The sequence below is a fragment of the Echiichthys vipera genome, assembly GCF_963691815.1.
Source record: "Echiichthys vipera genome assembly, chromosome: 1".
NCBI classification, from domain to species: domain Eukaryota; kingdom Metazoa; phylum Chordata; class Actinopteri; order Perciformes; family Trachinidae; genus Echiichthys; species Echiichthys vipera.
Window position 1 is genome coordinate 27,717,137 of NC_139826.1, and position 288,358 is coordinate 28,005,494.

A 288,358-nucleotide genomic window follows, 5' to 3' on the forward strand; every position below is an offset into this window, starting at 1 on the left:
AGACCCAGTAAACAACTAAATCGACTTTAGTATTAAAACAACCGTTAGCTCGTAAACTGCCTATTCACAAACATGGTGTGACTGCTTATGAACCTCCAAGCATTAATTTTTCTTCCCAGATCATGACACGACTTTAAGGTAACGTTAAATCTTCCTAGCCGGCTTGATGTCGCTCTCTGGTTGCCTGGTAAGCGTAAACATCACACTCAAAGCTTCTATCTCATTGGTTGCGCTTTTGAGAGGTCAGCTGCAACTAAGTCAAAGCTCAACTGATTGGAACTTTGAGCGCAGCTGCAGAGAGGCAAATCTGGGCGATGCGCGCTGCTACATTGGACGCTGACGCCTCTTCTATAGGAAATGAATGGAATGGCCGTTGCAAAGCGTTTGGACAAGATTGGACAAGCAAAATATTTGGTTGTTTAATCTAAGGACTTCTTACAGATGTTCAGGCTTTATTTTCTTATCTCAAAACAATGTATTGCAGGGAAACCTCAGTTGAACACTTACTGAATCAACAATGCTGTTCTTAAAAGCTCTCTCCTTGAATTGCTTTGCTAAGTTAAAACCGCTTCATGCCAGCCCAGGCTAAATTGTATCCCTAGGAATAATGTTCATATTGGATGATTTTATTGCACACAATTCATGTCCAAGTCGTCCTAGTTGCCTTTTTTTGTAATAGACTCTGGCCCTGGCTCTGAAAGATGGAAGATGACGTCCTCATTGTTAATCTTCATGCCAGAGAGCTCTGATTGGCTCAGTTGTTTTCTCAACTTGGGAGACAACATCAGACCTTTATCACCTGAAAATATCTGAGGTGTGGGCGGCATTCCAGCGGTCTGGAACCAAGCTAAAGACACAAGTCAAAGGCTGTGATGTGTCCACACAACGACAGGTCAATTCAATTTGAACTGGGGTATTTCTGTACAACTCAAAGCTGGGTATTCTGGTGGTCCTTTGGTCTGAAAGAAATAGTGTGACCTGTATCTCATGTGATTCCCCTTCCTCCACATTCTTCCACTGTCAGCAATTTAATAAAGGCAAAATTGCCTGAAAATAATGCTCTTAGAATTGAAAAATGACATTTCAAAAGTTTTTTTTTTACTATTTTAAGAGATTAGGCTATGTGGAAATAAAATGTATACAACATGTGGTGCAGGAGAGACAGGATTCCACTTATGCAAATTAAAAGAGATTTAGCACATTTCATTGTGATCTGTGCATATTTTTCACAGCACTGGTTGTGTTGGGGGCAGATTACATGTCATTTGGATTCATGTGGAGTCTCAAAGGGGTTATTGCATTTATATTTTTGCTCAGCTCTATGAGCAATAATACCGCAAATAACTATAACACATAACATTTAACATGAGTGCATCTCTCATTAATACAAGCATTTTGAGAAACATCTGAGGCAAATCAGTCTGGTTCTCATTAGGTTGTAACCTATTAAGTAGAAAATAATTTGAAATCTGCAGTTATGCTTCAAAATGCTTAAACTTGTTTGATGTCACACAATTAGAGCGAGATTGGCTGAGATGTCGCCTCAGGGGTGCTGAGCAGAATCCACAGTTTAGCATGTCTCTCGAAAAAGCTTGAGGAAGGGCTTATTTAGGCACCATGACACAGAGTGGAGTAGGAGGCAGAGGATAAAGAAGCTAATCTTGTCAGCCTAAAGCCTGCTCCTCTTTCTGAATAACACTGCAGTTTGGTATTCTTTGTCCTGGCATTTAAATGGAAATATTATGAGACTTGGGCCTGTTGAGGAACATTTCACAGCTGTCTCTGCCCTGAGAGAAAGCAGACAATTTGGCATTAAGGATTCTGCAAATGTGCTGCATGTGTTTATCTGTTCTAATGACCTTAAGAGTATGGATATTACTAGCATACTAATCACCTGGGTGTGTGCTGTGCTTCTGTTTTGCATTCAAATTGCTACTCAGGCACAACATACATGAAGGTAATATCATTTGTTTTGTTGTGTTTTTTTCTCTCTTCCCACACTTTTATCTGTTGAAATGAAAAATGATACGCTATACTGGTACTGTGCAACGGAGTGCCACAATGGCCAAGGTAATAAAACTCAATGAGCTGAACCTACTGCCATCATGACAGACTACAATTAGGTTGATTTGCAGCGATTAAAACGTCATGTGAGTGCGTTTCAGCAACATCTTGCGGGTGACAGAAATATCACTCATGCACAGTATAAGTCATTTAAAAAAACTTACAGATTGGGTCGCTGTCGCTTCCTATGTATATAAGTAAGAAGCCTAAGCAGTAATAAGTAAACAGCCTTTCTTTCACATTAAAAAATGATCCAAAAACCCATATCTGTATTTTTTTGTCCCTCATGTTATTCCACATTCATAATTGAGCTTGACATGTACATAGATAATATATTAAATTACAATAGTAAAAGTAACCAAATATTTGCAAGGGCTTTTACCACTCTTGTTTCTGAAAATTCAACAATTCAGATACATTTACTCCTTAATGTTTTTGTAAAATTTATGTAGTTCAATAAATTCTCTTTTTCCTCAGCATTTTGCACCGTCTCTTGTTCCAAGTGTAGCTGCTCTAACTGCCACTTTATTACAACAGACACAAACAAAAAGTGGCCAACCACACAAAGACAAACCACAGATCCATAAAAAAAAAATCACTATAATAGCGGTACCAGCAGAATATTTATTAACCTCAAAGGTGTGTGCAGTAGCTATTGATACATAGGTTCATTTTAAGACACTGCAACATGCCCTTTTTGCCGGGCATGTATTATTCATATATAGCAGCACAATAAGCAGTTTGCAGATTTGGGGCTGCCAATCATTGGCATTCTTTAAGTGGCCTGGCTGCTCATTGAGTGGGAGATACATGAGGGTGGGGTGCTCCATCACTCTTCTCCTCTTCCACTAAAAGGCTCTGACATATCTCCCTGGAGGCCTACAGCCAGCCTGGTGCTCTCTGTACACAACTTAATGGCTGCTGTCACTGCACAACTCACCCATGATAGCCTGTTCAGCAGCAACCCAATTACCAGTTATGTGAAACAGTTTTGATATTCATGTTACAATGTAGCAGTATTACACAATTGATGACACTGTTTTCTCAGTTGTTGTGTGGTCAGAGCACAGTTCTAAAAAAGTGCATAAGAAATTGTCTTTCTTGCTTTCTGGATGTATTTATTAATATACAGTATATACATATTTATATACTGTATATATATATAAATTTATATATTTTTTTTCCAAATACTTTTTTGTGTATAATGTAATGTTGTTGGCTATCAAATAATGCCATGACATGTATTTTTTGTTGTACATTAGTAGTGTATAAGTGTAATTTCTAGGAGACAGGGTTGACAGTCGTGGCCTATTTGTCATTGTTGTGTTGTAGGTGGCCTCTTAACTGGACAGATAGCCCAGGCTCTATGACCAAAAGAAGACACTTACTGAGTGGCCTGAATTCAGAGCACTTTACTGCCAAACTATCTGTATGCTGTACCCTCAAATAGCTGTCTTGGGGACTGCCCCGCACTGAATCAATATCCAGTTAATTTCAAGCCACACTCTTATCCTTCAGCAGTGGCTCATACATCTAGGCCTCTCTGGAGGAAAACTGTCGACGAACAGAACTCCTGCTGAACCTTGTGAACAGATCAGGACCCTGGACAAACCTGACCATGCTTTGTACATCAAAAACCACAGTGTAGTCTATTTCTTTGCTGAACAATTGAATATTTGACATGTCACATCACTGGGAAAATTTCCGTTTACAGCAAGTAACTGCATTAATATTATGCAGCTGAAGTACACTTTTTGTAGTAGAGTGTACTCCTGTGAAGTGTGATAATAATAGGAATGTTCCGATAGCCTTCCTTCTTGATTCTGATTCTGACACCTGAACTTGTGTATCCACACTGGTGCTTTAAAACGAAATCCTTGCGTACTGAACACATTACCCTTTTAATGGTGTGATTTATCATTGTAAAATATTGCCAAACTGTTGGCATTTTGCTTACTCTTACTAACAGTGTAGCACTGCACATGTTGTTGTTGTTTGGGTAGTATGACTGAGCTATCATCACATGGTAAATGTTGTGATTAGTTCTGGACAGTTTCTCTCTCCTTTTTGTTGTTTTTGTCTCTCTCTGTCTGTGTTTTTCTGTATGTGCTTTCTTTCTGTTTTCTGGTTTGAGTTTGTTTTCCTGGCAGGTGATCCTTGTTAACATTGATCACCTGACACTCTGTATATTAACCCGGTACTGAGCCTCACTTGCTGCCAGATCATACACTCTACATACCCGGATGTCTCCCTGTGTACCTGTTCCTCTTGTGTCCATTCATCGTGTCAGTTTGTATCAAGTTCTCTTCGTGTTTTTCCTTTGTGTTAGTGCACCTTTTGTAAATTAGTTTTATTTAATTTGTTAATACCGTCTCCTGAGTTCCGTGTCTGCATTTGGGTCCCCTCCTCTGTGTATTCTCCGTCATCACTCATGACAGAATGATCCGGCCATACAGACCCAGCAGACCCTCAGGTTTTTTTTGTTCTCTCCGTCCACCATGGCGTCCTGCTCAGCCTACACCAGTTCCAGTCGGCGGTACGGTCCGACACCAGTTCCAGTCGGCGGCCCGGTCCAACACCTCTTCCAGTTGGTGGCCCAGTCCAACACCAGTTCCAGTCGGCGGCCTGGTCCGACACTAGTTCCAGTCAGTTGCCCGGTCGACACCGGTTCCAGTCGGTGGTCCGGTCCGACACTAGTTCCAGTCATTGGACCGGTACGACATCAGTTCCAGTCGGCGGCCCGGTTGACGTTTCCAGTCGGCGGCCCGGTCCGACACCAGTTCCAGTCGGCGGCCCGGTCCGACATCAGTTCCAGTCGACGGTTCAGTCCGACGCTCATTCCAGTCGGCGGCCCGGTTGACACTCATTCCAGTCGGCAGCCTGGTCTGACACCAGTTTTAGTCGGCGGCCCGGTACGACATCTATAGACCAGTCCTTCCGTGTGCCGGGAGGTTCAGTCCGGGGAGGCCCAGTAGAGCGCCAGGAGGCGCTCGTTGAGGGGGGGAGTACTGTTGTGATTAGTTCTGGACAGTTTCTCTCTCCTTTTTAATCATTGTTTTTGTCTCCCTCTGTCTATGTTTTTCTGTATGTGCTTTCTTTCTGTTTTCTGGTTTGAGTTTGTTTTCCTGGCAGGTGATCCTTGTTAACATTGATCACCTGACACTCTGTATATTAACCCGGTACTGAGCCTCACTTGGTGCCAGATCATAACCTCTATATACCCTGATGTCTCCCTGTGTACCTGTTCCTCTTGTGTCCATTCATCGTGTCAGTTTGTATCAAGTTCTCTTCGTGTTTTTCCTTTGTGTTAGTGCACCTTTTGTAAATTAGTTTTATTTAATTTGTTAATACCGTCTCCTGAGTTCCGTGTCTGCATTTGGGCCCCCTCCTCCGTGTATTCTCCGTCATCACTCATGACAGTAAATTACCAAAAATTAATTCTTCTTCATTGCTCTAACTGTAGTGCCATTGGCAGCAAAGCACAACTTGTTCAGCTACTGTTATAGAATTGCTCCTTGGGTAGATTCAGTCTGTTCATTGATGTCATGGAAGGTTAGAGCTCCCATCCCTGTTTTTTTTCAGTAGGCAACTGTTTGGATGTTTTTCACCCGATGTTAGTGATGGAGAGTAAAATATTTTTGTCAGTTGTCTCTGATGCAGGGAGGCTATGCTTTTCCATATGCCTTCACCTAACAGGACTCACATGTCCCAGGAACAGTTGGACCAAAGAACAAGTTCCTAGCTCCATTTTTTAGGACTTTTTTTTCAACGATTCCCTACATTTTCACTTATTTTAGAGCCTTTATATGGGGGACCCCTATGATACCTTTTTTTTTCGTTTTATGAGACGTAAAGGGGGGAAAAAAGAAGAGTATTTCAATTTGCCATGTATTGTTGTACTTTAATATATTTTGATTAGATTTACGTCAGTCAGTGACCTTCAGCACTCACTGGATCGGTTCGTAGCCGAGTGTGAAACGGCTGGGATGAGGATCAGCACCTCTAAATCTGAGGCCATGGCTCTCAGCAGGAAACCGGTGAATTGCTAACTCCAGGTAGGGAATGAGTCCTTACCCCAAGTGAAGGAGTTCAAGTACCTCGGGATCATGTTCACGAGTGAGGGGATGATGGAGCGTGAGTTTGGCCGGAGAATCGGAGCAGCGGGGGCAGTGTTGCAGTCGCTCTACCGCACCGTTGTGACGAAAAGAGAGCTGAGCCGGAAGGCAAAGCTCTCGATCTACCGGTCAATCTTCGTTTCTACCCTCACCTATGGTCATGAAAGCTGGGTCATAACCGAAAGAACGAGGTTGCGGGTACAAGCAGCCGAAATGGGTTTTCTCAGGAGGGTGGCTGGAGTCTCCCTTAGAGATAGGGTGAGAAGTTCAGCCATCCGTGAGGAACTTGGAGTAGAGCCACTGCTCTTTTGTGTTGAAAGGAGCCAGTTGAGGTGGTTCGGGCATTTAGTAAGGATGCCCCCTGGGCGCCTCCCTAGGGAGGTGTTCCAGGCACGTCCAGCTGGGAGGAGGCCTTGGAGAAGACCAAGGACTAGGTGGAGAGATTATATCTCCACACTGGTCTGGGAACGCCTCGGGATCCCCCAGTTACAGCTGGTCAATGTGGCCCGGGAAAGGGAAGTTTGGGGTCCCCTGCTAAAGCTGCTGCCCCCGCGACCAGACCCCGGATAAGCGGATGAAGATAAGATGAGATGAGATGTACTGAGATGATCAGGTATATTATTTCCGTTAAAATATACCTGACGTTAGCAATGTATTCTGAGCTTTTACAGGTATTTCTAGTTTGTTTTTAATAAATTATGTGATATCGTATTGGTACATAGACCTGGTACTCGCCAATATAGCCAATACAGTCAATACAGCTTTCTAGCCTGGATTGAAGGCGTTTCCAATACTGGTATTAATTTTGACACAATTACTGTAGATGTAAACTAGACTAAATAGGTGTCTTTTGTTTGAGAAGTCCTGCAGTTACCTTCAGTAGATTAAAACATTGTTTTTATTATAGGGTAACAACTTATTTTCTAAAGATAACCTGCAGTTTGTGCTACCTGCAACTGTCAGTGCTGCATCCTTAATTATTTGATTCAATATGTCAATCTTTATACTAGGCCATTTGCCATGAACAGATCCAACGTCTTAAAAAGGACTTGTCTGGAAGGAAGCACTCAAGCAATTAAGATTCCTTCAACATAATTAATCAGTGAAATCTATTATTTCCATCTTCACATTGACAATGGAGTAACTGCTTTCATGAGGAACATAGGTGCTTCTGAAGGTCAGAACAGCAAATTAAGTGGGCTTGTTGCAGAAATCTAAACCAAATAATCTTATAAAATATTTTTCTAAGTCTTCATCATTACGGTCTTTACATGTAATTATTTGCAAAATATAGAACAACAACAAACTGAAGTAAAATATTAGAGTGAAATGGGAGAAAAACAGAATAATGAAAGCTCTAAATTCTTCTCAAATTGAACTTTGTAAGTTATGTATTAACTTGTTTTGAAGCTACAGTCAGGGCAAATTCAAGGATGTTTTCATTCATAAAAGCACATATTTGTTTAACTTCAAAAATTGAAAATATGTTTGCCAAAACTAAATAAATGAATAGAAGTTTTGTCGTGACAGTCAAGTACTCAAATAGTGGTCAATAATGTCACCTATCTTTATTTTAATTATATATATATATATGAAGAGAGAGAGACAATAATATTGTGTAATGGCTTTATAATAATTTACTATTTTTGTCAGTAATAATTGTAAGTAATATTAAATTCACAATTTTTAAAAGTTTTTTTTTTCATTATTATTTTGAATTCTGAACCTCAACAGACAAAATGTCACCATAATAGATGATGCTGGCAGATATTGTATAGCATTCAATATTTCTGGATTTCCATCATCTTACAAGAAAACACTGCAGAATCAGAGTGACTTTCTATTGGAAAACTATTATTTTTGATTGATAATCCTTGAACTAAATACATGCTGCGACAGAGGCTAATGGGGTGAAGCGGGAAAAAAGCAAGATCGGGAGAAGGAGCAAAAGAAAATGATGAATCTAGCCCAGCTGTTTGCCAAGGCAGGAGGTTTCTGGAACTATTGCTAATATGAAGTCGGCTTGGATGTCATCCAGGAGAGCTGAGGATTATTTATGACAACAGCAGGAGTCACTCACTCATCATCAGGTGGAGAAGAATCTTCATGAGGCAACAGCAGCATTAACTGAAGGCAAAGAGTTCAGGGGATTTCAGTGGTGGGAGCCAACTCCATTAATTACACTTGTATTGTCTAATACTACATCCACTCTAGCAGTGTGTGTCTGATGGTAATATCAGACTCATATAACTAGTGTGTGAATGTTTTGTGCACGTACAGGTGTGAGCAAATCACAAATACAGTGCACAATCAGTGCAGTTATTTTTTCCAGAGTAAAGTTCCCGTGTGTATCTTAATAAAAAACGCATTAGTATCATACTTATATTTTCATATTCACAATATTATATGCCAGTTTATAAGGTACACATATCTAAAACAAATGCAATTTATTTCAATACTCCTGCAATATGTACTTTCGTGAAGGTAGTTCATGATGCTTTTTAACTGTATTGTATTATACAAAGAGATGGTCTTAGTGCACCATCATTGATATGAATGGGGCTGACAAAATAATAGAACACAATATACAAACACAATTGTATCATATACTACGATACAACTGAATAGCACCGCAAGCTGCAGCCTCCAAATTGATCCATATGCTAAATTGGTTTAATTCAAATTATATAATAAAAAAAAAAACCTTAATGAAGGTTGGCTGGATCAAATTCATTTAAGTTAGGTGTAGCTAATACACATCTGAAAAGCATATCTAAATAACGTATAATATAATTTTTCCTATTCTACCAATGCCCACCACATGATCCATAAATGAATCACCAATATATCTTTGTAACCTAACAGCCATGTACAAATTCAGTGCTTTAAAGATCAGTACATAACATCTGCATAGCAGGGTGACTACTGGCATGGTCACCCTGTCAGTTGGTGTTTAATGTTCCCATTAGTCAAGTCTCTGTACATCTTTATGAGAAGGGCTTGTGTCGCAGGAAACAGTTCGTCCTCAAATTAAAAAATAATTATCTACTCACTCCATGTCAGTAAAAAGAGAGAGGTTCTTATAGTTTCATCACAGTTTTCCTTCCAGCACTATCAAATTTAGTCCTGGGTTTAACTAGAAATGCTCAAGGATTAACGGATCCACAGTCTTTAAATTTAATATCAGCCAACAGGTCTGTTATACTATTAGATAACTTGTTACAAAAATCCAGCCATAAGAAGCCAGTGTTTGGATCGTTGCTGTCATTCTACTGCTGTCTTTTCTGGAGGGAGAAGTAGTTCTTATAATATTAGGCACCCTGCCGCCTACCCAACTAAAATAACTGCCTTAATTTATACTCAGTCATGCTTTCAGATATTAGGGAAGATAGCGTGGCACAGGATTTTTCAATAAACACTTGTCTCTCTCTATCATTTTCTCTCTCCTCCCTCTTTCTGAATCTGCATCTACAATGTGCTGGTGAATGTACGGTGAAGATTCAGGATTTATTTGGATTTGGAATTATTTGCAGTCACGTGCATGCATTTATTGTCTTCTTTCTGCATCTGTTCTGAAGTATAATAACGGAGCACTTACTCTGAGCGTCTAATTATGCCATGGATGTGTTTACAGTTGAAAGCCCGTTGCATGCCTTGTGCGTCGATTTCAAACGCCTCAGGCTGTGACAAAACAGCAGTATTTGACGCCCTGAGAATTAGAATGGGCTTCATTAGTAGATATTACATAAGTACCAACAGAGGACTGAGTTTGCAATATGCAAACTGAAACTTAAAACATGATCAAATTTCTTAATTTTAAATTGCATATACATGAGCATGTACCATGTATAATCTCATTCCCTTTGTTAAACCAGTCAAATGCTCAACCCTCTTGCTGTTTACTGCAGAAATAAAAGCATTAGGATAACTTATTTCTATTTGCAGCACTGTTTCTTCTGTTTGTTTTGGCCCAAAGTAGACTAGATGGTGTCCGCTGATAACTGTGGTGACATACAAAACATTAAGCACCAGAGAAATTGGATTAGCTTGGCGAGTGAATGATGCTTCCTGTTGATGGTCCTGTGGATTTATGAGTCTGATGTCCTCTATTAAGGTCCTGTAACACAACCCTGAGTAATACAAATACACTTGAGACTTTTCCCAGCAAGCTTTGTCTTTTGCACCATTAGGCTTTTCTTTGGAAAGTAGTCTCAGCATTGTGATATTTTTACTGGTAAGGGAGGTAATTATTTTGGCAGAGACAGGCTGCATTTAATCCCCAGTTTTTCATCATGTTCACATTTCTCACTGGACTAAAGGATGTTTTGCAGCGCAGTCAATGTAAGTTTGATGTAATTTCACAATTTTTTTGCTGCATTTTAGCTTAGCAATAAAAATATACATATTATTTTTAAATCTATGAAGTGATATAAAGTAGATCAGCTTTTTTGGAATGTTCTAATACCTCTATGGATTTTTCTTGCAGTGCTGTGAAGCTTTTATCTGAGCTTTTTAGGTTATTTTAATTGCTTACTGCAGCAACCTCGGCATTAACAGCCACAGCATAATCTTTTTCTTAAGCTTAGCTTCTTCAGCAGAAGTTGCCTTATATTACCCAATACAGATTCCCTGAAAGCTAAAGTTCACTGTTGACCTGTGATAATACTGCTTTAACTTGAATTCCCCGAGAGCAGGCAATTCATTATGCTCCTTGTTACACAGATGTTACACCTCCAAAGTAGACAATCACACCTTCTCTTATGTACTGTAGACAAAGACTACTCAGTTACCTCCTATGTCCGTCACTGTGAAAGGTTGAGGTCTCAGACAGCATAGCACGGCAGGCTATGTTGCCCTCATAGCTCTTGGTCTTTTGCCACTAATGCCTCAGGAGATTTATTGTTTTGTCATTTAAGTGGGAACACTTTACAATCAACAAGACTGGTTAATTTTACAAAGTAAATAAGCACCTTTTTAACATTTTACAAACAGACCAGCATTTCAATGGTATGTATGCATTGGAAGAGAGGTTGTCTTCTATTTATCATCAAGAAATTTAGCTTCTCTCTAAGTCAGGATAAAAAATAAATTAAATTGTCTTTTTTTTTACTAGTTGTTGCTAAGGCTACCCTATTATTTCCATTGCATGTTGCTGATTCCAATCTGCTGACAGCCAGTCTTTAACTGCCAAAGCATGTTTCAGAGCTCAAAGTGATGCATTTGAAGTTTGAGGCAGGACTCCTGCTTCCCCTGTTGCATCTGTAAAGGTCAGTGAAATTTCTGGATTTCTGGAGCTGATCTGATGCATGATTTTTTTTTTTTTTCATTCTCAGCTTCACAGAGCAGGAAAGGCCAACTTTGTCACTGGAAATGAGATACAAGAATTAACCCTTTCAGGTGAGACAAAATAAGAACTGGAGATAGGCCAGGGACAAAAACTTGATCCCCTTCTTGTGCTGTCCCCAAAGAGACGTCACAAGCATGGGTTTATTGGCTTAAGTGACTTTTCTCTTACAATAATATCTTCTTGTGCTTGGCAGTCTGTTGGAGCAGCTCTCTCTCTAAAATTTCTGTACTTGTATCTACTATTCACTTTTTTTGTATTTTTTTCCCCTCCGTTACCTCTGTACTCATCTGTATTTATTTCTGTTGTTCCTATTGCACTACTTGTCTTATCTGATCTGATCTTATCTTATCTTATCTTATCTTATCTTATCTTATCTTATCTTATCTTATCTTATCTTATCTTATCTTATCTTATCTTATCTTATCTTATCTAAGAATAGCGGTCTCTAGAGATGCAAATTGAGCACAAAAAGAAAATCAGCAGTTACATTCAGTATATTGATACATGTTTAATAAAAGCCAGTACAGTAGCAATAACCCAAAATGGTAAATAATTAATACCCACAGAGATGCTGTAAGAACTACTACAATTTAAAAATTCAGCGTCAACAGTGATATAATAAGCGGAATTCTTGTCCAATGAAGGAGGAGGATGCAGATGCCTACAGACATAACATGTGGAGCAACACAGCACAGATTCACATTCATTCAAACATTTCACTTCTAGATTTGACATCATCTCAACTTTCAGTGACACCTTTTTATTAGCAAATTACCAAACCACTGTTGGGGAGGAACAGATACACAATCCTTTGGATGTGATGCTCTGTTTCAGTATCCACTGAGGGCTGTCACAAACATATTTCAAACAAGAGGAGTCTCCAGCCATGCTAGCAGCTCTGTACAGCAGGCCAAATTTTTTTTCCTAGTATGGAGAAGTCTTGACCAACCCTACTCTGCCTTTGACTGGCTAGTACTCTTTGCCTTTGTTGGTTGGGTTGGTTTAGGTGTAGGCACGAGATGGGTCAGGGTGAGGGGTAAGAAAATCAGGGAAAGTCAATCAGAGGTAGAGTAGTGCGGGTCATGCCTTTGCCAAGAAAATATTGCGCACAGCGGTGCTAATGCTAACTTTAGCATGCCAACATGCTCACAATGGCAATACATGTATATATTTAGGAGGTATACCATCTTAGTTTAACTTGTTAGCAAACACAAAATACAACTGAGGCTGCAGGTATTTATTCATAAACTTAACAAATGGACAAATAAAAATTCTGACTGAATGAGGAGGTTGTGACAATACATCCTGATGGGGGCTAATGTCTTTACCAAAAAATCAATTAATTGAGATACTAGAGGAAAAGTCATTATGATTCATCCTTTGGAGACCATCGTTTTTTGACATTTGAGTTCCTTTAATGATGTCTTTAATGTCCGTAATTGTGTCATCACTGAGTATTTCTACCTCATCTTAGACCTATCCAGTAAGCCCACTGAGAGATAACAGCATTGTGAAATAATCTGTATATTGTACCAAGTAAAAGTGTGCCATCCAGAAAATATATGAAGGAGGTAAGGTAGCCAGGTTACCAGGTACATTGAGATTGAGAGCTTAGTAATATGAAGGTGTTGATTTGGTTTAGTCTAATATCCCCAGGAGATTTGACTAGGGTGGAGTGGGAGTTGTGGCATTCTGGGAGACAAATCAAATACCAAAGCGTCAACTACATCAATGTAGTGAGATCCATTAAATGGACAGAATTCCCTAAGCAAGATATTACCAGAGGTTGCCTCACACCTTTCCAAACTGTATCCTTACACTGTCAGACTATGCCTTTGCCCATCTTGTTGCAGAAGTCTCATCACCCTCAGGCGCCTTCAAACCTGGTTATGCACAGCATAAGACACTTCCACACCTGAGTCATTCATTTCCATGGAGATTTGGTTTACCAAGTTATCACTTCATTCTGAGATTGTAAGTTTGATTATTGTCGACCCCAAGCGTATGTGGTGAGCAGAGTCGTGTATACGTAAATCAGAGTCATCATATTCGTCACCTCAAGTGTTGAAGTGATGAATTTATAATGGAATCTAGCAGAAAGCTGTGCATCTTCTCCTGCAACTCAGTGGGTTGGGCACAACACAAATGTAGTTTTAGTAGTCTTTACTTACTTAACTCAATAAAGCCCAAAGTGTATAAACTGCAGCTTAAAGATTTTGCACCTAGGACCATATCTCAACCTGACACATCCCCCTTTATTCATTATTAAAACCCATAAATAAATGTACAGACAGAAAATCATTGTATGATGAATTACTGCGGTTAAGCTGTGTCAAAGTTATGTACATTTACGCTGCATAACAATATGCCCTAACCGAGTCAATAAAACCTGCCACTTCACTGTAGATTCATTTATCTGTATGAAAAGTTAACAGGAATAAATTGCTTTTTTCTATGTGTGCTGATACATACACAGCTAAAAAAAACAATGGCCATTCAACAAACTGCAGCAGCTGAACTACTAAAAATGGATGTAGTACCCTTTTTTATTCAAGTTTTATAGTTTTTAAGTTAAGTTTAGTACTGATGTCATTGATTTATATAATAAAGTGAAAAAAATCTAAGTTTAATATTGGCTTTGACCTCTTTAAACCTGCATTAACACATAAACAAAACAGTAAAATAATATCACATCATTAAGATTATAAATTTGCTTATTTACATATCAAACAGACAGAGCAACATTAGCAATCACATTTTCTGCCCCCTGGTGAGTAGAAGTCCTTTATTCAGTCTCCTTTAAGCTTTGTTTTGGGTCTCAATTGAATATCTACGGAAATATCTTTGTCTTACGCTGCTAAATGTTCAATTATGTTCACCAGCTAGTCGCTAATTGTCTGCTGGTTGGTGGCGGTTAGAGTACAATAGTTTTTTAAGACCTTTTTAAAAAAAGAATATGCTCAAGTATTTAATTAACACAGAAAAATAGGATTTACCTATACAGATATGTTACCTACATTTCATATGAACAGAAAACATGCTATATTGTGATTTGGATCTAGATTGAAATGCCAAATGATCTACATCCGGATAGAGGATTTCAACCATATTGCCCAGCCTTAGGATAAAGTTTTAACTTAATAAATGAATTTGTTTTCAGGAAAACAATGTTAATGACTAGCAATCAGTAATAGAATGTTCCTAAATTGTAAAACAATTACAGTCTGTCTGTCACAAAGAAAATGGTGGAGGCTCTATTGCATGGCCTATGAATTTTCATGCTGTACTTTAAAGATAAAGGTCACAGGCTTATGTAGGGATCCTGTTAAGTGTGTGTGTGTGTGTGTGTGTGTGTGTGTGTGTGTGTGTGTGTGTGTGTGTGTGTGTGTGTGTGTGTGTGTGTGTGTGTGTGTGTGTGTGTGTGTTCATGTTTAAAGTCATTCTCCACTGATCGCCTTGATAAATCTAATCTTACTGGTTTTGTGAAAATGAGAAGTGTCACAACTGAATAAAATTGTAAGTTTTGATTATATACCTCTGAATCAGGTACAAAGCAATCTCTGATTTTAACCGACAAAATGGAACTCTTTACCTTGAGGCAGCAAGCATGTTGTTAGTCCTGCATGCCTCCACCACAGTTGGTCAAATTCCTAACCTAACACCTGTCATTCATCTTGATGAGCTGTCGTCTTTGAAACAGTATCTATCCTGAGGTGGCTGGCATCTATAAAGCTCACATCAGGCATCGGAAAGCAAGTAAATTGTCTGTGCTCACGTCTTCACAGGCAATCTGTAATAAAACAGCACTGCTAGAATTCACCTTTGCTTTTGCACAGCTTCTCTGCCACACGTTTAGCATGCAGTTAGCTTTTCAATACTGTTGTTATGGCTTTGACTTCACTGCACTTGACTGCACTAAAAGCCAGCTAACTGCTTTGTATCCACAGCATTAGATGTACACTGAAAAACAAAAACATAACAATGGCTCATCTCTTCCAATTTCCAACTTTTATCATCCCTATTTTAACCTTACAGTCATTGAGTATTTGATACAAAGATTATACATATTTATAGCCTCAAACCAAATCCCTGTGGCACAATATAATGCAAAAAAGACTGAAACTACTGCTACGTACCAAAACAGACTGACTATCTTCTGTACTAGTGCAGAACTGTACAGCAGAAAGGATCTCTCCTTTTTATTTGAGTATCCTAGTTATTCCAGGGCTTCTATCTCTGAGTAGAGCAACTGGACAGAGAAAGCCCGCTTGAATTGGTTAAACGACTGCTGAAGCCGCCTATAACCCTGAGCTGAAGTGTTGAATGTGTGTTTGCAGAACATGGACTCGGGATTTGACCCCCATTTCTTACAGAGTAGTCACTCTACAAAGGTGATGCTTCATGGCCAGCATGGACAGGAGAATGTGAGTGCATTTGATTCCTGTGTTAAACCTGTGGTAGCTAGGTTTTTTTTTTTTGAATTAGGGGCAAAAACTCCATAATAACATTTCATCATATTGTAATTAAAGTATTAATGGCTCTGTTTTCATGCTGCTGCCTCGTAGCCGCGGCACTATGTGCTGCTGCCATCCCGATTAGGCGACACGGGAGGACCGGTGAGTGAAAAACATAAACACAGCTGAGGAGCTGGTATTCATAGTAGGGTAAAGGGCAATCCCAGCTGTGCAGCTTCTCCTAGAAAGCTGCTTCAAGATTGTGTGGAAGTCTGTTTCTAAATTCCAAAAATGCCTGACGAAGCATTTTAGAGATGGATAAATATTGCTAATACTTTAGCCTCCTTCTGATTATATCCAGGGGTTCACGGCTGCAGCTAATTCAAGTTCATGTTTCTGTAAAGCCTTGAATCACAGTTACAGACCCAAAGGTTTGCAAAGAAAACAGGACAGTAATCCTCATGAAATGCCTCTACATAACGGCATCAGGACGAACTGAAATTAATCATTATTCATACAGGTTACTGGGTGAACCCTGTGCCTGTGTGGTGGGAGGGGCTCAGAGCAGAGAGGCCTCACTCTACTTTACAAAGTATGCCATTGTTTTGCATCAAGCCTCCTGCAACTTTAAGATTGATGTAAACAAAACAAACCTATCCTTAAAGAATTAAGTTATTATGAGTCTGATATTTGCATCCCATTCACATTCAGTGGAGCAAAATGACAACAAAATGTATTCACTTCAGTGAGTATTTTTCCCTCTAGACACTGTCATTTTCCTGTTTAAAACGTTTACCAGTTAAAATTGCTGCATTTGTATGTCAAATATTGGAATACCTGCTCATGGTTTATGTAGTGTTCTCTACTGCTCAGTGACAGCATGTCAGATTTATATATAGAAGTTAATTACATTTTTTCTGCTACTGAGACTGCGGGATAGTATGAAGAAAACGGTATCGGCTTTTTAAGCCACTGATACTGCTCAAAATAACAGCATACCTCTGCAGTGGTAGATTGGCTCATCGTCATTCCTGCTAGACTCTAACTTTGTGAGGATGCAGGGGTGAACATATTTTTGTCTGCAGAGAAAAATGCTTTGGCAAAATAAACCACGGAGAAAAAGCTGATCCTGTTTATTGATCTTTATTGAAGAATCCATTTCCACAACAGAAGGAACCCATTGATGATTTATTCCAGCAAAACACACATCGACAAATATAAGTTAATCATTGATGTAAAAGGTTTGGAAAAGTCCTAAAAGGGGCTAAAGGCATGACTTGAATGAACTTTACTACGAGAGGAGCTGGTACTGCGTCCAGTTGGTAAGTCTATCAAAACACTTGATAGACACACGCTAGTTAGCACACGCTAGTTAGCGAACTTCGGGTTCGCTAACTACGTTCTTGGTGCTTCACTTTTCGCGTGCTGCCCCGTGCTAATAAGTGTAGCCACATCCGGCTGTTAGCAACTCTCCCGAATTTCTCTGTTAATAGTTTATACACAAAAAAACCTGTCTCGATGGCTTATTTGATGTATGTTAGTGCCGAAAAAGACCATGGGATGATTTTAGGCCAGAATTACACTTTAAGGCTACTAATAGCCACTAATAATTTAATAATAGCTACTTAGTATGACACACTGAAATCTCTGACCAACTGTCAGTGGTCAAGTTAAATCATGGGTAACGTAGGTGCCATGTTTTACAAGGAAGAAAAATATTTGATGCTAGAATGGATGGTCCTGAGGGACAGGCTCTGATTGGTTTTTCCAGATATTCTCACACTAACCTTTACCAAAATTACTCCAGAGACGAGAAGTGGGCTGTAGCAGTCTGATTAACTCAGTTCTAGGAAGCAGCAGAGGCCAAGATATCTGGAGTTCGATTTCCTAGTATTGGTCAGCTATTCGTCAGCCCTCAAAACACTGGATCTTTAACTTCCTGTAATATCATTGAATAGAGTGCCCAATGTTTTTGCAGACTGAGCAGTTCTCCCCAACTTAGGAGTAAACTGAAATTCTGTGGCGTGCCATCAATAGATATTTGGGGATTCAAATCATGTTATATATAAATGCACATAATAGGGGCCACCTCTTGCTTAATGGGTAGAGTGTACGCCACATATAGGCTCGTTCTTTGGCATCATACAGTGATCAACAAGCCCTGTTTAGTTTCTAACATCTTAGACAAAAGAACATCAGCTCATATTTGATATCATTCATACGTTTAATTTTTAACCTCAGCCACACTCCATATATGTCATCAGAGCCAATTCACAATACGATTCAGATCCCTAATTACTTAGCCATAGGCCATCATTTATTAACTCAAAACAAATTTCATCGCACGTAAACAACCACCTAAAAATATTTTGAATTACGTTTGGTACATAAAAATGGCTTGCACTGTAAAAATTTGTTACTAAGACTTTGATGGATATCAGAGAAAGTAAAGTGTTATTTTAAGGAGGAAACACTGACACCGTGGCATGTTAACCTGGCACTTTGGAATTGAGCATCAGTGTTAATACAAATTATATTTAGATAATATGTCTGTTTCTCTCAATCAAAGCCTAACCCAAAGGTAAGAAATGTGTTGAAATAATAGTTGATCCTAGCCTGCTTTTTTTATTCTCCGTAATGCCTGTCAACAATGGATTGATGCTCCTTTGACATGACCTTTTCTATGTTGTGTGTAAAATGATTAAGGAATGGGCATACTGTGATTTAACATTTGAGCCAGCATGCACTTTATCGATTGTGTCTACGCATCTGAAATCATAAGCCAGTGCAGATGTCTTGGACTATATTTGATTCTCTTTTAATCACTTTTCATTCATCACCAGTGTATGCCTTGGTATAGGCATAAGTGTGATATATAAAATTAAGCTGATTTGTTAAATTAGATGTGTCCAGAATTACTTGTGAAAAAAAAACAACCTGGTATTGATATTGCAAAGATTTAGAGCTTTGCTGACTGAGGAAGGTTTACATCGGAACAAAATAAAAAAGTAAGGACCAAACTCTGACAATGTGACTGTTTCTAATATCTGCATCTAAAAAAATCAACCAATCAGAATAAAGCATGGGTGGTTTAGAATAAACTGGCTGACACATCATTTTAATCACGATTTTAAATTATTTTAATTTTTAATTTTATAATTTTATATCCATTTTTCACAGTAGGGTTGTGTGGTATTAACAGTATAGACGGTAGGAATTTGCGCTACGGTATGGATTTTGACTCTACCATGTAACCAGCAGAGCAGCTCTGACGTAAACATGCAATGCGTGCAGATCCAGCCCGCAAGGGAATATTTACTGGCTCTTTAAGTAGAAGCCTCTGTAAAAAAATAATTCATGGCTGTAGTGGCCGATGTTGGCTGCTGTCCTCTCTCAGCGCAACTGTCTCAGTGTGTCAAATACCCGCGACTAGTAGTGGAGTAGAAGTATAAAGTAGCATGAAAAGAAAATACTCAGGTGAAAAAACAAGAGCCTTAGACTTGTACTTCAGTACAGTAATTGTACAGTATTTCAGAAGCATTTATATAGAAATTTAAAGATAAATCAACAAGCCATAATGTAATACCCTTACCGTCTATGCTTCAAGACTCTACCGTACAGCCTTACAAGCAATAATTGAATCTAGACAGCAAAAACACATCCTTTTAAACACCGACAGTTCAGCATCTCGACCCGTGCCAACCCAGCACACAGGTACATGATCTCAATGTATCACATTTAATTTTGTTTACATAGTTAAATAGTCTGCCGGGGGATAATCCTGTTGCTGAAACTCTGAGCTTTTATCCTGTCTGTCTGTATCATTCATGTCTCATCAATGCATATAACTAATTCAACTCCATGTTTGCCACCTTAATTATTATCATTGCCATGTTCTGTCACTCTAGCTGCGCCTGTTTCTTGCTGTCCTGCTGTATTAACTACCATAACTTCTAAGTCATATTCATATTGCTTTAGCTCTCACTATAGTCACTGTTACTTTTGTTGTTGTTTGCATCTCTGTCAGTGTGTCTGTCTGTCTGTCTGTCTTTGTGTCTATCTTTGTCTCTGTCTGTACATCTGTCCGTCTTTTCTCTCTTTCTCTCTCCTTTTCTTCCTCCCCAACTGGTCAAGACAGATGGCTGTCCTCCATGGAGCTGGGTCTGTCTGGCATTCCTGCCTATTATAGGGAAGGTTTTCGTTGCCACAGTACTCAATGGGGGCATTGTTGGGTCCATGTAAATCATGAATAAGTCATATAGTTTATATAGTCACAACCCGATCATTTGATTGTAGAGGCAGGATGAGGAGCCTGAACTGCTGTTTAGATGATTTGGACGTGATTAGGATGTCTCAATGACAGGAGGGAGGCCCTGAGATGTACCAGAGGCATATTATATCTTTGATTACAGGGTCTGGGAATGCAGATATCACATAGGAGAAGATGCAGGATATTGACTTTGGAGAAGGATGCCAGGGCTACCACGACATGTTGTTGTATAAGTGGAATAAAAGGAAGAGATTTATGGATGGTCATTTTTGTCCTAACACACGTGATGGTTTTTACACCAAAAGGTTTCATTAGTTTGAAGTAGTGCACAACATATTTTTAACCCTTTTTTAAGTAGCTGTGTAGCTATCTATTTTTTTTTCTCAAACACCACCGATTTATTTTTTGTATTTTTTTTTTTCAGACCATGCATCACAAAGCCAAGGTCTTCTATCTGACAAAACTGAGTTGCACATATTTGTCTTAAACTTCCATGAATTATAAGTACATCATTAATTATTCATCTGCTTGCTTGCTGTGCTAATGTGAACAAAGTGACCTTATTCTTCCTCTGCTTACAGTGTACCCCACACACAAGCTTGGACATTGTATGCCACCTTGTTTAAATTATGCAGTGCTTTTAAACTGTAAAGTAAAACACACATTACAACAAACACTGGTATATTATTATTCTAATACATCCTGTTTTTTTTTTTGTTATTTTGTTTTTACACGTCGTCTAAGTAAACTGTTAGTAGGAATTGGTCAGAGATTATCTTTGATAAGGGAAAATAACAACGGTTGTGGGTGTTATTTCCCTCAATCTCTGGCCAGGAGCATTATTAAAATGCTTCTTTTCAGTTTAGATCCATCAGTGAGATGTCCGTATACATCCATCCATTAGTTCATTCATCCATCCAGCCACAGTATTAGGTAATGGCGTCAGTCAGCTGTTTGTCTTCGTGGTGGCTCATGTGTAGATTGTCTATCTATTGATATTTATCGATTGGTCGATCTATCTTTAGGTTCTTAGGTAGCTGTCCGTCTTGCTATGGATTCAAAGTTAAAATAACACTTAGGCACATTCATATCCCATGGAAATGTGAAATCAAACTTGTGACAGTTAACACTGTTTTGTGAAGCAGCAGGCCTTCATTGTGAAAGCTTAGTTTTCCCTGTGGTGCACTGAGGATGAGTCATGATGAACCCTGTGCTGACTCCTCTGGGTGAGCTATCGATCCACTACCAGGATCACCTTCTGGCCGTCATCTCTCGGCCTCATTAGCAAGGGCTTATTAGCTGAGTAGGGCTGTTACAGTGCTGTGCAGATGCAACCAATGGTGAATGGGGAAAACACATTTGATCGTGGACTTTCATGCCTGACTGGCATCATGTTCCTAAATGAAAAAGAATAGATAGTTGAACAGAGACCAAAAACAGAAATAATACACCTTGGTTGTGGTGAAAGAAATTCAATATGGACTAATTTGTGTTGCTGATAATTCTAACAAAGAAAATATAAAAATAATTATTGTAGTCATTGTAGGCCCATGACACAGGCATCACGTTTTGTATCGTGAACAGTTGTATACATGCACATTGTTTTGTGACATGACATGCACTATTATTAAGTGACATCATTCTTTGTTTATTCTGCAAATCTGTATTCATTCTGCTTGATGCTGTTTTTTATTTAGTTGGATTTGATTAATTCATTAGTCAATTTTAGTCACAATTCCTAAGGAAAAACTATTTAACGCGGAACAAAGTTAAACAATATACTGTAGACAGTAAACTGAGGTAATAGGGAAATTAATTTAGTCACAGTTGTTCCAAAGAATAAAAATACGTTTCTGAGCCTAAATAATCGCCAAATATTTCATTTTCAGTTGCTTCACAATCCTCTGGAGGCAAAAACTGATTTACCTCTTAATCTCATTCAAAGGCTTTAAATAAAAAGAGAAGTATAGAGCAAAATTAATTTATTTTTAAATTTCATTTAGATCACACAAATGACCGAGCACCAAGATAATATCCAGATCTGACACAGAGGAGTAATATCCTCTGTCTGATTTAGGTCCTCAGAGACTTTTTTCTCATGGTACATCTCATATAAATTGTATGTTTTTACAAATTATTTGACTTGAATTTTGTGCTTACTCTGTATTTATCCATGATTTATTCTGATTATTGTGTATTCAAGATTAAATAAAGTAGATATTTGACTGTCACGTAACATTTTTTTCATGTCTTGTTTTTGATTATAAGGCAGGTGGAAGTGCTATACGAATGTTGTAAAGGTATCAAACTGCTCAATCTACAGAGAAATGCACACGGCCTGTATTCAGAAACTGTGCCTTTAAGAGCCATCTGGACTTTTTTACAGTTTAGATGTCACAACTATACCATATATATCACAACATGTATTGTAATACATACTTCTAAATAACATTCTACTACTGAAAACAACCAAGAAATTTCACTCAGTACCACAGGAACACAGAGGGAGCTTTGTCCCTGAACAATCTTCTGAAATAACACCTGTTGTCATCCTCCACAGGAATGTGCATTTTTCCGTCAGGAATAAGTCTAGCTAACACATTGTAGGTACACGGATGGGTAGAATAGAAATTTACAGACATCACTTAAGATGAGTCATTTTGGTAGAAATTATGCAACCTAATAGGCAATGATATTTTCTTATGGAGCTTGTGGCAGTGCCAGATTCAGCGCAACACATTATCACCTGTAGGAGGAGACCCATTATTTCCCTCTACTGAGAGTATCAGACATCCCAGACACCCAGGCTGTTCACTCACTCAAGGTAAAGGTCATTTAAGGTAAAGGTTCAGTCACATTACACCTCTGACACACATCATTGAATGTATATCTATTTTTACCAACAATGTATTGTATTTTACAGTAAAATTAGTTACTAAGGCTATTATATTGTGGAAGAAGAGAGGTCAAAGAGAAAGCTATCAGAACCATGGCCAGCACTTTGGCGGTCAAAGTGCTGAAATGTGAAAACAAGCATCAGCGCCTGAGAGCAGAGGAGCTGTCTATTTCACTGTGGTGCTGAAATGGCCGCTGACTTTAACAAAAGGCATTTTTTGGTGCAACTACCTCACAAGTGCACTCCTTTTTGATTAAAGGCAATAGTGGTAGTAAAAGGAAGCCTATAGCACACAACGAGAGAGAAGAGAGCTGCAATGTTAACCAAAAACAACACCATGTCCTGAAAACTGGCCAGCAACACACAGTCTGCATAAAACCTGTCAAATGATTATTTTACTGCACAACAAACAGCCTTATTTCTGTCACATATAACTACATATGAAAATCAACTCTTCATCAAGGACATATGTAAAATAAAGCTTGCTGGTACACTATGTGTAGGCCCTGGACACCTGAATTTCTCAGAGAGGGGCCGCTCTCTCTGCGACAGCGTGAGTGAAGGAACTGTACAGAGATGAACTCACATTACCTGAATAATACACCTGCTGCTGACAACTCATGTACAATTAATTAATTACCTAGAATTAATAGATCTTACTCTGACTGAAGACAAAGGCATTTATGAAGCAACAAATATTGAAGTAATAGTGAAATACTGGGATCTCAGGGTATAAGACACTGAGCATGTACATTTGCAACATCTATCTGGAAACCTTTGTTGGATGTGACAACCCCTCTCTTTCTCTCTCTCTCTTGGTCTACTATCTTTCTATGGATCCTGAAGGACTAATCAAACATTTGGAATCACATTGTCACAGCATCCTGCAGTTTCTACACAAATGAGAATCTTGTGTTGCTAGGCAAGAGCAACATTTCTTTTTGTATTATCCCTAAAGTAGTTATAAGATGGGATAATTTCCTCAAACTCTGCCCTAATCCATTTATAAAGTCTAGCTAATCATGGCTAATTGCACTTTTACACTGCATTTTCAAAGTCTCTTTTAACAAGCCAGATGTAGCCCAAAACACCACAAAAACACACCCAGGGAGTGTTTGTATGAGATATTATGGGATGCAGTCTACTTGCATACCCTCAAGAGAAAAGCTCACCTTATAATGAGATACTATTCCTGATAGATTTTATTCATTATAACAAGACACCTTCTTCATCTAATAAAGTTTTCTGTTTGTTAAAAGAAACATTTTAATGTCATTGATGTTAGAGTTCGAGAAGCAATTTCTGTGCTGACAGCTAATGCATGATTTGTGGCTGGTGAAGTTAAATTAGATAAAATTGTTGACAATACTAAAAGACCCCAATTGAGATCAACTTGTATCTTGTAAGTTAATAGGCTGTGAAATTTAGGCAACACACACATTTCACACAACTCATGTATACACTATCTGTGTGTGTTGATATATTTTATCATGATACTATTTAAGGTCCTCGTTCAAAGACACTGAACTGTCAGATGGAGTTATGTACATTTGTGAGTTAAAATGCAAATAAAACTATCTGGTCGGTGTGTCTATTCCGCCTACACCACCTCCAGGTCCATGCACCTCCACCGACATGTGTCTCCACATTATGTGTTGTGGTGCGCATTACCGAAGATGCATAGAGGCAAAGGACAGTGCGCGCCCCTGGATGCGATCAGCTGAAGTCGCAGCCACTCCACTCCATGTTTTGCCCTGCCCTTGTGCGCTCTACTCGCTGTGCAGCGTGTGTCTCCTGCATTTCTCTTTCCTCACACCGACACGAACACAGAGCTGCTGTGTGTGCGGGAGAAGTTGTTTGCAGTGAGAGCACCAGGTAGCAACTGTCTTCTCCAAACGGATTTGTTCAAGCAGGGAGCAGTCGGACTCGCCAGGATCTTTTTTTTTCTTTTTCGAGGTGGAAGAGACGAAGCTTTTTTTGCAATGAGGTGGACGTACCAGTATCCAAAGTGAGGAGTGATTTTTTTTTTTTCACTGTTTGTTTTAATGAACATCTGACATCCTGCTCACTGGAGAAATCTTTCAATCGGCCCTTTTTCGGATGTTCTTTTTCTCCCCCTTCTTTCTGACGGAGCTCTTATTTCCCTGTGAAACATTATCAAGGATTTCACTGATGTATGCGATGTGGAGACTGCAAGTCGCCTTATGTACTCTGTCGGTGCTGAACCTGTCATCTGCTGGTGAAAGCAAAGCGCGGAGCTGTAGCGAGACTCGACAAGCTTATAACGCTAAAGGATTCAGTCTCGTCAATGTGCCTCATCAGGAAATATCAGGTGGGCGAAAAACATATATTTTTTAAATGCCTTTTGACCCTCCTTCACCACGTGCCATGTCTTTTTTCCCCTCTCAAATTAAACAATTAGATGATCGCCACACGCAACCCCAACTATGTGATCTCCCTCAAACCTTTGAGCATTCAACTCAGCCAACATCCCGTCATCTCCTCTTTATCAGAACATCCAAATACAGTCACAACTATGAGCCTGTTTATGCCACGTTTCATGATAGACTCGTTTTGAATTAAATCTAAATGCAGTCGATATGCTTGTCGGTTTTATTGCACTGTAAGTATTTTTGATAAATCAAAGGCATGCCACTGCAGTAGGGTGGAACAATATCTGTTGTTTGCTGTTTAATGGTCAGTATGATCCTCTCCGTGACCACATTACTTAATAGTGGCTGCATTTCATTCATTATCTTCCATTGAGTAGACACCAAACACTGGGTTATAAATCCAGACTACAGTTTAAAGGATCCACCTGTCACATTGCTCATTGAGTATCCATATATCCCAGTGTAGTTAAAGTATGTGTTTCAGGTGTTTTAGCTTTTACATTTCAGAGGCCTAATTGAAATTGGTAATAGTGTATGAACATATACCAACAGGTAAAACCCACACTCCACCTTTCACCTGTTTTTGTCTTAGGGTCATTATAGAGAAGTGTTCATCTCCTTAAAGAGGTGACTTCACCCACAGGTTATACATTGACAGATAACCCATTTAACACAATAATTCATACTCACATGTGAGACATCTGTATGCAGTTTGTTAGATCCTTCATAAATAGAAAAGCTGAATAATTGGAGACTGATAGATTGACTTTGCGATGCAAGTAAACCCGATTTGAAAGAAGCTACATACCTGTTGCTTGCATTCAACAGAAGATCATGAAGCTTGTTGTGTGTTGTACTTGGCTAAAATGTGAATGGTCTCTACCAGTAGGGGGCTGTATGCACTCAGCACGAAATACTCCATTTGCTGAGGCTTTCTTTTTTTCCCTTCTGCTTTTCGATATTCCTCAAGGCTACAGCTTACTTTTTAATTCATGTGCTTTGGTACAGCAGAGATATGGGGTTTTATTATCTCTTGTGTGGTGGTAATCACATTTATGGTCAAAGCAGGAAAGGAGATTAGTCAGTAAACATAGTCAGCTTCATGAGAGGAAAGAGAGGAAGCAGAGAGGCCTGAAGTTAATCCCTCTTTTGCCTCTTACAGACAAAATAGAGATACTGTATTGGTAATTGGCAATGTCAGGCAGTAATGATCATAGAGCTCCCTTATTTGCCTTTAACAGGGTTTTAGCTGGACGGGAATTTGATAGTTTTCTTACAGATTTAACGTCTGTTTAAGTCTGTGAATAAGGGATCCTTGCATTATGAATACATCTTCTACCAATTTAGAATAGTTGCCCTCATTGACTAGTCAGACCTTTTCCAAAATGTACCAAATAATGAGTTGCTTTAAGGCAAACAAAAATAGAACAATTTATATGTTCAGAAAATACGGAGGTTAGTACATTCAGCAGGATAATCTGCAACAGGAGCTGTGCAGAAGCAGTAAAAAAGAAAAACTTTTTGCCCGCACTCTGCTCTGTTAGTAACATTCAATGAACTCAAGGAGACATTTTCAGGAGACTACTCAAATAAAAAAGATCAGACTGTGGGTAGAATAATTAATGTGCAGTCGATTTTCTTAGACTTAACACTCACATGATAAGCTTGAAAAGTATAATGCAGTTCTGCTGCTCTGTTATTTTTATTTCATTATGTACGTCTGTTATGACAGAGCACACTAAGCTAGAAAGACATGGTGGCTCCTGATGTTGCCCCCTTTTTTTCTTTCTGTCTTCAGCTTTGTAAAGGGATGGTTTCTGATTGAACGCAGCTTTTTACGGTGGATTCTAGGTCGTCAGATTTAGAGTCTGCCGATTTAGTCAGACGTTTTAAACATGGTTCATTTCACATTTTTTGATTATATGCTTTAGATTTGAATTATTTATTCAATCTCTTTTTGAAAATCCTCTTGTTTTCAAGTATTTGATGACAGAGTTTTTGTTGGCACTGGACGGGTTCCATATAGCTTAACAAGAATGCAGATCATGTCAAATAAAATTATATCAGTTATATGGTAATACTTTGACATACTTCATTAGATTATAGCATTTTCACTTTTTATTCTTCCATGTCATTTAACATCTCATATACTTGGAAGTTCAGCAGGTTAAAGTCAAAGACTAAGGTCTGTTGGCCACATTATAGATCAAGGTGGAGCTGTAATAAATCCTATTTATAATTCAGCCTGTACACTGGATGTAATTGGATTTTGTTTTCTCCAAATAACCTTTGCATACAGTAAATACAACAGAAGTCAGATAAAGGCCTCTGGAGATGGGAACGGAGAAAGCACTCAATTATGCATAGTTAGCTATGCTAATACAAACGTGTGGAAAGCTGCATGTGCAGCGTTAGCGCTCATCCCTCCATCATTTGCCATGTCATGCTACTGCTATGCCTCTAGACACTAAACACACAGGTTTAATACTTCTGAAGAGGTGGCTACCTTAGGTTGTAAGCTCCAATTTGCATAAGCTAATTATTTTGACAGCCACTGACAAGCTGAGCTACGTTATTTAAGAGGTGACACACACACGTGTTTACACAGATGTTATTTTTGTATGAAAATGCAATAGGCCTATTGTTAAAACACATTTTAGCTTTAATTAAACATAGATCTAAAAGCTAAATTAAATAAATTCAACTATTGTTCTAAAGGTAAAAAAAACAAAAACAATAATACTTATATGTGGTTGTTTGGTGGAATTCTGAATAGAAGTTTCTTTCTTTGCATTTTGGTCAGACCATATGGGTCAGATCTTTTTGAATAAGCACATTTACACATCTACTATGTCATCCATTATTGAAATATTACAGCAATGTTTGAATGGGTCTCATGGGCTCCAGTCAGAATCATAAAACTTATCGTGAACATGAAGAACCAACCTGGTAAACCAACAGAACTAAAACCCCAAATTTATGCTTTCAAAGATTACACCAGGAGGTGAGTTCATTTCTTCACGACTTCTGCCGTACTTGTTGATTAGTTGTTCTGGGAAGATAGGCTATTTTTCCTATGCTTTCCATTCAGTGTATAACTACCCAATATGTTTTTTTTCCCCCAGTAACAGAGTGGCTGGGCCAATAATAACCCCTCACAATTATGTGATGTTACATCGTAAGAAAGCAGGAACACTCTCTCTCCCGCTGTCTCAGAGATGAGTCAGATTTACGTATGTGGTTTCGCCATAATGAACTGTAATGCACACTCAGCAGTAAAACCCTTCTTTCCCACTTGTTGCTGTGATAAGCAAATTGTCATCATACATAGTTTTATTCTACGCTTTAAATAACTGTTTAACAATGATGCAGACATAATGTAATTGGCTGAGTTGGCTGACTGGTAGAGGTCAACCATACTACCCACTACATTGATTAAAGAGAGCTGCCTTCTCTTTCTGCCTAAGGACTCTTGAGTGCCTCAGCTGGTTGACAGTATGTGAGTGGTGGGAGGTAGAGGCCACAGAGAAAAATCTTACTGGGTATAGACTAGTTTCCACACAGTTAGAGGTCTCTTGGAAGAGTGCCAGTATTATTTGCAAAGAGCAGGTGGGCAGGCTAGTGGTGAAGCTGAAACACTATTGAAAAATGTCTCTAAGTGGCTGGTGGACAGCTTCATTAAACTCAACCAGGTCGAGCTTATGATTCCTCTGCTTTTGTGTCCATGTTGTCAATGTACCATTGCCTGCCTAGTGTTTTACACAGCAGTCAGCCAACAATACAATACAGCTTGCCTGTGAAGATCACTCCTGTGTGCGTGTGTCAGACGTTAGTTATAGTGTCATGCACACAATGCTGCTTGATTGTCAGCCCTTTGTTCATAAACACAACGGTTCCTGAATGCTTCAGTCAGGCCCCTGGCAAGGAGCTCTTGCTTCGAGGGTTTGCTGTTAATATCAACATCTACTTAGAGAGCAGTTGGGATTCTCATGGGTGGACTCGGCTCTTAGCTTCAGCTTTGAAACAATATCACTTGATATGCTGCAGTTCCTATTAATGCAGTGCCCGACTCTTCTATTTTCTTTCTCAAGAATAACAATTACCTTTAGGGTTCATTGGTAGCGACCTCAAAGAATATTATTTTATTTCTCTTTTTACAGAAAAGTTATTAGCTGTTACACATTCCAGTATAATCCTTCCTCTTGTAAATTCCTGAAGGGGCACTCGCTCTGCTTATCACTCAGATCTGTACTTAGCAGGTTGTGAGATGCATGCAGTTCCCCAATTCCCTTAAACACAACCCACATATCAGAATTGTTTTGCTGTTTGTACTTACATGCAGATTAGGACCCTTGTAAACCCCCTGTATACGGCACAGTTAATGTTGTCGGCATTTGAGCTTTCTCGACACAGACATCACTGTAGCTCTTAAAATAAATCATATTACTATCTCTTGTATTTATATGTATTTTTAAAGAAGGTTCAAGCCCATCTTGTTAAAAATTAGAAACATGTTTTCAGCCCTCAAGTTGAATTGGTTGAACTTGCAATTGATTCAAGAAGATTGTACAATTTGTTCATATTTAAAGCTGTAAGTACTGTTCACTATTACCATGTTCCCTTAAGATTCCATTTCAAGAATAAGCATTTCAGGATTTAAGCTATTCAGCAATATACTGTATAGACACATATCATCTGTCTAATTTTTTCTGTCAGTAAGTTTTAATGACAAAATATAGCACAGAAAATGTCTGCATATAAAAGAATGTCTGTTTGTCTGTTGTACTGATCTCATTTGAATTCAATTTACATGCAGGGCAGGTATGCAAAAATAAATTTGAGGGTAATTCTAGATGTTTGCACAGCCAGATGCCTAATCACTAAATAATGGAATGACATGAGACCTTTAGTGAAAGTGTGGGAATACCACTCTAAAAGCCCTTGCCTTGCAAATATCCATATAAAAATTCTGTAGGGCATTTTTTTCCAAAGCCCATTAAGAAGCTCTTGGCTCTGCCAAATTGGAAATAAGTCTCTTGCCAGCCTGTATACATCTTCAGAGAGAACAGTTAATGAGATGTGAGGGAGATGTGTGTGTGTGTGTGTGTGTGTGTTTGTGTGTGTGTGTGTGTGTGTGTGTGTGTGTGTGTGTGTGTGTGTGTGTGTGTGTGTGTGTGTGTGTGTGTGTGTGTGTGTGTGTGTGTGTGTGTGTGTGTGTGTGTGTTTGTGTATATATATATATGTGTGTCTGGAAGTTTAGCCTCACTTTTCCGATATTGTTTTTCGCTTTGCACCTCTATTGTGTTAAAGTGTTTTCTTTTTCATTGGGCGAGACGGTATGCATGGGACATTCCATGGGTTTCACTGTGAATCATCCAGCTGTGGTCTTCCACCTTTTGTCGGATTTGGCAAATGATAATATCTGACAGTTGTCTTGACCTGAAAAAATGTGTCATCTCTCTGCAGGCATTCATGCCTGAAATGCATATGGTCTGCAAGCTCCCTTGCAGCCGTCTTCAGCACCATGTATAGGGCATTCAGAGAAGTGTGAAAAGCCTATGGCTAGCATAGGATACTGCTGTAGCACTTTTTCCAGTTTTCAATCAACTGCTGGCCAAAATCAGTAATGGATGGTGGGATTAGGGATCGCTAACCTCTCAAGCCTTGGGAGGAACTGCAAAATAACAGCAAAAAGTCTGTGGATGGACGTTATGGTAAATTGAGGGATTAGATGTGAGAGCATAGAGAAGGTGCAGGACTCAAACTCGGTAAGAGAAAGCATATAGGCACGAAGAGCATCTTTGACTAACCATGTGTTGAAATCATGACTTGAACGGTAACTCTGGGAGGGATACAAAGAGGGAGTCAGGTTGAATGTAATCCATCTGAACTTGAGGGATTAGGGATCTGACTCGATGTTTGTGTTGCAAATAAGTATCCCTACAGTACATGCTGCCTTTTATACTCACAAAAAGAGAAGAAGCATTCAAATGTGGTTCTCGTTAATACATTAGTGAGATAAAAAAAACTCCGGCAGGAGGTGACAAGGAAGAGTCACATGTTCCTCCACTGGGAAAGCGTCTCCCCTTGGATTTCTCTGTCAGTGCGTGAGGGTGTTGCAGGAATGTTGTTATGGATGGTGATAACATGGGAGAATAGTGGGTGGGTATTAATGGTTACAGGGTGGCCTACCTAATAAAATCTATGTAGAGGAGACCCTTAGGATTGATCTGAAGCCAAATAAAAAATACTGTTTATGACACAGGCTAAACTGATCTTAGTTGAGGGTAGTTGTGGTTTTCCTACCATTAATTGTCATGTATGTTGGAGAACCAAGACTGTGTTTATTGCTTTGGTCTTTCTTTAGCCCGCAGAGACTTTTTGCCTCTGGAGGGTAGCCTCTGAATAGAAGTCCCAAGCTTGACACCAATGATATGGCTCAGAGAGATGAGCGCCACACAGTGCTTTTGCGAAATCCCACATGGGTATGTCATAAAGAGGTGTCAAGGATGCAAATACATTTCACACTAGGGACTTTTTGTTTTTGTTTTTCCCACACAGACAAGTTAACATGGCTGAGGTGATTTGCTAAATAAGCCGCCCCTCCGAGATTTGGAAGTAAACAAGCATTAAACACAGATAAACATGGTATGCTAAAATTGTCATGGAAACATCAGGCGCTGTCAACAGATGCAGACAACAGTGGTGGAATTGACGTTGAACTTGACAATGACACTGTTGTTCTGTTGAAGAAACAGACAGTTTCTACCCATGGAAGGCCTCTGCGGTGGTTTCACTCTTGTGGACTCATTTTTGATGTATCAAAATCAATAGAGCAGATGCTCCAACATGCAGACACTTTTTAGTACAAACAAAGCCACAGCAGTACATCAATGGCTAGCTTTAAGGCCTAAATACAGTTTTGCTTTGGGCACTGAGTTGTTGAAGCAAAAATAATAATATTTTGATACTATAACACTTTTAATTCTATTTTACCAATTGGAGTAAAAAAGGGTTGAAAAACAAGGTCAGCACTTTCTGAATTCCTCAGCATGTCTGTGGCTCATTCATTCCTACAGATGCAAATCATTGAAACACATCAAAAATGTATACATTCAAGTAATTTCTCTAAAACAGCTGGGCACTGCAGCAAACTTAACTTAAACAGAAGTAAATATTGCATTTGATGGGGACTATTTACAGATATGTTGCCCCAATGTGTATTTACATAATCAGGACTGCATCAAAGGATTGAACTCAATTAAACTACAGTACCCATGTTAATAGAAATGTCATCCAGGGCAAAGGACTGGCTCATTTTAAAGGTTTTTGAACAACAATGGGACTCTAAGGCACTGACGAATAAGTCAAATCAGGCATTGGCTACACAGACAATACTTGTTAGTGGCATAAACTCATTGTTAATTGGGGTCTTTGGGGTTTGTTGTTAAGTGTTGTAAATTAATTATACTCTCAATTGATTATGGTCCCAATCTAAAGTTCCATTGCAAGAACAGTTCTTATCCTTTTCCCCAGAGAAAATCAATTAATTTTGTCCTCTAGACCATAGAAAATCTTTGACACTGCCTTGTACTCCACAACCCGAAATTTAAGGCAATGTTACATTGGGCAGCACCCCATCTAGAAAGTGAAATCAACTTATGGCTGAGCAGATGGTTAGTTATGTTTCACTTTCTTGACTTACAGATTTGGTTGAAATCTTGTTACTAAAAATGGTCTCTGGTGGTCACCCAGGATTCATAGAACCATAATTACACACTGTATATAGTGATGCTCTAGATTTGAATGCATATGTGAAGCTGCTGTTTATGATTTATTGTGTTTAAATGGGAAATATGAATAGGATAGTTGGGTAGGTGGTGTATGGCCTAACCAGACTATTTTAGAGAGGCGGTTCAGTGCAGGAGATTCAGTGATAAAGAAAATAAGGGCTTTGTGCTCAGAGTAAGCTGCCTGTATAAAGTTGTGTGCTACATCTGCTTTTCTCATTTCTACTAAATTAGATATAAGTCATATGCGCTTGATCACCATAACATTTGCAAATAAAGTAATCGGAAAAACATTTCACCCTAATATGTTGCAACACAGTACAATGGTTAGCGAAATTATGAAATCAGTAAACTGGCATTCAAGTTCAATAATTTCATCACAGCAGCGGGCGTAACAAAGAGAGTTCCTACTGCATGACTGCATCTCTCATGTGAATAGATGATAATGGTTCCCCAAGTAACAAGACAATAGAATACCAAAACCTTGCAACACACTTAAAAGTACACGTATTTGTGTTGTGTTTTCAAAGCAGTGGTGGTTAGACAGAAAAAGACATGCAAAGAAAGCATGTTGTTCTAGTTATAAATTAGGAAATTTATACTGATTACATGAGTTCATGACCCAGTTTAGTGTGATCTCGTTTGCAGCTTTGAGGTTGAGAGACTAATTTGAGATCATTATTATTTTTATGTTAATAGAAAAATGTAGAGGGCTGGTCTTAACCTTGGGTCATATTTCTGGGCCTTAATTATAACATTAAATAATAGTCTTTGCAGTAAAATGCCTTGGGGGATATATGGACATTCCCGCATGTGTCAGGGGTCTGCCCTATGTTCCTTCACCCTGTGTTGCCTCATTACCTTTTGACTCTGGCTAAGGTGCTGTGTTCCTTCTACCCAGTGGTCTATGAGAGCCAAACTATATTGATGTTAACGGATTTTTTGGATGATTGATGTTGCAAAAGTGCTAGAATGTATATTGAAACACAACATGACAGACAAGAAGGCTAACAAGGTTTTGCAATTGAGAAAAAAAAATAGTAATAAATGCTTCTTTAGAAAATGCTGTTTGCTTGAACAATTTGTGAGCTATTTTTATACAGTGCCTTTTAAGAGCTTTGTATAACTGAAGGAATGCTGATGGCCCAGCATATTGTATTTTTGATCAAATTGGCTTGTAATGAAGCATATTGGCTGTAGGACTTGCAAAGTGCCTCAGAACGACATCAGAATTCATCTGGAACTAAAGAAGAACAGCGGGGGTGTGCCAACAGTTCATTTAAATCACCTATCCTTGTAGCAGAGGAGAGCATAAAGCAGTCTTGCAGGAAAAGATATCGTGGCTCACTAGGCCCACACCACTGACTTGAACGGGCTGCATAGTGCATCTCCAGGGAGCCTTGCCCTCATGACAAATGTGACAAGCGCATGTAACCTTGATGTCAGGACAGGACTTTTTTGAAGTCGTCCTGAGAATGTTGATGAGGCTTGAGAAAGAATATCTCCAGCCTTCATAGTTCCAGTTTTATAAATGCAGGCCCTGTTAGAAAAGAAGAATTTTGGATTATTAAAATGGACGGGTAATGAGCCTGTGTCCAGTGTCTCGAATTTCTGTGTTGTGTGTCAAATGAAACATATGCTGTAGTGATGCTTTTTGGCAAATCCTTGTTCTTTGGCTCCTGGAGGGTTCTAGAATCTGAAAAGAAGCCAGCCTCGTCTCCCCGCTGTTTCCTGTCCCCTGTGTAAGCTGCCGGTAAATGAGTGGGCTGGTCATCTCGCACCCTGGGGCTCTACCTGGGGCTCTTCAGACCACCAGCTGTTGTGTTTAGGACTAAGTCATGCACCAGTTAGCATGATGAATCCAGAGCACGAGTGCAAGGCTTGACCTCACCATATGTTTCCTCTTTCTTCCTAGCCTCAAACATTAAGCATGTGTGATGAAGTGTGACAATAGTTTTTACCAAACATCCAGACAAGATTGAGCTATACTTTTGAACTATTCATTTTAGGAATGTCAGTGATTAATCACCATCAATAACCTGTGCACAGTTTAGCATGAGGGAAATTGTGGATCCCGGGTCATTGGTTCCCTCCTTGCCGAGTGTTTACTGCACTTTTCCTGCTGTAAGGGGTGTCAGAAAATATGAATACACTTAAGCACCACAATATTATGTTATGTGATACGGTATCGATTCTCAAAAACACTGCATTGATTTTTAATTAATTGTTTACTTGCAAAGATTTGCGGCGAACCGCAATTCATTTTTTGCTGTTTAAAGCCCATCTGCTACATAGCAGTGTTGTAATGTCTTCAGCCATTTGACTCTTTCACTCCCAACATAACAATATGTGCACAAAGTTGTGTGTTCTTTAAGGCGTTGCTTACTTCGATGACATGTTGAAGTTCTCAGTTCTTCTTATCAGTTCAGTTCTGTGGCCACTTCCTCTTTTACCATTCCTCTCTGCATGATTATCTACAATGATTTGCCACATTTTATAAAAAGGAATAACAATATCCAGAATCACCATCTCAATCAATCATCAATGGAATCGTATTGTAATGAAATCATATCATGATACACAGTTTGTTTGCTAAAATTTCTCTTGAAACGGTTTATTTTATACTTGAGTTATTTATTGAATTACTAGAAAACATGCCATATTGTGATATACTGTATCGTGATCAACAGTATTAAATTAACTATAGTCCTTTTCAAAGATGTAAACATAAACATTCTAAATCTGTCCTAGTTGATTTCCTGTTGCAGTGTATGTGAATGGCATCAACTGGCAGGAAGTTCACAAGAACCAAGGCTGTTGCCTAGCAATGGAATTCCATTTAAACGTCTATGTATATCGCCCTACCTTTGACCATGCGGTCATACAAGTGTGTTGACGGGAGATGAAATTCCTCTATTCATTTGATAATTCAGTCCTTTCACTGATACAATAATGGGTGAGGCACTAAGAACTGTGTGTGTTTACTCTCATCTAATGAATGCCCTCTAGCATTAGAATGATGAATCGTATTTAATTGGTTTGACTTTTCCTGGAATAACGACAGATACTTAGACATTCAATATTTCAGGAAGAAGTGGCATGATTCTCAATACAACGAAATAGTCATAAAAACAATTCCCGAATAAGATATATGCTTCAGGCAAGTTAGTCCAGTATTCACTAAATTTACATTTCATTCCCTGAATTTGACAGTTTGATATGACTGTGATGCAAATGATGATGAACATTTTAAAAATGAGGGTAAAAATAGGCTCTAATCAGCCAGGGGTTTCTGTAATTGAGAAACACCGTATGAAACTGTGTGTTATATCTCCTCCCATGGGTGTGATTTGGAAATTCATATGCTTTTTTGTTCTTATTTACACATACAGAGTTTACCCCGAACTCTGGTGCAAATGCTGTTTGGAAAATTGGTCACAGCAATTACCCATGACATTGGTATGACGCTATACAGTATACTGTAGGTCTGCTTTGATAGACTGCATGCATGACTGGAGCTTGTGGCCATAAGCTCAACTTAAGTGCTCAACTTGTACGACGGCTTACTTTTGACATTTAGTATCCAGCATGGACGCACGCATATGGGTTCCATATACTAGCTGTATAGTTAAGGAACTGCAGTAATGCTCACTAAAGCATTAATGCATAAGGAATGTCATTAAAATTAGTCAGAATTAAGGTGTCAGATGGAAGGTTTATAAAAAGCTCAATGTGAGTGCTCCATCGTGTAAATCACAGGGAGAGAGTGCAGCAGGTCTTGTGCTGAACTGATTTAAAAGTATTTAAGAGTATTTGAAGTTGCCTGACAACATTTAATTCAGAACTTGACAATTACTGCTTGGGATGGGATCTAGACCTGTCCTAAAATATGGCTCAAAGGGACTTCTTTGTTAAATTATGTGTATTAGGGAGAAGGCATTCTATATTCACAGTGGTTTCTGAAAAGCCAGTGTTTGTTCACAATCAGTAGGGCTTGGTATTGTTTTAAAAATTAGGATGCCAGTACCAGTAGTACCCTTAAAGTGATACCAATACCAAGTACAGAGGATTTAATTTAATATCTTTTTATATACTTCATTTGATAATATATTCATTTTTATCAAGATCTGAGCACAAAAAGGTTTGAATGCAAGTACTGTTTGACCTGAGAAGTTTTGATAATACTAATACTGGGTTATTTCGGCCGATACCTTAAAGAATCAAGTGCTTACACCCTTCCTTAATGATCAGAAAATGTTATTTTGCTTAGCAACATTGCTAGTGTCAACTTTGGTTTGACTCTAAACTTGATGGGGGATTTTGACATTTGGCAATCATTAAATATTGGGGTTTGTGTAATTTTGCGTTTCTGACTTGTAAACAGCATTTCTGTCAACATCCAAGTTGTAATTCTAATTTATTTCTTTAAATCTATTTTTTGTTTATTTTTATTTATGGCTGATTTGATAGAGACAAATACAATATACATAGACAGACCGAAAACCGTTCATAATCAGTGTTTATAGCAGTTGTTAGTTTGCAACACCGCAGAGGGCTTTTGTGAAACAGTAAAATTTCATCAAAAAACACACATTAAATACATGACATCTGAAACTAGACATAAGTACAGGTTTACTGATTAATTAACCAGGACTTGCCTTTAACTATATGACTCACACATGTCGGTAATTCTGCTGTATTCACTGCAATGTTGATGCCCATGCCACTAGCCTACAGTTATTTATTTTTTCTACTCAGTGTGCACGTCAATAGGGAGGTATTGCTGTGATTTAGAAGCATAAGCTTTTCTTTTTCACATTCTGAATCGTGGTCTGGATTTCAGGGCCATTTGCCACCACTTTGAGATATTGCCTTTTCGTATTTCCAACTCAATAATAGCCTCTCATTTATCCCAACTAGTTTTGAAGCACAGAACCTGGCTAGTGCAATTCTGTCATTGTGCAAAATGGGATGCCTCCAACATTTATAATTTTGGGAAGTTTCAGCAAAAAGATGTTTGAAAGAAAATGGAGAAAAAAAATGGAAAAAAATATTTTTGCCCAAACAAAGCACCTGTTTGGTGTATAACACTATCTGTTACAATATTTAGGCGCAGAGTAAAGAAACCTCTTTGATTCGAGACAATCAATTTTCTTATTATCTACCTGCTATATTGTACCTTTGCGCTAATGGAAGCCAAAGTTTATAATTGTAAAAAGTCTGCAGATTGTCATACATGCAAAGTGTGTTAATTTACACCCATACTGCTGTCATGTTTCAAGCACATGGGCCACTCATCAGACTAAAATGAGGGTAGTGTTGACATCAGATTGGCAAGTGCGCCATAAATTATGAGCTTGATTTGATTCGGGGCATTAAGCTTTACCTCGCTGCTTCGTGCGTCACCCTCCGAAACGTATATTTATCCATTCATTTCTGTCATGCAATGTTCGAACTCTGGACATTATTTCAAAGTGAGAAATCTTTTAGAAGCCTCCAAGTGTGGTAACATATGGTCGGGGCGATTGTGGGAATTATCTGTGTCATCTTGTTTGGACATATTCAATTTGGGTCCCAAGCCCCAGTGGAAATAGTTGAAAGCGGGTGATTTGGGTGATGGAGAAGAGATCCAGATGGCAGAGCAGCGGTGAGATCAATCGAGCTTGATGCATTTTTTCCCACTTCAACATTCAGACAGATGTGATTTAACACAGTAATTGAGTTTACTTCCAATTCAAAGATTTCTGTTGACAAGTAATAACACCTAAGAAAGCATGTGCAAAGCTGCTTATAAAAACTCTTAAGTACTCATTTGTTCATGTGTTATATTATCATACAGTTGATTATCATTAATCATGTTCCTGGGTGTAATAGCCTTAAGAAGGCTGTTTAGGATTTTTGGTCGAATATTACACACAAGTTTTGATTGTTGTTTATTTCAGAATATAACAAATGTTCCTGAATTGTCCTGCTCATATCAGGATTTAAATAATACAAGGGCCACAGTCACTGATTATTTGTATTATTTCTTCTTGTAGTCATTTGTCATAAAATGGAAGATAGTAGCGAAAAATATCCAATATAATGTCCCAGAGGCCAAGGTGATATAAAACCTGGGAGCCTGGTTTTCAAGTTTATTCATACCATCCTGGTGACATGTTTTTTTTAACTATTCAAAGCAATGCTCCTGCTTGCTTTTGTACTAAAACTTTATATTTTGCCCCTCTGCATGTTTTGCAAAATAAACAATACGTCGCATAAGGTCATCATTTACTACCTCTATCTTAAAGTTAACTTTAATTACCTTCAGTCGTCCGCAAATGAGCCCTTTTATAGATATGCAGTCATTTTTGTGAGGTTATAAATCACTTTCTAATGGCCAGTATTTTTCATTTCTGAACTACTTCAGTCGAATGGATTACGAGAGGTGATATGATGTAGTTCATCATAGAAAAGTAAAAAGTACCCAGAGAATCATCTGATAGTCGGTAGCCTACTTAAGCTCTGCATTTTAAATGAGACTTAGATGTATTTCGAGACAAAGAAAATATCCTGATACTCCTAGAATGCCTTCATTATGAAGATAATTTTAAAATTTAACCTTTAAACAGAACATATCAGCTGACAAGAGAACCTTCTCTTTTTACCTCATTTAGCTCAAAGGTATTTTACCCTCGTCATATAACATTACAGAGTATTCATAGAGTCTTCCATCATTCAACAACCTTTAATTCTTTTTGTTTGATTTTGCTCCTTTTTGCCCTCTAATCTAGGCATGTCAGCTGAATAAAGGGCCCTTTAAATGTACTACAGCCCAAACAAAGAAAGGACAGTCATGGTCCAAATGTGTTGGTGACCCAAGCTGTACCCGAGTCAATAGATCTCAAAGATAAAGGTGTCAACCTTTCACAGGGAGCTGAGGCTCAGCCAGCCTTTCAGCTTTTAATGTCCAGTGAGCTGAACTTAATGAAGTATTTAGTCCAAAGACAGTAAAGAGAGAAAGTAAAAAGACCAATACTGAGACTGTCATTTAGAGTAATTATTAACTTTGCCCCTCCTCGCCTGGTCAGATAGTTCTAGTTCTATTTAATCTGGACTTTATTGCTGTAGATTTTGTCACTGTTAACTGACTGACCTTTTTGCCACTTTTCCATGACCTTTTTTTCTCATAGAGTGCTGTTCTTCAAAACATAACGCAATTTATAAAACCAATAGATAAAAAATGATGTAGCATCTACATCGAGGTCTGTGCTCTCTGAACTTGATCCAATCGTACTTGCCTACGGCAGGTGGCATCTTGTCAGACTTTGACTCTGCCTCATTTCCTCCAACCAAAAAAGGGCATTGGTATGACTTTTGGGGGAGGGAGATATGTCCATTTGGTTGACGTATACCTCCGAGGGCGACGTGGGGCCAGCGGTAGCTGTCACTCAAAAGGCTGCACCCCTAATTATTCATAAACTTTAATCTCCAATAAAATAAAAAGTAAGATGAAAATAAGACATTATTATATTACTTTAGTCAGTTATTATAAGAAGTGATGAAAGACATTACATTCAACAAAAACAACTAAATTGTAGGAAATTACTGCATATACAAACTGCTGTAAAATTGCAATTAGGGAAGTCTGACAGTTGTTGCAGAATTATCACATTCATTCAGTCAATGATACCTCTGCACCTATCCGTTGCAATTTCTCTATGATTGTATACCCATACTTTGTTAGACCAGTTGCACTGAAATAAGTAAAACATTTTGAAACTGAAAACACAAAGTCCAGCAGCTACAAAGTAAGGCACTTTATTGTCTTTCTGTGTTTGACTGTTGACTGGTGAATCTGTTGTGTGTGTAACAGTAAACCTCTAGATATGTTAATCCATACAGCAAAACAAATTAATTAATGCTAAAAAGAGGGAAACTGAGTAAAAATAACTGAAATTATGGATTTCATAGAAGACCTGGCTCAAGTCAATTGATATGAATTGAATAAAATGTCAAGAATATGGACCCACTTCTGCAAGCCTCTGCCCTAATTTGAAGGCAATGTCACTCTGTGGCAGCCGGACTATAATATTCCAGAGGCAGGTCTGAACGACACTGGAGCTGGAATCTGGTGGTAGATCAATGACAATAAATGGGATTTATTCAAGATGGTGCTTCCCTGTTATTGATCTTGGCTGTGTCAAAATGTGGGTTACTTGCGAAAACCCTACAGTATATGCGACACTTAGCTCTTTGAGGCTCTTTATAGTAAACTGTTTTCGGGGCAACTCCCCAGCTCAGAGTACAATAGATGTGCCACACTTTGCAGAAATTAATTTAATTTACTGCATCACTACACCTTTTTATGAATTTTCAGCATGGGTGAATAATACATTTTTCTCCCTTGACTTCATGATAGGTTGACTTGTTTAGCACGATGCTCAGGCTAGAATATCCTCACTTTATAAATGCTGGCAAGAGTGGGCAGGGGATGTACCAGATGGCATGGTCCATATGCAGTTTGCCCTTTGGCCAGGTAGACTAATGAATCCTTTTGGGAGTTAATCACACTGTCTGGCATCAGATCTTCCATGGGCATTGAACCCACTCTTTTCCCACAACCACCTGAAATATTCTGAAGCTTTCCATGCAACATATGTTTGTAGGTATGGGGGATGAAATAAATGAAATAAACTTCTTTTTAGCATTTTAAATCTTCCAAGTAGAAGATTATGGCATAGTCATATCACTCTTAATATATTTTGATGACAGACCCTTTTGAATCAGTGATTGACTACAGTTTTCGAATGGAACTTTAACTTTGGTATATTTTGTGGGAGGAGGGCATTTCCAAAGATATTTGACAGTCTAACATGCACTTATGACATATCATACTGGCCCTTTTACGCTGACAGCGAAAGCAGAGATTTTGCAGTCACAAAAGGTCTGTCTGACCGCTGCAATCTGGATGTAAAAGTGCAATGTGGAGTAGCTCATTTATCCCAGACAGGAATTACTTACTAGCTTATGATTTGAATCATTAAACTACATGATGTCTTGCACCGTTGCATAATTACAACAGAAATACATAATTTAATCAAAATTGATAACAGTTCTATAAGTGGAATTTTGGTCAGGAAACATAGTGCCAACATAGATATGTACGGGCCCTTGTACCAGTCCTTTGTAGGCATGCCGCTCAGATCTCAGTGAAAATTAGTATTTAATGGAGATTTATGAAAGTAAAATTGATTTCATGGTGCATAAGCTTGTGGCTATTTCCAAAGTCTCAGTTTGTTGTTGGAGCAGCTCATAACAGAACAGCACAGAAAAACATCTAGCCCATGGGCTCCAATGCTATTTCATTCATTCCCTGTGGCATGCATATTGATATTTGGTTAATGAAACAACAATGAAACTTTAGTTCTCAAATGAATGTGTGAAATGACCCAATATGACAGTTCTTAACTTCCAGAGGAAAGCTTCAGCTGAGCTGACAAAGATTATTGCATCAGTATGAGTAAAATGGGTTTTCACCCTTTATTTTTTATTTTAATTATTGCATTGCATCTTCACTAAAGTCGATCTAGCACGTTGAAGTGGAAGCCTTAGGACCTCCTCAAATTCAGCTTTGAAGCCTTATCCTTAGCTTTCCCTTTGAAGCCTTATCATGAGTCAGCGCAGTGACTGAGACCAATCGGAGTTCAACTCACTCGCTCTCTGACTATTGAGGTCCCACACCTTGTAGCACAACAACCCAATACATAGACCCACCGCTGGCAGCCATTTATCAGATGGCGAAGCAGAACGATTGTTGAGCAAACACAAGTAAGGGTTGGATATCCATGTGTACAACTGTACTGTGTCAACTTTACTTTAAGATTTAAAAGTGTATTTGCTTTGAATTGAGCCTTTTTGGGTGCTTGAAAAAAACATGTTTTTTTCAATGTCTGTCTTCTTGTTATTTGTTGCCTCTGCTTTCTTTCTCTCTATAATAGAAGTAGAAAAATGTTTCAGCAACATGGTCCAAGTTTGGTAAACATGCCAGCATGCCATTCAGTCAACCTTCTGCTACTTTGCAATATTTAATAATGCATGAGTTATTCCTCCAGCAGAACATTTTTATTCAGTAAAGCAAAACATTTTATTTGACTTTATGGCCCCACTATCCTTCCTAGGATGATCTTGTGTTACCATATGAAAAGCAAATAATCATACTCTTCCTATATATATCGTTCAGTGATAGTTAAAACTTATTATAAGAAACATGAATGTTGAGTTAATTTACCAAGTGCACTAACCCAGCAGACCATCATATTTTTTATTGATATTAGCCGAAGGTTTTGAAAAGGTGTTATATTTAAAAATGTGGTTGCAAAAATCAAATATATGCAAACTTAAATCACAACACACACAAAGATATTTTAAGAAGCCATCTATTCATTATTTTATTGATAGTTTTTACCTACTAAGGTTTTTTTTTATAGGAATGTATTGTGATTACACACAGGTACTTACAGTAAAGAAAAACGTATCTGATGCAAATACAGAAAAACACGGAGTGCCTGGAGTGACTGGACCATATTTCCTGCCATGGTGCATGGAGACCCCTGGCTCCATTAATGAAGCGCTTCTGTTTAGGTTGTAGATGGTTATGGTTTCTTCCAATCCTGGCAAAGGAGGAACCAGCTTGTTGAGGGTTTTGGTGTGATTGCATGGTAACAGTTAAAATAAGCAAAATTTAATCAACTCAGCATATTCTTACCAAAGCGTATGACTTTTAAAAAAATGTTGAAATAAAGAATTTATCTTGTTAAAATTACTGAAGTACTATATCATTTAAAATGTTAGCGAAAATCAAAATCAGAATTAGAGTTTATTATTTATACAATCACACTTTTATTTTTGTGTATTTGTATACACCTTAAACCGCAGAAAGTCTCAAGACTCAAACAGCTGGTCTATGGAGTAATAGAGCGTACAACACAGTTGCACTTATGCGTATGAATTTGTTGAAAAACTGAAGTGAAAAAAGGAAGGAATAGTCTACATAGAGCGTACAATCAAACTAAATATTTTCAGGTGTTTTTTTATATTTTTTTAAGCTGGCTCTTTTCTTGATGTTTTTAAAGTGCATTTTACGGCAGCGTCGCTATGGGTACTCCTGCCTGTTTCTCCAAACTGGCTTCACCGACTGTGCTAACCCTCATCTACTGTAGGTGATACACTGACCAGATAAGTTTCTCATAAAACCACAAAAAGGCTAAACCATCTCTTTAACAGAATTGTTAAAGGATCTGCTGATGTGGAGGTTATAGTTTGATCCCTCTTATGAAATAAAAGGTTATTGTTAGTATGGTGTGAAGAACATTCTTTCTGTTTGTAGCGAGAAATTGCTTCATTTTCTTGTTTATTCAGAATGAAAAAAACAAGGAAAAGTAAAGGCAGAGAAAAGCTCATGTGCGGCCCTCTACTTTAGTGCATTTGAGGCACTTCTTGATTCTGAATCAATTTATTTATCACACCAGGGCATCTGGTGCAATTGATGAGCTTTAACATCACATGTTTGTCCAACAAACAGTAAGGTCTTCTGCCAATTTCGGTGAACCACATTCAGTAAGAAAGGATAACAAGTGTGCCATCCTTTACGCCTTATGTCTGCTGACATGACTGAACCATCTGCCTGTGTGCGAGTACAAGCTTCTATAACATCAAGGCATATGAAACCAAAGGGAACTGAGGCAAAAAATAAGGCAACTGTGGAATAAAGCATACCATATGATGCTAGCTCTTCTTTATTCTCTGCGTGATCAGACCCAAGACAAGTCCATCTACTTCCTCCAAATGACCTATATATATCTTGACTTTGTTGTTTAGATGATCAAAATGACTAAGGTTAAACATACTTGTGGGGTTGCAGCTTTCAATTATTATTAGTATTCTACTAATTATTCTATTGATTAATCGAATAAGAAAGTTGGCAACGTATCCCTATAAATAATGTTACCTTGTGAAGCACTGACGTAGTGCTATTGTAGTAAGCTTGTTCAGTTTTACAGTAGACACACTGTACCGGGTTTTCGTTTTGTTTTAGCTTGAAATTATCCCAAACTTTGGACACTTTCTGTTGTTTTCTCTGGCCGCGCCATCAAATCAAATAACCTTATTTAAAGAAAAAGGCCTTCATGTTTTCTTTTCATAGCATGTGTCCTCAGCATAAACCAAATAATTTGCATCGATGATTTTTAGAAGTCGAGTTTCAGCACTGTTAATTCCCATCCAGATTCAGATTGGGTTTTGGAACTTTCTTCTTCTGGGAATGGAGCTGTGTCTTTGTGGTTGATTGCATGTGTAAAACAGGCATTGTCGTCCCTGTTTTTCTCCAGCCATTCATTAGCATTGAACTGGCCTATATGAGCATTCTCTGAAACTGTAGTCAGCAATTTCAACTAATTATTATGCTACGCTTCAATCATGATTCGTAGCCCATGAAGATTGTGATCCAGAGGAGCCAAACACATCTGCGCATCAAAGAAACTGAACAAAACAACTAATGTGTGATTGCATTTGTAAGCAGCACAATATTTCTTATGCCTCACTTCCTTTTGATTAGGAAACATTTGAGCTAATGCCAGAACATTTCACTGTAAAATCCCCAAAGAAGATTAGCATTTGTCCTTAATTATCTTGCCTTCTGTAATTACATACATTTAAATCTCTGATCAGCACGTTCTAAGGGGAAAAAATGTGCAGTGGTGCCTTCTGACATCTGCGCTTGAGGCAGCTGCAAGGACAGGACAGGAGTGTTAAGACATGAGTGAGGTCCTTTATACATGCTTTTTTTTTTTTTTTTTTTACAGTGATTGCATAACTACTTGCTCATAAGTCATAGATAAACCTATGAGTAAATAATACATTATGTATTTGTGTATGCCGGTCTGTTTTTGCATTTGCTGATCTATGAATTTGTGATCAGCTTAGGAGCATAATGAATCATGACTGTGGGTGGATGTGCCAGACCTAATGTTTAAGTTACAGCTGTGTTGTTTTATATATTAATGGAAGCAGGCTTTTCTCTATAAGAAGAATGTGATGAGACACTTGTATCCTCTTTAATTCTTTTTGCACTTCTGTCAGTGTTGTCACCCCAGGCTTACATACAGATTGTGTTCCTCTGCTAGTCAATAAACGCATTTCATCTTTTGCTTGTTTGTCAAAAGATTGAAAGACAGAACACATTTACAAATGTGGGGAGCCCAAAAGTTGTCTTAAGCAAATGTAAAAAAATTTCAACATCAGTAAATGATTTGGTTGCAGAGTGATTTTAACAGATACAGTGGAAGTGCTCTGTGACTTTTCCCATCTTCCCACTTAACCCACTTCACCTGAAGCAAACTGTAATGTTAGAAACAAAACTTTCTGTTGTTGTTGTTGTTATTTTCTTCAGTGCCCCTCTTGCTAGCAGCTCTGATTTGTCAAATTCCCTTACTCGAGTTAAGTTATTGGCTATGTTAGCATTTAGTAACAGTAAGGCAATATATTAATTAACGTGGACGTGGTCATATGGATTGTTCTGAGGCAACTGCCTGGATAATCATAATATCACATATTGTTCTTGTTTTATAGTTGTCATAGGAAGGATGAAGTTTTCGTGTAAATCCTTAACATATCTATTTTTTTCTAATAGTTTGGCAACTATTAGTCTGGCATAGGAGCTATAAAAAGGAACAGCGCTATATAAAATGACACTGTTTCATACTGCTTTGACAACATGTTGATTGCTGTTAAGTAGGTATATTGATTACCTTTCACTTCATATTAAATGTAAACAGCTTTATTGCTAACTGTCTTGATTCCATTAGGCCAATCATGAATGCATTCACAATTGGTTTCTTTAATTCATCTTTGTAAATGTATTTCTATAGCAACACCGCTTTTGCTTCCTACAGCTTGCCACCCATACAGACAACCTTGGCTTTCTTTTGTGTCCACCCCTATGTCTCCATTTGTGTTGGTACTGTTGGTATTGAGTCTTACAAGGTAAACTTCGCCTGACAGATTCTGAGCACAACTGTGATCTTGCGAGTGAACAGTGTATTGACAGCTTGGTTTCAAATTCCATCTTGGGTGCAAAGCAACCAGCTAGAACGGGACAGATTTGGTCTAGTGAGCCAAAATCCCATCTAGATTTGGTGACGATTATTCCCCAAGTTCACCGGGGTAGGCATTTTATGTCTGTATTGTTCTTTTGAAACAGAGCTCACAATGTATGTATACACACAGTAGAAAAAAAGTGCAGGACTGTTTTCTGTGTAATAATATTGTACTATTTTGTACCGTGGCCCTGAGGGGCAAATGACAGCGCAAATTCAAAATTACAACGACAAATTCAAAATGACAACGACAAATTCAAAATTACAATAACATTAACTTTTACCGGAAAGGGTAGGGCCCATCTCGCAGAGGATGGACCCTCCTGATTGGACAGACGGACTGTCGGTCCTTTAACATGAAATGAGTTCTCTAACTAGCTTGCTAGAGGCTAAACCGCGTCCCTTCATTCGGCGCCAGACAATTTGGTGAAGGATGTTTTGCCGACATTGTGGGAAAAAGTTGTTGGAGGACCAACCGAATTTTTGCAGTGGTTGTGGCGAGAGACTTGGAGAAAGTCTGGACGCTAAATTAACGTCTTTGGCTGAACCCAACGATGGCCTAGCTTCAGGTAAGTTAACGTAACCTTATTTGCAGCTAATGGTGGTTTTCCTAAATGATGTACTCTCTTGCGCCGTATTAATTTATTGGGCTGTATAAGTTTATAGCGGGTGTCGTGCCAAGGAAGTTACCACCCGCGTATAAAGTTAGTCTCCGGCTGCGTTAACGGAGAAGGGTCCAGCTGCATGCTTGAGCGGAACGCCCATTTGTGTCTGCAGTAGGGCGATATTCAAGTATTCAAGATTCAAGAATCTTTACTTATCCCGAGGGAAATTATTGTGCAACAGTTTCAATACAAAGGAGGGAAAGGATCTGAGTGACAATAGCTAACATAATCAAATCAAAATAAAGCTAACGTAAAATACTACTTTTAATTAGTGTTTAACAAGTGTTGCAGCATTTCTGACAGAACTAAGTTACAGTAAAGTACAGCAACGTGTTGCAGCATTTCTGACAGAACTAAGTTACAGTAAAGTACAGCAACGTGTTGCAGCATTTCTGACAGAACTAAGTTACAGTAAAGTACAGTAACGTGTTGCAGCATTTCTGACAGAACTAAGTTACAGTAAAGTACAGTAACGTGTTGCAGCATTTCTGACAGAACTAAGTTACAGTAAAGTACAGCAACGTGTTGCAGCATTTCTGACAGAACTAAGTTACAGTAAAGTACAGCAACGTGTTGCAGCATTTCTGACAGAACTAAGTTACAGTAAAGTACAGTAACGTGTTGCAGTATTTCTGACAGAACTAAGTTACAGTAAAGTACAGTAACGTGTTGCAGCATTTCTGACAGAACTAAGTTACAGTAAAGTACAGCAACGTGTTGCAGCATTTCTGACAGAACTAAGTTACAGTAAAGTACAGCAACGTGTTGCAGCATTTCTGACAGAACTAAGTTACAGTAAAGTACAGTAACGTGTTGCAGCATTTCTGACAGAACTAAGTTACAGTAAAGTACAGCAACGTGTTGCAGTATTTCTGACAGAACTAAGTTACAGTAAAGTACAGTAACGTGTTGCAGTATTTCTGACAGAACTAAGTTACAGTAAAGTACAGCAACGTGTTGCAGTATTTCTGACAGAACTAAGTTACAGTAAAGTACAGTAACGTGTTGCAGCATTTCTGACAGAACTAAGTTACAGTAAAGTACAGCAACGTGTTGCAGCATTTCTTACTGAAGTAAGTTACAGTACAACTAAATAAAGTGAAAAAACATTGTGATATCGTGAGACTGCATGCACCTAGTGAAGGTGGTGTGACACTAACAAGTGTTCGTCTGCCAAAAAGTGATTGCAGCAGGTAAAACAGATTGCCTGGGCTATATTCTGTCCATGTCTTTGCTGTTAACATGGATATAGTTATGTATATTTGCATGTTTTAATTGGCAGACGATCGCTTTGGCACCACAACATCCCTGCCCTCCGCCGTTCAATTATTTATAATCGAGGTGCTAATGAGATCAGATATCTGTTGTCCTCTTTAATCTAGCCATGTGTTACCATTACTTTTGTTTCTATGAATGTGCAATGCATGATTTGCCATTTTATAAGAATGCATTTTTTTGCTTCCCTCTAGTATCAGAGAACCCTCCTTCCAATCCAAAACCAATATTTAAAACCTTTCTGGATTACCGGAAGAAAAAAGCAGAGGAAAGGCAAAAGTTTTCCTTTGGTAAGATGCGGGAAAAGAAAAAGGAAAAAAGGAAAGTGCAGGTAAGTCAATGTGTGATTGAGTGAAAAAATTTTGGAACCCAACTCCAGTGTTGACTTGCTGTCTCATCCCATTATTATTTGAACCCTATACCTAAGCCCCCTAGTAGGGTCAATTTCATGGCAAGCAATATAGTTTTGCTTGTTTCAAGTAATGTTGGGAGATAAACTATGTAAATGTTTGAAATAGGTGTCTGTATTGTAGACAATTAACTTAGAAAAGAACATGGAATTATCTGAGTTTACCTATAGACCTTTTCAAAGTTATAAACATATCTAAATGTGTCCAAGTTTGATTCCTGTTGGAGTTAATGTGAATGACATCATCTGACAGGAAGTTATCAAGGACGCAGGCTGACATATCTCTTTCTTTTAAACTGACTTCTGATCATGAATATCAATTGTTGTGTTCTGTGGAAAATTAATGAATTTTTTAATAGCCTTTATTTGGCCAAGATGGAGCTTTTATTTTTTTAATTACAAAACTGCTGTTAACTTAGATTTGAAGGAAAGATTAGAGCTGCTCTGAGTCACATTTTATGTTTAAGATCTATTTTGGGTCTATGTGTAACATTTGCAAACCAGAGGAACAACCACTTTAATTAAGCCATGTTATTTAAACCGGATTAAGAGATCCTTGCCAGTTCCTGTGTTTTCTATTGCAGATTAGTCTTGGCTTGATGACTGCTCAGACGGGTGTTTTAAAGCCAGTACGTGGGAAAACCATTCCCTTATCAACCAACTCTGACATCACCGCTCAAAGTCTTCTTCATCAGAGTGTGAAGAAAATGAGAGACTTCAACCAAGACTTGGAAGAAGAAGTCTTCATCCTTCTGTATCCGGATGGATCTGAAGTTATCAATATCCCTGGGACACAGAGACCTTTTATTCTAGAAGAATATAAGGCAGAATTAGGCAGAACATATCAAAGAATCAAAATGTATATCTGCACAAAGAAGGACTTTGAACAAGGTAAGTTGTCATGCCATTTACATCTGTGGCTAGATATTTCACGTTTAAAAAAAACTCGTTTGAAAATAGCTCCCCATCGTGTATTCTGCATTCATGTTAAAATAACTGCAAACCCTTTGGAGTAGTAGATGCATGAAAAACCATTCAGTGAACTTTTTCCACCATGTGTCAAAACCAGCTGTTTCTGGTGCAGTGTCTCAAAGCAGCTTTACATTCATCACCTTCTTCTGGAGTAAACTTCTTTTAAAATGTTTGTTTTTACTGACAACAATCAAGCTAACTTAAATTGTTTTGTTTTTTGCAGTTGGAGGAGTGTCAGACAGTTCTGACTCTGACACAGAGATTATGATAAAAATACCCCCCACAGAGTTTGACCTAGCTGACACGCTGGTGAGTGCAATGTAAAGCATATTTGGGTGTGTCTTTAATGAAAATGTTGTTTTTGTTTGCTATGTGAAGAATTGATCAACCGCAATGGTTTTTAATGCTTCAATATAGCCATTTGAACCTCTGCATGAAAGCAGTCCAGTACAGATGAACACAGAGGATATTGGTCCAAGTACCTCAAGATGTCCTGGAACAAAGAGAACCTGTTACAGGTTTGGTGTTGGGGCTTTTTTTTAAAAATAGTCTAGCATATTGAATGTTAAAGCTCTTAAATTCTGATAAGAAGACACACCGTATGTTTCATTATTATTGTATTTTGTGTACATATTTTTCTTTGTGCAGAAACTACACAGACCTGTATGCGCCTGTCGTCATTGATGACGACGACGATGATGATGATGATGACATAGATGAAGTTCTAACTGTCAAAGAAACAAATGAGGCATCTTCTAATGAACCTGTGTGAGTCATGAGTAAATTATTAGGGTATTATCCATCATCCTGTATCTTTGTAGAATGGAGAATAGACTTGAACAGAGTGTGAGTACTTATTAAACAAATAAACGTCACTGTATTAAGAAGGGTGAAAAAACAATCTCAGTTACTGTAGCAAGAAAAACAGTTTGTGCTAGGTCCAGTAGAGAGATGTCTTTCTATAAGGAACTCCATTTGAATGTATTAAAAGTAGATATTGTTTTATTAACTGCCTTGAGAGGGCCTTAGGAATCATGATCAAGTGTTATCAGTACAATTTATGAATATTTAATGGAAGGGATGATTGATCCAATTTGTGTTCAGCTAATAAGCTACAAAATTTTACAAAGTAACTTCTACTTTTTGTTCTAGGCATACAAGTGCACCTGAAATAATTGCAAATTTGGCGCTTCCCATTGACCACAAGAAAGTCAGCAGATTCAACGTGTCCAGATCTAATGTATGGGATGGTGCTGTCCGAGGTTTTCAGCGTTGCACCTACTCGGAGGCAAGTGACATGTTCGTTAAGTTTAGTGATGATGCTGGCTCCCCTGAAGAAGGCATAGATACTGGCGGACCCAGACGGGAATTCCTCACACTTCTCATGAATGATCTGAAGCATCGCGCCATCTTTGACGGACCTCCACAAAGCCGCTACCTGGTGTACAACGCTACAGGTGTCTTTTTTTCCACGACAGTTTATGTATTTTGTGTGTGAAAGTGTGAATATATTTTGATAAATGCATTATTTTTGTTGTACATTAAGTCCCACTTTCTGCCAAATTTAAGCACTTTAATACAAGGGTTGACACTGTACACAACCCCTTTAGTCTTGTTAAACTTCCTGGCCATACATATAATCTTTTATAAAAAAAAAAAGCCTGAATGAAAATAAAGGGTTCATGTCATCTGGGTCACCACCTGCCTGACTCTAACAGAAAGTCGCTCTTAGCAGATAAATATGCCAATTAACTGTACTTTTTCTGTACTCTGATTGACAGCTGTCAGGGAAAATGAATATGTCCTGGCAGGAAAGATCATTGCTGTGTCTATAGTACACGGGGGACCAGCACCACATTTCCTGTCAAAGGACCTTGTTAACCACATTGTAGGGAATCCCAGTTTCAGCGCCACTGTCGGAGATATTACAGATGAGGAGATAGGGAGAGTTCTGCATCAGGTATGAAGTGACCATGATTCAAGGAATGAGTTAACTAAGAGAAACCAGTATTTAATTTAGAGTGAGGTTATAGTAAAATAAACAGATGATCGGAATGTTCAGATCTCCACTTCTATCAGTATGAGAACATTTAAGTAAAAAATAATTTGATCCATGTTTTGTTTGAGGGGTTTACCATTTGCTTGACCATTGCAAGATCCTTAACCTATCAGGGATGGGTTTTGGTAAGTCTTACAAAGTCTTTTTAACAGGTCCAGGAAACAGACTCAGTGGAATCTCTGCAAAATTTACTTTTGCAAAACAGCTCCATGTTCCAGACTGCTGGATGCTTCTTGCATGTGAAGTCTTCTGAGGACAAGCAAACTCTTGTGGAGGAATACCTCAAATGGTATATTCTACACAGAAACCAGAGTGTTATTCAAAGGTAATACTTGTAAAGACTCATTCTCTTTCTCCATTCATCAAACATATTTCAATCTCATGTTTAACAACCACATGCTTTCCAGTCCCATGATTTATCACTTGAATGCTTCAAAAGTGGCTACAGATAAGATTGTGTGACATTCACAAATGGTAAAGCGGGTTTAGTGAAAAGTTTGTTTGAGTGTTAGACTCTGGTGTAATTAGCATAGTAACTGAAACCTTCTGTTATATGATCATTGTCCCTAATAGTTTCAAAGAAGGACTTGCAAGTCTACACTTTCTGACCGCACTCCAGCAGCATCCTTGTGTATTGGCCCCACTTTTGTGCCACTCTCAGAAGAACCTGACAGCTGCAGACATGGAAAGCATGTTTAAACCACACCTCAGTCCAGCAGGAAGTAACAGTCGCCAGAAAGAATGCAAAGCACTTGGATTTTGGGCAGATTTTCTTCTTGATTGTGAAGGTTTGTTATGGCTTCTTTATATGGTGTTTGTAAAAATGTTTACTTAATTTACTTGTTGGATGATGAAGACACTAAAACAATGTTGACTTTTCCCTTTCAGAAAACGCAACTGCTGTGTCCCTAGAGGATGTACTGATGTTTGCTACAGGGCTCACATCACTTCCACCTGCTGGAATAACACCACTACCATGCATCGAGTTCTTAACAAATTTGCCATTCCCTATGGCAAACACTTGTGCAAATACACTAAAGCTCCCTCTCCTTGAGACGTACACTGTCTTTAAGACAAGCATGGAGTTTGGCTTACAGAACTCTCCAGGCTTTGGGTGTATTTAATGTCTGGATTTTTGTCCAGTCTGCAAAAATGCAGCTGATAAAGATTAAAGAGTGCATGCTCAGTTCAGTTCAATGAAAAATGTTAAAGGTTAAATGAAAAATAAACAAATTTGACAATATTTTCTAAACAGTTTGTCCACATGAGTAAAGGTATGTTTTCAAAAGAGATATGAAGAATTTGAAAAAGTGGAATTCCATTTTCAGCATTTGGGCCTATTACTCTCTTTACACATTGCTCTAGGACAAATTTGGGTCTCACTGTGCATAAAGCTAAGTTTGTTCTGAAAATTTCCATATAAACACTTGGGTCGTATGTTGTATGCAAGAACGCTTTAAAGGGGAATTTACAAAAGTATGCAAAATCAACAAAACCCTAGACCTTGCCTGACCTTTAAGAGTTGGCTGTAGTAGTGCATATTTATAGGCCAGCTATTTCTTTCAAAGTGATAAATAGTTCGGAGGCTGACTCCCAATCATGTGGCTGCTGTAATCCACTTTGCTCAACAGTCTGTTGAAGATAATCCTGGATGTCTGCATCACTGCATGTATGAAGAGTTTGCCTTGACTCAGGAAATGTATCCAATTCCCTGTCTTCAATGGCCAATCCACAGTCCCTTGAACCAAACCTGCAAAGTGACATAATTCATCGTAAAGGCAAAATGTATTTCCAATATGTGTTGTATTCAAATATGCATTTTTGTAGGAATAGATATAGTCAATTCATTGTCAGTTAATGTGGATTTACCTGTGAGGCAAGAGATAGAGTTCGTCAGGTATTCCCCCAGGACATGATGCAAGTCTGGAGGGTCTAATCCTGTGCTTATTCCAGAGGTCCGTGCACTCATCCAGGTCTTTTTGCAGAACATCACTGAAGCAGAATCTCAGTAAGTCCTGATGTTCATGGCTGCCATTAAAGGCTCCAGAGTCTCTCAGATCTCCAAACAGGTCCATCCAAAATTGAGCCCTAGGAATACAATTCAAAGTTAGGCTACTTATTTTCCACAAGAGGAAAAGATTATGAGTATTGAACAGCTACAAGTAAGCAACTACAAAAAGCATAATAGTGCTGCTGTCAATATCAGTAAAATAAATAGGTGGAAAGGCACTTCATGGCGCCTCCATAATGCATGAGTAGATATGACTGCAGCACCTGTTAATCAGTCTACCTGAAACACAAGGAAAGGGTTCGCTCTCGAACAGAAAATAATTAACAACACGAAGCTATTTCTGTGCGGTCTGTTCATTTGGCTATGACCGTACTCTGACTTTAATTATGTGTTCTGTTTAAAAATGATTTCTGTCTACGGACAGAGCCTGCTACATCGCCCAGTTTAATATGGACAGCTGTTTCCATCAGGATCATAATGTGCAAATATGCATAACTATTTATCCGTGATAACAGCAAATAGTAACAGCAAATACAGGTCTTTTTAAAACTTAAGTCTTACATAATCCAGTCGCATTTGTAATTCATAGCGTGATCAGTCATGACATATACGTGATTACAGCATATACTTTTTTATATTTATACGGGACAGATTAGAGCCCACCCAGTCTGTTTTACCTGCTGAAATACATTTTTATTTGACTGAAATCCCTTTTAGGCAGATGCATAATTATACTTTTATGCGGTTAGAGCCGTAATAGTGGTTAATTTACCTTCCTTTTCTCAGAATGGACCACCACGCCTCGATACGTTGATTCCCAACGGATGATCCATAACTGTGGCCCAACGAGCCTGCATAGTAGTCCGTATGCTCGTGTCTGAGGGTACACTGTATGGCAGCCATGGTGCCATTTTCGGTTCCATGATCTGTCCTCAGTCTCATAGGGACCACACCAACACTCTTGACACAATTAATATAGTTGTGGGCGATGACCGATGGGTTGTTGTTTGTAGCCCCACAAACAAGCCACATGATCCTTCTTGAAAACCCGTCTATACATCCTGAGAGTGCCAAGCCAAAGGGTTTCAGCTTATCGTATCCATCTACATGCCATATGTAGTTTGGACCCATGGAGTGATACGTTCGCCTCACAAACCTCCGGCGTGTTCTTGCATCCGTTCCTTGTGGATTAAGTTGCTTCAGCAATCTCATCACTGTGTGTCGTTTAACACGTAGCTTGTGTTTTTGATGGAGTACTTGCCACATTGTCCGATATCCGAATAGCTGCCCTGGTCCACGCAGCTCTGTAAGGACGGCACGTCTCACCTCATCCAGTTGTGAATAGTTGCTCCTTCTGTACAACCCTGCTTCTCTCAAACGTGACTTCAGAGTGCGTATACTCATCCTGATGTTGTGATTGGTTGACAACATATCAACTATCACGTCGTATGTATGCCCTGCATCGAAATAATTCCTAATAATAGCCAAAGTATCTTCGGAAGTATTCATGTTTTCAAAATAGCCGCATTTCCGTGTTTTTCCTCCTCTTCTCCTTCTGTTCAGTCCGTCTGTCCAATCAGGAGGGTCCATCCTCTGCGAGATGGGCCCTACCCTTTCCGGTAAAAGTTAATGTTATTGTAATTTTGAATTTGTCGTTGTAATTTTGAATTTGTCGTTGTAATTTTGAATTTGTCGTTGTAATTTTGAATTTGTTGTTGTAATTTTGAATTTGTCGTTGTAATTTTGAATTTGTCGTTGTAATTTTGAATTTGTCATTGTAATTTTGAATTTGTCGTTGTAATTTTGAATTTGTCGTTGTCATTTTGAATTTGTCATTGTAATTTTGAATTTGTCGTTGTAATTTTGAATTTGTCGTTGTCATTTTGAATTTGTCGTTGTCATTTTGAATTTGTCATTGTAATTTTGAATTTGTCATTGTAATTTTGAATTTGTCGTTGTCATTTTGAATTTGTCGTTGTCATTTTGAATTTGTCGTTGTCATTTGCCCCTCAGGGCCACGGTAATTTTGGCATTACTGCTATGTATAATCTTCTTATTTTGTATCTGTATTGTGGTAAGCTGCAAGAAAAAAAAAGACGTGAGAAAAGGAATACATGTGACAATCATAAACATGCAACTCACACTCGCTGCTTTTGTTATTTTATGTAAATGTAACAGCAGCATCACCTTCTTCAAAGAAGCTGATAATGTCAAATTATGTGTTTATACCAAATAAGACTGAAAGATGACTAGTGGGGTGCACAACCTATGAAAGCTAAAAGCACCAGGGTTTCCTTTTAACTGTCATTTGCCTTTTATTGATTTTCTTTCCCAACCTTTAGTGCCCAACAGTGGTGTTCTATCCACTTTGTAGCATCAACGGAAAGTTCAAATTAAAATTCACTTATACTCCAGAGTTGTAATTTTTAAAAATCCTAAATTTTCATCATTATGCAAATAAAACATACACTCTTGTGCCAATCTCTTAATTGGGCATTATTTGAAACACTGCCATTTCAGATCCTGGGAAACAAGGTTCACAAGGTTGAAATGCAGTGTTTTGTTAAAAGTATGCCAACCGACTCATCCTGGTTGAAACTGACCCCACGTCAGCCAAACCCCCCCCCCCCCCCCCCTCAATTGTTGGCACATACAATGACGAGAACATCCCCCGGAAGGATAGACAATAGAGATTTATGTCAAGAAAACTTGAAATAAAGTGTTGAAAAACATTTTAATGAAAAAATGCCACTGTTGTTCACGTACCACAAGCTCTGTACCTCGTATGATATTGTTTTCTCTGCAGTCATGTGTTAAAGTGATCACAGCTTGGAATAAAGATTGTCACACGTTGTTGCATCTCCACAGAGTGGAAATAATGTGCTACAGTTGTTGCATTTCTAAAAGATTACAGCATTGCCGTTGAGTAGAGGAACAAAGGAGCTGTAAAGAATAACCAAATGAAAATGGACTTCTACGTTTCAGCTTATTTTGTTGCTTAGACAGTTTGGTCTCAGTGGCCAGGAGGCTTGTGATTTACTCTGGAGACAATTGGTTCATGTTGAACTGTTGATGGTGCACCTCATTACTGTAGCTTGGTGCCTCTCTTAGGACTGATTAAGGATTAAGCACATTTGAGAGTACCAACACGTACATACTGCATCCTCCTTGTTTTATTATCCACGCACAACTCCTTCGTCTGTAGTTTACTATATATTCATGCCAAACACCAGTGGGAATGTCAATGCCTGCAGTGTATAGTAAGATCCATCAAAAGTCCCACCGTCTATTCTGTGGTTCTGCACCAATCCAACACTGGTACAGCGACAGCCATTTCATCTTTCTCTTCTCAAATGTTAATAGATAGAACTTAAAAAAAACCTAACAAAACTCAAATCTTTCATGCAACTGCTGGCCAGATTTTTATTTATACACCTCTGATAATGATGTCTTATGCTCTCAGATGTGGAGCAGCAGCAGAGGAGAGATAATGCAGTGGTTATACAGTAAATGTGGCACCTATAAAGTTGCTATATTTGTACGATTCAGTCACTAGTCGAAGACGGGGTAATTATTTTTCCAAAGAAATTGCGACAATTACAACGCCTCTACACATGCTGCAACCCAGTGATTAAAAAAAACAACATATTATGACCAGCAGTGTACTTTCATTGTTTACACAGCAACTACAATCTCACTATTGTTGTTTTTTGTTCATGGGTCTTATCTTCTGACTGACAGTCCATACATAAGCTCTTGCTGCTGAGCTACAACCTCATAGGTTGTACATTGTAGTGCTTTTTGTCAGGAATAACAAAAAAATAGACCCTGTAATGGAGAGTATTTTTTGAGGAAAAACTTGATATATATCGGTTTGTAAATGGGCATATTTTGGCCGCAGGGTTCTCTGACTGATTCATCGTAGAAGCTTACCCACTTTCATTTGCTTATAACTAAAGCTGCAGTTAATGGTCGGTTCACAGTGTAATTTCAGTTTTTTCTTGGTCGTATTCCAGATCACAAAAGTCACTTCATTGGTGAATGTAGACATTTTTGTGTAATAAAATTACCGAAAGCTTGAAAGGCACTAAAGTAAACCAAACTTGAGTGTGAGGTTGTACGCTGCTTTGTTGTATTTACAATCTGACATAATATCTATACATTATTTTATATCTGTAGGGTTGATTTGGTAGGTTTACTAATGTTTACACTCATTTAGGAAAAAAAATTATGTATCATGTATGTAATTGTATGTTAAGTGTTGCACTACAAAACTAAAGATGATTACTGAGTGATGTTGAGATGATGGTACGTGATCATATTTACTGGGATTTAAATGGCCCATGTATTTACCTAAAGTAGATTTACAAAAAATACGTTTTGACTTGTTTTCAACTTACTATACTTGGGCCAAATATTACTGATGGACATCCAGATCTGGCCCATTGGCCGCATTTGTCCAGCTCCACAGAGTTTTATACATGTGGCTCCTGGTGTTTGGAGTAGTAGCTGTCTCAACCATAAGGTTCTTTAGCACTCTCACTACGTTCACTTCAGGAATCTGTCGTTATCTGGCTCAAATCATCATTCTCTCTAATCTGACATGTCTCTCACTGATACTGAAGAGCACACCTGCCCGGGGATGCTGCCATCAACATGCTCTGAGATAGAGATTGTGCATTATGGGTTACGCCTGGTATCTGTCTGATAGTGCTGTGCATTATTGCTGTTGAGCAGAATTATTAATTTCATCATACTTCAGAATCTTTTTTTCCTAATTGCTTTATGTAATCCATGCCCTTTTAAACACCAACACTCAATCCAAAACAATCAACATACAGTATGTGAGTTATCCTAATGAGAGATATTTGTGGGTTAATTGACTGATTGAAAGATGTATTGTTACACATTTTCTCACTCTCTAAATAGCGTATACTGTACCCGATTGGACTTTCCAAATTATTTAATACCCAGCCTGAGATCAAATACTTCTGTTTCTACATCCAGACAGTTCTTTGCTCAAGTTTACACTACTATACATCCAATGACTTTTACTGTCTTTGTGTGCAACCGCTCAACTTGTAGAATCATCTCAGACATTTAAAGGTAACACTTAACTCACCTTGGATGAATCCTGTACCCGAGCATGCAAACACTTTATCATCTAAAATATTTTACACTGTTTCTTTTGAATTGAAGCATCAACAGCACATTATGTACAAAGAGCCAGGTGTTTAAGGTTCTGTCAGTGTGCCTTTTTTTCAATGTGTTAAGGCACTATTTATCTGGGTAACAAGCTATATCAGAAATCCGCCGTTTTGAAACCAAAATAGGTGACCTACGTGAATCGTGTAGGTTCGTTGAGAAAATATTTTTTGGGGGGTATGGACGGGACATGGAGGTATACCAGAGATTATCAGTGAACTACGAATGTGCGAACGAACGATGGAATATTTCCTGGTCCTTTGAGTAGAAGCCTGTGTGAAACAGTAATTCATGGCCGTGGTGGCCGATGTTGACTGCTGAGCTCTCTGATCTCAGCATGTCAAATACCGGCACGCTGGGAGACTTGCAAAAAAAAAACACCACTGCAATGTCTCTTTCTACTCTGAAAAAGAAAGGTTGACATGAGTTTAGTTGCCACTACTCCAGTGCTGTGATATAAAGAAAATAAATGAGGTGTATGCACTGCTGTACCAACCTTTCTGTTTCACATGATAGCGGGGTACGGACAAAAAGTATTCTTTCCCATTTCTTACGGTCTGTCCCTCTTTGATTGCTTCGGTGATGAGTCCAAAAATCACAGAATAGATCCGATCAAAGATTCAGCTCAACCTTTTGAAAATCCAAATCCTGTGGCAGCGATGTGTGTAAAAAAACAGCACTCTATGTCTCTGTCTCCTTCAGGTGAGCACCTGCGTGTCTGTCCTCAAGGATACACCTGCTGCACATCCGAGATGGAGGACAAACTCAACCAGCAGAGCAAACTGGAGTTTGAGAACTTGGTGGAGGAGAGCAGCCACAATATGAGGACGACATTTGTCTCGAGGCATAAAAAATTTGATGGTAAGCTAGATTTATCTATACTATACTCAAGCACAATCAAACTTGTAAAACTACTGTTGCCATTATGAATTATTACTGATATGAGCATGTCTTCTTTTCATACATGTTGGCCCTCTTCTTCTATAGTACATTTATCTTGGTCATACCAGCTTATGAGTATTGATGTCACAATATTATATTTTGATATCACAATTATTTTAAGAGGAAATATCACAGTTTCAAGGTCTTCAAGATTATCAAATGACGTCACTCAAAAAAACTATGGAAGGAAAAAGACGCAGAAGCATTCCTTTGGTCCTATCCATAAAACATGCAAGCCTACTTCATGTTGAAAAAAACAGATTCTGCAGGCACTACTAGAACTGGAGTTACATCCAGGTAATTACTACATATCCCCTGAGCAGCCAAAAAATAAACAGTAACCACACTGTGAACTAAGCCCTGCGAAATTTAAACTTTAAACAGAACACTTTTTTTACATTGACTTGGATGATTATATCAAAGATGTCTGAACATATTTGAAGCGTTGGAACTCTTTGCAGTCACTTGCAGTCATAACGGCATGCTTTGCAAATTGGATTTCCAACTTCAACTCCCTGGTAACGTTAAGAATATCCAAAATACTACCATGCTACCGATTTAAGTCGCTTTTTCGGCGGATATAAAGCTGGAATATCAGTTCCCTTTCATGCTTTAACAGCTCTTCTTCTCAATGATTCAGGTTAGTGGCCCGATATTATCACACAAACAATGTGAATCGTTTGCACATGGCGACAATGTAGTAATCAGGATACCCTCTACAGTTGTTACGGTTATAAAACCATGACATTACGTAACAGTGGTATTGACAAATTGCTTAATAATCCCAATCACCCCTACTTATGAGACCTAATCACAAGTCTATCTAACTACAAAATGACTACATGACCTTTCTGACTGACTGTTTTGCATTGCTTAGTGTGTTGGTTGGGTCTCTGTGCTACTTGTCCCAAAAGAGTCACTGTGAATTTGATCACATTCTTTACGTTTTGAATACAAACCTATGTGTAAGACTGGAGCTCAGCATTAGATGAAGGTGGGTCTATGTGTTTCTCTTCTCATGATGAGTCAGTTGCTCAATTTAAAATTCTACTTTTCATGTAAACCAAAAGCCCCCCAGGTTCATATGAACTTCAGTAAATACAATAAAAGTATTTAGTTTAACTAAACAAAACGTTGACAGTAAATACCAGTGTGTCATTCATTATGTTAAAAAATTCTGTGTGCAGACAGAAGGAGGAATGCAGGTCCTTCAATACTGAAAAGGAGACACAAATGAATGATGAATCAGGACATTTTCTGCTGTCCTTGGCTAACCGCATGTTTAAAATGCACTAATTTTTTTTCTCTTTATGTGATAACAACTGCATTACAAACTGTGAACATTCTAGAATAAGAGAGATCGATGTTTTACCTTGCCAAGACATATCAAGAATAATTTATTTGAAGGTTGCTACTGCTGAGGGTTAAAAAAATTACATCTGTTAGGTTGACAATACATGCATATTCTTAGAACTATAGATGAGTAAGAATTAAATTACTAATGTTTTAATTGTCAGTTTATCAGCTGTTTTTTCAACATGGGGTTGAACGAAGAGTTTAGAGTTTATATCCTATCCTGGTTTAATTTACTTGTACTTTTCATGACTGTGAGAAAATGTAAGCATTAAAGGAAACAGTCATTCATGGAGATGTCCCAAGACAATCCTGCAGACTTGTGTTATGTCTGATCCAGGCATAATTTTAATAGATTTGTAGAAGCTAAAATAAAGAAGATTGAATTCCAATTCTTTCTTTACTGTACTCTGTGTTTTGTCCACATGAGCTGACGTTACAGCAAGCATTTCCTTCATATGCAATTCAAAATAAGGTTTAGATCTTTTTGAATTAAATTAAATAACTTAAAAAAATTACTTTTCCATGATATTTTAGATGCACTTGTAACTATACTTCCATGCAATGAAATCACACTTTAGGAACCTCCTTGGTTTGCAAGAATGACATTTAACAATGTAACGGGACGCACAACGAAAGTAATCCGGGCCAGTCATAAGCCGCAGAAGAACATTATAATAGAACGTATTCCAATAATGTAATGCACCAAATCACACTTCAGTATGATGTGTTATTGATAATTAAATTCAAAGCGACAGAAAATTTGTTTATTAAACCTGCTCGAGCAGAATGTTTCCTCGAGAGAAAACCACTTTCTTCTCCATTTTACAGAAACCACTACTGTTTAAAAAGCAATGTGCCAGTTGCAGGCACATCTGGTTTAAAAAGGGAATCAGAGATTACACTCTGGTTCACGTTACTTCCAAAACACACCCATGTTTTTTTAAGAGAATAAATACAGTACCTTTGCCCCTTGCACCTCACTTTGCGGCCAGCATATGCACCGTTTAACTAGCTTAAGTGGAGTTGGATACACCATGCACTAGACCCTGCGCTATAGATAATCTAAACAGGCCCCTAAGTGTTTCTGTAGTTCCCGGAAGTCTGATCCGAACAGACTGATCCCTCTCCTCTCTAGCTGATTGTGTCCCGACATTTCTGTGACATTCTACAATTAAACTTTCATTCATATCATATCATTAATTTAAGGTTTTAATCTTAATATTTTAGAACCAGGCCCTTTAGCATTTGGATCAAGAAGCTCATGAAAAAATCAAGCTGTGTCAGATTAAATAGATGACAACTGTTAGTTCAATGTGGCAGATATAAATCAAATCGGCACTTGGATGACTATAAGAACTGGACTGGATTGGACGCATTAGCACATACTAAATATTAAAGGACTCGGCTTGGGAATGGGGCCATAAAAACTTGATTGGGGCATCCCTAGAAGTTACTGTAATAAACTCTGTGTATGAGTAGTAAGAGTAATTCTTTACTGGTGTGTGTTATTGTTTTCTTTAACTTTCTTTTTTTCTTTTACCCTAATCTCTCAGCTGTCAGAGTTTGAACTTCAGAAAACTGGCAGCTGCAAGAAGTGCGTCTTTGCCATCCAGTACACCAGCAAACCGAATCTGTATCATTATGTCAATACTTCAAGTGTTTGACTGACAGGGGAGGGACTTTCATTCTCCAACCTGCGTTTTACATTTTGGCCCCGCACACACACCATCCGTGAGATAGCCTGCCTAGGACAAAAAAAAAATCCAGCATTCTGGTAACTCATTAACACAGCATTACTTGGAATAGTAAGTGTAATATACCTACTGTTTTGGAAAAATAATCCCTTTCACTACTGTTACGGGGAAATTAATAATATTACAGTGCCTTACTGAGTAACGGGTTACTGCCCAGCAGTGGTCGTTAGTGTTGCTATTGGTGTGCTGGAGAACTCAAGCAGGCCATATTTTGCTTCTCTGAAAAAATGTGTGAGTGTTTTGTTTTAGTTTCTCATTTCAACAAGCTGAGATTCATGTTAATGTAGGTTTTCTCTCTCACTTGAACTAAAGCTGGAATGAACACAGAAAAAAACTGTGCTCTGTTTTCTTTGAATCCTACACATGCATACAGTTTGCAACAAAATACAACTATATAATGTGGAATCACAGCTGAAAAGGTTTGGAATTTATTTGACATGCTCTGTTTTGTTGTGTGCTTTTTGTACTGCACTGACTGTTGACATGAATAATATCTAATATCAAAATCACAAAATCAATTCACGAATCTTAGATCATGTTATTGATTACATGAAATGTTAAACAAAGTGTTTCTGTCAGATCTACAAGAAACTTAAGAAAAAAATTAATTTGAAAGGCTTTTCTGCATAATATTTGTACTACATGGGTCTAGGAAGAACAAATAATTACAAAACAGAAAAAGGTTCAGTTCTTCTGTGAAACCTTTAATTGCTAGCCATAGGTTATGCAGGCATTGCCAGATTATTTAAAATGTGCAGTAAAATATTTCAAAAGCTGGAGTATATTTCAGAGGATTTTACTGCTAGAACCATTTCAAAGACGTCGCCTCCAGAATAATGTCCATATATCTGTGCAGTTTTAAAGTGACACTGGTGGCACAAATCACATATGCAATTCCATCTTCTACACATGTCCATATTGCCAGGCCACTCAACATCACATTGCTTCTCCTTGTGTTAAGCTCCCTCCATCTCGTGGGGTTTGAATCATCCCTCATCAATTTTACATGCCCTCATTTCTGTCCCCAGTTATTTATAGGGCCCTATTATGAAAACCTTAACTTACTTTTTGATTACTGACTGCTTCCCCTGGAGGGCTGTGGGTTTTGATGCATTATTGAGCAATCCTGAAGCCATAAATGACTGTTGCATACTAGAATTAAGTTTTGGGTATTCTGAATGTACAATCATCTGGCTGAGAAATCTTTCCTCCCATCTCTGTGTGCCTCATGTTCTCCCAGATAGACTTGGATTCTGGTCATATTCCAGTCCAATTGATGCACAGTATGGAGAAAAAAACTGGCAACCAACTTTTCAGTGTTGCAGATCCGCATGTATTTTGCTCAGTATGGTTACCACTCTCAACAGGTCTGTTTTCTCAGTCTGTGAGAGCATTAGTTTTTCCTGCTGTCGCCTCAAGCCCAGTCAAGTGATTGAAACCACTGTACAGAGTGGTGTGGGGCAATTGAAGCTGTAATTTTCTTTTTTTTAAAACATCTCATTTTTTTGTCATTCTGACCTTATATTACAAATTTAAAATGTAACTATTTTAGTGAAAATAACATTATAGACATGATTTAATAAAAAATCCAATCAGTCAACCTAATGAGTCCCAAACACAGGTTTTTACGGTAGAGCCTTGAGTCTTACCCCTGTGAATCGAATGGTTTACTTATCGGGAAACGTGGATTTCAAGTCGTATTGCAGATAATTTTAGTTCCAGATGAATATGAAATAAGAATATAAGTTGTTGTTGTGCTGCCATATGTATTCAGTTATGATCAGAGGAAACTAAGACGTTGGGTCAAACCAGAATGTGGCATGACCAAGCTCGTGAAATTGGTGCCTCAGGGCTATTTGGCAAACTGCTCTAGTTGGCGTGATAATGGCTGACACACTTGCCAAAACACAATGTGCAAACACTAGTCAGTCACAAGTGCTCTCCAAGATAGCTGACTTACTAGGTCAATCACTGAATGTAGACAGTTTATTCAAGAGATGTATTTGTATCATTTACTCCCATCTCATGTCTGGAAATCTGCTTATTGTGGTGCTAACACTGACATGAATTGATTTTACTCAGTTTTAAATGTTGCTGTGACTGAGTATAATAAGTTTACCCTAATTGTGAATTGCAGCTAAATTCTAAATGATACTCGTTTCAAAGGAGATCAGATTAATCTTAACTTAATTTCCTTCACAAAACAATTGATGTGAATGATCTGATATAACAACTCAACTCACTAAAATAAAACTTTCACCTTCACCAGATTTCCCCTTAAATAGGTTTAAGGTACGGGGGAAAAGTGCTCCACCTCATGACAATTTAATACCATCATTTTGCTTGAAGCTACAATATTTCAACCTACATTGAATGAAATAAAAAAGCCCATTAATCAATTGAAGTGTCTTGTTCAACATTTTATATTCAGCAATTCCAGTCCAATTGATGCACAGTATGGAGAAAAAAACTGGCAACCAACTTTTCAGTGTTGCAGATCCACATGTCTTTTGCTCAGTATGGTAACCACTCTCAACAGGTCTGTTTTATCAGTCTCTGAGAGCATTAGTTTTTCCTGCTGTGGCTCAGTAGGTGCACAAAGGTAACCCAAATTAAAAAAAAGAAACAAGATAAATATTTAAAACATGTATGAGAGAAAGCTGGAGAGACAGAGATAAAGATAGAAACACTGACTGTCTAAAAAGGCAGAGGGGCAGAGAGTTCCACTGCATCTGATAAAGATGAATTGCAGTTGAAGAACCATGATAAAAATTAGCCTCATGCTCAGTCAAGTTATTGAAACCACTGTACAGAGTGGTGTGGGGCAATTGAAGCTGTAATTTTCTTTTTTTTTAAACATCTAATTTTTTTCCATTCTGACTTATATTACAAATTTAAAATGTAACTATTTTAGTGAAAATAACATTTTAGCTGAATAGTGTATTTGACAACTACCAGTATGTCTTTGGGAGTTAAAGAGTTTAATAGACATGATTGGAGAGGAGTTTGACTCATTTGTATCTTCGGTATTACCCTTTCTGTCTGTTCAAGTTGTATGGTAGATGCTCATTAGGTTTAGTTTGGTTGATGCTTTTCTCTGAAGACCTCGGCGAAAGATTAGTGTGTGTGGTTGGTTGACTAAAGTCTGGGTTGAGCAGCAACCTTGGATGACTGAGCGCTTTGATCCTGCCCCAGTAGAGCTTCTCTGCTCATCGTTGAGAGGTGCAGTGTCTTTCATTCACTTCAACAATCTCTTATTCACACCCGACATAAACCAAGACTGACTCGAAAAACAACACCCCATTCTCTCTAATCTGCCGCCCCCTAAATTCACAAGCTGCTACTGGACTGTCTAAGACGCCAAACAGACTGGGGAAAAAAACTCTTCTCCAGTTATTGCATTTCACAGACTCATTCTGTATCAGTAGAATTTTAGTTCAAGGTGAAATGCCGCAGAGATGGGAGATTGTGTCTTATTAGGTTTCATCGGAAAATAAAATTATCTTCTGACAGATAGAGAGCGGCCACAGCTTTACCTGGACTCAATATTAAATTATTTCTTGATAGTTTTTATGTAAATTGTTTAGTGCTTTTAAGTTGGTTGTACAGCAAATAATACTACTGTTTGTGAGTAAACTGAAGAAAAAGCACATTTGAATACAACGTAAAGCAGTTAGTATGACCCTAAATATTTGACTCAGTTATCATGTCGGTTTTATGCATAAAATTGTAGCCTCTTTTAAACCAAGAGTAGAAAACAAAGCTTTAACAGGAAATTATGGATCTCAGTCAACAGTGCACTTCAAAATCAACTCATTTAAAAACAAGAGACGAGGATCTGTGAACCAACAGGTTGTAATTTATTATCTCAGCATGTCTCAACATGAGTTAATGGACAGTGCTTTTCCTAAAAAAATAAATATAATAATTTTATGCCTACCATTTATTTATTTATTCATTCATTTATTTATATATATATATAGAAGACCATCCATGAAATGTAATTTTGGTCTGAATTAGAGTGAAATAATAAAGTAAAGCTTCTGATTATGTAGGCTAGAAATACATTAATTGGTGAGAGATGCTATCTCTAAATGTGAAATGTGAATGTAAACCTAAATGTGCAATAGATGAAGTATTGTGTTGTTTGATTATACTAATAATCCTAATAAATAATACAACTTTTGTAGGCTTCAAATTCAGATCATTTATCAATAGCTTAAAAAGATTGATTGCTTTTGAGTCAGACTGACAAGGAAAATATGTTTCAGCTGTTTGCTACTATGCTACAAGTGTAGAGGTTTGTTTAAAAAGATTGAATGGCACTACACAGTGATGGATCGTCTTTTCTTTATAGCATCTCTTTGTGGGCAACTCCTAAAGAAAACCTTTTACTCTGCTTCAAAGAGAGACACTATGTTGTTGTTGCCTCAGTGCTGTTGGTTATTGTTCAAGGAATGTGACTTTCAGGCTCTAAGGACCCTATTTAGATGATCTAGGGCACTTGGTGTAATTGAATTTAAGGTGTGTCCAACTCCACTTTTCCCACTTAGAAGGCAGATAATCTATGCAAAGTAAGGTGCAAGAGGCAAAGGAGTTCTATTTAGTCTCTTCATTAGTCATGGGTGTTTTGGGTGTAACATGAATGAAACCAATCATCTCCCATTCCCTTTAAATGCCAAGTGCAGCGTGCACATTGTTATTTTAACATCAGGTTTGGGAAATTGGAAAGTCAGCGGTTTGCTGCTGAAGAAATGGATCAGTGCATGCCTGAAGCGATCAAACCTCTGCCATCTCACAGTCCTCTGTCCCATCAACAACTCCATTTGACTGAATATGAGCTAATGCACTGATAACCTATTAAACAGAGGATGAAAACTGTTAATCACTGTGTGTAATAAGCATGGTGGGCGGAGCGGCTCTGTGCCATCTGAATCCACTTATAAGTAAGCTGGATCCCAGAGCTGGTGTGTTTTTCACTAGAGACCGACACAGGAGTGCCTGCACTCTACTCTGTGAACTCTACCCTATAAAAAAACCTGGGCGGTGGTGCTGATTTGACTTATTCAGTATTTCCCTCCCCCCAATGTCACATCAATGGCTTTTTTTGGTAAGAGGAAATGTGTCAAAGTCTGACAAGATGGCGACTTCCATTCGCGAGTACGATTGGATCAAGTTGAGAGAACGGACCTCGACGGAGAGGCTACGTCCATTTTTTATGCAGTCTATGCAACAAAACTGAAAACTGTATATATAAACTAGACGTGGAAAACAGAATCAAACGGCTTCCGTTAATTAAGTTAATTAAGTTACTGTTCCCCCTCCTAAACAACGCTGCTCTGAAACTAGCAGTGAGAGTTGCGTTGTGCTATGCACCAGGGGGAAGATAGGGCCCCATATCTTATTTAATGCTTGATGTTAACATCAAAATTATTTTCCTTCCTGAGGTTGATCAAGTTCAAGCCAATAGTTTCTTGGTGACAGTGAATAATCAATGTTCTGACTGATTGTATAAAATGTCAGTCCATTCAAAGCCAGTTCTGCTCTCATGGACTCTGAGGTTTGTTATAGCTAACCTCTTCTTATCGACAGACATCACAAACTCAGAGGCCTTACATTTATTATTCATGTTTGACATTCATTGAAGAACTTACCAAGTAACATTTTGAAAATGCCCACAATTCATATAGCATATCAAGTGAACATCAAAACAGGATCTCAAAGGTCCTCATTATGCTATACTTGCCCCAGTTCAGCTCTGAAGTTATGAACTACAATTATAATTACCAATTTCTTCATAACAAGCATTGTAATCCTTTTATAAAAGTAAACGATTTGTACACATAAAATGTTGATCATCCTTAAAATCTTCAGTGTAACAACTTATGTCTGTTTTTAGCTTCTACAAATTTGAATGATACCTTGAACACATTTAATTATGCCATTCAGCTCCACTGCTGCTGACTGAGTACTTGGGTTTGTGGACTGATTTGTAATCCTCATTATCCTTTGTGCATAATATAATAGCCAACATTATTAATTCATACTATGAATAAATTGAATAAAGAGGTTACACTTGATACACAGTGGAAGATTTGGATGAGATTTGGCCCCATTTAGACATTACACTCTAGTTAAAAGTTTGGCTTCTATGGCTGCTGGACACTTATTTGGCAGAGGTAGATTGGCTAAATACAGTACATTGGGTGTTGTTGGGGCCTGGGAACGTATTAGCCAACAGACAGAGGGAAAATTTGTTATATTATACTCCTCAAATTAATTTTTTAAGATGACAACACTAAATGTATGAAGCTGTTACTCATTGGTTTTGCCATACTTTATAAAATAACAGAGCTATGAAATGCTTAGGTTTTTTTGTTGTTGAGAATTTCACTGTAAAAGGAAATCTAAGGGGTCATTAAATTCAAGTCCTCTAGGGAACATCAGTATGCTTCAATGACAATCTGCCGGTTCCATAAAAAGATATTCCTTGTGCAGAGTTAGCATATTAGAGTGAGAATGACCCTGGAGGGAAAGCTAATGTAGTGTCCAACGTGTAAATTGTTTATGTTAAAATGGAATCTGTGTATGTAAATTACAACATAGACGTGAATATAAATACAAAAAAGCAACTAGTTCTCAGTAATTGTTTTCATTTTCAGTTACAGAAATTACAATCTATAACACAAGTCCGTATCACAATGACTTTTCCCAAGGTTACTTTCTATAGGTTGTCTTTATGCTATATGTTAATTGAGTAAATTTCAGCTGGAAGCTATAAACCAAGCTGGCATTAAAGGTGGCCTGTGGAGTTATCTCACATTCAGTGTTAATCACCACAATACAATGCTAAAGGTCTAAAATTGTGATGACTTCCTTTCATTCCTCATTAAACATTTGCAAAGGTGTGATTTTTCTCTAAAGGTTAGAAACCTGCATTGTTTACATCCATGTTTATATTCTTTTTTCTGCCTTTCTTGGCATATTGCTGCATATCTTTGCATTACCTTGACTTGTCAATCAGAAGAACAGTGTAACACCTCTGGGACCACCATGTCACCCGTGTGAATGCATTTGCATCCTTACATGAGACAAACAGAATGGGGGCCCACTCATAGAAAAATTGATCCATAGTGGTCAAAAACTCCACAGGAAACATTTTAACTACCGTGGGGCCTACATCATCAAATACAAATAATACACCAGACTAGACTGGGCTTAAACATTTTTACAAACCTGCTTTAGTAGAAGATTTTAACAGCTTTTTTTTAAGAAAATGTGGCACAAAACCCTATGACTGAACCATACACCTCCTAGTATAGGACACAATACACAGGATAAAGCACTCAAAGGACACCACAGGACTCGGTAACCATGGTAGAAGACCATCATTACACAGGAGATGGCACTAAATTAAACACAGGGCCGGACACCGGTGAGGACAGGGCATACATTGATTTAACCCCAGCAGTCCAGTAATGAAGCTGGAAGCTCTGTGACAGTCGCCTGTCAATTTCTAATGAAATCTAAAACCATGTGGATATGCAGTTCCTGGAAGTGTTCATAAATAAATAACCTCTGTTTTGGTGTCCCTGTTACCCTAAGTGAATGTCAGGAAAATGGTAATTCTCTGAGGACAGAGGGAATGGGGTCTGTCCAGCAATGCTTTAGCTGAGAGTTGGTGGCAGCCTCCATCATCTGGCAAAGGCTGCAGCCCGGTGTCATTTTTGTACTTCAGGATGGATGGCTCTGTGTGGCCTGGGCACTGTAAACTCTGTCCCACTGGTGAACTTCAAGGAGAGGCTATAACAGCTATACCTTTTCATAAGCCATGGAAGCAAAATATGAGGCGGAAATCCACGTGCCTCGTGCAATGTGATTTTTCTTTTCTGTATATTTATTAAATTTTAACTTTGTGTCAGATATTGAAACATATACACTGTGAAAACTCAGTTATAAAAAAATCCTATCCTTGGGATATTGAGTTTGCTCGGGCCACAGCTGAGATCCTTCCGTCTATTGAGACAGATGAAAAATGTTTCCCTCCGCCTGCAAAGGTGGAGATAGGCCTCCTTCATGGATCCCCACTGTTCTGTCTCCTTTTGATCTCCATGCATCATTTAAAAATTGACTCAAGTGGTGACCACGTGTTTAGTTTAGCACTTCACATATGATGAATATGTGAATTTTATAACCTGAATATGAGATACGTCAAAGAAGCTCTCTATAAAGTACCCTATCTATAGGAGAATTCAACATTTTAAATTTTTAGCTTGAAAAGAAATTGAAAAGGGGTTTGATTTTGACAGTATGCATGTGCTGAAGTGCTAATTAATAAAGTAATTAGACATTAAGGTAGTTATAATACAATCAGGCGCAGTTGAAGTTGGCCATGGGCCCCTAGGCTATTCTTTGTGTAGGGCTCCCTCTTACTTATCGTACTTTACTGAAAAAAGTGGCCCCCCACACATTGAGACAGCTATTCCTATAAACAGTAATGGTACATTACAACATTTGCAGCCATAGAAATTAAATTGGATAGAAAGGTCATTGAACCGTTTTCCAGGTTAATTTTACTAGTATAAATCAAGATGTCAATTGTTGTTAGTTGTCATGGTGACAACACACGTCAGTGGGGCCAAAAAGTGAATCGCAGATCGCAGGGAGGAGAACAGATCGACCTAGCTCGGAGGGGACTGTTAGATCCAGTGTGCTGTTCGGCTCATTTTCTGTAGCTAATCCAGCATGAAAACCATCGGATCCATCAAGACAGCAGCCAACCTGCCGACAGCTGGCTGATTAGCGAGATGTCACTCATCTAGCGATAGTAATGTGCATTCCAACGAGGTGGCAGGAGTGTGTGGATAAAGCATTAAATTGTTAAATGTGACTTATTTAGTGGATCGCTCTCATAACCTATACACTGCTTGTTTGGCTGTTCCTGCAAAACCTAACCTCTACGACTTGCCTCATGTCAGTTTATACAATAGTTTATACAGAACTTAGTCCATTGCTTGGCAACATGAAAATGGCCGCCTCTGTGACCATTCTTCTGTCTTGATTTGATGGCAGTGTACCTTCTATCCATTCAATTTATATGTCTGCAGCAGTACAGAACACTCTGTTTTGTTGTCAAATTAGATATTTTCTTTAGTAGATCTTCATGTTCTTTCAACTGTTGTGTTTCCTCGCTATCATTTTTTCTTTTTTCTTTTTTGCCATAGAAATGCGGGCCACATTTACCCAATCAGCTGCTGGATTGAAATAACTTAAAGTAGTCTGGCCAATCGGGGGCAATTGCACAGGTGGGGCCCCTAGGCTGCAGTCTAGTTCAGCCTGTGCATAAATCGACACCTGAATAGAACATGGTAGTTATAGACCATCTTTCATAAACATAAACAATCTAAATGTGTTCCAGTTTGTGTCCTGTTGCAGTGAATGAGAATGACATCAGCTAACAGGAAGTTAACAAAAACCTAGGTCTTTTGTTAAGAAAAGGCAAATTGCCCATACTTCATTTAAGCACAGTATTATGAGCACACAGTCTGTCACAATATGAATCTACCTGTTAAGGCCTTGACTCATTTATTAGAAAATAAATGGTATGATGGAAAAAATACAGTTACAAAATATTTGTTTGTTCAGATATTTTAAATAGAAACAAGGATTTAAACCTTGAATTAATGTAATTTAGATATATTAAAAATATGTTGTTTAATTAATTAATGTCTGGCCATTGCTGCAGTCATGATCTTGCTCAGACAAAAGCTAACCTTCATTTAAGAATTGACCCAATCACAAGGACAGAAACCAACAATACACAGACTTAGTTTTTTTCTTCTGAGAACCTCCATGTCCTCACTCAGGCACAGGAAACACACTGCAGGATGGATTAGTCTAACAAAGCTCCGCATGGAAGCTCTCATAGGAAGAGGCACTCTAACAGCCAGGTTGAGACAAAGCTGCTTATCCACAGGGTCACACTAATGTAATGGTGTGTGCAGCCAATTTGCTCCTTGCTATTCAACGGCTGAGAGTATCATCCACGGGAGGAAATCACTTTGATTTTCTGAGCCTTTTTAAGTGCCTCTTAACACTGAACTCAGATCAGGGAAGACACAGAGAAAACCTCAGCAAAGGTGGAATCCGTCAATATAATTAACTGAACAGGAAAAGGCACTGTAGCTTTGCCCCCAAGTTTTGGTTTAGAGCCAAGAATGCGGTTGACAAGTTGGCAACTACTTTGTATATTACTACTCAGAAGTAATTTTCACATTACTTTACTGGGATAATGGTTCATGCTGTGTGAATAGATTGCGATACATTTTGTCATTGGCAACACCTTTTGTGAGGCTCTAGAGTATTATAATTAATAGGGGTGTGCATCTATCCCTTTTAAAAGTTCCGGATATGTATGGACAAAATGTTATGGATGACAGTGAAACATTTATTTCAGCACACAGCTTGACAAAAGCTGATTTGCTAATCATCAGTCCCTCTGCAGCTCTCATTGGCTCGTCTGTGTTTTTAACTGAGAAACCGCAGTTTCATGTTACAAGGCCAGAAGAATCTGGCAACTCTTTGGAGGGAGTGGATTCTAACGTCTGGACCTAGGTAAGCATATTGTAGTTATTGTATTATTGTATTCATTATTAGGAAAAACAATTCCTGCCATATCTTACGAGCCCTAGTCATTGTGTTGCACTAACCAGGGTTTGCCGCAGCATTTTAAAGTGCGGGTGTCATGCCTCGCCTAAAATAAAGAGTGAGAAAATAGTAAAGAGAAGAAATTACTCCATAAAATCAATGTGGCAGAACTAAAGATACAGTCTTTTATATTGTATGCATTCTTCCTTCTTTTGAAACATGATGCCTAAATTACCCACAATGCAACCAGACCACCAAAAGTTAGGTGGGAGATTTTGGTGTGTTATGACTAATGTAGCCTCGAGCTGCTAGCCTCAAACAGAGATGAAAAGCAGCTAAAGAGGTCTCACTTCTTTCTAACTCCAAACTAGAGGTTCTTTTAAAGAAATAAAAGCATTTTTAAACTCTTAATCTTCAGTCCCAACAGACACTGACTCAAGTGACATCACTTAAACCAATTGATCATATTTTGTGCAGCTTCCTCTGGAGCCACAAAAGGCCTTTTTTTTCCACATAAGCAGCCCTACCTGTAAACAGACTTTGATGTGAGTTTCCCTTTCAGGAAAAACAAAGCCACACATTTGATGAGTAAGGCAACTGTTTAAATTATCATCTAGTCATCACTGATAACAAGATGTGTCAGGGTCTGCCTGATTCAGCTCAGCAGGTGATTGATTGATTACCACCTCCACAAACTAATTTCCTTGGGGAATGTAAGCACATATTATGTTATATTTTATGTTAGCATTAAATGTCAACTGTCAATATAATATTTTCAATATACAGGATAGTCAGTGAAACAGTAAACCTTGTGAGTTTAAATCCTCAGTCATCATTAACATTTACATTTTTGATAAAGGGAACACTAGTAGTCATGATGCATCAGTATGCTCTGTAAGATTTATCATGATTGGGCCATCAAAGAGCATTTAGGACAGCAAACAAGTAAATCATTAGAAAATGACAAACATAAGCCTGTCCATTGAACACATGAAGCACTGAGCAATGAGACAAAAGAGCAATAATTGCAATGTGGTTTGCATAGGATTGGGATTGAACCAGTCAGAGTTTCAGCACAGTTTAGTTCGGAGCCCCTCCAAACACACAACTTAAAGTTGTAATTCCCATCTATTTAATTGTCTTTTAAGTTAATATATATCAAATAATGAGTTAAAACAAGGGTAATTGATCATATGACCCACTAATGAAAAAACCTCTACTTGCCTTTTTGCCGAGTATTCTAATATATGTGTCTGTGGCGACATTCGCATGCTAGATGTAAATAAGCCACCATGTTAGTGACACTATTGGTCTGTTGGCCTAGATCGTCACCAATGGTTATGCTGCGTCACGTGTAATGGGAAATTGGAAGTTCTAACTTCTGAGTCAGGCTTGTAGTAAGGGTAGAAGTACAATAGGAACATGTGTTTGTGTGTGTGTGTGTGTGTGTGTGTATGGATTTAAGAGGGTAACATATAGGGGACAGACTGGAAGTAGAGAGGTAAATGTGTTTGTAAGTTTACAAAAGAGCAAAAAAAATATATATAATTATCACACAAAGTGACCATGAACATGATAGGATGGAGGCTCTGGAGGAACAGGCTCGTCTGCAGTTACATCTTAGTTACAGAGGCCACTAGAAACAACATATCTCAAATCTTATGGAGTACAACTTTAAATCAAACCAAGTAAACAGACATTTTTTACTTGTTTCTTGTTTCTTGTAGTTCAATTTAGCCTAAGAACATTTCCATTTCTAGTAAAGGATACATTATTCCCACCTTTACTGACACTCGATAAGGCTCACAACCCATGTAGTTACACTGGCTTTGAGATTTGTGGCCATGACTTTGTGACTTTCTTTCCTCACAGTCTGTCTGTAAAGAAGAGAAGTGCCAATGACACAAGAGAGTAAAAAACTGTAACCAAATAGGTAGATTAGGAGGTAATATCTTACTTAACAATACAATTTGGTTTTCTTCACATTTTAATATTCACTTTACAAAAGCATAACCATTGTAATTAAATCATGATGCAATATTATATAATTGCTAGACAATAATACGTTTTGGCTAAATTAGTGAGTTGATGTATGAAGCCAATGGTTAATTGCTTGATTAAAGTTTGCAATAATGTAATTGGTACATTAGAAGTCAGTTTTATCCAGATACTGGGCGGAGGACCACTGTCTTGAAGTCTCATGCAGTTCCAATGTTTCAGTGGTTTTTGTGGGAGTTCACTTTGTTAGTTTTTTGAGGGCCAACATTTTCTATGGCCTAAACCTAGGAATGGTAATATTATACCACAAACAAAATAAATCAAACAACCGATAATGAGACTCAACATTTCCAAAGGTTCACATGAAGTGTGGTAATACTTATCCACATATGCTACACATATTTACATTTATAATTAGCACATTGATACTAGTTGACTTATCTGCTGATGTGTGGGCACCGTATGTGTCAATTTCTTGATGAAGTAACGATAATGGATTCTGGCCTTTTGTGTTGCCAGTTAACAACCAGTTTTCTGTTATCTCTTGGTTCTGACGGATTATTCTCAGTTTGGGGTGTCACTCCGTGCAGGCATACAGCTAGGTATTCTGCAAAGAAATAAAGTGAGATCATGAACTCATTACACTGCAGGTGTGTCAGCCAGTCAACCTCAGAACATTTATCTTTTACTTTCTGTCGCTGGGCTTCCAAAAACACACGCACAGCACACAGTAATTAAACTGCGCTGTTATCAGCTTTTGCAAACCTGCTCCTGATCCTGTCTTTTGAACCCGCTGGTGTATAATCTTTGACACAGTGAAACACTTTTTTCTTTCCCCTTTTGGTTTTTACTTAATCAGTGTACCATGAAAACAATAAAATTTAGAAGAAAAATAAATTCATTTTCACTCTGTTATTATAATGTAGATATTCACAAACACACACACACACACACACACACACACACACACACACACACACACACACACAAACAGGCCCAAATACATGCATGCACAAATTTACAGATAAACATGCATTAGCTGCCTCAAAGGATGGCGCCCCGGTTCGGTGCCTTGCTCAGGACAGGACCAGACATACCTTCAGCTACCAGTCTATACTCCATTTTTTGTCCGTGATGGAACCTAAACAAATAACCCTCTGAGAGCGTAAAGAGAAAAATTAGAGCAACAAGCAGTGATTGGTCATGATGTGGAGGACTGGGGGTCAGGAGGCAAGGTACAGGCAATGGAGACAGAAACAGTTGAAGTGACTGAAAAGGAAAGAAGAAATAGATGGAAAGAAGTAATGAATCATGGCCTTGAGGTAAGGCTGTGATAGGTTACTGGGGTCATTGATTGTATGGTGGCAGTTTGGTCCAGAAGAAGAGGATAATAACCAAAAGACGGCACTACTTAACGCTGCACGGTACCATAATGCAATAACAACGCAAACAGCTGCCTCAGTAATAACACCATATTTGTGTTACCACCTGTTTGACACAATTTCAATAAATATGTAACATCACAAAATTCCAAAGTGAGTGCATATTCTAGGCTGTATTTAATTGCATTATATTTCATGGGTGTTATTGTGTCCTTACAATGGGCTGGAGCGGCTTTATAAAAAGAGGAAACATTCCCCAATCAGAAAACGTCACGGTCCCATTCTGTCTTATTATTTTACTTTACCAACCTTCTCTGTCAATATACAATATCTACTTATTCTGGTGAGCAGACTTGGGCCTCACTCAGCATTCATTGTGGTGGGGAACACCCTTTATTAATATTAAATGTAGATCTTAAATTTCTCTTGGCTTTATGTTTCTGCCTTACAGCATTTATTTTAATGCCCAAATATGCAAACTGTGCCTCATTAAATCTGAGGCACGATACGACCTTGTGCCGAAGCAAAACTACGTCCATTTCTCACTGCAGAAGGGAGGTGTGAGAATGTGGTCTACTTTTCTCATTCCTAAAACTCTTCTAGCCTCATTAATTACGAAAACAAGCCAACTAGCTGCTGTGAATGGTTTGTAGCATTTGCTTGTGCCAAGAAAAGGCTCTGTAGCTTGCGGAGGGAGTCGGAGTCCCTGCTGGAGCAGGCAATCCCCGAGGCAGATGAGAATGGGAAAAGTTTCATTTTTTAGGTGGTGTGTTTTATGTGCTGAGTAGTACTGTCGTGTGCATAGTGGACTACAGTGTAAGCAGTAAAAGTACAACATAGAATATATGTTGTTTGATCCGAGAAAAACATGTTCTCATTTACAGAATAACACTGCTTAAGATATACATGTTTTAGGCGGATTTATAGGTTGGATATCATTTTTACAATGTTCACTATCTTAGTTTAACACAAGGTACAGTTGATGCTGATAGGAATATCATAGGTTTTGCTTGGATTCTGTTACATACAACAAAGTTAGATAGGAGTCTGACTTATAGGAAAAGTCACAAAAGGTCTATGGGGGATCACCAAAGTCTATGGGGGACATGAATCATTGAAGCAAGTGTTTTGGCAATCCATGCAATACTTATAAAGAAATGTCACTGAAAAAGCAAAAATGGCAACCTGTTGATAATGGGAAAAAGTCAGGGGATCACCATGTGGCATTAGGACAATATCATCCGGGAACCATGAACTAATTTACAAAGTTTTGTGTCAATCAGTCTTGTAGATGTTATATTTCACAAGTCAAGTGAAAACTTTGACCAGTGGATGTTGCTAGAGGAAAAAAGTAGGGACCTTCCATGAACTTCGGGTAGAAAATGTCATGGCAATCCATCTAGTAGTTTTTGAGATAACTACTGGACCGAAGTGGTGAACTAACAGAATGACCTTGTCATCCAAAGAGCCACGACGCTAGCATAAATAAAAACTGCTCTCACGGCCACTGCAATTGCTACATACCTTATCTCTTGAATTCAGCACTCCCTACTCTGCTGCTGACAATGACTCATCTTCTAAGAATTGATAAACAAGTGCTACTCTCCGACAATATCATACCTACACACACCAACCTCATAAAACCATATCTCTCACCAGACATCACCACATTTGTCTTTATGGTACTTCTAAGAACATTTCCCTTTGTCCCAAAATAACAAATTATTCATACTTAAATGTCCAAAACAGACAATCTCAGAGATGAACCTTAGAGACCAGGCAGCTCTTGGTCTGAGCCAACAGTACTGCCAGAATGCTTATCGATCTATTTCCTCCATAGAGTTAGCAGGCTAACATCATGTTTACGGCCTGTAGCCGTGCATAAGCTAGGGGAAATTAAGATGCATTGCTGACTTCTCATGCGTGTGATACTAACAACCATCAAAATTCAAAACAGTCCTCTCTTTAACCGTTCAAGTAAATTCACATCCTAGTTTTCTCTGCTTTGCAGCTGTATTGATGTGTTTGTGTTTCCAGTTATTCAGGATCTTCTGGTGAAAGTCATAAAAAACATTGCTTGGGAATGAGAAATGGGTCTGCATGGCTAAGAAAAATTAAACTTACCAAAGGTTAAACAGGCCAAAGAAATGTCATCAAAATGCCACTTAAACATGAGTTGGCCTTTTGGATTCTTTCATCGCATCAAACGTTGTACTAGCTGTGTGTCTTGAACAGGAGTGAAGATGCAGCGCAGCCCTCTGTAAAGGTCGATCAAGATCTGTGTTAAAAAAAACCTGGTCTTTAATACATCACAGGAATATATTTTGTGCATCAAAAGGCATGTTAATGTAGTAATAACATACATTTGAGGATTTAATTTGTTATTGGAAGTAAAGCATAGAAAACTAAAGTTAAAATGAAAATAAATTATTTAATTCGCCAAGGGGTTATGTTTTATGTCCTATTGTCAACCTATTAATTAGTGACAAATACAGAACATCAGACGTGTGACTAATGGAAGCTTTGCCTTGCAGCTAGGAAACCGACAGAGAGGCACTGAAATGACTGCTTAAGTAAATGTTCATAAATGGGATTATTCTGCCCACGCTTACTCAAATGGGCTCCTGCTTCATTTTCTGCTCTTAATTTCATGACCCACTCAGGGCAGTGCTCTGAACATAAGGGTTTGTGTTTGTATCAGAATTAGGGGTGAGAGCACAATAAAGATGCTGTTCTTGCATGTATTTACATTTATATCAATACCAGTAAATAACATATTATAATAAAATTGGTTACTGTGCTTTTCATAATACTGGTAGTATAACAAAAAATAGAAGTGTTTGTGAACTGCATTATTAATACACAAACTGATTCAAAGTGCATTAGCTTCTTTGTTAGAAACTCAATAATAACATCAATTAAATATAAATAATATTTCCATCTGAACTGCAAAAAAAATTGCCTTTTCTTCATGCATATTTTAGGATCATATTATCTTTAGATAAAAACAGCGGTTCTTTTACCTGAAAAACACATGTGTTTTGTGGCTAAATTCAGTACAGACCACTAGCAAACTTCTACTTGGTGGTTCTTTGATTCCTTAAATGTTGCGCAGTTGTCTGCACATGCGGACACATTCAGTTTTACAAATATTATATCCTCACGGTTTGAAAATCCACAATAAAAAACTAATATTCTACCTTATTTTTAGCTCTAGATGTCCTGTCAACAGTTTTGCAAATGTCTTTAATGGCCACGTTTTGGGGGAAATATCTTTCGCACCACTGGGGATTATTTTTACTGCAATAGTTTCAAGTTTCAAGTTGCTTTATTGTCATTACATTGAGGGTTCAGACAACAATGCAACAAAATTTAAGTGAGGCATAAAAACATAAGAACATTAAACAATTTAAACTCAGGCCATGTTAACAAGTTTAACAGCAATACCGTGGTATGCCGCTGGGGTAAACTAGCATTAAGGCTCAATCCAGATGTTTTAATGCATTAATGAAACATTAATGATAAGTTACCACAACAGCCTCCTGCAATAACAAATGTAACCTCTGTGGCCTGAAAAAAACATACTGTAAATATATGATATATATGATATACAGTGGCAACATTTTCTGCTTAAGACTGGTTACAAAAGCTTATAGCCTACTAGCTACTACCTAGCTGCAACCGTTGACCAATCTCAACCCTGCTGAGTTTCTTCCATTCAACACAATACATTCTAATTAGTTCATGCCTGGCAGTCATCCCTAGCCTGCAGCCACCTTGGCGACACCCCTCACCTTCATTCTCCCCTCGGTTACTAGACACAACAGACACTCAAAGTGGAGGCTTTCACCCCTCCATCTGTGAGCCTCAGGCTGATTGGCCCTATTCACAACAAATAAGAGGATCAAACTGCAGTGGGTGTGGGTGCACTGCAGTCACTCAGTACATTTAAGAGGGAAAGGAGGACAGTGTCTATAAGCCTGTTTTCTCCCAAGTTGAGTAAAAGTTCTTGAAGCAGTTCAATTTGGTTTGACAATTTAGAGTGCTGTTAAAAATAGAAACCTATTCTTTTCACCTCCTCTTTGTATCTGAGATATCTTGATGTGTTTGGTTGTTTCAGTGATGGATTTGTGTGAGGGTGTGATTCGTTGCATTAATAGAGGTTGGTGCAGTTATGTAGCCATTTGGAGGGACTGAAGTTTATCCGCCAAGAAACATCTCATACTAACTTTCAGACTATTTAAATGCTAAATGACAGAATCAGAGTTTGGGGTACAATAATGGTAAAATCGTTTTAATTGCTGTGACAGTTACCTTTAAATAACATTATGAATTGTCACATCCTTGATAATCGTATCTTAATCTTTGAAGTGTAATGCAATTAGTTGTCACTGATTAATCTCCTCACATTACTAATTTTCATCGTGGTGGAAACTGCTGGTATGAGGTTAAACATGTACATGACTTAGATGATTTTGTACTACTTAAATATTGCAGAAGCTTCCTTTGTTCTTTTTTTCATGTGTCAAAAAAAGAACTAGAAACAAGAAAAGACTAGTAAAATTCTCATGTTCACAAACACGGTGTGCTCTGGGCAACTTGCGTTGACCCACCAATTCCACTGACTTTGTTAGCCTGAAAAATGAGGGATGGTGGAAGAGATGACAGTGCTTCAGCTTTCATTAACTCTAAATCACTTTCCACACAGAGTGCAACAGTGCACAAAGGTAATTAATTTCCTCAAGGACAATTATTTTAGTGCTTTGAGATAATGACAAGAACTACTCAAAGTTCAGTCTCGGTAGATGCTGTAGGTGGAAGGTGGAAAATCATCCTCAAAGGCCTGATTATAGTCAGTATTGCGCCATCTCTGGTGACAAAGTTAATTGACCGTGCAGCTTAGATTTATTTGAAAGCACTCTATTCTAAGTGTAGAATAACTTAAAAAACTTTACTGCAGCAAGAGTAATTGACAGGATGTAGTGACATGTATTAAGGAACAAAGTGGTCAAATGACCCCTTTATACAATACAAATATATTCATATACTGCTTCAATATATGTTGTGCTGAATGCCACTTTAGTATTTGTATTTTGTTGACCATTGTTAGACACTCAAACCAATTTCCTAAGTTTCAATACAGTACATTGATATTTAGAAAACGGCTGTTATTGCATGATTATGATAAAACAGAAAATATACTCTTCATCTAGCTATCAAGTTAATACCCTATCATTTTTCATCTTTGAATTTCTAAATTTTCTAAATGTATACTTTTCTTTTATATAATATATATATATTTTTTGGCAGTTTTTCAAGCCTTTATTATACAGAACAGACAGGAAATGGGGTGAGAGAGAGAGGGGGAGACATGCAGCAAAGGGCTGCAGGTCAGAGTCGAACCTCGAGGACCTTCAGCTTCTTTACATGGGGCGACTGCTCTAACCACTGTGCCACTGGCAGTCCCAAATTTATTCTTTATTGCACTTTTTAGCATAGCCTAAAGGAGATAACTTTTCACTGAACATGTATGAGCAAGTTTCAATTAACATATGAATATTTATAGTTCTATTTTTCTAAGGTTTTAAAGTAGCATTAGCCCTTTAGCCTGACATTTAAGACTCAAAAATGAGCATCAGTAACACTCTAATGTGTTTGCAAGACACTTTTAATATAACAGAATTCAATTACATATTTGTGTTTAGAATACAAAATGCTATGTTTTCCTTACTGGCCTATTTCTCAAGGTATTTGAAAATGTACCATTTTTTTGTAAATGTAAATGTTGTATTGTCTTGTTAGGATCAGCTGCACATGTGAAACACAGTGAATGACATACAGGCACACAAGACATGTTGATTATTGTTATTTTTGAGTACAGAGGCTTAAATCTCACCTGCAGCTGGGAGTGGGTTGGGATTAGGGAGAATACATCATTAGTGGGTGTGTTAGGGCATAGCATCAATCCTGGTCTCATCAATCAGATCAGTTCCTCTCTTTCCTGTTAAGAAACAGAGCCCTCCCCTACATGGTGTTGAAGTCAGTTTTGCAATAGAGAGTATGGAGAGTTTAAGACTTATCCCAAGAGAAAACAGATGCCCTTGTCTTGGAGTTGCAAGGTGCAGATACTGTATGGCACCTCGAACTTGCTGCCAAGGACAGACAATGTCCCATTTTAACTTGAATCCACCTCTCTGAATATATTGAATCCCTGTCACAATGTTTTCCAGGTGTAAAGATGTGCACCGATGGTTTAAGTTTGACATGGAATCACCTAAAACGTTGTCCTCACTAGAGAAACAGCAGCATTGGTCTTCAAAGGCATTTTCCTGATGATATAGATGGTAAGGAATAGTCATATGGGTTCTTTTGGAAGTCCTTGAGACCTTCACATATTAAATGTAATATCTTGCATTAATATTGCTTCATTTAGTCACTGACAGAAAACTTAAGATTTCTAAATCGCAATTAATCACAAAAAGAAACAAATGCAACAATGATACTATTATTTGACCTCCTGAAATTAAGAGAAGACAGAAACCTTTGATATTACCAGCTGACCATCCTGCTCTGGGGTCCACAGACTGCACATCTCCTCTCCATCTCCATAATGAAAGGCCCATATAGCATGCACTCTTATGCTTTTGACCCTGTCACACAGGCTGCTGATGGCTGGTCGTAGTGATGAGTGTGCGGATGGGTGAGACTTGCTAGTTTTGACAAAGAACAGAGAAAAATATTTAGCAGACTATGTAGGCTAGCCCGGTCAAAGCTGTCCAAACCACTTTTGTTCTTCGTTCTGTGTGTCGTCTTCGCAGTGCGTGCTTGTTAAGAATGCCCATTTTCTATCCAATATTTTTACTGCTTTGTTGCTTAACTGATCTCCTCTTTCTGATGAGGTTGTCAGAACATGTTGATGTTCTGGCACTGGATTAGACAATAAATATTAGCAGCGCTTCAACGATGCTGCAATGTTAAAGTGTTAAGAGGTAGAACAGAAGGAGCTAAGTGAAAGATCAGTCAAAAAGGCCACTTCCTTCTTCCTCCTCCTTTTTATTTCATTATTATGCCAACGCTGTGCCTTATGGCTCCAGTCCTCTCATATAAATTTACCACCGTCCTTTATTTAAAAGGCAGCTCCCTCATGGTTCACGCCATCATTCAGCAAGTCTTAAACTATCATTGGCCTGTCTTATCCACACCTGAGGCAATCACAAATCAGTGTTCTCTTAAATTATTTAGATGTTCTTTTATCCTGCGCTTGCTGCTTCTTACTGTCGCACCAACACCCCACTATAGGTCTGGGTACATGCTTATAAAAGCAGGCAATGTAAGAAAGATGCCTTTTTTATTTTTTTATTCTGCTCATTAATTCCTGTAAGGGAATTTGGGACAGTGGTGAAAGAAGTATTCAGATTTTTATAACTTCATTACGAGTGAAAGTCTGGCATTCTAAATCTTATTTATCCCGTCAGTGTTATAATTATACAGCTGCATATACTGTTGGGTGGTTCAGTTTACTGTAGATCATTGCATTGTGTTTTTGTAGCCCCTAATGAAATCGTATTCCAAAAATTAACCAGTTTATTAAAGTTGCCAAATAAATGTAGCGTGGTGAAAAGTAATTTTTTTTCCCTCATAAATATAGCTGATGAAATTGAAATGCTTAAGTCAAGTACAAGTAACTCAGAATTGCACTTAAACCCAGTAATTGTAAATGAAGTACCACTGAGTTTGAACCTACTGAGCTTTAGTTTAGATAGTTTATTTCGAATATGTGAAAAAACAAAATGATCATACATCAATGGGCAGGCATAAAGAAAAGGAAAAAAAACGGAGAAAAATAAATGTACAATAACAAAGTAAACTGAAAAAATTTAAAGTCTGTTTACATCTCCGAAAAGAAGTGGGAAGTAGTATAAACTTATTTTATACCACCCCTTTTTAAAAAATATTACTGAAATAACACGTACTGAAATATTTTGCCTTCTATCTATATAGTAATAATAACAACAATAATAACTTCCATTCGTCATTTCAATCCCCATCTGACATAAGTCAACAAGCATGTTAAAATATATTGTCTTGAAGGAATCCCCTGAAGTATGTTGTTAGTACATTAATGTGGGAAAAAAATATGACATAGGATTCAAAAAGGTCACAAATCTAAACCGTCTGTATTAGACCACCACCTTTCACCTACCACCGTATCTCAACTCTATCCACAGTTACAGTATTGACCGCACTAGGCGATTATGCTGCTGACTGTTATTAATCCTCACAAGTCATTAACCCTTTGCGAGTCTATGGTCTAATCGAGTATTGTTAGAAAGCCCATGTCGTTTAAGTGTTCTCAATTAAATGCTGTTCAGTTGTATTGAGTTTCTCGTCGAGTTTTCATGTGTTCGACGATGTGAACGCACCATTGCCGTTCTGACGCTACTAAATGCGCTAGGCCTGAGTGTGAAGTGCCGTGCTGTGTATAGTTTCGCGGCTGGTAACTTGTAATTCCTTCACCCTTTTCCAACGTTCACCAGCAGCTCCCTGGTTTTATTGCTGTGTGTAAATGCCAGAATTGGAGTTATAACTGTCTTGTATTGTTTCGCTATCTTATGCTTGTGTGTTGTTATAACTAATAAGCTAAGTCTTGCTGTCTGTGCTACTCACCTGAGGTGATTGGTTTAGTTTTTATTATTTATAGGATATACTTGAGTACTGAATACAGTCATTTGTAACTTTATTTATGTCATTATGTTTGTGTCATCATATACGGTGTACTGATTGCTACTTTCTATTGTTATTACAGACCACAGTCAATAAATCCAAGACTAACCTGGACACCTGTACCTGTGTCTTTTAACGGGGACACACGCACCATACACCTTGCAGCTCTAAACCCAGCTAATTCCTGGAGAACCTCCCTTTCTCCTTTTTAAGTATGTTTTATCCAAAGTCCAATATATCTTGTATATTGGACTCATATAGAAATACATCCCTGTGATGTATCATGAACTAAGTCAGAGAAAGTACTGTAGCTACTGGTGTTAACAGCATCACTGGGATTACCAATTGTTGCCTGCCTTCAGGGAGCCTGTTTAACATGCAGCACATGTTGTTTTTTTTATCATGTATAGTAGCTTCTCTGCATCTCTAGCAACAACATAGAGATAAAATAAAGCAAAAAGCCTCTTATTAATGCATATCAGTGATTTGTCATGTTATGGAAACATATCATTTTTCTTCCTCTGCTATCAGGGTTTAACGGTTGCACAGCGGAATATAAATTCAGGGTACACAGCATCAACCTTTTAATGTCAGCAGGGCTTCACGTGGGAAACGACAACGTATCTACAATGGTTACTGAGTGGGAATCTCTGTGTACTGTTTTTGTACTAAGGGGAATTTTATGTTTTATGAGGAGGATTTTCAAATAGATAACTAGATAGACTTGAGACTAGATTAGTTACTATGGGTGGATTGATCCAATTAAATGATCAACATTCCAATATCATTGAGACAAAGTGAAAACGTCAAACATATCTTTAAGATACACCTTTATTTTGAAATTCCCATGGCACATATTGTCACCATTCTGGTCCAAGCGCACCTCCATCTCAGGAATAAATCTGCAGTGTGGAAATATTTTGGATTTGGGAGAAAAGATGGGCCAACAGACAAAGCACATGTTATCGCTAGCACATTGCTATAACAATGCTACTGCGTGATAAAAATACTCAGGAAACAGGGCAAACCTGTCCTAATTTAAAAAAACAGTCTTTTTTCGCTATGCTAGTGCTAACATTAACATGTCAGATGCCTGACCACCAACACAACTTATTTCAACCATTTCATATTTCATTTTCAAAGACATGCATTTAATCATCAGAAATATGACACTTTATAGGGAACAACAGATCTACTTGTAGCCCGTAAAAGCTCAATTATACAATTATTAATTCATATTTAGTTGCTTTTTGTTAGTTTACATTTATGTACTTGATGCCGTTAAATGAGCATATTGATTGCAGGCGCTTTAGAACCCCAGATTGATGGCAGCAAACAGCCTTTATTTGCATCAGCTAATACTAGAATTGTTTGGCAAAATGGGTATGTGATAACATTTCTTCATTATGCTTCATTGGATACAAATTATCTTTCAACGTGCAAATCTGCAGAGGCAACTGGCATCAATATCCACTCATCCTTTATTTACAGTGCCAGATGGTTAGTTTGGTCACCATCAAGCATCTTCTTATACAACAGATGCTGAATTGCGAAATTTCTGTTTTGGCTAGCTGGCTGTGTGCCATTATGTCTAAAAGCCCATTATCCAAGGCAAATATGTGACCCCTCTCTGCTGCTATCACAGAGCATCAAGTACAGCCAGAGTTATTTCTTTGAGAACAGAGAATGGGCTCCTTCTCAATTCAGTCTGTCAGCTCTCTGCATAGAAGTCTTCTACACTCAACCTTTCTCCCAGAGATTTCAGCAGAGATTCACTTAGCTGTCAGAAAACAATTGCTCTTTGTAAAAGGCACCGGCTGGTGCAACTTTAATTTTAAAGATGTTTTAAATGAGCTGCCACTGTGTGATTGATGGGCTATGTGAGATTCACTTCCCGTTCCTCTATATCCTACAACAAAGGGCTTTAATTACGAGACCCTTGTATTGATGCTGTCAGCTACAGTGTGATATGCATCATGGATGGGGGGAGAATGTATTTTACCACCTGGTCGCCCACTTCGTACAGTATCATTGCACACAATGTCATCAGTTGAAAATGCATTGTCATCAATGTGAAGTGATATTGCCTAAGGGATCAAGGCCTTTGGTATTCATGTATTCACTCATCTGTTTGCTCCCACTCAGAGTTTAAAGTGAATTTGATTTTGATTGATGAACAATCATGCAATCAATGTCTGCTATTTATATGTATTTTTCAAGCAAACAGTTAATTTAAAACTCCCTGTGTGTCCCAAGGAAAAAAAAAATGTAAGCGCTCAGAAAGCAACTTTGGATAGTCTTTTAATGTCAGAGGTGAGTATCTTTTTATGCATTCACTTTGAAGGCTTTGAAATCCCAATAAAAGCATTGAGTGAATGCATTAAAAGCTGCTTTTAGCTCCGGTGGTCTTACCAAAGTTTAAATCTTGTCATGTCAATATTATCTCATTAATCACTATTTTGGGGTAACAAAAGTTCAATTTTATGTCTTTTTAAAACCAAGGTACTTCAGATAACCCTAACCCTACTTCAAGGTAAACGGATTGTTGCACTAATAGATTAAACGTTGCCAGAAAACATTTATACTCATTGATATGCAAGGGTGGTCACAATGGCAGAATACAACCAGATTTATTGAAGACATAACCACCGTTGTATAAATACGTAAAACAATCAAATGACTTATTTCTATTGTCTCATGGTACAAAGTGCACAGTTATCTTGATTTATTTTTACTTTAAAGCGTTACACATAAATGAAATGCTTTAGAGGATAATGTGCTCCCATCAGTTTTTCCCTCGGAAACATGTAGCTACTTCCAACACTCATTTTATGCTGTGCATCTGGACATGTCATGTTGGAACAAAATCAGTCACACAAGCGATATAACACCACATGCATCACATACATTTAGAAATAAAAAGTAAGCAGAAAGTTTGAAAAATGCCTGTGGCCTGTAGTCATCAACTTTTACTGTAATCCAATTTATTACTCTGAATGTAGTTCACACCCTCAGAGCATGCGTAAAATGTGTAAAGTTGACAGATCATGTAGGCAATTATTGTTGAAGATGGACTTACACAGAGCATAGGCTGTACTAATTCCAGAAAAGAGAAATACTGTAAATTAAAAAATTGACCATTTATTGTAGATGCCATTTTGGTCCTTTTTTTATTCTCCAAAGATAAAAGTCCCAAAGGATCTGGAGTAAGAGGAAAATTAGTTAATTTGGATACTCACTTTCCTTCCCCTCAGCCAAGAGTCTGATCTGGTTGGTTCCCTTGAGTCCATCGGCTGGTGAAAAGTTACAGTGCTGGGTATGCTGTCATTATTCCTACCAAGAGCAATGCAAGAGACTGAAACCTACCCAGTATGCGATTTGGAGAACACACTAGTTTCTTCTCCTGTGGCATTTAACTCTACTCTGCATTGCTGCGTTTTCCGTTATTGGAAAGTCAAGATAACCTTTTGTTTGGTTCTCTGAAAGGATATAGTGTAAGTTAAGCCCCTCTGTGATCTCCTGTTATAGGCTATTCTACTGCAAGGCAGTAATGCCTCTGCTGCTTGATAGTTGGATCTTAGGTACCTGAAGGCTGAGCCCCCTTTCAGGTAGGCAGATCACACATAGTGAGGAAGTGAGGATAGGCATAATTTCAAACCTTTAAACGCACAACAAAATAAAACAGACCACCAACATGAGGCTATAGGTAGCCTACAGTGTCAGCACGTAAGGGGCCATCCCGCCTGACTGCGTCTTTGGGACAAACCTGAAGCCTCCGTATGGGACGAGTTGGGAGAACGGTTTGGTCTCTGCTGTCTGTCAGCAGCAGCTCCTCAGCCGAGTGACAGCTGCTGGATAACCTGCCTTCACCAGCTGACTGACAGCAGAAATGTACTAAACAAAAATAGCTTTAATGTTGGCTCCACGTGAAAAAATCAACAGTGATTGCTGATTCATTGACCTTATTTCCCCACCCAGCACAGCAAGTGAGGGAAAGCATGTTGGGGCACAGACACACAGACTGAGCTGATCAGGCAATGTAGATAGGGTTAATATGTTCAAAACACATATACACCGGGAAAAATGCAGGTGTGAGTCAGTGTATTTAATAAAATGGAAATGTATCTGTGAATGAGATGAGCAAGTGGTGGTCATCACAATGCTTCTAAACATGCTTGCTTTGGGGCAGCCGGTGCTCGAGTGGTTAGAGCGGTCACCAACATGTAAAGAGGCTGAAGGTCCTCGAGGCAATGCCCCCCCCCCCCCCCCCTCTCTCTCTCTTACCCCATTTCCTGTCTGTCCTTTGAAAAAAATGGCTTGAAAACTGCCAAAAAAAAACAGGATTGCTTTGTAGAGGGCAAGCTGGAACGGGGACCTTTCTGATGGCTGGGCCCCCCCCACCCTGCAGGAGTGTACTTTACGGCCGTTCCTCTTGATTATAAATGGGGTTGTTCTCCACTGACTAATGTGACATTTCCCATTTAATGTCATTGGGATTTGTTAAATGATAATTAAGGTCCTGTTATCATGCTTTTTTTTTATTAATTAATGATTGGGATTCATCAACATCAACAGGGATATGATTGAAAGAGAATGTTGATGAATGTTTAATGAATCGGGCAAGAGTGTTTAGTTAGGATGTTCTTGTGTGCAGAAAATGATTAGCATTTCATTAGTGACACTCAGTGTATTACTACCATCAGAAATTTGAACATGTAACAAACGTGAACTGCTGTTCTGAAGGTATTAACAAAATCTTCAAACACCTCTAACTATCTGTATAAAAAAGATATACTGTTCACTGAATAATAAAAAGCATTTCAACATGTTTCCCAAGTTGCCCTTCCAATGCAAAACAAAGATGGCAGCCCAACGGCTGCCTGGATAGGCAAAAATAAGTCCAAAATTAATTTCTTAGAGCAGGCTCTGGTCTCTTACGTGGTCACTAACAACTCCTGAGGGAAATATCTGGTTCTTTAGCTGCTAAATGCTCCAATTATTCAATGGGTACAACGTACTACTACTTGCGTCTGTCTGCTATTTGCTGCTGAGACCAGAAATATGACTCAAAATGTTCTAGTGCATGAATAGTCAAGTTACAAAGACAGTTAGAAGATACACAACAACTTGAATGTGTTTCCAAGGGGAGAGAGAAACTCAGACAGCCAATAACAAGGAAGCTCACAGTCGTGTGCCAGTAACTATTCCCACTTGCCATTTTCTGTCAAGTATATTCTTTATATAATACAGAAACAAGCCTATTGATAAACACAATAGTGGGGGCAGAATTATCTAAATATTGGCAAAATATTTAGGATACATTAGTATAATTTATAAAACAAGATGCCATCACTGTATCAAATAGAAAAATAAATGACTGCCCAAACATGCACAGAATATTAATGAAATCCATGAAAAACATTTATTACAATGAAAATTATACCAATTAATTGTATTGATTATGTCAATCATTGTTTGTTTTCCCCCAAATACTCCAATAGTTATCCACAAATTGAGACAAAATACAAAACCAAAACATATATAAGGATTGTTTGTTTACTCTCACAGTTGGGGTAAAAAACAAGACAGAAAACAATATTATCATAATTGGCTGAAAACACACACACTCCTATACCGTTGAATCTTGTCCAGGTAATGAATATTGGAGAGAACCGAACAAAACAAACCATGCAGTCATTTCAAGTATCTGTTGTGTAACAGAGAGGTGCTGGCTTTAAACTGAATAACAATGAGATGGAAATTACCAAGGTCTATTTTGCTACACAGTAAAGAAATTATATCATAAAACATACTATCTTTACATATTTTGTATATGGAGGCTATAATTGAAGTCACATAGATATCAAAGTGAAATCAAACATTTCAGTCACTTTCTTTATTATAAAACAAACTGTTGAGAAGATGCTTTTTTTTGTTAAAGGTATAATATGTAGGAAGCATCGCTTACTGTTAGTTACTGTTACACACACAGCATTCAAAGTCGGCCCCTCTTCTCCTTGGCTTAATGGGAAGAGACGAAGAGAGATCAGCAATGGTCCAGTGAGCTAGAGACTGAATGGAGAGAGGGAGCGGTGCTGGCAAGGACAAAACAGAAAATCAGAGGAATAAAATTATATTTCCTGATCGTTTCACAGCGTTTACAATCCAAGCACAAAAAAACACACATACCTCCACAAAACCCTGCTTGAAAATGCTACATTGTCCGGTTTTGAGTGTAGGCAGAGCTTCATCCTGTCTCTGTTTGTGTTGGTAAATCAGACACACTGCCTTGTGCCCTGTATGTCAGTATGAGACACCGAGGGGGAGGGACAAGATAAAGTGGCGGTTAGGAATCAAAGGGGTGCTCACTGTGCGCTGTGAATGGCTGGGGGTTACACGCCCACATGGGGTCAAAGCTTCTTTGCTGACACCAACATGAGCCCTGCAAAGATTAAATTAAGAAGAAAACAGAAAATCCAGGCAGAGGGCACGGTTTCAGGTACAGACACCTCCACACACTTCTAGTGTGTCATGTGTGATGATTGAGAGGGATTACTCTTGTAGTAGTTTTAATTACCTTCAATTTATTAATAATGGTTAATAGAAATGTTTTTTAGTTTTTATTTCTTCATCATTGTGTGCAGCACAATTCTTATTTCATTGTGCCATTTCATTATAAATGGAAAGTAGTAGATGAAAAATAAATGATTGATGGCAAAGCAAATGAGATACAGATAAGGACATGATGTAATAATATATTACAATCTGAGCATCTGAGGCATATTGAAAAAAATGCTGTTACACATCTGCTACATCTGACCCTGTACAGCACATATCATGTGTTGGGTCTGTAATGTTGTCACCAATATTACATATTAAAGGTAAACATCAGATGTTTATGTTGATTCCTTAAGGCTCAAACGCACTGAAAGCATCAATTATGCATGTTAAATGAGGCATGTCAATTGATGCTTTCAATGCCTGACGAGTTGAAGTGCCAATACCAAAGAACCAGCAGTATTTTAAGAAAAGGTCACTATTTAGGCAAAGGTTTTATGCATCACAGACACCCCTATCAGTGGTTACATTAGACTTTTAGACATTTTGACACACAGGGCATAAAAACTTTCTCATAATCTAGCCTATTATCTACAGTCATTTTAGTTTTCTTTTTTTAATGTTGTGTTTAATAATTAATATGGACAAGAGGACAAGCCTATTATGGATGTATAAGGGCATGGAGAGAAAAGATGAACAGATACCGACAGTGCGGCCCCTTTTTATATCAGCACCACACAAACCAGATTAATGATCTTTATTTTTCTTTTTCAACAGGAATGGTCTCCATACCGTATGTCCCCATGTATTTTCTATACATTTCTATACAGTATGTGTGTCCAGATTTGACACTTCAATGCACCCTGCCTTGTCGAATGTTGATCAGGTGTATTTCAGCACAATAGTTAAGTTATTTATACTCCCGTAAGATATGTGCATCTAAAAGGGCACCTGTCTCAAGAGAGAGTCTTTTTATTTTCTTTATATTTAGTTTATTTAATAGTTGCAGGTCCCGTTTGTACGGGAGACCGGAGCAGAGACAGCAGGTCTCAGCTGGGCTCAAGCCCCTCTAACAAAGCTTTTCTAATTGGTGATAAACACATGTAATTTCTTGTAAATTCTTTACAGTAAAAGTCGTTATTTTGTAATTTAACAGCTTTTATTGTGAAGCAGCAAAAACAGGAAATGTTAGGTTTCATCAGTGACTTAACATGACTCATATACATCTGAAAGCAAACAGGGAATGATAATATAGCAGAGAAAGGGGCACAGGGGGGATGATCAGATGATAAAAGTGTAACCCCTATTCCTGGGTCCGAATAGGAGGGTTTGACATGCCTCTTGATGCCTCTTGATGCTTCTGATGCGTTTAGCCATTTAAAACTATAGGTGTACTTCAAAAAATGCAAACCAGGTGCTTTCAATGAAATACAACATGCTGTTTGTCAGGCTACAATGATGTCATGTTGTGCTATCTCAATGACACTGCCACCATAGTGCTCTCTCCACCGACACATACTGTACAAGCTCACTTGAAAAGAAACACTTCAACACAAAACATATTTAATATATGTGGTTACTCAACCAGTGCTTTCAGTATTTCAGAGGATGAACATTAACCATTATAGAAAATAACTTTACTCCGCTCGGCAGACATAGAAAAATACATTGAACATAACAGTGGATGAAATGTGACACCTCTGTCTTCAGCCTGGAATATGACACACTAACCATGTCTGTAAGAGGATCTGGATCACAGGGGCTGACAAGGTCAGAGATGTGGTTAGGTGCTAGTCCAGCACAATTTACTGGTCAGCCTTGAAGGTGACCAGTAAATTTTCAGTATCAATGTTGCTGACAAATGTGATGAGATTTTAAATAAAGACAGAATGAAGATCAGTGTTTAATTATATCAATGTTACAATATTTTGATTAAACGAGACCGAAGCTGCCAGTATGCTTTTACACAAGTCCTTGTCCGATGGTCTTATGGAATAGCTTCCCTTAGTACAACCATATCATCACCATGGTCACCTGTGCAGAGGTGAGAAAAGAGCCAGGATACAAACTTCTCTCTTTGGCTCTCTTCTATTCTTGACACATTTTTGTCACTTAATTTCTCAACAACCGAGTGTAACACTACTATATGGTGCAAATGCCTTCCAGGAGAGAATGCCTGGATATGTGTGCTATTATCTCAGATTTTAAACTAGTTAATGTCTCCCCCTTATGATGACTGGATTTGCACTACACCTGTGGTGACTATGAATGTCTGTACCATATGGTTATCTATCAAATAGATATTTTACCAAAGAACTAAAATGTCAACCTAGTAATGGTACTGTACAAAATATTTGTGGCAATCTAGCTAACTTTTTTTTAGATATTTCAGTCTGAACCAAAGAGGTGGGCCAACAGCTATAGCCATAACATATCACTACCATGGCTAAAATATGACGTTATTAGAGTTTCCCCTGTCTCATTTTCCCCTTGGTTAAAAGAAACAGCAGTAGATGCTTCAATTACAAACCCTACATTTCCCACTGTCTCAAAGTACTCCAGTGGTGAGAAGCAGTTTAGACATATATTCAGCACTATTAACTTGTAGTTGAAGTGGTTCACTTGAGACATATTTGAGAAGTATCAATGTTTCTGTCAGAAAGCTGTAGAACATAGAGACTCAAAAGAGAATAGAGACCTCTAAATAAATATAGTGTTAGAGAAGCTTCAAATGATAAATATTTTGAGGTGACTTAGAGTTCAATACTTCATAGGTCAATATTCAAGGTTTTTATGAACCAGATTCTGGATTGAATGGCGAAAATGTTGTGGACTCCTTTGTCGACTGGTGTGCAGCTAATCACCTGATTCTAAACGCCACCAAGACAAAGGAGCTAGTGGTGGATTTCCGCAGGAGTAAATCTGCCCCCACACCCATCTCCATCAACGGACTGACTGTGGATGTTGTCCAGGATTACAAATATCTTGGAGTACACCTGGACAACAAACTGGACTTTTCCAAGAACACTGAGGCTGTATACAAGAAGGGCCAGAGTCGTCTCTATTTCCTGAGGAGGCTCCGGTCATTCAATGTTTGTAACACCATGCTGAGGATGTTCTACCAGTCAGTGGTAGCCAGTGCCATCTTCTTTGCTGTTGTGTGCTGGGGCAGCAGACTGAGGGCAGCAGACGCAAAGAGGATCAGTAAGATCATCAGGAAGGCTGGCTCCGTCCTGGGGGTCACACTGGACTCTTTGGTGGCGGTGTCTGAGAGGAGGATGCTGTCTAAACTGCACAGCATCCTGGACAATAACTCTCACCCTCTCCACCAGCTGCTGACCTCCAGCAAAAGCACATTCAGCCATAGACTCATTCTCCCCCGGTGTAATACTGAACGCCGGAGGAAGTCTTTTCTTCCGGCGGCCATCAAACTTTATAATTCATCTCCCCCCAGTCAGGTAAGGAACAGTGGAGACACTGTATCCTGAAAATGTCACTTTGTCACTATTTACCATCACTGCATCACTTTATTCAGTTGTACTTTATTCAGTTGTACTTTATTCAGTTGTACTGTCACTTACTTCAGTAAGTAATGCTGCTATTCGACACTGTCACTTTATATCACCACTACATCACTTTATTTATTTATTAATGGTTTACTGTAACTATCTGCTGATACACTTACTGTGCTTTAGGACATGCTGCTACATTTCACTGTGGTTACTGTAACTGACTTAAGTACGAAATGCTGCTACACTCCACTGTGCCACACTGTCACTTAGTTCTGTAGGACATGCTGCTACATTTTTAACATTTTTAACATCTTTAACACTTGTAACTTATCGCTCCTTCTCACTTATTTAGTTTGTACTTATTTTATTTCAATCTGCTGCTAAACTGCACGCTGCGTATTGTTGTATATTGTATATACCTACGCTTAACCACGACGTCTGTTGCACTCTGTCACACTTGGTTCATTGCTTGATTTATCTGACGTTAGCTTTATTTTGATTTGATTTATGTTTATGCTTATTGTTACTCTGATCCTTTTCCGCCTTTGTATGAAACTGTTGCACAATAATTTCCCTCGGGATAAATAAAGCTTCTTGAATCTTGAATCTTGAATCTTGAATTAATCTGAATATGATGCCATGTTTTACATCCGGCCATTAGACAGACAGTGCTGTCTCTGACTCCATTCAGAATGCATTACATTACCAGGCTAAAATATATAAGATGCAATAATACCCATGCTACGTTTTGCATGAAACTACCATCTGGTCATTCAAGACTGTTGGGCCATTAATTGAAATTTGGCCCTTAATAATCATACTAAGAATTAGATATTCCATTGTTTGAGTCAGTAAAGAAATTTGTTTTTTTTAAGTAGTGGGAAGTTAAAATTAGTGTGTGAGTGCATTTTTTTCTCCATTGGGTAAAGTGTTATTATCAGAGCAACAGAAAGGTCACCTTTGTTGATCATGATGATGATTTACAGTAATTAGGTCAGATATCAAAGGAGAACTTTGCAATTGCTCTCAAAGAAAATTGATTCTTCACACTTAGAATTACTTCAAGGGTACTGATGTTTTATATTTCCTATGCATTATGATAATAAGAAAGTCCAACCTCAGTTGGGACTGGCACTAATGTGGCATCTCATTTTACCCCCATTTTCATATTTCTTATTATGCTTTTTATTCAATGTGCTCTCCCCTTGGAAACAAAACTCTTACATAACAAAGATACATACAATTAATAATTGTTAGGAAAGACAAAACTCTTGAGGAGATCATAATGGGTTTTGACAAGAGATACTCAAACACACTACACAGATGAGGACCAATGACTTATTTCAGGATGAATGATACACATTGTTATTGTACAGTGGAAAACAACCAGCCCAGACAGGAGTCTCGTATGTATTCATAGAATCAATTAAAACTTGCTCCCATCATGGAATTGCAGAAGTTAAATGTTTGCTGGATTTTTTCATTACCTGACCACTCACTCCAACAGTTTTTTTAGTCATGGTTTTATTTTTTTCAATTTTCCGATGAGTCAAGTTTGCTTGTACTGTAAAACATGTTCCACAATTCTGTGATATGTATTGTTTTGTGATATATTTTGAAGATGGTTCAATAGGCAGACAATTTAACTTTTGAGAAACCCTTTGGAACTGTATACCGTATGTGCCTGTCTGTTTCAGAGGAATAGTGTAGCTCTGAAATTGAAACCCTTCCTTGTTTTTCCCATTTCCTTGCAACATCCATATTACTTTTTTGTCTTACTGTCATTTGCACAATCTTCATTTCACAAGAGATTTGGATTATTCCTAAATGTATTGTGTCAGTAAGCATACACCCATGTATCGACATGTTTCCAAGTATCAAGACCCTTAAGGCCAGATAGCTGATTGTTATCCAAGGTCAATAGCTCCCAATAATAATTCCCTGGCCAAATATGTGTTTTGGCCAGCAAAGAACAATTCACTCTTCATGAGTTGGCAAGCCTTAGCTGCTATCTGACATTCTCAGTACAGTATGTTTTCCAGGTAAAAGGCCTTGAAATCACATAAAAAGTTATGCAATAGAGGAGTGGCTATTATTTCAGAGAAATAATTTATTTCAAGAACTCTTGGGCTCAGATTATATAACTTTTTAAACTTTGGTCAACTGCTTAAACTTAAAATTGTGGTTTTCTGAAAGTATTTGTTGTTGTCTCTAAATAGTATTTAAAAGTAATTCCCATATTAATTTAAAACAGGACAGTCAGACAAGCACAAATATGTGAATACTAAACTACAGACACATTCAAGAGTGCAAAGTAGTAAAAGTCTAAAAGTGCTGCTCCTCACACCCAACAGAACCAACCAACGTTGCCATCATTAGTTAGTGCTATTGCTAGTGGGGCCAAGAAAGACATTCTCAACTTAAAAATTTAAACTCATACATTATTGTACAAAACATTGTCAACCATGATGCTGTGTGAATGTAGAATCCTGGCACTATATGTTCCTGGTTTCTGGAGTCCACAAGAGTCTTAATAATAGAAGACCGCTGAAGTCGGTCATTTAATGGGCTTTGAATTGTAAAATCAATAACCACAATCCAACCGCGTGACCATAGCTGGTTTTAGTCCACCATATTTAATCCTAGAATCCCTGCATGTCGTTATGCGCTCTCAGTCACTATACCTGAAAGTAAAAAATTTCCATTGCCATTTATTTATCAGGTTAAAATATCTTATCGTTATCTATCAACTGTCTTTCGCAATAAATTCACTTCACACTACTGCACAGTACTGAATAATGTGTGATCTGTTTGTAATGACCTCTCATGTGAGCCCATTTTTTTCTCTTAGCACAATTCATCTTAGCCCAATGTTTCATGTGTTAGTGGTTAATTTCTGTCATGGATAATTGTCTTGGACTTGATCATCTTTTATGAACTATGCAGACATGAAAAACTGTCATAATGTTTTTGTTTTTTTTCAACCTGTTCCAAAGGCATAAGCCCCTTTCAAACAGAGATTCTGCAACAGTGCAGCAATAATACTGTCTTTTTTTCCATTTACGCATTGAACCAAGCAAAGGCGACGTAAAGCCATCCCGGTTGTGATTTCAAAGAGCGCCGGCATTCTTGAAGCAAAAGGGGCATCAGTGTCTTGCGTGTGTGAGCCGTTCGACACCTTTAATCAACCACTCAAATCTGACCCACAGACTGCCAACTTCATTACATTATATTAGCACAAATCTCAGTAGAGAGAAGGACAGAGGCAGTTTGCAGCACTGCATGGGTGTTTAAGAGATGGGAAAAGAAGGTGGACAGTTGTACCTAATGTTTCTGTTTTTTATTAATAACTCTGAATGCTGTGTTGTCACTTTTTGACCTGCCTGTGGGTCAACTACTGCTTGTGGTTTCGCCCTGCATGCTTTCCCTTTCACATAGATGTCGGTTCAGCAGTGTTGCGGCTCTGGGACTTCCTTTGCGACTACCTCTGCTGCCGGCTCAGAGGTGCAACAGACCTCTCGCAGCCATTCAGTCTCTGTACCTTTTCACACAGCCATAAAACTAAAAGGCTGTATGAGCGGGGCTATGTGGTGAGGGAAGTAATTTTATGCAAGAAGGACTAAGTATAAAGGTCAGATCATATATGGTAGCATTGTATGCAGGTTGATCACAATATGTATTTTGTTTATTTTCAGTACAGCACAGAGGACTAGAATTTGACTATTTTTTATTGAGGAAATATCAAAATGTGAACGCTTATCATGTGATGTTAAAATGTCTTAATAGTTGTAGTCCCCTGCCACTTTTCCCCTCATAGGACCCTAAAGATCAGCACCTTGGCAGAAAAAGAGGCCATACATTTCAAATAAAACACGTTGAAGAAGAGAACATATCTGTCTTAAAACCTGACAAGTATTCAGAAATGTATGAATACTAAATTAAATGGAACAAACCTATTATGCATTTATAAGGGAACGGAGAGAAACGATGAACAGACACCGACTCATTCATTTATTTTAAATGTATTGTCTTTTTACACATAAATAGAGTAAATAGTATAAACAACATAGTGTTGCTTTGTTTTGTGATATGAATTTTATCTGTGAGCTATACTTAAATGGTAACACAGATACTAAATTACATGCATAATACACAGGGGCTTATGTGTCCTTGACTCAGGTTCAAGTGGATAAATGGAATGAAAAAGGCCCTGCAGGGTCTTAATATTTAAACAAATGTGGGTATAATGGCAGGTCACTCAGCTGCAAAGAAACGAGAGTGAGTGACTAGAGACTGGTCTATTATAGTACCTTTTCTAGGTGTTGACATGGTGTGCCGTTTCAATAGAGATAAAAGACGATTGGCTAAACAGTTTGCCAAGGAAAAAAGGGGAAAGGGGAGTCAAAGTAACCTGACTATCGCCAGATAACTTTCGTCCACTCAACCAGGCCAATCAGGACTGCCGGGCGGGGTTTTATAGCTGTGACGTAGCGGATAGGCGACTGTTTCTGATTCAGAAAACAATGCTGGCTCACATCGAAGAAGCATGCTATTTCATCTGTGTTGTCCAATCTTAGGAATATTTCTTCTTTAAAAGAACACCAGAGAACAGCTCCTAAGGCTTTTGTTGGTGGAAACTGTGTTTTCGCCCGACGCTCTCATCAGCTTCTCGGGTTGGTTTCGATGTGAGTGATTGAAGTAGTAAGGATGATAGACAAGTGGTTTATCAAATTATATGCATGGATTTTTGATAAGGCCTAGCCTCCTGAAATCGCTTCCCAGTCAAGCGATCTTAGATGGATGACTGAAGCAAGGCAGAACGAAATTCATCTGGCGAGAGTCAGGTTAGAGTCAAAGGGATTCCAGTTCATGTTTAACATGAACTGTTATCACCAGTCTTAGAAGTGATCAGACCTCTGGTTGTAGAGTTAGAGGTTATTCAGATGGTGGTTCAACACACTTTGGAGAAAAGTGGATCATCATGCAGGGTTCCAAGTTTGACTCTTGAACACAGCTGCTGTATGAGTGTTTGTATTCCAGTAGTTCAATTAAACATTGCCTTTTTCGCAGTTAACCAATGCTGTATGAGGGCATAGTTGTTGTCCTTATTATCCAGATTTATTTATTTTTAAGATTACCAAAATGCAAATTTGTTTTACATTAGATTTGAGACTTATTCTGCAGTGAGGAATGGTTTCATGATTGCTCATTTCTATCATAAATAAAAGTCCAGTAAAATCTAAAAGATGTTAAAATAAAAACTATTGAAAATACTATGAAACAATTACATTGAAATCCTTTACTTTGTTCTTGTTTTTATCATTTAAATAGATTAAATGTATATAGCCCACACAATGTATTATTTAAAATGAGCTCAACTCAAAAATGTAATATGAAATGAAATAGTCCTAAAATGTTTATATATAAATGTGTGCAAAATGATTGTTTGCATTTTTTTTTCCTTCATTGCATGCAGCAGATCCCACCTTCACTTAAAAAAAAGTTTCATCATTCCTTGTTTAGTCACATTATCACATGAGTTAAATTGTATTATTACAAGTAGCTGTGGCCAACATGTAGCTCTGTGACAGCTATTAACAATGTAAATAAATGTCAGCCAGGAGACCCAACCAGAGGCAAACACCTCAGATGGTTTATTAGCAGACAACGCTGATACGTGACATGTCTGCAGCATGTTTGTTTACAAAGAAGGGAGGAGAACTACTTGGCATTTTTGCATGAAGAGATGTTATGATCTTCCCAACATTTATGCCTGTGCACTCAGGGACACAGGATCCTATTTGCTAGGCTTCAGTGAGACTCCCCAGCTAATGCTGCTTTTTTCTCGTTCTTATTCTCATCTTTGTTGGCTGCGGTAATGCTCAAGAGATCAGGTGCTCACAAAGATGAAAGCCGCTTGGGCAGATGACAAGAAACAATAATATAATTGCTGTGAATGTTGAACTGTATTGTTGCATAACTTACAGTGTCAACATACTGTAGATATTGAATATGACAAATATATTCCTTCCTTTAAAAATATGTCAGCAACTGGCAGAATTATTCATAATTAATGTTATGTCTTTTTTATGCATAGTAGACACACATGTTTCTGGATAACTCTGTTCAATTATGTTATTAATTATATTACTGAATGTCATCTGAATATAACTGTAATACTATGTGAAACTGAGCTCTGTTGAGCCACATGCAGTTTGGGTCAAGGACAGGTCCTTTATTAATCTGGTGTGTCTCTGGAGCATATATATGTAACCTCAGTTTAAAACCATTATAATGTGACACATTAAGGAGACCTTTCAAATGGTTTTATGTTTACAGCAATGCTATTGCCCACCTCAAAAACCTACGGCCTCACGTGTGGGCAAGACTTTTTTTTTAACTTTAGATACTGATATCTCTGGCTGAACTGACTTTTACCATTCAAACTGCATTTGAAACATTAATCTACCTATTTAGGAATCACTGCAAATGTAAGCAAGCTAGGCTAACACGCCTTTACTTTCCCAGTGGAATAAAAACTTGATAGGCAAAGGGTCCCAAATGCTGAGAGTTGTTAATGGACAGACTGCTTAAAATGATAACTGTACATAAATAACACTAAGTGGGCTCCTTGAAAACGGGGAAGAAACGTTTCCTAACTAAGTACATCTCCTAGCAGCGCTACCTCTTAAATGTCAGTTAAGTGTTGCCATGGGGAAAAGCTCATCAAGAGGTTTAGACACTGTTTCCACAGACATGTCTAAATGTAATTTTATCCTCTTTTTAACTGTAGAATCATTATGGCTGTTTAGTCCTTGAGAAGTGATAATAATTCAAACTTCAGTTCAGCTTTAATGAATGTTAGAAGATATTTGTTTCTATTTTTGAATGACAGTGTTACACAGTCTAAGATATGTGTACTGAATCAATGGTAAAAAATCTAATAAAATAGATGTGCTTTTCACAGTAAAATGCACTCTTCAGATTATTTGAAGCGAATGAAGCCTCTTTCAATATACTGTAACACAATATTCAATTATGGGCTCAAAGGCCAGCTGCCGTGGTGGATAAATAAATTGTTTCAGTGAGGAACTAATGTGTCTGGCAATAATGGTGGGTGCACAGGATGATAATGTATACTAGTGAGTCTGTGTCTAAAACTTATGAATATTTTGTTACAGTATGGAATCAGAACCTTTACATTAATCATTCATAGTCCTTGTGGCCCATTATTTCTGCTATTAAATTATTAATGATTTGGACTGACTTTCTTCACATAATCAAGTAGTTATTGTTGGCATCTATACATTGCTATTGTATATGCAGACAGGGCCATAAAATGAGACATTAAAGTACAACAACAGTACTCTGACGAGATTATACGGCGCTATTATGCTTCCGAAGCCTTTTGTTCAGTTTATATTGTAGGAAAAGACATCAGATACTGTAAATATCAGCCCAATGACCCAGCTGTCTGTCTTTTCTATCCCTTCCTCCTCTCCCCAAACCATCCATCCATCTAGAGTTTTTCTTGGAGCTGCTGGACAATTCTGAGAAGTCTCTCAACAGTATGTTCACACGGACGTACGGGAAGCTGTATATGCAGAACTCAGAGGTGTTCCAGGATCTGTTCACAGAACTAAAGCGCTACTACACAGGGGGCAACGTCAACCTGGAGGAGATGCTGAATGACTTCTGGGCCAGGCTGCTGGAGCGCATGTTCCAGTTACTCAACTCCCAGTACCACTTCACAGACGACTACCTGGAGTGCGTCAGTAAATACACAGATCAGCTAAAGCCCTTTGGAGATGTGCCCAGGAAACTGAAGGCCCAGGTCACCAGGGCCTTCATCGCTGCACGGACGTTTGTCCAGGGGCTAATGGTGGGTCGGGAGGTTGCCAACAGGGTCGCCAGGGTGAGTTCAATTTTCTTCTCATAGCTGTTTTGACAGTTGCTATGATGCTGTGCTGTTAGAGAGATAGTTTACCCATTTTAATCCAGTTCTGTGTCAAGGTAGGCATTGTGTTCAGTTGAATATTGTTTGGCCTATCTCTGTATCAGTGATGTGCAAAAGTCTGTCTCTATAACACTCATTTGTTATCATGAGGCCATATTATATGATTATTCTAATTGACTCACACAACAGAAACATGGTTTAAAAAACATATTTAATTATTCATATGATACTATTTTCTGCTGCACATACAAATGATACACACAGTATAAATGGTCTGCCCACTGATACCTTTTATCTGCACTGATTTATCTACACCATTCATATTTTCATATGTTCTTAACTCTTTGAAATATCTTCACTCTTTGCATCATACTCCTTTAGATTAGACTGCATCTGAATAATTGATAAAAGCTCAGAAAATAAAAAGCAAACATTTTGATTCCATATGAAGATCAGTTTTTTAGATGCACTTGATCTGAGGGTGTGAGGACCAGTACAAACTTTCTTTCATATGACTGGTACTCAGCACACAGAGTACTCAGTACACAGTGTGTTCCACATCTCAGAAGATTCACCCGCAGACAGCAAAGCTTTGCAAAAGAGGAAAGATTAAAGCACATATCCCCTGAGATTTCTGATGTTCTTTTGTTTGCAGTGGTTCTCTTAGCTATTCTCATTTTGTTACTTTTTGGACATTGTGTATCAGGGAAATTAGTGATTTTCCACACTGACAATTAATTTGATATTAATGATGTTTTTCTTTGCTGTTGTTTATGGTTTGGTTTGAGAAAGTGGTTGATTTGATTAGGAAAAATAAATATGTTTTTAGAGCATTATCAAACACTGGAGATTAGAAATGCGTTTTTAAAGGCTTTACGGATGTGTTTTCTAATTCCATGTTAAACACAGAAAGTTACGCAAATATTTTTCATCTACGTCTAAACTGTAAATATTATATAACCAAAGCTGTTTGCTGTTGGTGGTGCAATGCATTGCTCTGCTTTATGAAATAGATGCAAAAACTGCCAGGAAACTTAAAACTAGTAGTGACTAGTATTTAAAGTCAACTGTCATCATTTAAAATATATATAACATTTAGGTTTAATACAGAGGGAGTCAGAACATTACACATAAAGGTATAAGATGGCTTAGAAAGCTAAGTTTAAAAAATGTCAATACATAAAAAAAATGTCGTCCCTCACTTATATCCATCAATATGCAATACATTTTGTTCTGTTGGTTAAAAGTTTAGAGTTTATAAAAGACAATTCAAAGTCTACTTGGACACTTGCATGGAATAAACAATCAATCAGGGAAGAAAGCACTCTTTACATATTTCCATATTACATATTAAACTGTGAAACATAGAGACCAATTTAAGTCCTAAAGCCATGGATTTGTCTTTAGAAACAGATACTGTAACTGGGTATTTTCAACCCTTATTCATCTACTTATTTCATTCAATTGCTGATAAATCGTGATGACGGTTTCATCTGGAAAGATGTCGACCCCTAAATCAGTATTCTTCACTTGCAATTGAACACAAATGATATTAAACTGTAGTTGTTTCACTAGTTCAAACATTGTTTTCTTCAGAGTTTAGCAGTGCAGTAGCGGTTTTATCTGCTTTTAGCTTGAAACAGAGGAGACGAATTTTCAGAAAAAGTTAGAGACCAAAAAATTGATAAATAATAAATATAAATTAATTAAATTTATAATTTGCAAGTTAAAGGTGTTAATCTCTGGCTCTACAGAAACAGGTCATAGAACTGGGTAGGTTGTAAACCAACCCATATCAACTTATATGACCACAAATAAATCTTTGTTATATTACAGAAAATGCTGTTTCAACAAAAACTATATAGTCAGAAACAATTAACTAATGATTATTAGCATAATTCATTAATCTGCTGATCTATTTTCTTGATTAAGGAATTAATAGTCTTGGAATGTCAAAAAGTAATTAAGAAGAAATTGTTTCTGTTTTTCAGACTCCAAGGTAGTGTCTTCAAATATATACATTTTTTTATTTATGTACTCATTTAATAAAATAGCAAAGGAGCCAATTATCATGGAACCACTAATCAATTATCAAAATAGTTGGCATTTAATTTTCTTTTGATCAATAAATCCTTGCAGCGCTACAATTAAGATGACAACACTACTGTGAATAATATCACTTCCCTGAGATATTTAACGTAACTGTCAAATTGGGGCACTTGATTGAGCAAAAAAGGAAATAAATAATGGGGAGAGTCAATTTAACACCAACCCTGCATAGAACTAAATACGCTTGAGCTTAGTGTTAAATTAGACACTAATAGATCTGTTCATAGAAATGTAAAATTAAAGAACACGCTTGGCTACTGTCAGTCATGTAAACTACATCTTCAGAATGTTAAGTGTTTTTTAAATGAAAAACTTTTCACTTTTTTTTGTTATTTTCCATATAAAATAATGTGGTCAATTTATAAGAAAAGTGTGGCAATAGTATTAAAAAACCTCATTATCTTTACAACTAGACATTCAAATTCCAATTTTCTTTTCATTAGACCAGACACTAAACTGTTGCCAACTTGCATTATATTATGTCTGAAGGTGAACCATCAGCTTGATATATATTATCAACCTGCTCCTGTACCCACATATTTGGGGCTTGTGGGAATTTGCAGCATGATGGTATGTACATAATAAAGTGCTCAAGTATATCCTCCCTGCTGCAGCCTGCTGCCGTATATCATCTCTGAAGAGTCAGTCATCTAAAATTGTTTATCATTGTCTTTTAACTTGCCACTGAGCCAGCCTTCCACCATGCCTCTGTGGCATTTCAGCCATTTCAGATGGAGACTTAAAATAAGCACCCCTATACATCTGTCCTCGGCCCAAAAGGCCCCCTCGCTCTGGATCAAATCCCGTATTCCTTGCTTCCTCATCAATTATGAAGTGGAGCCAGGAAACAGTGTGCCATTGCTGAAGGCTGTCAGGCTGGTGAACAACCATTGAACTGCAGGTGAAGAGTTGCTTGACATGACAAATCACCTTGACCTAAGAATCACCCTGCATACTTGCTGCTTTCAGCGACAAAAAGCCATTTGCATTTCCTTACTACACACTCTTAGGGCCATACCAATTTCTCTCTTCTAAGATGTAAGCACAGCACTATATACAAGGCACTTTGCGGTCAATTTCACATCCAAACAGTAAGAAACAAGGGTTATATATTTTATGGTGAAATGCTATATATGTGTGGTGTTATAGCTGCAATTACTCTATATTCAGGAATCAGTATTTTGCTGTATTTCGTCATTCAGCACTTATTTTAGCAGATAACTCATGAGCAAATGGCTGTCGAACGCACGTCACAGCTGGACAAACTGCTGTAAAGTGCTTTTTCATGAACCATCTGTCATGAGTTGGTATACTTTTTACTTCAATACTGTGTAGTATTATTCTATATAATGAGCATTGGTGGAAGGCGCATTCAGAAACTTATCTCAAAGGGCAAATACAGTATGAATATGGGAAAATAATCCAGCCAATAAAATTTACTTCAGTAAAATAAAAACAAAAGTAATTTCCAGAAAAATGTACCTAGTCAGTCAAAAGACTGAAAATAGTCATGCAGAATGTGTGTGTTCAATTTAGAGCCAATAGTGATTGAGCCTATGGCCCATTGATGAAATGTCGTGCACTAAGTAGTATTATGAACCGGGTGTCTTGAGACTTTCTTGGGAAAATTCCCCAGTGGCACACAGTTAGTGAGCGTTTCCATGATCCAGCAGTGGGTGGTCTGCCAGAGAGGGTAAGTGGTGCTAACGCAACAGAATTGCTCTTCAACTCATTTGTGTGTGAAGTGGTGTACTGTATTTTTTTGGTCTTTGCTAGCATTTTAAGTAAACGGTTATCATGTCCAAGCCAACAAAAAAAGAGCAATTACTAACAGACAATTAGGGCTTTTCACGAGCAAACAGCAAAGGTGGCGTAATGCCACCTCAGTTGTTATTTCACACAGAACGTCAGCATTACCAATGGAAAAGAGGCATCAGCGTCTAGTCTGTGTGAACAGATCTGCACCAGTAATCAACCACTCAACCACAAAATGCCAACTTACAGTAATGCATTATAGTAGCAAAACGTCAGTAGTGAGAAAGACAGAGACAAACTGCAGCACCATGCCAGTGCCTCTGTGTTTGAGAGAGGGGAAGAGACAGTGGTGTATTGCATACAATGTCGAGTTATTAATAACTTTGGCTACTCTGAAGGCTGCTTTGTCACTTTTTGACCTGCCTGTGGGTCGACTCGCGCATCACTACTGTGTGTCGTTCAGTCCTGCCGGCTTTCCCATTCACATAGACATTGGCGCTACACTGTTGCCTGTTTTGTGATTACCTCCATTGCTGGCTCAGAGGTGCAACAGATCTGTACCCCCATTCTGTCTCTGTGCCTTTAACAGAGACGCTGGGGTGTTATATAGACGGCCATGCAACAAACAGGAAGTGTGAAAGGGGCTACTAAAACTACGAAAACAAGTGCAACTGAGATCCAAAATGACACCTACAAGTACCTCTTCTCGCCATAGGTGCCCCCAAAGAGAATAGAGATGTTTGAGATTGTAACCTTTGGTACAGTACAAGAATACATGTACTTAGTTACTTCCCATCACTCAGAAATGTTTTAGTTTTTGGAGTACTTGTGGAACACAGGGATATTTTACCTTGAATGTGCAGTTAAATTATATTTCATCTCATTATTAATACAAAAGACACCTTTAGAGTCTACATGAATCAAAGGCTTCTGAGGTTTTTTTGGGATCACCATAACCATTTTACCTCCATTGAAAGTTAGTAAATTCTTAAAGACCTACAGTAATTCTTCTACCCTAATTTTGGGAGTTGGGGAAGATAAAATGGGTGCTGGTCTGTAAGAAGAATGATACAAATTTGCAGAAAATATTACCGCGGCTCCACCACAGGTCTGTAGTCTGATTCATGAAGTGTTGCATACTGTGCATAGCCCCCTAGTGAGTTGCTTTAACTAGCCACCATTAAGGCTCTAACTCAAATATCCAAATCTGTTGTGAGATCCGAGGTTTGAAAATGACAAAATGTGCCTTTTATATGAAATGGCTGCTTTCAACCATCTGTCTATACAATTTTCCACATTACTTTTAAGCAGGATGGTGCACTGATGATGATGAGCCATACATAATTACTGCTTGCAGACAGCTCTGCATGCAGTCAAGTCCAAACAGGAGAGATATCACCCCATAAAATGGGATTGCGCTCAACTTGTACTGACCAGTTTCCTGGATCCCGATCCTGGATTAAGAGCAGAATCTCTCTGGATTACAGTTTATGATGACCATTAAGAGTTTTATCCTGGGGGTACTTAAAACACAGTTCAGCCACATTAAGACCTCTTTAGAGAAGATTGCGGGGATTTGGACCTTTTCAAAGGTTTAAAGTTCAGGCATTTAGAGCACTTATCACTCACTCTGCATACGCACAGGAAGCTGGTCTAGTCCATGGTACATATTTAGTTGCAATGATATAAGGCATTTTGTACTAAGGGATTTGTTTTTGCTGATGGCTTACACTGTCTTGTTGATCTCATTATACACTCATTTCCTACTACAAACTGTCAAATAATTTGACAGTAAGCTCCAGGGCAGTTTCTAATCTTTACACAACATTTACCTTAGATGAATGCTCTGCCTGATTACACAGTTATATATACAGTTTTTACTGACATCTGAGAAATATCAGGATCAGGATGTGGTTTCCATAGTTTTCTTGGGTTTCTTTTTTTTCCTACTTTATGTACTCAGTGCCATATATTAGTTTAGCCCACCAACTGTCGAGGCAAAAAAGTCAAGTACATTCAACACACATAATAAAAAACAAACTCAGCTAGCAGTGTAACTTTGAATTTTTAACAAATAAATGGGACTAAAGTGATGGAAACACGATGTCTAAGACATTATTTGTGTGCTGCTCTTAGGTTTTAAATCATTGACTGTATAAAAAAGATGGCTGTTGTGTCTCCACTTCATCACACTGTACAAAAGTAAGCCAAAATTTACTGTTGTTGGTACACTTTGTTAACAACGCAAAAATTGTTTTGGACGTTTTCAGTATTTTCTTTAATTTTCTTAAATTTTCTATTAATGAATTAATGGGGAAAATAATTGGCAGATTGATCAATAATTACAACAATTGTTGTAATTAAGTAAAATTAAATAAAGACAATTACAAAACACCCAATAGGTTTTTAAACTAAATCACACCCAATGAGGTGCTCATCAAGGACGCTTTTTGACATAGCACAGCAATGCTGGTGCAATCGGATACAGTTATCTTACTGTATGCGTAAAGAAAAAGAAAAGAGACACAAAGGCAAAATGCCTTTATTTAATCAACAAAGTGAAAATATATGAGTCGCATGTAGCTCAGTATCTGTATTTGTGATTAATATTTTACACAACCAGAAAGTGGACTAAAACAATTTGACAGCACATTCTGCTCAGGGCAGATTAAGTGACCTCCATAAGAGAGTATGGTTCGTCCATGTTTCTCAGCTAAGGCCCACTTCTACAGATGCATCGGACAAACCTTTCTGTCTGTCTCTTGGTCTCTCTCTCTCTCTCTCTCTCTCTCTCTCTCTCTCTCTCTCTCTCTCTCTCTCTCTCTCTCTCTCTCGCTCTCTCTCTCTCTCTCTCTCTCTCTGTCTGTCTCCTTCTCTCTCGCTGGCTCATAGCTAACACAGCTTGCTGGGGATAAGGCCTCCGCCACAGTGCTGTGATGGCAGATGGCAACTGGCTCAAAAAGGTTGGCACGTCATCGGGAAATGTGCTGCACCAAAGATGTCCTTTTTAATTAAAAGATTTTGATCTGTGGTGAACTGCAGAATGTTGGAAAAAATGAAAGACAGCATGTGGTCTGAAATATAAGGACATGATATGAAAGGATAATAAAGGAATATACAGAATAATTCTCCCTACATTATATGCTCTTTAATTTCCTACCGAAAACTCTAAAAGATACAGACTCAGTCAGCCAGCCTCATATGGAGTGGGGAGACATTTAGAACATAAAAAAAGGGCGGAAGGAAAGAATTTTTAAAAAGTTATCTCTATTTTCTGACATGTTCAAGAAAATATCTGTCTTATCAAAAAAGTAGTGAAAAAATGTCACATCAGTAGACTGTGCCAACCCGGAACACGTTTTATGAGTGCTTTTTTGCACCTTGACTTACAGTGTATGGCAGCCACCACATCTTTATTTAACAAGCACTTAGACAAGGTTGTCAGCACCAGTGTTATGACATTTGTTCAGAGGTTTCTTGGCAGTGACATGAGACCTGTTTACCCCTGACATTCAGGCTGGGGTGAAGACCTTCAGATTCAGAGTCCAACAGAGGGTGAGTGCTGTGCTTTAATCCATGAGGCACCATGGGAGAGGGATAAAATATAGTGTATGCAGGTCTGGTACCCACCAGAGATGCTGAATGGCTCATGATACGCTGTGACAAGTGATCAAGCGGCATGGGATTGGCTTTTAACATGTTTGCACTTGTCGTGGTGAATTAAAGAAACAGTCCCAACTGCTGCTCCAGACATGCCACATAACATGGTTCATGTCAGAGTAAATCAACGGGCGATCCCATGCCTCACCAAAGATAGACACTTGAGCTGACTCATGTGGGTCGCTGGGCCTGCCGTGTACCACTGGGTTGTTTCGAGGACACAGCCTCTCACATGTGGATTATTCTGTCAGTCTCAGACATTCATTGATTTGACAGGAAGAGATTTTATCGAGCCTCTCTGGAATTGTCTTTGGCTCCATCTTACATTTAACATGGTGAGTGGAGGGAGACTCTAAAGTTCACAGAGAAGCAAAGGAAGGAGACGTGATTAGGGAAAAGTACAGAATGCAATAGACCGTGTTTTATTATCAATGACAACTTTATTATATACACTGTCATATTGTGCACAGTCTCTGGCTGTATGTACCAAAGGATTAATATTCATCTCAAGTTTACACATTTGCTTATCTTAAATACACACAAAAGGATGGTGCAGCTTTTCTGCCCGCTAAACCTGCAAAAATAGACAAAAAGAAACTGTATAATTCTCAAAGCACCCACAAAGGGTGGAATGCACCCCTAACTGTGCTGCCATGCAAATAGCATCTCGATGCTCCAGTGCTAATTTGACACATTGTAATGACGTAATATACATACATTTGGTGCAGAAATTGGCCCTTTTCTATAGTAAGTTAATGAGCCTAATTACAAAGACAGTCCAAATCACAAAGAATAGTGCTGATAGCCACCTGAAAATTAAAGGGAAATTATCAACGTCTTAAGAGAGTTTGTGGTAGTGAAGCACATTCATAAAGGGAGGTCCTCCACTTCATGCCATCTTCTTTTACAGTTACAAGGTGGTCATTTGAAAACACCAACAGCACTCACAGACAAGGATATTAAATCCCAAATATGTTTTTTCTCTGTTACAGTTAAATTCCTTGCCTGAAGTTTTGAGTAATGCCTCAGCACCTTGTCCGTCAGGACCTGTAGCTTGTGGTCGAAAAATTTAATTTTCTTTTTCTCTTTGCCATTGTTTCTATATGGGATGGGAATAAGATGTGATTGATACCAATGCTGTTATCAATTCTGTTTGTTGGCCTCCACAGGTTTTCAGGTTTTCATTTGTACATCTTTCCTTTTTATTTAGGTTTTCAGTTTTCAAAGAAAAAAATCTGCTAAGCCTACCTGTGTCTGTATGCATATCTTACTGCACTACAGATATTTGTGATTAAAGTAGATCTTCAAACCTAACTCTATTGCCATTATTTCTGTCTCGTAGTCACACCACTAACCATGTGCTCAGTCCTTACTGCAGCGGACCGAGTTCGACTCCCACCAGTGGCCCTTTGCTGCATGTCATCTCCTCTTTCCCTCTCTTCTTTGCTGTCAATCTTCAGCTGTACTTTCAAATAAAGGCAAAAAGCCAAAAAAAAAAACATTAGCTCATGTCAGTGCAGCAGAAGGATGGTGTATGTTTTATTGTTATATTCTGTGAGCATAAGCCAGCTGAAGTTATATATTGTCTCTTGGAATTTTTTATGGATGTAATCCTTTGGATAGGAAGAAATAAGTGAAGATAAGTGTCATGCCATAACCGGTGGTCACTGGCCTCATAGTTATGGCTTACAAGGGGCCTGCTACACCTACCAGTAAACCTACCAGGGATGCAAACTCAGATCTCTGAGGTGAAAATAACATGTCATTTTTGGTCTTTTAATACTCTTACTGTTGTCACTCTATATACTACTCCCTCTTACTGTTCCTTCAGAGCGACCTGGATTGGGGATCCAGTTAACCAACAGAAAAGATGATAATGGCCTACTGAGTCAACTAAGTGCTATAGTAGGGCCATGCCGCCTCAAATCTAACGGCCAAATCAGCTGAGTTTTCACACAGACGTTTGGTGCAACTAGGCACATGTTTCTCTATGTAGCAGATGGGAGTCTGATTTGCACAGTGACGGATCACTCATATTGCCATCGACACTAATGGCTGTGGAATTGAGCGGGGACACTGGGGCACCAATGCAGTCTTACATCCATGTCCAATCAGTGCAAAGTAACACAGGCCTGTCACAATAATTATGACGGAACTATTGAGACAAGTTTTTGGCGACAGTCTCACTGTCCCTCTAGTGTTCCCCTTGATTGGCCTTGGTAGCTTGCAAAGTCATTGTCATTTCTCACAACTTCATTACTTTGTGGCACAAAGCAATCTCCATCGTCTGTGCTCTTCCCACTCTGTTAGTCCTAAAGGGAGTTCACGCCATATGTGCATGACAACACCCTGCCGGATAGACAAGGTGATGTCTTCCAAAAGTGTGTGTTCGAGGTATCGTTCATCATGATATTGAGCCTTGCCTTTTATTATAATGATTCAGTTATCTTGGATATGTCTTATTGCTGATATGGCATTCAGGTGAGTGTAATGGCTCCCGACTGTGTCCTTTTGTACAATGAAATTAGAAGTGGCATGATTTATTATTACCCGGGCTCATTGCATTTATAATCTCACATTTCCAATCCTCAGTAAAGTTAATGCTCAAATCAGGAGTCGGGCAGAAACAGTGACTGCATATTCAAGCTGCTCTTTTGGAGCAACAGACTAATGAGCAGACCACTGTTTATGCCTCAACCCACTCTCATTTTTAAAGTGGAGTATTTCTCTACAAAACACTAAACATGACTAGGTACATACACTGGGGTGCTGTACTTAAGTAATGGAAAAAATATGTATAAAATATCATGCGTTAGTGTAAAATATTTGAATTAGCTTCACCCGGACCAAGTACAACAGTAAAACAACTTACACATTAATGCATAGGTAAAGGCAGTGACGTCTCATGAGGTCAGTAACAGGGCACTGAGTTATATGACTGAGAGCCATTTCAGCATCAGAATGCAACCGTTCTGATCATCCTTAATTATAGCACATAGACCAATTATGTTTCTGTATTGTGTTCAGTTGTCAATAACCATTAAAACCAACAGGTGGATCAATATCAAGCCAAAGATAAACTTATATAATATGTACACCGACCCACCAATCTGTAGATCTAACGTTAGGCTACTTTCCTGGTGAACACATCAAATACAGGTTTTTGACTCGCCCTTTTAGGCCTTTTGTTTAATCTCTGGCTCTTGAGTGCAACAATAATGAGAGCCGAAAGATAGATTCCTGATAGTATGCCTTTAAATGTTTCAAGGTAGAAAGGTTCACTCCAGTGTGACTCATTGAAAAAGCATACAGAGGTAGCAGTACAGTCCCTGACTCTTTTCATTTGTAGCAGTACGTTAGAGGAGAATATAATACTTTTCTGTCCCTTTTGTTGATTGATTGATTGATTGATTGATTGATAGTTTGGTTAAGGCTGGAGTAGTCTTCCCTCTTGCTATAACTTCGGTTTTGCTTTGAAAATCCGCTTTTGATGTCTGTAAAAGTATAATTTTAATTTAGAGCGGAAAAAAACAACAATATGCTGAAACATTATACTTTGTAACATGGGTTTAAATTCCTGGAATGCAATGTATTTGACACACAACGCACGAGTGTGACTTACGCAGTGTTAGCAGATCTTTTCTTCGACTAAGAAATCCTAAAAGTAAGTGAATGCTGTACAAATATTCTCTCATTTTATCTACACTGTGTTCAAACTTGGAGATAATGAAACAATTCTGTAACGGCTGAAAACCTGTGTAGGGTTTTTTTCCACACAAAAATGTTATCAGAAATCATTAAGGGAATTAATAAAGAATCGGATTTATACTGCCATTGGTATATCAATAAAATCGGATCAATTCCCATCCTAATTTTTGGATTTTGACTTGAAATGGAGTCATATTGCAATATTGATACTTTTTACTTCAGTGGAGGAAATACCTCCTCCAGGACTGCAAAACTCACACACTGACTCGCATACAAACACATGCTCTCCATGTGGCGTGATCATAGCACTTAAACATCAGATGAGGAGATTAGTGCTGTAATCTCACTCTAGATTTGAGGCATCTTGCGCCCCAATCCTACACTCAGCCTGCTGTGAAATATTCCATCCACTCAACTGTAAATAAGTGCTAACAAGATTATCAGATTACCCTTCATCCAGGCCATACAGTGACTGCTGGGCACAGTAACTGCAATGCTGTAAAGATCCCTGTAAGATAATTGCGTTAGGAGGCACCATTTTAATGCAAATTTTCTAAAGGCTCACAGAGCTCAAGGGTAGCTTAAAACACTTTTCCTATTTTCAGTATGAAATATATTTCTTTGGTCAACACTAAAAAGCCACACTGAATGCAAAGAGTGCAGTTGAAACGGGTCTACAGTAAAGAAATTTATCCAGGTCTCTGTAATAGGCTGTCTAGAAACTGGGCCAAGTTTAATTAAATTGACAGAAACAGATTAATACCAGAACTTTAAAAAATGATTTAATATTCATCTAAATGACATTTGCAATGGTTCGCTGATGTTGAGTAGATGATACAGTATACTATATATTCTTTTGGCTCATCTGCAATGCTGCCATTATTTATACCATAGCAGTGGAACAGTGAATTTATTAAGGGGATAAGATATTCCAAAGTCATCCTGTTGACTAGTTTTTGTTTTATGATGGTGGTTTAAACTGGATTTAATGTCCTTGCCCAGGTACAGTGAATGGTTGGGGCTGAGCCAACAGAGAAAACAAAAGGGACAAGCACTCTCTCTCTCTCTCCTTCTGTCACTATAACAAATATATTTATATGCAAATGAGACTTTGAAATAAAATGATTCAAATAATGTGATAGGAAAATGTTATATTTAATCCGTGGGGTTTGAGTCATTGACAGTGGAAAGGGAGTGAGAGAGAAAGAGATTGCTGGGGATGCAATCTAAAAACTTCTTGTCCCTGTTTCAGTCACAGTAGACTAGTGAATTGCATGGAACAGTCAGATTTTACTCGTGGATTTTAATGTGTGATACTGATTTTGTCAATACAGAATGTAAAGTGCCTGCAAAGAATGACCAGAGCTCTTAAGGTTATAACTGCACATGGGCTGTCAGTAAATTAATATTGAAAGGGCACAATTAAATTTTGTGTTGGCTGCTTTTATGATCTGCTAACAAAATATTACTTAAACTTTGAGAAAATACATAATTTTAGAAATCACAAAGTGTGATTAGCAAGTGAAATATTATTTGGGAAATAAGCTCTCTCCAAAGCAAACACTGTGATTGGCATGTATTCGGTGCTGTTTTTTTGTCCAAATGTACCCGTAACACCTGCCCGGTCCTTCTGTTTGTCTTGTTCGGTTCTCTCTCCGTCTGTTTCATCTGTATCTGTCTATCTATTTTTTCTTGGTTTTTGTTTCTCTGCATCTTTGGCAGCATCTTTGGCTTCCTACACAGCCAGCTCTGTTTCTGTTTGCTTTTCTTTTTCTTCTTTGTACTCTCTCCAGCACTGCATGTGAATTACAAAATTTAGAAATGAAATGCCGGTTAATGTTAAAATCTAATGAGTGTGAAAGGCCATACAGTCTGATAGCAGACACCTATAGCACTATAATGCATATATAAATAATGTATGAACATATCAATTGGTAACAATTACCTTGATAAACACCTATTGTGTTTTAGAAAATCAAGTTTTTGTATTTTTTAAGAAGTGGAGGTTGATGTCTAAACTGTTGCTGAATGACAACATGCTGTAGTAAACCACAATTGTAATAATATGAATGGCCCTTAAAGACAAACCCAGGGCTCAGTTCCATGTAAACACACATACACATACACACATGCATTTGCTCACCTGGTCCCAATCACTTTTTTTTTTGTTTTATTGCATTGTTGCTCGTTAATTGTCTTTAGGTAGTAGTTAGTTTAGTTATGTGGGCGTATAATGTCCTTTACTGTCTTTGTTTCAAATATTCCTATGTTTTGCTGTGTCAATCAGTTGTAATAATATAAAATATGTCTTCATAGAAATTATAATAGTTGATAAATACTGTACATTAATAAACAAATGTCCTTGTCATGTTGATCTTTCAATATGGATAAGTAAAGAAGCTCAGGTAGTGATCCTTTTGGCCCTTTCAAGGGCATACTAGACATAAACTATAGTACAGAATTAAACTGCCTACAGTCTCCTGTGATGGCAACCAGCTGTCACTCAAAGTGGTATACCCTTAATTATGCATTAAGTTTAATAACTTCCACAATGGCTTCATTCTTGCATCATATGCAGCAGTGTGACAAAAAAAACAGCAACCCAAGACCTACTTCAACCTCTGCTTTGTGTAGAACTACAAACCCTACCACTGAGTAATCAGGCTGTCATGAACGGTTCAGAGATAACACACAAAGATGGTGGACCCAATGCAGACACGGACACGAAGTTAAAGTACAAATAAAACGTTTAGTAATATTAACAGACGAACGCAAAACACTACAGAGAAAACAGATAATATAACTAACAAAACAATCACGGGAAAAACAGGAACGAGGAGACGACGGAAGATCAGGGAGACGGACGGGAAACGGGAACACGGGAAACTATGGAGAAACAGAAAACAAACACGATTAGTAAACTTATGACCGGGAGCGTGATAACCACAACGAGAAAGGGGATGCCAATCCGGGGGGAATAGTTTGACCAGTAAAGGGTCTACAACGGTCCGGCGCTGCTTGCCTGTCAGCTCAAGGTATTTGTAGTGGCACAGGTGATCAGCTTAACAGGCTGCAGCTTGGGGGGAACTCCTACCGGACCTAGACAAACATGATCACACATACACAAGCAGGGATAGACAGACAGAGGGAGACAAACTCAAGCAAAAAGGAAGAGAGGAGGGTACTGACAGAACCAGGTCTTGACAGTACCCCCCTCAACGAGCGCCTCCAGGCGCTCCACCGGGCCTCCCAGAATGAGCCCGGTAGAAATCCCGGATCAGGGACGGATCCAGGATAAGGGATCTGGAGACCCAACTCCTCTCCTCTGGACCGTAGCCCTCCCAGTCCACCAGGTACTGGCAACCCCGACCACGGCGTTGCACGTCTAAAATGGAACTGACCGTGAATGCCGGATGGCCGTCAACGGTACGGGGGGGTGGTGGGGCGACGGCAGGCGGGCACAACGTGCTGGTGGTAACAGGTTTTAAATGGGACACATGGAAGGTCGGGTGAATCCTGAGGGATGCCGGAAGCTTCAGACGAACGGCACTGGGATTAACAATGGCTTCAATCTCGAACGGACCATTAAAACGGGGGGCGAGCTTCTTAGAAGCGACACTCAGGGGGATGTCAAGAAAGTTAAGCCTCACCCTTTGTCCGGGTCTGTATTTAGGCGCAGAGATGTGATTGGGGATCTGCCATCCTACGGTTCTGCTCCGCCGTCCGGAGCAACGCCCCACGGGTCTCCCTCCAAATCCGACGTACTCTTTGAGATGGTGTTGGACGGATGGAACAGCTATCTCAGCTTCCTGGGCTGGAAACAGAGGAGGTAAGTAGCCCAACGAAGCCTCAAAGGTGGACATACCTGTAGCGGTGCTGGTCACGGAGTTGTGGGAGTATTCGACCCAGGAAAGCTGCGAAGACCACGATTTAGGATTGCGGGCACAGATGCAACGGAGGGCAGTCTCCAAGTCCTGATTCGCCCTCTCCGTTTGACCATTAGACTGGGGATGGAACCCCGAGGATAGACTGACCTTAGCCCCTAAGGCCTGGCAGAAAGCCTTCCAGACACGGGAGGTGAATTGAGGACCACGGTCTGAGACGATGTCCGCAGGTATCCCGTGGAGGCGAAAAACATGGTCCACAAGGATTTGCGCCGTCTCCATGGCCGACGGCAGCTTAGAAAGAGAACCGATCCACAATCGTAACAATGGTGTCTTTACATTGGGATAAGGGAATTCCAGTAACGAAATCCAAAGGGATATGAGACCATGGTAGTCCGGGTACCAGGAGAGGGCGGAGAAGGCCTGCTGGAGGTCGATGAGAAGTCTTCCCTCGAGCGCAGACGGTGCAGGCCAGGACAAACTCCCTGGTTTCAGGAGCCATGGTCTTCCACCAGAAGTGGCGACGAAGAAGAGCTAGGGTTCTGGTGATTCCGGGATGACAGGAAAGGCGAGAAGAGTGTCCCCACTGAAGTACCTGGGAGCGAACGCTGGCAGGAACAAACAGGCGTCGAGAGCGCTGAGCCTGTCTGACAGTGGACTCGATTTCCCAGGTTAATGCTGCCATCACACAAGACGAGGGGACGATGTTCTCGACACCGGACTCCTCCTCCTCGGCTGGTCCAAACTGCCGCAAAAGTGCGTCCGGTTTAATGTTTTTGCTTCCTGGAATGTAGGTCAGGGTAAAGTTGAATCGACCAAAAAACAAAGCCCACCGGGCTTAGCGGGAGTTGAGTCTCTTGGCTGTCTGAATATTGGCCAAGTTCTTGTGGTCAGTCCAGACCACAAATGGGACTTCTGCCGCCTCCAGCCAATGTCACCACTCCTCCAACGCTAGCTTAACTGCTAGCAACTCACGGTTGCCGACGTCGTAGTTCTTCTCCGCAGGCGACAGCTTCTTAGAGAAGAAAGCACACGGATGAACCTTATTGTTAGACAATGTTCGCTGGGACAAAACCGCCCCTACTCCCAGATCTGAGGCGTCCACCTAGACGATGAACTGGAAACCAGAATCAGGTTGCACTAATACGAGAGCGGACGAGAAACGCTTCTTCATAGTCAGAAAGGCGCTGTTGGCGGCAGGAGACCAGTCAAACGGAGTAGAGGGGGATGTCAACCTGGTCATAGGAGTAACTACCTGGCTGTAGTTACGAATGAATTGGCGGTAGAAATTAGCGAAACCCAAAAATCTCTGAAGCTGCTTCCTGGAGGTGGGTGTCGGCCATTCGGTCACAGCAGTGACTTTGGCAGGGTCAGCCCTAACCTGTCCACTCTCCACAATATCGCCCAAAAATGCTACAGATGACACATGGAACTCGCATTGTTCGGCCTTAACAAATAGACGATTCTCCTGGAGACGCTGAAGAACCTGACGAACGTGCACCACATGTTCATTCAAGTCCTTAGAGAAGATCAGGATGTCATTTGGTTAAACAAAAACGGAGCGATTGAGCATATCACGAAGCACGTCATTGAGCCTGAAAAACAGCTGGGGCATTAGCTATTCCAAAAGGCATGACCATACTGGGTCCGTTTCACAAAGCAGGTTAAAAAAACTCTGAGTCTAACCCTGAACTCTGAGTTGATCTACTCTGAGATAGGAAACTCTGAGTTTTCAGTTCCAGAACAGCAGATTTGCGTTAGGTTGATCAACTCAGAGTAGTTTGGCACAACCTCATGGTGACGCCTCATTTTGAGCATGTTTTACATGGTAAAGTAAATATTACCGTAAGTGGCTGTTTTATATGTTGTATGTTGTATAAAAAACTCCCATTTACAAAAAAACACAGCGCAACACACAATATCTGCTGTGATATAAGAGCATTACTGGTTGTTAATGTTGGAAATGTAAGGAGGGATGAGATGGACTGTGACATGAAACGGTGTTGTGCGTATTCAGCACCCCTGCCGTGAAATAGACCCCCTCGCATTATAGATGATATTCTGGATCAGAAGGCTATTGTTTCCACCTATAGGAGTAGTTTATATACAGCTAACCCAATTAAAAGCACACACTTTTGAACCTATAAATAGCAAGAAAAGCAGGGATTATATTCAGGAAACCCTAAGTCAAATACATTCAACTTTCTCAAAAGATCCATTTCATTCATTTTGTAATTATGGCTGCAGTATATTAAGGACGTCTATGCGCGGTCTGATAATCATCTCCCGACGAATATTTAATTCTCTTTGCGGTAATGCGTCACCTTCATCCACGGGATCGTTATCAAAAGGACATGCCATGGTAGTGGAAATAGTCACCACCTAATATAACTTCTGTATAGGCCTACTGAATGATTTTATACTTTGTATAAAAAAACTCCCTTTTGCAAAAAAACGCAGCGCAACACACAATATCTGCTGTGATATGAAACTGTACCGCTCAAAAAGAGAATTGCCTTGAAATGCAAGAACATCTATAATCAATAGTTTGATAATCATCTCCCGACGAATATTTAATTCTCTATGCAGTAATTCTGCACCTTCATCCACGGGATCGTTATCAAAAGGACATGCCATGATAGTGAAAATAGTCGCCACCTAATATAGTTTATGACTGATTTTTGCAATGATTTTCTGAAAAAACAGACGACAGAACTATACTACGCCAAAACTCGCGTGCTGACTGAATGAATGAGGAAATCAAACACTGTGTGTGGCTGAAAGAGGGCGGAGACAGAGAGAAACTCAAGGTTTTCTGAGAAAAACCTGGTCCCGACCAGGTTAGTTTCAGAGAGCATGTTACCATGGTAACTGACCGAGAGGTTAAGTTACCTCTCTTTGTGAAACAGGCTAGAGTTACCCCTCTCTCTCTGGTTTGAGTTACCTCCCTTTGTGAAACGGAAAACTCAGTTTCCCTCATTTCAGGGTTAACAGACTCAGAGTTTTCACTACACCTGCTTTGTGAAACAGGCCCCAGGTCTTGACACAGGCTGTACTAATCTATTGGTGAGGGAGGCCATTACAAACATATAAACTATTTACAAATTTGGCCAAATTAATGTAATCATTTTATATAATACTACTTCCTATACCAGTAAGCCGTCAGATGTTTTTTTGGATGATTCTCATATAATCTTGTGAAATTGCGAGAATCCAGCTGCCATGCAAGCTAAATATGCTGTTTCTAGCTAACCCATCTTACAAAGACACAAGTGAGTGGCCCTGGTGCTGTAAGATTAACCACATTGCAAATGTGTCAGCATTGCTTAGCGTACCATTAAACAATAAACAGCAATGCTTTGTGTAGAACTACATTCCGTGGCTTCCAAACACTGCAGACCAATGAATTCTTCATGTTACACAAGGACAAATATTACACATACACACTCAACATGACGTACACGAGTATGAGAATAAAAAAAATTATGTAATAATAAAATCGATCCCTTGTGACCGATCCCAGCTGACATCGGGCGTGAGGCGGTGTACACCCTGGAAAAGACGCCAGTCTATCGCAGGGCACATAGAGACAAACAGAGACAGACAACCATTCACACCTACAGGCAATTTAGAGTCACCAATTAACCTAACTGTGGGAGGAAGTCGCAGAACCCAGAGAGGACCCACTCAGATACAGGGAGAACATGCAAACTCCAAACAGAAGGGCCCCAGCCTGGATTCGAACCAGGAATCTTCTTGCTGTTAGGCGACAGTGCTAAACATGTGACACATGAATAGTTTTCCAGGCATGTCAGCCGGGAAATGTGCTAGCAGCCTAGTTCCATAGCCTTCTTATAAGACATCGCTTGATGTCAGTGGCAGATTACAAATGTCAAAGATGGTTCACTGTTCTTGTTGCCACCTGCCAAGCAGCAGTGGTAGTATATACACTAATAACTTACATTTCTGACTTCCCCCTGTCTGTATCTTTCGTTTTCTCTCCCTTATTTTCTCTCATCTCTAGGCTCCTCTTTTTCTCACTGACACACATATGCACACACAGGTGGTCTGGCCAAAAATCAAAGACAGGCTACAGTGTTCTAACTGTAGACAAGACTGAAGCAGTAATACAGTGCCATAGCAAAACATCAGATGTTGCTATGGAGCTACAAGGGTGCACCAATGTTTTTCTTTTTTCAGGTCGATCTCACTTTCATCTTCAGCTGTATTTGTATCACAGGCTCTTGCTCACTTGGCTCTGTGTTGTCTGTCTCTGCATGTTTCTTTTTTTTTCTTACAACAGTAATACTGTTAACACGAGTCAAATTAACAATACTAATCATGCAAAAGAATAAGGTAGAACCCAAATTGAATAATGAATAAATATTTCTCAGGATAAAAACCTCATATTAACTCCTCCGTCCTGAAAGAGAGATTATTGTTTTTTTTGGGTTTTTTTTTACTGTTTGAGTTTTTCCATATCTGAATCAAGGCAAAGTGTGTTTGAGGCTGTATTAAATGGATAAAATATAACTTGATCTGACTTTTAGAAATGAGCAATGGATTTGTTCTGATGGATGGACATGGCATTGCTCTAGAATTAGACTTAATTATTGTTTTAAACTGTCTCTTCAAATAATTTTCTAGGATGGGTAGATTGATTCCTCTGCCACAGCTAAACCATCTAAGTATAGACGATAGTGTCCATTTATGTGGTCCTTCTTATGACAACTGACCGATCTGACACACACAAACGCACACACACACACACACACACACACACACACACTAACACACACACACACATACCAGGAGTCTCCAGAGTCTGCTGGACAAAATCTAAAGTCAAGCATGAATACAGAGGCTGACAGGCCAATTATCAGATGTACTCTTCGTTCTGCATCCCGTCCTCTGAAGGGAAGCAGATGTGAGAATCCTGTCACTTTAACTCAAGCCAGTACAATGACATGACCCAACAACAAAAGGCACAGCCTTCACAAGGAATCAAGATGGACAGAGTTGTAAACATCGCCATGTCATAGGATTTTATCTGGTGGGTTTTCACATTTCAAGCTTCACAAGATGTGATGTAGTGCAGGATTTTTGTTAGAAGTTGAAGTGTGTCTGACTTTTTCCCCTCCTGAACTTTCAATTGGGAATTGCATTCCATACTATTGATGCTTTTTTTCTGTGGCAATCTCATGATGTTTTGTAGAACTCTAGAAATGTCTGAAAACGTGGTTCGGCATTGTTGTTTTATCACAACTTCTCGCTCCATTGGAGGAATCATACAGCATGTCCTGATACAATTACTACAGTTAAATGAGCTGAAAAGAACTGACACGACAAAACTGAAATAAAAAATCTCTCTTTGCTTTACAGGTGAATGTAATCCCGGCGTGTGTCAGAGCCTTGACCAAGATGCTGTACTGTCCATACTGTCGCGGCATGCCTGGGCTGAAACCCTGTCACAACTACTGTCACAACGTTATGAGGGGCTGTCTCGCAAACCAGGCAGACTTAGATGCTGAATGGAACCTCTTCATCGGTAGGAAAGAAAAGATTAAAATTCAAATGGAGTGTCCTTGCACCTCTTTCTCATCTTCTCTTTGTCATCTTTGTGTGTGTCTTTGTGTCTGTGTGTCTGTCTGTCTGTCTGCCTGCCTGCCTGCCTGCCTGCCTGTGTGCGCACTTGTACTTCTAAGGCTTCATGTTACTTTTCCGAGGCAGTGTCTTTGAATAGTCTCTGTGGGAATTCAGTAGGCTGTACTTTGTTAGATTCAGCTTTAAAGGATTTACAGAGACAAAACTGAAGTCTTATTTGTGCAACCATTCCGTCTTTTTTCTGTCTAAAATGTTGTTTGCTGTTGCTGGAACCCTGGCATAGTGCTTAAAGCTCTGGTCCCTGCTGTTTGGGATTGATAAAGGAGAGCAGATCCTAGGCAAACACATTTTCTATAGTGTTTCCAGCTGAGCTTGGTGAGTAATATAGCACTTCGGTTAGGCTGTAAGTAGCTGGATGCTGTAAGCCCTCCTGTTAAATGGATACCAAGGAGGCACATGGAGTGTTCCCTCTGGATCTTTTGTAGGCTAATGCTTTATTTGTTATGTACCCCAATCCCAGCCTCCCACCCACACTAACTGATTCATTTTAAAAGGGGTAACATTTTTTTTAAGAGACATCCCTGAAGACTGTGTGTCAAGTGAACTGCACTTCTAAGCTTTGGGCTGTTTTGTGCCAGGCCTGTCATCCGAGAAACCATCAGATGACGTACCTCTTGTTCTCTCTGATGGCATGTCTGAAGTCTCAGATCAACACAGGCCCCTATGCACTGAATGAGATGTCTCAGAGCTTTATGACATGTGTTAAAAAGTTAGTGTCTTGTTCGGTTGTGAAGAGGCAAATCTATTGCCGCAAAGGGACGCTCTGCTTGACAGTAATGGGAAAGCTGTTGTTGCAACAGAATGATGAATCTGGTTAGACAAAAACACCCTCGGGGTGAAGAAAAAGTGGATTTTTAATTTTGAACCACTTTTTGTGCAGACGTTGTTTTTTGGTTTGTTGATGATATTATAATTAGGACTGTAGAACCCAAGGGATGTTTATTTTCACCGTGAAAGACTAATTTTTTTATGTCACCTGACATTTTGTATTCATTATCTGTTGCTAAAGAACTTCGATTTGCTTACCATGCAGCTTGCAAGAAATATTGATTTGCCTTTCAGAGACAACTCACAGGTCAGTTCTCGCTACTGGAGCACATCTTTGCATTATAGAAATGTATGGATTGAGCCCATACATAGTCTGTCTTTGTCATCCCTTCAAATCATCACTTATTAGAGAAGGTTAGATTAGAGGCAAAGCCTTCCATTTTTAAGAGCCCTCAATGACATTTACGTGTAAAATTTGTTCATGCTTAAATGTCACTACTGATACAATTGATTTGTTAAATCACAATAGAAAAGAGTGTCAAGGATGAGAGTCAAAGCTTTTTATTTAGCTTCAAAATTCAACAGAAAAGAAAAGATGAGTTCTGAAAATGGTCTGTAATCTTTTTAAATCCAACTGAATCAGGGACGTTTATGTAACAAATAACATTTCTTCTTTTATTAAAAACAGAAACAAAAATAGAAGAATGTCAAGATTGCTAAACTAAAACCAGACCATGTTTTTCCTCTCTCTCTTTCCCTCGACTGTTCAAAGTCGAGCTTGCGTCATTATTACTTAGAGGAACATAGTAACTGAAAAGACTATTGCAACATCTGTTTCTGGAAAGAGATTTCTGAAGATAAGACACACTGAATAAAACAGGGTCAACAGATTTATGTTATGTTCAACATTTTAAATGCATTGTTACATTTAGTTAAATACAGTGAATCAGTAAAAACAAAACATCTTGGGTTTATAACCTGAAATGAACATTCACTGGATTTCCGTTTTTTTTTTTAAATGACATTACTTTATTCCGGTTTCTTCTGAAGTCATGATTCAATATGGTTCACGATAGACAGACAATTTATGAGTGGAAAAGATCCCTTTATTTATAGCTACAAAATATGTTTTCTCTTATCTTTTCCTTTTCGATTGCGTTTAATTTATCCACGATCTTTACCGCCATCTTGTCAATGCCATCAGCTGACGTGAGGGACGTCACAGCAAAACTAGAAAAGTGAAAAGTAGATACCACCATCTAATAGTTGAAAAGAGTAATGTGATTAATTTCGACACTGATATAAATAGTCATGTTTGTATTGCGGATTTACTGTCACGCAGAGTATAGTTACATTCCTACTTTCTCAATAATATGTTAGCTATGAGATTACAGCACCTAAATTATTAATACTGGCTGCATTCAGTTAAAGTAAACCAGTTCTATGAGTGAAAATGGCTACCTATAATTTTAAACTCTGCATGTGGTATGTACAGCACCTCATATGGGCTGTGATTAAAGTGAAATGAACACTGCCAAGCATTTTCTTTTTAAACAGATTAAATATAACAAGCTGGCTTACAACCATTTTTCCTCACTTTGAATTTAATTCCTAGATAATGATTGAAATGCAGAGACATAATGTGTCAAATGAGGTAAGCCTCTCTAATGGAACAAGCATGAAGTCTGTCCAGGCCAACTGTGTGTGTGTGTCTGTCTGTATCTGTCTGTGTGTGTGTGTCTGTCTGTGTGTCTGTGTGTCTGTGTGTCCTTGACTCATTTCCAGCTCAATATGAGTAAAATAGTAGAATTGAGAAATGTGGTCAAGAATATTATCTTTAACTTAGCATTTGTAAGCCTTAGTGAAATGGCTAAAAATATTTTAGACTAACCATGCGTTAGTTGCATGGGTGCGGGAAGGAGGGTGCTGAGGGAGCTTTGCTTACTGTGTAAGGCAAGAGCGAAGGCCACCTCCAGCACCTTCAATTGAAAGTAAATCCAACTACTTTTGATATTTTTTGTTATTAATGTAGGGTTGTATCCTTGTATTAAATAGTTGGTTGTAGAAACTATAGCACCCTACAATGTATTTGATGTAAAAGTTGTTCGGAAAAATTGGCATAACAACATAACAGAATGTATATAACATTAGTGTCTGTATATATACTGATAAATAGCGGAATGTTGATGTGTAATATTCAAGTGTATTCCTTATCATTTAGCGTCTGGCATAGTTAGCTTAATTCTGAAGATATTTAATTTGATAAGGTTGTCGACAGGAAGTGAAGCAGCTTGTAACGTGCTATGGTGTTGTTGTAAAGGAAAAGAGGGAGAGCAATTTTGTGGCAGTACCAGGCAGTTATGGCATTTGCGGTTGCTGCGGAAGGAAAGTGTGTAAGTGTACGCACAAAGTCACTCGCACACATTTATTTTCTCCTTTTTTGTTTTTCCACAAACAAACAAGAGTGCAGCACTGAAACAGCTGTGGAGGGTTAGGGTAAGCAAAAATATCTTCCCACACACATTGTTAGTTGATGACATTTGATTTGAACAAACTTTTGAAAACTTATTATCTAAGAACTAATAGAAATATAATATAAGTCAGCTGTAGGGAGTAGAAATTAAAGCTTTTAAAGCCAGTTTTCAATAATGACAGCATCAAGCACGACAACAGCTATTTATGCATTGTTTTTCTGCATCCTGTTAAACATTTATAGAAATGTTCTTGACATGTTCCCTCATTCGCAAAACACATAATTCATGGTGACATTAACTACAGCTGCTGACATGACTGTAACACAGCCCACCTCTCTCTTTCTCTCTGACAAAAACAGAAAAACAGATTTAACCACAACACATGAAAGTCACATCCCACGGCTGATTTTCTATTTTGTTTGAAAAATGAGGATCAGGATTTATCTGTCATCACTTTGTCCCAAAAAAATATGTAATTCATCTGATGCAATACAGCAGAAGACACACGGGGTCTCTAGTTTCGACAGTGCCATACTGCTTGTCATGCACTGAATGTCTCAGTGGTCCCCAATAACAGGTGCATACTGTACCAGCCTTCTTTTCTCTGGGCATAAAAGTAAATAAATGTACATGAATCCAAATTCATACAAACCGCTTCCATGTCTCCTCCTCAGCCCACGTGACATTAATATAATCATGTCGTTATCCGCCCATGTCTGTGAGGGTCGAGCCAAAATAGGTGACCACACAGACTGTTCGCATAGCAGTAGTGTACAGCACACGCATGCCAAACTTTACAGTAGAAATAAACATGTTTACACCCTGGTAGAAACACATTTTTCCTCTCTTTACCTAATTCCCCCACTCATTAGACCTGTACAGGGTTGAATTTTTATATAACTCATCCGTTAAATAATGTTGAGACTTAAAGTTATGCATAATTAAGGTTATGGTCGCAGATGGATAGCATAGAAGACTGTAGGCTTCTTTCTGCCCGCCTCAGCTCCATCCACGCTCCACCTCTTTGCCCATTTTTTTATTTACTGCCAAGAAGGTGAAGGCTGGGGCCACCCACATTGATTCCCATCAAAAAATAAAGCCCATTTGTCCCCCCTTCCAAAAGTATCAAAATCTTAAAAGGAGCTGTACTCCTACTGTAGATCCAACGGAGTAATGGCATCCTGAGCAGAAAATGATATCAGACCACAAACAATGACTGCGGCTAGGAAGAGATAGTTTTTGCCTGAATATCCGCTGGCTGCACAGGAAAGCCAGAAATATTATAAGTTGACCCCAGAGGCTAAATTGTTGTAGATGGGTTCTGAGATTGAAGAAATGCAAACAAGCCAGAACCTCTTTTCTCTATCCCAGAATGTTAACACCTGCAGCAAGACTTTTCTCCAGTACTGACACTCTTTCATGGAAAGTAGAAAAACAAATAGTTATTAATAAAGACATAAAAACAATAACAACAGAGCTGGATTTTAGTTGTAAGCATGTTAACATACTGTCAACATTTTCTCAAGTTCTCTAAATGCTGCACAAAGCCATTAAAATGTTGCTTTACATAGAGCCCAGAGGAATTTATGAGACACGCTGTAACACCAAACAAATCAACAAGACTTACGAGCTTGAGATTGAAAGTAAATTCTAGGCAAACTGACAAATTTATAACCACTCACTATTTTGATGTGCACGTGAAAACAAGCAGTTTGGATATTAAAGTATGTACACTGCAGGTTTTACAAGTATTTCTGGGGAGAGTATAAAAAATGTGCCAGTGCTTTGTTTATTCCTCAAATCTGTGTAACATTGAAACAATAATAACCTTGGTGAATACTTTGATGTAGCCCACATATCACTATGCAGAAGAAGAATGATTACAGCATCGTGTCATACATTTCAAAGTTACAGTCACGGTACAGTAGTTTACAGTTTGTAAAGGTTACCGTAACGACTTTGTGGCTTTCAGGCTGCAAATGGAAGACAGACTGTCAGTGAACAATGAGCATAAACCTGAGGAAGGATATGATTTACCTGTTCGTACCTGAGAGTGATTTCAGGCATGTGTGTGTGTTTGAATGTACAGGGAAAGAATTCATGGTTTGGCCAATGGGTGATACCACACCATCAGTCACCTGCCATCGTGACAAATTTACCCAGCTCTGCATCATGACAGACACATCATTATCATTTTTCTTGTCAGCACCTTGTTAAAATACCCTCAGAGACAGAGACAGGGAGGACACATGCTGTTATTCACACACTGATGCAGTTTTTCAGGCTTACTCCTTGCTCAACACCATTTTTCATTGTTCCCTGGTACATGGGCAAAACGAATTACATGTTTTAATTGACTTTTTGATAGGCCCCATCCCAAATACAGTGATTGACCAATCACAACTTTGCAACAGTAGCCAGGCACAGCAGGCTCATTGGGATAGATGCTAGATGCTATGTATACCGAACATCACTGGCATGACAATACTGACACACTGTGCAAGCGCCAACACCTAATTTAGCAGCTAGCCAGCTATGAAGAGTTAAGGTTAGGTTTAAAGATGGGTTGGGGTAGGGTTGCATCCTGTTACTTTTAAGATAGATTGCATCTTCATGTATGGATTATAAAGTGAATTGTTGCTGTGTTTGGCCTCATATTTATTCACTACAATGGTGCGTTGTAGCAGGGTTCAAACAGCTTGTGTTGACGCCTGCTCAGTTTTAGGGCGCACTTACACTGTCCATCTGTACCGTGCCCAAGCACGTTTCACAGCTAAAGTCTAGTCCGTTTGACCAGTGTGAGTGCAACCGTACCGCGCCTCGGCGGGACCGTTTGGGAGAGGTGGGCTTTTCTGAAGCATATTTGCACATGCACAAGCACGAGGCCTACGGCGGTTCTGACGTCATTTATGTGCGCCTGTTCGGACATAGAAAAAAAGGACGGACCATGCGCGGACATTTAAAACAATGGCGAGGAAAGGTTCACGTTGGTGTGATGCGGAGGTGGAGTGTTTACTGCAGATTTGGTCAGATGAAAATATTCAAAAATAGTCGGACAAGAAGCACAAAAACTCAGAGGTCTATGGAAAGATTTGTAAACAAAGCGACGCATCGCGATGGGGCAGCCGAGGCCCAGGTAGTGTGAGTACAAACGGGCCTGGCCCGCGGGGGGAGAGGGAGTGGGGGACAAGTTCCCTAAAGCACGGGGCATGGTACGGATGGACAGTAAGAGTGCGCCCTTATTGTGCCTGTTACATTCGGTATATACTACCATCCATCAGGTTGTCGATTTCCCACATGTTGAAGGAGTGTGCACGGGGCTTAAGTACGAGCAATACGTCATCTTAAGAGTTTTAGGAGATTCTATGCTCTTTCTGAAACCAAAAACACAAGAGCATAAATATAAAGAGTGGTTTATCTGCTCTAAGGTAAAATGCAATCGTCAGCATGTCTATCAAACTACTTACAGTGGCAATCAAATACCGAGCATTAGCATATCATTAACTACCTTTAGCTACCTATCATTGAACTATTACTTTGTGGGATTAGAGGGTCTGTTACAAAAAAAAGCAAGACTAGCAAGTGCACTGTGTAGTATTTCCACTTTTCCACTGTGTGAAAACTGGTCCTGCTATCGTTTTGTAACATTAGCAGTTGTTTTGCCCTTTTTTTGGATTTCAGAAAGTTGACGCTACTGTATCAAACCTCCAGCTAAAGTTACCATAGCATTACATTCACCAGACACAATGAGTCCTCATCCTAAAAGCTCCTTTCCCTATAATGTTAACAGTGAAAACATAATATTTAAAAATATGATCAAGTAGCTATGCAGCCAAACAATGTTATGTTAGAACAAAACAGTCTAAGTAACTGAGTCTAAGTCTGTAATTTCCCATGCTTAGAAAACTAAGAATAACTCGCTCTAATCTGCAATACAAGAACAATATTTCTTCTTTATCCCCTCAGTCTTTTAGCCTGATATCAAGTAGTGCCTTTTCAACACTGTCTTTTAAAACAAGTCAACTTTTATCTCTGTTGAAATCATGGACCCATTGTTAAAGAAAAAAATGAATCCAATACCAATGTTATCGTACAGAATGTGCCGTTTGAAAAGGAAAAGATTTTCAGTAAAGGTAATGAACTTCTGCTTGCTTTATATGAGAAGGGAGTTATGTGGAGAGTAAATAACATTTTATTTCCTTATTGCATGCACAGGGCTGTGCCTGTGTCTACATTATCTCTCCTAATTAAGATATAGGCTGTTGTTGTCCTCTGTTGAGTCCTTTGACACCACAGTGTAAGCGATCCTTATTGATTTTATTTGCTCATTTCTTTTTAATTGCATGGATTGTGTCCCAGTGTAACTGGACCTCCCCGCAATCCTCCAGTTCACGAGAATTCAAAGCAATATTTTTTTCCTGTCCTCCAGGAAGGACTTGTGTGTGATGTCTGTGAGATTATAAAGATGAATGTCCTGTCAGTGCTTTACTTCAAATGATATAGATAGCTTAGCAGAAACTAAGCTCGCACTGTGCTTTTACTGCAGTGTAGCCTTAAAGATGTCTACAAATTATATACCTTGCTTACTCTAAAGCTCCACTCACCACTCACCATCCACATACTTTACCTAGTAGAGATCTCAAGTATAACAAAAAATACAGCATCTTTGAGTGAAACCTGAGACATTTACCAGGCACAGATACACACATGCACACAAAGGCACTCAAGCTGACTGAGTATCAAGCATGATGGTCTCAGTAACAGACATGGCAGGAACAAACAAGCTTGCTAGTAGGTTCCTGCCTGTCAGGGCGCTGAAGGCTGGATGACTCACTTAGCCAGTGGAAATTATCTCCATATCCTCAGCATCATCAAGAACCAGTGTGTTTTCTGTATAATTGCTTTTGGCTATGCAAAATCTGCAAGACGCTGCTTTTCTGTATATGTGTCAGGAATGCTTTTCCAGCTATACTTTATATAAGCAACATTTTGGTCATACTGTACCAAAGCTGATGTTTTATTTAATAGTTTTTTTTTGCCTCCACACAGATTCACACTGACTCCTATTCTTACTTTGTTAACCCCATTTTTTATATTCATGGAAAGCATACTTGTTTATAATAATTATATATTTTGATGATATAACAGTTTTTAGACGCTTCAAAATTCACTATACCTAAAGGAATTGTTTGACATTTTGGGGAATGTAATTATTTACTTGTGTACTTGTTTTCTTGCTGAGAAGCAGATGAAATTGTCTATCATCTCTCATGTTTGAACAGTAAATACGAAGCCTCAGCCACCAGCCAGTAAGCTTAGCCATTAGACATTAGCCTACCATCTCTATAGCTCACTGACATTTTACATCTTGTTTGTGTAATCCGAACAAAAAAACGCCAATTTGTGATTTTCCTCTCTGTTTCAAGTCTTTATGCTAAGCTAACGCTAATCGCCTACATATAGCAGACAGAGACATGAGAGTGGTATCAGTCTTCTCATCTAACTCACTCAGAAAGCAAGCAGCAGTATTTCTTGTATTTCTCAGTACCTTGGTGGTAACCATTTTCCAAATCATTAATTTTATATTTTATAGCGTGATTATTTTTCCTTTTTTTGTATCTTCTTGGCAGCTGCATTTGTATTAATTTAATTAATGTATGACAGATTTGCTTGAGTTGAATTGATTATCCATAACACTGAACATCACATCTGCTTTAATGTTTCCTTTACCTTTAAACATAACCAGACACTTTGTCATAAGAGAAAATAGCTAAATAAACAGCTGAAAGGCAGCACAGGATAATACATTTATCCAGCAGAAGCACTAGTGTTGGAGACTTAGATAATGTAAAGTATTCCAGACATAGCCGAAAGCGAATAAAACAGAAAACAACTATCAAAAAATATGTGTTTCTTAAGCAACGGTCCAGATGTAAGTGCATACAAAAATTCCTGTGAAGACTCTCTGAGAAAGACAGATACATTGGCAAGTTAGTGATTCTCTTCTCTCTTGCAGCTGCAAACTGGAAGACGTGTTACAGGCAACTGATGTCAGACATCTGTAAGCAGTGAAGTGGTTTTGGCAGTGTTTGTGTTTAGACAAGGAGACTTCAGAGTAAGAGGGAAAGGGTTTCTTCACACTCGTTACACAAACAATGAGTTTTCAACATAATCATGAGTTTCACATTGGATGTGTCTGAAAAGTTAGTTTAACAAATGAAAGTGGAAGATTATTGATACTGTATCAAACCTGTATCAATAATGTAATCTGATCCTGAGTTGCCTCATTTAATTTCTTGCTTGTCTGTTGACTTTATAAATGACATGAATCATCTGTAAGCCATTTGGTACTGCTCTACTTAAAATAAAACACAAGTGCGTCACTGTACTGTAGAACATATTGACAGATACATAATGTGTTTGTAATCTCTTCTTGAATGTTGCGTGTGTTTTTGTCCACGGAGACCGAGCCTCTCAAAGAAAGGTCAGAGAGCTCAGTGGTCTGTTGGGACAAAAAATAATCCATAGCTTTACCCCGGTCAGTTTCTGTAGGGCAGTTTAACTGCTCTGGCTTCTTCAACATAATCTACAGGTCTTGTGTAATGATTGTTACATTTTACACATATCTTGACTGGAAATTGTAGCATTTCAGACAGTTTATAGCTTACTTTTTATAATACTATCGAACAGAAAAAACCCAATATGCAGATAAAGGTATCCCCGGCTGCTTGCTTTATTCAGTAATTTCTTTCTGTTTTTGCATATTGACAAATTTATGAAACACTTTAACACAGGCTTGTTTACTTTTTGCGTTAATTGTGTCCTAAAACCCACACAAAACAAGCTTTTTTTCCACAACAGCAATGTTTTGGTTTTCAGCAGGTTGAGCCTGTAACCTTTTGTAGCTTCTGCATGGAATTAAAAAGCTAAAGGAAACCAAAACATGTTGTTTACATACAAAGACTAATTTGAAAGAGTGAATGGTGATTCAGTCATTATTTGAGTTATAGAGCATTTACTCTGATTATAACTTTAATACATGTAGAATAAACTGCTTAATGTGTTTACACAATTGTTTTTATAATGTAGGCATTGCTTTTCTCTGCTTATAATCATGGACTGGGTGTAAAATGCACTGACTGAATAATTATCTTTGGACATTTTACGCTTTCTGAAGGCATTTTATGTAATTGGGAAGGGAGCCTTTTACAACGGGTATAAGGGGAGAGACCTGCAGACTTACTGGACAAGTCACAAGGTCATTTTAAGGCTAACATAGATTTACTGCCATATACTCCAGTCAGTAAAATATCGATTCTCCGATCCATTCGTCGCTTCTTTTTAAAATGCAGGAGGAATATCCCCATATTCATGAGTTAGCGTAATAAATCAACAGTACTAAACGTAGAGTCATGGACAAACTAGGAAATGTGAAACAGTAATTCGGATTATGAGAAATAAAAACAATAGAGCTAAACGCATAGTAAATGCAAAAATAATTATTAACATTTCAACTTTCTTTCATGTTGCAATTTACAGTACCAATTTTATCTGGATTTTTTTCCAGTTTTCTAGTAGGTCATACTGCATCGGACCTGCCATAATCTCCAAGAGGCACTTCATGAAAATATCTTTGCAGGTGTCGAGCAATTATGTGGTGTGATATAAAAGAGACAGCCGCAACAGACAACCCTTCAAAGAAGCGTACTGGTGTATGGTATTTAGGTGACAAGTTGCCTCTTTGAACAAAGCCAGTGTAGTTTTACTCTCAACTTGTCAAACTAGCAAACCATGTAAACAAGGAGCTGCGTCCCTGAGGATGCTCAGTGAGGCAGTGATGTATCCCTGACATGGAGCTACTCTCCACATTGAAGCTGCTCTTGAAGAGTTGTTTATGTGATTTAAAAGAAACTACCGAACCCTAGCCATGTTCATTATATCACTCAGAACAATGGTATGGATTGAATGATATAGAAAACACTTCTAAGGGAATGTACTGTGAAAAAAAAGTATTCACAGTACATTAGTAGTAGTAGTAGTAAACTTTCTCTTCATCAGTGTTGTCCCATCAACATTACAGCAATTATAGCAAAATATAAAGTAATGACGAGTTTCTCGACTACATTTCAGTTTATAGTTATAACTATAAACTATGCAAACTTCAATGTCTTCATGACATGTACGTATATAAACTCATGCACTGTTTAGACATCATTATAAAACATTTTGTCACGATGAGAGCATGTCGAGTATCACCACCACTGGCAATCGAATAATCAGCTGTCTCTGAAAATGTCTGTAGAGCCTCATCAACTTATATTGTTCAGTGATTAGTGTTTATATGGATACATTTTTGCACTGGCAGATGGTGAAAGTTATTCTCTCCATTTTCATCACTGCAACTCTGAATGAATTTAATTCTCATTGAACAATATTAAACTATTCAATACCTCAGTCAGCTATCAGTTTACACAATATGGATAGTAATATGCATTTGAATCCTAAAGACAAGGTCACACTGGATGATTTTGAACACAATGTGAGCCTGACCGGATCATTTTTCTACTCTGGGTTTGCACAAGACTTGACAGTCTGGTCCTCCCATTCAGTCCAGAGCAGTCATGCAGAGCACAATAAGATTTAATTTCACTCGGGCCAGGATGTGGTGTGAAATAGTTAAATATTAGTGTGAGATCTCAGCGACAGCCTATTATTGCAAAGAGAAATCATCAGCTTCTACTCATAAAGATTGTTGTCCATTACGTTAACATAGTTATATCTCAGTAGAGATGTCTGCCTTGGCTCTTCAAATACCTATCTCATCAATGTGCCTGGATCAGTATACATCAGTAAAATTTTAATTAAAGTGAATTAATTCTTGACTTATTCTGAAATACTGTTGTTTTTTATTGTTCAGAATTGTATAGAATATCCTTTGTGGCTATACCACTTCTGTACTAGCATGTTTTTTTTAAAATAACGAATGAATGAATACTTTGTTCTCTAATTTTGATCTCCACTGTATACAAATGGTTTTAAGCAATTTTGAGTCCAGAAAAGTTCTATATAAATTAAATGTAATATTATTATAACTATTATAGGTGCCAAGGATGGATGTAGTAGTGTGTAACAGAAATTGATCTAGTGAGTGTATTTATTGAATAGCCAAGCACCACATCCAAATTGTATCGATTTTCGAGTGTACAAAAGTGAAATAAGTCAATTTGATCTGCCACTGGGATCAGTCGGCAGAAATACAGGAAATAAAATCAAGGGGTTAAAATGTCCTTGATAATTAGGAACTGTCTTACTTTCTTTGTTTTTCAACATCTTCACATAAAAGTTGTTGATTTGTTACAGACTCACATATAAATAACCGCTGTGTCCCTTGAGAGACTCTGCAGGTAGTTTGTTGGAGTTTCTCCAGATCCAAATCCCTCTGGGTGAGGGGAAAATGGTTTTCCATTAGAAAATAACAAAGCAGCCTGGAGCAAAAAATAAAAAGGGCACCATGCTGCTAGCAGTAAACAACCATGCCAATACAACCCACTGTGACGGTCAATAGATGGATGGATGAATGAATGGTGGTGCAAATTAAATTATTTTATCATAACTTGAAATTGATGCAAAAATGAATAAATCTGTAACAGTCAAGATTAATGTCAAATAACGAGGAAACAGAAAAGCAGTTATAAAAAAGGTATTTTAAACCAAAAAATGGTGGTAATGTTAGTGGTCCCTGTTAGTGGTCCTAGTTAAAAGAGTTGTGTTGAGAGCATCAACGTGTAAATCTGGCCCAAGATTTCTCAGTGCGGCACATCAGGGACACTGTATGGCATGTTTGTAAGGACCAAAAAAAAAATTTATTTCCAAAATATTCTATTGAAATGTTTGTTGATAATTCAAATATGGCAGTCAGTAGACAGACAGAAACAAACTATTTCCCCTGAGTGCAATCTGAAAAGTTCAAAAGTGGAATTTTTAAACCTATATCAAGCACCACTTTTATTGTCTGCAAGCTTGAAAATGACATACTCAAACTAAAATAATTACTTGAACCCTTTAGAATAAGTCCTGATCCCAGACTCTTCTGAAACTCTTTGGACTTAACTATCAAAAGGTCACAATTACTCTGCATGAAAGTGATACTGAACCAAATACTATTTCATTTATTTTCTTCTACGCACTCCTGTTACAAAAACACTGTTGTGACAGAGATTAAGAATCTTAAAATGGTTTCCATAAATAGCTATCCTAAATAAATAAGGTTACAAACCTTCGGACCCACTGAAAAACAGGGTCCAGGTATCAAATATAAGACACTTGGTAACAAAATTCAGTACACTGGTAATATAGCATATCTGAGTTACAAACTAAACACTATGGAAGATTGAGACAGCACAGCCTGACTCATACTCACAATCCATCAAATATTCAATAAGCTATATGAAAAATAGGTTGTCAGAACTCAGCTGAGGATATCATTTAGGTCTTTGAGTCTTTTATAGAATGAGTAACAGAAATGCTGCCAATTTCCCCCTCACTGTATTCCACTGAGGCTTTTTTTCTGCAATAGCATTTGAGCAGTACTCTGCTAAACATAGGCGGCTGAAGACTTCACAGGACTCTAGTTGGCCCCCCACGGTGACCTCCAGCCAGCTCCTGATGGAAATCTAACCAAGCATCACGCCCAATTTTAGACTCCACAGTAAACAAACAGGAGTGCTCTTCAAAGGTACAGCCACTAACACACAGAGGAATGGCGTCTATACGTAGCTCTGTCCAGTCAGTACGTCGTGAAGCAAAGGCCTGGATTGGAACATACACAACCTAGATAAAGATATGTGTTTATACTATGCTGTTATCAGACTGCCAGTTTTTAATGTTTCATGTTTAGCATGTTGGTTGGAAAGGTTCGTACAAATGTATTTGTATTTTCTTGCGTTACATAATTTTTTTTACATGCCTGTGGAGAAATCAGTTGTAATCAATGTATGATATAATAAGCAAGAGCACATTTTACCTAATAGATGATACCTTTCCTTGCACCCAGATACATGATTTGTATGCCTCCGTACCAGCGACAGCCATGGACTGACGTATAATGTTCCGGTTGTCTGTCCGTCCGTCTGTCCCAATCTTATTTTATCTTATCTTATTTTTCGAGTGCTTTGTTTATTATCATCACAAACAAACAAAACATCATAACAAAATAGCATGTTGATGTATGTTAATTCGTGTAAACACGTGGAAGTCCAAAATTTCAGACCATCACTAATAGTTCTATCTAAAACATGCATCACTGCATCTGGTTTAATCCAAATTCAAATCACCACTGAAATCTCAATTTATCATAGACTAAAGTTTATCAGATTTTAACCAAATCTCTTGTCATCTTTTCTTTCCTTTGTTTAGACATACTGTATATAACTCTCATTTATGAGGTTGGTTTCCAGTGAATGGTTGTATTATTCTACAAGGCTTAGAAAAGGTCCCGGATATTACTACAATTTAATTTAATTTTGATTGGCAATAATAGGTTTGAGTATTAATCTTTATGCTTTTAATTCACCACTCTTTAAGCGGGTTAGTGCTCTCTCCTCTGTACTCACCTGTCCTCTAAATCACTCCACCCAGTCAAGCGGGTGAGCTTAATATCCTGCCTTGTCAATAACCAGTAAGAGCAGGCAGACTTTATGTTCCTTAAGGTCTCATGACAGGCACTCTGAAATGCCAGACTGAGGGCAGGAGCTCAAACTCAATCTGCAAGGGCTGGTCAGGACAATCTCGAAAGATATCGGTTTTCCTCAGTGCTGGTCTGTTAGACTGTAATTGTGAGAGCTATACCTGACTTACCTCAGTGATCTTATTTGTCAACTTTACTAGGCTCCCAAGGTTTTAAGTAAACACAAGTAAAGCTTTCCACACCAGGCTACAACATACTATGTTAAATATGACAAAACCAAACTGTACAATACTCACTGCAGTGCATTTGAAACAGCAAGTTTCAAGTTTCACAGTCATTTACTCAGTAGTGGGTTAGCACTGGCACATGAGCAATCTTTTAACCATAACCATTAGTATCACTTGCCTTAACATAATCATACCTGGTTCAGGTATGGACCTGGGCACTGTAGTTTAGACCAGCTGTTTTTTTGTGATTTTTAAAAAAAATTTAAGAAAAAGTGCCAAAGACAGAAATTATTGAGAGGAGTAAAGCCATGTTGGTTTTGGTCTTTTAATGATGTAGAAAATCGCCAGCCTTTTTCTTTAACACTTGTACTTTAGTGAACACTGATGAATTGAAATATTAATATCATGTTAAAAAAAACATCTATTTTGACATCTGTGTTAATCAATAAGACTCCTTGTGACAAGAATTCAGTTCAGTTTTAAATATAATATAATATAATATAAATGTAATACAATATAAAATATCTTAGAGTCAGAATTAATGTTTTCCAACAAGAAGGTTACAATTACAGACTACATAGCAAGTTTGAACAAGTAAATTTAATTAGGAAAACTAATGGGATGATAATATTATGTTAGAATTTAAAAAAACTTACTAAAAATGACTTTGCAGTACTGCCTTGGGCTAGTCTGATGAAATTTTGGAAGGATTGTTGGCAGTTTATATAAGCTGTAGTCACTCTGCCAATGGTCAGTGGTTTGAGCCCTCACTAAAACCAGCAGGGATGGTGGAAGTTCTGCTGTTTACCAGTGTGCAGTCATCAAGCTTTGCCCCATAAGCATACTGAGTTGCAAAAGAGGCCAATGATCACTCCACATCGAAATTGTATTTATGATCACTTATGATCTAATGATTTCCACTGTCATTCTGCTTCTGCTAAAGAGGATGAGGAACAGAATTTCTGCTGCCTCTCAGGGAGCACCTCCTGTAGGTGTAAATAGACTTTTCCTGATTGGTCCACATCCCTGCAAATGAGAGATGGAAGTCTTATTGATATCAGTGTTCTCTGCCCTTACTACTTGCCCTTACTACCTTAAACAAGACTTGGTCTTTTTTCCACCGCTGACATTTTCTAGTCTGACATGATCATTAGAACCATTCCTCTGTATTCCTCTGTAACATATTAACACATTGATTTAATGAAAATTAAAGTGGCAGTTTGATGGGTAATCTGTTTTAGGTATTGATTTATGTCAAGACTCATCCACAGCAATAAGGTCACGGTCCCTGTGCTTGTTTGTCTTTTGGTTGTTTGTTTTTTTACCGTTATTGCACCTGTTTGTTAAGCATGGGGAATATTTTTATTTTCTCAAGATGTGATTGGATGTGATGTTAGAAATCTGACAAATAATACAAGAAAACCACGAATCCAGCACAATATGTGCCTAAATTTTTTCACATACCTTCAGATGTGATGCATAATGTAAGTCATGTTGGACAGAAAGAACTTAGGTGAGCACTGAGTGTCTGAGATGCAATTAAAAAGTAATTACAAGCATAATACATAGACATGAATTTATGCATTCATTGATATGCTTTCACAATTTAGAAATACTAATGCAAACAGATGAATAAATCACAAGTGTTGTCGCTCTCTGCCTAACTATGTGATTAGCATGCATGCAAGTCATTGATTTGTTTTATGTATAAGCCATTCGTAAGCTCAGCACATTGAAATTTAATTTCTACTTGATGTCACACATCCTCTAACAAACTCGAGAGATCTCTTTGTTGCCCTGTGTGTTTGTGTTCAGATGAAGGTACTGGCAGGTTCCTGTTTTCTGTTTGTGATTATTGGCAGTCAACACATTTGGAGAAGGGACCGTTCTCTTAGTTGGAGCGATCACAGACGCATTATGGAGCAAAGCACCCTGAGGGTTTTGTTGTTTGAGGAGTATTGTTAATACTCAGAGATGATGTCAACATATTGATGTGTATGCATAAACAGAAGTAGTAAAATGTGTGTGTGTGTGTGTGTGTGTGTGTGTGTGTGTGTGTGTGTGTGTGTGTGTGTGTGTGTGTGTGTGTGTGTGTGTGTGTGTGTGTGTGTGTGTGTGTGTGTGTGTGTGTGTGTGTGTGTGTGTGTGTGTGTGTGTGTGTGTGTGTGTGTTTAATATCTGCTGACATGTGTCCTCTATGTTATGACAGATGCTATGTTACTGGTGGCAGACAGACTGCAGGGACCCTTCAACATTGAAGCAGTTATTGAGCCAGTAGACATCAAGATCTCTGACGCCATCATGACCATGCAGGACAACAGCATGCAAGTGTCAGCCAAGGTACTGTCTTCTTAATTACGTCTGTTTTCAATGTTATGATTTATCTTTACACTGAAAACATTGTATACCTAAACTAATTGAGATTTTAATTATTACATTTTTTAAAAGCTAATGTAACTGAGTAAACAATGAGCATAATACATTATTAGAGGTTACCTCAATTTGGTAATTTTAATTTTTTCAATTGTCATTAGCAGATTAGATTATGTATCCATCTACCTATTGAGGTCTGCCAGACTACAGTACATATTTAGCATCATTCAAATCCCCTCTTTAAACTTTCTTTCACAGGGAAGCATTTATTTATATGTTGCTTGGTTTATTATCCCTCATTGGCCATTTTTTAAACTTTATTTCATCACCAGTTGTCTTTATGCTTCCCTTTTTATTGTCTGCAGATTTTTCTGAACTGTACTTTGTGACCTTTTTTCAGAAAAGGGCTATACATATATATATATATATATATATATATATATATATATATATATATATATATATATATATATATTTATTATTATCATTATTATAATAAAATTATTATTATTATTATTATTATTATTATTATTATTATGATTATCATTATTATAATAAAATGCTGTCATGCTGTATGTTAAAATGTAAACACAGTATATGGTCAGAAGCTATGAAAAGCCTGTAGAACACCGTTCTCCTGAAAGTCATGTTGCTCTACTACTAATTTTAAAAAGCAAAGGTTTTGAAAGGATTGTAATACCACACATGACAGTAAGCTTTCCATCAACATGATGAGAAAAGAATGTACAGTGAAAAAAGGCCATACTGAACATTTTTATCACAAATAACAAATAACCCTATAGGAAGGGGTCTTTAAGTCATATTTAAAGGTGATTTGGGGAGTTCAACATGCAAGAGAAACAACTTGTTAGACTTTCAAATGTATTATCATACACAGCATAGTTTGTCTTTCAACAAAGGCAGGTTTTTCCAGTATTATTTTTTTTTGGTGTATTCTGGCCTGTCTCCATGCCAGAGTTACAAAGGTCAGTGTGAATTAGATATCACATTATTTTCCATATCAATAGGGCTGCAACTTACAACACATTGTCTATGCACTTGACGCTCCATTCCTGTAAGGTTGTGCTTGGCTGACAGATTGCTCAGAGATTACAATCTTTTCCCACCAGTCACTTTTTAATGATGCGTACCTTCATTCATACTGCACAGACCCATTGAAAATCATTTTGCTTGTGTGATGTACAGGATAGCAGAATTGTAATCATGGTGAAGAATCGATAAATATTAGAGAAAAGACAGCCTCTTGTCATGACAGCCATGAAGCACATTAGAGTGCTCCATCACATACTGAGTCAGGGGCCGGCACAGAGGCCAGAGAGGAATGTTAATGGGCTGTGCGGTTTGGAGCTGTGTTGTTTGGGCCCTAAGAGTCTGTAGAGACCAAGCCATATGAAAACAATCTATTCTCACAATGAACCTCTATGAACTACACATTGATTAGTGTAAGGTTCAAGTAACAATAGATCAGCACTTCTATTTTTGTCTCACTATTAAGAACAAAACTTTTTCATTTTAGAGGTGTTGAATAACTTTCTCTTTATAATATCCGATGTTGGTCCAAGAGTTTAGTGTTCTCTGATATTAATTATTTACTGTTATCACTCAACCGTCTAACACAAAGTATTTCCTCAAATACAGAAATTCTATGGTTTCTGAAGCCAACATTATTATTGTTGCAGATCAGAATCACAGGGTTCTATTATACTGAAGAAGATGTGTTTATGGCTACATTAAAAACAAATATTGGTAGTGTTTCATACACTGCTAATTTTGTACACCAACTTAAAGCTATTCATGTTGTATTTTTGTTATAAATTGATACATTTCATTCGTTCATTCTCTGTTAATTTTAGGTTTTTCAAGGGTGTGGCCAGCCAAAGCCATCAGGAATCGGCAGGTCTGCCCGCGGCATCTCAGATGTATTCAGTGCTCGCTTCAGACCCTATACCCCCGAAGAGAGGCCGACCACAGCAGCTGGAACAAGCCTGGATAGACTGGTATGTACAGAGACGAGATAACCCAGAGTGAAGACTGTATTTTGGCAGTGTATAAAGAAATGAATGAATGGTTAAATAGAAGAGAAAAAAAGAAAAATCAGATAGTAAAGGCCATTTCGGTTTAAAAAAAACAACATAAAAATAACAATTAACAATAGGATATAAAATAGGCATTCAACAGTTCCTAGTGAGATATAACTGTAAAGTAGAAGATAATCTAAGGTCAAACCATTTGCATGAGAAATCCTATAGTCTGAAGCTGACACTTTTCTTATTCTCTATATATTCTACCAGAAAATTATGGTGAAAACTTCTTTTCTTATTCCATATTTTTAAAAGCTCAACTGATTTACAGAACTATACAGAAGTGTGCTGAGCATTTTTAAAATATACTTGGTGGAGGCAGACTGAGATCAAGGTCAGCTTACTGGGGCTCAAGTCCAAAGACCAGAAAAAGTAGAGGCCCTCAAAGATTCCAAGAAAAGTCATTGTAAGTCCATGTTCATGTAGTTCATGTAGACCCCAGGTTCTGTGTGTCTTCCACAACGCTGTGCTCAGAGTTAAAAAATGTCTGTTTTTTACACGCTGCCAGAGGTTGCAGAGAGCACATGCTTTGCACTAACTTACTTGGACATATTGTTTCGGATATATTCCTCAGCGTGTGTATTGCTGTAGGAAAACAGTCATCAGAAATAACAAAAAAAATGGAATCTGTGCCTTTTGGGGCCCAGATTGTGTACTGCCCTCAGAAATCAGCCTTGAGGAAGCTAAAACAGATTCAACATCTTCCCATCGAACTTCAGGATAATGACAATCCTGAGACCTTAATTGAGGCTATAAAAAGATTCCATGCAACTGAAACAGAGTAGGGGGATGTCTGTCTCAAGCTCCAGTATATAGCAACACAGTGGCCCTCCACGTGACAAGGTGATAAATCAGGTCGCACAAACAAAAACTCTGATCTCTGTAGCCTATGACGACTGCATCTTTTCCCATCTTTGCTACAAAATGTATGGTGCTTGATGTCTCTAGGTTCTCACAACAACCTTATGATTATTACAATGTAAATATACCATTAATGCAACTATAAAAGTAGTAAGCTTTTATATCAATCTGCATTATTGTTAAACATTTAAATGAAAAAGGGGGACTAAAAATTCAACTAAACATATGTGGTGTACACAGAGATAATCAACGTATTCTCATGAACAGGTCCTACCCAAATTCTACGAAAAGTTATGCACAGAAATGTGTACGTAAAAACATGCTGACGGACTGCAGGACTAGACCGGAAGTCAAAAGACGCCACACCACCAACAATGCACAAAAAAACCTTACTTGACGGATTCTAGCCAACAAAAGATGACTGTTAGAGTTAGGCATGAAAAACACTTGGTTAGGATTTTTTTAAAAAGACTGTAATGGACCGGAAAACAAGTGGGAAAAATCACTAACCCGGAAGTGCAACAACCATAGACTGTATAAAAAATGGACGCACCATAACCGTCGGGGTCCGTTCTCTCAACTTGATCCAATCGTACTCGCCTCCCTCTTGTCAGACTTAGAGGGAGATACATCCGTCTGGCTGACGTATACCTCCGAGGAGAAGTGAAGGCCAGGGACTAGCTGTCACTCAAGAGGCTGTACACCTAATTATTCATAAACAACAAATGTGTTATGTTGTACTACATAAGTAGTAAGACATTTCAGTGTAATCGTAACTACAACATGTCAGGCCATGGATTGGATATTATAAAACCATTTTATGTCACCAATTTGTCCTTTGACCAATCCCATTTGACAAATGCTTCTTTATCTAATCCTCTGTCCACAAGGCAAATCCATTTATTAAATACATTATTGTCCTTTTAGATAAAAGACACAGTTGATAATCTTCTGCTGTACAAGTTGTTTGACAGGATTAAAATGGAAAATATGCAGGAGCAGAGAAGCAGATTAAGGGCTTCAGAGTGTACTGTGTCAGTCTTTGTAAGAAGTCTATGTGAAACATGAACTTGTTAAGTGCACTACAATGGTAGTGTGAAACATGGACATATCCTTTAAAATGTTATTCATGAATTCAGCATATTTTTACATGCAGGGCTTGTTTGAAAAAATAACTCTATCCAAACTTTTGTCTTTGCTTCATAATATACACATTAAGAAAAATAAGTTTGAAAGGAAAAATAATTTATAGAAAATCCACAAGTTTCGCTATCTTTAATAATTCATAATCACAAGCTTCTAGGCCAACTTCTTTTAAAAGATGAGAGAAAAAATCTTCTAAGAAAAAGGGAGTTGGGTTGCTAAGAGTAAGAGTTCTTACTCACTTAATCACGCCTCACTCATCCTATTGTGTATCATTGCCCTGTGTTAATTTATGAGGCAGAAACAATATATCTGTGAGCATTGAATTATTATGTATATTTTAAATTATGTATATTAAGATGAGCGGATTGCATCAAATTCAATAACTACTGTTATTAAACTAATTTCCGATTGCTGTTTATGTCCCGATCTTTGCATGTATCGGATTTGATGGCAGCAGATTTGAAACTGATTTTACAGTAGAAAATTCCTCATGAATCAAATTGTTTGAAGTACTAAATCTCTTAGTGAGAAGAGGCTGGTGGATGGAATATTGCAGCAGCACCATTTATCATTTAGCTTTTTGCTTCACTAACTAATAGACATCCGTTTGCTCCTATTCACTCTCTCAGTTTCTCAACTTTTCAGATGTCCAATTAAATGTCTTTCTTCTTCATTTCTCTGCTGCTCCCAGAGGGTTGTGTGGAGGACAATGCAACACAGTGTAAGCCTCCCATTCCTTCTCTTACTTTCACCAAGTCATCTGTCTTGTGGTGTTTTAATCAACCTGCCCATAGAGCTCAGCTTCTTTACATTATTCAAAGTTGATATTGATTGCTTGTCTGTGACATAGCTGTTTATTTACTTTGGCTGAATTATTGTGGATGTTTTATAGTCTGGAACTGAACAACGCTGCTCAATATTTATAATTTACCCTGTAACTTCAGGTTTCCTTCTGATTATTCCCACCCCCCTCTATTTAAAGACAGGGATCTTGGGTTGATTAGAAACTTTAAATAATGTATCCATTACTTTGGTCCACATGTGTTAAAGTGTTAAACCTGCGGTGACCTGGCAAAGGTTCCTGAGTGTTTCTGTGCTTTTTTCCTAGTGCATGCTGGGATAAGCTTGTGTGATAGCTGTGGTGTAGAGATAGACAGAGTATGCTCTCTTGTTTTTGCTTGATGTTGTGCATGAATGACTGTTAACTGAGAATCTCAAGGATTTCTGTCTATTTTAAGATATCATACATATTAATATATTAAATCATTTTTAATGACACCTTGAGTATTTCAGATTATATTATGAAGACCTCTTGCAGTACTCTTGCAGTTGATTTACAATGTGTCAGCAGTCAGTTACATTTGTAACAAGAGCAACATAAAATGTTTCAGATGGTTGTCACTCCTGTTATGTATAGATGTATGCAAGGTCAACATTTTATTTGTTATATGTACAACATGTAGTGTAATGCTTGGTACAGATCCCGCCGTGACTGTACAGAAAACATGATTTATTATAGTATTTATTAGCATTTTCCTAAAGTTTCAAACCTTGGACTCAGATGTACAGTACATGAAATTGCAGTGCAAAATGTCTGTGTCGCATGCAATCTGCTTGTTATTAGGATCTGGTTTGCTAAGGTAGTAGCTAATTACAGTACATGAGCACTGACTGGGGCCAACATCTGCACACATTCTGTGAGTGACAGAAATGTCAAAAGGTGCCGTTCACTGTCATGGTTTGTCTGTTTTAAGTTAGTTATGATAAAAACACTGAATAGCTTTAGGCACAGAAACAAGGAGCACAAGGTTTAGTAAATATGACTGATTACCGTTGAGCCTTGATGCTTATGAATGAATATAGAGCTCTCAGTCACCATTACTCCTATATATTCACTCAAGTGTTTTCCTCTCAAATCCATTTGCTGCATGTCTCAGTCTCAATCTATTTTCGGGGGGATTTGTGCTAATGTGTCTGTCATCTGCATCTCAGATCAGATTAGAATTGAATAAGGTTCAAGTGCTTACACACTGTCTAATCTCTTCCTTTTCCTGCTCACTGATAAACATTTTTTTGTTTTTGTTTTGTAATGTAAATACAAAAAGTAGTGCTGCTCTAGATTTGTATGTGCTTTGATTTATGATTGGCTTGGTGTATTTTGCTTTGTCTGTGATTCTTAATTTAAGTGAGATTACTGGACTATTCCCCCATACAACTGAATCCTAATTAACTGTATGATACTGTATAATGTATATTAATGGTATAGCCCTACAGTGTTTACAGAGAAATTTGTCTTTCAGTGGTGCTGATTCATCACTGGGACTAAATTACCTTCTCCCACTAATTCAAAGGAGAGATTCTGTTAGAGTCAGAGAGGGCTGTCCCACTGCCCCTTTATATAACACTGACCAGAAGGAGCACCCAAGATTAAGTTTCTGTGTATATGTTGTAAAAAATAAAATCATGAAACTGATGGCAGCCAAAGAAAGCTGTGATGCTCAGCCTAGATTTCCTTACACTTTGAGCCATGTTAGACACAGCTCTAGGAATTATATTGTCCATCAGTTGGTCCAAATGTGGTCTAGAATATCTGGGCTTTGGTGCTCCCTCACTTTTCTTCTAGTCCATCTTTCCAGTTCTTTGGTTTATCACCGAATACCTGCCAAACAAATAACATTCCCCTCAACCTAAGTTGTACTTTGTGTTAAATTCTAATTAAGGCTTTTGTACACCGTCTGTTTTTTAGTTTTTTTGTCCGAAATTGTTGCATGTTTAAAAATAAATAAGATCCCCATGTTGTGTCAATCATGTTTACATACTAATGCCGAAACTCTTGCTCGCTTTAAAGTTTTCAGAATAGGTTAGATTTTCTGCATTTCTTAGATCCGTCAAAAAAAACCTTGAGCACATAAACTGAGTTATTGACTTAATCTCCCAGCACAAAATACTTTATGACAAAGTGATGCAGAATTCATAATTAAGGTTATTAACTACGTTCAACATGTGAGATAGTTATTTTCAAGTGGATGATGAAGACAAGGATGGGGGATGAAAATGAGGATGAAGACAACACACACACACACACACACACACAGAGTGGGAGCGACAGTGGATGAAAATGAGAGGAAAGACAGCTCAACCCCTTCAGGTAGCTGAGTGCCAACTGCAAGCTGCAGGAAGAGAGTGGACACAGCCGGGTTCCTCCAGCAGAGAGAGGAAATGAGAAAGAGAGGAAATGAGAGAGGGAAAGATAACAGATTTTTAAAAAGCATACGGAAAATTCTGACTCATTGTGCAATGTTTGACTCACTGGATATGTGGTATAAATCCTGCATTTTGCAAAGGCACTTACGCTGCATCCTGGGCTTAACACTGCTCAAGATGATTTTGTTTGGTGTAAAGAAATACAAACAAGAATATTTTCCCCCACTGGCGACTTTTCTCAGGCACGTTGGAGATAGGCATGGCAATGCAAGAATAAGTTCTAATGAGCATATGGTGACACATAGCTGACAATTAGCTCAAAATACTGCTTGGCCTAAGAACAGCCTCATAGAGCTGCTAGCATGGCTGTAGACTATTCTACTAAACACCACCTTTCATTTGAAGACACTGAATATGATGCTCAAAATAAGATGCCACAGTCTTTATTCAGTGTCAGGAAAAATTAACATGTTCAGTGTACAGTAGAGTAGTGTTCCCCGGTCACATTTATAGTTTAAGGGCGTGGGGAAGTAGTCCATACCTAACATTTATATTCTTCATTTATTTTGCCAATGATAAGCAGATCGGATAGAAATTACTTCTCTGTCAGCTTGAACTAACATTGCTGACAAGACATTACTGTCAATTTCCCCATTACACAAATGCTTGCAGAAAAAAATGTGATGGATGTCTTGAGTAGAATCCATTATTGATTTATTTGACCCATTTCTAAATATTTTAGGCCTCTCTAATGGGTTGTTTGTTGTTGAGCCCTGTTGAAATGAGGGAGCAGTTGGAAAGAAAGTAAATCAGTCATTAGTAGCGGCCAGGCCTTTCTCCATGCTCCATTTCACATTGTTTTAGCAAAGCAACAGGGCCAAGAAACGATCTGGCAAAGACCATTTTTCTCATGAAGTGTAAAATAAATGATCAGTGTTATATTTCTTCAATCAATCACAGTAATCCAGTGTTGACGGGAGCCACCTGTGCATCCTTTAATGTGCGTTAGTTATTGTAGCAACTCTATACCGAGAGGGCTAAAGGGGTTTATGGAGATTTAGGGAACACACTGTGAATTTGAATGCATGGAAAACAAACTTGGAGCTGAACATCCCTCAGCTTCTGAATGGGAGTAGAAATCTCTATCCCCACATGAAAGTTTTTTCCTGCCAGAGTCATCAGTCATTGAGAAATCACTCCCCCCAGTGCAATTGCAGACACAACTGCCAATTATGACCGATGGTAACATGGCCAAATTGGTTAAATCCATGAGTCATGCCGTAAAATGGATCCAGTTTCAGCTCTAATGAAATGTTGGCATGTACTGCAGATCTGTTCTCTACAGTTGTTTCTTTGATAGCTAAGATTTTTGTGTATATCAGCAGGTGAAACAAGATTAAGTGTTAAGAACAGTTAATCACACCAATTCAGTATGCCGGGCATGCTGAGCTACTGTTTTAGAAGCAGTAACAGTTGGGGTTTCTAAACTGTGTTACATTGTGCTGACAAAGATTTGGGAGCAAAGTAATTCTGTACTTTTTGGTGTCAGATGTTAAAATGACAATGTACAATTAATGTGTGCCACCTGAGAACCTGGTACTTATGATACCTGTAAGGTTATGTGTTGTGCTACATAAGCCATGAAGACAGTTTTTTTCATTGATCAACTATTAATGGAGAAGTCACGGAGAGTCACTAACAGCTAGACATGGCTAACACTGATTAGCTCGTTGCGATGCGGTGAACACATTAAAACTTATTTTTTAACCATTAATACTGCTCAAAATAACACCAAACCTCTACAGTAGCATGAGAAGTATCCCTACACATAAAATGAAGCCCCACCAACGTTGCTCCATTCAAGTGGATTTGCAAATGCAATCCAAAAGGAAGGAGCCCATTGATGAATTATTTAGGAATCGGTTGTCTCTTCCAATTTAAACTGTCTCAATGGCTTATTTAATGTATATTCATTCTGAAAAAGACCATGAGATGCTTTTGTGCAGGAATTACACTTTAACTTCATTTAACAGGCTTTGGCTTAAGAGAAGTGAGAGCCCGAGGTGATGGTATGCCCCAACTCCAAAGTACCACATTGTAACAAATTGGATGGAATTTATTTTCTGTTTGGTGGTGTTGGTGGCCATGGAAGGGAGGAAAACATGCTGACAGGCCTTTCTTCATGCAATGTTTAGTTTAGTTCAGTTTAGTTTAGATAGTTTATTTCGAGTATGTGAAAAAACTAAATTATCATACATTAATGGGCAATCATAAAGAAATGACTGACTTGCTTGGGAACCTACAATCATGCCAACAGTTTGCTGGGCTATTTCAAATGTTAATTTGGTACCTAATAATGATGAGTTTAAAATAATGGGATGGTGTGAATTCGGTTTCTCGGTTTTCACCTCCATGTCTTAATAAAGGGCAATGAATCCGTCTGTCCAGGGGTAATTCTGTCTGTCACAAAATATGGAAATCTGACAGAGATCTATGTGTAATCAGCCGTGCCTGCTCAGCTGAGACCTATATGTGGACAGACACAACAGATCAATGTGACCACCTTCTTACTTATCAGTGTTTTAAAGGCTACCTCACTTTACTTATAATTACATCCATGCCTTCCCCCACCTGCTTTACTTCCTCACGGTTAATGTGGTGTAGGTTGCTCTTTTGCATGCTCATACTCCTCACATTAAACTGTAATATTTTTTAGGACTTTCATACTTTGCTAAATTAGGACCAACTGATGCATCAAGCAGTAAAATGTTTTTCATGGTTATTGGGGATTTTAATGATCCAGTCTCTCACAAAAATACATACTTGAGCAAAAACATAGCTAGAAAGAAAAATCCAACTTGCATAGTCTCTGTCAGTGTGCCTGCTGAAAAAGAAAAAGAATAGGTCTAGACACCTATTATGCTAGACAGCTGCTGGAAAGATGTGCACAGTACGGTTCATGCTGAAGGAAGATATGCTGGTAAATAACAAAACCATGGTGATTTTTTGGCATTTGCTAGTTTACAGTTCCTTTGCCTGGTTTCTTAGTAAGCTTTTCTGGGATTTTGCTGCTCACCCTTCTGGGACCTTGTCTTTACAAACTGTACACTTCAAGAGTGCTACATGATTTTATACCAGCAAAATGAGCTATGTTTAAAAAGTTCAAGGACCTCCTAACAGATCTCCAGTCTTTCTCGCTCAAAAGTAATTGCTGAGACAACCATGCCTGAAGTTGTACAGTTTGCAGTCTGCGTGCAACATAGTTTACTATTATCCCTCACTACATAGGCACAATAGAAGCATACAAGAGGTTATTTTATCTGTTGATTGTTTTCAGGCTTCTGCACTTTGCACTTGGAATTAAAAGTAAAGGACAGTGCTGATGTTCTGTTTTCACATAAATTTAATGATGAACAATAAACCTTGTAACCGCAGGAGATCTTTTGGAGACATGCCATTATAAATTCTCTTTGGAGCCACTAAAGTATTGTGAGCAGCAAAACATTGCACATCTTTCCCTTGTTTCTTCCATAAATGTATACTATATGGTTTATTAACATCCTGCTGCATGTAAATGCCTACAGTGTGACCAGTATGCATTGGGGTGCTTTGCACTGCTGTAGTTAGTATCTTCAGTGTTCTGGCCTTGACACAGTCTGATTAATTAACCAATTACTAGACTCTGGCATGGGGCAGTAAGTGAAAGTTTCCTTGTAATATCACCAACAGACAGGATCAATCATAATTCATAGCTGGTGCCCTCAAAGAAAACCTGACAACCTGAACTTGCAGGTACCAGTCTTTACCTGCAAATCTAGCACTTGGCACCAAATTATTTTCAGTTACAGTATAAATGAGAGATAGTTTCCCATCTCAAGCTAAATTTGGGCCCAGACTGAGCCGAGAAACGTGGCTGCTTTACCCACTGAGCAGCTTGTCCGTAGGTGCTGCCAGAAAACCACAGCATGTACTGGAATCTGCCTTAGCCCCTGCCTCACTGCTCACTGTTTCCCATGACATAGTGTGGTTAGCACGCCTGCCTAAAGGTAGAAGGTGTTTACCTTGCTTCAACACAGAAGAGGCTTTTGAGCTAAACTTGTCTATGTGGGGTAGGCAGGCAAGCTGAAATAAAACCACTGTGTCCAAGGAAATCCTATTAAGTGAATTATTCAAAGCACTGAATCACAAAATGCAGGGCCATTGTGTTTGAGCTAAGCTAACCCAATTGCTATGAGCATAACAAGGAACTGACCATTTTGTGCTGCTTTCCTTTGGAGGTGTTTTTTTCTACTTTTTGGAATACGTCTTAACCACGCTTTATATAATTTAAATGCCTCATTGCAGAGAGACTGGTTTAATCCATGATGCCATTAAGTGTTGGTTTCCATGTGACATAGATACTGGAGGACTTGATCCTGCAGTCTATCCTTGCATATTTATCAGGATTGCATCACTCTAAACTCTGGTCAAGATCAATACAGCCACTCTTTTAAGCAGTGCAACAGTATCTGCTCCTTTTGTGTATCGTTTCTGCTTTGGGCCATAAAGTTTGTGCCAACATGGCAGAAGCTTACTTTGCTCAATGTGGTTGTTTCTCCTGCAGTGTGATGTTTGGGCTGGACACTACAGGAACCAATTAAGCTCAATTCTGTTGTTTTTCTGCCTATAACTAGCCCAGGGTCAATCAATACTGATGTCATCCTCACTGAAAATTATTCATCCATTTCCATTTCTGCTTATTACAGTTGTACTGATGAAGGGGTTTGAGTCGGTTCCAGTTCGCACTGGACATTTTGCCAGTCAATTTATGGCCTAATACATGAACACATTTGCATTTTTGACATTTAAAGTCTCCTGACTCAAAAGTTCAATGAAAAATTCTAATTAACACCCACATTCAAGGGATTTGAACTTATTTATCCCATAAATTATAGGAGTGTGGAACAGAATATATCTATCATTTAAGGGTTAGGGGTTCAATAGTGGTGTGTTACTTCTGACACGTTCCGATGTCATATGTTGAAAACTGCTGAAAATGTGTATTGATTTTATCCAGATATGTTGTCCAGATGTTATTATATACAATACTGTCAGTATGCTGCTTTACTGTATTGATCAAAACTGCACTTATTTATAAAGTAACTTTACCTTACAGAGAAGCATCTGTTTATGAAGCTTTTTATCCCCAAACAGTGTGTTTACCCTTGGGATGGGACACAAAACCAGCTGTGTATGAAACATCCATCTGTGCTTACATTAGTCAGATCACGGTTTGCTTAGCATGAATGTGTGTGGACTAAAACTTCTCAGTACCCTTATCATTTAACATTCAACTGTACTGCTTTATATATTATCTATCTACTGCTTTATATATTATCTAGGTTTAGCTAGTTATCTATGATTATGTAATGAAGAGCGACTTTGTCTATTTAATCCCTCATGCATTATAATGCTGTCTATAAAGCAGTTTGGACATATACATAATATATCCGATTCATACTTCATCTGTGTGTGTGCATGTGTGTGTGTGTGTGCGTGTGTGCATGCGTGTGTGTGGATGTGTTCGCGCTCTTGTGTGTGCGTGCGTGCGTGCGTGCGTGCGTGCGATTCATCAAAACAGCAGCGTTGGTACTAAGTGGTGCTAAGGTGCTAGAAATTACACTATGTATTTCATTTGCCTGTGGTTCATCCTGGAACCTAATGGACTCATTATTTCAGCGTTGACCCTTCTGTTCTCCATCTTTGATTTTCCGCCTGCATTATGAATCACTTACGGATTCAGAGTCCCTCGGAAGCAACATCCTTCCAGCTTGTGCAAAGACGTGATTTAATGGGTGCAGTTGTTTTTTTTTTTCCTCCAATCTAATTGCTATTTTTTTTTTTTTAGCAAGAAGAAAAACAACAGCCAGAAGCTGGTGTCTCAAAGACTTGGGTAGCAGCTGATATTAATGTACAGGAAAAAGTAAAATATAAAGTCAGAATATTTTTTTAAAGCTTTCAAATGCCATGTAACTGTATCTCTATAATACAGGAAGTTCATACAAAGAATCACAACAGATTAAATTAACTTAACAATTAACACAAAAAATGTATGTAACAATTTAAATGTTTGATGTTTATTTATCTTGGATACTTTTCCCAAAAAAAACATTCAGATGAAAAGTAAAAAGAAGGAAAAAAAACACAAGGAGAACATACCAACGCAGCAATAACAGCAATGTACGAAAACAGAATTATAGACATAACAGACTGACGGATTAGTGAGCTTAAAATGCCTGTGAGTAAAAGTGTGTCTTTAGTCTGGATTTAAAAACACAGATGGGAGAGGAGTACATCTGATAAGTAACGACAACTGGTTCCACAGTTGTGGAGGAGCAACTGCAAAGGCTCTGTCACTTTGTAGTTTTAGTCGTGATTGTGCAATGTACAAGAGAGATTTGTTGTCAGATCTAAGGGCGCACTCACACTGTCCATCCATACCGTGCCCAAACAGGTTTCACGGGTAAAGTCTAGTTCGTTTGACCAGTGTGAGTGCAACCGTACCGCGCCTAGTTGCGGCACGCTTGCCGGCCATGGAACGGTTGGGAGAGGTGGGCTTTTGTAGTAAAGCACGTGTGCACATGTACGAGCATGAGCGTGCGCACGTGTACGAGCACGAGGCCTACGGCGGTTCTGACGTCATTTTATGTGAGCATGTTCGGGAATATAAAAAAAAAGGACGGACCATGCGCGGACATTTAAAACAACGGTGGCGAAAGGTTCGCGTTGGTGTGATACGTAGGTGGAGTGTTTACTGCAGATTTGGTCGGATGAAAATATTCAAAAACAGTCGACAAGACGCACAAAAACTCTGAGGTCTATGGAAAGATTTGTAAACAAAGTGACGCATCACGATGACTTCAATCAATGCGTCTGACATGTTACGGCGTGATGACGTATACGCAGGCATGAAGCATTCGCGCGAGGCCCAGGCAGTGTGAGTACAAAGGGGGGAGAGGGAGGGGGGGACAAGTACCCTAAAGCACGGGGCATGGTACGGACGGACAGTGTGAATGCGCCCTAAGAGACAGAGGAGCTGAGTGCCAGTGAATAAGGTCTGTTTTATAAGATGAGGCCAGGCCATTAAGAGCCTTATGAGTGATGTGCAAGGTCTTTAATTGAATTCTAACGTGAACTCACACTTTTTAGTACCAGTCAACATCTTAGCAGCTGCCTTTTAGACCATATGTAGGTGAGTTAATGAAGACTGGGGGAAGGCCTATAGGGTTTTGCAATAGTCTCGTCTTGATGTAAGGAAGGTGTGAATTATGTTTTTTAATTTCATGGATTGACAGAATTGGTTTGACAATGATTCTCAACAGATACTATTTTTAACAACAGAACTGATTTCCATCCATCCATCCATCCATTTTCAACCGCTTGTCCGTATTGGGGTCCCGGGGGGGCTGGAGCCAATCCCAGCTGACATCGGGCGTGAGGCGGGGTACACCCTGGACAGGACGCCAGTCTAACAGAACTGATTTGTTTGTCAGAATTTGATATAACACCAATGGGGGATTTTTTGCATGTGGTTTCATTTATGGGGTGAGGTACTCAACTTACTCGAGATGACTTCTAGATTTCAAAGAACCCAAAATTACTAGCTAAGCAAATCCAAGTCAAGTCCAAGACCAGGTCCAGTAAAGTCAAGATCAAGTCCTGTTCAAGACCATAATAGGCAATAGTGTCTTTCCAATATGAATATAGTTAGGATGGATCTATAAACAAGATTGATCTATCTTCTAACATCAAACTGAGGAAACATTGTGTTAGTCTGATCCTGAAACAGCAGCCAGGAACAACCAGAGTTATATTCATGGCATACTTCCATTGTTTGTACATTGTGTCAAAGACAAAGTTTACATGGAACCAAATAACCAAAATAATCTTTAGTAGTTCATGGGTGCTGGGTTCATCGATATTGGTGTGAAACTGACGCAAATTCGGCAAGGCCATCAATCCGCCTGTGCTGAGTATCTGTCTGTTCAGTGAGAGCCGTACAGAGCACCTCCTCTGCTGCATGAGAAATGATGGCAAGACTGACAGAAGCAATTGATCATGTAAAAGGGCCCTTTTTCATTTAAGAGGTTCACCAGGCTAACCTCTGGCTGGTTTCCCCGAGTTCTTCCAGTCTCGCCGCTTTCTTGTTCTGTCTATTTTTTAATGTTTGTAATCTATTCATATGCCCGAGCCTGATTACAACTGATTGCAGGTTGCTGGTTTCACAAGTTGAATCAGCCAGCGCCACAATGCAAATTTGGAATACTTCTTCTTGATTTGGAAAAATGCAAAAACAAGTTATTTACTGCTTTGTAAGAAGAGGGATGTGAGTTTATTGTTTCATGTTTCTCATGGATGTATTAGCTAAAGTCGACTGTGAACATTATATTCCTTGTTGTGAACATTGTGGGTTCTCATTTATGTCTAAACTGTATAATTGTAAAATCATATTAAAATATAAATGATAAATGAGCAAATCCTTTTATAACTCTATTGCAAATATAATTACAGGGATAAGTGCACACACATATACAGTGCTTTAAAAATCATAAAGGTTATTGGGAAAAGCAGTTATAATGAGGGCAGGTTGTGAATTGCATACTAACTAACTATACCTACTGCCTCTTGTTGTAATTAACAGATGGGTGGGACACATAATTATGTTTACAAAACCTCTACTAATTACATAATTGGCTTTAGACATGATCAGTAAATATTGCATCAAATAGTTCACCTTTTGTAAGAGTTGGAGAATCAATTAACAGTCTAGCCTCTATACTTTGCAAATGCCCACTGCCTTTACAGCCCCGGAAACATATTTTTACAATTTATGTTCATATAAATAGTTTTGTCTGAATTATTAAAAATAGTGGTGTATTATATCCCTTCGCTTATTATATATTATATCCCTTCACTTAGATGCTGCATTAAAAGTTGAGTTGGCAGTTGAAAGAGACCTCATGTGAAAGTTCTTGCAAACTGCTCCTCTGATACCATCTTATCCTGCTTGAAACTTGCTTCCTTAAAAGAACTCATACTGACCTGAGCTTGTTATCTTGCATCTCAGCCATTCCTCCAAACAACTCGACATCTTTCTGTGATAACTGCTTGTGTCTATGTGAAACGAAAAGGGCCAGCACTGAAGCTCTTGGTACTGCTACAGGAGCAGGGCTCGACTCTCCTCTCCACCCCCTTCACCTCTGAAAATCGAACTGCAAAACATATTTAATATTCTTGATGCCATGGCCAGAGAGTTGCAGGGTCCTGAGCCCTTAGATATTTTCTGTGCTATTACCTTATCCCTCTCTGCTTCCTTGTATTTGCCATGGCATTAGCCAGTTAGAAAATTCTGTCTCAGACCCCTGTGGACCAAAGCATCTCCCTCATCCCGGCCAACAGCTCTGATCATCAGTGATTCCCGTAGTAAGAAACATTATATCCCACTACATTAAACTCAGTCACTTTTTTTTTTTTCATCTTTTCAATACTTTACAGAACAGTCATGAGTCCAGCTCCTGTAGACCAGTTTTTTTTCTTTTCTTTTTTATCCCACACCCTCACTTTGTATGCTATTGAACGTACACAAGGCTGTTCAGGTGCAGTGTCCTCACTGACCATTACAGGCGAATGTTTTCTGGGGTCACAGATATTTCTCTTAAAAAAAGAGCGGCCTTCAGCTTAATCATGGCTGTTGGTGGGGGATAAATTACATTTATGCATAACGTTGTTTGGAACATTTCACCACATTTCACCACAATTCCTTTGTGAAGAGCTTGTTTACACAGGTTTTTGTCATGGACATGAGTACTGGTCATCTGGTGGTTCCAAGTCCACAAACAAATTTAATGATGAGAACTGTTCTTTACAGGGCATCTGCTGCATGGAATAAGCTCCCCGTTAGCATTAGACACACGGAAAGCAGACCCTCTTTTAAGTTACTTAAACATAAATTAATGAGTCCCTTTTAGATCTACAGTAATTGTGCTTGTTGATTACTATTAAATAATTGTTTGTTTACTGTGGTGTGTTTTCACTTATTCACTGTGTATTTATAAGACTCAGCTTGTTGTTTTGTTTTTTGTTGTTTTTGGATGTTTTAATTTTTGCTTTGTTTTGTGAATATAGCTACCTTGTTTTTGTTTTATTTATATAGTTGTTTTGTTTTAAAGATATAGTGTGATTTTATTATTATTTATTTTAATTTATGTCACTTCCTGTGTTGAGCCCAGAAAGACTAGGGGATCCAAATAAAGAATAAAGAATATATGAATTCTAATAGTCAACAATTTTAATAATCTTCACCATTAAGTTCTGATTTAGCCATTCACTAATGATGGCCATGAAATTCAAAAACATTGTCTACTATTTTTGGTCCTTGCCAGCAGAATACAAATATCAAATCAAATCAAATCAAACTTTATTTATATGGCGCTTTTCATACAGAAAAGTATCGCAAAGTGCCTCACAGAGATGTACAGAAAAAGAGAAACATCAAATAAAATCAGGAGAAGAAAGTTAAAAGAACCCAACCCTCCCACAGTCATGCACAGAGACACATACAAATGTATATACGTTCATTCACACATTCACATAAACACACACAGTCATGCAGGCACACAGATACACAGACTCACACCTACACCAACGCTAGCTGTCACTACAGAGACATGGCCATATATGCAAATGTTCTCACTGGCAATATCTCTATGAATCATGTATCTCTGATTTATTTAATTACAATAAATAATTTAATTTAAATAAGGGTGGTGGTTGCACTAATGTTTTGAACTTGCCCCTAAGCAGTCAGACGTAAAAACATATTTTCCTTGATTCTTCCCTACTCTGACGTTTAATGTACATGACTATATACGCTTCAACAAAAACATAGTTTTGTAAAGAAAAAAAACATTCTTGGTATTATTTAGGAGTTTAACCCCTAAAAGAACCTGTAATATGCTTCATAGAATTTTAAAGGTGGGATTTGGTTAACAGAAGCTGGACAACATAAAAGCAAGCAAACCACAACTGCCAGCACATTTTAATTCTAAATGTAGCTCAATTCTGATTGGTGCACATTGGTAAGTGTCATCACCTGTTTTTATTCGTCCAACCCATCTCAAACGAAAAACAGAAATACAGAAATCTTTCATTTCGACTTCAGGGCAGAAAATAGTGTGTCCATGTACGACCTTTAAACTCTCCTTCTCCTGCTGCAGAAAGAAGTTAGCTGAGGAAATATGCTTTGAGTGATTGATTTTACCTTCAAACATCCAGGAAGCAATAATATGTGGCTTCATTTCACCCCGTCATGATTATTGTTACAGTGTTGGAAAAACATTGTAACAATAAGGTTATGGAGTCTTTGTCGATTGCAGCTACAGCTCAAAAAGCTGCAGCCAGACTTCTTACCGGGCCATCTTCTTTTTGGCCTTCCGACACTTGCTTCCTCTGGAAATCTGTATTGATTTTAATTCTATTGTTAGTATTTAAACCACGTTCTGGGATTTTAAATCAACATAAGCCTGTACACACATTGAGATCATTTTGCAAGGCCCGTGTGCATTCCCGACTGTCTAGACTCAGTTCAGGTGACACTGGGACTTTTTTATTAGGGCCTGTAGACTGTGGCTTGAAGGTGGAGTTGTGCCCCAGTATCCTTTTATTAAAAAAGCAGTTTTCTGAATATTGCTTTATTTACTTGTTTTCTTTCTTTTCTTTTATTATTATTCATTCTTCCTGACACTGGGTGTTGTATGAGTTGTTTGACAGGACTGACATGCTGGTGGTGCATGCTTTGGTTTACAGGACTACTCATCTCTGGGCAAAAGTTTCTCCACTAGATGTGTATCTGATAGTGCTTTGACTAAATTTAAGGAATCGATTCCATCTGCATTTAATTTAATGCCTTATCCTAATATTCAAGATGCCTGTACTAACGTTAGTTCCTGTGAAATTGATCACCTTGTTGACAGTGTTGCAGGCTCACTACGAACAACAATTGACTCTGTTGCTCTTTTAAAAAACAAGAAAATGAAACAGAGGAAGTTAGCTCCATGGTATAACTCACAAACCTGTGAATAAAAACAAATATCGCGAAAATTGGAAAGTAATTGGCGTTCCACTAAATTAGAGGAATCTCGCTTAGTTTGGCAAGACGGTCTAAAAACATATAAGAAGGCCCTCCGTAATGCCAGAGCAGCCTATGAGTTTAACATAGAGGAGAATAAGAACAATCCTAGATTTCTTTTCAGCACTGTAGCCAGGCTGACAGAGAGCCACAGCTCTATTGAGCCATGTATTTCTATAACCCTCAGTAGTAACGACCTCCTTACCTTCTTTAATGACAAAATTATAACTATTAAAAATCAACTCGCTTGGCACCAATTTTTCTTCAAACCCAGGAACCTTAGAAACAACTGTACGACACGATATATTCTTGGACTGATTTTCTAAAGTTGACCATAAAAAATTAACCTCTACTATTTCGGCATCAAAGCCTTCTACTTGTCTCCTAGACTCTATTCCAACTAGGTTACTTAAAGAAGTGTTACCTTTAGTTAGCGCTCCTGTATTAGACAAAGTAATAAAGATTTTAAAGTAGCTGTAATTAAGCCTCTTCTTAAAAAGCCCCGTCTTGACCCTGAGTCTAGCCAACTATAGACCTAAATCTAACCTTCTATAGACCTAAATCTAACCTTCCTTTTCTCTCTAAGATCCTCGAGAAATTAGTCGGCAATCAGCTGTGTGACTTTTTACATGATAATGAGTTATTTGAGGACTTCCAGTCAGGATTTAGAATGAATCATAGCACTGAGACAGCACTGGTAAAAATTACTAACGACCTTCTAATAGCTTTAGACAAAGGACCCTGTACTTGGTAAATGGACTTGTACTTATATAGCGCCATTCTAGTCTTCTGACTACCCAATGCGCTTTCACACTACTTGTCACATTCACCCATTCACACTGACATTCACACAGATGGCGGTGGACATCTATATACCATCTAATCTAACCATTCACACCACATTTACACACCCATGCGCAGCATGGGGAGCAATTCAGGGTTTAGTATCTTGCCCTTTCGACACTATTGACCATCTCATTGTCAGGAACGGTACGGGGATAGCACAAAAGGTGGACTCAATGCAGACACGGACAAAAAGTAAAGTAACAAATCAAACGTTTAATACTATAAACAGACAAACGCAAAAACACTATAAAGAATACAAATACAATGACTAACTAAATGAACACGGGAACAACAGGAACAAAAAGACGACAGAAGATCAGGGAGACGGACGGGAAACGGGAACAAAGGAAACTACGGAGAAAAACAAAAAACAAACACGGTTAATCATCTTACTACGGGGAGCTTGAAAATCACAACGAGAAAGGGGATGCCAGTCCGGGGGGAATAGTTTTACCAATACAGGGTCGACGACGGTCCGGCGCTGCATGCCTGTCAGCTTGGGGTATTTAAGGTGGTGAGGTAATCAGCATAACAGGCTGCAGCTTGGGGGAACACCTACCGGACCTAGACAGAGACAAGGGAAGACACATGCAGGGAAACACAGACAGAGGGAGACAAACTCACACAAAACAGAAGAGAGGAGGGTACTGACAGAAACAGATCTTGACACTCATCCTGCTACAGAGACTGGAGCATCTAATTGGCATTAAGGGAACCGCATTAAGCTGGTTTAAGTCTTATATGTCATATAGATCTCAGTTTGTACATGTTAACGACAAATCCTCCATGCACACTAAAGTCAGTCACATAGTCACACAGGGTTCTGTCCTTGGACCAATTCTTTTCACCTTATATATGCTTCCCTCAGGAATTTTATGAGGAAGCACTCCATAAATTTTCATTGTTATGCTGACGATGCACAATTATATTTGTCGATCAAACCAGAAGAAACCTATCAGTTAGATAAACTTAAAATGTGCATTAAGAAAATAAAAAGCTGGATAACCTGAAATTTTCTGATGTTAAACTCAGATAAAACTAAAGTCATTGTACTTGGCCCCGAAGGCCTCCGAAACTCAATAGCTAAGGATATTGTTACTCTGGATGATGTTGTGTTGTCCTCCACCACAGTAAGGAATCTGGGTGCTATTTTTTCTCACATAAAATTAACAACAAGGACTGCATATTTTCACCTGCCTAATATTGCGAAAATTAGTAACATTGTATCTCAGACAGATGCAGAAAAACTAGTCCATGCATTTGTTACTTTTGTCTATATAAACCACAAAATAAGTCATAGAGTGTGGTCTATACCTACTCTGTAAAGTGTCCTGAGATAACTTTTGTTATGATTTGGCACTATAAATAAAATTGAATTGAATTGAATTGGTTGAGATGAAAGCTTTTTTCTCAAACACAGTGAGTCATTGTGGACCGCATTGCTTTTGTGAAATCGATTAAGTTAGGTTTTGTTAATGGCCCATGTGTGTTCTTGGACAGAGAGTCCCTGTTGTTAACAGAGACGTAAGCAGGGGCCAGTAACAGTATTTAAACCTTGCTTCAGTGAGCTATAGTTCCGCTACCACGCCGATTGAAACTCTTCAAAGTGACAACCAGGCAGTTTGATTATTGGCAGAAAGTATCTGCGCATGCTTATAACATTTGTCAGCATTTATAAGAAAGGACCTGTGATATGCCAAGACAAAAGCTTTAAAAAAAAAAAAGCACAATGATTATAATGAGAAGCTGGACTCATATAAATAAATAAGGGTGTTCTCTCTGATTTGCTGTTTCTATATTTATAGAGGTTACAGCTAGCTAAGCTGGCAGCAGGTTTAAAGCAGCTGAGGCCTGTCTGGAGTCAACTGCAGTATATGGCTATTATTTGAAACTGAAGCAGGTGGATATGACCCGTGGAAATCCTAATTACAATGACTGGATCCACATTAAAAGCATGCATTGCTGGAGGATGCCCTTCATGCTTTGATAGATCAACAATAACTTGACACCACTTTCAAGACTCAGCAAACCAGTTGGGAAAAATCTTGGTAAAACTGCTCTTGTTTGTTTGGGTTTTTGTTTTTTTTGTATTTCGGCTATTGAAACTGCAGATTTTCAGGATACTGTCTATTCTATTTGGTATTTACTGTTGGTTCATAATATAGACACGAAATGTAGCATGTCGTTATTTTTGAATGAGTGTAGTTTTTTAATATTATTATATTTATTCTTAATATTCAGTGTAATTTTAATTATATTATATATTTGTACATGTTTTCAACCTAAAGACATAGTTCTCATGGAACAGTATACATATCAAAAGGAAGAAACTACAGAGGACCACTTACATTTTCATCTTGCCCACATTCATCATATTGCTTAGTTAATTAGGTGGATATTGTATAAAATGCCCCACATGTTTTCCTGTTTACCTTTAAGAAAATAAGTGATCTTTTCTAGAGGTAGAGATATGGACAATTTTTTAATCCAGTTAATAAACTTTAGTTTACCAATCGTCTTCTGAGATAGTGAGATAACTCTTTCTGTAAGCAGTAAACCAATATTTGAAAGCAACACTATCTTTCTTAGGCGCATGATGTTTATCAGGGTTGTGTTAAATGTAAGCACAGTATATTCTCCAGAAAGGTTTCTCCTTTCCACACCTAATACAATGCTCTCGGGCCATGAGTACATTGAAGGAGTTATTGCTCACGGTTATGATCCTTCCTCTCCATGCTGCTTGTGAAAAGATGCCCTCGTAGTGCAACTGCACATATGGTCAATATGAAGAGGAAGAATGATTAAATTGACCGATAGTCCTCTCAATTATTATGTCAGACTTGAAAGATACAGTGGTCATAGATAGTAGATTGCTCTGTTCTTATAAAATCGATTAAGATAGGTCACTGTTGTAGAGACTTAAGCAGTGCTTTAGTGAGATATAGCTCCACTCCCACTCTTTATATGTCTCTTCACAGTAACCGCCAGGCAGTTTGAAGATAGATATAAATGTATCTGCACATACTTATAGCATTTGTTAGTATACAAAGGTGCCAAGACAAAAGACTGCATACAACAATAGTTCAATCAACTATGGATGAAGACATGAATGTAACTCTGGATAGTCTGTTATCTTTGTTGTAAATTAGAATCATCTCATTTATCTGTCGAGGTGTGACAACATATGGAAAAAGTTTTTAATCTCAGCTTTTATTTTGAGTTGTGTAAGTGTAATTCCAGCGTGTAATTTTTGTCTATAAACTATTGACGGAGATATCCCAGAGAGTCGCTAACAGCCAGACGTGGCTAACCCTGATTAGCTTGGGGCAGTACGGGGAAGGCATCAAAATTGCATTTTTAACCACTAATACTACTCAAAATAACATCAAACCTCTACAGTAGCGTGATAAGTATCCCCATACATAAAATGACGCACCAACAATATAGTTAGCGATCCCAGAGTTTTTTGAAAGAGTGTTTTGAAAGACTTACCTACTGGCCCTGGTACCAGCTCCTCTCGTAGTAAAGTCCATTCAAGTTGATTACCACATGCATTCCAAAAGGAAGGAGCCCATACAAAAAAATGTCTCGATGGCTTATTTGATCTAGGTAAGTCCCGGAAAAAACCATGGGAGGATTTTACACCGGAATTACACCTTAAGCATATAAGGCTGTGATTGTATGATATTATAACACTCAGAGTTCAGTTTATTTGGCACACTTTGCTAAAACTAATGCAGAGTCCCCCAGCAGCCTTGCATTAAATCCTATCTTCATGAAGGATATGGTGTTTACATTTCTTGAAACTGTGTTAGAGATGTGTTTGTTCAATTGTATGATCTTTTTGGAGGCTGCCGTCTGTGCTGTTAAAATGCACTGCATTACACAGAGAGGTGTATCTATTATTTAGCGTACCCTCATTGATATCAATGGGGTGGTCAAAATAATATAGTAGAAACACCTGTCAGTATAACGCGATACAATTGTACAGCACCACAAACTGTAGCCTCCAGAATGGCCATACAGTTGAATCAACGCCTCTCTAAAATAACACAAACTGACCATTATAACATTCCTGATTCATTGCAGGACTGATGTATAAGACAGCAACAGTTTTAGATGATGTACCTACTAAACTGGCAACTGAGTATATTATCTGAAATTGGAAAATAAAATGGTACAATGTGTCCAACTGAGCAAAACCTGTATCATTGTTCTCAATCTCCTCTACCAATGAAGCTATAGTTGATATTATCAGTTATTTAGAGGTTTGTGTAAAGCAGTGCAGCAGTTAACTCTGGTCTACCAGTGAGATGAGGAGAGATGCTGAAGGTTCGGCTGCATTAAATCCTGCGACTGCAGCACAGATGCAGTGGAAGAAACTATTCCAACTGAATTCAGACTCACTGCTCTGGGCACTTGTGTAAAGACTCAAAGTTAGATTTTTGTTTTCACAATTCAGTGCAGCATGTTTGTGTGTTTTTGTGTTTGTATTTATTTATGAACAAGTGTTTGTTTACTGCTTTAGTTGTGTAGTAGAATAGACTGTGCTGATCTGGACTCTTGACACTGTTTATGTGGACTGCAAATTATGTTATACGCAAGGAACACACCGTGTAACACTATCAAAGGCCCCAATTCCAAGATTAATCATGGATGGGTTTATTTATATGTTTTTATATATTTATCATTCCTGCCTCTAGTTCACCCAAAACATTCCTGTTTGCAGACATTTGGCTGTCAGAGTGGAACCACATGTCACATTACTGGGGTTAAATTTGAATCATTAAGTAAAATAACCAAGCACATTCTGATCTGATCCATATTTTTTTGCCAGGAGGCTTTTGGGCCATCATGAATCACTGCCACACTAGCATTTGTTAAACCTAACCAGCTTTGGTGTTTCCATGACAGGATTACCACATCAAATGAGAGGGCAGGCTCCTGCAGTGGCATCCTGTTGGTACAGGCCCTTTCATGTCCTGTTAAGACCCTAGGCTTCACTGTATGCACTGTCTCAAGTCTCCAGTGTAGCTAGGACACAATGATGGGTTGTGTGTGTGTATGACGTTTTTTTTATCAATTGAACCACGGACAATGTCAGGAAGATCAGACCCGGAGTTTCTCTTTCACACATGCAGCACACAGCACGAGATTCACCGTCTCACACATGTTCTCATGTACCAGTAATACTCCATCTGGTTTAGGCGAGGGATGGCGCCTGGGCAGAACTGGCAGGGGGGAGGACATGACTCGGATACACTGCACCGTTGGAACCAGTTTTTTAATTTGGTCCCCCAAAAAAAGATTTCTTGCTGTTCTTTAAAGTTGTCTGATGATTTTAGTCTTGAATCTCGTCGTCTCTCCAGTTAGACATTTCAGTCACTGTCTTTGTGTAAATTACCTTCATCAAGATGCCCCATTAAACTCTGAGAATACACAGGAGAATAAGCAGCAGTATACACACATGGGCTCACTCGAGTTTAGCCAGTCTTTGTACTGGGGAGCTGGCAATGTAAACTCAGTTTGATGAGTCTGATTTTTTCAGATATTTGCGCTTACACATGCAGCCCCTCTGGTTAATATATGGATAAATTAACATTTACAGTGCATCTGTAAAAGAGTCAGAAGGGTTTCAACTGTAACTGAAGGGTCAAATATAAATATATTGGAAAGGAAAATAACAAATCATCCAAGTGCAATTAGAACAACATGTAAAACTAAACAAAAATATTTAAACTGGAACAGACTCCATCAGGTCTACTTATTTCATCAAGAACGCACAAAATGGCTAACTTGATGCGCCAGATGGTCAGGTGGGTTAACACTGATTTAGAATAGCGGTAAAACTTTTAACTGGAAATACGTATATAACTTATATATAAGGTGTCTAGATACTGAAAGAGATACCTGCCAGGGTGTCAAAAACAAGTTTTTGTTTCGATGCACATGGTTTTGGATTTACGGTAGAGATATAAAATGGAGCTAAAGATGGCTCTATGATTAACCATGAAATCACATTATCTGTGGAGTAATATATCGTATTGCTTTAATCAATTAAAGCAGAATAACCTTGACCCTTGTCAAATAAAGTGTATCACAGGCATGTTGGCTTTCAAAACCTGCAACAGCTCCCAACCCAGCACAAAAACTCTATATCAAAGCTGGGGAAAAATTCCAACAAAAGCCTTAAGACATAAGAGGGGAAAAACTTCAGGAGGAGATATTTTAGAGGAAGATTTTTCCTTGTCAGACAGCAGTGAGTGCAGAAAAATTATTCAATAGGATTATAAAATCCAGTATAAGAAGTCCAATAAAACAAGTCTAAGAAATTAGTATAAAAAGATGAATCTGTTAAAATATCAAAATCAGATGAACCTTTTTTTTTTAATCATTCAGTATGTCCCATATCCAGGACTCCAGTCAGTTGGGATTGGGATTAGGGGAAGGGCTGAGTGATTCTTTATGACCCACAAGGTTTACCACTCCATTTTCCACCTTTTCCTACATTTATTTTGAAATCTCAGTGAGAGATAATTTTCAGAACAACAGCTGGCACATGCAGACGTGTAACAATTTTGTTAAATATTGAGCATAATGGGAAGCAGTTGTATAACTCTCAGCTCCCTCAAGAAGCAGAGTTAATTTATACTGCATGAGGTTTTTACTCTATTCAGCAAGGGCTTTATTGAATGAACCACAGGCTACTGTGGCCTGCAGCTAAAGCCAAGATAAAGAAATGTTGCTGCTCACTGGGTTATTACCTTAGGCTTGGTAGAGCTAACCTGATAGCTCCCACTCTCCCTCAACTGTCACTCCACCAGCCTCTTTCAGCAGATCCATCGGTACTACATCCTGAACTAACCACCAACCACAAATCAGCTACAACATGCAGAGTGCACCCGTTATTTACAGCTGACATGACTGACAGGTTTTATCTCCTTCATTAATACATGTATGTCAACTAAATGACTGAACCCAAAAACTTACAGTAAAGAACTAAAAAAATAACTTTTTGCTTTGTATACAACATGTAATTTTTGCTCCGATCTTGTAACCCAATTACTTGGTTCTCTTTTTAAAACGTCAGTTGGGGACAGTGTCTTCAGCCAACTCGCAAAGCAAAAAAATGAAGTTGTTTCCTTTATATGCCTGAAGATGTGTGAAGCGTCCATGATTTGCCAAAAAATGCACTTAATACCTTTTATTATAAATGATTTGATGATTAAATGATAAATGATGATGAAGTGTCCACTTTAGGGTACATAAGTCTGGACAATTTGTATATAAACTGCAACTTGAGTGTTTGGTGAAGGGGGGGGGGGGCCACAGTTAATTCTAGTTCCTTTTGAGAGAACACAATTATAACTCACTATCGCTTATCCTCTGACCGTCTGTTCATAGTTTAGCAACTGTAGCTAGGTAAAGCAGGCCTTTGAAGCTTTGGATTTTTCCACAAGTGGTGTGTTTTGGGGTGTAGTACGAGTGATATTTGCCATCTTAAGAGTTTGGAGCAAAAGGGTAAGCAAGACTGCCAACTTTTCAATTTAGTTTGGACAGAGATTCGGTATCTGTGAAGTCGGTGTATTCCGTTAATAGGCTTAGTTAATTGGCAGCAGGTATCCATTCAATCAGTAGTCTTTTACTGAGGTGATGTTGTCACTGTCACAATTAGGCACAGCAGATCTGCTACTTACATTGTGTGCAACCAGCATCGGAACTCCCCTGTGCTTATTTGCACATAAGACGTGTTATTTTGATAAATTATTCTGCACAGCTTCTGCACATTAACAGGTGTGTTGGAGACCGACTTATTGAAAACTGTTTACACAGCTCCTTAAACCTTTCTCTCTTTGCTAAACTTCCTTAAGACCGTTCTTTCTGATCCCAACCTGTACCCAAGTGTGCCACAGGTGCTAAATAGACACCTGATCAGCATTTTTTTGTATGTGCAATTTCATTCACTCATTCATCTTCAACCACTTGTCCCTGTCGGGGTCGCGGGGGGCTGGAGCTGATCCAAGCTGACATCAGGCGTGAGGCGTGGTACACCATGGACGGGACGCCAGTCTATCGCAGGGCACATAGAGACGAACAGAGACAGACAACCATTCACACCGCAATTTTTAGAGTCATCAATTAACCTAGCACGTGCATGTCTTTGGATTGTGGGAGGAAACCGGAGAAAACCCACGCAGACAAGGGGACAAACATGCAAACTCCACACAGAATGGCCCCAGCCGAGATTTGAACCACGGTGGTGCGGTGGTCAGCACTTATAAATTATTTTTTCTCTGCAAGAGAAAATGGACAAGTGGAGTCAATTGCCTGAGTCTCACAATCATGTCTGTGCCAACATTAACTGCAAAGGGAGTGTATGCTCCCCAGGGTCCAATGTTCAATGTTTGATTCCCTGGGAGATGTGTGTAGATACTCTTATCCTAATCATTGATGGAAATTTTTGCTTTGAAATTTACCGACCAGATGGAATTGGTACAGACACTCGTTTCAGTGTCGGATAAACACTATTGGCGCGTGATGCTGACGTGAAGTCTGCGTTCAAGACACACATTTCGCATGAATACATTGTTCCTGATATGAAGTTTAGCGTATGTGCAACCAGGAAGATGATCTGATTTTACTCACTCATTCTCATTCCTCTCTCTCAGGGCTTTTCTAACCCCTTTAAAATTTAATGACCTCACAGTGTAGTCTAATAGCCAAATACTTTTCTTGTTATCGTTTTTATTGTGTCAGTTAATCATTTTTCACTAAAATTAAGTCTCTCCTGATTGAATTGATAATAGATAGCATGCATTAATGACTTCTTCCTCGTTCATTAAAGGGTTTGTAGTGGGCGGTGTGCAATTTCTTCTGTTGGTTTAATGTTTCTAAAGATTTTTTTGTTTTTTTCTACAACAGTACTGTGCCTACAACTGAGTCATGAATGAACTTTTTTAACAACCACTTCTCGCTTCTACAGAGAGCAATAAATATTAACATCACAAGGTTTCTTTTTTAAAGCTGAGGTAAAATATTTCCATGTTTTTATAGTTTGGCTGAAATGTTACTAAGATTATATATAAGTATTAAGAGTTCATTAAATCAGATTTTTAAATATATTTGGATATGGGCCTGTGAATGTTCTCATTTGTCCAGGTCATCGTTATCCCCAAAGCAATTTCAGTCAAAAGCAACTAGACTTTGTTATTTGTCTAGGTAGACGTTTCACCTCTCATCCAAGAGGCTTCATTAGCTTGTGTACGCATCTGACCAGGCTGGGACTTTACAGACTTTACAGTCCCAGCCTGGTCAGTTGCGTACATGAACTGATGAAGACTCTTGGATGAGAGGTGAAACGTCTTCCTAGACAAATAACCAAGTCCAGTTGCTTTTGACTGATATTTAGGTAAGAATTGTATGAGACAGATATTTAGCAGTCTATGTTTCTGAGAGCTTTGAAGAATTCAGTTGCTGGAGCTGGTTCAACACAATTTACAGAAGAAAAAAAATACAAAACTGCTTAAAAGATCGTAACCCATCAGCAACGTTCTTTCTTGCCACAATATATTTTAACACACATCTACCAACACACCTATACACACATACAGACAATGAATAAATCACCTTTCTAATACAAGGCTCTTCGTTTTATGGATGCAGGATTCAAGACCTGTGGATTTTTGTTGTGCAATTGTTTTCGAGTTTTTAAGCAGCCTATGCTGCCTAGACTTTCTAAAATCAGCCTGGATACAATCTGAATATGCCAATAATCATATTTGGGTCTGGCAGTCAGAACAAGGGTATTAGTGTTCACGCTGTATACTGTTTGTTGTCCTGCTCTCCTGTGACAGAAGCTTAGTACTTGTTAGGGACAAGTGAGTTTGTTTATATTACAAACACATTTTTACCCAACCTATTTACCCATATGGAGCATACTTAAAATGTTAAGTCATACATATCTAAGTTGTACATATCTTGAATATCTTACCACTTCTGCTCAGATTAGTTTGACTTTTCTGTTCCGTCTTCATCATTTTTACCATCTGTATCAAAATCACAGGCGACACAATGTGCTTCTGCACACGATGAGTCCTCATGTTTCTTTATCGCTTGTTTGCTGGTCACCCGCTCAAACTTCTTGCTGAGTCCAGATGGAATCAGTCGGGGGTGACCGCTCATGCCAAATATCAAATTCTGAACCCCAAGTCTGTCTTGTCTGAATCAGACATGAACACAATATGGATAGATATGGACAAGAAGCAAGATGGGAAGAAAAAGAACTCCAGGCAGTCCAACAGTTACTTCTGTCCTGATGGAATAAATGAACAGAAGGGGTTGTGCAACTACACAAACATTTGCTGCCACATGAATGTTTAAAATGTGTCTCCCACTCCTATACAGAGATGAAGTTATTGGAGTCTGCTGTATTCCTGTTTGTTTGATCTTTTATTTTTAGTTTCTAAAGATTTTTTTCCTTATTTTTTATCCATTGTTAAATAGAGAGGCAATATAATCTGAGAGGAATTTGTATGTTATAAATAAAAAATAGTGAGGACTAATGCAAAATATCATTGTATAACTGCCAAAGGAGTTAATTAATGGAATAACTGAAGTGAGGAAATGAAAAATGTAGAACATTTAAACTTACAGTATATGGGAGGATCATCATAGAGAGGAACTGGCATAGTCAAATAGAGGTTTTTTAATTTCTGTTTGATTTGATTGATTTAATGAAGCTGTGTATAGTGAAGACTGGGGTGGAAAGTTGAAATTTTCATTTTTAACATGAAGTTTACTGATAACATATAAAATGGGGGTAGGACTTCAATAAGTAATATAATAAGTGAATAAGTATTCACTTTTCTGTACTGGCATACTTAATTATGTTATTTATTGAGAGTCTGATGTGTATGTTTGCTGGGTAGTCATGTTTTGTTATCAGTTTAATATTCTGAGAACTGCATAAATTGTGTGTACTTCTGTGTTACAGTCAACTCCTCAGATTTTAAAATCATCACCCCTAATATATTTCTGTTTTGGCCCATGGCAGGTGATTGACATCAAAGAGAAGTTGAAGGAGTCCAGGAGGTTCTGGTCCAACCTGCCAGATGACATCTGTGCCAAGGGCAAGCTAACAGAGTCTGACGAGGATCAGTGCTGGAACAGCCACACGAAGGGCAGGTGAGGACTTCTGCTACTCTGTATAACCACAGCAAAGTCACCGCACTCTACGGTTATCGCATTTTGCCTGCCAGGGATTAAAATAACCACACTGTGTTCCCAGATTAACACTCTCTCCGTGAGTACAATAGTTAGTGGTTATATGGAGAACTTCTGTATAAGCATCGAGGCTCTAATACCCAGAGGACTTACTAACACCTCTTATCACCACTGCAGCATGTAGAGTGTCGCCGCGCTGTACAGTAGATTGGACAGTGAGTTGTTTTCCCTGACAGTGAACCAGAGACGCTGGCAGAGACAATATATCACCCCATCACTTTGGCTCTCTCCAAGTAACAAAATCACCAGATGGTGCAATAAAAGGCATGTTAATGTGCTTGTTTGTGCCAGTAACATTTTTAAGCATTGCTCTAAATCTGGAAGGTAAATTGATTGCACAGGAATGATAAAACATCCGTATGAGTCAGACCATGTTAGAAGTGTGTTATGAAATCATGAAACACAAATTACGTACACTTCAAATTTACAAAATTCAATACAAAATGAGTGGATAAATGGGGGCATATATTAACACAAATATACAATAACTGTGAAAAGATAAGGAAGACTTTAATAAAGCAGCAAATACATAGATGATAAACTCCATCCTTATCATGGCACAGCGCTTAAATTGTTTTGGATTTATTAGGTAAAAAAAAAAGAAAGGAAAGTGTGGAAATCCGGCACGCTAAGGGCTCTTTGTAGCAAAGTGCAACCACTCCCAACATGAAATAGACTATTCAGCCTGATTACACACTTATGTTTGGTCTGATTTAAGCAGATGTCATTAAAAAGAGCAGCTCTTATGATCCTGTCTAATTTCAGGTGGTCTACGTTGTGAGTTCTCAGCCGGTTTCATCAAGATCATGAGACATTTACACATGGTGTAATCATCTTTGTGTGGTGTTGTGGAGAAAACAAGGATGCAAAGTACTGGTCAAACACACTTTAGTAAGTGAAAGAGAGGGATATGATGACTGCATAACAGGCTGAAACTCGCAAATGTCAACAACTGATTGCATTGACAGAGTAACACAAAACAAAGCGTAGGTTGTGTGAGCTGTATGTAGGTGTATGTTTTACATATATCTTGTACATATGCATGTGTCTAGATGCATGCCTGGGCATGCATATTAATCTGCATCCATTATAGTAACTAAGAGACACTTTATGTGTGCTTTTTTGTGAGCAGTCCTTGTACATATAGTGTGTAGTTTTTTGTGTGTAGTGGGCGGCTGTGTCTGGACATTGGCGGTTCCATCCTCTCATGCACATGTGGAAGTGTCCTTGGGCAAGACACTGAACCCTAGTGCTTCCATTGCTGTATTGCTGACTATATGTCTACATGTTCAAATAATAATAAATGAACAAAACACAAGTAAATGAAGACGACATCATCACCGCTTTTACAACACATAAGTAAAACACAAGCAGATTAAATAAACATGTCATAAATATACATGTTTTATTCAATTCGTTTTATTTATAGTGCCAAATCATAACAAAAGTTATCTCAGGACACTTTACAGAGTAGGTATAGACCACACTCTATGACTTATTTAATATTTACATAGACCAAACAATTCCCCCGTAGAGTACTGTGGCAACGAAAACCTTCCCTATAACAGGAAGGAACGTCGGACAGACCCAGCTCTGTGGAGGACGGCCATCTGTCTTGACCAATTATTGACAAAATTGAAAAATTGAAATTTATTCATTTTAGCCACTTGTGTTTTAACTGTGAGGTGTGTATGTTTGTGTGTGTGTGTGTGTGTGTGTGTGTGTGTGTGTGTGTGTGTGTGTGTGTGTTTGTGTGTGTGTATGTGTGTGTGTGTGTGTGTGTGTGTGTGTGTGTGTGTGTGTGTGTGTGTGTGTGTGTGTGTGTGTGTGTGTGTGTGTGTGTGTGTGTGTGTGTGTGTGTGTGTGTGTCAGTGAGCTTCAGTGTCACTGATGCTGCTTGATAGCTTAATTTAAATGATTTTTACAATTTACAATGAAAATGAATTCAATGAACACTGGAGTTTTTGTGTTTTGAATGTAAATAAGGTACCAGAGTGCATTAAAAAGCATCAAAATAGAGCTTGTTTATAAAAAAAGAAAAAGAAAAGTGCCCCCTCTACAGAGGTCCGGACATCCCCAAAAGTCTTTTGACATTTGGTGTCATCACTCATCTTTTGCCTCTTGGCAAAGATCAGTGATGACGGCAAATGTCAAAAGGTTAAAAACGTGCAGGGCTGTCCTGAATACCATTTTTTGAGCTCCAAACATTCAGTACTGATCAACAGCAAATATCCGAACACCAGCAGTCTGCTACACACTTAAAGCACACAGACCTCTACACCATCCAGATGGCTTGGTTATATGTGACTACGACAAAAATGTCTCTGTGTCTCCGACATACATAGTCTAGAGTGTTTCAGTGGAAATAATAGATTAGCGGCTAATTATTGGTAATTGCTTCGGTTAATTTCAGCCTAGATGCACGTCTTTTAAGCCTAGATTGTTGTAGTTACCTTTTCAGACATGCTATCTATGCCCTACTATCATACTATCTCTTTTTTCCCCACTTGTTTCAACATACTACATTTTGACATTTTTTTAAACATTCATCTTTCGGTGAAATTAAAGGCATTATCTGTAAAGGAATGCATAAAAAAACTGTGTTGAATTTCTAAATATTGTTAATGGTTGTTTATTAAACGGCCCCTGGGCAAAGCCAGTTGAGTATCCATGTCCTAAACCCCATGGTATATTAACCAGAAGTGTTTAAATACATCTAAATATTGCCATGAACGCCCATTTTAATACCGTAGTGCTCGCAGATACACTACATGAAGATATTTGTGATTCAAGTTTTTGCTCTATCATCGTGTCCAGATATTTCCCCGAAGTGGTGAAGGAGGGTTTAACCAATCAGGTGAACAACCCGGAGGTGGATGTGGATATCACCAGGCCGGACACACTCATACGACAGCAGATCATGGCTCTGCGTGTCATGACCAACAAGCTAAAGAACGCCTATAATGGAAATGACATCTACTTCCAGGACTCAAGTAAGTTCTCCAATCTCTCTGGTGTTTGTAAGTGCAAGTTGAGACAACATAATAATAATAATAATAATAATAATAATAATAATAATAATAATAATAATAATAATAATAATAATAATGATAATTTTAAAGTAAAATACAGAGAGAAAAGTTTCAGTTTTACTTTCTGTCACTGCATATTGGTTTGGATTAGGACCACACACACAAACAAATAACCCTGAGGAAATGTAAAGTGTAAACTATACCAAAATAAGATCTCAAAATAACATCATAAAACTCCACAGGATGCATCAGTGTTGCACTGAGGCAAGTCTGACATTATTAGGAGAATAAATAGCTGCAGGTACGGTGACACAGACAATGACAGACAGCCAATGCTATGTTTAGGAAGATGTACATCTCCAATGCTGCCATGACAGAAACCATTCTTTCTTCTTGATTATGTGGATCCCGTTCAGCTGACATGATGGAAGATTCTCTGGGCTTTATATAAAATGTGCGACTGCATGACGACCGTCACTAAATTTTGTACCTCAATTCCATTTTTGTTGCTATCATGATTCTTTTGCTGTTAGGAGAGGTGTCTTCTTCGACACCAGAGATCCAGCACTGCAGCAACTAAATTTGTCACATAGGTTGTTAATATCTCACAGAAGCAGGCTACAAAAGAAAAAATAAACACCATGCTACTGTACTATGTTCTGTTGGAGGTATGAACACACAGCTATTCACAGCCGACATTTTTGGCCATTTTAATGCATATGCTTATGATGAGAAGAAATGTTGCAGTGAAGTCAATTAATTTTAATAAAACCTCCCCAAAAAGATTACTCAACCACCAGTGTGACTGACAATCTGGGCTCCAAACATATGCAGCCCAAGTGGGCCCCCCTCTCCTTTGAACGCATCCGTTGTCAAGTGAAGTGCTTATAACGCAATTAAGAAAATCTGAAATCCCATCATATCTCAACCCTCTTTTCTCAAAATACTGTAATTAGTGTGTGAACCTTTCACTTGGATGTTTTTCAAACATAAAACATTGTTCCTCTTTTCTTTTTTCATTTTGGTCTGCATTAGAAGAAGGTGGAAAGCGATCTTATCCTCCCTACACTGAGACAAGATTACTGTATTTTTACTGTAATTTTGTTTTATCTGCAGCGCTTACCCAGTCTGTTTCCACATAGAAGCAATTCAATAAAACAAATTAAAAGAAAGACGCAGGCCATATATGTGCTAAAAGGCAGCCCCAGTAGCAGGACTGAAAGCATGGTACTTTACTTCCTTGTTAAACAATTTCTAAAAGAACAAAATATCAAAAGAAAGAACCATGATGTGATAACTCAGATGCAAATACTTTACTGTTGAGCTACTAACCTTGCCCAGGAAAAGTATTTTGACATAACTTCTGTTATGATTTGACACTATATTGGAAAATTGACTTGACAAACAACTAACATACTACTGAACTGAAGAAAGTCTGTGTTATGACGGCGAAGGGATCATTTGCTGATGAGGGCGTTCTTACTTCCCTTTGTCATGGCTCAAACTAAAAGCTGCTTGTGACAATATTATGTTTATGTCAATTTTTATTTGTGGGATTTTTCTTGCTGCAGGTGACGAAGGCAGTAGTTCTGGCAGTGGCAGTGGCTGCTCTGATGGCTGCACGACAGAGTTTGTTTTTGTGGGAACAGAGGCTCCCGTGCTTGGAGCCGACAGAAGCGATGAACGCGCATCAGCAGCTGCCGCAGGCAAGTCGTTTTCCCGCGCACCCTCCCTACTGCTGGTGGTGGCCGCCCTCACACTCCCACTCTGGGCAATGCAGACTCAATGGAGATAATACACAAGTGTGGCCTGATCCCAGACTTATACTGTTGCATACAGTATGTTCAACAGCAAGTTCTACTGCTGTTCTTTCACTGGACATGTAGAACCTCCTGGAAACCTGTTGCTTACTGTGTGGTAGGACCGAAAGTGAGTGCAGTGCTGCATCCTGCTCGTCCCCCTAAGAAGGTTTGGTGCCGTCACTGAACCAGCTTTCACATCTCTGAAAAAAGAAAATGTGGTGTTTTCGCATTATTCTGAAATGGGTTTTAAAGAACATACTCTTTTAGAAAGTGAAAACCATCTAATCTGATTTTTCAGATAAAAGGGGAATTTTTTTTTTTCTTTTGTATGGTGAAGTTGTGAAAACGAGACAAAACCCTATCAGTCTTTCCCCCCTCAGACAAAAGGAAAGTTTTACTGTGTGCATGCGTGGAAATGATGTAAACTGACAAAAACATTTTTATTTTTATTTTTTAATGCAGGCTACACAGTTTTGGATTGGTTGTTACTGGATTGTTCAGTGCTAGCAGTATACCTGGTCATATCAGTGTGGCTTCGGGAGGAAGCGGTTCTTACAGCCACTTTGTAGTTGCACATTTGATTATCTCTAAGAAAGTGCTAATGTACAGCACTTAGAGAACTACTTTGCACAAATTATTTTTGTTGGCTTCATAAGTTTTTAAAGCTACAGGAAACATTCAACCCATAGAGACAGAATATCTATATTTTCAGATCATTTAACTGATTGTATTGTACTTATAAACAGTTGCAGTATGTATTTCACTGGAAGGTACTGTAATGTTATCTTACTGGTTTAGTTAATGGCTACATTTTTTATGAATGTAATATTTGTTTTTACGTTATTTGAACACCTGCAAAATAAAAAAAAGAAGTTTTCACAAATACACTAAGCCATTATACTACAATTGCCTGCTAACGATATTCAGTTACCTGATTTACTCTCTGTTTGGTGACTTAACATGTACTTAAACAGTTCAGATTTGATTTTGATTTTTCAGACTCAGAGTATATTAGCGATATTAGGTATATGACAATAACGATTTCATTTATTTTCTTGGCTCCCGTGCTTTAATTATTTATGATTATCATTTATGATGAATGTCTTAATTACTTGTTCATATTACATATATGGAAGGTTACACATTGTAGCCCTCTCATAGCGCTTTTTTCGACCGAAAGGGAACAGGTTCTTGCACCGGTTCTTCCTTTCTTACCTTTTACAATTAAAGCTCTAGACACACACTACGTAGTTATCTGTTTATCCGAGGCAACTCAAATCCATTTATAGCATTTCATTAAAAGGAAACTCAAATATCCAACAGTTGTTCAGTGTTAGATTTTCCTGGTCAGAAATCACAGGAGGAGATACTTTTATTTTGTCTCCTGGCCAGAGTCTCTGGAGCTAACCTCCATGACTTCCGTCAGCAGCAGAAACAACACACAAGACTCCTCCGGGGGACTTTATTTGTTCTCAAACTGAAAAAACTGTAGCTACTGTACATAAACTTGATATCTTAACACATATCTTGATTAACATTATTTCTCCTCTGCTCTGATCGCTTCTCTCATCCACTCAGAACACATCTCCTTTCACATTTTAATGTCATTTATTGGTTCAGCCCCGGACCGGAGGAGAAGACTTTGGAGTGACACACCCAATGATGTTGTCCGAGTTGAACCGGTTTGAACAGGAAAAAAAAGCTATTTTCATGTTCCAGTTGGGAACAAACATTTTAGGTTCAGAACCAAGTTAATTTTGATCGAAATGCTCCAGCCAGTTCAAACTCTGGTGCGCAAACTGGAACAGAACCTGCTCCCTGTCAGTCGAAAAAGCGCTATGACAGGCTCTGCAGGTTCACCCACTCATCTCATGGAGCACCCTGCTGAAATAAGTATGTTCTTGTTTGGCCAATCAGAACTGAGCCATTCACTCTCCTACAGGCTACTTGTCATACAAGTGGTAATGTTTTCTGAAAAAAAGCATGTACAAAGTCAGCGACTCAAAAAGAAGCAAGGTGCCAAAGTTGGAGGACACTGACTGTACTCTTAAAACTGGGGTTACTATTGATAACCTTCATTCTATCCCCAAACAGTATTCAACCTCTAACTGACTCCAGAGGGAGTGAAGCCAATAGTTTGCACTCCACCAGCACAACTTAATGGCCGTGACCTTTGGCAACACAGAAAAAAAACTTCCAGAAATGTTGCAGGCAAACAAACATAGGGACAAATGTTTACTGTTCCACAACAGAGGTCATTTAAATCAGCCGTCCCAATGCTGCAGTGTGCCTGGAGGATCCAATCCTATCAGCTCATACTGTAAGCACCTGAAATGCTTTCACATAGCCAATACAGTAAGTAAGCCCCCCCCCCCCCCCCCCCCCCCCCCCTCAAAAACCCATCACAGTGACAAGTTAATAGTTGCGGTGAGCATCTCAAAAAGACTGCACATTTCACATACCATACTAAAGCAAGCATGGGACACAAGAGTGAAAATAACCAGGTTGCAACTGTCACAACACGAAAAAGTGTTACAGGTGCGGGTAAAGTGCAGTGCTTCTGTGGGCCCTTACCTTTAAGAGTTCCAGGGTTCAAATCACAGACAAGGGGATGAGGGAAGAAACAATAAAAGTCAAACCCTGCAACGGCACTTAACATCCCTTCAAATGAGAAAACAGCTAGAGCAGTGTAGGAGATATCCACATTGCCAAAGTTTGCAGCAGCAGCATTGTTGTCTTCACAGAGAGTACCTTGAGTAAAATCTCCCCTCAGTGGGCTCATATGACTCACAAGAGAGACCCCAGTCACCACAGCAGAACAGATGGGACAACATTTGACCTCCATCCCTTCACTCCCTGCAGAAACTGCTTTAGGAGAAGGTGACTGAACAGCAGCCTCCCACCTAAACCAGCACAACACCATTAAATCACTGGTGCGTAACCCTTAATTGTGGAAGGCGATAGGCCTCCATCCAACCAAAGCGAAGGAAAGACAACACTGATCAACATTAGGTCCTCCCAAATGTCACAACTGTCCAGTCTAGTGAACAGATGCAGGGACAGAGAGACATTGCATTTTCATGATCTTGTTGAGGTGGAAAGTTGGTGTGTAGATAAAAACGTATGCTGACAAAGTGCTATTAAAACAGACTTGGCTAATAAATTATAACAAACATAAAGTAAATGGAACCATACATTAATTTGGATTAACTTGAGAAATATCACTATCAAAATATCAATACTAGTATCAGCTGTGATCCGGCAGTAATACAAAAAATATAGGAAAACTCAGTCCAGGTGTCTAAAGAGGAAGCAGAGAAGGTCTTAGGACCAAGGGAAGGGAACAAAGAAAACAGGTACTCACCAGAAAAGCCAGGCGGTCGCATTGGGAGATCAACACTAAGAACATAATCCACAGAGAAGTGGATCATTTCCCATCCCTCGCTGAAAAGTGTAAATGGAGCGGTTCAGGCCACATACTGATACTGAAACAAGATGGAGAGGAGGCCATCTTCATCTTATCGTATTGCTCGTTAAGGTCTCAGCGGTAAAGTGAATGCTAGGTTAGAAAAATTTGAGTCGTGTGGATTTATTCTGATTGACCGAAGTACATGCCAATTTCGGCTCATCCTGCAGGGGAAACTGAGAAGGCCTTTGGAGGTCAAAGTCTGTATGAGGCGGAACCAGGGGTGCAGTGGAAACACACATACACACAGTTTACAAACCTTTTGTCTTGGATATTTTGCATCGTTCGTGGCCTCTGCCAGATCCTCTTTACATGAGCGCAGAGCCCAACGCCCAGAGGTGAAAGCAAACAGATCCCACTCTGAACTCACTGAGTATGTCAGACAGATGAGACAGATGGGAGGTAGTTAGACAGGATGGACATCCAGCACTAAGTATTTATAATGTGCTAAATATTGAATAAGCTGCCAGGCCTGATGTGCAGCAACAGTTTTCCTGATCTGCTCATACTGCAGGCTCAGATAATTGCAATGAAAGAACTTTCATGTAAAAATAATGTTCTGTTACAAAGGGCCAGTGGACTGTTGAAGGTCAGACTGATGATTCAATTTAAGCTTCAGGGGTTTACATTAGAGAATACATCTCTTGATTTTTAGAATAGAACACAAACATGTTTTTGTCAGCACTTTTTGACGTTTTTGCGTTTAGTGTGATTTCTCCGTAAAAATAGATTAAATGGAGAAATAACAGAGTTGCATTCAGATGATCTTTGTCCTTTGGCGATTCTATAATTGACTGAATAAACATACGGTACACAACAGGAAGAGAAAAGTTGATTAGAAGTGCAAGTTAGTGGGTTATATATTGCCGCAGTCAAACACAGCCGTATAAATTCAGTTTTCAAGTATTAAAAAACATTGTGGAGGCAGATGTTTCTGAGTCAAGGTCAGAAGTGAGACAGAAACTTAACAAAGTGTAAAAACTCAGTAAAAATGTGCAGACTTGCAAAGGTCGAATGCATGCACCCGTAAGAGCCTCAGGATCTGCTGCTGCAAAAACAAGAGTTTTGGATGAGTGGGGATAAGGCAGGTCATTACTGGTGTTCCTGTGAAAAAAGTGAAACGGTTTCCGAAGAAGGCTGAATCTTTCCAAAGAGCTTCTATCAATACAAACACGTCTTCTCTCATTAAATCATGAGGAATGTTTGTCATTTTCCACTGCCTTGTGTATGCCTCTCTCTCTTTCCTGACAAGCTACGTTACCCTGGTCAGACATCGTGTATCACTGTCTGAGATGCTTCAGTGCTTAACTTAATTTGTGTGTTTGTTTCTCTTTGGCATTTGAAAAACTGAGAAAAAGAGTAAAATCGTGTCCGGCTGAGGGTTTTTTTTTTTTTGTTTGTTTTTTTTGTTTTTTACAGAATGTTTAGAAAACGTGTTTTGCAAGGTCTTCTCCATTTTGATGTTAATCGTTTGCTGCACTTTTACTAAAACATATGCCGTGAGTGTGATACTATTGTGATTTGCAAAATCAGATAACTAAGGAGCACATTAAGGTTTTTAGAGCTGTCAGTGCACGCTGTTTGAAGTGTTTTGGGGGGAACTGAAGTTGATGGTTATACAAGCAGACATGCCTTACCATTTTTAAAAGACTAAAATGGATTGCTTATTTGGCTTTTGTTACACGTTCTTGTATACAGAAAATAATACAAAGGTAATAATAAACATTTTATTAAAAAAATGACTTACTCTAGTTCTCTGTTGTGTCTGTTTATCTTTGCTGTCCTGTGGAAAATATTTCTTTAAAGTTTCAACCCAACGTCCATGGAGGCTCGGGGGAGCAGAGGAAGACAAACTGGATGTGAAGATATCAATTGGTGTTTGGGGGAAAAATAGCTTGGGACTTATTCATAACAACTCATGCATTAGGTGTGTTTTAGATGAGCTGTACCTCGCCTGTGAAGTGGATGGGAGCAGGCAGCAGCAGCAGGAGGTGGTGAAAAAAAGGTTGAGACGGACAGTGTCCTACCTACAGTCTGTACAGGAAGTCACAGAAACACTTACATCCTGTTAGATCTGATTCTGATTTCATAAAATGTTACCAGAACCATTTATATGACTACACAATTGTTCTGATTATGACAGAGTAGCCTATCATAATGCTATACAGTCAATCTGTTGCTGACTTTTAATATATACAATAGACTATGATCTCTAATATGAAGGTATTTAGTCCCTCTGAACACTTAACTTCACCGTGTGCCACACGGCGTGATCTGTTAACTGAATAAACCTTCAGATCACGTAAATTAAATCCCAATCTCTCTGATTACATTTTTTTTTTCTTTAAAATGTTATATTTTTGAGTCAACATCTGAACCAATCAGCTGTTACATCAGGTGAAAGCCAGGCCTTTCCCATCATACCCTGGGTCTTGCAGTCAATGGAGAGTAACTGTTGCGCCTTGCTCCAAAAAACGCAGTTATTACCATCTGGTGAGGATATCATTGCTTGCGTGCATGACGTCAGAGCAAGTCAGACAACATTATAACCGGCATGCATTGTGTGGCGATTTATTCCGGACTCGGCAACCATGGCTTAAAAAATGGTATTCGGTGCAGCCCTATGTTCTAGTGTGTCCCAGTAAGTCATGACAGTATAGGCTTGTTGCCCCCATGTTTGAAAATAAAACAAAAAAACAAAAAGGTGCCCTCTAGGATGCCCAATGATAGATAAAAGTGTGCCCTCTTGGGTACCCTTCCAGTAGAGAAAACAAGATGAAGTGCTTTCTGGGGTTGCCTTTAAATTGAGAGGGTGCGATGTAGTGCCCTAAATGCTGCCCCGCACGCTGAAAAACTTTCTATGTGCTGGTGCCCCATCACATGCCTTTTTTTTTTTTTAAATGTAGCCCCTGCCCCTCAAAAAGCCCACCTGCAGCATGCACATAAGCAGGAATGACCTGAAACTTAAAGAGCTAAATAGAAGATTTACATCTGTGCTTTTCCTGCTGCGACACGTCAAAAACCTATAGGTCAATTTAAAACCAGGATTACAAACTCCACTCTTGAATGCAATTGTGTCCAGCTACGTTTTATTGATATCTGATTCTCTTCTCATAAATTATTTTCTCTGAGTTTATATACTCCTTAAGTAAAGGTTGAATTGTTGAAAATGTCTTCAAGTGAAAAAGCTCTATCGCCCACCTTGGAGATAAATTGTTTTCATGGCTCTTGGTAACCCTAAAGTGAATGTAATAAGAATTATTTGCATGTTTGACATCTCATAAGCACTCAGTAATTAACATCTTTACACAGCAGCTACTCGAGTTTATCTTGCAAAGCAGATTTGACTTCATTTCATAGCTTTTATACTTAAATATTCAGTAGAAATAACCTTGAATGTTATTAAGAACTAACAAATTTATTTAGTCATATATCAGACATGATATCTAATGTACCGTATGAGTACTGAAAACAGATTATTTGAGGAAGACATAACGCAGACTAATTTTCTCCACTAAAACTGCAGATTATAGTGGAAGTCCCGTTTTAATGCACTTTTGAAAGTGCGATGAGAAGCTGAGCTAAGACAGTCACAGGATAAATTATAGACCAATGCTTATGACATGGATCCCTTTCTTAAAAAATATTACTGCATGAAAACTAATGAATCCCAATAAAGAAACAGCCTCTTTTATGTGTCGTCTTTAAGGTAATTTGCATCAAATTTAAGTTTTGTTTCTGTCAACTGGACTTTTTAAACAAAAAAAGATCAGTGGTAATATTATTTAAAGACTTAACATGGCACAGAAAGTTTAACATTTAAACTGAATGAAAATGAATACTGTCACTGACTACCCCATCATAGACTAACATTAATGTTCAGCTTCATGTGGGTTACATTACAATCCCATATTTGTAATATTATACAGTAAATGATCAAATACTGTCTGTAAATATAAATATCGTTGTCAAAAATTATGAACTATCTTTTTAATGGACTGTAATTACATTACTAGCACCTGTTTTTCCACAGTATGTTACAGTATGTGTTACAATATTTGCAGCGGTTTACAGGACATGGATTCTAGAAATGTTACAGAGTGCAAATGCTATGTGAAGAAATCCCCTCCTCCACCAAAAGATCAAGTGAAAGAGACAGAAACAGGTAATGTCGAGCTCAGTTGAGATTAATGTACAAACTACAGCTGTAATCTTTCAGTCGTCCAACTTGGCTCACTGTCACGTTTGTCTCGGGAGGCTGCAGAACGTCTGGCTGACAGAAGAGACAGAGACAAAAAGAAAAAAGCTTACTGCATTGCCACATTCAATGCATCTTAGTAGCTCCCCCGAACATCAATTTATTCATTTTCACATGACAACAGCAATGGGGACAACACCAAACGGCTTCACATCTGAACCAGAATTATTCATTATAATCTCTCTTTCTGTCTGTACAATTATTTATATGCTTCAATTATGGAAAGGCCGTGTGAAAGAGCCAAACTCCTGACAAAATACAAAAAGTTCATGGAATACAGTGACAGAGCTGAGTTTTTCTGCAGATCCACTTGATATTTTTGGATTGCTCTTGGCAAAAACCCCTGTGACTGTAGAAATAACTAACTCTGCTTCACTGTAGTGCTGGAGAAATACAGTCTGAGTGCTGGAACTGCACCATCTGATCTGCTGACAGTTTTTTTTTCTTCAAAGAATTAATTGAAACCATTTGTTCTGCCCGTTATCTTTGCATTCACAAATTTTGAGTAACTTTCACACAACTGGACAGTTTTTGAATTCTATTAATTTTTAGTGATTATTATTTGCTGTTTCAGCAAATGGCTGCTAAAGCATTCAGGCCATTATGTCACCAAGCAGAGAGGATTTGGTGAGTGTTGATAAAAACCTTGACCACCGGAACTCCAATTTGCATCCGAAAGCTGTACAGCTGTGTTTGTGTGTGTGTGTGTGTGTGCGTGCGTACGTGCGTGCGTGCATGCGTGTGTGTGTGTGTGTGTGTGTGTGTGTGTGTGTGTGTGCGCCAAGTAAAAGCTATCTAAGTGGTCAGAAGACTAGAAAGGTGCTATATAAGTCCACAGCTCCTTAAACATTGCAGTTAGACCATTACCTTAGTTACTTAATATATTCTTTGAAATAGTAAAATGGTGTTTTAAGTGTTCTGCCCTTTGACAGCAGAGTAGCTACCATTTAGTATGATTGCATATTAGGGTTATTCTAGGTAAAGCCGAAGGGAGATAATGTTCTGAGGAATGAGATTAAAGTCGTAAATTTTCAAGGAAAAATCACAAATTTCCCAAAAATGAAACCTGGATACTCTCAGATTATAAAGTCAGAAATTTGTGAGATGACCTAATTAAATTATACTTTGCAAAACGGATTCTCTATGGCTAATTCTTTTACTTTTAATGGTGCCAGTTTGCCAAAGTGTGAACAAATATAGGGTGCAAAAACAAAACAGGGCTCAAGTAATTGCCGACAGCTAACACACTGACTTCATGGACACATTATACTTTCTGTTTACATCCCACAAAGAATTAACTGTAATTCAACAGGAAGTGATGACAAGGTGGTGTTGGGGAGGCAAATTAGACTTTATTTGTGAACACACCATAATAATAAGTGAGCGTTTAACATGCTGGTCTGCAGATTAATATTTGGACAGAGCTAGGTAATTGTCTCCAGTATTTATTCTAACCAATGCAAACTGGCTGCTGGATGTAGCTTTATACTTAGCGTAAAAACATGAAGGTGGTGAACATGAACTGTGTCTCCTCATCCAATTCCATAAATACAACATAAACAACAACCAATGAATAACATAATACATAAACACAAATAACATAAATATAAATGAGTAAATAAATGTTTTTCCCAAAATGACAAACTATTCCTCTGACAAATCTTACCCTTCACAAAGATATTTTTATTGGAACCCGCACAGTTACAGTAGCACTAGTAAATGATTCGTATTTTTTTTAGCGTCAGATACAAAGCTTGGAACCAATAGGAACACTTGTATAATATATTCATATCATACAATGGTTCTGTCATAAATACCTTTGTGACATCATAACTGCCTGAAATAGACCTCCTACAGACCTGACAATGAGAGCAATGCCTTTTAATTGTCCTTCACAACTCATAAAACTCAGCTGTCTCTGAAAGTAGGGTGGTGACTGTAAATATTAAGGTCTGAGGACACTGTTAATGGATTCTCTGATGACACATTTCATCCACGCACTGATTGTAATTGCTTTTTACATGACAAGTAATAGTGTGAGGGCTTTAGAGACACCGAATAATCCCTTGAAAATAGAGACCTATGAAATTAAACCTTGGTTTTCAATTTTCGCTCCCACAAGAGTTGAGCAATTAAATGGATTTAACCCAGTAGCGTATAATAATACATAAATACGTTTCAAAGTGAATCTCAAGTATCATGTTTTTTTTCTTTGACATGCTTCATTTAAAAGTTAGCCCTGTTTTGTACTTTGTTTTAACAAATATAGTAAGATTGGAGGTTTTCTCCACCCACTCTGTGTGTTTACGTTTCATCTAAAAACCAATGCGGCAGGTTCAACACACTAACACTCACCTGTTTCCTGTGATATTGATATGACCTTTGTCTGCAATGATTTATCATTCTTAAAGGGATCCTCCGATGCCTTTCTTTCTCTTTTTCTCTTTGATCCTGGAGTGTGAGGTGTGTGTCTTAAAAAATTGGCAATCTGTTGTGTAGGGATTCTTGTTCGTGAAAAGCCTCTTTCTTACTGGACACAAGACCCACTAACACTCATAACGTCTGGCTGTGGTCTTTGGGAAAAAGTATAAACGGCATTAATTACCAGGAACAAATTACTCTGCAGTAGTCACCGGTATTTATTGGCTCCACCTCCAACTGGCAATGGTGGACACACTCCTTTTTTTTTTTACCCATTTTCCATTTCCTCAGCGATCAAACATTGATTCAAATAAGTCGATACAGAGTTTAAAAGAGAGACTGAATCAGAGAAAGTGTAGAGCGGCAATATTGAGAGCGGATTGAAAAAAAAAAGAGGAAAGAATAATTCAAGGAGTTTCCCTGGTAGGGTGGCTAGTGATATCCTAGCTCCACACGAGTTTGGTCTTTTTTTTTTTTACATTTTTAATTATGTTGCGTTATGGCAGGGTTTTACCTCCTTTAGCTGCCCCCAGGCCTTGAGGACAAAGCTAGCTGTTTGAGATCGTATCCCGTCGCCCATTTGCCCCAAAGCCACCACATCCATTGAGAGAGAGCCTGTTCATGTGAAGTGTGCCTGCAATTCAGTTGCACACTGCTTTGTATGAGGATGAAGAGTCTTTATGAATATGTATTTCCATCTAGCTACATCTGAAAAAGTGTCCCCCTGTCAATGCCCTAACCCCTTTGCAATCATGTTACTTTTGCAAATACGCTTCCATTTTTTTCTTGTTAGGTTTTCAAATAATTCTCCCTCTATCCCTTTCTCTCTGCTGTCTTTCTCTCCATGGATTTAGGATAAAGAATGAATTACACAGCAGCACAGTCCTGGATAGCAGAGACAGAGATTACCCTCCCTGATCTTTCTACAGACAAGAAATAGTTCAGTGCAAAACCCTCCCTGAGGGCCTCGCCACCTTAGTACTGGCAGACTGCGTATTAGCACGTATCAGAGAAGAGAAAGGAAACGGTTTTATCCCTTTGACCCACCACTTGACTTGAGAAAGAAAGGAATCTACAGTGGATATTAGTCCTGTCACACACTGATCTGTACTTGAAAAAAGAGGTTTTGCATACTGCATAGGTATAAACCACCTCTTTTTTCAACTGACAAGAGGAAACTAAAAAGGCTTACCTCCCAAAGCAGCCCACATGAGTTGGCTCTGAAAATAGAACATTTGCAGCCGTTTGTCAGATATATTCATGAATAAAAGAATATTATTAAAATACAGACTTACAGAATGAAATAGTCTAGTTTAATTATCTAATAATTGCAATAACAAATGTCACTCCACGTTTAACTGAAAAACATCCATTCTCTTCCTTATAATTACCTTTTGTTATATTGAATATTTTTAAACAATATTAGTCTACAATTCAAGGTATAAAATGAAGTAGTTCAAATTCAGCTCATTAAAGGAACATTAGTGGCTTTTTCATTTTTTTTAATCATTTTGGCTGTGTTAGAGATATTGTACTCATTTTAATCCAGGAGTATGTTCATCTGTCATGGCAATGTGGGCATTGTGTTCACATTAACAGTGTTGAATGGCCACAATCAGTGGTCCTCAGCTTCATAGTAATGGGTTAGAAGGTGCCTGGTACAACTACCAGTAGGTTCAGAAAGACGTTATCATCTGCATAATAACGGTCGCCATTTGACCCCTCGGCACAAAACAAACATTACTAGGTTAGGTATAGGCAACAAAATGATGTACTTAAAAAGTCAGCATTGACATTCGTTTTCACATAGGACACAAGCTCTGACAGCCCAGTGTGATTTTGACCCATCCACCACCCCAACCTTTCTTCTTACATGGAATTCGGTCTGTAATACTAACTTCTGTTATCGCTCTATATACAACGTAATCTTACAGCGCTGCATTCAAGCTAGGAAGAAGAGCAGGGCCATACCACCTCATATCTCCGGTACTGATAAGCCACTGATAATGCCCATTCAATCATTTGACAATGGTTGAACCGGCTGCCACGGAACGGAGCATCAGGGATCGGCTGTCCGGTGGTGACGTCCGCCACTGAGACAGACCAACCACAGGTTCATATGGTCACATTACAATGCCCACACTGCCATGATACAGATCTGTATTAAAATGGGTAAAGTGTCCCTCTAATGCAAATGGTACAGAGAGTCTGCCAAAATGCAGACTCTCTGTACCATAGGGCAAAAAAAGTCCATATTAAAACCCATTAAAACCTGTATACAGGCCTTAACTGAAAGTCTCTGGTCAAAATGACATGTTCGCAAAATGCTCTAACACTCACAAACATTTATCACATGCAACAAAAGCAAACTAACAACACAACTTGTGGTCAAATTAATATATTATTTATATATCAATCATTACACAATGAACTACAAAACACAATATGCTATCAATATGAGCCGGTTCAACTTGAGTTTGAGCTACATATTCCTGTGTTTGTCATACTTTACAAAGTTATAATATGCGCCAAAAAAGGCAAGCTAGCATACTGAGGGATTACCTGTATTCTTTCCTCCACAGAAAGTTTTTTCTTGAGATACAAAATAAACCCTGCTGCTCTTTGCACATGCACTTTTTCTACAATGCCCTGTTAATTGTTTGCAATTAACTTCCATCAGTTGTGAAGTTTTCCTTATGTTTGACGCAGTTAATAGGATGACCCTTTATGCCTCTTTCTATGAGATCTGTTTTGAAAAAGGGAAACCAATGAAAAAGTGTTAAGACACTTAAGAAGACTTCTGCAGTGCTCAGAAGGTGATGGTGAATAACAAGATGATCACAGCATTGTGTGCCTTAGCAAACAAGAAAAACTGTAAAAAAATAAAAATCTAAATCAAGGTTGACAGTATGTTATTCTCATAATAACAGTGACATTATGTAAATAAACTGGGTTTACAGTTATGATCAGGACTGAAGTTGGTTAAAAAAATATATCTCTGTGAAAGTGAAAAAATAATTTATAATTCTATGGCAGTTTTGTGACGCAGACATTTTTTGTCTTCCAAGGATATGAGAACAACTTTTTTCAAGGGACGCACAGGGGTTAATATAATAACTAACAAGGAACACTAAAATGTTTGCCCTTGAAATGCATGCAAAAACTGACCAAAAGTTTGGGCTGTTTCCTCTTCTGCATTTGACTCTTCATGCAGTGCTCCATTAAGAACAAGTCTACTTGCTGTATCTACTACCTTTTGCTAGTCATTTTCAGTTCATGTTCTTTTCTTGGCACCATGAGGATAATATAAGCTGGTTATCGTTAGATGTTTTGCATGTACTCGATGTCCTATATAATACTCATAATCTTCCATGTGAGCTACACTCTGTGTGCACTGATATTTTATGAGAACTCTGTGTTCATTTGCACAATCTTAAAATGTCCCTAATAATAAAATCGATAAAAATATCACATCCTCTCCAACCTCTGTCACAGTGCCATTTCTTATTGATTTTACATTGCTCATGTTTAAAGTGCCACCAAAGAACCCTATCTACTAAATGTCTCACCAGCATAAGCTGCTACTTCACTGCCTAATTAAGAAGCATGAATAATGTATCGACTTGTATCATAAATGGAACTGGCAGAACATCCACCCTGGATGCAGCAAGATGACGCGTCACACCTCAGTCACGAACCTGTGTTAAGCGAGACACCCACCTTGCACCAGAGAACTATGGGAAAAGAAAGTGGGTGGGAATTGGAAGGCGGGGGTATTACTCTATGTGGTGGTGTGCAGCAGCAGAAATATTAAGAGATTTAAGCATGACTTATTTGATCTGAAAATGTAGCATTTGAAAGGTTGGCTTTTCTGGCAAATGGGTCAGTGGTCATGGGGAGGGACTGGCAGCCGTGCATTTGTGAGCTGTGATAAGTAGGTCAGTAAATAAAATGGAGCATTGAAAGAGATGAGGGTGATGCTAAAGCTGTTGCATGGATAAAATTGCAAATATGCTTAGTCTGGACAAAGCATTTCATTAATTATGTTGGGAACTTTTTTAACAGGAAGGTATAAACAAGGGGAAGATTAATTAAGAAATCCTTCCACCTCAACCAAAAAGCATTTACTAAACGTAATTTTTCTCATTTCAAGGATTAGCCACAGCATGTATTATCATCTCCCCTTGTGCCAAATTAGCTCTCTGTTGTGCGCCGCACACTTCCTATTATTGAATTGTGTAGCCAATTGACCTTCCAAGAGCAGACATGGGGATAAAGAAGACAAAGACAGAGAAGGACAACCATGTTCTCTACAGTTACATCCTGAGGGAATCAATCTGTTTCTGATGTCATTTGTCACAAATTCTGCTCTGAGAGATAAATAAAATAATCGTATTTAATTCATTAAAACTGATGTTAGTACCATTTACTCCTGTGTGTTCTCAGCCTTGACATGATTTGAGATCTAATGTCAGAGTGTGGGCGTGAGTGTGTGCATGCATGTTTCTTATGACTGTGACTGATGCATTATACTTTTGGAATTAAAGTTGTTTTCATATTTTACTATGCCTAAAATGATTGCTAGATTCATACAAATTGTGTATATTACCTTGCCATAGTTATTTCCTGTAATATGCTGCCTGGAGAATGCCACCCTTCAGGTCCCTGGAGGGTTTTAGACAATTATCCTTCACCTTCACTTGCAAATTATATATTGTATCTTTTAATATTTTGTATAAAAGAAAAAAATATTTCATTAATTGTATATTTTGCCCCTTTCTGTCATCAGCTGGTGTTTCTCAGTCCCTAGATTTTTTTTAAAGCAGACGGTAGGTTCATTCCACACCACAGCAGTATATCAAATTACATTTTCATAAATGTTAGACTCCTGCACGCAGATTTTGAGCTTATTTATGGTCACTTATCCTCACACCTGATCCCAGTTCTCAGCTCATGGAGAATAAACCCAGCACTTATGGCTCACATCCCAGCAAGTCTGCCAAATTTAGATTTCAGGTCGAATTGGCAGACACCTATGACTGATACTCTGGCAGCTGATATAAATCAAACTGATATACTAGATGAGGCATATATAATTTATATTAGATTTGTAATATGCATCCCTTATTTATGGGCTGCGGTTGCATTTTTTTGAAATGACTGAAAATAATATTAGATACTGAAATAGTAAAATATTGTATTGTGAAACTAAACTTAATCATAGTGAGCGAGTGAGTTGGGAAAGAGTGACGGGGAAAGTCCAAGTGATGAAAATAGAAGATGACTGAAGAGAAAAAACAGAAAGGGAAGGGATGAGACGATTTATTGAGAAACCTGTGCTGTAGTCCTGTCTGATAATCTGGAAGCAGTGGGTGGGTAGACAGATGGAAAACACTATATTGATGGGACTGTTTACCCCATTCTCACAGGGAAAAAATGTGGTTATTTCCAGGTGTGTGAGTGTGTGTGTGCGTGTGTGTGTGTGTGTGTGTGTGTGTGTGTGTGTGTGTGTGTGTGTGTGTGTGTGTGTGTGTGTGTGTGTGTGTGTGTGTGTGTGTGTGTGTGTGTGTGTGTGTGTGTGTGTGTGTGTGTGTGTGTGTGTGTGTGTGTGTGTGTGTGTGTGTGTGCGCGTGTGTGTGTGTGCGTGTGTGTGTGTGTGTGTGTGTGTGTGTGTGTGTGTGTGTGTGTGTGTCCCAGTGTGCCTTCAGCTTGCCATTAATGTCTGAAAACACACATCAAGAAATGTAAAAGTACCTATGGGGCAGCAGGGTGGCTCGGATTGGTGCTGGTCGACGCCGACTGTTCTCTTTATGCCTTAAAATGAAAAATGAAATAAATAACGGAAGCGATACCGCACAGTCAAGAATAAATGCAGGTTCCTAACCTTAATATCAGATTCAAGCCGTGAATGTTCAGTAAAATATACCTGTGATTATCCATTATGTCAATGTATTTTTTACACCCAACGGGTTGACAGCAGAACTTGACCCGAGCTCCGCCTGTTGGCATCAGTACTTGTAGCTGTGTATGTTGAGTGCATGGGAGACAAATCTGTGTGTTGGGTTTGTGTAGGAGGGTTTTAACTAAAATATGTAAGTAAGCTGAACACTAAAACAGAGCAATGATTGCTTATTATTTATCCTTTTCAAGTGCAATAATGCCAATATTCTTAACCACTGTGAATTAATCTGCTCCTGCTATAACTGTCCTGTACTACTGGCTCCACCTGCTTCCAGTACTGAACACTTTATTCATACACTTTATTATAGTTTATATTTTTGTGTCTTAAACCTAGGTGTAACCCTGCCGTTGGAGGGCCTCGGCTACAATGTGAAAATTCCACAGGTCAAATGTTAACAGCGCCACTGTGAGACTTTTACCCAAAGGGTACAAACCTCCCTCGTTTGGTTTGAACTCAATTGCTCAGTCCAAACCAGGGGTTTCCTCCCCGCAGGCAAGAAGACAATTAAAACCAGGGATGTGGCATAAAAGTAAAAAGGATATTATTTATTTTAAAACAATCAGTAAATAGAAGAATAAGTAAAACATGTAAAAAAAATTAAAAAAATTTAAAAACCTTGGAGAGGAGGTACAGCTACCCTAACGCAAGTGGCTTTAAAACACTGCTCACCGTAAAATAATTAAAACAAAATAAAACAGCATGACAACAGATAAAACATGCAAATAGGAACAAGAGCCACTTGCTCAGTCCTGTGAAACAGCACCAGCACATTTACGCAGTGGGCATTTATTAATAGTTCTCCAAAAATTAAGATCAGCTAAAAGTAACTTGAAACTAAACAGAATCAATGATAATATAGATAAAGCAATGAAAAAAGGTAAAAGCCAAAGAACATCACGCTTTGCAGTAGAGGAAGCTTATACTGTTTATTTCCAGGGGACTGATTTGGGAACTTACTGCATTGGCTGTTCTGTGCGGGTCAGTTGGAGTGGGCGTAACCTACTGGATACATCCACAGGCTTGCGCCAGACCACAATTTCATTACACTAGTTGGCTGCAGTGATGATAAAGTATGTTGCTAAGGGTTCAAACCTGCATTTTTATGTTCCATATCTTCCTAAGAAAAATTGGGAAATACAGAGGCATGAAAAAAAAGATAAAACACATTGAATCCATGTACAGTATTTGCTGTTGATGCTATTCAGATAAAATAAAACAAGACTAAGAATAGCTACAGCCAGGGTAGCAGCTCTGTGAGGCTGTACAAATATGCTTTAGACTTAATGATAACATTCTCACCTTAACAAAGTTAACATGCTGATGTTTAGCAGGTATAATGTTGACCATGTTCACCATCTTACTTTAGTGAGTTAGCATGCTAACACTTACTTACTTAACCAAATACAAAATCTGAGGCTGGGGATGCCATGCCTGCCACCCAGCAGGTAAACCAACGTACTGGAAAAAGAATGTTTGCCTATTTAATAGGGAAAGCCCAGGTAAAACATGATAGGCTATAACTAAAAGATGTTTTTTTAATTTCCATTAATAACAACGATTTAGACAGTACAATATACAAAAAGCCTGTCAGACCAATACAACTTGTTCAGGAAATGCAATGCTACCATTAAAAATTACCTCACTCACATTCCACAACAATCTATATCCTGGACTCAGTGAAAGGCATACTCTTTGTGCAGAGTTAAGCTTCTGAAAACACTGGCTTTACCATGAACAACTTCAAGAATGAGACAAAGCCCCGTCTGCGTCTGCACTGCGATGATTAAAGCTCCTGTCTAAGTTGAGGCTAAACGTTAGCCGTTGTCAAGGTCACAGTTATAATTTTGAGTGAAACAGAAACCTCGATGGGAATATGGAATTAATCTGTGTATACGTTTAAGCATCGCTCAGCACTATTCTCCTTAGAAGGTCCCAGGAGCCCTTCTTCAGTGTGCAGAGATAAAAGACTCCAAAGACAACGGTTCATATCTGAGGCTTTACCTCTGAGTAATTTTGAAGACACCAAAGTGTATTGTAATTGGACTCACTCCAGCACAGAGAAACTACTTCAATGAGAGCAATTCAAAAATACCTGTCTTCACCTACTTTAAAATGCAGAAGTTCATTAATATCAGCCCCCATTTCTCTGTCTCTGTGCGCACAGCGAACACTGTCATATTACTGTCCAGGTTTCTCAGCTCCCAATTACCAGTTATGAAAAATGCCAAAGGCAGTTTCTAAAAAGAATATTTATACTTTGTGGACCGTTTCAAAATTAAACATTAAATCATTTTTGATTTGATGATATGGTTTGACTTCAGTTGTTCTTGAATAATATTTCAACATTTTATCATCCAGTAGCTTAGATTAGTGCGCCTTTTGGTTAAAATTGATTGGTTTACTAAAGAGAAATGCCAACATTTTTCCAGTCAGAGCCATTAAAATACATGTGTAACTACCCACTACTAGTTCTACAGTATAAAGGCTCATTTTCTAAAGCAGCGTGTGGGCAGTTTCCACCCAATCACGCCAAGGAGCACGATATACTCTGTGGTTAAAAGGGACACTCTTGTATCTAAAGGCTGTTTAAAAAAAAAAAAAAAACAGAAAGTAACCATTAAGATAAAATATGTCTTCTGCCAGAGATCCTGGTCCAAGATGGGCAGCGAAATGGAACGTTTTTTTACACAAATACAAACTGGGACAGATAAAACACGAAAAACACATACCGAAACACAAAAACAGGAAAAGAAAAATACAAGGATCGACAGAGGCTGAAAGAAGCATTGCTTTTAACAAGTGCTATTATTTGCCATAACTTTGTTCTGTAAGTATGTACAGCTACAACCAAAGACAAACAGTAAAGACAAAGAGCTCTAGACCTACTACAGAACTACCTTTCATTTATTTATCTCTCATGAAAACTCACTTTATTTAACATTACTGTAAATGTGTAAGTGTTAGCCGGCTTGCTAATTTTCAACTATAGTCCTCTAGCAAGCCTTTTTGAAACTATATTCCCCATTTATCATTTTCAGTACAGAAATAATAAAACTAAATCATACTTTCGAAGAGTTTGATATTTCTGTACTGTATATATATAGATACACATTACAGACACTGCATGTTAAAATGTATGGTATAAAACATCACCTAAACACATTTTTTTTATGAATTCATAAGTGTTTTATATATTTTATATTCTGCCCTCTATTTATGTGAGTAGCGATCAGCTGCTCCCACTCACCTCATACAGTCACAACCAGAGTGAGATCACAGTGTCGCGATCATGCGGCTTCTTTAACAACCTGAACAAAGGTGTGAGATTTCTCACCTATATACAGTATATCTTCATGTGCTGCACACTGTATACCTTCAAGAAAGAACCTGGCCCGACCTGAACAAGAAGTGTTGAATAATCTTTATTTTTCATAATTTTATTAGAAAAATTATTAACACGTCAACTAGTATATATTAAAGAGTTGGCAGAACAGAAATATACACCATTATCTAATTAATTATCACATGTTTTGCCTTTTAAATTTCAGTTATAGCAAGAACTCAATGTTTCCAAGAAAAAGCAGTGATTTATACTGGAGGGGAAATCATTTTAAATCCTCAAGAAAACATGAAACCCTGGATTATATCTGTCAGCAGGCTTGGGAACAGTTGGGGATCCCGCTGAAAGAGTCGATGCATGTTATTTAGTAACGATGGTTAGGTTGGATGACAACCCAAAGCCTCAGGATTCCGCTGAAAACAGGTTTTAAGTTAAGACTACATCAAACAGACATTCATGTACAAACTAATAATCACTGAACTTATAGGAAAAGTACTCACATACTTATCTAAACAACTGCTGAAATATCTGAAGTAGTTATTAAAAACAGGTCCAACAGGGCATCATATAGAAGCAGGCAAAAAAATATAGAAGCTTTATTTGGAGGTAAAGGGCAAAAGTTGCTAATTTCGCTAGGAGAACACCTTTTTAAGTTCAATAAATTTTCCTTTTTTTAAATTGAGACTCGTAACACTGTTGTCATCATTGTGTAATTTTTTTTATGATGTAAATTGAGGGAGAAAAAGTAGTATCGGCTTCAAATATCAGCTCAAGAAAATTGGCAGCTCGTATCAACGAAGTCTGATAAAAAAAAAAAATGGTACCGCCATCTGCCCTAAAAAATCCATATCAGACGATCCCTAGACTGAACTATGATTGATGACTACAGTTTAGATAATCATTGTATTGTTTGCCTTCATTTTCTCTTCCAGATAGGTTTTACTAACCCAGAGATTTGATCTTACCTATTTATAGCAAATGGTTGCACTCCAAAATCTCAACAATTCATTTGGTGAGTACAATCTCCAACAGAGTGAAGACATGGAAATTAAACCAACATTGTAATAAAAAGCAGTTTTCCTTTAAAGACCATTGTAAAAGCAAAATCATGCTGCATGTTGTAGGAATTTCTGTTTCAAATAACTCATTCGCTCTCTGAACAAAATTTTAGAGATAAACACGTTATTCAAGAGGATCTGAAACAGCAGGATGACATCTTTCTGGTTCTGGGTGCACATTATCACAACACCAGCGTCGTCATCAGCAGCAGCACCTGGCCCCTTAACTCCCTTCTCTGGATAACTGTCTCAATATGGAGCTATAATAATCACATGAGATATTAAATTGAAGTCTTTCCTTTAAGTACAGGAGAACCAGTTTAACCTGACATCTTATACTTAGCCTTGAGGCGCCTTTGTCTCTGTGCCTGCTGCCTGTTATCTAGTTAGAGACTGAACACTATTCTTAAATAGTGTCATTAGCATAGTAGTGGTGCAGCAGCAGCACTGACTTTGAAGGTGGAAACTTACAATATAAATGGTGTGGTGGAGCAGTCGTGACTAGTTAGGGAGTTAAACAACTATGGTAAGATTGTATCAAAGGTGAAAATGATTAATGACAACCATTATTATGCATGCTTTAAGAGAACTGCAGCGTGAGGAAGGTTGCAAACTAAAATGAGATAATACCACACATGATCAAACAGAGTACCTGAGGAGATTGTACCTTTGGCTGTTTTGAGCTCTATTTTTCGGGCTTCTATATACAGTAGAAGCTTCAATGTCTTTCCTGGTTGTTTTTATGGTTCTTATGCATATATGCATCTAGCCGGATATAAATAGTGAAATCTGGATTAAGAGTGTCATTTTAGCTTCTGCATAATCTCAATACGAATATTTATATAGCTCTACAAGTAGTTCTCTGGTATACTGTATACAAACAAAGTATTTTTCTCTCTCAGCCATTGACCTGACATGCAAGGCATGTGTGAAACAAATCATTTTCCTTTTCTCTGCACAGAAACCTGCCAGCCACACAGTAGTAGGTAGGAGCAATTGGATTCTTTCTCACCAGTGGCTCCAGGAGCCATCAACCCCCATCCGGACCTATGAAGGCAGAGGAGGATTGAGTTTTGAAAGATGATAATAGACTCCTGAAGAAACTAATCTATTCCTGAAGAAGAAAGGAGTTTGAATTATCTCACTTGCCCCAAACTTCCACCTGCCAACCCCTCTCCTTTCACAATTTCTCTCAGCTGAAGCATTACAGGTCAATTTTGCAATTGAAATCTTCTAATTAAACGGACTCTGGGCAGAATTACAAGTGAGGAGAAGAAGAAAAAGATCAGCAGGCCATTTTAATTTGGGCTTGTACAAATATTGCAACTGTGGAGACCGATTTTTCCAGTTTCATGTCTAACATCAAAAGTTCAAAAGTAACCTTTTAGATTACGTGACTCTTTCACAGCAGTTTTTCAAATCTCACTTAAAAGAAGTACAGCCTTGTACTGTGGATCACAGTGTGATATGCAGATGCAAATGAATGCATATATACTGTATATATTTATATATATTTATATATATATATATATATATATCTACAGATCATATATATTATGTGTAGGAACACAATTAATAACAGACATTTACAATATACGTTGTAGTTATTTTTGACATCAGCTGTCATTATTAGTGTTAATGAATGCCAGGTAAAAAATAATTAATATTTAAAAAGCTGAACCGTTTGCTGTCTGCAGCCACATTGTCTTGTAATCTCAACACAATCACTCATGTTCACGCCTACCGTGTCCTGCACTGTGTGGAAGTGGTGCTCCTTTACATACTGGAGCTTACGTCCACTGGCCTTTTTGTTTCTGGATAAATAACCTTGAAATCGAGTCTTGAAAGTTTCATGCTGCAAAAAGGCAGCTGTTACAAGGCCAGGAGCATATGTAAACAAGGCAATATCAAGACCCAGATGGGCCACGTCGGTCCAAGGCTCCTGGATCTGCCCTCCATCTCGGAGTCCTCGGCAGGTGGATAATGATGACGATGATGTTTGTGATCACCGGTCACATCTGGACTCACTGAGGAGAGAGCAGAAACCAACAATCCAGTCAGAAGGATGCTTTTTATCAATATCATCATGAAAAATGTATTACTGCTTGCCATGTTAACTTAAAAGGACAAAGATGATTTATTGAACATTTGTCTTCTTGTGAACAAATCTCATGAAAAGCTCTAAACTAGACCACTGTTGGTCAGAGTCTCAAAACTATCTGACTTCCCTCCCCTGCCTGCACCTCTCAGCCCTAAGCACATGTGATGCTAAAAAAGGGTCGGATATACATAATTTAATTTTTAAAGTAGGTTTAGGCCTTTCCTACAGCAGTGGGCACTGGTTTCTGGAAAACTTTAAAAAAAGAGCGGTAAATGGTGTATTTGTTGGGGACTATTTTCAGTGGCGGATTAATACATATTTGGGGTTCTAACAAATATTACTGGCAGTTGGATATGTTAGACTGACTACTGACTGAATACTACAGTGCCCATGTTCATGCTAATTTTTGTGTTTTAATAGTTTTTGGAAAACAATGGAGCTCTATGGCACAGATGAATAAGCTTTATCAAGGTTTGGTTGTACATGAAATACCTTAAAAAGCCCCATATTTTAAAAAAGTCATATTTCTTGCTCTTTTTTTATTATAACTCAGGTTGAAGTTTTATATAAATACTGTGAAAGTATCAAAACCCTCAGTCAACGGAAAAATGCACACCGCCCATATTCAGAAACTGTGCCTTTAAATATGCCATCAGGACTTTTGCACATTTTTCCACAGTGCCAGTGCAGTCATTCCCCAGATGCAATGATGTTGCAAAGAGTACAGATGTGGAAGACCCATTAAAGCTGACCAATCAGAGTTTACCGGGTGCCAATCTGCTTTCAAGAGACAGGCGCTAAAACAGAGCGTTTCAGACAGAGGGTGAATACAGGTATATTCAGTATGAGGGGGATTAAAGCATGTAAACATATTCCAGTAGAAACCCAAAATACGAGTGTGAACCTGAAAACAAGATATAGGATCAATTCATTGTTGGTTTTGGTCTTTCCATGGAAATTGTTGACGAAGAAAAATATGGACTATCACAAGAAAATGTAGGTGGAGAGGTGAAGATGTATTTCTTATTAAAAGAATCAATGAAGCTGAATACAATCTATTATGGATCCTGATTGCCATAAAGATTTACACCAGTTCCTTAACGTTTTGAACTAACTCATAATTATATAGCCAGAATGCTTCACACAGCTTCACAGCTGCAATACATTAGTGCCGCCCGTCCCTAAAGAGAGTTTGTTTATTTTCCACCACTCTATTTATAGTGAGTTGATGCAACCAGGGAGCACCTTTACACTCCATCTTGTCCCCCGTGCACTAGAGAGCATCTTGGGTGCTCTTTTGTGTCAACAGCCATGTTTGTGTCGAGGGTGTAAAGGATGAATACATACAATCGTTACAAATTCTAATAGTTTTAAAAAATTATCAACAGATGTAGTTTTTTTTTACAGCAAACATGTTTATTTTAATTTCTGAATTGATTTCAGTTTATAGAGCCTCTGAATTGACATCACTCAGTGACTCCTTTTTTAGATTTTTTTGCTTAGGTTTAGGGGTACTTTAGAGTAAGATTAAGGCTCAGAAAATATGGCAGAGGAGTAAAATATGCACAAAGGACCACAGGCAGAATCAAACACTGCAGTTGTACATGTCTTCACCACTGGGCTACCAGTACATCCTGTTTGTTAACTCCTAAGTATCCATATTACACAAGATGCACCACAAGGGTCCTTTCTGAGTCTGATGCTTCTTTCTCTTAAGCTGCTCCCACTGGGTCACACAGCGCACAGAATCCGTCCACGCAGTTGATATGCTGCATTATATCACCTCTCCACCCAAAGAGCCTGACTGGTTTTACTACAAAAGTACCTGATGTACATTCAAATTTAAACATTTTACACAACTAATAGCAGTAGCAAATTCTGTCATTGCTAAAGTGAAATTCTGATTTTGATTAAACAGAAATCGGATTGTGATATTCTTTATTACTGTGTTTTTGATAATAGGTGAATGCAACAGTGTGTATCTTACATAGTTTGTTTTTTTAAATCACATATTCAATTCAATTCAATTTTATTTATAGTGTCAAATCATAACAAAAGTTATCTCAGGACACTTTACAGAGTAGGTAAAGACCACACTTAATGACTTATTTATGATTTACATAGACCCAACAATTCCTCCCAATATTGCTTATGCTTGCAGAGCAGAAAACGTCAGTACCCTCTCATAGTCATCCTCTGGTTTCTCATGCTGGTTTAACAGTTTTCTGAGAAGTGTATCATTACACTCTGACATTACACTCTACCTCTGAGCAATACTGAGCCCTGGCAAGAAAGTTGCTGTCAGTAAAGTTGATACACTTTGGGGCAAAGATATAAGGTAGATATGGTAATTATTCAGGGAGGTAATTTGTTGATTTTTTCTTTTTGCTGTAAGTGTTAGGACAATTAACCAAGACACAAGACATACAGTAATGAGATAATGATTTAAAGGGTTTAAAACGCAGAACAGCAGACTAGACTTCTTTTCTCTAACCATCACCTTGTATAACCCAAATTGCCTGGACTCAAACACCCCCAACTGTCCACACCTTTGAAAATAACACCTTAACAGCAACGGATATCAATTCAGACAACTGCACTACACCAGCTGTCAACATCCATCTTGCTGTATACGTCTCTTTGGAGGCCTCAAGAACTGAGAGGGGAAGTTCAGTGTCCCTTTCTGAGTGAAACAGTGTCCTCTTAAGCCCTGCTGATGTTACCTCAGTATACCTCAGACTCCATCCTGGGTCTTCCCCACAGGGAAGGAGTAAAGCTGAACCCCGATAGATGACCAGCTGTTCCAGGACTTTGGAGTTTCTCACTTTGGCCCCAGGGTCATAAGTCTGTTGGTGGGATTAGACTAACCCAGACCCTTTCAGACTCTATAAAGGCTCTGTTATCAACCTTTATCTTACTAGCAGAATACAATAAGGCCAGCTGCAGAGGCAATCTGGACTCTGTGGACTTCAATTCCACTTTTTATAGTGCAGCAGAAATAGCCTGCAATTCATTTCCCCAAAGCAGGATCCACAACAATTCCTTGTTAGTGTAATGCAGGGCGACTGTGGCTCAGGGGTAAAGCGGGCCATCCAACATTCTGAAGATTGGCAGAATTTGGATTGAATGATTAAGGTTAGATGATGGAGGGAGGATGGTCATCTGTGTGAATGTGTGTGTAAAAGGGCCTTGAGTAGTCATTTGCTGTAATGGCTGAATTTCCTTCAAAGGATCATTAAAATCTAATCTAATTTAATTGAATCTAATCTAGCCAAAAGGGTCACCCAAAGTGCTTTACAGATTAAACAGGTAAAAGCCCAAGAAACAAATGATGAAAATGGTAAAAACAAACAAGCTAAAGCACTTTGAGTAAAACAATAAGAACAATAAAATAAACAAACAAAAGCACACAGAAAAAACATTTAGAAAAATAAAAATGAAATTTGATTTAAAGATGTAATATAAGATTTTCATCTATTTAATATTCTATTTATTCTATCTTATAAGTTACTATATATAATAGTGAGTTAAAACAATGGTGATTGATCATATGACCCACTAATAAAAACACTTCTACTTGCCATTTTGAATAGTATTCTAATATCAATGTCCGTGGCGACACTGTCGGGCTAAATGTAAATAAGTCGCCATGTTTGTGATGCTGCTGACAGCGGTTGTTGTGTTGGCCCAGATCGTCTCTAACGGTTATGCTGCATTCACTTGTAGTCGGAAATCAGGAACTACCAACTTCTGAGTCAGGCTTGTAGTAAGGGCAGAAGTGTTAGGAAAGTGTGTGTGTGTGTGTGTGTGTGTGTGTGTGTGTGTGTGTGTGTGTGTGTGTGTGTGTGTGTGTGTGTGTGTGTGTGTGTGTGTGTGTGTGTGTGTGTGTGTGTGTGTGTGTGTGTGTGTGAGACGGTTAAGGTGACAAGATGGAGGCTCTGAAAGAACAGGAACATTTACAACTCACTGCCAAGGAGGCCGCTAGAAACAAGATATCTCAATGCTGAACAGGTAGGTCTTTGTAAGTTCTAGGTAAATTCTCTCAAGTTTTCTGGCAGTTCAGTGATTTATGGACAAGCAATAGGATTTTGACTCTAATTTAATCTCATTGTTTGCATTAAAATTCAATTTTATCAATGGCCCTTTTGATTTTGAAGTTGCAGAATTCCCAATATTTGAATGTAGAAATAGAAATGTTTATCTCAAACCACCTCTGCCACATGTAAGGGCCCATACATGAGTTACTGTTGAAGCATCTGAGTGTGGCTTCAAATTAACTGTATATTGATTCACTGTCCCCAGGACAGCTATTTGAAGATCCACAGCTCGCCGATAGTCCGTCTGAGTTTTGCACCCAAGAGCATTGAACTTCAACACCTAAATCAATTCCTCTCACTGAAGCTTCAAGGCCTCTAATGCTGCAACAAGCTGCAGACAGAATGACAGAATGTATCTTTCAGAAAATAAATTCTGCACCAAGGAATCCACTATTTAACTGCATCGGGAACACCAAGCAAACGATACCGTCAGAGTAAAACCTCAAACAAAGTCATGGGGATGTTATCATCCTTTAAGGGACTTTTAAAATGCAAATTTACACTACTTGTTTCCAAATCACACAAAGAGCTTTTATAAAAGACAAAAACATAAGAATAAGGTTTAAGAGCCGTTGAGGGACTGATTAATGTGCATGAACTTCACCATTTGTGGGTTGTAGTTGTGGCCATAGTAAGTGTTTGGATATCTGTGGTTAATTTCCAAAACAGTGGGACTGACATCTATTTCAGGGATGGTTTGCCGTTTATCGGCCCACTTGGTTTTGCTGCAGGTGGGGAGTACATGTCGAGTTTTGCCATTGGTTGAGTTCGGAGCTCGAGGCTACTGGCGGGATGGAGGGACAGGGAGGCACCGTTCACCTGCATGTGCTGCCTGAGCTGGTTGAAAGACGGCAAAGCTTCTCTTTCAACTTTCCCTCGTCCTCCTCCTGATCTAATAACAGGTAAGGGAGCCAACAATTCAATTCAATTCAATGCAATTTTATTTATAGTGCCAAATCATACCAAAAGTAATCTCAAGACACATTAGGAGTAAGTAAAGACCACACTATGACTTAATCAAGATTTACAGAGACCCAACAATCCCCCCATAAGCAGCAACAAGTTGTAGTAGCTTTAATAAAAGAAGTAGTTATTGTTATAGGTATTATATACAGTATTAATCCAGCAATCTTTTGCGCACAGTGGTGACAAAAACCTTCAATTTTACAGGCATGAATGTCGAACAGACCCAGCACTATGGTGAACAGACATCTGTCTTGGGCGGTAAATGGGAAAGCTAGCCACACTAGGATTTTGTCCTCTTCCTTTCCCTTAAACCTACATCTTGTACAGAAGTAGAAGTAAGGACATCCCCACAATCACTTTGCATTTCAGTGTTTTGTATTAGGGCACTATTTGGTTTCACATTCATGCCCGATCAGGCGAGAGAAGGTTGAGACTGAAGGAGGGAAAAAACACGGTGCATAATTAGATAAAGCTCCGCTTTCCTTGGATTAAAGATTCTGTAAAAATAATCATTAAATTAAACTAAGATATCTCTTCATCTGGCACACACATATTTGCTTACAAACACAGGCATATGCCTGTTACTTAATATCCTAACCCCCCCCCCCACACACACACACACACACACGCACACGCACACACGCACGCACGCACACACACACACACCCACACACGCACACACGCACACACGCACACACACACGCACACACTGGACTGAAGCTATTAATAACCATCATCACTGCTGAATGAGGAATCTTCTGACTATAAGAGGGTGATTTTATAAATGATATGAAGGTCCATTGAAGGAGCAAATTACCCCTCTAATAGCACAACTAAACCCTCAATACGAAAACCCAACAAAGCATACATGTTGCAACCATATCGTAAATTTAGTCTCCAACAGCTAATGGCTGAAAATATCTATAATGGGCTGTCCTTGTTTTGCATCCAAGTATAACTCATTCTGTTCATCTGCTTGAAAAGTTTCTTCTAATTATATGTTTTAGCAAAGACTCAGCAGAGAGGTTAGGATGTCTGAAAAGATGCCTGGTCTGAAAGAGACATAGGTCAGAAAGAGAGGCTTACAACTGAAGAGAAATCAATAAAGGCTGATTTCTGAGGCCTCCTACCAACAATGATCAATACAAGACTAAGTGCACCAGGAAAAAAAGACCTAACAACTGCAGGGATGGGAAGTACTTTTTGTCTGATTATAAGAGGGTAAGCATTCAGAGCTTCATGTCCACATCTTCAGCTTGTCTATTTGAGTAGCAGTGTTATTATAAAAAGCTCAAGTTTGTCAAACTTCATTACAGCTTCCATTCCTTTAGTTGAGCAGTTGTATTACTATTTCCCACACGGAAACTGTCAGCTCGTCCTGTATCGTTTCCTCATAGCACTGAAAATACTGTATTAGTTTGTAAAATTCACTGCATGTGAAATGAAACAGCTCAGACGATGACACAAACAGTAGTTTTGTGGTCATTCTTTGTGTGTTGTTTTTGGTAAGGATATATGGTTAGAGTTTCAGTGTTAGGATGTTAGCAATAAAGCATACTTTATACAACACGTAAAAAGTATGGATGTAACTTAATATTTGGTAGCTGAACGGACGATGCATCAATGAGGTCATGATACTGAGGCTGATCAACTGATGTAAGACTTCACTGCTTTGCCTGAACCAATGCAATGATGCATCACATCGTTTCTGTCCCATGTTTAATGGTGATTTTCCGTGCTTTAAGATTAGACAAAGAGTTGATTGTCTCTCTCAAGTGTGACACTTGAGAGAGACAATCAGCTCTTTTATAAATTAAGTAATTTATTTATTAGCTTTCCTCGTGTTAAAGCTGAAGTCGTCAAGTCTGGCAGATCGAGTTGAATAAGTTAAATTTCTAATGTTTACAACTCTCACGCCCCTCCCCCTCTATCACCGAGCTCCTCCATGCCCCCCAATCGTCAGTCCATGTGCACCAGATCCCTGTTTACGCGCCTGTGTCTTCTCTTATCAATAAATGGCATGGAGTACACATTACATGGAGGTAGGCCAGCTAACTTACTCATAGATAGCAACTACAAACATCATTTAGCGTATGTCTAGCTTGTGCGTGTGCCTGTGATATTGTAACATGCGCGAATGGGGAAGGGGGATCTGTGTCATGTGCACGAACTGTGCCTGAGAGTCAGCTCTCACACAGCTCTGCGCTGAGTGGACAGGATGACTCGGGCGCTGTGGATTTTTGCAAAACCAACAGGCTCTACATACTTATTTATGTTGTTCTATCGGAGCATAGTATCAGCTATCAGCTTCAGTGAATATGATCAAGCAAATGTTGCCGACTGGGACTTCAAATATAAAATCTTAATCTGCATAAATAGTAAATAAATTATTGTAAATATATATATATATATATATATATTTACATATACATAAAAATATATAAAGCTATAATAAGGGAAAAATAAAATTTGTATATCTGAAAAATGGTACAGTAAAGGAGTCTTACAAAATGGTATGTAAAGTATACTGCACCAGAACCCCACAACTGCATAAAAATGTAAAAATGTACTTCAATTACTCCACCTCTGGTTATGTGTCAGATATATCCGGAACCTTTGACAGTATTGATCCTATTTGTCATTGTGTCTGTGCATCTGAATAATAGCAATGCTAATAAAAAATGGGTTTGTGGCTTTTTGTGATACAATATCATGTAAATCTGTGCGACAAGGCTTCCACTGGATTTATTTTTGTTTTAAGAACCCAACAATCACTTTGAGAAGGAGCCTAGACCCTTCAGCTTGCTGTCAACCCCTGCCCGGGGTCGGGGCTTCACCACCATTTAACCACATTGATTTCTGTGTTACTTGACAGTGTTATTTGACAGCGATATTAGACGTCCCATTGCCAGATATAAACCTGAGAACTGAACCAGAGTTAAGTTGCAGAATCTTCCTTTCAGTCTGCTGCGAATGAATAAAGTTAGAGGGATTACACCTACATTATATTAAGAAGTGAGAGCAAAAAAACAGTTATTCAATTTTCTAATCCTTCTATTCCTAAATGTTTCATTATAGTACGGTAGTAAGAGGGTAAGTATATAATACCCCAGTATTAAGACTCAAAGGAGATTTTTGAGTACACTTTAATCCTAAATAGGAATCCAAAATTAATATTACATATGATGGATGACAGCTTTTATTTGAAGCAGAATTTCTAGTACTGAAATAAGTCTGGAGATTCCATCGGTATCTGTCTGCCTATGGGCCTGTGAAAATATAAGTGTGTGTGTGTGTGAGAGAGAGGGAGAGAGAGAGAGAGAGAGAGAGAGAGAGAGAGAGAGAGAGAGAGAGAGAGAGAGAGAGAGAGAGAGAGAGAGAGAGAGAGAGAGAGAGAGAGAGAGAGAGAGAGATAGCAAATGCTTTTTAAAAGTACCTGAGTGAAGATTTGTCATTCTGAAGCATTACCCAAAGCCTCCTTACATCTCTCACTTAGCCACCTTAGTGTCATCACCACACTTACTTAATTGCCATTAAATTCCCACCTTTCTCTTCTCTTAAAATAATTCAGGATGCATATGAAAGCAGAATCTGTAAGTAACGGGACAAAATCTGGGAAGCAGAAACAGTCTGGTAATAGTATGTACCAATCATGTTTGAGAATGCTTGGTTGCATGCAGGTAAACAGTTTGTGTTGAGAGCAAATGAGGAAGAACACATCGGCCATCATGCAATCACAGAACCCATCCGCTTTGATTATTTTTCTGCATTCATATGCAAATATCTGTTTCAAGAGACATTGTCCCTCAACCCCAACTCAACAATTATCGCATCTCAAATGGAAATGGGATTGTATGGGACAGTATAATGCATTACTCAGAATTAATGACTTACTACAAGTTGAATCAAAGTCTCTCTGAAACAGATTTAACAAAAACTAAATTATTAACTATTAAAGTTCAAAAGACTAGTTATAATTATGAGTCTGTTCAAAATGTCAAGAAACTGGTGTAATTTTTTTAGGCACTCAGAATGCATAGAATGGTTTTTAATAAGCTTCATTTTTCATTCAGTTTTTAATTTTTTTTTTAAACTTTCCATTAGAAATTGTTACAACTGTACCTATATTTTTCCTTCACAAACAAATCCCATGAAAAGACCAAGACCACCAATGAATCCTAGTTTAAATATCTCATTCTCAGGTTTTTTATACTTGTATTTTAGGGTTTTATTAGAAATTGTTTACATGCTTAAATGTTTTTTAATGTTTCTGTTTTAGCATCTGTCTCTTTAAGCCGTCCTCTGAAAAAGTCCAGTCTGCTCTGATTGGGTCTTTCGCATCCGCACCTCTCTACATCTCTGCAACATCATTGCAGCCAGGGAATGCCTGTCTCTGTACTGTATATGGTACATTGCAAACAAGGGTGTCATGTGTGACAACAGATGGGTTGTTGGGATTTGTTGCATTTCCTTTGCATTTCAACTGGTCCTCATTGCAGAGAGTCAGATACACACAGCATTTAGGAGTTTGCCTGAAACAAACTCTACAATGTTGTCTTCCTCTCTGGTATCATCATTAATCTTGTCAGGCACCTTAAAAAGGAGACTATTTCTGGAACCTGTAGTCTATCATGTGACACAAATAGAAAAAAATGTCTGTGTCAAAATGGATGCTTCCGTCCCCTATCCTGTCCATCAAATCAGACAGCATAAGATGGGTGTATGCTGTCGCCATGTCTCCAGTGAAGATATTTATGTCTCTTTTTTTAGCTGCCTATGTGGTTGCAGATCTCCTCTGAACAAGGTCCCATACTCATTGCGCGCCAACATCTTTGTCCTGCACCATCGCTTCAACAGGCCGGAACAGCTCTGCTGGATACCACTCACTTTATAGCCCCATAGGTGATGATACAGAAGGCCTTGAGAAATGGATGGATTAAATTATCCCTGTCACACTTGTCACACACATACATGGAGACACGCACATGAGCGTCTTGTGGTGTATGCAGCTATAAGCTTTAATAAATTACTGCAGCATATAGCCCAATTCATGTATGGCATGGCATGATAAGCATGATACTTGTAAATAAAAGGCACATGCATATTTCTCAGCTAGTAGTTTTTCCCAAGAATTGTTTTGTTTACACAAGAACAAGATCATCTGAGGAGAGAAGCTAAATGAATAGAACCCACCTGAGACGTCTTGAAGAGAAGGCTGAGTGCTCCTATTCTCAAACAGAACAATTGAATATAGCTCTGTGCCAGAGATGGCATCCCCCTCCAATTAGATTTAGACGCCCAGAGAAAACTGAATAAATTAACTCTTTATCCTTAAAAATCATATCATTTTGCACAATTTCATTAATTTATGTCGTCTGCACAATTGCAGCGTTTAATGAATAGCTAGTTTATGATAACTGATCCACAGTGAGCGCTCCCTTTTGTTTTCTTCCTCTGTCTCTCTCGCAATGTTGACATAATCAAGAAGTGTCACATCTGAATTTTTCAGCTGCCATGTGTGTTTACTCTGTAGCAGTGCTAAGAGATGTGACAATATTGCTGCAGAACAGCTGATTGGGTGGAAGTGTATTACTCAGACATCAAGTTTCGTTTGTCCAATATTTTGAGATTTAGTGACCACATACCTGCAAAACTAATGACATTCCCATCAGCCTCAGCTGTTCTTTGTGTTAAGTGCTACTTAGCAAAGCATGCTAACAAGCTAAACTAAGAACGCAAACATGGTAAACATTATACCTGCTAAACATCTGCATGTTTGCATTGCCAATGCAAACAAGTTAACATGCTAATATTTGCATTTGGCAGCACAGCCTCACAGTGGCCCTCATTTATCAAACGAATGTACGGCAGAAAAACATGCGTACGACCATTTCGCGGCAAACTTCGGCATTTATCAATTTGGACGTGAGCGGGAGCTACGATCAAATCTCACGTCTGGTCTGAGGTTGTGTACGCAAATTTCAGCCTGTGTATTTGCGGTGCAGCACAGCAAAATATGGCTGAAAAATTTAACAAACCTCAGCTGTCATTAAGCATAAGCAGTCACATATTAGGAACAGATCAAAACGGATTCTTAAAACGAATTTAAAAAATTAAAATTATTGGAGCAATTGATTGTACTCATGTGCGTCTGAAGGCACCATCCATGAATGATTACACATTCATCAATCCCCAAAACTACCACTCGATAAATGTACAGGTGACTTGTGATGCCAAGCTATCGCTTTAAAACGTGGTGGCCAGGTTGCGGGGGGGGGGGGGGGGGGGCACACACGATTCTTTTATATTTCAAAACAGCTCAGCTCCAGCCCCCCGCGACCCCGACAGGGACAAGCTGTTGAAGATGTATGAATTAAAAGGAAAGCGCACTGCAGAGCCGAAGTCATCTCCTCGGTTAGTGGCTACCCTCGATAATTTGCATTAAATCAAACAAGGTATCAGATGATTAACATCTTGGTATGGTTCTTCTAGGTGACAAAGGTTATCCTCTGACGGAATACCTAATAACCCTGCTGGCAAACCCCGCTACAGAGCATGAGCGAAGGTTCAGCAGTGTGCATACACGCACCACATAGAGCGCTGCTTCGGGTTGACTGCCTCCGTTATTTTTTTTTATATACAGCGTTTTAATGGGCCCCTTTTATTCCACTCTTAAGACTGCCAAAAAGCACATCTTTATTTTTCTCCATCTCGGATGTCAGGATGCCGATCTGTGTGTCGGAAAAGTTTCTTTTCTAACCAGTGTTTCTTCTCTCCGTGTTTGACCTCGGTCGGCGAGGCCTCCGAAACAAGAATATTTAAGGGCGTAACGTGTTAATGACGATCGAATTCAGCCACCACATTTGTCAAGGCCCGCTCATTCATACGCTGAGATTGGTCAGATACGAATGTTTCATAAATCACACGTGGGTCCTTTCCTACGACCAATTCTGCGCTCAGATCTGCGCCTGTTTTCACGCAAGATTGATAAATGAGGGCTAGTGTCTCTAGTTTGTTATTAACCCGAAATACCAAGAACAACAACATAATCTGCATTCTATCAAAGATATCTGCCCTTTCTTCCATGTTACAATCAGCCTCAGTCCTATTGGTTCCACCCAAAGATGTAAATCTTTCAAAGGGACAGAAGTTTAAAATTTCTTAGTAAATCCTAAAACAGCTGGGAACTTAAGTTTTTAGCAAACATTTCTCAAAGTAGTAAATAGCGCATTTTTCTGGACTATTTCCAGTAGTTAACTAATATACATTGTGAGTATATTTATGTCAGCAGGTCAGTGCATGTGTGATTGGCTCAAAATAATAGGTGTTTCTTCATGTTAATGAAGGAAAATGCAACCTTTTTTGGAAAACAAAGGAGAGCTATGACACAGAGGATTTGACTATATCAGGTTTTGGCTATACATCCAACACTTATGATCGATTAATAGTTGGTCTTTTCATGGGGCTTTTTTGCAATAAGCAAATCAATCGCCAAGATGACCTTTTAAAACAGGCATATTTTATAATAGTTAAGAAGTCAAAAAGTATTAACACATTTGTGTGAGGACTCTGTCCTGGAACGGCTTGAATCTTTGCATGTAAATTTATTACATTTCTTGTACCATTACTGGAAAGCAATCATAGACTGTCCAGGCTGGCAAACACAAACATACTGTGTTTACTGACAGCACGTCACATGACTGTTTGGACAGGGAATATATAACAAGCAGATTCCTTTTGTGGATACCCTCATGAAGTCACCTAGCACAGAAATTGTATGTAGATTGTATTAAAAAGATACATAATGGAGTAATCACAAGAATATCTCAGTTAAAAGATTAGTAAATGTTGCACAGTCAGGTTTAGAATAGCTGAAACAGAGACACAAGTTTGCTCTCTTTAGATAAACATCGCCTCGCAATACCTTAATAGACCAATCACCTTGAATCCGCGGTCAACCTGCCTTTTGTCTGATTTAATTTACCTCCTGTACTTAAAGCTAAAGTATTTCAAATGTCTGGTCTGACCCCCAATAAAACCAGCATCCATCCTGTTTGTACAATTATAGAGAAAAGCAGGATCAATGGAATCTAATTTAAGGCAGAAGCATTATTCTAAAACACAGAGCCCGGCACATCTCTGCATGGAGCCAGCCAAATGATTAAGTGCCTTGGTTATATCCTGTATAGCTCTGCTGCACATGCCACAGTGAGAGTGTTCATGTCCTGGATCCCATCACCAAGGCCTCTATTACATCCTCAGAGCAGTCAATACTGGGCTCTGACCGCCAGTCAGTCACTCTCAGGTTGCACACACAAGCAGAATACAAATCAGTTTGGAAAACTCAAAGCTCTGCAACTGCTCTGTGTCCACACCTTTTCTTAGCAGGCTGCTGTTTGGACAAAACCTCGCCCACAAATTTGGTTTGTTGCAGTGAAAACTACATCTCCAAGACACAAAATCACTGAACACATTAAAATGCAAATATTAGAAAGGAGTCAAATCTAGGTAAAATGAAAAGCATATGAAGAAATGGCCATTAATACTTAAGAGGCTCTATTTATTTATCCATGTATGAATTATGTAACTTTCACTAACATGTGATATAGGGTATTTGTGCTGCATTCAAGTGGTGTCGGAATAATCTGATGAATGGGTGCCCGACTGGGAAAATTTACACTGCATTAGCATTGGGAGAAATTCCATTACTTGGCGCAGGTTCACTCTCCATGTGCCCTTCTAGTTAGCTTATGCTTTGTTTACTGTAGGTGTAGCACAACAAAAGTAATCTCCGAAAATAAATCAGTTCAATCAAGTCTATGAAGATTGTAGAGCCACAAAATGATTAACTGATCACTGTAGTTTATCATCAGAAAATTTATCGCAACTAATTGATTACTTATTTTAGCCATTATTCAACCAAAAGCATTCACTCATTACAGTTTTTCAAATATGATTATTTGCTGCTTTTCTTTGCCATATTTGAGACTAATGTGAGTATATTTTGATCTGAGAGTTAAGGGTGAATTAAACAGGCAATTTGAAAAATCCCCATCACGTTTCAGAAGATGACTAATCAATTAATCAATAATGACAACAGTCACCACCAAGAAAATTGTGGTGCACTACTTACCAGGTAAAATCCTCTGCAATATCATGTTTTACCATTTCCTAAATCTAATAAGAGCAATTGAACTGGTAAAAGCAAATAAAACAACTTCCTCCCTGGCAAGTGATAAAAGACACGCTCAAAACAACCCTGTTAATATTGTATCAGATGGAGTCACACAGTGTTAACAAAAGGAGGGGATGTGTTCAATTTTTTATGTGCAGTTCCTTTTCCCACTGAGTAAAACAAAACATACAGGCCTTATCAAATTGACACGCACTTGGAAAGGTCTTCGCAAACCTGTCCTTCGGCTTTTTCCTTTCTTTTTGCTCACCAGCAGCAGCTCATATCTTAAGTGGGTTAACCCTCACTGAAGTCAACTTCATGCAACAGCAAACTAACAACCTCTTCTGCCATATAAACAGGAGAAGGTCATGCAGCTATTATATTTCTGAGTATAGTACAGTATGAATGGTTGCTGTCACATTCTTCCCAGTGATTCATGCACATGACCACAAATTACATAATCTGTTTATTTTACAAGATAGATTTTTTGTATTTTGTTTGAGTTTGTCCATCTGGTTTAAGTGGACAAGGTTTGGTTGGGAAAAGGTGATGTCATGTATTTCATTGCACCAACTGGGGTCGAGTCCCATGGTTAAGTCCCTGCCGGGCTTAAGCATGGGTACTTTTTGATGACGTATTTTTAACATGATTCTTAAACTAAAATGTGTTTAAGAAGTGGCAAACTCCTTTACTATGGTGGACCAACCTTAAAGGTGGACCAGCTATTCACATTTTAGTGACAAGCCGATCCTCTGAGTTTGACTCAGCGCCACAATAGTCCACATTAAGGCTCAGTTACACTGTTTTATTTCTTTTTTAATTTTAAAAAGCACACCTCTATCTGTCCAAGTTTTGTGTCGAGTCCACTCTCATTGTAGTGAGCTGCTCCTTCTGATTAAACCACACCCACATATTCTTGAGACTTTGATTGTTAAACTCGATCAATAAAAACAAATGTTTATTTTGGAATTTTAATTCTGATTGTTGCTTAGTCATAAATAGTTTATGATGCAGATAGATTTGAATCTGATAGATTTAAAACCAAGTTTTCAGGGACTTAAAGGGATGATTGTCCTTTGGGTGCTTGATTAAAAGCCGGATTAGTCATGCTTTTCCTGGGTGAATGGCGTTTGCAAATATTAATCAAATGTTATAAAACAGTTGCATATGATGAATGTTATTTTTACAAGTGTTTCACTCCCCAGCTGGCTCTATGTGTGTTCATTCTTGACTGTGATTGAGAATTAAAGGAAAGTGTTTCACTCCGTTTCAACCCTGAAGCATTATGTACAGGTAAGATGCTGAGCTCGGAATGATGTTTACTGCATCAGCAACCAATTGGAACGCACTGATCCCATAACGATAAAACATGCCCACACATGCCCACAATCTGAAATTGCTGTTTTAAAGACGTAAAACATTGTTTAACCCAGCGGCTCCTCATCATCAGTTTCACAGGTTATAATGAAACACCTCGAACAAGAAATATATTATAATTTGAATAACCAGCACATCAGCGTCATAAGTAATACAATTTTCCTTTAATTACACCTAAAAAGGTGGTTCTGTTTTAACTAGCGTCAAGACAATCTACTAATTATCACAACAGGATATTACTCTATTCAGAAAAGACTATTTGCATAATAAGGTTTTTGAATTTGCAGTGTTCCCTGTATTATTAACCTTCCATTAACCTGTTGGTAAACATAGGCAGCTCCGAGTATTATTCCCTGGGATCACACACCCAAAGGCTTGGCCAAATTCATCAGAGCATCTGTGGAATTGCTTATGGGTGATTAGGCCACTGATGGCTGTTCACCTCACTGAAGATGAAGATCTTACAGAAGCTGCTCAGGAGCAAGGAGGTACAAAACACCAACATCTGAGTCTGCATGTCCTCTCTCAGACAGGTCATTTGAGGGATTCATTGGTGATTGATAAATCAATACAACAGGAAACACAATTTGAGCACTGAAGCCTCTGTTGTTTCATCTAAATGAAAATGTGTTGATTGGAATTGAATATAAATTTGTGGAAAGAAATAAAGTTTTATTGTTCAGCTACATGATTGACTTGGACCTTCCTCAGTAGCATCTATTTAATAATTTAACATTTTTTAATAATTCACAAGAGTAATGACGCCATTTAAAAAAAACACACACAAAGAAAAAGACCTGTGACCTCCAGATGTATTCAAAACATTCAGATTTGTAAAAGCAAAAAATGGAAACAGCAAATATTGCTAAAGATTATATAATACAGAGCTTTCAATAGAGTGGAAAAAAGGTTTTTCGCATGCATCACATGCACTACTGACTACAGCAAAGATGTGGAAATCACTTGTCATTGTCTTCCAATGTGACACATAAGCAGTTCTGATAAGGTTAAGGTATGTTGAGGCATTGTAATTACTCAGTAAAGGTTACAAATGAATTATGGCCATGTTAAAAAAAAAAGGGAAGGATACTTGGTAAAGGGACAGTGATTGAATGATGGCAGTCATGGTTAAAATAAAACAACAGTCAGTTAAAAACTGTCGCTTCCTATGTGTAAGATTTTATTGTGCGCTGTCTTCTTAACCACATTGTGTTGCCCAAAAATGCAATGGGCTCATTACCTCTCCCATGAAGTAGGTGTCTTTCGCCTGAAGATGCCACAGACCAACAGTGAGCCCATTCCACACTCAAAAACAACTGTTGCCAAGTGACACAAAGGAGATTTATGCTTTATTAGAAGTGTTTCCAAAAAGTATTTTTCAGTTCACAAGAGAAAAGACTTGAAGGATGAGGAAAAATTCATAGTCTGGATTAATCCCAAACGGGGCTAATCCGACTAGGGATGTGTGGATTGCAGTTATGTCCGCTGGCACCAACGCTTAATCCATCGATCGGCTGGGTGGGTTCATAAAAAATAATATTCCGATTAACAGCGGATGGGTTGCGGGGGATGAATTAATACTTCAAGTAAAATATTAATTACATTCTATAAATGCTGCAACAGACAGGTAGTCAGGCGAGTGTGTTGATGTCCCTATAAAGAGAGATGTGTGTGCGCATTTCTGCATGGAACATCAGCTTTATTGATTATTTTAAAAGGTAAATGTTAAGTTCTGCTTCCCCTGTCAAGTTTAAATCTGCAGTTTTTAGTTTTGCTACAGGGATGCTTTGAATGGAGCCCTCCGTAGAGTATACTTCCACTGTTGGACATGAATGGTGAACATTCACATGAGTGGCAAGGAGCGATCCGTGGAGCAGCGGAGGTCTGAGAAAACACTCAAACAGCGAGTGGTGGCGGGGGACATTAATGTCTATGCGGAGTGGGTCTCTAAAGCAGAGAAACTATTTTTAGGTGGATGGATGGATCATTTAAGATAACATGCAGATAGATTCTTGAGTGCCAGTACAACATCATAATACTCCTGAAAGACAAGAGTCACATGACCACTAGAGGCTCTTGTGGGATAAATGTAAACTTTAGGTAACTTTTTTAGGTCTATTTTCCCTGTGTGCACAGTCAAAGAACAGTCACATGAAGAAAGAAGAAGACAGCCAAACGGTTTGATACTAAAGCATGCAAAAAAAAAGTAAGTAAAAGAGAAGAGGGTATGTTGGTCCCATGTTTTTCTTTTTTATAGAGTAACAAATTTCATGCTTGATAGAACAGATGTGCACATCTTTTAAGCTACTATTATAGCAATTATATGCAAATCCTACAGCTTTGAATACAAATAAGTATTGACTTGAATAGCATTTCTTGTCTTAGAACATACAAATGACTACTCTTGCAACATAATAAGCCTGCAGACACTTCACTACGAACAAAGTGCATATACGCTGGTGTAGAGTGCTTAAGGGTCATGTCTGTCAGTATAAGACCTGTTAGGCTGCAGTGAATGAAATTGTAAGACCAAAGAGTATTTTTGTTTGTCAGGGTCTTTGATAGGATTGAACATCTATAAAACAGATTCAAGTACTTTCTTTGCTTTCATTCTTTCTTCAGGAACAGCTATTCTTGTGTTGAAATTCAGGGTTTATACTGTTTTCTAAGCACTAATGGCAAAATTAATGAATCTGTTGGAAGACAATATCTCATACACACCTTCATTCATACATAAATTAAAAGTATGACAGTCGCTTTGCCACAATTCTAGTTGTACTGTGCAGCACATAATTTACATTTAAAAAAGTAGGACGACTGGTTATGGGTAATTTCCTGTGTAGAAAAAGTTTTGACCTTGCAGGTTTAGGGTTAAAAAAAAAAGAAAAAAACTTGAATTGGTCATCACAGTGCCTCCTATGGGTTATATTTAAGACTATGAAATCAAGAACTTTTATTGATTTTTTATTACTATGTTGAAAGGTTTTGTGTTACATTATTTTTCTGTCTTGCTCTTCCATTCAAAGTGTTGTCTCGTGTCAGCTTCGTAACACTGGTTCTGATTAACATGTATTTATTGTAAAGCTCCCATTTACATTTAGTTGCTTTTTTATTACACCTAAAAGTAATGCAGTCTAATACACATTCCTGCAATAAATGCTACCTTCTGAAACTTATAATGTTAAGTTTTATTTGAAGCTGTTTATTTGATGGTGTTTATTCAACTGTACAATCATTTTAGAGGATGTTGAGTGTAGTGCTGTTAAATTGTATTGCACCCTACTTAGTCGGTCCTCACTGAAATAAATGGGGTAAACAAAACATTAGACCTTTAAATTTATTGTATTAGTTTTAGCTACTGTGTACCTAATAAACTAGCAACTGATTGTGTGTCATTTACACTGAGTGATGTGTGTGTTTTAATAGGTGTGTGTGTGTGTGTGTGTCCCAATGGACTCCAATCTAATGGTTCAACCTATTCCTCCAGTTCAGTCAGGCTCTCTGTGCGGTTGATTAACTTTGTGATCCATTAAGTGGCTTCATCCCCTCAGCGGGGAGAAAGTGCCCTCCACCCTACCCTCTGAGGATTAGGGGAATCCCTTAGACATCATCAAAAGGACTCCAAGGCGAACAGTGCTGCTGACTTTCTATGAAGTGTCAGTGAATAGAAGAGCAACTCTGCTGAATACGGTCAAATCAAAGGCCAGTCAGATCTGTATTGTTTCACACTGTGGTTAATAGTACACACCGACACGACATTGACATGTTTATACAATACAATCAATTCACTGCCAGTCATAGTAACCAATAACAGGATTAATCTTGGGTGAATAAAAGGCAACTACGGTCAGGAAAAATGACACATTGTGGAAGTCCACATGCTGCTCGATCAACTTCCAGTATTTCTGTTACATGCCAACAGAGACAAAGTGCGTGTTTTTCTTCCCTCCTGCTTTTCTTTCTCTCCCACCCATTTTCTCCCCGGGTGCTAACAACATGATTAGTTTCCGCCTGTGCAGCCCGGCCATGATGCTCAATGGTTCCCTCAGACTTGTTGCTGGCTTACAGGTATCATCATTTGAGGACCTCAATAAAAGGAGCATACCTTGATAGATTTTCCTCTCTTCTACTTTGCTGTCTGAGCTGTTGTTGCACTGTTTGAGAGAACTTGTTAAGCATAAAAGAAGAAGGTATGTGATGGGAGGTTGAGGATAGTAGGTGAGTTTGGTCACCCTTTACACACACAGTTAGCCTTTTTCTAACTAAAATGCATTGCATTTATCAGATGTTCTCAGACGATCAAACCTAGACACAAACAATAAGACCACACTGGTAGTCTGAGAAGAAAAACATACATTTGGTAGAATTTGCATTAATAAGGTTGCCGTGTGACTGGTAGAAATGTTTGCTTTAACAATCTTGAACACAGTGTTTGAATCTGATAAAGGAAACAACGCTACACTTTAGAAAAGGCAGAGAAATGTTTTGTTTTTAAGCAACTGTTTCTAATTATTCAGTTCTTTGCATAAATCAATCAAAATCCTCATTCTTAAAGACAAAATATTTCTGTTGTAATAAATATAACAATACCGAAGAACCAGCGGCGGTCCGATTCATATAAGTGAAAGACTAGCACAGAGTCAAAGATTATGTGTGATTATGAGGATTCTGCAATTAACTGTAATTATTTTGATTTGATTAAGTTCAGAATCTAGGCATTAAAACTTCTTTGAAGAGACGTGCGGCGCTTTCACAGGTGATACTTGCCCAGCATAATGTTAAATCAATTTTACATCTGTGGTTCTGGTATATAAGCATTCAACTTGCACCTCTCAGCATTAAAATGGGAAACCTCACAGCTGCAGATCACGACAGACAGGCGGCTTAAATTTCATAATCAAGCATCTTTGCAGAATTCCTTTAAAATGTTTATGTTCGGTGGCGCATATACATTACATATCAAATGTAATTCCCTTAAAACACACACACACACACACACACACACACACACACACACACACACACACACACACACACACACACACACACACACACACACACACACACACACACACACACACACACACACACACACACACACACACACACACACACACACACACACACACACACACACACACACACACACACACACACCTGTCCTGGTGGAGGGGATGGGTCTGTTTATCAACAGAATGGGGTTTTTAACTCGCAATCAGCTGAAATCATTTCTCATTAAGTAGCAGAACATTTTACTATTTTCAGGTTTCATTCCAGCTCTCAACTTTTTCTTGTGCAGTCCCTGTGGAAATTAAGTCAGAATTCATAGTATTAGGACCATGATGCTTGAGTTGAGCCAAGTAGTGTTATGACTTATATGAAGCTGCAAGACCGCAACTTTCATTTTTACTTTTCCTCAACAAGCCCAGACAAGGTGTGAATGTGGCATGAAATGAGGTACCGAAGCAGGGCCAATAGATATTTAATTAATGCTTGGCCTGACTGGAGGGCCCAGGCTCATCTGCTGCATGTCTCATCCAATATGCATGATTTACAAGTGGGCCTCTTGCCATAGAAAACTTTCCACGCAATAAGGAGCATCAATGTGAAGTTGTGTACACATCCAGCACACAGAGAAAGCAAGTATTCTGCAGCAACACTCTGTAAGTCGTGACAAATTCAACTGTATGTGGACTACTATCTGAAAACTATCTGAGCGCACCAAACACAATGAAATGTCAAAGGAAGCCTGAGAGGAAGTCTACACAAACTTTGTATTTCAGGATGAAGATTTGTATTAAAATACCTTTGTAATTGCACTTGAAATATTTATGAGCAAAGCATAAACACGTTTGCTGTTTTGGGAAGTCCTGAGTTGCAGAGGCCACCTTTTTTTCCTTTTTTTTTAAAAACACTCTTGTTTTATTAATGATATGCTCTAAAGACAAATCTGTTGCCGCCTGAACTAAAATAAGACTTTACATCCTGTTTGCAGGATGGTATGTTTAAACCTTTGACATGCATAGTGACTACTGTTTTTATTATGGACCCAGCACACTGCACACAGCACTGAGATTGCCAAAATGATTTTACAAGACTGAAAACTAAACACAATTAAACGTTGGGTGTCTTATGATTGAGAAAATAGATATGTTTAATCATTTTAATCCACTGCTGCCAGGTTAAACGTTCTTGATGTTCTTGTATATCCTACTGTGTGTAGGATTATGCAATTTAAGGACATTTTTGTGTGATAGTGTCATCTAATTGATTTTTTTTTAATGTGAAAGCATTATTTTGTTCTAATTGGGCTATTGAGGGTTAAGAAGGGACACTATGATATAAAATTAAATCTAATCTCATGGCAATTACTCATGAGTCTTCCATATAATTATATCGGGAGATGATTGCATTCTTGTTTTAATCATTGATAATCGAGTGGAATGATAGACCAGATTTTGTGTTGTGCTCTCACTGATGTACACTGTTTTATGTTAGCCTGTGTGGCGGATTTAGGCATATTTTACATATTTTTTATGCATTTCATGATGTGCTAATTTTCAAGTCTGTGTGTTTCCTGTTCACTTGGCTGCTTCCCTCGTCAAGTCAATACAGTTAAAGTTGAGGTTCAATTAGAAGTGTAACTGTTACTGGCTGCAACAAAACAATTGTGAGAGAATTTTTAGCTGGTGGGTAGCTAGAAGAGAAATATCTGAGTAGGTTGTTTTTTCCTCCTCCTGATATAACAGCACAGGTGAAAAAGGTGAGTGCAGTTGACTGCAGCCCCCGAGCTTTGTATCTGTCTATGCGGATGTCAAACTGTGTGTATTAGAAAACAATTGTGTTCCCAAATTCATTTGCAATAGCTTATTAGTAGTGTAGAAATACATTCCGTGTTCTACTGTATTCTGTATATAACGATTCTTATGATCAGCATAAGTGCAGCGAAGATGGAGCCAGTGATATATCCTGCCGACATTTATGAAGGCTTTATTAAACAGGAGTGGAATTTAGACATTTTTAATCCCATAGTATTTGTCATATTTCCAAAAAAGTACACGATGAAACTAGGAGTGCAAGTCATAATTTAAAGTTAAACCCCCATCCCTATAGAGAGTTTAAGGCACCACATTCCTGTCCTGTATGAATTCAGAAGGTATAGGTAACAGGACATCATTTTTCCTGCCTGGGCCATCTGTCAGCCCCCCAACATTGCCCATGTTACATTAAATAAATGCCTGGCTTTTCTCAGGAGTCCACAGCAGCGTTATTAAACTGCCTACCTGTGTTACGATGATAGATCTCCCCCAAACTTTGGACCTCCAGCAAGCCCCCATAAATGCAGAACATAAAGAGATTGCTTGCACGGACAACCGAAATAAGCAATGAAATGAGCCTGCACACATCTGACTGGGTCTCTGTTCGGATAGATGGCAAATGGAGGCAATAAATGATAGCAGCTGTTTAAGAGGATTTGATTTTAATAATAGCGTCTTTAACCAATGACGGTTGAAGAGATGGCTACAGTGTTGCAGAAACATTCCAATGGGTTGCTGCAGCAGTGGAAATAGAATATCACTAAGCTTATCTTACAACGGCTACTTATTGCAGAAATGGTCAAACGCTCTGAAGGCTACAATGAGTCTCCAAAAATGTCCCAGGACGACATGCTATATGGTTCGTTTGACAGTCTAATGTAGATGAGGAGTGTCGCGTATTGCTGGATACGGAAACCTCAGTAGACGTCAGTTGGTACAACTTTTTTCTCAAGCCAACCATTTACCGTAGCTACTTAAAGTTCCTAGTGAAATGAAAATGAAAAAATGAATAAAGTAATAAATACCTAGGATAATAATGTGTTATTATTGTATGTATCTGTGGCTGTGTCTTGAACTTCTAAAGGAAAAATCTGCCAAAAGAGATTTAAATAGAATTTAAATTCCTCAATCAAACTCACTGCATGTCGAATCAAATGTATAATCCACCAACTAATGATTTTCCTGAAATCGAAAACCCATTTTGTATACTATTTATGAACTGCATTTGTTACGCAATTCATTATATTAATATTAAGTAATCACCTTTCTATGTAATAGTTTTCATTGTCAGCGGGGGAGTCAGCCATTGCGATGCATTCATGTTGCCTTCACACACGAGTGACTCACAGGAAACCATGCAGCATGTAATCGAGCATTATTGATTATGATTTTATCTCACTGATATCAGTCTCACTGTTTACTCTTCTATAGCCATATGAGAGCTTTTATTTTGAAGTAGTCACAGGAAATCCAATGTGTCTGACACAGAGATTAGCAGATACCAAGACTTCTTGGTATATTAGATCCACTCTTGCTGCCAGTAACCACAGGACTGAAATCGTAAGGATTATGACTTATAACTAATCAAATTTCCACAGAGACAATCTGGGGGGAGGACAGGCGTACTAGTCTGTGGGCAGATAATGAAGCTCTCATGTAGATTCTGCTCTGTGCATGGAGGGTAGAAAGCGAGTAGGTGGGGGTTCAATTCATGAATTTTTGCCCAAGGGCCCCTTGAGGGATTTATCCGTCCATGACCAGTGCAAATACATATAACGTCCCACCATGAGATGTATGAATATTTTATACTTGCTAAAGACCAATGTTCATTTCTAAGTGACAACCTGAGAAATATAATATGTATGTGAGAAGACACAACAATAGACTCAACACTTTAAAGGCAAGGCTTAATCCACAAACTTAATGCATATTGTGAAAAGCACATATTGTGGCCGCCACAAAACAAAACTCACAGGCATAAAACAACACTCATACATATTCTAAGCTGCTCTAACAAATCCATACGGTATGGGCTATAATCGATTAATTATGCAAAAGCTTGCTGACAGAAACTAGAGAACCTAAATTTGCTTCTGCTTTACAGTCACAGTCATGTCTGCTTGCCAATTTCCCACCAGGCCATAGTGACAAGCTTGTGGATGGCGAGTGTGATAATGGATGGTTCTAATGGTCAAGCCTGGACCGCACATTAGGAATGTGGTCGATTCACAGTATGGCACACAGGAAGTACTGCCAGCAATCAATGCTAGTCTAATGTGCAAAAGGGAGTAAGTTGAATGTCAGTGTTGCTGATCAATAACTATTCATTTTCAGCAACCGCATTTCCACAAATAGGATACTTAATATTATGTGATTGGATAATTACCATGCCCAATTAAGGATGTGTGACACTAAGCGATGGATGCTAGATGGAAAACATCCGCCACAAGGTGCTAATGGAGACACGCGCCAGACTCTGATCGACAGTTGAGAGATGGATCTTGATGTCTGCAACCTGTGGGACGCCAGCTGAACCTGCAGAAGTCCGATAATCCTCTCTCTACCTTCAAGGCACAGCAGATAATGGATGTCCATCCTCTCAGATTCTGCTCTAACAGGAATGAGCTGCTCCAAAGGGAAAAGGACACAACCACTTTACAGACACTGCTGTTTTTGGCTTATCCTACGGTATGTATTTTTAAAACCCTCTCAAATTGCTGCATTTTTTGCACATAAAAAATATATGTTGTTATCTGAAACAAATTAGTCATACTCATACTATATTTGAACTGCTAAAGCAAAACATTATATAATTTTTCCAATTTCAGCGCTGCTACAGCCTGTTTTGGCAACAGGGTCTGAGCTGACTCAGACACATTTCAGGACCAAAGCAGCATAAGGTCAGTAGAGATTATCTTGTAGTGGGATGGAGTGACATCTCAATCTCATCTCCTCCAATCCAGCTGAATCCAGCCCAGTCCATGCTAATAATGTCAATGTATTTAATTTTTATGACTGACACGCACAGTTACTTGGGCCAGCACAGCATTCAAGTATTTGAAGCTGTAAGTAGTCCACTCTCTCTCTCCGAGGTAGACCTTTTTTTCTTACACTACAGTCCTTACACATTATGTCTAGCCAATTCTCCTCAGAAAAAATATATATTCTTATCTGGTCATCTCCACATGCCATCTTTAAAGCTTCTTCTCAAATTTAGAAACAACTTGTTCAGCAGCCCCTCTGTAACTTTACTGCATCTTTAATGAACTGGTAAAAACACTGATAATGTTATTAATTGTTATATCGCTGTTTTGTTTTTCCTGTATTGTTCCTGTGCCTTTTCAACATGTGCCTGGGTCTATAAATTTTAGGTTTTAGAATGAGGGAACTTCGTATCCTAAGTATTTATATTGCTGGATCAAAAATAACTCACCAGGAAAATATTCTCACTGCCATATTTTATATATATATATATATATACATTGTAAATAATGTTATTCAAATAAATGTATAAGAGTTCTAACACAGTTGCTTTTTCAGAATATATTTCCAATAGTTAAGAATGCATTGAGGTAACTATGAAAAGGACCAGTAAGTTTAAGGACAACCGGGTCAAGGATTGCCTCAGTATATTTCTTTCTTTGAGGATTTTGCATTTAAAGTTTTTGAATCTAAGCAACTAAGAATGTATTTCAGCATAATAATAATAAACTTTATTCACACAGCACTTTATAAATAATAATGAATATTTTCTCACAGAATAAAACAGAAACATATTATTTCAGTAAAAAAAACACTGATGGATAAAATAAAGTATAAATATACTGCTTTATGTATAAAATGGCTAGGGAGGGATAATCAAACCCATTCACAGACACAGATATTGGAATACGCAGCAAAAAGAGTATGTTCTTTCATTAGTGGATCATATGATCTATCACCATTGTTTGAACTCACTTTTTGATAGATAGTAAGTTAAAAGACAATTAAATCGATGCAAATCTTATGAAGTACTGTTTTTATATAATTGTTTAAAAATAACTTGTTTAATAAAGATTTCTTTGGTCACATGGTGAGTCAGACGATAACTAAAATGAAAGAGGTCCCCTTGTACAGCATGACCCTTGTTATTTCTTTGACTGACTGTCAGCTCATTTAAATCAGGTCTAATCTTAACTTTCCAATCTTAACCCTTTTTTTGTGCTTTTTAAAATCGTTTTATTGTTCTAAGCCGGTGAATCTTATCATTTGTCCAGGTCATCCTTATCCCCAAAGCAATTGTCTAGTTTCTTTTGACTGAAATTGTTTTGGGGATTTATTGTTTTAGCGATTTTGTTTTAATATTCACACATTTGTCTTATTGTCTATTTTATCATTTTTAGTTATTGGCTATTTTATTGTATGATTATTCTATTGTCTTTTTACGATGTTGTCTTGTTGGTGTAGAGGGAATGGCTCTGAGAAATCTCCATGGACAGATCCGTTGCAAAAACAGAACAAATCAGCAAAGTGTTTGTTTCAGAAAAATCATCTTTTTTAATCCAGAGCTAAACTCTTGGTAAGATACCATATAAAACTGTTCATGAGAATATGTTTACAGAGTGGCACCAAACCTTGATAGGGCTCTTAATCATTAATTTTCCTTTTGCAGTATTATACAAAAATATTTCCCGTTTAATTCAGATGTTACATTCAACAATCACAAGATCCAGAGAAATTCTTTCATTCATTTAGTGGAAGCATGAAATGTAATGAAGCCTCCGCTGCAGTGTGTTGTGTTTTTGGAGGAGATGCATAATAAAGCCAACATCAGGGCTGCTTCCCACAGTATCATCGAAAAAGCAATTGGAAAGATAATAGACACTTTCAACATGAGTCTTAATGGGAAGCTGACTTGCTCAAAACCCACCCACGATATTACCTTTGACTTCATTTCACTTTGCAAGAAAGTGTTTCTGAACAGCAATGAAATCAATTTCTGATAAAATGTTGAGGTCAGTGAGGCATTACTTAGATAACCCTACAGGCATTTTGGACTGAAGTGATGAGGAAAAAAGTATTTATACAGTTCCTCTGCATTGTGTTTGCCTGGGAAGCATATTTTAACAATAAACATACAGTTCTGACAGCCAAATATTCAGTATATTTACTTTTTTTTAACTCCACCTAAAAAGTCAGCACATTAGCCTCATGTTTGATGAAACAATTACTGCTGAGTAAATTTTCATCATCCTTTGGCAGCAACAAAGCTGAGCCCATTAAACAGCTTGCAAGCGCTGAACCTATTAACAGGTTTTCACTGCACATAAAAGCACCCAGAGCATTTGTTTTATTACTTGGCTTCCTCCTTGCATGGCTGTGTCAGAGGTGTATACATGTAGACTACACTGTAGACTGCACTCTGTAATTCAGGCCATTAGGAAAATAAGGATATGCTAGTCCCAAAATGTTGTATGTCTCCCTGACTGTTAATGGACACAGCCTAAACCCCTCAAAGTTAATTGAAAAGAAAAAAAAATCCTTTAGCAGAAACCACAAAAGACATCTACTGTGTATGCCAGCTGCTCCAGTTTCAGCATGTATGCTTTTTAATATACAATCATTCCTTTTCTGGAGGCATTCAAATGAAAATATGAATTTTGGCCTGAGATGGAAAAATATTTTCTTCTGCTCCAAGAAAAAACACAAAAGCCAGTTAAACTGTTTGCTTTGATAAAGCTCTGTGCATTTCCACCAGGTCAGTCGAGGATGCTAGGGGACTTGTGCTCCTCTCAACTGGCCGCTTTGGTGACGCACCCTACTGTCGAATGCACCAATTAGATAAACGCACTCTTTACACAATATGGCGACCTGCTCATAAACGTTGTGTTATTTCGTCTAAACAATCCACAAAGATATATTTCTGAAAACATTTAGGGCTTAGTTTCACAGCTTGGTCCAAGTTCTGTGAGCCAGACACTTCACGCTGGACTAATCTGCATAAAATGGAGGTCTATTCAACTTTACAGCAAAAACAACAAAACTGTTTTTTTTTTTTTTTAAAAACAACATGATAATGACATCCAAAACATCTAGTATCACCGTGACGTAACATCCGCTACAAAGTGCCCATCAGTAATCTCTAATTTAAACCAAATCTCTTGCTGTTGAAGTTTCGGTGAGTGAGTAGTATTGTGTGGATATTATGTATGCCAAAGGTAATAGCAGCTTCTACGGATAGATGTATTTATGCAGCTTAAACAAACAGCCAGTGAGAAACAACAGAGTAGAGCAGGCAAAGGTTGACTGGATGTGTGACAGGCAAGGTTTTTCACACTTAAACTTGCATAAGTTTTGATTGGTTTTAACTAGTTAAAAGAAACCTTAGGACTCTTGCTCCTTTTAGACAATACATTTTGACACCTACTGTACCATTAGCATGGGGTTCTGTCATTATCATTATCAATTATTCATTCTATTTTCAGAGAACTGGATGGATTTGAAAGCATCTCTGAACAAGATATATATCTACATTCCAGATTTGCAAATTGTGACAAGAGGGAGCATGAAGCCTTGTGTACATAATGGATGGCAGTCATAAATCATCAATTAGTCCGACAGTGTAAAATTATAGTGAAATATCTAATGCTTGATTTGTATTTATTGCTGTTGTTTATCATCGTTGATGTGGAAGCAGACACAAGTTTGGGAGAATTTATTCCAAATAAATCTTAAAGAAAAAGTGAAGAAGAAAGATTGATTTTATCTTTATTTATTTAACAACTTCCAGTCAAACTCAATACAATAATTCATGCAGAGTTTAAAGTCCCTCTCCAGACAAGTTTTGAGGGATGTAAAAACTACTCTGCAATGATTAATAATTTGTTTTATGTGGTTTTCACGAATAAAAAGTTAAAAAAAAAAAAAAAAAAAAAGACCTCAGAAAATGGGGTGGAAGCACTTCTACGCTTTATCCCTCATTGAGATGTTTTGCATTTGGCCCTATATTAAGTGTCATATAAAAATAAAAATACAGTACATACAACTTCCTTCCATTTACCTTTTACCTACTTTTGGTATAATTCTTATAATCGGTTAAGAGAGAGGAAATTGCTGGTGTACTTATACTTTTTGCTGGTTGACCGTGTGTGTGTGTGTGTGTGTGTGTGTGTGTGTGTGTGTGTGTGTGTGTGTGTGTGTGTGTGTGTGTGTGTGTGTGTGTATGTGTGTGTGATTTGAGAGAAGTGAGAGTGTGTGTGTGTGATTAGAGAGAAGTGAGAGTGTTTCAGAGGTGCTCTCAGTGTTGTGACATTCAATCACCCTGACGCGGTAAATGAGTCATTGTGGGTCTTGAGAAGGCAAAAAAAACATGACTCCCACAGGGGGATCACAGATCACTGACACATATCAGCTCCCTGATATCTGACTGATATGATCGTGTGGTTGCACTACTGTGGACACAAGTACATTTTCTGTTCCAGATGGTTATCACTGTCAAATTCTCAGTCTTGTTTCAGCCTCAGCAGCTCAGGAAGATGCATTTAGTTAATTCTGTTAATATTTGTCTTGTTTTTTAGGTTTGTAGTTATTAGAGATACTTTTTGCCCAAATATCAATTGCGTAGTGTTCATCCAGAGAAGAACCATTAACTACACAGTATCATTTACATTCGCTTAAATAAAATAAAAAACCTCAATATATATAAGACCATGAAGTCAGGGTCAAGAGGTCAGTATTGTTTGATTATTCAGAAGAATAGGAAGGACATCATGGTGTCAAATCTAGAAGCTGCCTCCCTCCTCAGACCACAACATCTTGAGTTTAAAAAGAATGAAATAGTAAAGAGCAATATATAGTCAGATGCAATTTTGTGGGGGAAACCTCTCATCAGGGTTGTTCAGGTACAGCCCCAAACACATGAAAAAAAAAAAGTGTGGAGAGGTCGAGGAGGATGTTTCATTTCCACATCTTGTTGAACCTTGAAAATGTGTGGGTTGATGCTCTAAAAGCCTCCTGCAAGGTTCAACTGCTTTCGACCAATGAGAAGGAAATGAGGCTACAAAGGGCACATGTTCAAGCAATACAGATGGTTGAACAGTGGAAAGCCTTTGGCATTTTCAAAAGCTTTGATTTCTGTTGCAACACGTTGAGAGTTTGCTGTAAATAGTGTCCTGGTTCTCGTCTGTGTCAAAGGACCAAACTAGAGATGGAGGTGTAATTCTGTGCATAGTGTTTCTTGGCACACATGGGGCCTATTAATGCCAACTGGGCATAATTTAAATGCTACACCATCCTCAGCTACTGACCAGGAGCAGCCCTTCATGGCCACAGTCTACCCTTTCTCAAAAGGATACTTCAAGAAGGATAACGGACCCTGGAACAAAGCACTCTTTATCTCTAGAAACTTTCATGAAAATAGAAATGACTGCAGGCTCCTCCACTGGTCTCCACAGTCACCAGAGTTCAACCCAACAGAGCATCTTTGAGACGGGCTGCGGCAATAATTTATTGCCAAATCCAAAAGTCATTATATGCAACTTGTGGATTCATGCCTGGAAAGTGATTTTTTCCTAAAATACCAAAAGAATAGAAAGAATAAACATTTGCCCCATGTTCTGACATAGTGTGCTCATTGCTCTCTGTTCTTGTATGAAATTTAAAAAAAAGACCTTCACATTTACACTTATAGGACTACTTTGTGTGAACGATATTGCCACAGGACCTTTTGTAGATGAGAATTGGAAAGATACAGGCCTGCATCTCACAATTATTTTCCTTACAGGTTAGTACTGAATACTTTTTCTATTAATTGATTTTACTTGTTTGGTTTACGAAATATCAAAAGATTGTGGAAAATGCACATCACAAATTTCCAGAGCCTCAGGTGAAGTCATATGGCCACCCAATATATATATACATACATATACATACATACATATATGTATATATATGTACATATATATATATGTATATATATATGTATATATATATACATACATATACATACATACATATATGTATATATATGTACATATATATATATATATATATATATATATATATATATATATATATATATATATATATACATACATACATACATATACACACACACACATGGTCACTATTACTCAAGAGATCACCTGTGAGTAGGTTTGAAGCTGAGTAGAACAGAGAGTTTAATAAAGCATCTTAAGAGCTGTTTCTTTTTCCAGTGCACTGATGCAGACCTGGAACACAGCAATCCAAATCAGATCATTTAAGATTAAGGTTAATGTGTGCATTTATTTGGAGCCAGACAAGGCAAGGTCCTTTGAGAAACCATGTTTTTAATTACAATGTAACGTTTTTCTGCGCAGTAGATCATGACCACACTTTAACCTCAAAGTGTAAAATCATCAAACCGGTCCTCTTCATTTGTGACATGACAAACAACAAGATGCTGCAGGAATGTTTCCTGCCTTTTCCATTATTTCTCATCCATTATCACTGAAGGTCAACACAGAACATCAGCCTGAGTAGATTCAGACACCTTGTTCCTGTTGGGCGACTCAGATTTTCACCGGTTCATCTGATGTGATTCTGTCAGTGAGTGTGTGTGTGTGTGTGTGTGTGTGTGTGTGTGTGTGTGTGTGTGTGTGTGTGTGTGTGTGTGTGTGTGTGTGTGTGTGTGTGTGTGTGTGTGTGTGTGTGTGTGTGTGTGTGTGTGTGTGTGTGTGTGTGTGTGTGTGTGTGTGTGTCCATGCATGCTCGTGTATAGCTGTGGCTGTGGGTGTGCATGCTATTGAGAAAGAGGGTGAGCTGAGGGCTTTCGCAGCAGACATACAGTGAATAGGTTTTTTTTCTGCCTGGCAGGGCAGGCAGGCGGAGAGGAGGGATGAGGGGAGAGCAGCGTGTGGGTCTGCCAAGGCTGCTGATGCACATCTAAGGTTGACCTTGGAGGTCTGGGGAGATGAAGGCTGAGTGAAATTTTCAGAGGACGTGAAGAGGAAGGAGACAAAACCTGCCTGTCATATGTCACCAAGCTGACAAGTGGTGTGGGTCACGCAAAGTCTACTTTGATTTCGCCACAAGCTGCAATACACGACTCTATGTAAATTGGCCGGTTACAGTGGCAAACAATCACCAATGCTTTTTCTTTTAGAACAATTATAATAATTTTATTACTACTTTCAAACACAAATGTTATCATGAACAATATCAACTGTGTGACTCGCAATAGCAGTTGGTCCATCAGTTCACCACTTTAGTTCAGAGTGAAATATGTAAATAACTAGGGCTGTCATCGAAAATCAGTGAGTTGAATCATTCAAATCGAGAGTCTTGTGTGCTTGTCAGTCAGTGTGCATTACATTATCTAGCAAGGTGAGCGCAGAGTGTTTCCCACAGGTTGTCTATAGATATGAATGATGGTGTCAGGGCAAAAACATCACACCCACAAAGTTGAGTAAACAAGGAGGGCTTTGTGTATCAAGACTGGTCAGGTGGGTGGCCAACACCGCTGAGGACCCCTGACACACTGAGGACAGCCTGCCCTGGTTGACAGCCGCCCCTCCTTGCAGGATGAGAGGGTACAGTGGACATTAACTCTGCGGCTCAAGGAAGTGGGTGCTGTATAGCGCCTGTCCCCGACGGGAGTTGAATCCCCACGACAGACTGCTCGAACTGCCTTCCATTGCGAAGTGTCAAAGGATTTTCAGTTCACTATGAAACTGTGGCGTATTTGACAGCATTTAACTAAATTATCATGAGACTAATATCAATGGATTTTCTGATTTCCAGAAAGTCAAAAAAAAAGGAACAAGTAGTCGAATCTTCATATTGAACAGCCAGATCCAATTTGAATAAAGAAAAATCTGCGTTGGGTACAGCCCTAGAAATATCTACAGTAACTATCAATTGGAACGCTATTACATTTTGGACATTCATGGTCCCCAGAAGGTGAATTCTACTGGCTTTGGTGATGCCCCGACCTTTCCTCAAGCACTATTTTTTTTGTGAAATGTCTCCACAACTACTGCAATGAATTACCATGTAATCTAGCACACACATTGGCCATGGAGTGATTTGTAATCCTTGGTGATCCTCTTGCTTTGCAGCAGGGCAACATGAGGTTGAACTTCTAATTTATCGTTCATGACCACATACCTGTAAAATGAATCAAAATCTCATCATCATCAGCTGTACTTTGTGTTTAATGATAATTGGCAAATGTTAAAGATTAAAAATGATAATCATCAGCATGTCAGAATCGACATTGTGAGCATGTTGACATTGCTGACCCTTAAGATTTAGCTCAAAGCAACGTGTTGCCTAGGATACACACACTGCCAATAGCATGGCTGTACTCTTATAGTCTTGTCAGTCACTTAGTAACTTAGAAGTTCACTAATTACCTTACAAAGGGTCTAAATATGAAATGGTGCCCACTATTTCATAAATGGAGAATTCAGGCAGCAGTGGTAGAAGTAAAGCTCACAGTGATACGGTCTCATAAAATAGGATATAACTTTGATTTTTTTTTATTACCGTAATTCATTATGTGGCTTTTGCAGCGTTTAAAGATCACATCTAAGCTTGCAAAAGAGAAACGGTGGCCAGTCAATATAGAAGCCTTGAAAGTATCTACTTCGTAGCACACGGACAGCTAGTGAGAGACGAGGAGTAAACAGGCCGGGCCATCAGAGAATAAGTTGTCTTAATGAAATTTCCAGCATCTGTGCTTATTGATAGAGCACACTTTTGGTAGATGGGTAGTGTGTCTGACACCGAACTGATTATTAAAACCGTTCACACAATGATGTGTGCTTGCCCTTTTCATGGTTCATTAACACGATGAGATGTCCTTCCACATGCAAGCCGCAGCTCATTAAGCCAGTCATTAAATCATGCAAGGTATGAGAAAATGATTGAAAAAACAGGAATGTGCCATTGAAGATAATGACAACTTAATGTGGTTAACAAGCTTTGTTAAAAAAAAAAACATCTGGAAGAGAAATGATAAAGAAAATGCAACGGTTCTATTATCTTAAAATAAAAATGTCATAATGTTTACTGTGGCAAATCAGAAAAGCAATTGCATTTAATTTTCATCCAAGCAAGATTTGAGTTAGAGCAGGCAATGAGGTTCAAAGCACATACACTATGCGTGTATTTCATCTGAAACAGAATCCAATCTGAGCTGTGACCATATGTTAATACACAGCAGATATTAATCTGTATGCTTTCATCTGCCCTGCTTTGTAGCTTATTTATGTGAAAGGGTACACATTTTCTTATTCGTACACAGGCATCAACTAAATCTTTTTTTGTCTGTGTACTTGAAAAAGGACATAAAGCAAAAGAAAAGTATTTGGAAAGAAGAAGGTCGTCTGGTTATACAATATGTCTGATCTACAATCTATGCTACTGCTGATTGCTGAAAAGACATCCCCTCACCTCAATTATCAGATGTTTTAAATGTTAAAACATTTCAGAACATACAGCTTCACAGATCCTGCTTACAGTACCTCCATGAATTTTAGTTTGATAAAACGACTTGAGTCACTCACTCACATCATTTCCAATAGTTGAAAGCCAGCTGAGTTGGAGAAAGGTGCATGATTATCCATTTGAGTTGGATAAGCCCACAGCAAACGGGGGAGGCATTCATGATGAGTCACAAAAGACTGATTACATAAACTAATCCCACAGTGAAGCTAAAACCTCAAACAATCTGTGGAAGAGTGGGAGGCAGTGGGGTTAATATGTTCTTTAAGGTAGTTTAGTAATCCAGGGCATGTCAAGGCAACCTAAATTCAACTGAGAGGGCACACAACATGTAACACATAAAAACAAACTTGGGTCAAAAGTTACCAAGGCAACACACACAAGGCTCAGATTCATTTATAGTTTTGAAGAGCAGATTATGCCTTTCATAGTCTGGTAATGCTGCCAATTTGAGTGTAGGAAAGGACATGGACTACGATAAAAATCAAAGTATTCATCAAATATTTTTAACCCCAAATATGGTTTCTGTCATTTTACGAAGTTTTGATATACATTGTTTGATAAGCTTAGTTATTTGACGCTATAAAAACAGGGTCTAATGTCATGTTTTACCGGATGGATGGGCGGGTGGTTGTCCATGTTTTATATAAAGTCGATGGTTTGAAACTGCAGGACTGAAACCACACTGTTTGCATTATACTTCCTTTTTATTCCCCTAAGTGTGCACCACCATCAGTGTGTCCAGTGTTGGATTGGTTTCAGAGCTCTTCACCACTAGTTAAGCAGAAAAAAGTTACACAGAACAGCCAGTGGTGTTATGAGACGTTTGGCCCATAACTCCTGAACTGTGCAGTTTAAAATTAAACTATCTTCCCTCAGGTTTTCAACTCAAGATAATTCACTGGATATAGAGATTTTATTTCTGCTGTCAGAGTTTTTGCGAATCCAAACTGTTGGGCTGTGGTATAAAAAATGAGATTTGAAAAATAATTGTTGAACAATAAATGATACAGGAATGCCCATCGTAATGGAATAGGATCATCTTAAGGCCACTGCAATTTTTCTTCTTTTTTTTTTATTTCATGAGACTTCAAGGAGGTTTCCATTGCAGGACATTTCCCTGGGACCATGAATCTTTGGAGGAATTACTCAGTAACTAAATCTGTGTTTCAACCAGTAGATCCAGGGCCTAGGGATAAGTTCCTGTAGGACAGTCCAATGTGTAACAAACAGTTGTGGAGTAGCACTTTCTGATGTTTCAGAGTTCGACCTTAGCTAACTGGTCAAACACAAACTGTGGTTGCTTCAAATTGTGTTCCCCTTCATTCATAAAACATAGATATTAGTACTTGATATTAGGATGAGGGGGAGAAATTTGCTGTTGTTTATTAACGTTAAAACAAAGTAAGCCTTTGTTGTGTGTTTCCCAAGTAGGTAATGCCAGTGATGAATACCATCACCAATGTGATTAATTATCAATTTATAAATAGAAAAATAACACATTTTTACCTGCACGAGTAAAAATATGATTGAATTGCTTTTTCCAAAATTGCTGAATTAAGACTTCTTGTTATCAAATAATTTGCTGCATAAGCTGTGGAACTTCCCTAATGGCAGATGGTGTCTTTTTCAGGCAATCTCTCACAGCCACCTCATCTGTCCGCCAATGACAGGAGCCATTTCACTAATGTACTCACGAATGCGTTGTGTTTCATACAGTGTCCTTGACGCTCACCTCCACTGTCATAAGAAGGGTGATGAACTCTGGGTTGGAATCTTCTGTAGAGCACGGCTTTAGTTTGAGCTTTTTCAGCGGAATATATGAACAGCAAGGCATCCGCTGTATACTGAGGAGTTACTTATGGACCTTGGATCTTGCTGCCTGTCTTGGTTCATGCAGCTGTAACCAGTCCATAATTCGGCCTTTTAAAAGCTCAATTCCAATTATTCTCCCTCCATTTACTTCCACCCAGCTACATTTTTCCACTCCAAATTGCTTTCTTCCCAGTGTCATTGCTGTAGATCCTCTTGTCATTCAGCTCAATGGCTTGCATGTAGACGAGGTGACTGATGCTAGCCCCTCTCATGAACCTTTTTCTCTTCATGGTGATCTGGCAGAAAGGGTAAAGCCAATGCAGAACAGCAGGAGGGACGAAACATTAGGTCCGTATGGAGCAGTATTCAGTCATTGAGCTTCTGATGAAGGCTCTTAATGGGCTGTTGACCTTGTATACTGCAAGACGCCCCTGCAGGGATCCATGAGTACAGCTGAGTTTTTGGCTTTATGGTTGTTCATCCAGTCTACAGCTGAACAGTACAGTCTTGACGATAAGAATACCTTCAGAGGATTTCGTTTCAGAATGACCATACTACTACCAACAAAAACTGTCCACTATAACCTTCCTGTACCTCAATATGTGAAATGTATTACATGTAAAAAATGAAATACAAAAAAACTGAGGATTACTCCAATGAACTGTGTTTCACTGTCATGAAGAACATCATTTATTAGTAAAACAAAAACTGATTTTGTTTTTCTCAATTTGCCTTAAAACATAATATTGGCAACAGAGTTCAGTATTAATATAAACTAATACTGATTTAAAATGTTGATTTTTTATTTACTTTTATGCTTCTTTATACTTTTACTACAGTACATTTCAGAGAGAGATATTGCACTGTTTACTACAGATGTATTACAGCTGAAATCTGGATCAGAATTAGGATTTTGCATTCAAATCACACAATGATCTTAGAAAATATGATTTTTATGGATTAAACTACCCCACACTATTACAGTATTTAGAATCAGCTCCACTTCGACAAAACACATCACTCACATGGGCCCTTTATCTGATTACTTTTACATTTGAAACTTTAAGTACATTTTATCTATAAATACTTTTACATAATTAATATTTTCAGTGCAGAACTTGTGTATGTTATGATGTGTTTTCACAATTCAGTACAGATACTTTTGCTCCAGTAAAGGAATGAATACTTCTTCAACCACTGTCTAATCCAGATTGTTCTGGTGTTGTAGAGTGACAGCTCTGTCTTCAGTAGCTCGCGCTGCGGGCCTCTGCTATAGTTTCCAAACCCCCCACTGAGCTTTACTTGTGTATTGACACACATGTCCCTTCAGCTTCAACACTGTGATGTCTGATAGGTTTTTCCATTTTGGACAGTAGTTGGATAGTGCTTTTCCCCTGTGGCTACCTTTCATGATCAGTATTGTCCTGTCTTGTGTTGGACAGTCAGTCGGTTGGAGTCTGCTGTTTCATTTGTGTTACTTGGTGTTAATGCAGCACTATTAAGTCGTTTTGACACATGAACACCGGACAACTTCAGGAGAATCAGGGCGTCCGGAATTTCCCTTTCACACATGTAACGCACAACCGGAGAGTCTTGGTGTCAGATACGTCTTGGTGTCAGTGTGTAGGACGGGATAACACTGCGGGGACGGAGTCAATTCTTAATTTCCTCATAAACAGTTCTGTAGTATTACAGTTGCTTTTGTAATGATGACTGGTTCCTGCTCTTGGAAGATTACAATGGTCTGATTTTGGGGCACTGAGTATTGCTGTTTCTTGTTGTTTCACCCAAACATGTATTTACGCAGGTGTACAGTTCTAGTCCCAAATCTAAAATTTACATCTACAGTTGCAGTTCAAGTTTCACCAGCTCCTCATTGTCAATGAGACTGACATTCAACACAACCTTACCTGAAGCCACACAGCCAGAGGACAAACAAACAGAATTTTAATTTTCACATGTAACAACTACGGCTAAATTCAGACGCTTTATTTTTGCATTTTATTCAGAATATGTTTTGAATATCAACTGAAGGGGGAAATATTGTTTGTGCAATAAAAATATTTTTTTTTAAATACAGTGTACAATGTAGTAAGTTGAAGAAATACTGTCTTTTGCTTATTACGTTTTTACCTTTTTGTCTAAATGTACCTATTTAGTTAGAGCCACTTGACTATGTATTCAGTGCATTTCATTGTTAAATAAAAGTCTGTTCTCATTCACAGGGCATGAAATACCACCATTTTGTCACAGCCCTCTGCGTTAGATACCTTTCTTTTTACTGTAAATCCATCACTCAGAGCAAGTGCTCCCTTAATGAGAGTGACAAAGTCCGCATAGGGAGGAGGTTAGGTTGGCCTGTGTGTCCTGTGCATTACTGTAGTCAGGATACAAACGTACTTATTTTAACCCCATGATGATCTTTTCCTAACCCTTACCTTAGGGTTTTGTTGCCTAAACCTAAACATGTAATTTTGTATGAATTCATGTTAACATGTTCCCCGTATTTAAAACGCAAAGGGTTCCTGACAGAGTGGCTTTATGTTACGAGGTGGGATGAGAATGAGTTGTAAATATTCAGCATTTACTTAACAACAGACATACGGTATTTGGCCGTATGACACTGCACTATTTGGAAAGGTATAATGATACAGTCTTCCAAAGGTGAAAGTCTTTGATAAATATCTTAGTTAATAAGTAGTTCATTGGGTTAATTTAATCAAGATAATCAGTCAACCTAGGAGCCCACCAAGTAAGGCTCACTGGTCAAACACTTATAAGACACACTGGTGTAAATGATTTCGATCACATTATTACCGGCACAGAGGAGGGCAGGAGACACAGCAGGTGAACTAATTTGATCTCACACTATAATGATGATAAAAATCTATTTAATAGGCCCGGTACAGTGTTACTTGGCCTGTTAAAAGGAAAACTAGACCTATTACTGCATTTCCAACAAAGTGGCCTTCATCTCTCAGATCTCTGGAACATTTACAACATCTTAAAACAAGACAGAAAACTAACTTATACTAAATATGTGCAGACCCCTTGTTGATGCTGCCATGGAAATAATCACTTGCCATTTGATAGTGGAGCAGCCACAGCTACAGTCATTTACCACCAGCCTGCGAGGCAGAAGCTCAAATATCATCAAATACTCTCCTGCTGAGACACTATTAATTAATAAGAGTCAGGGTAAAGCAGCCTCTCCCCTTCCACTCATTGTGCTTACTTGCTAGAAATCGATTGGTGTCTCGATCGCTGCCACTGTGTCTGACAGATGTCTTTTTTCAGTATAACGCTCACGCTGCAAGCAGTCACATTGTCTGCAGATCAACCACGCCAGGCCAGATAAGAGGCAGCCTGTTGCAGTTGGAACATGAATAAAACCTCTTAGTTGTTCTCGACTGAAGGTGATGTCTACAGGTCACAGAAATACAAGATTATTGGATAAAGAGTAGTTGAAAAGTATGTAGCCAGGAACTGTATGTATGTGTGTGTGTTCGTTTGTGTGTGTGTGTATGTGTGTGTGTGTGTGTGTGTGCGTGCTTGCGCGCGTGCGTGCGTGCGTGTGTGTTTGAGTCCTGTTCAAGACCATAATAGGCAATAGCGTCTCTCCAATACTAATATACTAAAAATCTATAAACATTAATAAATCTTCCAACATGAAACTAATCAATCCAAGATATTTAGATAATGTTCTGTACTGATCCCGAATTAGCAGCATATTTATATATATATATATATATATATCAGCTTCAGTGCATCTCCAAAAATCAAATTCTGGATATCAAAGCTAAAATTTCTCTGTTATTTGAGAGTGTAAAGATGCCTCATCACACCAAGATCTGAATGTGTGCAATAATTCCATAAAAATAGTTTTATCCACTATTTGCACAAAGCACACATGGCCATTTTCTTAATATGTATTTCAAATATGTCTATTAAAATTGATAAGTATGATCCTGGCTACGATGCTTTCTAATTTGTGTTAAATGTTAATTTAATTAAGGAGGAATGTGTGTGTTTGTTGAAGTAATTGGCAGGTCAGGTAATAACTGACCAACAGTGCCTGATACGAGGAGAAAATGCATTAGATTCTGGATACATGCTCTCTCTTTGGATCCTGGAGTCTTGAGTGGTGTTACAGTACTTGACGAGCTGTGAGCAGTCAGTGCATCTCGAAGATGAACAGGTTGATAAATAAATTATTTTTTTCTGTTTCCACTGTGTGCTTTCAATTATTCTCTGGAGCTGAGCCTTATTATAGTTTTACAAAGACACAGACTTGGTCAGGTAGCTAAGTGATCTAGACTGCAAAGTAGTAAATAGCCTGCTGCTAAACATTAAAAAAATCCTTGAAATATTTCTGAAGGATGAACTGCTCACATTGTTTCTTTTTTCACATACATAGCCTTCCCACACAATAATAATTCTGCTAAATGAGGATTATCCCTTACATCTTGCTTGTATTGTCAGTTTATTCCATTTTATTTCCCTATCATCCTCATCTATCGTTAGCATGTTCTGCTGATAAACATCAAAGACAGAGAGGAAGAGGGATTACAGATAATTGCGGAAAAAGGAATGAAATGAAATTATACACGGTGTTTAAGTATCTGGCACTGAGACGGCAATACCACTATACTAACTTCACTTCATTTCTATATATATCTCACTCTCTCCATGATTTCATTCACTTCTGACTTGTGAACCAGAGTAATGTATTTTTCAAAACGACTTCAGAATTAACAGCACGTGTGATGTTGACTTTTGGACTTTCTGTACAAAGTAAACCAAACAAAAAAGCAGTGTATATTTCATATTGAATTAAAGACCTGACGTTGTCAGAATATATTTCTTATTGAATTAAAGACCTGAAGTTTCCATCAGTGCTCACAGGTCATCTTGATTGTTTGCCATTCTCTCTGGAGCTTGCCAGAGGATCTTACGAAAATGTTACAGTTAAGTTTTTGATTCGATATTTACCTTGAATTGCTGCTAAATTCTTGTAATAACATGAGATAACGCAAGAATCACATTTACATCTAACAGGCAAATCCATCTTCTCAGACCTCATTTAAAGGGGGACAAAGCGATATTGCTTAGAAATGTGGAACGGTGCACACTTTCAGACAATCGCTCCTGGAAAGCATTGAATGTGGTTCGCTCTGTTGTTTACAGGAAAGTATAGCAAGGAAAAAGAGAACTGAAACCCAGCTTGAATGTTTGATTGTCCTTTCAGAGAGTTAAAGAAATGGTGGAGCACAGCTCCCCCAACCCAATGACAACAAGCATGAAGCATACTGGCAGCTTATGTTCCCCTAAGGGGAAGTTATCATTAGTCCTTACTTCCAGCTGTGCTGAGCTTAGTGCTTCCTTGCAGGGCATGACGAGGTCAGAAGCCTTATATCAATACTGCAGTTTATCCAACATTCACTTAATAATCCATTCAACACCAAGTTGGCTGACTGAGTCAGAGGATTACTATTCAGCCATCATAGAATTGATTTAACCCTGTAACAGATATTTGAGCTAACTTTGACTCCTCTCAGCCACAGATGAGTCGGCTTGCTAATGTAGTTAGCTAGTTTCTTGTGTGGATGGCAAATGTTTATTTGTGAATAACAGTGTCTCAGGATTGGTGAAATGAGAGTTTAACGCATGATTATTAACCCTGTCATACACCAGTTAGTGTCTGAGAGAGTTATATGTCTATGTTGGTTACAAACAAAGATCATGGAAAATGATTCAGTGGAAAGTGGGCTCCTTGTTTATCACCTTTATTCACTCCTACAGGTTGAAGGGGTGTTTTGGATTGAACCTCTTGAAATATACTTTCAATTCGAATCGTGATTGCAAATAAACACACAAAAAAAATATCAAGAGGACTAACTTATTTGTTTTCTAAAATGAAAGACTAAGGCTGCCCCCAAGTAGTTGACCAAAAAATCATTAGCGGACCAAAATTGCATTAGTCCATCGGTCGCAGGAAAAAAAACATTTGGAGCTGTTTCTTGTCAAAATTAAGTGAAAATCTATGACCGGCAGCTGGGCTCTCAATTTGAATGACCAGATACAGGACGTTGTGACACTCACTCACTGTCAGTGTAATTTGTTTTTAACACGAGCAGCTCCCTTGGCTGTACATCGTGGTTAGACAGTTAACAGTTAATAGCCAATGATGTCGGGAAAAACGTTTAAATATGGGATCACTTGAAGTTGGGATCACAATGTTCACAAATGGCCTCCTGTGAAACCAACTTCCCACCAACGACTGTTACAAAGGGTTCCAGTGACATCATCGACCTTGCTTACGGCCTTACTAAAGGTGAAATACCTGGATCTCGACACCAGACAGTTGGACCAGTCCCAGCCTGGTCAGATGCGTACATGAACTGAGGAAGCCTAGGATGAGAGGTGAAACGTCTTCCTAGACAAATAACCAAGTCCAGTTGCTTTGACTTCAATTTCTTTGGGGGGCCACTAAAAAGCAATCAAACAATTTTGTGGCTTAAACACAAAAAAATTTTTTAGAAACCTGCAGGGACTGATCAGAGGTCTGGTTCAGGTGGGAATTGCTTGGTATTTGTGTCAGGGTCAGGCATCAGCGGACAGATGCTCAACAGAGGTCACGACAGACAGTGGGTCATAAATATGGGAGACAGGCTGATCTGGCCTATGACAAGGAAAGGGCGGCTCTACTGTAATGGGTGATAAATGTCAGAGCCTCCCCACAGCCTCAGATGAGCGATTGTTAAGTAGCTTCCCTGAGCCTGAGCTGCTAAAGCCTCAAGACAGACCGACAAGCAGTAAAGGAAACATTTACACGGATAGAACGGCTTGTTTGGATGACCCCCCCTTTCCTTGCTGTCGCCATAGGCAAAATGAGAGCGGTGATTAATCAGGTTGTTAGCATGTGTGATGGAGAATAGAAGAGAGAGGAGAGGGGGAATCCATGTGCTGACAGGAGAGTGTGACAGGCAACAAAATGAATAGGAGAGCTCCGCCGCTGCGATTCATCAGGGGTTACTGATCCTCTGAGGGGCAATCATTTTTAGGGTAACGGGCCTTGATTGCAATAATGTCCCCATAGCAACTATTATCTTTAATGACTATTATTATGGCTGTCATAAAACTGAGGCTGGAACAAGTCTTAAAATAAAATATAGTATTATGCTACTGCACTTTCGAATGTCTAGTTTTCAGATAGACAATAAAAACTATGGGCAGTCATACGCAAAAACATACATGCAAATTTAAATCATTACGCCAAATCCGATTGAGTATAAATTAGAATATATCACTTAATTGTCATGATATTACTATTTAACCCGACCTCCTTAGGGCAAAAAATAACAGCTGGGTAACAATTTCTTCACATGGTTAATTGGTTGAGTATTCAATAAAATAACAGCGACGAGACTTACATTTGGAGACTCTGGAGACTTTCCTCTTCACCTCGCCACCTCCAGAACCACAGCCATCTTCATCGTCACAGTCGCCGCTGTAACGTCCCTCTGCATCTCCACTTCCTGTTTCAATCTGGTCCAGTGACCCCAGTTTAGGAATGGACTTTCCCTGCAACAGCTGGATGTGAAAAAAAAACAAAAACAACCCATTTTAATTAAAGTATCCACTTTTTAAATTTATTTTTTAGTACACTGGAACTCTTGACTTTACATGCCCAGGCTTCAAAAGTTTCCTGCTGCAATAAGCATACGGTCTACATTATATGTATATAATATTCACATTCAATATTCACAGCAGGATGAAGTGAACGAGGTCCTCATGGCAAGGACAGTGCAGAATATGCATTCAGAAACCGTGAAGAAAATGCAAAAGAGCTGTTAATTATGCTGCTACTCAGCCATAGATCTCTAAGTAATAAAAAATACTGCAAATGGCCTATGTTTATAAACATTCCTGCTCAGATTTTTTTGTATCCTATTCTGTATTTCTAATAATATTTGAATTGGTTATTCTCATATAAAAACTTAAATTATGAAATTCCCTTTATTGTTTATTCATTTAATGAAATCGAATAAAGGCAAAAATGAATGTTAAGCATCAACACTTTTCCTGATCTCCACCTCCAAACTACCCTTATATGAATCCGTAGTATGCGTTACGTGATGTCAAACCTGCCAGGCCACAGTGGCCTGCAGGGCAACTAAACTTTCTGCTGTATTGCTGTGCACCAGAATTTCAATCGAAGACTTTGTGAACTCAGTACCACGGGAAAAGCATACGCTAATTGGCTCATCTGAATTCATGGTGTGTCATTGGAAACGAGAGAGAATGCTTTGTGTTGATCAGAAAGGTATTGTTTTTGCTAATTACTTACAGTTGTGGTTCATTGCAGGGGAGCAAAAGAGTTGGGGTTTCTGCCATGTCTGAGCTGGGACATATCTGTGCTGTTAATTAGCCAGGAGTCTGGAGTTTCAGCTCCTTATTGGTAATAGGTTAGAAAATGGAGACTATTTTGGCAATATAAGCTCTCCCTCCATGTGTTGGCATGATTTTTTCCCCTTTATGTCTGACCAACATTTTAATACATAATGTGAAATAATGAGTTTCTGTGGATCTGGGTTGCTGACTGAATTTGAACTTCAGCGTTTAAGGGGTAGAGCATTGCTCGAGGGCTCAATATGTTGAATTCAAAGGCTCTCGACTCTGAGACACATTTACAAAGGAAACAGCATGTTGCAATAATTAGTCTGCCCATGTGAGACAATATGCTTTCTGAGCTTTTTGATTCACTTATTTATTGATAACAAGGAGGTGAAAGGTTAAGATGTATAAATGAGCCTTTGCATACATGCAAGAGGAAAACATGCTGTTTTCACACATACACTACATAGATTTACTCAATCCCAGGACCTTACGGTAGGTCAGGTCTCAAGTCACAACTTAGTCCCTACAAAGTTATGCAACGTGAAAATAATGAGCGTTGGCCTGACGACACATCCACTGATTTGAACTATTTTATTATTTACTGACTTGACAAGCATTTTCTCTGTTCCAAGTTCAGTTTTGAGTTACGTTCGCTAAAAACGACAATATTATTTACGCATCTAAAGAAATTTAAGTATATATTCATAATCTGTTTTTAAAGATTAACATGTATAATAAGCAGCATTGGGTTTAGGGCCAATTGCCACAGACAGGCAGGGTAGGGGTGAATGAAAGTATTGAGAAAAAGACTAAAACATTGTTGGTTTTGATCTTTTCATTGGATTTGTTGACAGTAACAAAAATGGTATATCGTCAGCATTGGCTTTGTTAGATTATGGATGGATTGATACCAACAGCAGGCTTGACTTAAATCAGGTAAATTATCAAATCTTGTTAGCTGATGATATTTCTGAAGCCGAGGAAACATTTCTCATGTTCGACCAAGTCTGTCCATCAGGCTGCTCGATTCTTTTATTCTTCAAGGCCACAGAAGTAACAGCTCTGTGTTTGATTATATCGAACAGCTGTAATGCCCTTTCTGACACAATGAAGTGAGCCTGAATGGTCTAACTGTGTTATTAGCCTCACTTCTGTGAATGACATGGGGCTTTGACCAAGACTGGCTTGTGAGACAGGTGCATTTCATTTACTGCAAGTCCAGATGAGAATGAGAGTGGCCCTCTTGGGCAGCCTTCTTGCCATTATGGTATGAAGATTTAATGACCACAATACAAATTACTTTTTTTCACAAACCAAACTGCTCACTCGCTTATAAAAATGACTGTGCACTTAGAGTGAACTTTCTGAACATACAGCAGAGAGCCCCAAGCAATTGCCAACTTTTCTTTTATAGCTGTCGCATCAATAGTGCACACTACAAGAGATAATGACGACACCTTTTCTGCATTAAACAAGCTTATGGTCAACTAGAAGCTAAACAAGCAAGAGAAAACACAAGATTATTTTATGAGCTCTGTTATTAGTTACAGTAAACTCTACATACTATACTCCTAACGCTCACCTAATTGCAATTATTATTATTATTAGAGAACCGGACATTATTTAACACAGGGTATCATTAGAGACAGATCCTCATATCTAATTTATCCTGCTTTTTTAGTAGATACGTTTTAGTTTCCATTTGCTGGAGCTGCACTTTACTGTTTACATGTCAATACAATTAACGCATTTAAATATGAATTTACTATATAATTAAATCCTTATTTCCTTGTGTGTGTGTGTGTGTGTGTGTGTGTGTGTGTGTGTGTGTGTGTGTGTGTGTGTGTGTGTGTGTGTGTGTGTGTGTGTGTGTGTGTTTTAATAGCAAAGAATGGTTGGTCATTCAAAGTGCCACCCTGACAGGAAATCCCTTTCATGTAACTGGATGATTGGAAGAATACACATAACAATACACGGTTTTCACACTGAGAATGCAAATTTGACATGGCTATTATTTCATAGGGAGGGAGTGGCTACACTCTCAGACAGTCTTTGTGAGCAAGTTAGCTGCTGATATTACCATTTATCTGAGAGCACTACTGTGCCCAGGTGCATTCTTGCAGAGCTGCTAGTGTGGCTGCATGCTTGAAATCCCTCATTGCACCTTCAGAGTAAACATCGTGCTCTGTTTATGCATTCTTGTCTCCCCTGCCTTTAGAAACCTCCAGTCCCCACCCCAAAAACATGCATTTGCCACTTTAGATTTGTTATACATTTGTAATTAACCACTGTACAGATAAACTCCTTCACTTGCAACAAAATGGCCACTCAAAAGATCCAGCTTGCTAACCGAGGCTTGGCTTAACTTTCATCACCACACTACAGAGAGTAAATTCTGAAAGAACGCATCACAGTATATGTCTTGGCAGTTTTAACAGCAAGGGACTGGAAACTGCAGTGATACGCTGCAAAGCCAGCATCAGAAATTTACTGGCACAGACCTTCTACAGCTCTATGATATCTTCATTACCCGCTGCATAAGGAAAGCCCAAAGCATCATCAAGGACACCAGTTATCCAGCCCACACACTATTTTCACTCCTGCCATCTGGAAAATGCTACCAGAGCATTAAATCACACACTACCCATTTCAGAGACAGTTTCTTCCCACAGGTAGTCAGAATAATGAATAGTACCCCCCCACACACACACGCACACACACACACACACACACACACACACACACACACACACACACACACACACACACACACACACACACACACACACACACACACACACACACACACACACACACACACACACACACACACACACACACACACACACACACACACACACACACACACAGCCTATGATGTGAATAGCTGTTTTATTGTGTATTTTCTCAGGTACCATTTGATTATACTAGCCATTGTGTATTTTTATTTATTTTTCAAGGTTGAGAGTGTCACATTCAGCAATTTATTTATTAACACACACAGACTTAAAAATAAAATGTAGGAGTAATTAAACTCTAGATCACACTATTTTTTTGGTGTAACTGTACTTGTTTGAAGTCTATATAGAGTCATAAGAAAAAATAAAATCACAACTTTGTTTCTAAAATAGGTAGAAAATCTCATTGTATTCCCCTCTATTGCTTAAAAAGATTCACTTAGCTGTCAACTCCAATTTGTGGGTGCTAGTTTTCTTCCTGGTGCACTTAAGCAAGACATTGAACTTCCAACTGCTCAGCAGTATAGGTCTGACCTGTTTGTAATGTGTGAAAATTAACAGAGTGAAAAAGAACTTGTATTCCCCCCTGGGGATCAATACAGTATGTCTTCTTAAGGTATGCACTTTAGCTACAGACAATAATGGAACAAGGTGACGGCCATGTTACTGTGTACCTTGTAAATGTTGCCATTATCCTGCCTACACAACTACTTCCCACCACATACTGTACAAAGGTCTAGTTGTCTCAAAAAACTCCAAAGAATTTAATGTTTCATATGAAGTGATTGTTACTGGTAATAGCATGTATTTATAGTCAATTAAAATATACAGAGCAGATGATGTACCGGGTACACTTCCTAAAGAGGTGCAGGGTGTCATGTGGCAAAACGAATCACACCTTCAGAAATCCCAGAGATGAATAAAGCTGTGTGTGGATTTTTAAGCTCATTAGTATTCTCTTTGAACACACTCCAGTATCTGTAAATAGAGGGTGGAGGAAAGATCTTACAATGATCATATTTGCCAGTCAGAGGAGAGAAGTGTCAGGATGTGAGTCGGCTCCCAGGCCACACACTGTCATTCTCCATCTCCCTCACTGCAGCAGCACCACTGACAGCATCTTGATCCAGACCAAGTGCAGCAGCAGCAGAGCGGGTCAGTGAGAAAGAGCCCAGAGTAGAGATTACAAAGCAATGTGAATTTTAGAATATTGTTATAATGTAAATCAACCCGGGGCGGCACGGTAGTGTGGTGGTTAGCACTGTCATGTTGTTTGGTTCGAAACGGGGCTGGGGCCCTTCTGTGTGGAGTTTGCATGTTCTCCGCATCTCTGCGTGGGTTCTCTGGCTTCCTCCAGTCCAAATATGCACGTGTTAGGTTAATTTATGACCCTAAATTGCCCGTAGGTGAGAATGTGGGTGTGAGTGTGAATGGTTGTCTGTCTGTCTCTGTTTGTCTCTATGTGCCCTCACGCCCGATGTCAGCTGGGATCGGCTCCAGCCCCCCCGCGACCCCGATAGGGACAAGCGGTTGAAGATGGATGGATGGTAATAATCAACCCTCTGTTCTATGACTCAACATTCGTTGAAAACAAAAAATCAAGGATAATTCTATTTTTTTCTTATTTCCAGTAAACAAAAATAAAGCAAAGAAAATGGTCGTAACATTTGGAACATTATTCCTCTATGCTACAGATGTCCATTGTTGTTCAAAAACTATTAAAATGTGATTGTCTGATCCGTCACAGCTGCCAAATCCGTTCTGCACATGCATAAAAGTCAGTGCATTCGCAGGATACGACACTGCCCAATCCATTCTACCCATGCGGTTGTCATCACTCTGTACTGAGCATGTGCAACTCTAAACAGGGTTAGAAGGAAGCCAGATAGCCCACTCATTAACTATTTATCAGCTCTGGAAAAATATGTTTAATTCTACAATACGTTATTGATGACTTTTTTTTATTAGCCAGCAGTGTCAGACTAAACATACACTCTCTACACAAATCAATGTGAAATAATTACATTTTAGTCCAGCTGAATGGTGGAAATGCAACATTTATTGACACCAACAGCTGTAAAACATGCATCGATCTGCTGCCATAAATACTGGAGCACCACATGTGCATTAATCCGTAGTTCAAAAAAGACCCACGATGCAAAAATAACCACATTTGAATGTAACTTTTAGGTGAAAAGCTTGTCAACATTTAAATAAATGTATAATTCAAACGTGATTTTGTAAAGTTTGCAATGTTGTAGAACTTGAATGCTGACCAATTATACAAAGGGGGTTATGTTGCTGTTGCTGAAACTGGATTTTAATAATGAATCCCTAAAGCACTTGCAATGACTTAAGATAAGGTTGCTATCTAAGGGTATGCAGCATAGCTGGATTTGTATTTAAACTTCTTTATTTTCTGTGCTTACCTCATGGGCATTATGAATGACACATTGGGTCTCATGCAGCAACAATGTCTTAAATGTCTCTTATATATTCACTTAATTTTCTCTAGAAAGAAAAAGTCAACTCCAGATGCACCAAACGTTTTATAACCATCCAAATCTGCTCTTACCCAAGTGTGTTGAATGATGAATCCCACTGTTGATTAAAATTGATTATTAGCATCACACACAACATAAGGGCATGTACTGTGCCACGTGCAAATACTCTCACACATGCCCAAGAATTGGAGGGATGACACCAAAAAAAAAATGTAAGATAAACGTCAGCAATAGCTAAATCAATGTAAATCAATGTAAACAAATGTGATTTCCCAGAGTGTCAGGAAAATCCAAAACATGTATTAATAAAACTAAATTAATAAAAAAAAAGAATAATCTTATTTATAAATACAATCATCGATAATAATCTAAATTTGATTATGGCATAATTTTAGCATATAGCAGGCCCAATGATTGTGGGTTAGAAAACAAATTATTATGCTTCAGTTTTTGGGATTTGTATAATTTAAGACTTGCTTGAAAAGCCCTGACATATCGGATTTTACAGATTCCTTGTTGAGGAAAAAACATGATTTAATCAAACAAACTAAACGTGTAAGTCATGTTGGTGTGGTGTGTTAAATATTCAAGATTCTTTAACAGAACAGGATTATGGTTATAAGCGAAACTACCTCTACTTGTTAACTAGACTTCTTTAATAGTCAGATGTTATGATGTGGTATGTCCATTTAGGATCACAACAAATGAAATGTGAATATATTCTCAGTGTTAATCCTTTGGACTAAGAGGAGAAGAGATGTGAATAATTCACAAGCAAAACTGCTGGTCAACCACCACATCAATGATTGGTAAATAATTCAGCCTGCAGTCGGGGTGAGGAGCTGCTTGCTCCTAATTTTGATTGAGAGACACAGGGACAGGGCCTACTTATAGATTCTTGATGGGTTTTACCACATCAAGAAGAGAGGAGAAGCAAAGAGGAGAGGAGCCAACAAATAATTCATAGGAAAGAGCTGCTGATGAGCAAGATGATGAAATCTAGAGTTTGTACACTCAGATTGCATGATGAATTTGTCAATCGCTGCACTGCTGTTTTGTGTTTTCCTGCAGCCTCGGCTTTGGAATAGTAATGATACATTTCCATTTGGTTCTAGGGGAACTGGGAGCGGCTTGTGCACTTCAAGGTCAGGGACGGATACATGGAAATATTAAAGAACATTTCTGATATGTAGATGAAAAACATGAAGATCAACATTTGCATGGACACATCATTCTTATCCTCATAAAAATGCCCAACAGTGGCGTCTTTAAAGTCAACAGAATTTCACCTTTGGCCTAAATCTATAGTCCAATATTATACTTTCTCTCAAGCGATTCAAAAGGGCAACTTTCCTTTCATGCACACATGCACATGTGCTTTAAGGTAAGTTTCATCCTATCAATGAGATGCAACAATACCATAGTGATTTATAGGATCACTATGGTATTGGTGCACACAAGCACTCATGTGTACAATTGAGTGAGTATGTGTGCACTGGTATATGTAATTGATGTTTTTGCTGGCCATAAACTGAACTGCCATTAACTACAGCATATTTCCTCCCCTTGCTTCCAGTTTCATCTAAACATAAATTCAATAAATTAGAATCACCATTTAACAATGACTGCATTTTCATTATGAACATGACCCACATACCCTCCTCACGGCCTGCCTCAAGCCCCACTTTCCATCTTAAACAGCCACACTGTCAGTGAATTGTATGTCTGATCAACACCATTAATACTGCAGAGGAATACAATGTGAGGATTGAAAATTGATGGTAAATGACAATTAAGGTTGTCGGTGCAGTGCTGAACTTAAACGGCTAATGAGATGCCAATCAGAACTATTTGCAAATCAAGTCCCAGTGAGATGATAATGCAAACTAGACTCAAGGGCTATTAGCACACAAGCTGTTGAATGAATTGTACCAGATGTATAGCATAAACACACATCACTTGTGAGATTTACCCTTCCACTAAGTCGACCTCCGAAAACTCTTGGGATTTTTGACTTTACAATGACAACACAGTATACTTCAGAGTCTACAGGGATGCCATGTTGATTAATTGTCTCTCTCAAAAGCATTCACTGCTTCCGAAAGCCTGTGCTCAACAGCATGATGCTTATGATAGCAGGATATCTTTGTATGGAGCACCCTGCCTCATGAGATGTTTTTAATTAAAAAAGAAAAAGTCCTTAGTCATAATTAATGCAAACAAACAGACAGACTGTCATTGCCCTTTAAAGTGTCACTAAAGACAGTTTCTGAATTGTTCAGGTAAAAAAAGTACTTTAATGTCAGGGAAAGCTCATGGTCACGGTTTAAAATCCCACAACAAAAGAAAATAAAAAACATCCTGGTCTCCCCTGAGGGGGCAGCGTTGGTAGGGTTTTTTTGTTTTAGGTACTGAGACAATTAAACACAATCCAGTTTGAGCAAGGCTTAAACATTACGCAAAAGTTTGTAATACTCAGAGACAGGATTTTACAAAAGAAAAGTAGGCTGCTATTTTATAGCTTGTTGTGGCGATTGGACGCTAAATATCTCTACCAGAGGCTGAAGGTCCTCAAGGCAGCGGCTGTGGGTACTACTCTGACCTGCAGCCCTTTGCTGCATGTCTCCCCATCGTTCTCTCACCCCACTTCCTGTCTGTCCTATCGAATAAAGGATGGAAAAACTGCCCAAAAAATAATTTAAAAAAAAACCCTCTACCAGGAATTTGCGCTTAAATGTATCTGATAAGCCATCTCAGCGATTTGCCCTATTGAATGCATTGACTCTGGTAAGAGACATAGACAGGCAGAAAGACCTTTTTAAAATCTTATTTGTAAAGCTTGGTGATGTCAAGATAAATTCTACAGTGCTTTTGAATACTGTCCGTTTCTAATCTAAGAAAACACACTCTGTGATAAAACACTGTGATAAATTATTTTGCAAATCAATGCATTATGTAACTGATATGAGGCTTACAAGTAGCACAACAAAGCAATTCCTTTTGAGAATCAATTTGACCCAGTGATGAGTGTAATTTGGCTTGAGTGTACTCGAGATGTTGCTGCCATTCATTTTTGGTTGTTTGCATCTTGACTTCCCATAAAACCTGAAATAATAGCTTACGGCAAGGTCAGCCCATTGAACACAAGATCTGGATGGTTACCATCATGACTACATACAAAACAGGCAGGGTTCACCTACTGAACAGGCACAGTTCGTATGTGCTGGAGGCAGTGCTGGCACAGACCATGAGGATTTGGCAAACGGCACTTGTGCAAAAGGGCAAATGTTGAATTTCAACTAAAGTAGATTTTACTCAAAAAATCAAACTTGCCTTTTCACAAAAACTACCTTTTGAACACTACTGAAGGCAGCCATCACTTCTTGACAAGGTTTTAAATTGGCCACATTCAGACTCAACAAGCAAAGTAAATGAAAAAAGAATAGTAGCAAAATCTTGAAGCTGAAGTAAAACTGTGACCCGAATACCAGTGTCTCCAAATGTTGTCTTAAATCTGTGAAGATGGATTTGGTGCTTCGGAGCTCTCTGGATCAAGAGCTGGATCTCAGAAAATATTTTATCTCACCTATCTCCATAAGTTGCAAACACTAAGGGTTTCAAGTGATGTGGGAAACTATTTTAAAACTTAAAGTACTTTGTTGGATACAATTCATATTCTGTGGGACTAATAAGCACTATACTTTGTTATTCTTTAGGTGAGGTAATTTTTTATCTTGTAACAACAACTGTGGTTGTAATACTTGTTAACACCTTTGCTGAAAAATGTTGGTGCGGGTGAAACAGGAAGCTTTATTTAGGTGGTTGAGCTCTAAGAAGCATCATGCAGTGACAAAATATCAGTTATTTATACAGCTGCCTTGCCAATTATTATGCTAAAGATGTTCATCATCATGCATCTTAATAATGCTGAAATTTGTGTTTCTTAGCTGGATAATTGTCAGAATTCTAATGAGAGTATTTTTTAGAAGATATCTCAATCCGTTAGGGTGCTTAGGCTGATGGAAATAGCTAGTTTTGCAGGTATTTGGTCATAAACCAAAGTATTGGACCAATCAAGATTTTGACTCATGATGGTGCTACATCAAAAGTCAGGGGTCCAAAGTTAGTCCACTTTATCCTGAGAGGGACATGAATGTGCACATTCCATGGTAATTCATCCTGCAGTTCCAACATTTGATCTAAAGCCAGACTCTCACGAACATGCGGGTGCTATCTGCAGTGTAAAACAAAATAGAGCAAAGTACTAGCACCAAAAGTGAGTCGAGCCGTCCCATCCCATGGAATTGAGGTTTAAGAGTGTTTCTTCACACAACAGAGATTTGCCTCTCGGATAACCGACAATGAGCTACATCAAGTGTTATAGTGTCACTTTGCATCTGCACGTGTCGGCACTAACAAGTTCACACAATGTCTCAGTTTTAAAACAAAGAAAAGCAAGTGTACTGAAAGATGTCTTCGAGTGAAACTTTGAGAAGGAAAAAATATAAATTAGAAGTCAAGAAAGCAACAGAGAACACAGAATCAGTATATTTTTTTCCCATATAAATTCAACTGACCATAATGATTGTTTGAACAAATATAACTGATGTTATCACAGATGTTAACAAACCTTTCACAGTGCCAGAAACGAAAGTTTAATTTTTGTCAGTAACATTAGGAGGGATAGCAGGTCCGTATTGTATAGTATTGTATAGTATTAGATAGTATAAGTTAGTATTAGATAATATTGTATAGTGTTGTATAGTATTGTATTTAATTCCATTAGTCTATTATCAATATTTTTCATTAACAACACATCAAATGCAATGTGTGCTGTAAAGGTGATCCCTCTTTGTGATGAACCTACAGAGAATTGTCACGCAACTCTGCAGTTCCCCTCAACCCTTTTAGCCATCGTTTCTCTTTTACTGACGCAGTTTGACTGTTTTGGTTCACACAACGCTGTCGTCAACCTCTTTTCAGATGAAGCAAGACGTCGTATTCAGTAAAATATGAACTTTAAACACACTGTACACTACCTGTCAACCACCAAACAGGAGACAGAAGCAGTTAGTGACTAACTGGGAAGACACTCGCGCATGTAGCAGATAAAGTGCAGATACTTCCCTCAGGAGTAGGTTGGATCAAAAATAAATAAATAATTATTTAGAGAGAGAGAGAGAAGGAGCATGCAGCAAAGGGGACGCAGGTCAGAATCCAACCCGGCCACTGCAGCACTCATTTGAACAAGCCCGTGCAAAGATGTGCATGCACAGATAATTTTCTGCGCTGCGTTTTACTACACCACTGGATAAAAGTGTCTACTCTACTTTGCTCTAATGTTGTGACGTCTGTACTACCACACGTCACATCCTTAGAGTTACATCCAATCAGGAACCAGGCTTCTCTCAGTGGAGAGAAATAGCCCTGCTCTCCCACAGGGCAAACAAACAGCCTCTCGAGCAACTCAAATGCAAATTAAGGGCGTTTCGGTGAGATAGACCTGCCTCATTCTGGATATTCGACCCCTAATGGAAATGCACCTAAATGTACAAACACATGATTTTACGAAGGATCAATGAAAAGAATTACTCAACAGTTATTAAATCGGCAGTAACAAAAGACAGAGTATGCAAGGACAGGAGGAACAGGTTGCGAGCTAATGATGCAGATGAAAATGTTTTTATTAACAATGAACAGTTAGCAGAAAATGAGATGAAGAGAAAAAAGAGGTGAGTATGAACGAAAGATGTTAGTGGAAATAAACGGCTTGTAACGTTACACTTCCTGAAGTACTTGCTCCCAGAAGATTCTAAATGATTTCATAATCTCTTTTTCAAGCTCATATAACAGTTTTTCCTCCTGTAGATAAACATTCACAGAACCTCAGAGACGTATAGAAGCACACATAAGACGCAGATGGCAAAAACACACATTCAAACAAAAACATACACACAATGAATGTCAACGAGGCTGATCAGGCGCTCTCAAATGGTTATGATATAGATTTATGTGTTCTGACATCCCACAGATGGTGCGAATTAGTCAGGGGGGGGGTGCCTAGCAGGAGGTCAAGAGAGATGACCTGGCCTTCAGTCTGCCACTCGGGATACCAAAGAATCGGCCACGTGAAGCTGCTGCTGCTGCAGTGCAACAACCCACAGGCAGCTTCAGCAGTTGTTATTGAAGCTGCAGAAGAGAAAGTGCTCCCGTAAACTGCCCTAATCTCATCATCCCGAGAGATAAACACCGCTGAAAGGAGCCACATCAGTACAAACGTGCAGAAAAGCAGGCTGGGTGATAGAAAAGCTACATCGATTTTGACAAAGAGCCGAAAAAGAATTTTGTAAATATGAAGACACGCAAACCAGACCAAATGGGTTTCTAAATGTGTAATGATTGATTCTTTTCTCTCTTTTTTATTGCCTGGAGATGATTTTACATTTGAGACTAGTTTTCTATTAGCCAATACTTACTGGTTATGTGAAAGATGATGTAATTATTGAAAGGTAAAGAGCAAGGGGATTCAGCTTTGTGAACAGTCATTTCTTTTCTACCTTGAAAGCCAAAAGCTAAGACATACTTAATGTTCCATAAACTAACAAAGGCGCACAGAGAATTAGCAGATTGCCTGAGGAGACAGGTACCATATGTTTGGCAGAATGAGGGATGGAAATATTGATTTTAAGTGGAGTGAGAACTGTAAAAAAAAAAAAAAAAAAAAGGGAAAAAATCCGATAGTGTACAAATATGTAGAGAAAACGAGAGAGGCTTACCTGATTGATGTGTTTCAGTTTGTCAATGATCTGATTTATTACAGGGTCTGCTCCCTTCACTTTGACTTCAGGGTTGGCACTCTGAGCCTTGATGCCGTTGCCGACCACACGGAGGGTGTAGCTGTGAACAAAGTAGAAAAGACAGAGCAGTCTGTAAGTACTTATCCATCACTCATGTCAAAGTATAATATGAGAAATACCACTGGCAGAAAGTGACTGTGTTTAATAGTGTTTTACTTTATACTTACTTACTACTTTACACTCTATTATATGTATTTGACAGAAGTACGTACTAGTTACTTTTCACATTAAGATTATACATAAAGACATATATGATAAACTTGTAAAACAGCAACATACACTATGCATTGTTGAAGATTAAACCCAAACGTTCCACCAAAGAGACATTTCACCTCTAAACTGCTCAGGTGGTTTCATTTAAATGTTTAGGACCCGAAAAGGTAAAACTCTCAAATATTTCACAAAAAAGCAAAGAGTAGAAACAAAAAATGAACACAGATATGTTATGCAGAATTTTGTTTTTCTTCGTTCCTCTCCCATTAATCATCTCGCAACGCCATCTTGTGACCTTTCAGAGGGGGTCCGACTCCTTTGTTGAGAGAACCACTAAACTACCCAACTGTATATAAAGGACAAGGAGATAAAGTAGTTCCCGCTACAACAATAAAATGCTGCTAACACTGTTGTAACAGCTTTAACAATCTTATAGTATAATATACAAGATTATATCAGTAACAGTATCCACTACAGTGCCATTACAGTCATTCCCCAGCTGCAATGATGGTGCATGGACGCCAAGAGTGTGGATTCAGACTGAATCAACCTGACCAATCAGAGCAAACTGGGCATTTTTGGGAGGAGAGCTTAAAGACATCCATTGGGCGTGAGGCAGGGTCCACCCTGGGCAGGACTCCAGTCTATCGCAGGGCACATAGAGACAAACAGGGACAGACAACCATTCACACTCATATTCACACCTACAGGCAATTTAGAGTAATCACTTAACCGATTACATGCATGTCTTTGGATCGTGGGAGCAAGCTGGAGAACCAGGAGCTATTTAAGTGCAATCTGTACTTTTACTTAAGTAGTATTTTAAAAGCAGGATTTTTTTTTAGTGGTGAATTTTTACATATTAGTATTTATACTACGTTTTCCCATCACAGAGAAAGACACTGGCGATGTGCCTGAAAAACAAAGTCAACACTGAATGAAGTCCAATCAGTTACCTCCCTTTCTTGTGGAGCAAAACTAAAAAAATTATCAATATTCTGAACTCAAACAAAGGGGATGGCATAATTCATCTGCAGGCATAACCTGCAGTTAAAGTGGGATTTGTGAAACGGGCAAAACATGATTCACCACAACAGCCGTGTGTCTCTGCTGCAGTGCTGCGAGGCTGCATGTATGGTTTTATAAAAAACTATATATCAAACTCTGCATGGTCTCTCTTAGAAATGACACTATTAAACTACACTGTGAGTATACTCAACTATTCATTTATGATTTGTGCTTTAACTTTTCAATATGCGGCATTAATCCTTGTTCTAAAGTAGTTCATTGTTGTTATAGCTTAGTAATAGACTTCAGTACACCCCAAGGACTCGTCACTCTTTAGTTTGAATACAGTCTGTCAGTGGTAATGACTTTGACCATGGCAGCCGGTGAGGGAGCACAATTCATTCACGTCTCAATCTCTAGCATATCATTTAATCAAACAAGTAGATCAAGGCAAAGTCAGTCATTGCGGAAAGACCTGCTGAGCTCAGTGTGTGTGTGTGTGTGTGTGTGTGTGTGTGTGTGTGTGTGTGTGTGTGTGTGTGTGTGTGTGTGTGTGTGTGTGTGTGTGTGTGTGTGTGTGTGTGTGTGTGTGTGTGTGTGTGTGTGTGCACATGTGCGTGCATTAGACAGAGAAGTCCTCCGAGGTCTCAGCCTCTCTTTGAATCAAAATAACTGGATTAGAGAATTAACAATAAAACATAAAAACAATCATGACCGGTCGGTGATTTTGTAGCCACGAACAAAAATTGCTGTGGGCTCGTCAAGCAATACAAGGTCAGAAAGAAAAAAAAGTATGAATAAATAAAGCGCAGGAAGCATGGGTGTCTAATTTATTTAAAAGAAAAGGTTGCTGGCAGAAATCAAATTTAGTCAGGATGTCTGGGTCCTTCAGATGTAATTTTGATGTTAATTTCCTTCAAATTGGAAGTCCTAAATGTGATTAGTTTTGGAAAAAAGGCGGCTGCCATTCAGTGTCTTTCTTTACTTTTTATCAGTGGTTAGTTTGCTATCACCACTATTATTCTTATTAGGGTCTTTCTTCTCTTTTTTTGTCTGGCCTTTGTCCTCTCCATCTCTGCTGTGGCTGCAGCCTTTCTTCTGGCAGCTGTGTCACATAAAATATTAAAGTGACCATTTAAAATATATCTGCAATAACCGTGCTTTGGTCATTTAGAAAGCAGAGGCAGACGATCAAAGTTGTATTCATAAAAATGCATTTTCTGCATATTTATTCAAAGGACTCTATAGAAGAGAAAATCTTGTAAGACATGATTCAAGTTTCTTATTGACTTCATTTGGGCTTAAACTTGCTCCATCATGTGTGACTCATCATGTAATTTCCTTTAAATTTAACATCAGATGTCAGAATCTTATTATTCTATGTGGGTATAGGTGACATAATGTGATGTTGAATGATGAAAAGGGTTGGTGAAAAGACCATTGGCATGTAATTCTAGATACATGATTAGGTCTTTAGACAAATAGCAATGACCAGTCAGTCACATGAACTCATCAGCAAACGTTCTTTGCACATGGAATAAAATGATTATTTTTGCATCTAAGGAGTTTCTTCATGTAATTTTGCTACTTGACACCATCTTCTGAAAAGTCCAGATTCAAGGATGCAAAACCTTTCAAAATTCTTTGATTACTAATATGATAGAGCTCTCATGGAATCTTACATTTATATTGATCTCTCATCGCCAGACAAAGTGCTGGAGTATCAAGTCTGGCAGCAGGAGTAAACATTCTCGGATATGTGTGTGGGTTTTTTTTTTTTGGGGGGGGGGTATCTCTGAGCTGTTTGTATTTCTTTAAACTGATAACGATTGTCCTGGGCGGTGCTAAGCGCCAGATGCAGCAAAGGTGCCCTTGCAAAATACAGTTACAGCTATCTTTCTAAGCACGTCACATGACCTGCAATTTCAACTACAGCCACTACACCCATTCTATCATAGAGGCTAGCGATGTTTTCTATAACGTCACACTTTAAAGTTACATATAAATGTCTTGGTCCGTGGGTTATAATGGTTTTTAGCTTTGCCTGTTTGTATTCTTTAAATCTATTTTATTGTATCAAATTAGTCATGTTAATTGTAAATGCATTGTGTGCAGCAATTCATATTCATTATCTATATTACTTTTGCAGCTTGGGCCATTTTAACATTTTGGCAGAGACACTGCATATAATACGTGACAGACTGAAACTTTTATATTCTAATGTTGTTTAATGAACATTGTTCCTAATAGATACACAGATAAATACAATATTTGTGACCAATATTCTTTCCAATGAAGCATCATACTGTATACTAATGACATGTAATAATAATTACTACTAATATGTCAGCCTTTGATTCGAAAACATGCTCCTGGGTTGACCTTTCTTCAACCAAAACGAAGTAACAACATCCCTCATGAATTAGATAAAAGCTGTGTTCATTTAAAAAAAAGAGTAAATATAAGAGATTGGAGACATCTTGTGGGCTGACCAGCTCCATACTGGATTTTAGAGTAACTAGGTTACAGGGGTGCATATCAACATGTTCTCAGAACACAATTTCTGGGAATAATTTGGCTTCTTGTGCACATCGACCAAAATGTAAGTGTGAAGGTGAGAGCCCTGTTTGTTTTCTTGCTGCAGCAGACGCCTGCGGCTTGAGGCTGATGTGTTGGGACTAAACTGCACCTGAACCGTGAATAGTGAAGCTATGATCCTGCTGCCTCCAGTTCTGTTTAATCCCTGGACACACCTGCTGAGATCAAGATTGTATGTGCAAGAACTGGAATGATGATAGTCCTTGTTGGGTCTGCACTACTATAAATTGTTAAGGGTATACATAGAAAAGAGGGAGGTTGTGCCCAAACCCACTTGTAACCTTTGATAATCTCACTTTACTTATAGTTATAATGAGATGGCATCGACGTAACAAATAGTGCAAAATCCAACTCTCTGTGACCTTTAGTGCCGTCATTTTCCTCCTCCCTGTACAATGTGATTAATAGCAGATTGAGAAGATTACATCAGAGCCATCTGTGCCCAGTTCCACCCAATGAAATTGTGCACGGCAGAACATCTGTATTAAAAAACTGATATTACCAAAAGCTGTTTTATATTGTGACATGTATGACTTTGGTGCAGTTAAATGTTGAAGAACATATAAAATATCACACACACACAAACACACGCACACACACACACACACACACAGGCAGGCAGGCAGCTCTTCTTGCATTCAGTAAGCAATCTATTTCATTATGCCACTGGGATCCATAACCTGAAAGACATACAATCTCTTGTAACGTGCTGCAGGGCTGGCAATGCAACACAAAGACTCCCTGGGAATTGCAACCCCAGAAAATAAAGGTCTGCTCCTTAAAAGGTGTCATAGATAAAAAACATTGATCATAGTCATCACATATTCTTCAGTGTGAGTAAAAAGCACACAGTAGCATCAAGCACAGCCTACAAGAGGGTATCAAACAGCTGAGTGATTGCCTGTGTCTCTGTGGAGCAGCAGCAGGATCCTATAATCCATATCTGTCTCCCCCAAAGGGATGCTTGGTTTGCATCTCATCTCTGCTCTTCTGTTCATCTACTGCTGTTCAGCTCTAGATTGAAAATTTCAATCATTTTATTCTTGGCTCTTATCGCTATCTCATCCAACTATATTTCTCTGTAAGTGCAAATCCTTACATCTTGAACAAAGAAATCTGATGCTTCTTTTGCCTTATTCCTTGACTTTCGGACAGGGGAGAACTCGTATATCATTTACCCTAATCATAGCAAAGAAGGAGCCGAGCTCTTCCTCAATCCAGTGAACTTTGGCTGAGTATAAAACACAGATGCAAGGTACTGTGACAAATTTGATTTTTTCGTATTCTAATGTTTTTGTTACAAAGGGATTGTTATCTTATCTAAATATTCCTTTAATATGGGCTGTGATAAGGAAGGGTTGATAAGTGAATTTGACGTCACACAACACACTGCAGCTTAAGGAAAACACATTTAAATGAAAAAGCCTTTCTTAGCAATCTGACAACACATATGCAGCATAACAAATATAAAGTAAATATAGAAAACATAACTGAAAAGATTTACACAGAAGTTACTAAATTAAGTTTCCAGGGAACACGCAAAAACTGATGAACACATCAGAGTTGTTGCTTTGGTTGTTGCTCAAGGATTTACTCAGTAATTCAGAATGTTAGTCTGTGCACTATACACTTTCTATGCACATGGGTGTAAAGCAAATAATCATGCAATCAGAATAATTGAACAACAACAAACTTAACCCTGCAATAATTCATTTTTTTGTCCATTTCAGCAAGTTAGCAAATAGTTGCTTATTTACACATCCAGCAATTACAGAGCAACATTAGCATTAACTTAAGTTGTGTTTGTGTCCACCTGATAAATATTAGTTCAATATTAACTCTCTTTTAACTGTATTCTTTTTTTTTTGCTTCCAATTCCTGAAATATGAGGCTATTTAGCTCCTAAATGCTCCACTATGTCACCTAACTGAACCTGTCTGCTGATTGGTGCTGAGTAGGTCAGGCACAGTTGGTTTTTAAAGCTTTTTAACTGAAAACAACTGACTATTTCAGCCTAAAACGACACTATGAGAGTGATGAGAGTGAAGCAATACAGTAAAGTTGTGGACGAGACAGCTAAACAATCGTCTGAAACTTGCTATGAAGTTCCATGAAGCAAAGGGGACATGCGGATTCAGCTGATAATTCTCTGTTGGTTATTCATCACAATTGTATCTTCCTTTTATTCAAAATGTGCTTAATCTAAAAGCAACACTTACAAACTAAGATGCAGTGTTTCAATCAGCTTGTTGGGATTCGTGAAAGCAGCATTCACAACATTATTTACCTAGCAGGTTACAGACTGCTCACACTGTTTTAGATCTATTAGTATGCCTCTGTTTCCTTTGAGGAATCAATCATGAGCTGCTGCTGAGCGAGCCTGTTAATTATTCGTAGTCACGCCATCTGTCTTTCAATTGTGAGTTCACATGTATAATTACTAAGGTAATAAATCAAAAGAAACTGGCAGTTTTTGTACAAACGCAGCCTAATATGTGAAGATGACCACTTAAAAACTTAAAGAAACAAGGCAATAGATAATTCTGTTAATTCAAATTTTCATTAAAAAAATCATCAAAGTCCAAAGGTTTTTTACACAGTGGTGTAAACAAAAAGCAAAACAAATAAAATACAGTTGGGTATCTAACAGCAGAAATGTATTTTTTCCTGAGCACCTTCATCAAAATGTTATGGATAGAGGAATTCAGTGGCTTGGGAGATGAAGGAGGTAGACCATGCACGCTGTTCATGGTTGGCTGAGTGAGAAACAAGGCAGGCCTGCGGTTAGTAGGCTAGAAGGCAATACCTGCTTTCCAGTTGCCACTGAGAAAAGAAAAGTCCCTCTGGCTCACTGCCGAACGCAGAGAGGATCTGCGAGAGTCCGCTACTTCAAAGCAGCCACTTAAGCTCAAAAGGACAGAAAATACTTCAGGCAAGACAATGCAACATATGCAGTTTAATGAGCAAAATCAACAAGAGGGCCATGCTACAAACAAACATCTGTTTGGTACAATAACCCAGAGTTAATTTGGTAATATACATATTAACTCTACAACACTGTAATTAAATAATACATTATGATTTCCATACCTCCTGCAGTGAATAACTGTATGTTTATATTTCTCAATATATGCACAAAGTCAAGAGTCATTTTTGTTTGTGCATAAATTCAAAAATTAGATAAATTAATTGACTGACAAAACTTGAATTTTCATGAAGGATTATTATCATCAGAATTAAAAGATATGCCAGTGTATGTATACCTGTATACCTAATATGAGCTGTGACAAAGAGAATAATACAACAGCAGTCAACAGTGCCTCAGGCAAAGATTTAGCTCCAAACATCACTACTGCCATGTTTGTTCCAATTACTAGGAAGCCCTGAGCCTTGAAGTTGTATTGACTTGTGCCAGGAGGACACTCTGGAATTAACCAGACAGAGCTGTTTGAGCAAGGTGGCAGCAGTAATTAATATGGTCTGCTAGTTGGTCGGTGGGTAATGGGCATTTTGTGTCAGGAATCTGTACTTACGCTGATGTACCGTGATGTTGGGACTTGCTCTTTTGAGGAGACTGATTAATTAACGATTCTTGAACAAAGTTCTGCAGCACTGAGAAATATGAAAGACAGAATGTGTAAGTGCACTCTAACGGCGGTGACGCCATTATTGAGAAAATGAGGGACGAAAGATTTGAAATGTCAAAACAAGATAGATTGCATCATAGCTTATGATAATGCCAAAAAACTGTTGTTGTATACGTAAGGGTATTTCTTGAAGTTTGGAAATTACTTTTAGGGCTTTTAACCAACAGAATTAAGCCATTGATTTAATCGAATCTGTAAATTCCATAAACAAAACAGCGTGTTTGGATTTTTAAAAGACTTTAAAAAAGGCCCAGAAAATATATTTTCTCAATCTGCTTATGAATGTGGTCCTACACGGAAAAAAAGAACATGCAAAGTTGGAAAAGTTTTGGTTACTTCAATTGATTTCTGTAGTTTTGCTTTTGTGTGGGCTCTATACTCTGGTCCAGCAGCTGCATATAGCTCAGCTCAAGCCTGGTTTGGTCCAAGATAGCTGCTACATCATGATACATGACCAAATAGGGCTAGCTGGAGCAGTTTAACAAAAGCCCCAGTGAATATAATTTAAGCATTCATTAACCATTCACCATCATTAACCATTTGAAGGTTGGTTGGTTAGTTATTCATTTAAAAAAAAATGCTTTATTACAATCTAATAGATGAAGAATCGCACCGCTTGGCACCGAAAACCTAACATCAACATTTGCTTCTGTATTAATACTGTGAAATGTTTACTGCCAGTGTGCTGTATCTCAATTGTTTTCCCTAAAATATCCTCTCAGGGCAACTAAAGCATGATTAATGTATGATTTGATTCATGGTTATGTTTAAGAATTGGAAAAAGTTGGGTAAATATGGTCAGTTAAATATTAAGAAAGTCAAAACAGGATGCAATGAGTTTTCATTAATTCACCAAAACCACAATGTTCCCCTAAACCTGCTTTAGCCTTTATATAAAAACCTAAACCTGCCAACATGGGAGACTCTTCAAACACCCTCCTCATCCTCCTCCATACGACTTCTCAAACTCTGTCTTATAATGTCTTCTTTGGTTATGTCTGGTGGTTTTATGATGTGTGCTACTGGTTTTCATGTGTGCTACTGTCATGTGTGTTCTGATAGCATTGTTGCTCTGTGCTGTTTATTTGATAATTTATTGTGAAAATGCCATGGAGTCCAAAACAAATTCCCCCGCAGCGACAAAGCAAGTGTACCGTGTACTGAACTTGAAACATCCTGCATAAAAATGAATGTTACCTGTGAGTGTAATACAGGCAGCAATGATGCTTCCTCCGGAATGTATTTGGAAAGTCAACTTGGTAGCAATAGTGGTGTAAGTGCAAGTGGTGATATCAAAGTCTTCATTTCAGTGTTCATCATAAGCAGCTTTATGGTGTCTTCTTGTTTTCTGACACTGTTGTTTTTGCTATAACCTCTTGGTGCACCAGCCTCACCTTGAAAGCCACAACTATTTGTTCACATCCTGAGCAAACTGTTTACAAACACCATTTTAAACACATTTACATAAACAAGTGTCAGCATATGGAGCCGCACCTCTTAACACTGATGGCCAAAATGACATCTACCTCACATTCACAGAAAACCATTATAAAAGGTTGGAAAATGCGTGTTATATTGTACCGATAATTTACCTCTGAAGCTAAGTGGCTCTATGTGCATATGAGCTACTGCATCATGCATGCTGTTAATGCCAAATAAATATCAGGAGTCCTCAAATTGCAAAGACCTTTTATAACACCTCTTAAATATTTGAGTTTTATGGGTGGTAATAAGGACAAATGGAAAAGTTGGTTATCCAGGAGGTACAACGGCCTCATAAAAGCAGATGGTCACTGAAAGAGGAGATTTTTAAAGGTGTTAATGCCCCATAAGGACAATAATGTTCAGGATTAAACAGATGTGGTAAGAGCAAGGCAGACAATAAAAGACTCATCAGAGCTTTTATGATATCAGTGATCACCGCGCTCAGATTCAAAATAATGCAATGCTGTATTTTTTTTTTCACAATGCATTTAGCTGCATCATTTCTATCCATCTGAAAGTTTTATTCCACTGCAGAACACAAACAAGTAGCGTGCAGAATTTCATGTGCTGACTTCTTGGACTCAATCCAATGCAGATTATCAAAATCATCACACTGATGAAAAACATTTTTCCCTCTCTGGCACAAAAACTTAAGAGGCTTAGTTGTTTTTGCCATCTTCATCCACTGACCGAGCTTGCCCAAATTTTAACACCTGCTTTATGGAGATGATTATGGATTTTTGAGGAGTTCTGTAAACACACATAAACAAGCCTAGAGCAACACCCTTATTCCTAGGCTATTAAACAGTGGAGGCAGGATGTCAGGTTTAAAGTAAACACTTGAGCAATGATTGGACTTCCTCTCACAATGCAGCGTTTCATAATAAAGTGTATGTTCAGCCCAGCACTGGAGCCAAATGAGCACAAATAGATTATAAAAAAGGCTTGAAGAAGCATGCTGCACCGCTCTTGTGATGGAAAATTTTAACAGGATATTAACGTGTAATTTGTCAGGTGTCTGCGTGTCAGCTCAACAGTGCTGCAACTCACTGTCTGTAAATTATCAGTGCTTTATTTTTTCAAAGATCGGTGCACTTTTAATCTCATACACATGAACATTAACTAAAATTACATTAGATGGATGGATGGATGGATGGATGGATGGATGGATGGATGGATGGATGGATGGATGGATGGATGGATGGATGGATGGATGGATGGATGGATGGATGGATGGATGGATGGATGGATGGATGGATGGATGGATGGATGGATGGATGGATGGATGGATGGATGGATGGATGGATGGATGGATGGATGGATGGATGGATGGATGGATGGATGGATGGATGGATGGATGGATGGATGGATGGATGGATGGATGGATGGATGGATGGAGCCTTTTTGTCTGAGGACCCCCAGGGAGGGTATCCACTCCTTACATGTTACAGTTAGTATTGTACAACAATGCCTCATACTAAATAAGTTGATCTATCGTATGTTTTGTGTTTAAATTCTTAATTTGCAGAGTAATTAGTAACTTTAGCCTAAATGTTGAATAAAAGTACAGTAGTGAAGTACTTAAGTAAATTTAATTAGTTACAGTCAAATCTAATATGAGGCTTCAGCTCTCTTAAAGTGGCTATTATTAATATATATATAACAATGTGTCAAATGTCAAAGGAAGTGACAGACCTACAGAAAATTATGAGCTGAATCAGCAGCTTCTTTTGGCTTAACAAAGATTTTTTAGAGTAGCAAGTTTTAGCTCATTATTTAGCTGTCCGGCCCACAACTTCACTATTCTGGTTCTCAAAGCTCTCGTACATACCTCAGTCTCCTCCCCCAGCAGGCAGCTGGGTACTCGACCTGCTCAGCACCAAACAGCAGACAGACAAAGTTAGAGACTAGCTAATTGGATAGCTTGTAGAAACCAATAACAGAGGGGAGAAAATCATGACTCCAAATGAATGTAAAGTTTTTCCATAACTGCTGCTATAACAAACTTAAAAAGGTGGTGTCAATGATGTGTTCACAAATATCAGTTTAGAAGGTGCTTCAAAAACAGCCAGGTTGACAGAAGATACACACATGGTTCTGTGTATTTGACAGTGTTTACACATACGTTTCAATTAATAATTTTTTATTTTAGACGGTGACGTCTGCAGATTATTTATCATATATTAAACTTAGATATAAGCATAATAGTAATAATGATGAGATGTGTTAGATAAATATTGCTCAGCACACAGTATGCCATGCGCTAAGTCCCCACACAAACATGACTGAGGCCCAGTATAAGCTACAGATTGTATTATGTGTCAAGCCTTTTGTCCTCACATCTTTGATTATTTTACCACAGCTGGCAGGAACAAGTGGCCACATCTGCTGTTTCTCCAGTCGCAGACGCAGAGATCCACCGCGCTGTCACACCGCTGAGAGAACAGTGTGGATCCGCAACAGTAAACAAACACAGTGGCAAAAGGGACAGAAATACCAACAGCCTAATCATCCCTGTGAAACCTTTATTTATATTTGGGCTCAGCCTCATTCCTCTTCACTGAGCATAACAGGGGCTGAATGGTTCGAAGGAAGAAAAAAACTGCTGCTAATGCTGAAGAAGCTCATAAACCTCCTGCAAGTCCTCGAATGCTTCAAGGTGAGGGACAGCTGGAAAACACTAGTCAGAGTGCTCTGAGTTTGATTCAGGGCTTCTCCAAATAAAACGGTCTCTGTCTCCAAATGATACTTGGAGGGCAAAAAAGTGCAGAGATGCGGACACAATGGAAAGTGTCTGTGTGACACATCAAAATGATCCGTGTTGTATGACTTCATATGCATCATACGAAATAGAAAATACAAAAGGAGAGGTTTTATAATATTTCTGTACTTGTTAAAAAATAAAAGAGTTCTCATAAATAACAGTGAGACCTAGCCCCAACCACAGCGACTTTCTGGTTGGTCCAATAAGGAAGTGCCAAAAACTGCAGTTCACGGAGTGTCCACTAGAAGTAGTTTGCACAATAGAGCAATTTCTCATTGATCCCCATGTTGAACAGGTCGTTTTCAGTCCGTATGTTTAGGTCATATCTCCATGACAACACTGAGGGGTGAATTTTTTTGTATCAGGCTAGTTTTTATTTGATTGGGAGTTAAAGTTTATGAATAATTAATGGCGCAGCCTCTTGAGTGACAGCTAGCCGCTGGTCCTCACTTCTCCTCGGAGGTATACGTCAGCCAGATCGATGTATCTCCCTCCCCCAACATTCACATCACTGCCCTTCTTTGGTAAGAGGAAATGAGGCGGAGTCATAGTCTGACAAGAAGTCGACTCCCAAGTTGAACGGACCCCAACAGGTATGCTAGGTCCATTTTTTATACAGTCTATGAGTGAGACTGATTAATCTGGCTGATTAATGCAATTTTTTTTAGATAATCGGTATCGGCCATTGCCTGCCCTCAAAAGGCAGATTGACTGCTGGCTGCTGTAGAACGAAGTCAAGACTCCCCTTGTGTCAGTTTCGCCATTCTATGTGCAGACATAAGCGTCATGGTAGCGTCAAGTCTTTAACCAGCTAAACTATCCCACAGGGCCCGAAAAACTATTGTTTGGGCATCCCCAGCCTCCACTCAAGTAAAACATCGAATCAGATTTCTCATTTGGGATGGAAGTGTAACTGTGACTAAATGTTTTTTTAAACTAGGTTTGTTACCTTTTCAACTTGCGAGTCTGTCTGTTTGTGTGTAATCATAGAAAAATGTGGTGCTGGAGCAGAGCATGTGAGCAGAGCAGGGTGCATACCGTGCTGGGAGCGCAAGACCGAGCTGGGAGCGCAAGGAATTTGAAACGCAGAGCGTATTTTTTGGAAACTCACCATATCTCCCATTCCAATTTTGCTCCTGTACCGCTGACAACGTGACTTCGGCTGGATGATGGCAGACAACCAGCTCTGTGCACCAACATGAAAGGAGGGTGGGCGCCATTCATCCAATACAACACAGCCAGGTGAAATCTGGGCTGAGTGTGGTGCAATACTGAGCAAAGCGGCCAGGAGCAGCTTTTTGTGTGGAAGCAGAGGGAACGAACAGCTCTGTGAGTGAGAGGAAGGAAATTCTCACCACACCACTCCGCTTACATGCTATGTCCCGTAGACACCTACTGTAGTTGGATTAGTTTTTGCTAGCTTATGTCTGTCTGTGGTCTGATTTTGTCAACACGATAGCATCACAACAACTCAAGATGCAGTCATGAAACGTTCTTAGTGTATAGTCGAGATCAAACTGAAGGCTGAGTTCAAAGATGGGTGTAGCAGCTGGAAGTAGGGTGGCAGAAATTTGGGTAGGGGGCATTAGCCACCACTTTACGCCCCTGGTCTGATTTGGCGTTGCAGCTGGTGATGGTCTCGTTAGAAATATTTGTTTTACAGACTGATACATCCATCCATCTGGGTCCTTGTAATCGTGATACAGTAACTAAGGTAAAAGGTGGAACGACCCTTTTATTGACCATAACAGTCAACAGATTACAACCTTCATGAAGGTCAGATTTACTGCTGTTAGATTAGATTTGGCATTAGATAAATTTGAGTTAGTTGTACCTGTAAATAAATTAACCGGAACCTGACAGTGTTGATTTGAAATCTTTCACTGAAAACAAAGAGAATAGTGGAGCTGAGGGTGAAAGAGATAAAATATAGAAGAATTGTTTAACATCGATGTCATATCACCAATCTTTCTTGAGAGACAGTAAAACTGCTCGGTCTAAGTCAATTTTATAGTCGACTGATCACACACTGTAGAGTCTCTCCCTTCATCCTCTGATGGGCTTATCAGTGTTTATGTTTCCACACAGTATCTCCCCGCTCTTGTCTCTGTACGGCCAATCACAGGAGAATAATACAACTGCAAAATTGCACCCCTCACCGCTTAAGACGACTGCTGCTCTCCCCCCAAGGTCCATCACAATTAAGTCTATCTCTCAATCTCTCTCTGTTTGATGCTAAATCAGTCAATAGGCTTTCCCCTCAGGTACGACCCGCTGTTCAACTTGCTTTTTGTAATTAAGGAAAAATTCAAGAAACACCAGCTTTAGGACGCTGCGCTCACAGCTGCAGTGCCTTCTAAAAAACAAATCCTTTAAACAATTCATTTCATTCATTTGAGAGAGAGATCGGAAGTGATGTGCAGTAAACAAACAAGCGCTGTTGCAAAAAAAAATGTTGATACATGGGCTATTGGAGATAATTTAGAGGAATTAGTCAACAAAACATTCAGTGAACAACCCTTGCTGTTTGGGAGAATATGTTCACACCACTGAAGTAAGTAAAGTTACATGTTTATTCATTCAGAGAGCACAAATCGGCATGATCCTTATTAGCACAAGCTATGATACACTTCCTTGTTGACTGTAGAAAGTAATTCATCTTCCCATTGTCAGCCTTGTACAAACAGGTCTACTATGCCCACTAAGTTAAGATCATCATAATTACCTGAGGAAGATGCATTATCCTCTACCACAACTTTTCAGCGCTTTATAGCTGCCGTTTATGAGCTTGAAACCACTGACATGTTCATAAATACCACCTCATGCCCTCAGCGTGGATCGTGTGCCAATGGTTTGATGGGTTCATTTTTTTTTATAAATAACAAGCCCTAGGGTCTGCCGTGAAGTATAGCGATTATCATCTGTCCTGTTAGTGTGCTTTAATCACATGCCCTCACCACTGGGCACTGCGATTAAGTTTCTGTCCTTCCTCAAAGAGACTCATTAATCGATGCCACAAGGTTCTTTTTTACGATAGGGTGTAATTTAAATGTCAGAACAATGCTTGGACTGTTATTTCACTTAAGAGGGCAAAATAATTCCCTTCAGAATGACAATTAATTTTCAGTCTAAAAGCCTGACCATAAACGTAAATTTAATACAACATTTTTAATTTAATAACAGTATTTTTCTTTACAATAAGACTTGTTAACAGGAGAGTTACACATGTGAAGCTTCTTTGCTGCAAGATGTTCACAAAGCATGGATCTGTTGGGGATCTGATGATTTGTAATTAATCAATCTGTTTCATGGTGTTGCTTACTTCAACCGGCCTTATCTACTTGTCTAATTAGCAGTTTTCCCTCGATGAATTCCAGTTCAGGCATTAATAATGTGTCAACAGAGGAGTCACAGAGGAGTCACAGATGCATCATCGCGTCCATCAAGTCCATTTTTGGTTTTATATATCAGGGGCCGTATTCACACAACATCTTAAGGCTAAGAGTAGGTCCTAACTCTTAAAAATGAGGGGTGTATCACTCTTAATTTTAGGACTCCTACATTTTTAAAATAAGTGTAATTCACAAAGTTTTAGTGCTAAAAGTAGCTCCTAACTCTAAAAAAATGTAGTTCTCTCGAGGTCATTAAGAGTAAATCAGGAACGTCCTAACATGGCTGCTGCAATCAACATTTTGGAGAGATTAAACTATAGTGAGACTATAAAAAGGTATCATCCTAATGGAGATGGCATTATGAACATAGTAGAGTTGGTCAGGGATGCCATCACATCATCAACCAATAAAAACCACCCATTATCACCGGAGATTAAAGTTGTTACAACGCTCCTTGATTTGGCCACGGGAATGCAGCTGTGCAACGCAGATCTTGGCGTCTCTCAGCCGTCGGTCAGGAGGATTTTGCTCCAGACGATAAATGTCCTATCCAGACCCCACATAGAGCAGCAGTTCATTCACTTCCTGATTGAAGTGTTTCTATCATAAATTCACTCTTAGGGACTCATTCCCTCTCAGCCAATCACTGTGGGCATAGGTAAGAACATGTCATCTATAGCAATAAGGTCAACCTCGCCCGCTAGTCTTAGCGTAGGAGTCCCTCACACTCCTTAGTAAAAGTTGGTCTCAGAGGCTTTGTGAATAGGTTTTAAGAAATGACTCAACTATGAACTTTTAGTGCTCTTTGGGAGTACTCTTAGCACTAAGATCAAATGTTTTGTGAATTCAAGACCACTCCGAGACAGATATTTGGGGACCTGTTATCTGTACAACCACAGTCTTAATAGACAGAGATAGAGATATTAGACTATAACTTTATTAATCACCAGAAGGTAAACTAGTTTGGTCGCCTACGCACAGTGACAACAAACAGAGAAAAGTCAGAGAGGACGCTGCAGATGACACATAGCATGACACGACAATGCACACTTATATTCCAAGAGCACATTAATGTAGCTAGAGGCACACCTACTGTAGCAAAACCATCAATCAATTATAAAACAAAAAAAGAGGGGTAAACTGAAACTTCAGGAAGAATTTAGCAAACAATCCACGCAGCTGGATTTAGGTGTTATATTGAGAATTTATCTTATATTAGAACCCACAAAAAAACGTCCCCCCCGTGCAATTCTGTAAAACGTCAGAGTGACAAATGGAGCATGCAGCATATTTGGGTTTGCTCGTTTTTGACTGAAGCGGGTTTCCAGGCTATTCGGCGAGCAGCAGCGCTAATCTTCACAACCTCTTCACACTTCTTCAGCTTGTGTCAACAGCAATGTGAGTCAGTTAGCCATTCATATGCTGCTACAGATGGTCTCATCTCTCTTCTTCAGCTCAGCTGCTGACATGATTCATGGGGCGCTGTGTCTTGATTTAGGGTCTCTTTCATATTTCTTCTTGCCCACAGCAGAGAAGCATTTCTCTAAGACACCCCTGAGGCAATAACCCCGCTCTGGCTGGCTGAGAGAAAAAAAAAGGAGCTCTGTTGGGCAAAACTGGACTCGACACTCACAAACACATACACACACACGTACGGGTGAACCGGGCAAAAAACACATTTTGGCTTGGCTTAAATAATTAAAAAAATATTTGAGTTAGATTAATTAGTTTGTTTTCATACAAACATCACAAATATCTCTTTTACAAATTAACACTGTGGCCAAACCGAAATGTTAAAACAAAACCAGGGGTGGGGTTCATTGCAACAGAACCATAGACTGTTAATATAGATGGACAGCTTTATGTATATATTAAGAGAACTGGATCAGCAGTAAAAAAAAAAAATTCAACTGTCAAGTCTAAAAATACCCATATTTTTAGCACGGCTTCCACATTGTGCGGCCCATAGAGCAGTTGCACTAAAGACGTCTGGCGGCCGTGTCAGATAGTTCCAGTTTAGCGCTCAGGCAAACTTCAATGGGGGTTAATCGTGTGGCTCTTGTGGACTTTCAAAATGTTATCAGACCGAATGGATCAAATTCTGATTAACACGACTTATTCTGCGGGGGGTTTTGATGCTCAAAAAAATGTATCTACGGATTTACAGGCGTCTGTGCCCTGATGGGAGTCACTGGGAAAAAAGTATTTTTGAGCCAGAGGTCATCACGTGACCGACAGTTTGGTAAGTTCAGAAAATAAGTTCACTTTACTCTAAAGCCTTTCCTGTAAAACCACAAAAAAAGAAAGTCGATGTAATATCAATATATTGCTCAAGTGTTCATTTTTCTCAAAAGTTTAGTTTTAAGAAACGGAGTGAAACATCATATTTGGCAGCTGTGACTCACACAGATTGTTTTTGGGTCTGGTGTATGAGCGGGTTTTCAATACGACACCACTGACTCATCACTACTGTTTCTGAAGAGCCATCGTACAGCTCAAAGTGGGTGGCTCCAGCCGTCGCCATCTTGGCAGTGCTTAATGCCACATGCTCCCGGTTAATCTAAAAAAAAAACATAAAAAATATAAGAAAGTATAAAGTGTTTAAAATAATTTAAATGGATGAGTTGAAATTCATCCATCCCCCTTTCAGTTGCCATGAACAGGGAAATTAGATAAAAATTGTAAAAAAAAATTGTACCAGACTATAAACATGTTTATTTCTGCTGTAAAGTTAGAATTTAAATATGGAAATATGGTTATGAGGATTGACTCACTTTGCACTTGCATACAATGCAATTAATTCAATACAGTTCTAGCTATAAACTCTAGGTGGATACAGTTAAGGATCTGTCTACTGCACACAGCTGTGCAAATATATCGACAGTTGCATTGTGCATCACATATCAGCCACATCAGCTGATGCAAGCTTGTAGGGGCAAAGACAAACAAGTCAAAGTCTTTTCGTCTTTCTCACAAACACAAAATGTCCTATATAGTCAGCAACACAATTATAAGTCAGGAGTAAGTGGAAAACCAAAACTGCGAATAAGCACTCACTTCTTGGTACAGGAAGGTCTCAGACAACTAATTTACAGACCACTCTGTCCTTCACATTGCTGTTATCACTCTGCTACGCCAATGAAACAAGCACGGTACTAAAAATTAAACCAGCAGGCACTGGTGATTGTTTTTCCACTCAATCTCAGTTCGTTGAATTTGAATAATAATAACCTTGCGTGTTTCCATTCTATCTTGAGTTAAAACTTTACTCCAATTTAGTCTCTATGAGCTTCAGATTGCCCTGTCAGAAAGGAGTAAAGCAAAAGACTGTGCACACCACTTCCTTATCGCTACCAGTAAATTACTTCAGGATCAGATATAGGCTGCCAACTGGCAGAAACTCCACTCGCCAGACACAAAGCCAGGAGAGAGAGAAGGAGATGGAAAAGAAGGAAAGAGAGGAAGAAAAAAATGTCAAGACATGACAAGAAGAGGACAGTATCCCCATGGAGAGTGATGCTCTCAAAGGTCAGCTGATGTTATCTAAAGATCATCTTCAGTCACCAACATTCGTCTTTTTACACTCCGCTCAACAGCTGGAGTCAAGCGCCTGTCAATCAAAACTTTCATAACCCCCAGCAACAACCAAGAGGCTTTTCCTTCCCAAAGTAATCAATCTGAAAGACGATTCTCTCCAAACTAAAAAAAAAGCAATAAATAAAATGACTGAAAGAATCAAGGACATACATCATCTGCAGGAGTTTGTGAAATATCTTTGTCATTTCTTTTTAAATGGCTTTTTATCGAGAGAATATGGCAGAAATGTAATGATGAGGCTCATCCTATACTCAATTTGATAAGTAAGTAAAGGAAAATAACACCAACTACAGTAATGGCGTCCTGAGCAGAGAATGAAGTCTATCTCCCTTTCTGTGTGAATTGCAATCTGAGTTTCTGTTTGTTTTAATAGCCAGTCGAGCCGCGCAAGCGTGTTAGTGCGTCCGCCCACTTTATTCAGTATTTCGACTAGAGGATCTTTAAAACACTATAAAAAGTAAATTACTATTTTTTCAATTAATTGACCAACTGTTTCAGCTCGAACGTTAAATGTGACTACAAGGTGTACATGATAAATTAACACAGCTACAGGGTCTAACATGACAAACCTTCTGACAACCAATTGTAATTAAAAGATATGTTTTTAATGCACATATTTAATAATAAACTACTACTGTAATACCATTACTGCGTAGAATCATATTTGGTAGATTATCAGTGGGTTGACTTATTGAATAAAAAAATCTGTGACACACTGAACTTTGAATCAACATTACATAAATTTACATTAAAGCTAAAATTATTAGTCAAGTAACGTATGTATATAGCATATTACTGTAATCAATGAATCATTTTTCAAGACAGAATGCCAAAGATTCTGCTTGTGAAGATTTGCTGCCATCACACCATTGTGAACTAAATAGTTTTTGGGTTTCTGACTGTTTAATTAATCTAGAACACAATCAACAGATAAACCAATAATGAAGATTATCATTGCATGGCTGCAGCCCTGTTTTCACACCCAGCTTCACTCTGGACTGTTTGCTTGAAACACTGGTCTTCTTACTTAAAAACGGAGTCATATTTCTTTAAATATGCCATACCATGAATTATTAAAATGTTGGGTCGGCCGTTCCCCAGTGGAGATTAATCAAACTACATAAAAATGCTAAATAACATTTATACATTCCAGACATTGAAAATGCAGTATATACATCTGTAGACTCTTTTTAGTTTTGTTTCTCTTCACTGCATCTTATTTAGGATCTGAACATCTTTTTATTCTCACAATTGGTCATTGTCCTCTCTTTTAAAAAAAGGAAGCAGAAGAAAATCTAATGTAATGCATAATATGTAAATAAAACCAGCCAAATTAACACCTCATTTGCTTTGTCAACATTATTAACACAATGTGTCAGATTACTAACACATGACGGTGCCCATATGATTTTTCTTTTTACCGGTGACCAATATCATATCAGCCAGCTCGTGCTGGCTGCTCAGGTGATAGAAAATAAGTGGCCTCAGAGACCGGTCACTTTAGCAGCTTGTGGTGTGACGGTATGATTAAACTCGTAGCGAGTCATCAGGATGCAGGCGGCGGTTTTTCACACGCGTCGGGGGACACTGCTGTGGTACAGACGTGCCTCGACTCCTCTCTGCTGCATTGTGGGGAGCAGCTCCAACGTGGTGGAACCTAGCAGATGGTGAACGTATGCGGCACTCATGCATGTCATCATCACCTTCATTAGCTGAAGGTGACATATGACATCATCTGGCCGGCGTGCATTATAGGGGCCAGTAAGAGTTGTTCGCTTCCTTTTCTTATTTTTATTGCAATATGGTTCAAGGTCGTTGATGGGAGGTATTGAGAGTAATCACAATCCGCACGCAATACACACACGCACACACACACTCCGCCAGCTACTCCTCCTCCTCTTCAAGCCTCCCCCATTCCCACCACCTCCCAGCATTAAGGTAAATAAGGGCTTCCAGCAGAGAGCCAATGAGCACGGGCCACTGAGCAGAGATGCATGTTTGTGTTGCCTTCCTCCCAGGACCCTGCTCGTTTATCTTGGCTGTCAGGTAAAGGGCAGACTCAGAGAAGGTGAAACTTTTTTTCTTAATAAGGCCGACTGGGTTTCCATAGAAACTGCAGGACAACATTACAGGGACAATGATAAGAGAGCAAAGTCTGGTCTCAGGGCATCCCGCAGTGTGCCACATTGTTGCTGGAGACATTTGTGTTTACGTCAGAGAAATGAAAGAGCCATTTAGATTTATTCTCAGGGAGCTTCCAGACTCAGACCTTTTTACTGTGGGAGGGGAGATTAATGAGAGCATATTCACACCTAGCTTTCAGCTTAGGTCAGGAGCTAAAAGGTGGTTTCCACTTATAAAGAGGTGCTGAGTCTTCTGTGGGCACAAACTCCCTGATAAAGACAGAAAAGACCTCCACTGACGGTCATGTTTTTTTTTTAATCGTAAGAAAAGGATACTGCAGAATGCAATGTTTGAATAATATACGGAGGATAGTGTAAATTCACTGGTTGCAACTTTTGTTGTGAAGAAGTATTAAATAATAAAACACCAAATAGTATAAAGGTTGTCCTCTAAAACTATCAATATTCCAAACGCGAGCTACCTACGTATTCAGAAAATTCTCCAGGCTAAAAGTGCATAAAGAAGAAACAAATTGCACAGGTAATGAATACTTAATGACTACTACATTTTTCACTTTGTGGCAGAAAATGGGAAGCATGTTTAGTTAACAAATGAGTGGAAAAATCAAAGGAACAGAAGGTACCACACGCATTGTCAAAAGCCTGCAGCCGTGAGATAAAACCAAGACGATGATACAAAGATATCGGTCTTTGTTTTACAGCCACACTGAAGCAGAACTCAACATGGATATGATCCACACGTACTATGCGCCCATGAAACATAAATTAATTAAATTACCACCAAGGTGACGTTTTGTGCATCCTACTCTTCTTCACACAAACGTCACCTCGGTGGTAATTTAATAAATATATGTTTCATGGGAGCATTATCTAGAGTGCCCACTCCAGTTCCGCACCATCTTATTCATGTTCTGCTGTCCTGCCCCTAGTATTCATCGTCTGGATCTGCATGCTTTTGTAAACTTTCTTTTATGATCCACATGTAGCCATGGAGTTGATAGGAAATAAGGAGCCCTTGATAAGATGGCACATTGCTCTAAATCCACGTGCATAAATTCAGGCAACTTCAACACTAGGTATTTAAGTTTGTATTCATCCCGACATCATGATTGTCTGAACAACAACAAAACACACACCGTGCCAATTCTCCGTGCAAAAAAGAAGAAAAAACATCAGGAGCTTTATTGTAGATGCCTATTACTAAAATTGCTCCATTAGTCTATTGTTTACTGGTCTATAGTGCAGAATTGGTCCTGCTAAGAAGTGTGGAAAACATCTTTTGTTATCAAAACAATATTGCTGTGTCATTGTGATTAAATAACATATTTTTGTCAGCACCACCAACAACTTCACAGTCTTTATCATGAAACAAATAGATCCTAACCCAACAGAGGGTTTTTTTGCACCAAAGACGTGTTACCTGTGCTCCCTCTTTATGAGCATTAACTCCACATTCTTTCCAACTCTTTGTACCACATTTTTCAGCAGCCTCTGATTTATATCCGAGGTAAAGAGGGAGAGTTCTCCGCGGGGACTGAGTGTGTGTGCTCTCGATGGTAGACGGAGGCAGGACGATATCACACACGAGGGTGAGGGTGTGCGCTCTGACAGCTCATCAGTGGACAATAAGGCCTTGGCTGTTAATGTCCTGCTACCTGGCATGCTGCAGGGTCACAATCTGCTCCAGATGCTGGAGGCAGGCGTCCAACTTGTGGTGGGGTTTCTGTGCTGGAGAAGCAAAAGGGAGTGGATACACTGAAAAATGAATGGGGATAGATGGTCACACATATACATGCACCACCTGCAGCCAGACAACTCCGAATTTACTGTCTCCTCTGCACAGTCACTGTAGGGACATCAGGCATAATATCTGCACAAATAAATGAAATCTCACTTTACCAGAGCTAGATTGAAAATGGATCTGTGCAGAGCAATCATGCATAATTCGAGAACGGGGGGGTTGGGCTAAAGTAGACAGACACGCACACACACACACACACACACACACACACACACTCACATATATACGCATATATGAGAGGGACTTATGAACTCAATTTAGTCAGCCAGACAGAGTTCTTGATTCTGTCACTTGGGATAATCGTCAGGATGTGGTACTCTGACCGAGCCCCCGCGTCTAAACCCAGGCAGGATATAGGGTCATGTTGGAGTGGAACTCTAGCCATGCAGCGCCCAGACCTCAAGTGCTCCGGTGGTTTTGTGGTTATCTGCAGTAGCCAGCTGTCGCAATATAGAGGAGCTCTTCAAGAACGTCCGCTCTTCCTCTGCCTCTCATCTTTCCCTCCTCTCTGTCTCTCAATCACAACGATCCAATCAGCCCCACCCATCTCTGTCCGCCTTTCTTTTGTCTAGTTCTAAGATGTGTACATTTGTGAATTATTGTTTTTGTTTTTGTGGTATTTTGGTATTATGGTCAGTGTTAAGAGTCTGAGTACTTTGACAAGATGCTAAACTTGCCAGTTTGATCCCAGGAAAGAAAAGAGAAAAACCTCAGCTGTATTTGTTAGTAGCTTTTGAGGTACTGGGAATTCTATACCACATTCATTTCAACTTGTTTTTTTTCATGAGATGGAGGGAAACAACACTCTTACATTCTCGCATGAGAGTGACTAAGAGGACAGCTATGCATAATATATTTGACAGCGCATGTTTAAAAGGTTATTCCTTTCCGTTCAAAATTAGGTCAGTTTATCATTGCAAACGAATGCAGGAGGAGGCGGTGAGACTTGATGTTCTGCAGTGTGTCTGTTTATCACTTAAATTTGGTTTTATGTCTGTCACTGTCAGGGACAACATGTATAAGAACCACCACTTCACAGTATACATCATCACCATGGATGCAGGGAGAAGAAGTGGAGTGATGAACAATCTGCCGTGTATAGAGTGTGTGTGTGTGTGTGTGTGTGTGTGTGTGTGTGTGTGTGTGTGTGTGTGTGTGTGTGTGTGTGTGTGTGTAACCCAAAGTGCAGAGCTCCACCTGCTGGTCAAAGAGAGCTACAGCAGCACCAAAGCAGGCCTGAAGCAGCTTGGATTTACGACTGTAATGGCCACAGTCATTTTACTGAATAGGACGCCACAGCTTTGCCATCAGGTTTATTAATGGATGAAGAGTGTGCATTAATATATGCACTGAGATAAAGATAACCAGCTGTGATTTTATGTGCAATTGAGACAGTATAGAGAGAGTTCTCTGCTATGTGCACATGTAGTGTAACTGGCTTTACTTACTCATTGTCTGGGGTCCCACTGATCCCACTAAGTTATGTGTACAAATAAATATTTTATTCTGATCCTATTAAAAGTAGTAAAGTAGTAACTCTTTCCTCTGCCCCAGACTGGGCTTGCATATTTAATGTAGGTAACAAATTACAGAAATAACCATAAAGTATTGTTATATCACTTAATAAGGAAATATTTCATGTTTTATATGTTAAATTGGCTATGTATCAACAATATAGTGTTTGGCTTAATACACTTGCTGTATTGCAGTCATTCCCGACCCGTGGTTCGAGACACCTGCAAGGGGTCACAAAGTAGATATCAGGGGTCATGAGATGGTTAACAGCATAGCAAAGCATAAAAAATATATTTCTGCAACATTGAGCATGTTTCTTATCAGATTTTAGAATAAAGCAATTCCACAAAGGAAAATGACACAGTTGGCTAAAACCCCTGTGCAGACCGGCCACAAATGGTCATTGAAAAATTTCAGCACATGCTGTCCCTTGATGGTAACCACGTGTGGGTTTTGCAGTGAGGCTCAGACAAACCTCAAATGAGGAAGCATGTTCCCCATAACCTAAGCTCTTGATGCTTCTTCAGTGGATTCCTATTAGCAGAGCTTAAAAGCTGTCATTTCAGTTAAGCCAAGGCAAATCACCCGAGCTTCACGTCTACTGGGGGGATGGAAGTGAAAAAGAGACAAATCACTAAACAGGTATATGATGAGGGAAAAAAATAGATAAATAAATATGAACATAGCAGCAAAGATCTGCATTTACAGAACCAACCCTTTCCTCTGCACAGTGGCAACAACTTTGAAGAGAGGCCTGCACTCCGTCGCTCTTATTACCATGTGATTAACCTCTTCAAGATTAACCGGGCAGCAGAGAGACACGGCAAAGGTCAAAGTTCAGTGCTCAGAAAGCCACTCCAGCATGAAGATGACCTATTAAACAAAAGGCCATGCTCGAATCTGCCATTCTGTCTCCAAGCATCTTTTGGATACTGTTGCATACATCACGCTACTCATCCCTTCTGTGTTCTAACAGCTTGCAAGGTCAGTTGCCTTATTATCGTAAAAATAAAAGAAACTGTTGTATTCAATTAAAAAAAGGCTCTTCTGAAAGCATAAACACACCGCGAAACACCTGGTGTGTGTTGGCAGTCGTGAGACAGACTGCAGGTGGGGATGAATTAAAGAGTCTACGCCGGAGGAGGGAATCATGAATAACACATCACACTCTCATACACATTGAGGCTCTAGCTTTTTAGCGGTACTATAACTCCTGGTTGTTGTCTCTTATTGTCAGAGAGAAAAGTATATAATAAAATACATTCCAAAATAAAAGCGCTGCCTTGCACACAATCACATATACGTTTTAAGATCAGGTGTGAAACTGAATTAGAAAGTAAATGTGTGGCATCTGAAAAGAAATGGGGATCATTGTAATCCCTTGACTAATAAAGTTGTCTTTGTCAGTCTGTTACTCCAACAGAAAAATGTGTGTGTGTGTGTGTGTGTGTGTGTGTGTGTGTGTGTGTGTGTGTGTGTGTGTGTGTGTGTGTGTGTGTGTGTGTGTGTGTGTGTGTTTGTGTGTGTGTGTGTGTGTGTGTGTGTGTGTGTGTGAGTCATGGCAACCTGGCATTCCTTCAGTGTCTGTGTATCCATGACGGATGGAGGAAGCATGTGGGAATGTGTTAACCTTTCTGCCCAGAAACATCCAGAGTGTGAGGGATGCTTGCCTCACCGTTTTATTTTTATTTTTTTATTTCTTGCTGTCCAGTGTCATGAATCACAACAAGTTTTTAATCAGTCTTGCAGTGTGACAAACGCAAGAGCATAACAATTCCTCCAACCTTCAAACCAATAAACTGTGGCTGGCTGTGGATTTTCTTTTCAATAATGTTGATAATGATGTGATAGGAGTTCTCTGAATCAATATTTCATATTAACAAGGGATCACATGAGTACTTGTATGTGAAAGAGGTCCCTCCTAGTCATGGATTACCAGGCACATGGGCAGTTAGTGTCAGGTGCACAGATACTACAACACACAAAATGTTGCTGAAAAAAAAAGATCCCAAACATACACAATAATAAAGGCACGCTAAATTACCAAAATAGTCACACACACACACACACACACACACGTTTTATATGGCAAAGTTCATCAATCTAAATTGTTGTCTAAACAGCAGCTGCCATAACCACAACTCTGCTAAAAGGTCTAAAATATAACGTAAAATCAGTAAATACTGTATTAATGAATAAGTCAACAAGAGTGCAAATCAACTCTCAGCACTTAAACCTTGTGATATCTAGCCCTTTGTTCTACAGGTACTGTCAAAAAAATCCATTATTTAACATTCCCTTTCTTGCTGAGAGTATAATAACACTCTCTCACCATGGGTATCTTTCAGGTAAAGTTAGCTGTTGTAACAGAAGACAAAACTGTTAATAAGCCATAATACTAAATTACCTACTAAATTTCAAGTGTGTCAGTGAGGGACAAACCAGAGAGAGACAAACAGAGAAAAAGAATGTGTTTACCAAATGTCCCCTGGAGCGAGACCCCATCATCTACATTCACACAGACATTGAGATGAAAGCAGCTTGTGTTCTTCCTCTATGATCTTATCTGATTGTTCTTTATCTTTTTGTTTACCAGAGACCCAGACGAGGATGTGCATTAAATCTCCCTTCAATCTCAGGCTCCTGTGTCATGTTTTTCCTGTGCTCATCCTTTTTTTTTTATTATTATTATTAAATAAGACAAAGCTCTGGTGCAAATCACTACTTCTTTAAGGCTATAAAACAATCTGTCCCCGCACACACAAAAGAGATGTTGTAAAAGACATCTGCAAACATTCAAATACACACACACACACACACACACACACACACACACACACACACACACACACACACACACACACACACACACACACACACACACACACACACACACACACACACACACACACACACACACACACACACACACACACACACACACACACACACACACACACACACACACACACACACACAGAGAGAGAGAGAGAGAGAGAGAGAGCAACTGAACCAATCGTTTAAGGTCTCGGAGGCCTCGATAAGCTTCTGTAAATCAGCCACCATCCGGCAGTGAGTTTTATTCCTCTCTCTCAGTGGATGTTGGGTTATGACCCGTAGGCAGGAGGTTATTTATTGCTTTTGTCTCAGCTTGTGTTGACTCCCAGCCACTCATCTATGGTTCTAGGCTAATAGAAAGCAGCACAGGGTTGTAGATCTGCAGGAAGCCTGTTAAGCTGCAGGGACTCGGCTCGATAGTCTCCTCAGAGCCTCATCCCCCCCAGATTCTCTCAATTCCTCTGCTGTCTTCCTCTACATATTTTTTTTTTTTTTGTAATGACCGAATCAAAATGAGAATCTGTGAGTGAAGCTGAAGTGAACCAGTCCCTATAAATAAGTGTTAGTGTGAATGAGGAAAAGAGGAAGGAGGGTTAGAGAGCTGAGAGAAGCCCAGAGACCATAAACATTTCCCAGAGGCTGCCGGCGGAGATGATAGACAGCCTGCAGCCTGCTGGCCTGCCACTTTCTCCAGCACATAAGAAACATCTCTATTCTCAGAAATGGCTGCCTCCTTTGTAATGGAAAACTTGAGGTGTTAAGATGGAAATTAACAAAAGATGAAAAGCGTAGATTGTCAATGCCAGGATGAAACTTAACCTTGACAGTCTGTCTCCATAGTAGTGCCATTTTTGATAAGCAACGCCCGACCACACATTCTTCTGAATCTCTCCGGTTGCACAGGAGGCTGTGAAAGACCTTTTTCCTTTGTTCAACCCGCCTCCTTTCTTACCTTCACACAGCAGCCGTGAAACGATCCCAACAAGGCTGTCATTCTTTACAATGAGCCGTCTATCCTGAACTGGCAACTCCAACCTCTCCGTAGTTTGAAATACAGACGCACTTGCCATTTCTACAGTGCTGACACCAGCTGACAGTTAAGAGGAACAACCGCAGACTGAGGATATATGAGGGGGTCCTTGAGTGATGACAGCACAGGTAAGACGGAGAGCAGTGATGTAATGAAGACAAGGCAGCTGACTGATATTACGAAAGAGGTCAGTTTGTCTGCTCCGGTTCACAACCATTCATATCCAAGATCTATATCTGTGAGCACTAAGAGTTAATAGATCCATTTTACATCGGTGTCAGATTGTTTGTGCAGGCAGTGTATATGTGAAGGATGTGTGTTTGTGTGTGTGTATAAGACCAGGATCAAACGTTGTACAAATGGCCTCATGCCAGGATCATAGAGTGAGATGTCTCTGGAGCTGAAAACATGCAACTCCATGCAAAGTAAAGCTCACGGAATACATATCATTGCTGACTTTATCTATTTATTAGAGGGATATCTGTTTTATTAGCCTGACATATAGGGCTGTGCGTTGGCAAGAATCTTGTGATGCGGTATGAATCATGATACAGGGGTTACGATGCAATATAGTGCCTCTGTGGCGGTAAGCTGTAACTGCAGGTGAGCCTGTTCTTTCAGAGCCCTCCATCTTGTCATGTTCACAGTCGCTGTATGCTGACTTTTTTTTGTTCTTTTGTAAACTTTATTGAAACACATTAACTTCTCTAATTCCAGTCTGTCCCCTGTATGTTTCCATCTTAAATCCATACACACACACACAGTTCCTATTACACTTCTGCCCTTACTACAAGTCTGACTCAGAAATTGGAAGTTACCAATTTCCGATTACAATGAAACACATTGAAGCACATTCTTCATTCCA

General features: G+C 38.6%; 3 protein-coding genes across 4 annotated transcripts in view; 2 read left to right on the forward strand and 1 right to left on the reverse strand.

The window, feature by feature from the left end:
* Positions 1–25,318: 25,318 nt before the first annotated feature.
* Positions 25,319–180,528, forward strand: LOC310947143 (glypican-6-like; the record flags this gene model as incomplete). The annotated part of the gene is made up of 10 exons (XM_083913841.1): positions 25,319–25,478; positions 60,763–60,921; positions 104,457–104,848; positions 125,389–125,554; positions 143,035–143,165; positions 145,073–145,216; positions 147,999–148,028; positions 174,577–174,707; positions 177,624–177,799; positions 179,410–180,528. The coding sequence occupies 10 exons, from the start codon at positions 25,319–25,321 to the stop codon at positions 179,631–179,633; spliced, it is 1,713 nt and encodes a 570-aa protein (XP_083769967.1). The 3' UTR covers positions 179,634–180,528.
* Positions 47,834–53,173, forward strand: LOC310948073 (uncharacterized protein; the record flags this gene model as incomplete). The annotated part of the gene is made up of 9 exons (XM_083915080.1): positions 47,834–48,033; positions 49,599–49,735; positions 50,398–50,704; positions 51,009–51,094; positions 51,203–51,303; positions 51,434–51,553; positions 51,938–52,242; positions 52,567–52,745; positions 52,997–53,173. Exons 1-9 carry the CDS (start codon positions 47,898–47,900, stop codon positions 53,171–53,173), a joined length of 1,548 nt encoding a protein of 515 aa, XP_083771206.1. The 5' UTR covers positions 47,834–47,897.
* A 21,182-nt stretch (positions 180,529–201,710) lies between the features above and the next one.
* The window catches only part of gpc5a (glypican 5a), a 117,329-nt gene continuing 30,681 nt past the window's right edge, over positions 201,711–288,358 (reverse strand). For both annotated transcript variants that reach the window (XM_083915723.1, XM_083915724.1), the window contains 3 exons: positions 259,381–259,501; positions 246,396–246,555; positions 201,711–202,172 (listed from right to left, as the gene is read on the reverse strand). In XM_083915723.1, coding sequence (XP_083771849.1) covers positions 202,018–202,172; positions 246,396–246,555; positions 259,381–259,501 — 436 coding nt within the window. In that variant the 3' untranslated portion in view covers positions 201,711–202,017. The remainder of the gene's footprint in view (positions 202,173–246,395; positions 246,556–259,380; positions 259,502–288,358) is intronic.